A 243,793-nucleotide genomic window follows, 5' to 3' on the forward strand; every position below is an offset into this window, starting at 1 on the left:
GTAGGCGGAGTAGACAGAACAGAATGCTGGGAGAAAGAAGCCGAGTCAGGCAGTCGCCATGATTCTCCCGCTGACACAGACGCAGGTTAAGATCCTCCCTGGTAAGCCACCAGCTCGTGGTGCTACACAGATTATTAAAAATGGGTTAATCAAAGATGTAAAAATTAGCCAATAAGAGGCTAGAACAAATGGGCCAAGCAGTGTTTAAAAGAATACAGTTTCCATGTAATTATTTCGGATAAAGCTAGCCGTGCGGGCAGCCGGGTGCCAGAAACATAGCCCGCCGCTCCTATTACAACAGATCAGCCTGGTCTACATATTGAGCTCCAGGCCAAGTGACTACCTACTGAGACCCTGCCTCAAACACAAACAAACCACCACCACCAACTAAGACACACACACTAAATTATGTATTAAATAAGTATTGTCAAAACCGGCATAGTGACACATGACTCTCACCCCAGCACCCAGAAGGCCAGAGGATCTCACATTTAAGTACAGTCTGGGTTACATATTCACACCATGTAAAGAAAAGAAGGGAAGGAAGGAAAGAAGGAAGGAAGGAGACACAAATGGACGAATGATAAATTGCAAGTAGAGGAGACGTTGGGAGCTGGAGAGATGGCTGAGCTGTCTGCCCTGAAACTGAAGTTACAGACAGCCATGTAGGTGCTCGAGATCAAACCAGGGAGCTCTTGAAAAGTAAGCAGTGCTGCAAAGCAGACAGCTCAGGCATCTCTCCGGATGTCTGTGGGTACCTGCATGCAAGTGGTACTAAGGTGCATACAGGCAAAACACCCATATACATAAGTTTAAGAGAAAATTAAGACAGGGTCTTTCTTTACAGCCCTGGCTGTTCCAGGGAGATCCGATGCCCTCTTCTGGCCTCCGGGGGCAGCAGGCACACGTGGTGCACAGACACACATCCAGGCAAAACACTCACACTCGCGAAAAATACAAAGAAATAAGTCTTTGACAAAACGGTTAGTTTTCAAATCCCTCTTTCTGGCAAAGCCAGCTTTCCAGGAGCACCGACTTCTGCCCCTCCCACCTCCCACCTCCCGCCTACTCAGCATCAACCCCTCAGTGGGCCACCTCCTTCAGAGCCTCCGCTGGCTGCTCTGGCTCACTGGTCCCTAACAACAAGGTGCGCTGGTCTTTCTCCTCCATTTGCCTTCACTCTGCCTACACCCCACAGCCAGGTGTTGATTTGGGCTGGAATCACTTTCTTTGTTTTTAGATCTACAGCCTTGGACAGGATGCTTATCTACTTCAGGCTCCGGTTTCCTTGTCTGTCAAATGGTCTAATGTAACAGTACTGCCTCTGGAGATTTCTTGTTTGAGTTAAATACAGTGGAGTGTGTGAGAGAAGCGCTCAGCCCCCTCCTGGAGGTGCTCAGGGACTGAGCACTTCCTCTGCCTTGATTGTCCCCTCCCTGTCAGACCTTAAATCATCCATTTGACCAGGAACAGTCCTGGCCTCCCAGCCCAGCACTCCTCACCCCTCCACCCCGCTAATGACAGGGCCATTGGCTCCTCATTAAGAAAATGATAATGAGGCCTCTGTGCTTAGCTGGGGTCCAATTTCGAGACTTGTCCCAGTAAGTGGGGAGTAAAGCAGGAACCAGGTCTAGGGGGGTGGCAGGAGGAAGGAGGGTTCTGCCCCCTGGGAGAAGCAGCTTCTGCTCTGACCAGGTCAATGAAGGTCAGGAGTCCTATGGAAAGGACTCTGCTTCCATGGTGAGGAAAAGCAGGGTTTCTTTCTATGGAGGGGAGGGGGGCCTTGAGTACCAGCCTCAGTATCCCCTCAGGGCTCAGAATTGGATATCTATGGCAGGGGAGGATCTGAGGGTAAAAAAAAAAATTAACTCAAGTACATTACCTCTGCATGTTCTTTATTTTCTGTGTGAGGGGAAAACGTGAAGTGAAGGGGCACAGAGAAGAAGAAAAATAAGGGGGAGAAGAAGAAAAAGAAGAGAAGGAGAAGGAAGAAGGAGAGTAAGGGAAAGAAGCAACAAGGAAAAGAAGAAAAAGAAGGTATGATCTCTACGAGGTTTCTAGTTTTCACATAGTTGGAAAATTCCATAGGCAAGGACAATGATAATATGTATATCAAAATCACAAAAAGGGCAGGTAGAACCTGACAAAGCAGTACTCTGGAACAGGCGACAGGACCCAGGAAGGAGCCAGCATCCAAGGGTAAGTACTTGGCATCCCAAACCATTAGATAAAGTTACCAAACACCCCAGAATCCTGGATTCACCCACTCTCCTCGTCCAGTCTCTTTTGTGATAACCAGCTTTGGGGACACCCAGATTTGTTAGCAGAGGTGGGGCATGCTGCCTTCCTGTTCGGTGCCTGTCTTTTATAGAAATTTCTCTGTGGTCTGTTAGCAGGTAATTTTGTAGGACTGTCTCTATGTAAATTTGACTCAGAACAAAGAGAGAATGTTTTTGCTCTAAGGCCTCATGGTGTGAGGGAATGGAGCAAGGTCACACCATTGCCTGTGCAGAAGTTACATTGCTCAGGTGTTTTAGGAATGAACCCCATTTTAAAAGGAAGAATCACGGCTTCACAAGGTTTTTACAGATACGACAGTGACTTTTCCAAAAGACGAGTGTTCCCGCAGCTCTGCAAAATGGGGTGCCTCATAAGTTGTACCCTTGCAGGTCTGCCTTTATGAATCTGTCAGCTGTGCATTTACTGCATAGTCCCATGGGCTCCAACACCTTTCCTGGGTTCAGAAGGCTGAACGATAGGGGTGGGCTCAGCTATGGAGATCCTCGCCCTCCCTCAATCTAGGGTCTGGTGAAGTAAGGTGGGGTAGACCAAAATAAGCTTCCAGTGCTTGTAGAAGTCCTTATATGAGCACAAGGGGAGTGTGACTGTTAGCTTCCTCGCTGCTACTGGAAACCCGGGATCAACCTTTCAGTTCCGGTGGGTGTCTCGTTCACTGTCTCCAAAGGGGTCCAGCGCCACATCTCTGCCATTAACCAGCAACCATCTGTGTGGAAGGTCTGGCTGGCCAGGCTCATTCTTCAGAATTATCTTCAGATGTTCTTGGCCTTTACACTCTTGGCTTTTTTTTGGGGGGGGGGGTGTTGTTTTTAATATGTAATTAAAACTTCTTGGTGGAGAGATGACTCAAGAGTTAGAAGCGCTGCCGGCCCCCTCAGAGGACTCAGGTGGTGCCCTACAACCATGTGCAACTCTAGCTCCTGGCCTCTGACGCCCTCTTCTGGCCTCTGAGGACACTACGTGCTCCACAGATCCACATGCAGGCAAAGCTCCCATACACATAAAAATACATTTATACCAAAACCTTTATTGTAAAGAAATTTCAAATAAAAAAACCCAAGCAAACAAAAAAATGCTAACCAGATCCAAAGTCTATGCATTTCAATGGACCTCTTTACAGTTAGAAGAGCCATCCGGAAGTCATGGGAATGCACTCTAATTCTATACTTTCACTATCAATTATATTTTTATGTACTTAACCACCACACACACACACAAACGCACACCACACTCCCACACACATACACACTTGCACGCGTGCACACACATTGAAAAATCCGTGACGGTTAAAAGTAAAAGAATAATTAGCCTTATGTCCTCTTTCATGACGCAAGGGTCATTACCTGGATCCCAGCCTTCCTCCTTACCCACCATTCACACCTTCACACATTCACAGAAATTTAAGAATCCCTTCATGTAGTTCCGTGACTACTGTATAATTAGAAAACGTTTTTTAAGTTGCTTGTTTAGTGTGCATGTGCGTGTCAGAAGACAACCTGTGGGCATTGTTTTCTTCCTTCCACTGTGTGGGATTGAACTCAGGTCACCAGATTTGGCAGCAAACACTGTTGAGCTCTCTCACTATTTCTAGTCTGTATTTTGTGGGGGTTTTTTTTGTTTTTCTTTTTTTCTAGACAGGGTTTCTCTGTAGCTTTGGAGCCTGTCCTGGAACTCACTCTGTAGACCAGGCTGGCCTCAAACTCACAGAGATCCACCTGTCTCTGCCTCCCGAGTGCCGGATTAAAGACATGTGCCACTGTGGCTTCTTTTTAAATCCACTCCTATGCATCTTTCTTTCTCAAGATGACTTCCCTAGTGTTGAGAGAGAAAACAACGCCACGGTAATTCTATAGTTCACATGCATATGTCATTGTACACGAAAGAGAGAGAGAATGACCAGGCAGCTACCCTCCCCCTAAAATCTTGACCCATAAAGACTGCGAGCTAATGTGATTTCTTTTTAAAACAAGATTTACTTATTTTTATTTTATGTGTGCAGGTGTTTTTGCCTGCATGTGTGCCTGTGTACCTCATGAGTACAGTGCCCACAAGGCCAGAAGAAGGCACAGGTACTAGACCATTGTGAGCCACAGTGGATGCTGGGAATTGAGCCCAGGTCCTCACTCTAGAAGATGACCCAGTGCTCTTAACCACTGAGCCACCTCTCCAATCTCTTGTTGCTTTTGTTTGTTAAGGTGGGGCCTCTGAGTAGGCCCTCTCCTACCTCAGTCTCGGGAGTGGGGAGGTTACAGGTTGCCCACCACGCTTGACTGGGTTTAAACCAGTAGGTGTGGCAAGCGTTGAGGAAATGAGCAGTCATCCCCAAGCCTCACCTGCTGTACTCTGGAGTGTGATGTGCGCAGACTCAGTGGGCTCCCCTCCCGCCTGCCTCCACACATGCTCGCTTCCCTCTTGCCCCTTCCCTTTCAGAGTTGCCCAGCCATGCCAACCCCAGGCTGGAAATGGCAGGACTACCCGACACTGAAGTCCAGACCTCATGATGTCCAGAAGAAACCTGACCAGGAAGAGTGATTGGCTGGAAATACCCTCATCAAAGGTGCATGGGCCTCAAATAACTTTTTATGTTCAAGTCACTGATACTGGGGACTTACCTATCACCACACCTAAAATTACCAGAACAGGAAAATGTTTAAATGTTTCCCTTAAATTTGATCCCAGCTCCTTGTGCAGTAGGCAAGGCAGAGCCCCCTTCAGCCAGTGAACAGTGCTGAGAATCAAAGAGACCGTGCATTTGCCCAAGGCACACAGTCACGACTGGAGCAGGACAGGGAAGGGTGGCGGCAAAGGGGCAGGATAATCTGGCCCAAAACACTCAGAGTCCTGGGACAGGTGGCCAGGAGTTTGAGTCCTGCAGGAGCCACTGCTTACCAGTCAAGTGACCTTGTTATTTAATGGCTTCCTTCTGCGAGAACAAACTTTCAGGGCTGTTAGTGGATGTTCGGGGGTAATACGTGTAAGACTCCTAGCACCTAACAGGCATTCAACAAACATTTGATAAAGGAATTAAAACAGTGTTTAGTACAACTCCCAGAACGTTACCCGTGGTTTCTGTTTAGATTTACTTCAAATATAAACATACTACAGCGTTTTTCTCTCAGGGTTGTCATCTCTACAAGATCCTGGAATTTGGAAGCCTCTCAAGCCCCCACCTCCCCAGGCTCCCCCAGACTTGCAGGCCTGTGCCTTTGCTTGCACCATAAATCAGGCCCCACAGGCCTGTAATTAAGGAACCACGAAGGCGGGCTGAGCCCACCCTGTCCCAGGGGCTTCCTGCACCCCGCCCTTCCATAGGGGGAGGGATGAGTTGGGAGCTGGGGGGTCCCTCCGCAGCCCCTAATTTATGGCCATTCTGTGTGAAGGAGATTTACGAGCAAAGACCTGGGGCTGGACCAAAGTGGAAACATGGGGAGCGCGGTGCAGGACACTTGGTGACAACCGTGGGTTTCCTGCACCAAGTGGGCCCGTGGACAGGGTGACTGCTTGCAGAACACCGGCTCCTGGATCCCGGGGCAGCCCCTTGCGATTGATGATTCTGTAGGACATCCAACCGTGTCCTTACATCTATCACCTTGATTTTCAGATGACAAAATAAACGTGAGATTGCGTTGCCGTGACTGCAAAGCACAGAGGTCTCTGGAGAGCCAGTCATGGTCACCCTCCCGCTTCGGCTTCCTCACACCCCTAGTGGCAGGATTTGGCTAGGACAGGGAACAAAAGAGAACATCTTCCAGGTCCCGCAGGCTCACTTAGATTTCAGTCCCTAATGTTTGACATCTGTTTGTTTGTTTGTTTGTTTTGTATTTGGAGACGGGGGTCTCTTTTAACCCAGGCTGGCCTTGAACTCATCATATAGCTGAAGCTAATTTTGAAGCTCTGGTCCTCTTGCCTCAACTTCCAAATGCTGGGATTCGAGGTACGCACCACAGTGTCCGGTCTTCGTGTACTTCATAGAAGTGAAAACAGCTTCCAGGTGGGCACGCAGCTCAAAGTGAGCAGGTGTCTGAGTAACTTTGGGTGTGGCTGGAAGAGGCCTGGGGCTACTGGTAAGACAGAATACATTGAGGGACACAGTTCATGAGAACTCCTGGGAGCAAAGGGCCTTGGGGCCTGGGGTGTCAGCAGCAGGAAGAGGCCAAGAGGCAGTTTAGCAGGTATAGCCAACCAGATCTCTCTCTTCTAGGAATATGCTCAACAGCCACACCTAGGGTGGGCCATGAAGCCTATTCGCTGATGTAGCATTTAACCCTTGCCAAACTGAAATATACCTGCTTCTGCAAGGGGTTGGGTTTTTGTGCCCAGCAGGGATTGAGAACCCCCATAGGTGTTCAGCAGGGGTTCAGAACCCCCCATAGGTGCTCAGCAGGGGTTGAGACCCCCACAGTCATGCTAGGCACTCATGCTAGCAGGAATGGGCATGACCCTTGCTGACCATCTTCAGTCCAAGAAAGAAATGCTTTCCAACAGATTTTGTAAATGTTTTCTTTTACGCATGTGCGTGTTTTGCCAGCGTGCATGTCTGTGCACCACATACCTGCCTGGTGTCCGTGGGTCTGACAGAGAGCACTGGATCCCCTGGAACTGAAAACACCACCCCTGTGCGTTGCCATGTGAGTGCTGGGAACTGCAGTCTGGAAGGGCACTGAGTGCCCTTAACCAACCAGTTGTTACTATCCAGCCACAACGGTTACTTCTTCATTCACTTATTTTAGAAGGTAGCTCACGTGATAGCCCTGGTTGGCCTTGAACCTATAGAGATCTGTCCTGCCTTGCCTCCAGTGAGCTGAGATTGTAGGCATGCACCACACCTGGCCGTCTGTCAGTGGATGTCTGACTCGGAATCAGGTTTCATCTGAGGCAAGTGACTTCCCCTCTCAGACCCAGATTCCTCATTTGAACAATTAGGACAATAAAAGCATGTGGTGGGGGGAAACCGCTGGGGAGATGGCTCAAAAGGCGAATGCTTGCTCTCTTAGTGTAAGGACCAGAGTTCAAATCCCTAGCAACCAACGGGGTGGGGCGTTTTCATCAGGAAAGAGCGCTTGCTGCCAAGCCCAACCACCTGAGTTCAATTCCTGAGACCCACAAAGTAGAAAAGAGAGCCCACTCCCCCAGATTGTTCCTTGACTTCCACGTGTGTACATAGCATGTATATGTATAGCATGTATATGTATAGCGTGTGTATGTATAGCATGTATATGTATAGCATGTATATGTATAGCATGTATATGTGCACCCACACACAGACACAGTAAATAAATGTAACGAAAAATAAATAAGACAATTTGTGTGTGGCTACGCATGCCTATGACCCCACAATCGGCAAGGCAGAGACAAATGGAGTTGGAGTGTCCACTGGCCAGCTAGCTTAGCCAAAATGGTGAGCCTCCAGTTCAGTGAGGACCCTGTCTCAAGATGGTGAGGCTGAGGAGAGCATTAGAGGAAAAAACTCTACATTCTGCTCCAGTTTCTACACGTGTGTGCACAGCATGTACACCTGCACACCCACAGAGCATGTGCCACATGAACCACACAAAACACACACACACAGCCTGCACACTCAGAGATGTGCCACACGCAGCACACAAAGCACACACACAGCCTGCACACTCAGAGATGTGCCACACGCAGCACACAAAACACACACAGCCTGCACACTCAGAGATGTGCCACACGCAGCACACAGAATACACACACGGCCTGCACACTCAGAGATGTGCCACACGCAGCACACAAAGCACACACACAGCCTGCACACTCAGAGATGTGCCACACGCAGCACACAGAATACACACAGCCTGCACACTCGGAGATGTGCCACACGTAGCACACAGAATACACACACACAGCCTGCACACTCAGAGATGTGCCACACGCAGCACACAGAATACACACAGCCTGCTCACTCGGAGATGTGCCACACGCAGCACACAGAATACACACACGGCCTGCACACTCAGAGATGTGCCACACGCAGCACACAGAATACACACACAGCCTGCACACTCAGAGATGTGCCACACGCAGCACACAGAATACACACACAGCCTGCTCACATACAAAGCATATGCTGCACACACCACACAAAACAAAACAAAAAGTCAGGTGGCACCACATCCGTGAAAAAACAAAACTAAATCTTAAATAAACAAGGGCAGAGGGAATGGCCCAGTCATTAGCAGGCTTGTGCTCTCGACATGGTGGTGAGTGATGATGGTGCCGCTTGACCCCTGATCTTTATACACACATACACACACATGAACATATGCACTTCCATCTCCTTAATATGCATATTTGCTTCTTTTTATTTTCTGGTTTTTCTTTTTTAAGATTTATTTATTTATTATGTATATAACATTCCTTCCATGTATGCTTGCATGCCAGAAGAAGCACCAGATCTCATTATAGATGGCTGTGAGTTGCTAGGAATTGAACTCAGGTCCTCTGGAAGAGCATCTCTCCAGCCCCTATTTTCTGTTTTTTCAAGACAGTGTTTCTCTGTGTAACAGCCCTGGCTGCTCTGGAACTCACCCTGTAGATCAGGCTGGCCTCGAACTCAGAAATCCACCTACCTCTGCCTCCTGAGTGCTGGGAGTAAAGGCATACGTCACCACCACCCAGCTGCAAGTTTGCTTTTTAGTGTTTTAAAGTTTTTTCCTTTATTTTTTATTTTTCATATGTGGATGTTTTGCTTGTCCCTGACACATAGTTTATCAATTAAGGAAGAGCAGGGGCTGGAGAGATGGCTCAGTGGTTAAGCCCTGGCTGCTCTTCCAGAGGACCTGGATTTTATTTCCAGCACCTACATAGTGGCTCACAACTGTCTGCAACTCCAGTTCCAGAGAATCTAATGCCCTCTTCTGATCTCCGTGGGTTACCAGGCATAAACATGGTGCATCAACACACATGTAGGAAGAACACTCAGACACACAAAATACTAAATAAGTGTAATTTTTAAGAAATTAAATTTAAAAATAAATCACATACCAAAGAATTATTTTAAAATAATTTGTTTACAAAAGTTTAATATGTATACCTTTTACATACTTATATACCCAAAACATACAGCTAAAATTTTCCAACTTGAAAAGGGGTCATGAGTGGAAAAAATGAGGGGGAGAGCGTTTGTGACAGGGTCTCACTATGTAACATTGGGGTGACTCAGAATTTGGTAAACCAGACTGGCCTCAAACTCACAGAGATCCACCTGCTTCTGCCTCTCTAGGCACACCACCACACTCATCTGAGTGCAAAGATTTTAAGCCTGTATGGATGATGTGCCCAAATATACAGTCCCCAAACGAGCCCAGGAGCATCCTGCATCCCCTCACTGCCTACTCTGCCAAGCCTATGGCCCACCAAGGCAGCCAGCACCCATCCGGACACAAATGTTCCAACATACATACTTCCGTAGTAAACTAGTTACAATCAGGAATACAACAGAACAGAGTGGGGGTGGGGGTTGTTAGCGGAAGGCAAATCTCTATGAGTCCCAGGCCAGCCTATATAGTGAAACTCTGTCTTTTAAAAGGGGGGTTTGGGGGAAGCAGGGGAATCCAGCTTTGTCCCGGCGCCAAGCAGACAGATCCCATGCGGCAACATCCAGAAATAATAAGACTCCATTGACATGTCACCGTTGGTGTGACACTGAAAGCTACCATACAGAATCCGCAACCTACACAGAATGAGTCCTCTCCTTTGTCAGGAATTCTCAGCACGAAAAGTGGCGTAAGAAGTATGCGTCAATTCTTTCTTCTCGGAGCTGTCACTTAGGCTGATTCACCGAGTCTCTCGTCCTTTAAGCATGGGTAACTCAAAACTTTTGCTCCTAAAATCGAAAGCTCTGGAATTTAGATGGCTCGCTTGCGCTCTCTGCTGGTCAGGATGTGGACCTTTAAAGCAATGAACAGTTTTTGTGCAGACACAGGCTCAGGGTCTTGAGAATCTCTCTGGGGTGACCGCAACTGTAGTTTATTCTCACAGGTTGCCTAGCTCCTGCTGCTTGGAGGAGGGACTCCTTCAATTCCTTGCAGAAGCTTTCCCTTCCCAATTTGTTTAAAAGGGATTGGGGGTGATGTGGTTTGGGATTTTTATTACATACCTTTATTTACTGTGTGTGCATTCCTGCACCTTTATTTATTGTGTGTGCATGCATGCACCTTTATTTATTGTGTGTGCATTCCTGCACCTTTATTTACTGTGTGTGCATTCCTGCACCTTTATTTATCGTGTGTGCATTCCTGCACCTTTATTTACTGTGTGTGCATTCCTGCACCTTTATTTACTGTGTGTGCATTCCTGCACCTTTATTTATTGTGTGTGCATTCCTGCACCTTTATTTATTGTGTGTGCATTCCTGCACCTTTATTTATTGTGTGTGCATGCCTGCACCTTTATTTACTGTGTGTGCATGCCTGCACCTTTATTTATTGTGTGTGCGCGCATCCATGTGTGAGAGTCCCCACACTGCATGTGTAAAGGTCAGAGGACAATTGGCAGGGATTGGTTCTCTCTATCATGACCTTACCGGGGATCAAACTAAGGTCATCAGGCTTTCAAGGCAAGTGCCTTTACCCATTGAGCCATCTTGTTGCTTTTGTGGTACTGTTAATCAAATCCTGGTCCTTGCCCATTTTTAAGATTTTAAAGAAATTGTGTGTATGTGAAATGGAGCAGTGGCGTCACAAGCTTTTAACCCCAGTACTCAGGAGACAGAGGCAGGTGGATCTCTGTGAGTTCAAGGCCAGCCTGGTCTACAGAGCGAGTTACAAGACAGTCGAGGCTACACAAAGAAACCCTATCTTAAAAAACCAAAAGCTAAAATGCTGTGGGAGCACATTCCGCTCCTTCAGCCAATAGCCTTTAAGATACCAACCCACTTGGGCGTGGTCTTTTATACTGTAAAAGCAGCGGTGTGTGCCCGCTCTCTTGCTTCCAGCTCCCACTTCCGGCTGCTAGACTCTGTTCCTGTTCATGCAGAGGACTGTTGTCTAGGACAGTGATCTGTAAGTTTTCCCCTTAAATAAATAACCCTTTAATTATTCATAATTCTGAACTGGTGTGGGATTGTTTTGTGACTTACGTCATACTAAAATATTTGTGTGTGGGGGGGGGTGCATGTCAGTGCAGGTTCCCATGGAGGCCAGAAGGGGGCATTAGATCCCAGTAAAAAGTTATCAAGTGGGTGCTGGGAGTTGAATGCCAGTCCATCTGGAAGATCAGCCGGTGTTCTTAACCACCAAGCCATCACTCCAGCAACTATCTTTTTATTTTAATATGGTGCTAAAGATGGAGGGCTGGAGAGATGGCTCAGCGGTTAAGAGCATTGCCTGCTCTTCCAAAGGTCCTGAGTTCAATTCCCAGCAACCACATGGTGGCTCACAACCATCTGTAATGAGGTCTGGTGCCCTCTTCTGTCCTGCAGGCATACATACATACAGAACACTGTAAACATAGTAAATAAATAAATTTAAAAAAAATAAAGATTGAACCCAGGGCTTTAAACATAATAGGAAAGCATTAGCCGGGCGATGGTGGCGCACGCCTTTAATCCCAGCAATCGGGAGGCAGAGGCAGGCAGATCTCTGTGAGTTCGAGACCAGCCTGGTCTACAGAGCTAGTTCCAGGACAGGATCCAAAGCCACAGGGAAACCCTGTCTCGAAAAACCAAAAAAAAAAAAAAATAATAATAATAGGAAAGCATTGTACCAGTTCCAGCCTCAGCGGCATCGTCTTGCTTGGACTAGGTGAAGCAGCTCATAACTGCAGTCCCAGTACTCCAGTATTCCAGAGGCTGAGGCAGGAGATTCTGAGCCAGTGACAAGAGACTGCCTCTCTTAAGAGCAAAAACAAGCACGCAAAGAGAAAACACAGACATTGAGAGCCATGCATGGTGTGTGCACACATGGGAGGCTGAAGCAGGAGAATCACAAGTTCAAAGCCACCTTGGGCCACACACAGAGTTCAAGGCCAGAATAAGCTCTAGAACAAGACCCTATCTCAGGGGTAGGGGGCAGGGCTTAGCAGTTTAAAGCACTTGCTGTTCTTGCAGAGGATCTGGATTCAATTCCCAGCACCCACAAGGCAGCTCACCACATCTGCAACTCCAGTTCCAGGAGATCTGGTGTCTTCTTCTGGCTCCTTCAGGTACCAGGCACCAACATGGTGCACAGACACACATGCATGCGATACACAGATTAATAGAAATGGGTTAAATTAATATTTAAGAGTTAGACAATAAGAAGCTAGAGCTAATGGGCCAAGCAGTGATTTAAATAATATGGTTTCTGTGTGGTTATTTCGGGGTGAACAGCCAGGAACCAACAAGCAACTTCCTACAACACTCCTAGAAAGAAAAGTTAGTATTTAAACTTCTTTCCCCAGAACGTAATAAGGAACAGTAATGATAATATAAGTAATATTTACTAGGCTCTCATTGTGATCCAATCCTGTGCTAAGTTCTTGGACAGATGCTACTCTTGCCCCACTTTACAGATAGGTAAAGTGAGGCCCAGAGAGGCTTGGAACACGCTAGAACATAGCCGAGATAGAGTCAAACCCAGACACTTAGTCTTCTCATATTCCCTTGCCCGGACTCACCACTTTTAATAACGTTGTCCTATTCCTTGTCTTGTTCTTTGTAAACCTTTTCCTTGAACAATTTGAAGATGGCAGACATGCACCTCTCCTCCCAACACTTCGTTGGGAGTATCCTAAGAACAAAGACATCTTATCATACAACCCCAGTAAGGGTTATCAAAGTGACGGTGGTATTCTTGGACACAGTCCATGTGAAAAATTGTGCCAGTAATGACCTCAGTACCTCAGCTCACACCCTTCTGGGGCAGTGCCTGATCTTAGATCAGTGCAGTGTGTGGTTGTCATATGTGTTGCGTGTTGTCTCCCCCAGTTGGAGATCAACTTTATCAGCTTTTTTTCCCTTTACCACACCCATCCCCATTCTGCCTCGCCACTCTGACACTGACTCAAGAAACATAAGGGGCTGGAGAAATGGCTCACAGGTTAAGAACTGGCTGTTCTTCCAGAGGTCCTGAGTTCAATTCCCAACAACCACATGGTTGCTTGCTCTTCCAGAGGACCAGGGTTCCATTCCCAGAACCCACATGCTAATTCACAACCCTCCATAACTCCAGTTCTTGAGGACCCAATGCCTTTTTCTGATTCCAAGTGCACCAGGCACGCCTGCGGCGCACATACATACACACAGACAAAACACTCAGATACATAAAATTAAAAATAAATAAACTTTTAAAGCTCCTAAAGGAAATGTTATAGGGCCAGCAAAATGGCTCCCAGGTAAGGGTGCTTGCCATCAAGTCTGACTATCTGGAACCCACGTGATGGAAGGAGAGAACTGACTCCTTCATGTTGTCCTCTGACCTCCACGTGTGTGCCCTGGCGCATGTGCGGATCCAAAACACCAGTACCTTACCCACACAGTCACCCCCTCTCCTTTTTATTCCACCTCATTTCTTTTTTTCTTTCTTTCTTTCTTTCTTTCTTTCTTTTTTTTTTTTTTTTTTTTTTTTTGGTTTTTCGAGACAGGGTTTCTCTGTGGCTTTGGAGCCTGTCCTGGAACTCGCTCTGTAGACCAGGCTGGTCTCGAACTCACAGAGATCCGCCTGCCTCTGCCTCCCGAGTGCTGGGATTAAAGGCGTGCACCACCATCGCTCGGCTCCTCCTTTCGTTTTTGAGACAGGGACTCACTATGTAGTTTGGAATTCACTCTATAGCTCAGCTGGCTTTGAACTCACAAAGATCCACCTTCATCTGCCTTGTTTGTGCAGGGATTAAAAGTGTGTGCCAGCATGAACACATTATATTCTATATAATTTATAAACATATGTACGTGTTGGGGGCACAGAAGTACATGCCACACTGAAGATACGGAGGTCACAGGAAGACTTCTGGTGCTCAGTGCACAACTTCCACCTTGCTGGCTGGGGGCAGGGTCTGGGCTCTCTGGTCTCTGGGTTTGCTGTTTACTCCAGCAAGAGCTCCAATGATGGAAGAGATCCAAGAGCTTTCAGATGATTCTCTTGTCTCTCTCCCCTTTCTCCAGAGGGATTCTGGGATTGCAGATGTGTGCCTCCACAGCCAGCTTTGTAAGTGAGTTCTGGGGATGGAACTCTGGTTGGCAGGTCTGCATAGTTACTGCTTGGACCTGCAGAGCCACCGTCCTGGCCCTAGTCCCAGTCTCTTTGGGGGTTAAAGCAGGAGGACCCTTTGAGCCCCACAGAACAATGGGAACTGTCCCTAGGGCCCCAAGACCTAGAAACATTTGCTTCTGCTCCTGTTTCCTGATGAAGACTACACTTTTTTCTTATTTTTATTTTGTTTGGTTTTGTTTGAGATAGTGCACCCTGTAGCCCACACTGGCTTCAGACTTACTGTGTACCTGAAGATGACCTTCTGCCTCCACCTCCCGAGTGCTGGCTAATTTTTTCCTGTTGTTTTTGGTTTTTGAGACAACAGGGTTTCACTGTGTAACCTTGGCTATCCTGGAACTCGCTCTGTAGACCGGGCTGACCTCAGATTCACAGATCTGCTGTGAGTCCTACCAATTGCTAGTTATTTTCTACTTAAAAAATGACTGTGTGTGTACGCTGTAAGTGTGGGGCACGCTCATGCCGTGGCGTACAAGCGGAGGCCAGAGGACAACTCCGTGAAGTTGATGCTCGCCTTCCACCTTTGTGTGGTTATGGGGATTGAACTCGGGTCACCAGTTCAAGCATTTCTTATCATCCAGCCATTTCACCAGCTCTATTTTTGATTTTCCAAGACAGAGTTTCATGCAGCCAGGCTGGCCTCCATCAGCTGATCCTGCTGCCCCCACCTCCCACGTGCTGGGATTAGGGAGGTGTTAGCATTGCTAGACCTCTAAACTCCTTTTCCCTTTTTTAAAGATTAATTTTTATTTATCTGTACGTGCATGTATCTGTGTGGATGTATATGTCACGTGTGAGCATACGCTCACAGGGGCCAGAAGGCATCAGATCCCCCGGCGGTGGGCTTTCAGGCAGACGTGAGCCTCCTTGTGCACGTGCTGGGAACTGAGCTCCAGTCTTCTAGAAGATAAGCAAATGCTTGTTCCTTTGCAGGAAGAGGACCCTGAGGGGGGCAGGCACTCAGATAAGATGGCTCTTAGTCACTGAGTCATCTCCCCAGCTCTAGAAACTTCTTTTCTTTATAAAGGAAGCCTGTCTCAATTACAATGATGAAAATCTAATGCAGGCCTGGATCTCAAGACCACCGTCTTTAGAGCAGCAGAATGAAATCTAATCTATCTAATTATTCTTCATCAATAAAAAATCGGGAGTCAGATATCAGGGTAAGAACCTGAATGATCAGAACAGTGGAGAAACCACCAATGACCTCCTCTCTCTCCAGTTCCTCAATGGAAAAGGGCTGAGATCCTCTCCCTGCCCTGCGCCTTACTACTTCCTGTCTCCTATCTGTCCTGTCCTCTAAAACCTCTATGGTTAATTTTGGTCAGCTAGTGGCTAGCTCTGCCCTGTGACTCAAAGCGGACTTTACTGTCAGAATGAAATCAAAATATCCCACCACAGCAGAACCCTGACCCAGAGAGTGAAGTCGGACTGTCCGCATCCCCTTCGAAACTAACAGCTATGCACGGATGCAGACCCTGAGGGGAGCAGGCTCTCAGAGCTGGTTGGTGCCTGCAGCGTGGTTGTTTAGGAAAGAAACATCCAGAAAAAGGCTGGGAGAAAGCAAAAGGGATAAAAAGGTATGCTTTTTGTTTTAGGGTTGTTGAGACACAGTATCTTAACTGCTGGGCACCTTGTAAACATTGTAACACTGGGGATGAGGAGGTCAAAGACCTGGTGACTGGCTGGAGCCAGACTCTTACACAGGCCTCGCCTGCAGCCTTACAGATACAGCCAGGCTCACTCTAAGATTGCTGTCTGTGGGTCTCCGGGGAACAGACTGTCATGTTTAGGGATTTCCCTCTGGAGGGAAATTGCAGGCTCCTGGATATCAAGGACATCAAAAGGCTACTTCCTGAGGACCACACATCCTGTTCTCCATGCCCCCTCCCTGTTGCCTGGCTGCAGGCTTGCGCTGTGAAACACAACCCTTTCCTCAGAGACCTATAGGAAGGGACCCAGACTCCACCACAGGGGCCTGATTCCACTTTACAGTCTCTGCCTTCCGAGGGCTGGGATTAAAGTCGGGGCTCCCACCGCCAAGCTGGTGTCCTTCTGACACTAACACATCTGAATGGAGGTAGCCATCCAAGCTGAGATCCTGGGGCTAGGAATACAGTTTTCCTAGTAAGCTCGCACTGTCATCTTGACACAGCCCAGGGTCTTTTTTTTTTTCTTTTTGGTTTTTTGAGACAGGGTTTCTCTGTAGCTTTGGGGCTTGGAACTAGCCCTTGTAGACGAGGCTGGCCTCGAACTCACAGAGACCCACCTGCCTCTGCCTCTGGAGTGCTGGGATTAAAGGTGTGCGCCACCACTGCCTTGCAGCCCACAGTCATTTAAGAGGAAAACCACAACTGAAGAACTGTCTAGATTAGATTGTGGGAGACTGCTGTGGGAGAGTGCTTTGATTACTAATTGATGCAGGAGGGCCCAGTCGACTGTGGGCAGCACCATCCCTAGGCAGGTGGCCCTGGGCTATATAAGAAAGCTAACTAAGCATGAGCCTGCAAGTGGGCTACCTAGGAAGCAGCATCTTTCGTGGTTCCTGCTGTGCTTTCTTGAGCTGCGTGTGCATTTCCGTGTCAGAAGTAGTACTTAATGAATTAGCAAGCGCTCCTCCCTTCAGGTTCCTACCTTGAGTTCCTGTCTTAACTTCCCTCAGTGAAGGACTTCGCGACCTGGATGTATAAGATGAAATAAACCCTTTCCTCCCCAGGTTGCTTTTGACCCGAGAGTTTTGTTTACCACAGCAACAGAAAGGGAGCTGCCTTATTGAGCCTGCATTCAGACTGACCCTGGAGCTCTGGGCCTTGTATTCTGCTGGGTCTCACCTAGGGCTCACTCTTCATGCCTCAGCTCCACAAGGGAACCTTTGCCCCTCCCTGCTGCCTTCAGAGTCCCCAGTCTCCCTCTTGGGACTCCAGGGAAGGGGCCAGCATTGGAGGTCTTTCCACCTTATAGAATGAGCGCCTGCCGAGCTCTGGGTGGCACAGGAGACTGGTGTGAGCTTGGGCAGCAGGGGAGGTTCTAGAACAAGGCTATTTTTAACCTGGCGCAGATGGCCTCGTCCTTGCTCAGGGAGGGGGTGTGATAGGTGGGAAGCAGTCTTGCCTTCATGACTTTACTATTTTATTAACCACTTAGGAGGCTGATGCAGGGGCCATGGCCGGGGTTTGCAGACAGTTTTCCTTGCCACGACTCCTTGCTGCTGCTTCTCCAGCACCCGTCTCCCTGCAGAGGCCAGAGAAGGCTGGGGAGAAAACGATATTGACCGAGTGATGATGAATAAGGGTAAAGGAGGGGTAAACATTCTGTCTTGTGCCGTCAGCAGTGGGAGTGGATCCAAAAAAACACTTAGCCCCTTGAATTGCTCACTTATCCTCTCTATAGTGAGTTTTCTCCAAATGGCTTGGAAACCCATTGCAGCTAATCAAAGGCAGCTGGAAGAAGGCCAGGCTGGACCCAGCAGGGGTCTGAATTGAGCCTGCATCCATTATCCTTATCTAGTCCAACGTTTTAGTAGTGGGTTTTCGTTTGATTTCAGAGTGAGATGGTTAGGTCGTTATTTGTTAAATTATAGCTTTTAATTAGTGGATCTATTAAAATGAAAAGCCTGAGAGAGGCACACAAGCCTCCAGGTTTTTATTTGGAATTTATGATTATCACTGTTTAGAAAAGATTAGTTGGGGGCGTTAAACTCTTTTAAGAAAATCCTGTTAACAGAGACGCCAATAAGTGGAATATAGACCCCACTGCCGCAGCTGCCTGCATCATTATCCATGTCTCATTACCGCAGGAAACGGAGGAGGAAAGGGCTGAGGTCGTGCTTGGGGCTAGAGCACTTCTCAGCATGCTGGAGGCCCCGAGTCCCCGAGCTCCATCCCCAGCACTGCAACTATCATAGCGTATTCTTTTTTGGTGTTAGGGATGGAGTCCAGAGCCTTGCGAATGTCCACAAACACTGCCGACCGATCCTCAAAGCCGGTCAGTACATTTCCTAAGAATGGGCCCAACTGGTCACCCATTCCTTATTACTCTGGGGTCTTGGGCAGTAGGGAAGTTGGTTGGCGGTTGGGAGAGCGACTGACTGGATCTGCCTGCGTAGATTTAGGCCTGGGGGATTTTGGCTTTGGAAGTAGCAGGACTGATATAATCAGGACTATTTGGTTGAGAGCTTCCTTCCTGTCGCTGTCCAACCTAGCTCTGCATACTCTGCTGGGTGCAGAACAGTCTTGTTCCAGCAGAGGGCGCGCCACCGTCTATTTTAGATGCTTTCGCCTCCAGGACAACACACTCCCACCGTCTGTGAGAGCATGGCTCTCTTTTGGACTATGTAGTTTTTCCGTCTCTGCTAACAGCAAGGAAGCTGATCACCATCTCTGCGCACGTCTGGCTTCGGGCTATCAGAGGCTGCCAAGGCACATGCTCTGGCTTTCTTTATCTTTTTACATAAAAGCAGAACCTCGCTGCTCATTCCACCAGGGACTGAGACAACAAGGCTCTGGGCATCTAAGCCACTTCTTCCTAGACTTCCAGCTCCAAAAACTCTCCTTCCAGATGCTCTGTGTTCTGCAGGCCCCACTGACAGCAAGTGGAGCTCCTCTCCGCAGCCCGATGCGAGCCCTTGTCCACTGTCCCTTCTCCAGCCTACTAGGCTTCACCACCTAGCGCCTGTCAGGGACCACAAATCCCACCAGCACAGCCACTAGGGACATCTTCTGCCCTCTATCTCCAGGAATCAGCCCAGTGTCTGAAACAGACACTCCAGAAACACTTAAGGAACAAACGAGTAATCGTGTAACTCACATGAATCCAAATTCCAGTTCTCCCCTCCCCCCCCGCCCCTCCACCCCATACCATGCAGTAAGGAATCATATGTAAAAGGCACAATTCCTGTCCTCAAAGAGACGGTAACCAGAGGAAGGCGGGCATGTATCCTGGCAGCTTGAATTTCCAGCTTCCTCTGGGTTGGAGTTAATTTCACACCATCACAAAAGAAGGTTGCTGGCTGGCCAGACTAATGACAGCCCTCTGAAATTCGACCACCGTGAACTTGACTCCCAATTTCCGCCAGGGTTCTGTTACTCTGAAGCCCCAGCTTACACTCTGATCCTTCCTAGGAAACGAGACCACCTTGCCGAGGTCGTGTGACTGTGTATCAGAGTTTGTCTGGGTCTAGTGTCCTCACCAGGAACAATGAGAAAATCACCCACTGATGGTATGTGCTCTGAAGGGGGTGGGGCTTTCACTGTCTGTGGTGTGTGTTGTGGTTTCTTTGGTTTGTTTTGGTTGAGACAGGGTCTTGCTCTGTATCCCAGAATGGCCATGAATTCATACTAATTCTCCTGCCTAAATGTCTCATATGAACCACCACACCCAGCCTGTTGGCTTGATGTTGCAGAATCTGCAGCTAGACCTGCTGTTCGCCTTTCCATGTGTTTGTCTCAATGCTTACTAACTGCTTATAGGAGCAGTCAAGAGAAACCTGCTCCCCGGGGGGGCCAGCAGCAGAGACAGAGCCCACAGACAGGCATTGCTTTCTGATGAGCCAATGCCACACTCTGCAGATAAGCTTTGGGATAGGAGCAAGGGCTGTTGTTATGGCCTGAAGCAACTCAGACTCATTTGCAGAGAGCAGAGTAAATGTTTGGGAAATGGTTTTATGCAAAAAATCTGGCTTCTGAAAAAAAGGCTGGAGCATGAAATGCATCAAAGATTTCAAAGTGGCTCCCTCTTCACTCAACAATTGGATCTTTTCAATATCACAGTATTGAAATTTTACCCCAAGTAAATGCTTTGCTTTTGTGGTTGGCATTGTTTTTCAACCACACAATTGTTCCAGCTACAGCTGTGTGCACTGGCGTGCATCAAATACTATCTGTCATTTGGATTCTATGTCTCCCCTCCGTAGCCCCCAGCAAGGGTCCCAAGGAACACAATTAAACCACTCACTGGATGGTTCACAGAGCAATTCTATCAAACCTTCGAAACGAACATAATTCTAAGGATTACTTAAAATGTTATAGACTAGAGAGGAAAGAATACATGAGCACAAGACAGATACCAAACTCTATGACTGTGAATTAACTCACTAACGAAGAGCAGTGCAAAAAGGCACAAATGAAACATTAATATATAACACAGAGTACTATAGTTAATTCATGATAATTATATAGTATTTACCCCGGGAATTCAGGAATGGTTTAGCACAGGAAACTCTCCCACCATCACCTGAAACTCCTGGTCACTGCAGACTAAATTATTTGGTGTTTTGTTTTGCTTTTGCTTGAATTTTTAGCTATCATTATTGATTTTTGCCTTGCTGTGGTTTGAACTTAGGACCTTGTGTATGCCAGGCAAGTGTCCTACCACGGAGCTACATCACAGCCCACATAGATAATTTATCAAAGTCTTTTTTATGTATGAAAAGTCAGGAATTCACTTTGGTGACTAGAGGACCCGGCACCACTTTTCCCAGGAATGTTGGATAAGGTTCTAAGGTATGTCAGACACAGTTTGCACCTGCAATCTCAGCGCTCAGAAGGCAGGGGCAGGAGGGTTGTGAGTTCGAGGTCCTCCTCAACTATATAGAAAATTCACGGCCCCCTTTGCTCCCCATGTCTAATGGACTGAGTGCAGTTCCCAGGACCAGGACCAACATAGCGGGAGGAGAGGATGGACTGCCGATAATTATCCTCCGGCTGCTGCCACGTGTACGCCAAGGCAGGTGTGGGCACGCGCACACACACAATTAATAAATAATAGGTGTCATTTTAAAAGTTTAAATGATGATGCCTGGTAAGAACAAACCCAAGTAGCTGTCTGGATTAAACCAGAGGTGAGATAAACAAGTTCAGTTGTTTGCAGGAAAACGGAACCAGAGATAATTGAGTTAGTGAACTAAGTCTGTTTCAGAAAGATAAAGTTTTCTCTCTTGTGCTTTCTTGATTTTATGTAGCTATATCAAATCATGCTATACATGGCATAGAGGCTGAGATGAAGCTGTCTGGGGGTTAGGGGGACAAAGAGGAGGAAAGAAGAGGGGCACAAAAAGGAAGGGTACTGGACACTGGGGGAGTATATTTGATGTATAATAAATACTTTGCATAAACTTAAAAAAGAAAAGAGGAGAGAGGCTGGAGAGATGGCTCTGCAGTTGAAGTTCTGCTTCCCTTTCAGAGGACCAGAATTCAGGATTGGCACCCCCACCAGGCAGGTAACAACTATCTGCAACTCCAGCTTCAGGCCTCCACAGGCACCCACATACATGTGCACATAACAGAAATAAACACACACCCATAAATCAATAAGTAATAAATCTTAGAAAAAGAATCTCTGGGTATGGTGGCTCACACCTAATTTAATCCCAGCACCTAGGAAGTAGAGGCAGGAGACTTTCTGTGAGTTTGAGGCCATCCTGGTCCATATAGTGAGTTCTAGGCCAGCAGAGACTACATAGGGAGACCGTGGTGGTTTAGATGACAATGGTCCCCATAGGCTCATATATTTGAATGTTTGGTTCCTAGTTGGTATACTGTGTAGGAGGGATTAGGAGGTGTGGCGTTGTTGGAGGAGGTGTGTCCCCAGGGTTGGGCTTTGAGATCTCAGAAGTCCTCAGTAAGCCCAGTCTTTGTCTCTCTGCCTGTGGGTCTCATCTTCTGTGCCAACCCATGCCTGCCTGCTGTCATGCTTCCCCCCATGATGATCGTGGGCCGTCCCTCTGAAACTGTAAACACCCACCCTGCCCCGCCCCCGCTGTTAAATGCTTTATTCTATGAACTGCCTTGGTCATGGTGTTGTTCACGACAATAGAACAGTAACTAAGAAGGAGCCCCTGTCTCAAAAAAGCAAACTAAACATTTACTTTTAAAATAAACTAAAAAGTATTTAAAAGAGGAGGGAGGAAACTAATATATTTTCATAGTAACTTGTATGTGATGCACATTTAAAATTCTCTAGCCGGGTAAATAAGAGACGGAGCAGGGTCACGGCACCCAGCGACCGACAGAGGGGAGTGCAGACAGTGGGGGAGCTTTTACGACAGCATGGAGTGCAGACAGTGGGGGAGCTTTTACGACAGCATGGAGTGCAGACAGTGGGGGAGCTTTTACGACAGCATGCTTTGTTGGAGTTTGGGCCATGTGGGTGTCTTATCTTTCCCAGCTGCCCTGTGACCTCCTGTGTCACCTGCTTTTAAAGCAGCAGATGGACCTTATTTCTGAGCAACCAGGAGATGCTGCCCTGAAACAGGCTCTCTTCCAGCCAAAGGCATTGATTGTTCCTTTCATCGGCTGGGTTCCCTGGCCCGGGGTTTCTGAGAGAGAATGGAACTTGTTGGCCTCTCTTAACTGTTGTCTCTTTGACTTAAACATTTTTTGACTTAGGGTCTCTCTACACAACCCTGACTGGCCTAGAACCCACTCTGTAGACCAGATTGGCCTGAAACTCACAGGGCTCCTCCTGCCTCTGCCTTCTGAGTACTGACTGGGATTAAAAGTGTGGGCTACCATGCATGGTGACTTCAATTTTAAGTTGCAGTAAGGCACGCATAGAAGGTGGGGATGCCATCCCATTTAGAGAATGCTTGCCTAGCACACATAAAGCCGAGTTTAATCCTTAGCACCAAAACTAGGTTCAATAGTGCATATCTGCAATCCTGGCACTTAGGAGCTGGAAACAGGAGGATTATGAGTTGAGTTCAGCCTGGTCTACAGAGTGAGTTCTAGGACAGCCAGGGCTACACAGGGAAACCTGTCTCAGGTGGTGGGTTGATGTACAGTTCAGCGACATAAAGTACCCTCACAATGATATCCAACTATGATATCCGCTCTCTCTAGAAGAGTGTTCTCAACCTGTGGGTCACGACTCCTTGTGGGGGGGGGGTGTCAAGTGACCCTTTCTCGGGGGTCGCATATCAGATATCCTGCATATCAGGTGTTTATATTATGATTCATAAGAGTAGCAAAATTACAGTTATGGAGTAACAGCAAAATAGTTTTATAGTTGATGTTCTCCACGACGTGATGTACTAAGGGTTGCAGCATTCAGGAGGCTGAGAACCATGCTCTAGAGCTTTCTCAAGGATTCCATACTGAAACTCCAGACTCTTTAAACAAACCCTCCACTTCCTCCTGCCCATCCCTTGGCCGCTTAGTTCCTGGTAACCACAGTGTCTGAAAAATGTGCCCGTGAAAGTGTGAGCACACAATGGCTGCTCTTTGTATCTGACACTTTCATTGCATGGCTCATCCACACCATAGCACATCTCAGGAGCGTTTCCTTATTCATGGCTGAATACTATCCCATTGTATAGGTGTATCCTGCTTTTTTTTATCCATTCATCCATTGATGGATATTTGGATTCTTTCCATCATTGACCTCTTAGGAATCATGCTGCTATGAATATTGATTCATACTTGCACAAGTAACTGTTCGAGTTCCAAATCTTTGGGATATGTGTACTTGAGAGTGCTCGTACTCTAATTTTGATTAATTGGCTGAAATAACCCAGAGTGATACATCTCTAAGATTAAAGAGGATGTTAAAAAGAGGGTACCAGCCAGGCGGTGGTGGCGCACACCTTTAATCCCAGCACTCGGGAGGCAGAGACAGGCGGATCTCTGTGAGTTCGAGACCAGCCTGGTCTACAAGAGCTAGTTCTAGGACAGGCTCCAAAGCCACAGAGGAACCCTGTCTCAAAAAACAAAAAACAAACAAACAAAAAAGAGGGTATCAGTTTTTCAAAAGGAACAGAAAATTGAGAATGTGAAAATGCAGACAGCATAACATAAACAAGTTTCTTCTCAATATAATGTATTCCAGGGGCCTGGAGACAGGGCTTGGTGTTTACAGCTGGGTATCTCTCCTTCAGAGGATCCAGAGTTCACTCTCCAGCACCCACAGGCTAATCACAACCGCCTGCTAACTTCAGTTCCAGAGGATCTGATGCCCTCTTCTGGCCTCCATGGGCACTGCATGCATGTCGCACATAAAGATACAATCATTCACTTAAATAAGTCTTTAAAAAGTTTTATAAGTAAATAAATCCCTTTTTTAAAAAAATGGATTAAAAGCTAAGCTTGGTGGCATACACCTTTAATACCAGAGCATGAGAAGGATGTGAGTTCAAGGCCAGCCTGGTCTACATATAGAGACCCTGTCTCAAAAACAAACAAATAAAATAAAGCATTATGGCCTAATGGTCACAAGCTGTACTATTTCACCACGGTTCCTTTGTTCCTACAACCAAACCTGTGTGTTTGTATATCTCATGTCACCGCTCATCCCCGAGGCCCAAGGATTTCAGAAGCCACCTGACACCCACCCCTTCCTGGCTTGCACGGGAAGGACAGATGACCTGCTGTGGCCACCTGCCAGTACGTAAACAGCAAGCAGAGCCATGTCCCTAATGTTGCAGGTGCTATTGCTTTGGCACTTGTGAACTTGGCCTGTGGGAACACCAATACAGCTGTGTGCTAACAAGAGCTCTGGACAGGGCTGCGAGCTCAGTCATTGGCTGTCACTCCTGACCTCTGAATGGCTTTTGGGAAGGGCACAGGCACTGGTATTTTGAAAAGTGAGAGACTCCCTCTGCCCACTCCCTTCCCTGGCATTAGTTTCTCCTCACTCTGGGCGTTTAGCCTGCCCGTTCCAAGGCTGTTTGCTCTAAACCTCTGTACAGTGGGTAACTCTTCCCTCCACCTCCAGCTGCACACCAGGCTGTCAAAGACAAGCCTGTTAGGTATATACACAGCTGCTCACCGTGACCACGGGGGCAGCGTCCACATGGGAGGCAGATGGCAGAGCGAGGCTCACCGTAACATCAAGAGCTAGCACACGGAAGCTGTGTGCATAGACAGTCTCCTCTGCCTAGACCAGGGACAGACAGGAGTGAGCCATCTTAGTTCAAGCCGTATGTTTTCTTTTTTAAAATATGTTTTACACTACATTTATTTATTTACATGTGTATTGTGGGGCACACACACATCACCACACATGCATGGAGGTCAGAGGACACACACCTTTCTGGAGTCCATTCTCTCCTTCCAATGTGAGTCCCCCAGGAATGGAACTCGGGTCCTCAGGCCTGGTGGCAGGCATCTTTACCCACCCACTGGTTCCTAACCTATCCATTTTTTAAAAAAAAATATTATTTATTTTCATTTATGTGCATTGGTGTTTGCCTGCATGTATGTCTGTGTGAGGATGCCAGATCCCCTGGAGTTGGATTTACAGACAGTTGTGGGCTACTGTGTGGGTGCTGGGAATTGAACCTAGGTCCTCTTGAAAAGCAGGTGGTGCTCGTAACTGCTGAGTCATCTCTCCAGCCCCCTAAGCCATCCACTTTCATTTGTCATCCTTCTTTTCCTTTGCCAATATTGCCCTGATTTCTCATGGAGAAATTAACTTTCCCAGATAATACGCCAGAGAATGGAAGCTCTATTAGCCCAACCCCCAGGTCTACAGCTGGATCCTGATCGGTCTCAAATGGTGTCCTAACCTTTGACTATGCAGATTGGTCATAAAATGCCACTTAAGGGGCCTGGAGAGATGGCTCAGGACAGGAGTTTGATTTGGTTCCCAGAACCCACATCAGGTGGCTCACTATCACCTGTAACCCCTGCTCTAGGTAACTGGACACTTTCTGGCCTCTGTAGGCACTGACAGTCACAGAAAAATACCTACACACATACACACACAAATATAATATAAACATAATATATAAATAATAAAAATAAATTTAAAAATAAAATGGCACTTAACCCAAACCAGTAAGAGGATGCTGGTGTTGCTGAGGATGAAGGGCCTGATAAGACAGATAAGAGAAGTGTGCAGGGGGCTGGAGAGATGGCTCAGTGGTTAAGAGCATTGCCTGCTCTTCCAAAGGCTCTGAGTTCAATTCCCAGCAACCACATGGTGGCTCACAACCATCTGTAATGAGGTCTGGTGCCCTCTTCTGGCCTGCAGACATACATACAGATAGACTATTGTATACATAATAAATCAATCAATTAATCAATAAATAAATAGAGAAGTGTGCAGATAAGACAGGATACAAGCCTGATGTAGAGGGTATAGGTGCGTGTCTTTAATCCCAGTGCTCAGGAGGCAGAGGCAGGCGGAGCTCTGTAAGGTGAGGCCTGCATGGTCTACAGAGTGAGTTCCAGGACAGGACAGCCAGTGTGATATAGTGAGACCCTGCTTCAGATACCAAAAAGAAAAGACAAAGGCAAAGAAAGGTACAGTAAAAGATAAGGGTGAAGCAGTTCGAACTCATTCTGGGCTCAAGGCTTACCCAAAACTCTCTCTCTCTCTCTCTCTCTGTCTCTCCCTCCACCCACCCACCACACCACCCCCATACACTGTTATTATTGTTGTTTAACTGTTTATATTTGGGCTTTTGAGAAGGGCGACTCACTAAAGAGGCTATGCTGGCCTTGAACTCCTGGCAATCCTTTTGCCATGACTTTCTAAGTGCTGGGATTACAAGTGGAAGCCATCACACCCAGCTTCCCAACCATATAAATAAATTTTTAAGGACAAAGAGAGAGAGAGAGAGAATAAAGTGTACAATAGATCTCAAGATCTGTTTCATTGCTCAGCCTCCTCTGGGGCGGCTGAATGTTCCCTGGGCTTGCGGTCTGAAACGTGTTGTCCATGCCTAGTACTGTCACCAGCATCGGTTGGTCTTGGCACACGCGATGATCAAGCACTGACCATTTGTAAGGAGGCTTCATGCTGTAAGCAGGCCTGCTGACACACGCCTGTGTGAGCACACTGTGTCCTATGTCCTCAGCTGTCACTCTTCCAGTGGTGTTGTCCTTATAACTCACTGTGGCTGTCGACAAACTCAGCTAAGCTGCAGCCGTTAGCACTATAGGTTTGCCTTCCTAAAAGATATGGTCACAAGTGTTGATGCATGCCTTTGATCCCAGCACTTGGGTATGAGTCCAAGGATAAGTTGGTCCATAACACAGTGAGATCCAGGCCCAGCCATAGGCTATATAGTGAGACCCTGTCAGAACAAGGGGAAGAGGAGGAGGAAGGGGAAGAGGAAGAGAGGTAACTTGAATTTCCTCTTAAAACAGGTAAGATGAGTCTCACATGCCACTAAGTAATACATTCACATTTTGTTTATTTATTCTCTCTCTCTCTCTCTCTCTCTCTCTCTCTCTCTCTTTCTGTGTGTGTGTGTGTGTGTGTGTGTATGTGTGCTGTTAGCATACTGTATGCAGATGCATGTACCTGTACATGCCCATAGAGGCCAGAAGAAGGCATGGATGGGTGCTCACCTCCATCACTCTCCTCAATTTTTTTTTAAGATTTTATTTATTTATTATGTATACAATTCTGCCTCCATGTATGCCTGCAGGCCAGAAGAGGGTGCCAGATCTCATTACAGATGGTTGTGAGCCACCATGTGGTTGCTGGGAACTGAACTCAGATCCTCTGGAAGAACAGTCAATGCTCTTAACCACTGAGCCATCTCTTCAGCCCTCTCCTCAATTTTTTTTCCTGGTTTTTTGAGGCAGGGTTTCTCTGTAGCTTTGGAGCCTGTCTTGGAACTTGCTCTGTAGTCCAAGATAGCCTCGAACTCACAGAGATCCACCTGTCTTTGCCTCCTGAGTGCTGGGATTAAAGGCATGCACCACCACTTCCTGGCTACTCTTCCCTATTCTTTTGAGTCAGGATCTCTCCCTGAACCTAGAGCTGTTTCTCCACTAGGCTGAAAGCCAGTACACCTGAGATTCTCTTGTGGAAATCCCATTCCTGGGGTTAGAGGAATGCACAGGACATACATGGTGTTGTGTGGCTGCTGGAATCCAAATCTGGTCCTTGTTATTGTACAGCAAGACTGTCGAGCCATGTCTCCATATTTTGTTTTTGTTTTTGTTTTGTTTTGTTTGGAGGGACTCATGCAGCCCATGGAAGGTTACTCTTGCATTTTGGATCCTCCTGCCTCTATGGAGTGCTGAGGTTAAAGGCATGTGCCACCTCATGTGGAGACCAAGCCCAGGACTGTACATGCCAAGCAAGTGCTCTGCCAACTGAGCTACACCCCGAGTCTGGCTTAGGGTTTGCTCTGTCTTCCACTTTGCTCTGTGAGAGAAGCTCACTGTGGGTAAGCCATGTTCTTTTCAGAGCTCAAAGCTACAGAGCCTCTCTCCACCCTGTTAGAGAAGCAGTTTTGATTACAGAACACATGAGCTGTTCATGATCACTGTGTTCCTCGTCTCTTGACCTTTTAATCTTGACCACTTTCTTATAAAGTTGATAATATAACAATCCCTGTTTTACAAATGAGGAAACAGGCATAAGTCATGAAGTGGCTTCCTTAAGAATACAGTTAGTGTAAACAATGGTATCCAATCCCAGTCTCTCTCTCTCTCTCTCTCTCTCTCTCTCTCTCTCTCTCTCTCTCTGTTTCAGAGTCACTGTACTTTTCTGTTTCAATAGACACCACACATGCATGCATTCACATAGGCAGACAGCAAATGTGTTCATATTCTGTACATGATGACCTGCAAGATGCTCAGTAAACAAACATGTAGCATGTATAACCAGTAAATAAATGTATCGGGGATTCAAGGGTTGGAAAACACACTACACAGATGCCTGGAGTCTGGGAAGCGCTGGAGAATATCAACACTAGGGGAAGAGGCTTAACCCTGGGACTGGGTTAATGTAGACACACCTTCCAGACTCTCACTGTCTAGGAAATGCTAAGTCAAACTCCGCAGAGCGTGGCTGCCCTGTAAAGACCTCAGAGCGGAGCGTGGCAGCCCTGTAAAGACCTCAGAGCAGTCTCTTCCACTTCGGCAGCACACAGACAAAGCTGGAATGATCCAGAGCATCAGCACGGTCTGGAGTGACATATAGATAATGACAAACAAACCGCTCTGTGACTAATCGAGTTGGTATGCCTGAGAACAAGAGCTCCCCTCCAAGCAGAGAAAACAGAGTAAGTCAAAACTCTGTCATCTTAAATATTAATTGGCAAATTCACCATACACTAATATAATATGCAAAATAGGTATCTCCTGGTTTTGTCTACTGAACCAACCAAGCAATACACACATCTCTAATATCCTGACTGAGGTCTCTAAAATCCACATCTCACTGAAAAATACCAGGGCTCTTTTGAGAATGGGGGATGTTTGGTCTGGAGAGAAATCGTACAGGATAAGCCAAGCACATCGTCCAAACCAGAAAGCCAGTGACAAATCTATTGAAGATACAAGGGTGAGCTGGCCTTGAAAGCCAACTCAGAAAGCCTTCAGGAGTCAAAGATGGGACAATACAAATTTACATCATGAACAGAGCACATAAATATATTGTAGTGCCAAAGTTATTATTGTATTAAAAACAGTTCAGAACAAAGGAAAACCTCACTGATTGTCTTTCAGGAATACTAGTGAACCAACTCATTGTCTTAAAATGTATCTATTTAATTTATTTATTTTGTTTTCTTTGAGACAGAGTTTCTCTGTGTAACAGACCTGGGTGTCCCAGAACTCACTCTTGTAGACCAGGCTGGCCTCAAACTCATAGAAATCTGCCTTTGTCTGCCTCCTGAGTACTGGGACTAAAGGTGTGCATCACCATGGTGTGTATATGTGTATGTGTGTGTGTGTGTGCGTGTGTGTGTGTGTGTACACATACACAGAGGGTTGGGGAGGTAGAAAAAAGAGGATCCCTGGAGCTCACTGGTTAGTCAGTCTAGCAAAAGTAACCGTGTTTTTAACCATTTAGCCATTTCTTCAGCCCTGGAACTCATTACATAGAGCATGAAGGTTGGCTTTGAACCTGCAGCAATCCTCCTTCCTCTGCCCTTTGACTGCTGGGAATTCTAGGTGTATGACACTGTGCCCAGCTCTCCCCATTTACTGGTTTTTTGTTTGTTTGTTTAACAACATCTTATGCAGCTCAAGCTAGCTTCACCTTCTGATCTTCCTGCCTCCACCCTCTGAGAGCTGGGATTACAGACATGTGCTACCATGCTTAGTTTATGAGTGCTGAGGACTGAACTCATGACCTTGTGCATGCTAGGCAAGGACTCTATCAAGCTACATACCTTTCTATGTGTACAACAAAAATTATTTTTAGTTAAAAGTATCCAATATTGACGAAGATTTAGAGAAATGGTCTCTCTCATAACTCTGTATATGTGAGTGTGTCACTGGGGTTGAACCTTGCCCATGCTAGGGAAGTGCTGTACCACTGAACTATAGCCTCGATCCTCATTTACTTTTTAGTTTGCGACAGGGTCTTGTATCCCTCCTGGCAGGATGCTGGTAGGAGACTTCAGGTCCTCTGCACGAGCAGTACACACTCTTAACTAGCCAGCTCTCTAGCTCCAGGAGACAGGTTATTTTAGAGAGACTTGCACTATCAGACTACAGAAGCAGCGGACTCCAGAGGGTTACATTTCCCCAGGAAGCCCATGCTGGAGGAAGAGAGGCTGAATTCCTTGTGCTCACCAGAGGAAGAACTTGTCTCTCAGAAAGGGATTTTACTCAGTTCTATGACAAGTCTGTCACCTTGCAGGATGCCCTGAACCCAAAACAATGATGGGTCAATGGTGGGCAGGACCACCCCTTCACCAGGACATGCCTCTTGTCCTTTTTTTAAGTCTAAATCTTTTGTCAATGCCCTGACTTGACCTGGTGGGTCACTGGGTCCCTTGTTCCTTGTCTCTATGTGGTCACATTGAATAGATCTCCTTTCTCTGCTATTCACTACTACTGTCTCTTTAATTGGCATTCTGGGGACAGACTGCTGAGCCTAGCCTATTAGAGCTGTCCAGGCTTTGACCCTAAAATCTCTGGTTTTGTGTGTCAACTTGACACAAGCTGAAGTCATCAGAGAGGAAGGAGCCTCAGTTGAGGAAATGCCTCCTTGAAATCCAACTATAAGGCCTTTTCTCAATTAGTGATCAATGGAGGAAGGCCCCGCCCATTGACCAACCCCTGGGCTGGTTGTCTTGAGTTCTATAAGAAAGCAGGTTGAGCAGGGTGATGGTACACACACCTTTAATCCTAGCACTCAGCGGCAGAGGTGGGTGGATCTCTGAGTTCAAGGCCAGCCTAGTCTACAGAGTGAGTTCCATGTTAGGACCCTTACACAGAGAAATCGTGCCTCAAGCAAAACAAAGAAAAGAAAAAGAAAGAGAGAGAGAGAGAGAGAGAGAGAGAGAGAGAGAGAGAGAGAGAAAGAAAGCAGGTTGAGCAAGCCAAGGGAAGCAAGTCAGTAAGCAACTCCAGGGCCGCTGCATCAGATCCTGCTTGAGTGCCTGTCCTGACTTCCTTCAGTGATGAACAGCAATGCTGAAGTGTAAGCCTAATAAACCCTGTCCTCCCCAACTTGCTTTTGGGCCATGGTGTTCCATCACAGCAATAGAAACCCTAACTAAACATTTAGTAACTGGCTTACTAAGATGCCCTGGCAGATCTTGAACTCTCTGTACCCCAAGTAGAGCTTAAACATGGGTTCTTCCTGCTTCGGGCTCCAGCGTACCTGGGACTACAGACCCATCTTCTTCATACACTGTTAATGAGACGACAGATTGGCCTAGTTTGGGGGGGTTGTGCAATTTAGCAGTGTCTGTCCAAGTGTCACAGTACATATTCTTCAACAGAGGAAGTCCTCTCTGTGTAACTTACAGTCAGACAGTGACGCTCTTGACAATGTTCTTTTTGTACTGGGGAAACCACCAACTCCAATGTCCATCAATGGGGGAGATTTAGTCAATCATCTTTGGTACTAGCAGGGATAGGCAAGCACCTGTGATTTATTATTATGCATGTCAATAATAAATAAAGCAAGGTCCACTTACACCACAGAATTCCCTGAAGCTAAAAGAGGACTACCCCCACCTATGACACAGTGAAAAAATAATATGTTCTGCCCTTCGTTGTGATATAGAATCCCTAGAAGTTTCGGAATTCACAGAACATTGTATTTTAATGAGGTGACTCACGGGGCTGGTTGGCTTCTGGGTGAGGTCTGATGGCCAGAAAAAACGAGCAGGTAGAAATTCCATGACTCTCAACCCCCAATCAACCATGAAATTTTCATGAAAATTCCCAAAGAAGTTCAGAGGGTTTTTGAGTTGTTGGACACATGTAGGAAGGAGACACATCCCAGTCTCCAGAAGCGATGGTATTCTACAGCCCTTTCCTAGGGTCCTCTTCTAGAGTCTGTAGTCTTTAAAATGCCCTGTCATTGAGACTAGCCTGTTTCTGTGAGCCATTCTAGTGGATTATCAAATCAGAGGAGGGCGGCTGTGGGAACTCTTAATATGGCTGGGCAGAGCTGTGGGGGTAATGAGTACACACCATTGGCTGCTGGTTCCTGAATAGATCAGGGCAAGGATCAAGGCTGGGGGTATCTGGAAGGGAGGGAGTGAAGGAAGAGGGAGTTGGGGAAAGAGTAAGGAAGGGAACAGAGAGACAGGGAGAGGCAAAAATCTAGATGAACTAGAATTAGTGCGATGTGCTGTTGGAACCGAGGTAAATCCTTCTGTGGAGGGTCGTGCCTAACTGGACCCGGGGAAGGAGAGGTTCTAGAGAGAACGTCATGGGGGTGTCTGGGTGTCTTAGTTACTGTTCTATTGCTGTAAAGAGACACCACGACCAAGGCAACTCTTACAAAAGAAGCATTTATTAGGGGCTGGTGTATAGTTTCAGAGGGTTAGTTAGTTCATTATTGTCAAGGAAGAGAGCATAGTGGCAGGAATGGGGCTGAGAAGTAGGTGAGAGCTTTACATTTTGATTTGCAGGAAGAGAGAGAGAGAGAGAGAGAGAGAGAGAGAGAGAGAGAGAGAGAGAAACTGAGTGTGAGCCTGGCTTTGGAATCTCAAAGCCCACTCCTAGCAACACGCCTCCTCCAATACGGTGACACCTGCTCCAACAAGCCACACCTCCTAACCCTCCTAGTCCTTCTCAAAGAGTTGCATTTTGGGTGAGTAGGCATTCAAATGTATGTGCCTCTGGGAGTCATTCTCATTCAAACCACCACAATGGGTTTTTCAAAGGGATCTCTTTAGAAATAGAGGAGCCTGGTGAAGGTGGACAGGGGACACCAAGAAGGAGCTGGGCCAAGGACAGGGATGTGCATTATTATGGATATAGCAGAGAAAGTTTGGGGACACTGGGGGGTGTCTTAGTAAGGGGAGTAAAGCAGAGCTGGGATGGGGATTTAGAGTAAGGGAGAGAGAGACAGAACAAAGGGAAAGGCAACGAGAGCTCCTTGCTGATTGGGTCTTCCTGCTATGAGCAATAGGGCTCATTTCTGTTAGCAACTTCTTTATTTTATACAGGGTCTCGGTATGCAGTTCTAGCTGGCCTGGACCTCACTATGTAGACCAGGCTGGCCTCAAATTCACTAATCTCCTGGAGTGCTGGGATTAAAGGTATGCCTCAGAAAGACCCTCAAAGATAGGAGCCTAGCAGTATGGTGGTGCATGTCCCTAATCCCAGCACTTGGGAGGTAGAAGCAGGAGGACCAGGATCTCAAGGTCAGTCTTTGCTATCTAGAAAGCTCAAGGCCTGCCTGGAAGAAAGAAAGAGAGGGGGATAGGGGGAGACAGGAGCTGGGATCATTTACTAACCAATGCCTATTTTATGAGAACTTCCCCATGGAAGTTTCTAGCTGGGCCACTCACTCTTGAGAACTTTATGATTTCAGAGAATGAGAGAGAGAGAGAGAGAGAGAGAGAGAGAGAGAGAAATGGTGCTTAACCAGGGTGTTAGCACATGCCTTCAATCCCAGCACTGGGTATGGGGAATGTTTTTGTTATAACAAAAGTAACAGGCTCCTTAAACTGCCCCCCAGAGAATGAACACGTGGTCTCTGGGTTTTGCGTGGTCTCCCCTTTCCTCTCTTCTCCTCTCCACACTTTTCTGGGGCCACCTGGGAGCATTACATTAAACATGGGTGTATTTTAATTTGGTTAAATTTGGTCTGATTGGAATTATTTGCGTCGGCAGAGAGGCTCCTCTTAAGAAAAACCTAACAGACAATACCCCCTTTACTTCCCCCTCTTCCTTTCTATTTCCCTCTTCTCCCCTCTACTCCCTTCTACTCCCCTCTACCCCCTTCTACTCCCCTCTACCCTTCTCTACTTCCCTCTACTCCCTTCTACTCCCCTCTACTCCCTTCTACTCCACTCTACTCCCCTCTACCCTCCTCTACTCCCCTCTACTCCCTTCTACTCCACTCTACTCCCCTCTACCCTCCTCTACTCCTCTCTACTCCCCTCTATTCCTTTCTACTCCCCTCTACTCTACTCTACTCCCCTCTACTCTCAGAAACCTGATGTCTTGGAGCTATGACCCCCTTCCTCTTCTTTCACTTGCTTTTTACCGATTCTTTCAAAACAAACTAGTCAATCTTGAAAGACTGTGAGGTTCGTCTCCAGCTAATGTTGAAAAGACAAAGTCACCACCCCTGTTAGAATAGAACCCAAGTGAACCTCCTGCCCCAGTGTGCTTGCTAGCCCCGCTTGGGTTCTGGTGAATGGTTTTTGCAAAAAGGAATGGTCTTGCCTAGCTGCTTTCATTTTGTTCATATATTATTTTGAATAATACTGAGATTATTCATTATTCGTTTCAAACATCAGAAGGCAGAGGCAGGCAGATCTCTCTGAGTTCAAAGCCAGTCTGGTCTACAGAGAGAGTTCCAGACAGGCTGAGGCGACGTAGTGGGATCTAGTAGCAAACTAAACAAAGAATGTTGTGGGGGTTTGCATTTGAGGTGAGTTTACCAGCAGTCTGGGGGGGGGCTGCCCACCACAGCTGCAGCAAAGACACCACCCTCGCCAGATAGACCAAGGGGAGGTGACATGGGACATAAAATCATCTGCGGAGAGAGAGGCATGCGGGTTGAAGATTGAATGGGTGCAGCAAGCCGAGAGCATGCAGGAAATGATGTGGGAAAACAGGCAGGCTTTAGAGCGCACACAAGGGAGAAGCTAACATGCCAGGTTATAAAGTTTAAACCTCATTTGCCTGGCCCTAGCGCCTCCCAGGGGCTCAGCACATCTTCACTGGGAGAAGAAAAGCCAAATGCAAAGTTGCTGGGCAGACAAGCCATGACTTCAAGCCTCTGTGACCTTCTCTCTCTGAAGGCAGCAGCAGTAACTCTTTCTTTGTAGAGTTGTTGTGAGGAATTAGACAAGATCAAAGCTGTGTGTCAACTGGACCTGTGGAGTTAATAAATGTCAGCCACCCTGCTCCTATCCTCGCCATAACCAGAAGCCAGGTAACAAAGCTGCACTACCCACCACCTAGAGACAATGGAGGCTGCTCCGGGACCTGTTTGTGGAAGATAAATGCTGTAGCTCCCAGCTACATAGGTCCTTGTGGGAAAAATTAGAGGTTTTGGTAACAACTTCCTTGACTCAAAAGGAAATCATAGCACTGCTTTAATTAAAGGGCAGAGTTGGAAGTATTCTCTCTGGGAATTTAGGCATTCAGAAATTGGTGTTTATGATGACTTACAGTTTTTCCTCTTCCCTTGTTCGTTTCAGTATACACACCGCAAGATCTTTGGATTAGTGTCTGGGGCCATCCCTCACTACTGAAATCTTCGCAGAGGCCACGATGCCTATAGATTCTGATGGAATGTCCCTGAATTGGTCGCTTGCGGGGATGGGGAAATGCCTCAGCCTTCCCAGGAGACAAAGGAGGTTGTGATGGCCTCTGTGACTTCAGGGTATAGAGGGAAGGTGAGCGAGATTGTAGCAGGGGGAATAACTAGGTGAAGGACTTCAAAGTCATCCCAACCGGGGATTATGAACTCCGTGTATTTTAAAAGCTATTCAGCCCTGTAATAGTCTGACATGAAGACAAAGGCTATGATAATCTATGCCAGTGTCACACCAGATCAGGAAAAATATAAAACAGAGAAGGAAGAGGAGACAGTAGTAAAATCAGTGAACACAGACTTCGACAAGAAAGAAAATTCCAGAGTGGCGAGCCTCTGAGGGAAGCACATTTGGCCCAGTTCTGAAGGCTGCAGAAAATGAGTTGAGCAGAAACAGAACGGTGTGTGTGTGTATACATATGCGTGTATGTGTGTGTGTGCTCGAGTGTGCATATTTTGGCTGATAATTCCTTTATTCACCTTTTCCCATCAACAATAATTAGCCATCTCTCTCACACTCTCCAAGAGGCAGAAGGGACACAAAGTGGGAAAGAAACAACCTGTGCCCTTGGGTACTTCAGAGGAAACAAAAAGTGTCACTAAATGTAACACTTTTAGGAAGTCAAAGGCAGCCTTGTGTAGGATCCGGTGGGGATACAAGCACGCTGGGGAAGGCTGGAAAAAGCTTCAGAGTTGGAAGGACATCTTCAGCTGCAGGGAGGTGTGTGTGTGTGTGTGTGTGTGTGTGTGTGTGTGTGTGTGTGTGTGTGTGTTTCAAGAAGAAAAACCACACATAAAATAACTTTTAGGGGTGGGATGGAGACTGAAGAGATGGCTCAATGATAGAGTCCCTCTCTTTTCTGGTTGGACTTTAACTCACAGACATCCACCTGCCTCTGCTGTGCCACCATGCCCAGCCAAAAATAAATATTTTTTTTTATTAAGGAAACTTTGGGAACAGCTAAAGTATAGGAGGAAGGCAGAGACAAAAACTGGCAGGGCCCTCCATGCCAGCCAATGAGTCTGGACTCCACCCTGCTGGTAACAGGGACCCTACCACTGAAGGAGCTGGGACCAAAGCATTGACAGGATCTTGTTTGTGGTTAGAACATATCTAGCCAGCGGGGAGATGGTTCAGTTTATAAAATATTTGCCTCCAAAGCACGAGGAACTTGAGTTCAGACTCCAGTACATCTTTAAACCCTGGGTTTAAAACCACAGGGGAGAACAAAATAGGCAGATGCGGGTGGGGGGTCTTACTGGCCAGCATGGGGAGCAAAAGAATTGGGGAGCCCCAGGTTCAGTGAGCTGCCTGGTCTCAAAAAGTATGATGGAGGTGGAAAGTGATAGACACCAGCCTCTACAAGAGTAGGCCCTGAGCAGTATATATAGGTATACCCATGCTTGTGCATGCGCACACAAGTACATGTACACACACACACACACACACACTCACGCACACACACACACACACACACACACACTCACGCATGCACACACACACACACACACACACACACACACACACACACACACACACACTCCAGGCGAAGGATAGATCTCAGAACCTGGAAGTATGAATTGGATTGAAAAGAGGGAGCTGGGTGGCCTGTGTGGTTCATGGTTCAGGTGACAGTTGGAACAGCAGGAGGCTGGAAAGAAGCGCCCCCCCCCCATGCTTTTGTTTATCTCCAATTCCCAAAGAGAGCCCCGAAAGGAAAACTCTCCAGCTCTGGAGTCCCTTTGCTTCTGTGTAGTGTCAATTTCCTCAGCCTTGAAGCGAAGGAACCATGAATCACTGATAAGGTCTCCTCTCTCCAGCAAGCACGAGACAAAATATCAGGGCCTCAACCGCAGGCTGTCAACCTCACCAGAGGGTTGAGCCCCTACGCGGTCACACTTGTGCCTTCCCCCAGCTCCTATTTTCGCTCCCCACCTTCAAGAGTGCTGTCTGAAACCACAGAGAGAAAGTGGAGTGAAGGGCTAGCTACTAGTCCTAGGCCTCCACAACCACCGCTTGCCTCAGGTCACTGAGGAATGTCCTCAGCTTTGCGGTCACAGGACCATCACAATTTCCCTTCCGGAAAATCTCTAGGGAGCAGTGACGAGAACATTTAAAGGGATCCAAATACCAAAGTTTGGATCGAGCTGCTGTATGATCTTGGACAAATTAATCCAAGGCGATGGATAAATCCTGGCTCTGGGCAGCCCAAAGGAACTTGCCACATCGCCTTTCCCGCTTCTTTTTCTTCTCAGTTCCAGGTGCCACCCTGACCCAAGGCAGGGTCTTGGAGAGCTAGGAGAGCAGGGCAGGGTTGTGTGTGTCGCGGAGAGGGCTTAGCTGGGACCCATGGCGCTCCGCGCGCTCCCTCTCCCCAGCACCCCCCCCACACCGCCCGGCCGCGCGCTTGGGTGCAGGGAGGGGGCGCCGACCAGGCGCTGCGGCTGGAGCTGCGCAACCCGGTTGGCTCTCCCGGAGGGTGAGAGCCGAGCAGCGGGCAGCGCCCGCACCTCAGAGGTGGGCTGCCCCGCCAGCCCGCTCCAGCGTAGCCCTCGCCAGGCTGCCTGCGCGGTTACGAGGCGCGCCCGCAGCCTCTGGCCCTGCGCCACCGAGGCTCCGCCTCCGCCGCGGTTCTCCGCGCGCCCGAGCCCACCGGGCCGAGCCGAGTGCCTGCGGACAGCGGTCTCCGCGCTAGCCGCCCCAGGCCCCCGCCCCCGCGGCCGGGTGGCTGCTTACGTCAGGGAGGCGAAACCCAGAAGAAAAAGAGGAAAGGAGAAAAAAAAAGGCACGAGGGCGGAAGGGGAAAACTTTATTTCTTTTTCTCCTCCAGGCACTGAAGCGAGGGGCAGGGACTCCGCCAGCGCGCGCTTCTGAGAGAGCTCCAGGCGCCACCGCAGCCTGCTGAGGCGCACGGGAGCCGGGCCCCGGAGACCCGACGGCGCGGCCGGGATGTGGAACCCGCAGGAGTTTGAACGCCACTGGCAGGCCGAGTTCCCCGGGGAGGAGGCTCCAGTCATGAGGCTGGAGTCGGTGCTGGACATGGAGCGTGAGCTCGAGCGTTGCAAACTCAACCTGAAGAGGCTGCAACAGGTGTTGGCGGAGGAGAAGTTCAAAGTCTGGTACCTGCAGGCGGCCCTGAATGGAGAGAAGGTGGATCTACGGGGCGGCAGGCCCGAGGGCGGGGACGCCGGAGACTGCGGCGGCTGCGGCGGCGATAGAGGTAGCGGGGGAGCCTCGGTGGAGGAGCAGGAGCCAGCTGGGCCCTTGCACGCGCCGCCACTGAGCGACGAGGAGGGTGCAGCGGGCCGCGAACCAGATCCCCCAGGTCCGGAGGTGGCAACAGCGGCCGAGCCGGCTCCCTACGTGTGCCTGGACCTTCCTGCCTGGCCCGGGGCGATGGAGGGAGGGGGTGCCGTGCGCAGTCTGACCGCCGCCATCCACCAGCAGCTGGTGCAGCCTCGCCTGCTCTTCGGGCTCCGCGAGGACTGTGCGTCCCCCGGCCGCGATGGCACGGGGTCATCCGCACCTGGAGAGGAGCGCTCCTCCGGGACCCATGCAGGGCGGGGCTCGGAAGAAGGCGAACCGGACGCTTCAGGTGGGGATGATGGAGGCGACGGCAGTGACCACGACTTCGAGATGGTGGATTTGAATGAGAAATTCGTCCTCAGCCACCTACTTGTGGCCCCCTACCGGATTGGGACCCGCGATGAGGTCGAGAAGCCGGCGCGGCCGTGCAGCCCCCACCGGTGGATGCACTTGATCCCGGGAGGCTGGCGGCACCACCGGCGGAGTCGAGACCTGGAGCATCTGGAGGCGGAGGATGAGCCCCCCAGGCGCGGGGCGCGGGAGCATCTCGCCCAGTGGGGGCGCAAGAGGTTCCTGCGCGTGCCGGACCGAGACTCGCCCAGTCACAGCTCGCCTGAGAGAGGCAGTGACTGCAGCCACAACAGCTCAGACCACGAAGACGGCTTCTCCGCAGGTAGGCGTACCCCCTCTTAGGTACAAGAGCATGCGAAGTGACTCTGGGGTTCGGCTGAGTTTATGAAAATAAGCATGAGCAGGGACTGATGGGACGGCGCACTGGACCAGACCTTGGTAGGACCCTTCACTTTGGTCTCCAGCCCTCCTCACAGGTCCTCCGGACTCCTTTGCACCACCCTGATGCAGAAACTCCAGAAGTCCCCCAATTCCCCGGGATTCCTTAGTGTGGAAGTCTTACTCTTTCCCTAAATGTTCTGAAGTTATCTTGTGTTTTCTCTAGCTTGCGTCTCATGCTGGAGGCCTAGTTCACTCCAGGAGGTGCCCAGGGCTCCTCTTTGCAGGACTGTTCTCTTTGAGAAGGCTGCTTTGGGTCTGCTGGCTTCCCAGGAGCCCTAGAGGAGGGACAGGCTTGGCATCCCAGCTTCGAGCCTGCCTGGTTCTTAGAGAGCGGCTTTGATCCAATGCCTTCACCTGATAAAGAAGGAAACTGAATCTCAGATGTGTTCAAGCAGGTGACCTGAGACCTTTGCTGGTGTCCTCTGTCCTTTGCTTCCTCACCTGTCTGCCTTCTTTCTTGAGAACAGGGTCTGGTCTGGTCTTTTAATCCTCTTGTGGTCTTCACAGTACTCAATAAATAATGTCTGAACTAATGAGTAGCTGCATTGAATTTGAAAGGCTGCCCAGCTCTTCATAGGTCAGGGAGTAGAAATAGGTAAGGAGAAATAGTTAACGGGGCTGTGGGGTGGTATGCAACCTTTTGCTGAATTTCAGCACTGTTAAGGGCTCCTCAGGCATGCAGAAAGCATGTGTTGGTGTCTGGTTTGATTGAGTTGCAGCAAGGAACTTAAGATGCCTTCTTGCTCCGTGAATGGGGTGGTGTTGGGGGGGGGATACCAATGATTCTGGGATTGTTCCAAAATCTCCATTATTAGGTCTTATCTGGGTGAGTTTGCATTTGAATGAAAAACTGTCCACTCTGCTAAAAGCACACTTGGAAGATCCATCAAGTCATCTGTTTTGATCAATTACACTTATTCATTAGCAGATATTGGCTGCTGTTCCCATAGGCAATGCTTCTGCCACCCCTGCTAGCAATCATTTTTATGTTCCCCTTTCATTTAAAGCAAGAGGTGAAGATTTTCCTCTAGTGCCAAGTTTCAAATGCCCTCCTCAGGGGCTAAAGTCTCCTCAGCTGCTGTGTAGTTGGCACCTGTCCCATCACTCCCAGGGCCCACATCAGTCATTCTGTCAGGTAGGCTCAGTGCTCTAGATTGTCCCCAGGAGTGGTTGTTAAATCTGCAAGCAGTCTGTTCTTCAGCACCTTGATGCAAATTAGAACTAACACAGGCTTAGGGCTAACGACACAGGTGGCTCCTCAGGATGGATCAGGGATGAAAAGGATTCTCGTTCTTTTGGACTAAAGACTGCAGCCAGAGCACATAGTCTAGCACCAGCAGGCCTAGGCGTGTCAAGTCCAAATTCCTCTAGGCTCTCTTCAAGGCAAACTTGTATAGGAACCCTCCCCCACCCCACCCCCTGCACAGCTGCAGGTGGAGATCCTCCCTTCTCTGAAGGTCTGAAGGTATGCTCAGCATGCTCAAGGCCCTGGCTTCAGCCCCTAGGACCAAAAGCAAGAAGGAAGGGATGGAGGAAAAGAGGAAGGGAGGAAGAATGACCGTGGTTAGTACCACTGTTTTACAATTTTGTTTCAATGACATAAATATTTGGGTAATTTGTATACCAGGGGTGATGGCACACGCTTGTAATCCCAACATGCCAGAAGGCTGAGGCAGGAGGATGGAGAGTTCCTGGCCAGCCTAGACTACAAAGTAAGACCCGATCTAGAAAACGTGTCTGTATCCAGAGGACTTAACTGTAGGTCAGATTTTATTGGATAATGTATCAGGCTTTGCCTTAGCCACAGGGTTCTAAGGAGAGAAACTCGTGAGGTAACATATAAAAAAACTAAGGGGCTCCCCTCCATGGAATAGGGGTAGTCTTGAGGTTTAGAAAGCTTGAAGGATGCTCCACCAATCACCCAGCTTACAAAAGGAGTATGTAGGGTTTGAACCCAGGCAATCTGGTTCCCAAGTTCATGCTTTCAAACGAATGCTAAGCTTCTTGCTACACATGTTAGTATGTACCTCCCAGAATAGTTGTGAAGATTGAATTCAGGAGACTGGGAAGCTATTTAGATGGGTTAATAGCACACTTGATGTATGACCATGAAGCCCATACATGTCTGTGTGTGTTGTTATAGCCTTCATTATCACTGACGTCCCTACAAGACCTGAGATCATCAGGAACTGGGGTCCCTTCTCAGGGCTGCCACCTTTCTATGGAGCTCCTGTGAATTGGGCCTTGTGAGGTAGCAGGCCACATGTTAGATTTCAGACTTCCCCCTATATGTCCTGGGCACATATAGCTGGATGTTCTCAAATGGAGGCTGGTATCCCCCTCTTGTGCTAGCATGCTTCTGCACCACCCCTGCCTAGAGTTAGCGGATCTGTCCCCGGGATTCACAAGTTCCTTCTGGAGCCTGTGGTTTCCTCTGTGTGTCTGTACTCCTTATGGACCCAGATGCTGTCTCTTTAACAAAGCTCAGAGGTGGCCTTTCCACGTCCAGCGTCCCTTTGACTGTTAGAAATTATGACTGATATTCTGGCTTCAGTTCAAATGCCAAAGTAAATATCATTAATATTGTATATAGGTGGCATTTCCTTCTTGCATTAATTTTGCTTCTGAGATGGGGAATTGATCCCAGGGCCTTGTATGTACTGAATAAGCCCTCAACCACAGCTATAATCCAGTCTCTCTATTTCTCTGTTTTTGTTGGCGCTTGGCCGTCCACACATCCACCCATCCATCTGTCCTACTCAGCAAGCATTTATCAAGGTCATGCTTCATGCAAGCAGTGTTCAGGACTAAAACTACTTGGGTTGGTGGCCCAGCCTCATTATTTTTACTGTCTTTTTGCTGGGTAGAAACTGATTTTTCGGTAAAGCAGCAGCTTTCTAATGGACGGCTACTGTTAAATCCTGAGTTAAGGAACCAGACACAGGGCACATTCCTGTAATCCCAACATTTTGGAGGCTAAAGCAGTCATGAGTTTGGGGCTACCATGGTTAGCCTGTTTCGGAAAAAGAAAACAATTATAAAGAATTAGCTGAAGAGAGAGCTTGGTGGGCAAGGTGCTTGCAGCCAACTGTGGAAGCCTGGAGATCTGCACTTGATCCTGGAACCCGAGTCAAGGTAGAAGGAGAGAATCAACCCCACAGAACTGTCCTCTGTCCTCCCCATGTGTTCTGCCTCCCATTAGTAACAACGTAAAGTACATTTAAAAAGTATCTAGACCAGAAGAGAATCCTGAGTTTACCTGTGTTTCTGTCTGTCCCAGACAGGTGAGAACCCTGGACCATAAAAACAAGTTAAGGTCACGCTCAGGATCCTGAGGAGGTCTTAGGAATCAGAGCGGGGCTGTCCTGTGTGTCAATGGCCTTTTCTAGGAATCTAATCAGAGGACACTAAAGCTATAGTCTGTGCGAGGCCAGGTGACAGAGCAACAGGACATCTGAGCCTCAGCAGATGGCAATGGTTAGTCCCAGTTTACAGGTGGCCAGCTCAGGCTCTGAAGGAGCCAGTGAGAGCTATGGAGCTGGCATTGGGACGCTGGTTGATCCAAGCTGGCACAGAGCATACTGCTTACACTGTCACGCTGGGCCAGCTGTTCAGGGCCTGGTTTCTTTCTCTTTCTTTCTTTCTTTCTTTCTTTCTTTCTTTCTTTCTTTCTTTCTTTCTTTCTTTTATCTTAGAGACAAGGTTTCTCTTTGTAGCTTTGGCTGTTCTAGAATTTGTTCTGTAGACCAGACTGGCCTTGAACTAAGAGATCTGCCTGCCTCTGCCTCTCAAGTGCTGGGGTTAAAGATGTGTGCCACAACTGCCCAGTTTAGGATCTCGTTTCTATACCGGGAGGCCTGGCTGTTGGATCTGCTGGCTTCTGATGGAGACCTTTTATTTTCAATCTTCATGGAAAATGCATTTCCTGTTGGATGCTCATGTTACCTCGCTCATTTGTAATCTGACAGTGTCCTTCCCCTCCTCCCCCCTCGCACTTTCTGGCAATGACTAATAAGATTGTTGCTCTGAGAAAAATTCTTTGCATTCAGGAATGTGACTGAATAACTTAATTCAAATTGAAATTTTAGCAGTAGCTGTAATAAAATAATTCTGTTATAGTCCCTGTCTTGGAGAGATATTAAAAAACCATTTCATGCCAAGTGTGGTGGTGCATGCCTGTAATCCTAGCATTTGTGAGGCTCAGTGGGAGGATTAGGAGCTCCAAGCCAGCCTGTGCTGTGTCATGAACCCTGCCTCCAAAACAAAACTGCATGAGACACATGCATTGGTGGTTTGTCATGGTTGATAGGTGACCAAAGTTGGCACTGAGTCACTGGCTTTTCCAGGCTTGCCTCATTCCACCACTTACCCTTGTCATTAACAGGTCCTTCAATACAAGCAGGAAATGCCACCAGCCTGGAACCCGTGATTCCTCTGGTCTCATTTCCTTCCAGTGGAGTGTTTTGTATTTGCCTCTGGATCCTTCTGTCACATATCAGGATTGTTCAGTGTGTGTGTGTACACGTATGTGTGTACACCATTTACATGCGTGGTGCTCATGGAGCCCGAAGAGGGCATAGAGTTCCCTGGAACTGTAGTTAAGGTCTATTCTGAACCATCACGTGGAAGTTGAGAACCGAATCCAGGTCCTGTGTAAGAGCAGTAAGTGCTCGTAACTGCTGAGCCCTCTCTTCGAACCCATTTTCCTGTCTTTCCCTTAAACTCTTATCAACAAAACAAATGAACTCCACTTCTCTTGTCTGGACAGCAAACAGGGCTTGAAGGCTGTGATACTTCCCTGGGATGATTTTTCTGACTTTCTCAAAGCTTCAGGTTCTTTGTCTGTGAGGTGGGGGTGGCAATAGTCGGAGTACATCCTAGACTTGTTATGAAGCTGTAATGAGGTGATGTGAGGAAATCCCACAGCACAGCACTAGACGCACCGTGTTGAGCAGCTCTTAGATGGTCACTGTAACTGCAAATCCAGATTGTCAGTTGACTGAGCTGGGCTCTTATTTACAGCTTTTCTTTTCTTCTTTTCTCCCTCTGTTCACCGCTTTGTCTCTCTTTCCTTCCCTCCCTGCCTCCCTCCCTCTCTCCCTTTCTTCCTTCCAGGTTGGACATGGAAGCCAGGCCTTAGTGCATGCTGGGCAAACACTCCATCGTGAGCTACACCCCCATATTTGCCTCACTTCACATAAAGAAGCTCTCACTTCTCTCTGCTTGTTTGTTTTCCCTTCTCCATTTTTACTCAGTCCACATTTGTGTTGTTCCTTCAGAGGAGACCGACCTTCTTGGTTGTTTGTGGTCTCTGGCCCTTCTCTTTTCCCAAGCTTCTGCAAAGCCATCAGCTGGGCTTCCTGTGGCTCCTGCTCTCCCCTACCTGCTCCAGCTAACATTCTTGCTGATGATGCTTTTTCATCCTGGCATTTGAAATGCATGCCCACTATTCCCCAGATCAACCCTTTGAGTCCTGCATCTTCCTTAGAACCTGTGTTGGTTAAGATAGAGGGTTAGTAGATTTGATAGAATCCTACATTGGTTGGTACTTAAGCAAGATGAGAGTTTTAGTCCTCTCCCATGTGATGCACTCCAGAAGTAAACTGTATAGGGACGTTATGGTGACTGCGTAATCATCAGGGATTCAGGCTGGTTTTGATCTGTCAGTATCGTGATCCAGAATGGCGACTGGAGATCCACCCATCACATTTATGCTTCAGGCAAGGGATTTTCAGAGCAGGAAAAAGAGTGAGCCGCGGTTGTTGGGTCTGCTGTTTGCGGCACTTTCCTAGAAACCTCTCTTGACAGTTTCTGCTTTAAATCCCATCAGCCACCTCTAGTTACCAGGGAGCCCGGGAAATAGAGTACTTTATCTGGGCATGCAGCCCTCTCAAATCAAATGGGGTCTCTGTTACGAGGACAAATGGAAGAATAGACAGTGAGCAAGCAGCTAGCAGCCTCTGGCACAAGCCTTTCCAAATACTCCATCTCGTCTGCGCTTCTTAGAGTGAGCCCACACTGCACAATCGTTTTTATTATTACACCGTCTATTAATTCATTGACCCAGAGGACAAATGACAACAGAACCCCTTCTCTCTGCAAGGCACGATGCCTGTTATATTCTGAAGCATCACTCTCAAGCCAAGGGTTGGCTGATTGCTGGAGGGCAGGGAACGGGGTCCATTTCTCTCGGCGGTGTCTTTCCCAAGACTGAGCATATGGCAGGCACTCAAAAAGCCACGAGTGAGAAGCTCAGGGTGAAAAACAACAACAAAAACCTCCTTGCCTTAGCTCTGTGGTAGACAAGTCTGGTGGTCTGCATTCCTTCTCGTTTTGAGTTAGGCCGTGAATCATCTCCAAACATTAGAGCTGTGTGCTACAGCCCAGTTGTCGATTTTGGACACTGAGCTGCATAGCAAGCAAGAATTACGAGCAGAAGTCTCTGTGCCCACCTGCTTCCCTCACCACTGTGTTTCGCAGAGCTGTTTCTGCCTCGTGAATCTCCCTTGTGATCTCTGCGCCATGTAGCTGCAGAGAAAATCTGCAGTGTCTCCGAGAGAGTCTGCTTCGTTTCCCGTTCTGTCTTCCTGCTTGATTCTTGCTATCATCTGCCTGAGACTTAACTGTCTGGAGGAAGGTTGCCTGGAGCCTGAGACACGTTTTGTGATTGCCGAGCAAAAGATAGCTTTAAAGGCTTATTGGCACCTAGGAGAGAGGGAACTAAAATATATTTAGCACCTACTGTCTTCACTGTGTGAAGTGCGTTTCCCATTGTTATGGTTAATATTTAGAACAATCTGAAGGGCACTCTCCTGTACAGGCCTGAAATCCCAGCTACTCAGAAAACTGAGGCGGGAGGGTCAGAAGCTCAAGGCCAGCCTGAATAATTTAATGAGATCCTATCTCAAAAGAAAAAGAAGACTGAGGGTATAGCTCAGTGGCTGAGTACTTACCCAGCCTGCAAATGGGCCGAGGTTCAATTCCCAGGATGGCAAAAAACAGAAAAAGAGGATACTCTACTTCTCATTCTACAGATAAGGAAACTGGCTCCAATGGCTTAATTAGCCAGCCCAAAATTTCTCAGTGCTGTGATTAATTTTTTTTATTGAGAATTCATATATTATTAAATTGGCTTCTTTATTGCGTTCAGTGAGAGACTTTAGAACATTCACAAAGTTATGAAATTACTACTTTTCTCATAATTTCAGATTTTTTGCCCCCCCGCAAAGGACTTGGGCACACTTTGAGCATAGTCTCAAACCTCAAACCCTGCCATTGCATTTCTTCATTTGGCAGGAGCTGTGATTTAAAATACCTTAAAACATTCACAAGACTCTAGGTTCAGTTCCAGCATCAGATGAATGTTAAATGGAGTCTGATGATTCACAGCCAGGGACCCCAGCTCTAAGGAGGTGGAGTCTGGAGGACCAGTCTTTCAAGGTCATCCTTGGCTACATAGTATGCTTGAGGCCATGCTGGACTACAAGAGATTCTGTCTCAAGGAAAAATATAATAAAAAAAACCCTGATAAGTGGGAAAGCATCAGGACTTTTTGCTCTTTTTTTGGGTGATATATACACAAAAGGGCTGTTAGGGACCTGGAAAGATAGATCAGCAGTTAAGAGCTTAAGAGTATATATTTTTTTTCCAGAGGACATGAGTTTGATTCTTAGCACCCATGTTAGGTGGCTTACAAACACTTATAACCCCATTTCCAGGGGATCTGAAGCTGTCTTCTGGTCTCTGTGGGTCCCTAAACTCACACCCCTCTCCCCAAATACACACAATTAAAATTAAAAATTATTTTTTAAAGGGGGAGGCTGCTGTTACAGAAGACCCAAACATGAGGCTCTTCCCCTGAATATCATTTATGCCTTGGGTTGTGGTTGTCATGCTGACAGGGGTCCTTATTCTAATCTTACTTTCTGCCTGGCCACATGGGAGGTGCTCAATAAATGTTTATGAGTAGCTGGCGGTCCATCATCCCCACCTACACTACCTCAAGGACGGATTGCATTGCCTCTACCCTTTCCTCTCCAACCTCAAATCACATTCACATTAAAGATAAACACTTGCTCAGTGATCAGATTTGTACCTTTATTCACAATCTGCAGTGGCTATTCGTACACAGAGTAAGATCTGAGGCTTTTCCCAGGCTCTCTGGGAAATCCCTTTCCTTCCATACATACACACTTTGTGCCCCAGCAGCACTGAACTTTGTGTAGCTGCCTAACACTGAACACACCCTTCTCTCTCTACCTTTGTCTTGAATGCACCTTGTCTTCATCCGTCCTTCAAGCCTAAGCTAGGAGGCTCCCTGCTCTGTGAAGCCTTCTTTGTCTCCCCTAGGTAGAACTAGGATTTGGCTCTCAGTTAAGAGTGCATTTGAGGGGCTTGAGATGGTTTAGCAAGTAAGAGCACCGACTGCTCTTGGAAAGGTCCTGGGTTCAAGTCCCAGCCCTTGCATGATGGTTCACAGTTGTCTGTAACTCTACTTCCAAGGGATCCAATGTCCTCTTTTGGCCTTCACAGGTTCCAGGCATGTGTGTGGTGCACAGAAGACATACTTGCACTCATGCACCGATACACATAGAACAAAATAAATATGCATTGGGCTTCAAGAAACTGGAAACTCCCTTCTGCAGTGCTTATTCTGTGCTATCTTGCACTTCCACAGTGGTCAAAATCATGCTCCCCAAAGAGGACCCCTGTATATAACAAAGAGACTTTGCATATGAGAGTAAGCTAGGGACTTTGGGGGGAGTGTGTGTGTGTGTGTGTGTGTATTATCTCGGAGGATCTGGGTAGGTCCAGTATATTCACAAGGATCTTTATGTGTATGAGTGCTTTGCCTGTGTATATATGTATATATGTATATATAATATGTATGTATGTGTATATGTGTGTAGATAGATAGACAGACAGAAAGAAAGAAAGAAAGAAAGAAAGATAGATAGATAGATAGATAACAGATATGCAGTGCTTGTGGAGGCTAAAAGAGGAAGCTGGATCCCTTGGAGTTCCAGAAGGTTCAGAGCTATTGTAGGAGTGCTGGGAACTGAAGTCAAGAGATTCCATTGAGCCTTAACTCCTGAGCCATCTCTTCAAACCCAGTCACAAAGATCTTAAACGTAACTTGGGAGAAGAGGCTGAAGAGGTCAGGGTGATGTAACTCCTTGCTGCTAATTTTGACTGTGGAGAAAGAGGTGACTAGCGAAGAAATGTAAGTGGCCTCTAGAAGCCATGGAATGCAAGGAAATGACTTTTTCATTCTCCTGCTGGCACCTCAGTGTTAGCCAGTAAATCCTAGGCTAGCCTGGGCTACAGAGTAAGAACCTCCTCAGGTTTCCAAGGTGCAGAACGCTAAGACAGTAAGTTGATGCTGTTGTAAGCCACTGTGTGCCACAGTTGGTTAACAGCAGCCATGGGGTTTGCACAGTGACTTCATAAACTGGGGATTTGTTGTTCTCCCATTGCAAGGACTGTTTGGTGGGTTATTGCATCCCAACAGGGCCTTTTGTTTCAGACCCTCCCATTGTCTTACAGTGGGAAGATGTTTGTCCTCTTGCTTGTGACATAGAGTTTGATATGTGTATATGCTATATTACCTTGTGTGTGCTTGGAATTTAGGGAGGAAGGGGGAATAAAGGACTCTCGGTGGTTGTTCCTGTAAGAATGGAGCCAAATGTGGTGACTTATGCCCATAATCCTAGCAGGCAGGATTGGTCTCAGTTAGTTCTAGATCTGCCTGGGCTACAGAGTAAGACCCCATCTCAAACCTAAGTTTAAAAAAATAGTGATAGTGTCATGGAAGTCTTACCTAACAACTCCTGTTTTCCCACTTTTGGGTCAAACTGGGTCGCATGGCCATCTTTAGCTGCAAGGGAGTCTGACCAGGAACTTCAGCCTCGCCATGAAGGATGTTGGGTTGGGGGGAGGAGCTGTGAATGACTTTAGGAAAACAGCCCAGTGTGGGCTCTGCCAGCCTTCCCTGGACTTTGCACACTGGTATGTTAGGGCAGCTATATAACTGTTTTTAAGTGATTCGTCACCCTCCCCACTCTCTGTGCACAAGTAAGTTCTTTTAATTGTGGTATTCTTAGACAATGCTGACATAATTTTTCTCGTCGACCAAACAGAAAAATGATTGTATTTGTTTTGGTGTGTATATATATTTTGAAGTAGGGTCTTATTATGTAACCCAGGCTAGACTTGAACTCAAGATCCTCCTGTTTCTGCCTCCCTGGTGCTGGGATGACAGACATGAGCTATAGCACCTGATTGATCATGTTTTTTTTTTTTTTTGGTTTTTCGAGACAGGGTTTCTCTGTGGCTTTGGAGCCTGTCCTGGCACTAGCTCTTGTAGACCAGGCTGGTCTCGAACTCACAGTGATCCGCCTGCCTCTGCCTCCCAAGTGCTGGGATTAAAGGCGTGCGCCACCACCGCCCGGCTTAATCATGTATTTTCAAGTGAGGATTTGTTTTTACTTAATTTATTTTATGTGTATGGGTATTATGTCTGCTTGTATGTCTGGTGAGGACCTGCGGCTTAAGGAGGCCTGAAGGTGTTGTGAATTCCCTGGAGTTACAGATAGTTGTGAGCTGCCATTTGGTTGCTGGGAATCGAAGCCTGATCCTCTGTAAGAGAAAGAGTAACAAGTGCTCTTAACTGCTGGGCCATCTACCCAGACTCTGATTGTTTATTTTTATATTTATGTATTATGGATAGTGTTGTGGTTGAAGGAACTGTCTCATATAGGTCTCAGGCATTTCAAAACTTGGTTCCAGTTGGTGGCTGTTTGGGGAGTATCAGGAGGTACTGGACCCACTGAGACTGGTGTCGCAGATGGTTGTGAGCTGTCATGTGGGTGCTGGGAATTGAACCCCAGTCTTCTGGAAGAGCAACCAGTGCTCTTAATCACAGCGCCATCTCTCCAGCCCTTCAAGCAAAGATTTTGTGGGATCTGGAATACCACAGCAGGCTGTTGATCTCTAAGAATTAAAAGACCTTTTCATTCTTCTCATCCCCATTTTTTCCTCCTCCTCTTCCTCCTGCTCCTGCAGCTCAGGCTATACCCCAAACTGTATAGCTAGGCTCTGGGATCACAGCAGTGTGACCCCCTGGCTTCCCTCTCCTTATTGCTGTTCATTTTCTTCTTCTACATCTTCTCTTCTTCCTTTTTTGTACTGCTTGAGAGCTGTGGTGGATTTTTCTGTTTCCCTTTCTTCCTTTTTCCTTTCCTTCCTTTAATTTATTCTGTCTTTTGATAAGGACTCACTGTGTAACCTGGGCTGGGATGGATCATGCTGTGTAATCCAGTCTGGTCTTGAACACACAGAAGTCTAATTGCCTCTTGGATGTTGGGACTAAAGGTATATACTAACATGCCTGGTTTATGGTGGATTTTTCTTATTTTACCCTTTTCAACTTTACTGCTACCAAGTTTCTAATTTATTTATATAACTGCCCTGCCTTTAATAGAGCTGTTGGAATGTTGACTTGATGATCAGAATACATTTACATCTGGAGGTTTCCTTGAACTGATTCTCTTTCTTGATCTCAAGGGCTGTGATTGCAGGCATTTATCACACAGTCTTGCCTGTGTAAGTAAGAGGTGAGCCTCACAAAAGTGAAAAACCGTAGAAGTAAGTGGCTAAATTGTTTTTCTCTTTCCCCTTCAGCGTCTTTACCCCACTGTAATTGATTCTCATTCTTTCTTCTCTTTTGAAACAAGGTTTCACTGAGTTGTCACTTTGTTCTGAAGATGTTCTCAAACTCCCCGGCCAAAGACTTCCTCAACTTCCTAAGCACTGGGTGGGACTCCGGCAGTCTTGATTTGCTGCAGCCTCATTTAGTAATTTACTAGGACAATTACAATAATTCTGATAGCTGTGTGTGCATGTATAATATAATGCAACATTTTATTTATTTTGTTGTTGTTGGCTTAGTTTTTGTTTTGTTTTGTTTTTTGAGATAGAGTTTCTCTGTGTAGCCTTTACTGTCCCTGGAACTCCTTCTGTAGACAAGGCTGGCCTTGAACTCAGAGATCCACGTGCCTCTGTCTCCCAAGTACTGAAATTAAAGGTGTGCACTACCAACACCTGGCAATAAATTTTTATTTTTTTATGTATGTGGTTGTTTTGCATGCCTATGTCTGTGGGTTATATCCATGTGTAGATGGGAGGTCAGAAGAGGTTGTTGGAACTAGAACTGGAGGTGGTTTTGGGCTCCCTTGTGGGTGCTGGGAATTGAATCCTGGTCTCCTGGAAGAAAAGCCCGTGCTCTTCTGAGCCATCTCTCCAGCCCTGGTCTAAGTTTTAGTGTTGTTTAAAGGAATCTGACAAGCCATTATGTCAAGGTTCATGGCCCCAAATACAAAATCACTAAATCTCTAGCAGTAAAAAGATCCTAGAATTTAAAATCATGCAAACCTGTTTTGTTTGGCTTGACATGGGTCTCTTGGTATATTGCTTACTTGTGAGAGTGGAAGGTTTAAGTGCCCATTGTCCAGCTTGATGAGAAATGTGATTTCCTTGGGAATCTCACATATTTGGAAGTGGTGGAACTACAGACATGCAGTGCAAATGTTGGGGTCCTTGTCAAATAATTAGATTTTTTTAAAAATACAGGATCTTGCTGTATATCCCTGACTGGCCTCGAATTCACAGAGATCTACCTGCTTCTACCTCCCAAACGTTGGGATTAAAGGCTTGCATTACCATACCCACTGTAGATTTTTGGAGTCATCCTGGCTGTATCCTTAGCTATCCTGAAACTTACTCTGTAGACCAAGCTGGCCTTGAACTCATAGAGATCTGCTTGCCTCTATGCCTTGCCTCTGTGCTGGGATTAAAGGCATGGACAACCACTGCCTGGCCCTGACATTATTATTTCTAATCATAAAGAACAGACTTGTAAACAAAAGTATGGAAGCTATCAATCTGTAAGTTAGGGACTACATTATCATTCAAAATATATTTTATACTCATATTTTTTTTATACTCATACTCTCTTTTGTTATTTTTGTTTCTCACTTATGATAGCTATTAAACATCAATTACTCTCTTTGGTCTGTAGTTCTTTGAGATGGTGCTAGTGGCCTTGCCTGTTGGAGAGGAGTCAGGTGACTTATCCTTCATGACTACCCAGAGCTGTTTTGTTTTGTTAGTGAATGTGTGGTGGTACTGGTGGTGGTGGTGGTGTTAGTAGTTCCTCATGTAGTCCAGGCTGGCCTCAAACTTGTTATGTAGCCAAGGATGGCCTCAAACTTCTGGTCCTTCTGCTTGTACCTCATGAGTCCTGGTGTTGCCATCATGATCCACCACGCCTGGTTTGCATTACTAAGGATCCTGCCAGGGCTTCATGCGTGCTAGGCAGATGCTCTCCCAGCTGAGCTGCATCTTCAGCCCTTGCCGCTAACTGTTAATTTCTCCAGACTGTAGGTCTGAAAAAATGTGACTGCACTTGATGATTTTCTAACCATAAATTTTATGAAATCCAGTAAGTTAAATGAGCTGGGACTCTGAACCTTGCAAGGTGGAGCCTGGCTTTGGATCAGAGGAACTTGAGTTATGGTGTAGACCTGAAATGTCCCCTACAAGTTCATGTTTTGAACTTTTGTTTCCCAGCTGGTGACACTATTTGTGGATGCTGTGGAACCTTTAATTTGTGGGCCCTGGCTGGGTTGTGGTGGCGCAACCTTTAATCTCAGCATTCAGAAAGTAGAGGCAAGCTGATCTCTGTGAATTCAAAGCTAGAGTGAGTTTCAGGACAACCAAGGCTACACAGAGAAACCCTGTCCTAAAACAAAAACAAAAACAGAGGTGGGTGGGTCCTGGCTGAAGGAAGCAGGCCATGAGAGGCTGGCCATTGAAGATTATGATGGGGTTCCTAGTTCCCCGTCACTTGCTGCTTCTCAGTTCATTGCTTTGTGAACAGCTGTATAAGACTGTGTTGTCTTGGGCGAAGATTCTCCCAGTGCCTTCCTATGATGGGCTGCAACTCGCTGAGACTGTGAGCCAAAACAAGTTATTCCTAGTGTAACTAGTGGACTAGCTTTACAGCCATGCCTCTGTAGCTATTTGTAAATTTGCTCCATGAACTAGATTACTTCTCCTCTAGGTAGAGGTATTTTCTTTTCTGAACAATAGGGATGATTTTACCTCCTTTTGTGTTAAGATTAAATGAAGCCTGGGGATGAAACTCAGGTGATAGGGGACTTGCCATAAATTTATGTGAGGCCATAAATTTGATTCCCAACATCACACACACACACACACACACACACACGAGTTTAAAAAAATAATGTACAAAAAGCAAGTGGCACAGGGCGTGACTTACACTTGGAGCTGTGTAAACGCCAAGTCCCTAGTGCAGTATCAGGGTCTGGGGCTATATTACTTAGCCGCAAGTCCTAGCTCTTTCACGTAATTGTTACGTGACCTTGATAAGTTTCTGGGCCTTTTTGTGTCTTAGTGTCTGTCTCTGTACACCATGGCAACCATACTAATATAAAACCCATGTTTAATTAAGTTGGGTGAAGATTATACAAATCAGCATGTATTTATCAAGCCCTTTGGACAGTACCTGGTACATAGCAGGCTGGCTAATCTGGTCACTGTCATTACTAGTGTGGCCATGAGCATTGCTGAAATAAACTGCCAGGCTGAAAAATAGTATTATGCTCATCATGTTGCCTGGTCGTATTCTTAATTGAAACCCGAGGCTTCTGGAAATCCTGCACTTTGAATAATCTAAGAGCTGGAGCAATGAAGCATCCAATTACAGATGCCTCTCAGCTGGAGCCCGTCAGGGAGACCTCCACAAGGTCTAGCTGGGTTGTGATCCTATTATGGAGAAAGCCCTGCTTTGTATGCAGCTGCCTTGTCTTTGCTTGGCTGCATAATTGTGCCTTTTTGTCTTATTTTAAAGCATCTTGAGGAATCTGGAGCCCACTCGCACTGACAGCAGTGAAAGCCACAGCATGTCACAGCGCTAATGAGTCTTGCAGACACCCTTAGACCCCACTGCGGCAACTAGACCAGAGGAGGTGCACGGGCTAGGCCAGTATCCACCCCTTCCTTTGAACACACGTAGCCTCACTAGATTTCAAGATGGGGCTCCCCCAAGGCCCCCCAGGATCTCCCACGCCTGTCTTCTTTATCTTAGAAGGGCATCAAGTTGCTTTCTGAATGTTGGGCTTGTTGGTAATCTTTGTGGGCAGCAATGCTAAAACTAATTATTCATATCAGTGGGCCTGAAAGAGCTATTGTTTGCAGAGGGAACTCCCTCTGGTCTCTAGACCCACAGTCCCCAACGGGGACCTTTGGTCAGGCAGGAGGCAGCTGTGGCAGTGCTCCAAGTTCAGAAGTATGGATGACCTGCTTTGTTTGAACTGCAGAGGGTTAAAATAAAATGGATTTTTTTTTAATTTGGAGATTTTTCTGTCAATATATGTACTTCTGTCTTTTCTTGACAGATGGGGAGATTGACAGATAGACTAGATGGAATTTTGCCAGGGATTCTAACCTTTTTCCCCTGACCCTTTTATCTACAAGGACTGAGGGTATGGAGGGCAGTGGGCAGAGCCAAACTCAAGGTGGGGGTTGCTTCCTGGCTTTGTGTCTGCCTCTGCTTGGTTTAGCTGCATGACCATGACCAAATTACAGAACTCAGTGGCCTCGCTTTCCTTCCCTAAAAGATGGGGTTTATAATAGTTTGCTTCACAAGTATGGAAATGGGTTAGTGTGTGTTCAGTCTGGCGCATACTAAGTGTGACTTAGATATCTGTATCTACCAGTGTTACACTAGTCACTCTAGGCGCTTAAGGATACATTCCTTGTGTTAAGGGTTTTTTCACAGAAGACAAAAATGTCTTTTTTTCCTAGTGTACCTCTGAGCTGGCTAATAAGCTTTTTCTCCATCACCTTGACTAGGTCTCAGACCTTGGAATGTAACAATCATGTCCCCGGATTGTAGTGATTATGCTAGGATAATGCCATCTCAGGTAGCCAGACTTCCTCAGTGTTCTGGGAGCTGAACCTCGTGTTTGTGTGTGTGTTTTCTGTTGCTGAGATAAAGGCTGTGACCAAAACAAGGTGGGGTGGAAAAATATTACACTTCCATGTCGTAGTCCATGATCGAGGGAAATCAGGACAGAAGCTCAAGGCAAGAACCTGGAGTCAGGACAAAGTCCTTGGGAGAACGATGGTTATTGGCTTGTTCATGGTATGCTTGTCTTGCTTCCTTATAGGTCCTAGGGCCACCTACCCAGTGATACCACGCACAGTGAGCTGGGCCCTCCCACATCAATCACTACTACCTAGCTTGTCCTTGAACTCACGATAGAGCCAGGGCTTATCCTCTTGCCTTCACTTTCCAAGTCCTGGGATCTCAGGCATATGCTACCATGCCTAAGTCCAGATGTCAACCTTTATTTGAAGTTGAAGACTCTCACCAACTGATCACTGGGTTTAAGGATGGCACTTCCCAGCTCCTGATGATTGGTAGGCACAGTGGTGTGCCTGACCACTGCCTGTCACTAAGGGCAAGACAGAAGTGTTGCTGCGGCTTACCGTAGCCTCTGAGAAGCACAGAGGACAAACTCAATAATATGTATATCCACTAAAATGGCAATAACTAAGCGTCCTCTTGCTCTGACGGTGACCCTGACCCTAGGTTTGCTGTTCGGGTCCCAGACCGACTGACAGCTTTTTCTGTCCTCTAAATCAACATCTAGGGGAGTCAGCTCCGGCACAGGTTATGGAAAAAATCGGCAGAATCTGCAGTTTCATGTCTCCCTGGTTCACAGACTGGCTTGACTTCTACCCTAGTACATGATGAAATCAAGAAGTTTTAGAAACTGAACTGTAGAAGTGATGGGCCTTCTTCCTCTCGGGGCTGAAGCTCGCTGGAGAAACCCTGTGCCGTGCTTACATAGGATGAGCTCATTATTTGTAGCTCCGGTCAAGGAGAGTTGTTTGGCAAACAATTTTAAAAAAAATCCCAAAATGGGCAGTGGTGTCACACACCTTTAATCCAGCACCTGGGAGGCAGAGGCAGGAGGATCTCTGTGAATTGGAGGCCAGCCTGGTCTACAGAGTGAGTTCCAGGATAGCAACGGCTACACAGAGAAACCGTGTCTCAAAAAAAAAAAAACCCTCTTGAGTCAAACCCCTATTCTGATTACCTATCTCTATATCTTGATTCTGCTTTACTGGATTTTCTGAAAGCAGATACTGGCCTCTGGTGATAAAGGCTGCAGGCTCTGGAGACAGACCACATACCTTTACAACTGTCCTGCCACTTACTAGAGTTTACTTGTTTATCTGTAGGTTTGTTCTGAGACAGGGGCTCACTGTGTAGCTCAGGCTGCCCTCAAACTTGTACTGAGCCTCCTAACTCTGCCCCTCAAAAACTGGGCTTACCACTGTGTGCTACCGTGCCTTGTTTACATTGTGCTGGGGGGGCTGAACTCAGGTCTTCCTCTGTTACGGGGAGAGATGGTCTGCTTTGGGTCCCAGCGCCCTGCTAGCTTACACCCAAAATAATTACACAGAAATTGTATTAATTAAATCACTGCCTGGCCCATTATCTCTAGCCACTTATTGGCTAATTTTTACATCTTAATTAACCATTCCTGTTAATCTATGTATTGCCACATGACTGTGCCTTACCGGCAAGATTCTAACCAGCATCCATCCCAGGCAGGAGATCCATGGCGTTTTTCATCTGTCCTTTTCCCCCCAGCCTTTAGTTTTGTCTACTCTGTCTACCTAAGTGCTGCCCTGTCAAAAGGCCCAGGCAGTTTCTTTATTCAGCCAATGAAAGCAACACATAGACAGAAGAACCTCCTTCGCCATTTCCCCTTTTTCTGTTTAAACAAAAACGAAGGCTTTAACTTTAACATAGTAAAATTACATATAACAAAACAGTTATTAAGCAAGAATTACAGTTACAATATTTATATCTACGTTATCTTTTATCATAACTAAGGAAAACTGTATCTATAAATTCTTTAACTCCATCAAAGACTCCAGAAGAAGATAATATTACTTAAGTAAACAGGAAGTGCATTATAAGCAACTTCCAAAATTCTAGAAATGACAGAGACATCTCGCTTTCTGGACAGCCACCCAAAGTTTTTCTGTGCTGTTAGGGCATCTGTCTTTAGCCTACAGGCACATAGTATCCAGCAGACATTTCCATGAAGCAGGAAATTTTAAAGACAGTTCAGCACTTTCTTCTGTATCCTGCAGAATGTCTCATAGACTCTTTCTTGAAACAGGAACCCCAAAGGATCATCTCACCTTTAGGCAAGTTTATCAGTCATCTCTCTGTGGGTCCTGCATGTCCAGTAAAGCAGTCCATGCAAGAGCAGTTTCTTGCCCAAATGGCCTCTTCAGTGCCCATCTTCCTCTTGAAGTAGTTGGTGCTGCCAGGAGCAGATGTGTCTCATTGTCATGAAAAACCAAAAGTTATTAAAAAATTTTAAATATCATATTCTGTAGTCTTTGAAAGATGAATAATGCCTATCTAACTGAAATATATCTCTATATATCTAGAAAATCTACTAACATGACTACAAGCTTGACTATTATCGATGATTATCCATTAACAACCTATATTTTCAATTATACATTACATTTGTAAATGAGCTACATAATCACAATACCTTACTCAAGAGCAGAAATATATATATATAAAGATTGACCTTAAATTTATATCAATAAAGCAAAATCCATACCAATGCAAATTATTCATTTCTATATCATATCCCCCTTTAAATGTAAAAGCATATTTATAAACAATATTTGGGAATATGGGTGCAGTTTTTTCTCTCCAAACTGCTTCTTGCTGTTTGGTGGTGCTGTTAATCAGGTCTTTCATGGTGTATCCTGTATGCTAGGTTCATCTCAGTCGGCAGTTGAGCAAAGTAAGTTTTTGAGGTGGGCTTGGCCTGCCATACCATATTGGTCCAGAAGTAATCCACAGGGTCTCATCTTCTGTGAAAACAAAAGAAGAACCTAGAGTTTACTTATTTATTTGTCCAGGTCTTCCTCGATGGTAGGCATGTGCTATGCCGACTGAGCTACATTCCCCATCTTCAGTTGTGAAGCTGAGCTAGAGAACCCTTATCAGTAAATACCTATCAGTCACCTTTGTTTCCCCAGTAGCTACTGGAGCATCATTTGTCACCTGTCTACCTGGTAAGTGTTTGCTGATTAGTCCTAAACAGAGATTGAGGAAATTATTAGACCATTAGTGTTCATCTGCTTCTGAAGTAGTCTAGATAAAGAACTAACTAGAGGCTAGAGAGATGGCTCAGATGTTAAGAGTGCTTCCTCTGCCATCATGAGGGCCAGACTTCTGACCCAGCACCCATGTAACAAGCCGGGTGTCTGGTGCACACCTGTAACTCCAGCTCTAAGTAAGTGTGGAGACAGGAGGATCACTGGGGCTTTCTGGGCCTAGCCAAGAAAAGTACAAGCCCTCATTTCAGAAAGAGACCCTACCTCAAAACAATTGGCAGAGAATTGACACTCATTACCATCTTCTGGCCTCTGAGTTGTCTGTCTCTGTCTCCTGCCCCCATACACACACACACACACACACACACACACATGAATACATTTTTTAAAAAGTTGACTGCTTGTTAAATCATCTGTAAGAGCATTCTAGGACAGGAACTTCAGAAGCTGGTGAGATGGCTCACTGGGTAAAGGCACTTGATGCTACGCTTACCAATATGAGTTCGATTCCCAAGACCCTCATGGTGGAAGGAGAAAACTGACTCCTGTAAGTTGTCCTCTGATCTCTGCACGGAACCTTCCCCAAATAAGTGAGCAATGTGATTTTTTTTTAAAGCAGCTTCCTTGGCAGGCATGATGATACACACCTATAATTCCAGCACTTGGAAGGCTGAGGCAGGAAATTTGCACTGTGTTTGTTTGTTTGTTTGTTTGTTTTAATTTGGGGGATGTTTTTTGCCTGCATGCATTTTGCCTGTGTATTGCATGTGTATTGTATACCTGAAGAGACCAGAAGAGGACATTGGATTCCCTGGAACTGGAGTTACAGATAGTTGAGAACCATCAGCAGTTGGGTGCTGGGAAATAAACATGGGTCCTCTGTAGGAGTAGCCTGTGCTTTTAACCTTGGAAACATCTCTCCATCCCTGGAATTAGAGTTTTGAGGCTAACTGGGTTACACAGTGTCCCAAAAAATTAATGAATGGACAGATTTCTTCTACCTGTATGTATGTATGTATGTACACACACATATAATTTGAGGGGTCAGATTATCTTTTATTGAAGTTCTTTTGCTACTTCTTTTTTTTAAAGATTTGTTTATTTATTATGTATACAACATTCCTTCCATGTATGTTTTCATGCCAAAAAAGGGCACGAGATCTCATTATAGATGGCTGTGAGCCACGATGTGGTTGCTGGGAATTGAACTCAGGACCTCTCAAAGAGCAGTCAGTGTTCTTAACCTCTGAGCCATCTCTCCAGCCCCCCTTTTGCTACTTCTTAAGTAGCTGTGCATCCCATTGCACCGTTGCTGATGTCATCTGTGATGTCATTGAGGTATTGCCATCCACACAGCTGTCTACAAACTGTGAAGTGCTGAGGATCTCCTAAATAGTTCTAGAAAGTTCTCTGGCTAAAGACTGGTGTTAGAGGTGTGGTGTTGCATACTTTAATTCCACCACTCAGGAGGCAGAAACAGGATGATGTCTGTGAAATTTAAAGTCAGCCTGGTCTACACGGCAAGCTTCAGGATAGCCAGTGCTACATAGAGAAAACCTGACCCAAACAAAAACAAAAACCAAACCAAACCAACAAAATAAAACAGGTGAAGGATCTGTTGGTCAGTGTTGTCAGTCTCATCAGAAGTGTCATTTCTGCTGTGTTTTATGTTTTTCTGCTGCTTTTTCTCTTGGTGGTTCCTCAGGGGCTCTGGTGATCAGGACAGGGCAGAAGGTGTCACCTCATCTGGGTCTGTCCTGAATGATCACCTTTACTGTAATCCTTAGACCTTTCCAATCACTGTTGCCTTGGCAGTATCATCATCATTTTTTTTTAGACAGACCCAGGGGGACCAGTCTAGGGGCCAGGGTGGATGTGGACTGGAATCATCTCCTGTGAACTTCAGGAGCACGACTTTGACCTCACTGGGGTCATATTTGGATGGCATGGTGGAGGCAGCTGGTGTATTCATTCTGGGAATGTGCAAGTGCCACAGCCCATGAATGGAGGTCAGAGGACAACTGGTGGGGTTTGGTTCTCTCTGCCATGTGTGTCCTAGGGACCCAATTCGGGTAAACACCTTTGCTCACTGAGCTGTTGTACTGCCCTCCCTTCCCCTTTAAAAGGAGCCTTGCTTTGTCTTCCATGCTGGCCCAGATCTTCCACCCTCAGGAAGCCACTATTCTGCTTTAGCTTTTTGAAAGGCTGGGACTATAGGCGTATGCCATAGCACCAAACTCTGGAATCTGTATTTTTATCCACCCCAGGGGATTCTGAATAGCCAAAGTCCAGACACTAGGGTTTGGCAGGCTTCCCTAAGGTTTCTGTCAGGTGGTAATGAATGTCTAGTGAGTTTAAATATAGGTCCCTTTCTGCCCCCACAACCCAAAGGTTGACATTGAAAAGGAGCCAAAAAGAAAAGAAAAAAGAAAAAGGCACCAATTTTCTTAAGAACTTAAAGCATTCCAAATAAAACAGGGTGGGAAAGTTCTTTTTGAATTGTGTGTGAGTAGATAAGGCATTGTGAGACAGCTGATAAAATAATCCACTTGTGTTTGGAGCCTGCAAACAGGGGGGGCCCCCACAGTGACCTTTATCTCCAGAGAAAACACAGTGGCCAGCCTCATGCTCAGCTTCTGTGACTATACCTACTCCCTCCCTCCTATCTGAGCCCCAGAGAAGGGGGATTCCCGGGTAGTGTCAGAGCTTTCTCTCCAGGTGACAAGTGATAGCCCCACAGTCCCAAGGTAACTGAGCTTCTGTGTCTATTTTTCCCCCTTGCCCTGAAAAAAGTGCCTTCATAATTTTGATGTGGGTGGCATGGAAAATGTGTGTGTATCGTTCAGGAGTGGAGATCTCTGTAGTTATGACTGCTTCGCTGTGGTTTCTAAGTTTGTTGAATTTATAAATAGTTGGGTGTACCTGCTGGACTTTGATAAATGGAACCTTTCCTGATGTTTTAAAAATTATTCTGTAGTGCTTATAGCCTCCAATCCAATCAATAAAAAGGTCAACAAAAGACTTTTTGTAGAGTTCTCAGTGTTGGTGGAGTAACCAAGCGACCAGGAATCAGAAGGTTAAAAAAGAAGGATGTAGACAATAAAACACACCCACTTCAGAGCAGGTCCAGAGAGTAAAGCATTGTATGACTTTATGGCCCATGGGAGGTCAATTCTGCACTGCCATAAACTACTCATATCTAGGAACAGGGACGCAGGCACCGTTGACCCAAATATTACTGATCTCTGGTTGTGCTTGGCAGCACCACAGGGGCTACATTCTGCTTCAAGGACTGGGGGTCCTCCTGTGAGACTAGGTTGATAAATGGCATTCACTACATAAATGCTGTCCACAGACACCTAAGAGCATGGATGCAGACAACATGATAAGGGCTTGCCATGTCTAACTGGCTTGATTGACTCAAGGTTGCTCTTTATACACAGTTGGCAACCAACCACTGCTGTTCAATAGACAACAAATGGCACACCTTTGTTGGCGGACCAGAAGGCCTAGGAGTGGCAGTATCTGGTCCACTATCTTTCACACGTCCTTTGGGATTCTGCCATCTTTCTTCAGCTCCCGTGTCCACAGAAAACTCAGTAGCCTCCCCCTGAAGCTCCTCTCTCCGTCAGAAAGGAAGCCACGTCAGTGCTGATGGTCTCCTAGGTTGGCAGCGAACCTGATCTTGCTAGGAGCCAGCCCCTCACTCCCACAGGGAGGTTCTAAGACTGCCTCTCACAGGCCAGCAAGATTTGGTGGGGCATGCCGGTGAGAAACCCAGCACAGCTGCCGCTGTTAGAGAAGATACTGATTCCTCAGTGCTTCGGCAGCTTGGGTGCCGGTGAGAAACCCAGCACAGCTGCCGCTGTTAGAGAAGATACTGATTCCTCAGTGCTTCGGCAGCTTGGGTGCCCTGGATGGCTGCTCCTCACACCTCCTTTGTTCCAGATTACACATGGAGCTGTCAAGTGACGCCTTTCCCAGGAAAACCTCTCAAGGCAGCTTCTAGCATCCACCACATCCTAGGCACCCCAGGGACTCACTTGGTGCTCTGGATGCTTCTTTAAACCCTTAGAACTCAGTGTGTCTGCTCACACCTCTTTCCTAGACAGTAGCAGGGAGGTCAGTCTGATAGCAGTGGCCCCAAAGTGGCTCATCTTCTGAGAGGTGCCACCTAAGAAATTATAAAATGACAAGGTTCCAAAAAAGCTACGGAGAAACCCTGTCTCAAAAATCTAATAATAATAATAATAATAATAATAATAATGGGCTGGAGAGATGGCTCAGTGGTTAAGAGCATTGCCTGCTCTTCCAAAGGTCCTGAGTTCAATTCCCAGCAACCACATGGTGGCTCACAACCACCTGTAAAGAGGTCTGGCGCCCTCTTCTGGCCTTCAGGAATACAGACAGAATAGTGTATATATAATAAATAAATAAATAAATATTAAAATAATAATAATAATAATCGATCTTTAAGAAATAAGACCTGGGAGCCAGGCGTGGTCTTTAGCCCCAGTGTGAGGGTTGGCTTGGTGAGTCAACTGTTTGCTGTACAAGCGTCAGGACCTGAATCGGTGTCTTCGATATCGTGTAAAAGCCAGAAATGGCAGGGTGAGCCTGTTACCAAAGCGGGGAAAAAGTTAGCATGAAGATCTCAGTTTTGTTGTTGGAGGGGGTGGGGTTTTTTTGTTTGTTTGTTTGGTTGGTTTTTTTGATAGGGTCATATTTAGCTCAGGCTAGACTTAAACTCTCAGAGATCCTCCCAAGTGCTCGAAGTTATGTTTCAAAACTCAACATCTCAGGACTGGAGAGATGGCTCAATGGCCAGGAGTGCTTGCTGCTCTTCTAGAGGGTCCACTTTTGGCTCCCAGCACCCACTGCAGCTTGCTCGCAAACGCTTTAACTCCGGCTCCAGAGGATCTGGGATCTGCTGGTACCTTTTCTGGCTTCTGGGAGCACCTGTACATATGTGTACTCTCTTGCATTCTGATTCATTCTCCTTCTCCCTCTCTCCCTCTCTCTTCCTTTCTCTCCCTTTCCACCGCCTCACTTAAATGAAGACAATAAAAGAAACGCACTAAGGGAGCTGGAGTGATTAAGAACACTGACGGTGGTGGCACATGCCGTTAATCCTAGCACTCTCGAGGCAGAGGCAAGGTGGATCTCTATGAGTTCGAGGCCAGCCTGGTCTACTTCGTGAGTTCCATGACAGCCAGGGCTACAGAGAAACCCTGTCTTGAATCAAACAAACAAACAACAACAAAACCCCCCACTGGTTGCTCTTCCAAAGGACCTGAACTCAATTCCCAACACCTACATCATGCCCCACAACCACCAGTAACCACAGCTCTAGGGGATCTGACACGCTCTTCTGGTCTTCGTGGGCACCTTACACATATTGGGTACATAGATATAGATGCAGATACAGCACCCATACACTTAAAAAGTAATTTAAATTTTATTTTTGTTTTGAAGCAGGGTTTCTTGTGTAGCCCTGGCTGTCCTGAAACTTGGTCTGTAGACCAGGCTGGCCTTGAACTCAGATCCAAATGCCTGTCTTTGCAGTGCTGGGATTAAAGGCATGCACCATCACTGCCTAGCTACTGGGGGAAAAAAGGGGTGTTTTAAATCAACATCTGACTACCATGGCAAAAGTCCTTTACTAAACACTCAAATTATTTTTTTCCAGAATAAAAATAAATAAATTACTGAAATACTTGCAATAGAACATGCCAGTTACCCCAGGGAACTTGAAGTTAATGGTGTGTTGTGTGCTGTTTATCCTTCATTTTGTCCTTCTATGGCACACTTTAAAGGATTTGTATCTAATTTGTGCACTGTTTGATTCTTACAACAACCATAAGAGGCAATAATTATTACTATTTAGTTTTGTTTTCTGAGATAAGGTGGCATTATAGAGCCCTGGCTAACCTGAACTCCCTATGTGGCACAGGCAGGTTCTTAAACTTCCAACCCTTCTGCCTCGGCCTCCATGATGCTGGGTTAACATGTGTACTACACCCTGGTGGAAGTTTGTATTAGAAACCTGCTTTATAGTAGAGAAATCTGAGCCCCGACGTAACAAACTAATGGCCATCTTCTCATTTTAAAGAGCTGGTGCCTTTTTGAGAAGTAGTACACAGCTCTTGAAAACACACGAAGGAACCTTACTTAGGAAAATATTTTGTGTGTGGCTGTCTGTGTTCGATCTGCTTTTTTTTTTCTTTGCCTTAGGGTTTCCCAACATCTCAGAACTGCCTGAGTAGGCTAGGCTGGCCAGCTCTCGGCTGGCACCGGGATTACAGACTCAACACCACACCCAAGAGCTTTTTTGTTTTGTTTTGTTGGTTTGTTTTTAACATGGATTATGGGGGTGGAACTGATTCCTTACTCTTGTAAGGCAAGCAGTAACAGCCCAGCACTCTCCCCAACCCCAGGAGTATAGTTCTTAAATGCTAAGATTGATCTGAGGCAGAGATACTGGGTGGGGCTGAGGCCTGCAACCTTGTTCCACTCTTTCCTCTCAGAGACCTGAGCTGGACAGGGCCTTGCTTGATTTGATCCAGTCAACCTTGCTTGGACTTAACCTTTCTCTTTGGCTGGGCCATTTTAAGCTCTACGCAAAGACATGTTTAACTTCTGCCAGGGAAGGTTGTACAAAATGGTTATTCCAACATGCCTCTAGGGGAAATCCGAGATTCAGATACCAGCCCAGTGAGCTGTAAGGGGGCCCAAGAGGATGTGGGCTGGCCCTGCCCCTGGCAGCTGGGGCTGTGCCTTCTCTTTCTTGCCTCTGCTCAAGAAAGCCGCCAACCCTACACTGGAGTCTAGGAAATGAAAACTTTACTTATTTTAAAACCTAAACAAAGTGTAATCTGGTGTCATCTCCCACTTCAGTTGGCACCTCCTGGAATGCCCCTTGCTGCCTGCCTGCTGGCCATTACTGTGGGAGGTGGCAGGGTACAGCCCCGGGTCACATCTGCTTTCCCCTGGGCTTCTTGTCACCTCACAAAACAGAGCCCCAAGAAGGTTGCTGTAGCTGCCTCTTAGGAAGGGTCCAAGCTATGACAGTGTTTGCATCTTGATTACTATCTAAATCCCAGAAAACAGGCTGCTTCCTCCATCCCCATATAGCAACAGGGCTTCTCCTTTGATGTTAGACTAGTCTTGAGTACAAAAGAAGGCAATTCTGCTTGCCCTCAATCATCCACTGTGGGTGCAGAATTTCATGTTTAAAAGCCACAGGGCCTTCACATGACCAGGACCTCCCTATCCTGCCAAGGGACTATTCACTGGCTCTGCTGGGGTTGGAAGCCATAGCCAAGAGTCCCCCTTGACCTGGCGACCTGACATTCACCAGGACAAGTGGAGAAACTAGCTGGGGCAGGGGAGGCAACTTAGGCCTCTTGGTGACTTTGTCTCCAAACCATCAGTTTGTTGTTCCTAAGGTCAGCAACCTTGTGGAGATTTTCTCAAGGGGCTGCAGGTTAGAAATAGTGACTGGATTATCTTTCCTTTGCTAACAGGATCATCAAATCCCCCATAACATTTTCTAAGAGATAGCACATGGAAACGTGAAAAGAATGTTTCGTACACCGAAGAGCTCAGGAGAGCTTGGATCTACTGAGAATCAGACCCGCTCATAGACGTGCCCTTAGCAGTGTGAGGCGGAGGCAAGGCACGCTTGTCTTTGAGGACTGTGCGCTGAGAAAATAGGAAGTAGCCAGGGATAGTCATTCAGTCTGCAACTGAGAATGAGTGGCCACACTAAAATCTAACGTGAGTAACAGAAATAGAGATTTTCTTGTCTGTGTGTAGTGCTGGGGATTGAACTCTGAGCTTGTGCATGGCTGGCAGGCATCCTATCACTAGCTACATCCCTGGCAGTCCCCCAGCCCCGTACCCCATTCCATAGTGCCTTTCTTTTAGTCTTTAATTTTTAAATGGTTTTGTTTAAGTAGGCTAATCTGTCCTTTAATTTACTATATAGCTTCCCAGGCTGGTCAGCAAACTTAGGTCCTCCATCCTCGGTCTCCAAGCAGTCAAGATTAGATACGTGCCACACACCACAGAGATTTCTGTTGAATCTAAACTGTGGGGCTCTAGAATAGCAGAGTCTGATATCAAAGACATTCTTCTGGGAGCCAGACCGTGGGGAAACGTGCCTTTAATCCCAGCACTTTGGAGGCAGAGGCAGGTAGATCTTTGAGTTCAAGGTCTGTCTGGTCTATAAAGTGAGTTCCAGGACAGCTAGAGATCCATAGAGGAACCCTGTCTCAAAACCAAACCAAACCAAACAAACAAACAAGCAACAAATAAAAGACATTCCTCTGAGTTGAAACATGACCTTGCTCTAAAGTTCATGCCTATCCCAAGGTGTGTGTGTGTGTTGGTGGGGAGGGGGGAGCTAGGGACCAAACCCAGGACATCATATATGCTAAGCATTCTAACTTTAAGGTTAAAACAATTTTTTTAGATATATTTATTTGCCTGTGTGTATGTCTATATACCACATTTGTGCCTGTTGCCCAAGGAGATCAGCAGAGCGTGTCAGACCCCCTGGAACTAGAGTTACTGATGGTTGTGAGCCACCAAGTGAGTACTGGGAATTAAATCTGGGTCTCTGCAAGAGCAACAAGTACTCTTAACCATTGAACCATCTGTTCAGGCCCCCTTTTTGTTTGTTTGTGTTTTGAAGATAATGCCTTGCTATGTAATCTATTCTGGCCTTGAACTTTATTTTATAAACAATTTTCTTTTGGTTTTTTGAGACAGGGTTTCTCTGTGTAACAGTCCTGGCTTTCCTGGAACTCATTCTGTAGAACAGACTGGCCTCAAACTCACAGAGATCCGCCTGCCCTCTACCTCCCTAGTACTGGGATTAAAGGCTTGTGCCACCACCACTCAACTAAAAATTTTTAAAGATTATATGTTTGAATGTTTTGCCTACATATATGTATGTATACCCTATGTGTGCCATAGGTGCTTGGTGAGCAACATGTGGGTACTGGAAACCAAATCCTGGTCCTTTGCAAGAATAGCAAGTGCTCCTAACACCTGAGACATCCCATGGCCTTGAACGTTTGACCCTCCTGCATTAGCTTCCAGTGTTCCAGGATTGCAGGAATGCACCGTGTCTAATTTATGTGGTACCAGGGGCTGAACCCAGGACTTCATGCATCAGCAAACACTTTAGCAAGCCTATTAAGTACCTCTCCCGCCCCAAAGTTTATATATTATAGAAAATGGTCTTCATATGTGTTCTTTTTGAAAATAGTTAGAAACTCTGAGTCTTTGGACTCAGAGTTTTTGATTTGCTCTGAAAGGGCCTTCACTTCAGCACCCTGGAGAAAAATCACTTGTTGATAAAGCTTATATTAAGTTCAAATCTGTATCTTTTGTTGTCTTTAAAATTTTTCAGAGACCCTTGTCAATCTCAAGAAGCCCTTGCCTCTTTCAAACATGACAGCTCTGAAATTAAGGTGAAGGGATTATGTTCCTTTTAGGTGGATCTTCTTATTCTAGTTACTCTTGAATACCAAAACAACAAAGGCAAGTGGTTCACAAGTTTGGGGCTAGCCTGAGCTATGTAGTGAGATCCTGCTTCACTCATTAACCCCCCCCCCCCCACACACACACAATAACGAGGAATGGCATGGTCCTGCACACCTGTGTGTGTGTGTGTGTGTGTGTGTGTGTGTGGCATGTGCAGTGTTTACGGAGGCCAGAGGCATTTGAACCCCCCTTGGGGCTGGAGTCACAGGCAGTTATAGCTGCCCTATGCGGATGCTGAGAACTGAACTCAGGTCCTCTGCAAGAGCAGTATGCACTCTCAGTCTCTGAGATACCTTTCCAGCCCCTATGCTGGAGGATGCCTGTGCTTGGTGTCTCTTATCAGTTACCTTATTTGTCCTCTCAACCATCTCAGTTGAGCCCATTACCACCATTACCATTTTATGTGTGTGGGTGCAGATGTTCAAGGAGGCCAGAGAGGGCGTCAGATTCCCTGAAGCTGGAGTTTCAGGTGCTTGTGAGCTGCTCAACACAGATTTTGGGAACTTAACTTGGATCCTATGATGATTTGAATGAGAATGCCCTCATAGGCTCCTGTATTTGAATGCTTAGTCCCCAGTTGGCGGAACTGTTTGGAAAGGATTAGGAGGTGTGGCCTTATTGAGGAGGTGTGTTATCATTGCTAGTTAGCCCTTTCTCTGCCATGTGTTTGTGGATCATGGTATAAGCTCGCAGCTACTGCTCCAGTGTCATGTCTGCCTGCCTGATCTCATGCTCACTGCCATATGGTCACTGACTCAACCTCTGAAACTGCAAATTCCAATGACCTTTCTTCCATAAATTGCCTTGGTCATGGTGTCTTGTCACAGCAATAAAAAGTCATGAAGACAGTTCCTCTAGAAGAACAGTATGTGCTCTCTTAACCCTTGAGCAATCCTTCCATCTTCCTGCCCCAACACTTTTGAAGGGGGTCTTGGTTAGGGTTAATATATTGCTGTGAAATTTTGTTGAAATATTGTTGAAACATTATGACCAAAAGCAACCAGGACAGGAAAGGGTTTATTTGACTTACATATCCTGAATCACAGTCTGTTGAGGTAAGTCAAAACAGGAACTCAAACTGAGTAGGAACCTGGAGGGAGGAGCTGATGCAGAGCCCACGGAGGAGTGCTGTTTACTGGGCTTGCTCCTCATGGCTTACTCAGTCTTTTTTACAGAACATAGGACCACAGCCCAGGGCATCCCCACCCACAATGGCTAGACCCTCTTATCCATCACTAATTAAGAAGATGCTCTACAGGCCTGCCCACAGCCTGATCTTATGAAGGCATTTTTTCAACTGGGGATCCTTTCTCTCAGATGACTTTAGCTCACATCAAGTTGATATAAAACCAACCAAGAGGCGCTGGAGAGATGGCTCAGTGGTTAAGAGTACTGGCTGCTCTTCCAGAGGTCCTGAGTTCAATTCCCAGCAACCACATGGTGGCTCACAACCATCTGTAATGAGATCTGGTGCCCTCTTCTGGTGTGTGGGCATACATGAAGGCAGAATGTTGTATATGTAATAAATAAATAATAATAAAAAACAACCAAGACAGGGGACATCATAGAAAGGACTATCCTCACTTTAAAAAAATTATTATTGTGTGTAATATGTGTGAGTGTGAATGTATGCTATAGTGTGTGTGTGTGTGTGTGTGTGTGTAAGTCAAAGAATAACTTTGTGGACTCTTGTCCTTCCACCTTAATATGGGTTCTGGGGATTAAACTCTGGTCATCAAACTTTAGTGGCAAGCACTTTTTTCTGCGGAGCCATCTCTCAAGTCCTTTTTTTTTTTTTAACTCTTTGGGGCCCCCACCACTCAGCTCCCAAATAAATCACACACAGAGGCTTATTCTTTCTTATACATGCCCAGCTGTAGCTTGGTTTATTTCTAGTCAACTTTTCTTAAATTATCCCATCTACCTTTTGCCTCTGGGCTTTTTCCTTGTCTTACTGCTGTATATCTTACTTTCATTCTTACTCAATGACTGGCTTGCCCCTCAAGTCTTCCTCTCCTTGTTTTCTTGCTTCTTGATCTCCCCTACCAGATTTCTCCTTCTGTGTATTCTCTCTGCCTGCCAGCCTGCCTATCCTTTCTCCTGCCTTGCTATTGGCCATTCAGCTCTTTGTTAGACCAATCAGGTATTTTAGGCAGGCAAAGTAACATAGTTTCACAGAATTAAGCAAATGCAACATAGAAGAATGCAACACATCTTTGCATCATTAAACAGATGTTCCACAGCATAAACAAATGTAACACGTCTTAAAATAATATTCTACAACATTGTTATCTTCATTTGATAACAAATGCAGTCAAAGTTCAGAGAGTTTAAATTAAGATACAGCAGGTGTTGTAACTTTACACCTTTAAAGATGATGGTGGCGTACACCTTTAATCCCAGCATTCAGGAGGCAGAGGCAGGTGGATCTCTGTGAGTTTGTTTCCAGCCTGGTCTACAAGTGCTAGTTCTAGGACAGGCTCCAGAACTACAGAGAAATCCTTTCTTGAAAAACGAGAGAGAGAGAGAGAGAGAGAGAGAGAGAGAGAGAGAGAGAGAGAGAGAGAGAGCAAGCAGGTGTTGAGTCTTGATGTATTCTGTTTCTAGGACCCACATCTTAGCTACACTGTTGAACTCTCCAGCTGCCTCAGCCTCAGCAGCAGCCCAGATGCTAGCTCAGTGAAGCTGGTATGAACAGCTGTGAGAGGGGCACTACACAAGCTGCACATACACTGCAGTAGTGCCCAGTGCAATTAGATGTGCACACTCCAACTGGGACGGGAGGGCCAGCTGAGCCAGGCCGGGAGAGTGAGAGGAGAGCCGATGTTGTGTTGGCATCCCTGCTTTTAAGATTAAAGAAACTATCAGTTCTGACCTTAGTACTGGGCTTGTAAACTCCTGACTTGGGGAGGGGGTGAGGATCATTTTTACAAGATTGCCTAATGTCTGGCATAGGCTGGGTTGAGGCATTCCCGGGCTATTAGTGAAGCTCTATCAGTAGCCACACTAGCAAGATCGTGTCCTCCTAGCAAGCGTGTCCTATGCCTCATTATCTGTGTAGGTGAACTGACCTAGACACCGCCTCTTCCACTGCTGTGGGTTTGGGTAGCTGCCTTGGAGGATGTAATTGTGTGGAGGCTTCTGAAGTCAGAAATGCTGAACAGATTGAGATGGCATATACCTGTTTGGAGTGGTGGCACACAACTTTTGTTAGTGTGTGCCAACATTTGGTAGGCAGAGGCAGATCTGTGAGTTGCAGGCCATCCTGGTCTACAGAGTGAGTTTTGGGCCAACCAGAACATTATAGGGAGACCCGGCCTTAAAAACAAACAAATAAATAAATAAAATAAGCTATATTCCTGCAGTCCCAGAACTAGGGATGCTAAAGCAGGTGGAGCATGCGTTTAAGGCCAGCCTGGGCTGCTTGAGACTCCGTCTTTAAAAACTAAAATGAAAATGGATGTTTATGAAGCTTGCAGCCAATTGGAATGATTAACTAACTGGAAGTTCAAGGTTTTTCTCTCCCAGAGTTTCCCCCAATGAACATGCCCAGAATATGTTGGAAATGTGTGGGTGTAAAGTTCCCCGCCCCTCATCTCATCTCTGACCACTAAGAGCTGACTCAGCCTGAGCATATGCTGTCATTTCCTCATCTACAGAGCGACAAGAATGGAAGGCACCTCTGTCTTCTGTCAGGCTGGGACTGAGGTTTGTGTGGTGGACCCTGCCTGTTTTCACAACGGTGCTTCCTGCACCCCATCTCTCTCTGTTTCCATTGCTGACAAGCTCATGCCCCTGAGACAGCCCTTGCTGGGGGTAAGCCACAGCAAGCGGATGGCAGAAGGCTTTTTTCCAGTTAAATGATAAAACTTTGAACTTCTTGCCTAAAGGAAGAAATAGCTCAAGGCTCTGTCTGTCAGAACAGTTGCTATCTTCTTATCAAGGGGTACTACAGATCAGACCTTATCCCTGGTGGCCTGGACAGTACTCCTCACCCTTCAAGGGCCACACACACCTCACACTGTGAGCAAATTTGGATGATGTACTAGAGTTTCCACACACAGTCTCATTTTTGCATCTGTGGCCAGACAGGCCCTGAACAACGTGAGGTGATTCCTCATTTATGTAGAAACCACCCGACTTGATGTAACAGGACAGTAGAAGAAAATGAAAGATGATGGTCTGCCCACGGTCAGGCTGAGAAGCTCCGGGGCTGTCTGCAGAACCACTCTGATTTCAAGAGCGTGTTGTGTACTAAGTGGGGTGGTGCATTTGAGTCATAGTTTGCTCTTATTGTCTAAAAGAATTTTTTTTTCCGAGGGGCAGAGCTTTGTGTGTTAGGCAAGCTCTATCCCTGAGCTGCAACCCCAGCCCCCATCAAGAGGAATTTTTGTTGTGACTCCATGACTTTTACAACAGAGAAAATTAAATTACTGAGTAAACATGCAGTTAAGACAATTATGGACGGGGTGTGGTAAGATGGCTCAGTGGACAGAGGCATGTTGGCCTGGTGACGTGAATTTAGTCCGTGGATTCCACAAGGTGGCAGGAGAGAACCAGCTCCTAAGAGTTGTCCTCTGACCTGTACTTGTGCACATCTACACACACACACACACACACACAGATAATAATAATAACAAAATATGGTCTAAGTCGGGGGGTTGGACATACAGCTCAGTGGTAGAGCATTTGCTCAGCAAGCACAAACACACAGCACCACAGAAAGGAAAAACCAAACAAAAAATGGCCAATATACTTCATACTCTCTGTGGCCTCCTGGCGAGACGTGAAATGCATACATGCGCAAATGACAGGATGCTAATTGTGGTATGGCTTCTGAGCCAGCAGCTTCTGCATTCTTGGGAGCGGGACCGTGGCACATTTTATCTGTCGGTCCTCCCTGACACCTGCAGAGCTGGAGAGAGGTTTTGTTCTCTAAAACAAGGTGTCTGTAACCCTGATGATTCCCAAGCAGTGTTGTCACCTCACTGGCTTGCTCAGAGGACGAGGGCTGGGTGGGAAGTGGTTGCCTCGTGCTTGAACGCTTGGATACTTTTGCTTCTATCAGGTGAGTTGTATGGAAAGCCAGCTTGTTTGTGTCTCGGGGCCATAATATCTTTTGGCAAGAGAAGAACCTCTTCCTTTTTTGGTCCTGAAGTCACACTGGAAATCCTCAGCAGCTCAGCTGTGGGTAGATGTCCCCGTGGGTACTGCTGTTGGGGTTTAGTGGTCTCTGCAGAAGTCAAGGTTCCTGTCAGGCCTGGGAGGAAGTGTGGCCTGTGTACAAGCACAGCTCTGTGTGTGGCTCCCAGAGAGGGAGCCTCTCTTTGGTAAGCTTCCTCTTCTCTGCTTCGCTGTGGTGGGACACAGAGAGAGTCTCTCTTATAAAAATAACCCTGAACCCCCTGAAGAACTGACCCAAGCATTGAGGTGCCAGTCAGCCAGATGCAACAACAGCATGTTTTCGTCTCCTCAGCCTGCAGTATTTGATCTCATGGTCTTAGGGCACATTTGCCCCTCCGAGAGGAAGAGAGCACTTGAAGCCCAGGTCCTCCCGAGTATGCAGAGGAAAGGAAGGACATTCTGGGGAACTGAAAGCAGAGCCATGATCTCGTCCTGGCTGCGGTGGTCCCCTGGGCTGAGCCAATAGTTAGAATGATGGCTACGGGAAGGCACTACCAACAGTTTTGAGAATGGGATTCAGAATAGGACTTGTCAGCATCCTTCCTCCCTCTGCTGGTGGCCTGTGGCTACCATCATGTGATAAACATGTGGCTTCCTAGGAGAGAAACTTGCACAATCACACAGAAATAGGAAACGGGGAGATAATTCGGCATGGCACAGAAAGAATTAGGCAATGAGTTGTCTAGAAGACTTTGGGTCTTGAGAAGGGCCAGGTTTCCTCTGAGTCATGTCCCAGGAGGCCCCTGGAGCCTGCACTATCTGATTAGTCAAGAGGCTCAGGCCCAGTGTCATCAGTCCTCTGCCTGGCAGATAAAAATTGGGCACAGGGCTGACCTGCTCTGGCAGAGGCAGCGGGGCAGAGATTGGAGCTCCACTGGGCTGTTGCTTCATCACCCCAGAGCAGATCAAGCAGGGCCCGTGTTCTGATTGCTCTGAATTATCTATCTTAATATGCTCCTGGGCCCAGAGACGGCTGCTGCTTGTGAGAAGTGCCTCCTAAGGCAGGTAACTTCTGAGCACTGCACAGGGCCCCTGCCCAGCTGGCTCTGTAAGGGAGCCGCAATGCCTCACGGCCTCTGTGCTTCCAGTTCCTGTGTGCAGGTTTCTCAGAAGCACAGCTGCACCTCCTTAGGAAAATGAGTCACGTGGTGTTGTCTTCTCCCAGAAAGGCACGCATCCCTGTTCAGATGAACAGACAATGTTCCAGGAAGTTCAAGCTCTGAGCAGCAGAGCCATGGAAACTTGGGAAGGGGTCTGTGTGGGACAGGCTATAGAGCTATTACCTCAGTTTCCCCCCATGTTCCCCAAAGTGGGGGCCAGTGAGATGGCTCAGGCAGTACAAGTTGCTTGCTCTCCAAGCCTGACCTGATCAGTCTTCAGAACCTACAGCGGAAGGAGAGAATTGACTCCTGAAGTCATCCTCTGACCTCCGTATGTGTGTGGTGACACCTGTGTACCCTCACACACCTCACATACACACAGACATCAAAATGCTCCTCATACGGACTTGAGGGTGTGCTCAGTGGTAAAGCACTTAAAGGCCCTGAACTCTATCTCTGGTAACAAAAAAAGGAGAAAAAGAAGAATCTTATTTTTTATAATCCTTACTTAGGCACCTGCCATGTTCAGACTGCCTATGTGAGTGAGATGCCTAGAGGCTAATTAACTCCAGAGTCGTTAAGTGTCCTTACCACCAGAGACTCTCTAAGCACAGGCACATGTCTGAAGACCCCAGGGCATATCAGACCTCCTTTTAAGGAGAAAAAATAGAAGTCTGTCTTTGTTCCTTTCTGGTCCTGCCAGTTCCCTGGACAAATAGCTTAAGAACTCTGCTGGTGCTGGAGTGGAGGCACATCCTGTACAATCCTAGCACTCGGGAAGCTGAGGCAGGAGGATTGCAAGTTTGAAGCCAGTTTAGGAGGAGTGCCACTGTAGTCATGAACACACAGCAGCAGCGGATACAGGCACAAGATTGGGCTTTCAGCATGGATAGGAGAGGTGCCCATGAGGCCTTGTCGCATCCTGAGGCGCTATTGATTGTTAATGGTTTCTGCAAGGGCTAGGGTGTGTCATTTTCTTAAATGATGTAGCCACTGGGGAACTAGATGGGAAGAAGAATGGCTGCAGAGGAAAAGGAAATGGGATAACAGAGGGTAATGGAAAATGAATAGAATTGCATACATTGTATGGATGGATGGAACTGTCAGAAAATCAAAGAGAAATAAAACCTACAAAAAGCCCTGCTGGTAAATTCACATCAGCATCTTGTACCTGTGCTGCCCAAAGTGCAGCTTCTCACCAGCGATTATCAGCAGGGCATCTGGTGAGGATGCTTGCTGAAGCCTCATGACTGGTAGCCAAACCACAGTGTGAATATCACTCTGCCCTTTGCTGATCTTGTGACCCAGGGCCTCTTCTTCAAAGTGGGGGAAATGATTCTGTCTTCCACAAGAGGTATTACGTACTAGAAAGGTGAAAGCAATGTGTTTAACACAGTCACAGTGTCTAGAACATAAATCTTGGTGACATTGGGGACATGTTAACTAAAGGGCTTTTCAGTAATTGAATAGTGGAAATTGCCTCTAAGGTCTGGTGTGCATTGAAGGGGAGAGGTCAGGTCTAAGACGAGCTGCAAATTCTGTTGGGTATTGTCTTCATTACTTCTCTATTGCTGTGACAAAACACCATGACCAAGGCAGTTTATAGAAGAAACAGTTTGTCAGGGACTTAGTTTTGAGGACTAGTACCTGGCCCCTCATGGCCCCTCATGGCAGGCAGACAGACATGGTGTTGGAGCAACAACTGAAAGCTTGCCTTTTGAGGCAATAGCCACCAGGCAGAGAGAGCTAACTGGGATTGGTGTGGGATTTTGGAACCTCAAAGCCCACCTCCAGTGACATACCTCTTCTGACAAAACCACACCTCCCAATCTATTCAAACATGAGGCTATGGGGGCCGTTCTCACTCAAACAACCCCAGGTCTCACCCTTGAGTAGTGTCTTCATCAGGGACCCATTCTAGTTCCCCTATGCCTTTTCTTTTTCTCCTTCTTCCTCCTCTTCCTTCTTAGTTCATATATCTCAGGCTGGTCTCCAACTTGTTATGTAGCAAAGGATTACCTTGAATTTCTGATCTTCCTGCCTTTACCAGCCAAGAGCTGGGATTACAGGCGTACACCACCACATTGGGTTTTATGTGGTGCTGGGACTCAAACCCAGGGCTTTCTGCATGCTTAGCCTGCATTTTACCAAGTGGGCTACATCCATAGCCTTACACTAATCATTTTCTTTCTTTTTTTAAAAAAGTATTTATTATGCATACAGTGTTTTGCCAGGGTGTATGCTTACATGCCAGAAGAGGGCACCAGATCTCATTATAGATTGTTGTAAACCATTACCTGGTTGCTGGGACCTCTGAGCCATCTCTCCAGCCCCCATTTTCTTTTTAAGATGATGTCTCACTGTGTTGTCTAGACTGGTCTCTAACTGGGCACAGGTGATCCCTGCTTCAGTCTTCCAAGTGCCTGGCTCTCCACCTTCATTTTTGCCTCTGCAATTGTTTACACTTTTGCTTCTTTCCCAGAATGCCTTGCCTCTCCACCCTTTTATCTTTGCCAGTGAAACATTAATTGTCATTCCAGGCCCCAGCTCAAATTCTAGGCCTCTTTAGAAAGTGTGCTGGCTAGTTTATACCAATTTGAAACAAGCTAAACTTATCTGAAAAGAAGGAATCTTAATTAGAAAATGCCTCCGTTAGATCTGGCTGTAAGGCATTTTCTTAATTAGTGATTGATGGGGAGGGCCCATTGTGGGTGGTGCCAACCCGGGGCTGGTGGTCCTGGGTTCTATAAGAAAGTGCAGCCAGGGGAAGCAAGCCAGTAAGCAGCACCCCTCACCCCTCTGTGGCCTCTGCTTCAGCTCCTGCCTCCAGATCCCTGCCCCAACAACATTGTGGAAGTGTAAGCCAAATTAACCCTTTCCTCCCCACTTGCTTTATGGTTATGGTATTTCATTGCAGTAATAGAAACCCTGGCTAAGACAGAGGCATGTGGTTATCTGCTCAGTTGGAAATGGTGACCACCTGCCCCATAACATACTGTCCAGGCTGAATCCACCAGGCGTTGCATGGGCTCTTATTTCTAGGGGTGTTTCTCTCTTTTCACTTGCCTTTTTTTCCTTTTTTGTTTGCTTTTTGAGACAGGGTTTCTCTGTGTATCCGTGGCTGTCCTGGAACTCACTCTGTAAAGCAGGTTGTCCTTGAACTCACAGAGATCTTGTCTGCCTCTCCCTCCTGAGTGCTGGGATTAAATGTGTGTGCCACCACCATCCAACTCCAGGCATGTCTTAAACCAATAATTACAAATATACTTGTCAAATAAATGGTCTTTAAAAAATTATTAAGTGTCTAGATATTTTATGTATATAGGTATTTCTGCATGTATGTCTGTACACCATATGTGTGCAGTCCCCTCAGAAGCCAGAAGAAGACATCAGATCCCCTGAAACTGAAGTTACGGACAGGACAGTTGTGTGGTGTCATGTTGGTGCCTGGAATTGAACCTGGATCCTCTGAAAGAGCGGGCAGTGCTCTTAACCACAGAGCCATCTCTTTAGTACCCAGAAACCCTGTCTGAATAGATAACTTTTCCAGTCTTCAGTTCCATGGGATGCTTAGTTTAATGTTCTTTCCCTTCTGCTGGAGAGGGATGTGTCAGGAGATGTAGGAAAGAGAAGGCTGAGGGACTGGGGCGTGGGTTCTGGAGGCCTGGGCTGCTGTGGCACCTGAATGTCTAAACACATATGAACTGCTTACAGCATGACTTGCACGTGAACCTTAGTATTCTTGGTGTGGCGTTGTCCCACTCTTCTCATGAAACCTCTCCTGCGTGCACTTTATGCAGTAAAGCTCCCGAGGCTTCATAGAGCGTTATTTGCCTCACAGCTTTGGAGGTTGTGTCCAAACGATGTAGCCTAGGTTCTGAGGACATCCTGGCAGGAGCGCACACATCTCTGTGTTGTCACCCCTCCCTCGCTCCTTAAAGCCACTGGGATTCAATCATGAAGCTCTCCCTTAATGGCATAACCATTTCCCAAAGTTCTGTCTTTTGAACTTTTTGGCAGAGTGATTGTCCAGAATGTGAGGCCCCTGGGTTCCAGTTCCATCCCTAACACTGCAAACAAACCATAAGACAAAGTCCTCACTTCTAAAGACCATATGCAGATTAAGTTTCTACCCTCTTTTAAAAAGGATTTAGTTAAATATGTATTTGAGTCTCTGTCTGGAGTGTGTGTGTGTGGGGAGAGAGAGAGAGAGAGAGAGAGAGAGAGAGAGAGAGAGAGAGAATGAGTGCTGGAGTTAAAAGTTGTTTAGAGCTTTCAGATGTGGGTGCTAAGAACCAAACTCAGGTCTCCTCTGCAATATTAATATACACAGTTAACAGCTGAGCCATCTCTTCAACCCTAAGTTTCTACAATCTTAATATTAACATGTGTTCATATACATTTAACCATCTGGAATATGGACTCTGATAACCTCAGGTGATTTTCTGGGGTAAAGGATCAATACACGAAACCTTGCAACCTCCAACAGACCAGGCGAGTCCTGTATTCTCTGGGAATCTGGCCGGCTCAGCAGTCACTAGGGATCTAGGCACTTAACGTTATAGAAGGTCTCCTTGACCAAGCTGCTGCCTGCTTCCTGATCAGACTTCTTGTAGACCCTTTCAAGTGAGCAAGAGTCCAGAATCAGGTTCCACCAACTTCTCCTGGTTCAGCCCATAGTGCCTTAGGCAAAGCAGTTCAGCATCACTGCCAGCATCGGAATCTTCTCCCACAGATTCCCAGGGTTTCCACCCTACTGAGAACAGAGGATTCAGGCCAAACAGACTGCCTCTGGAAGCTGTCTTCCTCCATGAAAGCCTCAGTTCACTTCCCTACTCCATAACCAAATTGCCTTGTAAATTTGGGGCAGATCTAGGAGAAAGACTCTAGCTACGGAGACTGAAATTCCCTTAGTGGGCTGAATCTTTTCTAGGTTTCTATTCTATTTCCATGTTGGAAGCTGATTGGGTGAAAAAGAGTACGACAAAGAATGTTGGCTGCTTAGCAGGGGAGGCTGTGCATTGGGGAGTTTTTAGTTGGGGCTTTGTGTGAGCAGTTAGAAAATAATTAGAGCAGTAACTGTCCTGCTCCAAATCTGATTTTAGGTTTCCCCGGAGTCATTACGTGAATGTGGACACATGTCAACCATCCAGGCCAGTTCATTTCCAGTTGGTGGAACTTGGCTAGCTAAGTATCTATATTATTTAATTCTAGGCTCTTTGTTGCCATTCATTTGAACCACTATTTGAACGACATGTTGGAGTTGCTGAGAAGAGAACTCCCTGTTTAGCAAGAGATGGCCATGAATGATGTCTTAAAAAAAAAAGTAAAGCCTTTATTTTATGCATATGGGAATTTTGCCTGTGGATATATCTGAACACCACATGTATGCCTGAGGCCTAAAGAAGATGTTGGATCCTTTGGAATTGGAATTACAGATGGTGGTTAACCACCATGTGGATGCTGAGAATCCTCTGGAAGAACAACCAGTACTCTTAACACCTGAGCCATATCTCCAGGCCCTAAATGATTTTATTTATTTATTTATTATGTATACAGTGTTCTGTCTGTATGTATGTGCTTGCTGGCCAGAAGAAGGCACCAGATCTCATTGCAGGTGGTGGTGAGCTATCATGTGGTTGTTGGGAATTGAACTCAGGACCTCTAGGAAGAGCAGTCAATGTTCTTAACCTCTGAGCCATCTCTCCAGGCCCTGAATGATTTTTAAGAGCAGCAAGGAATCAGACAAGAGAAGCAGGTCTCCTGGCTTGGTTGTAAGGGAAAGCACCTTAGAAGCCATGATGTTTCAGTTTAACGCCACAAAGTAAATAGGAGTGCTCAGACAGGGTGTAGGAAACAGTAGTTTGTTGTTTTCTTTTTTTCCTTCCTTTCTTTCTTTTTGTTGTTTGTTTTGTTTTTTGAGACAAGGTTTCTCTGTAGCTTTGGAGCCTGTTGGAACTCGCTCCATAGATCTCACTGGCCTCAAACTCACAGAGATCCACCTGTCTCTGCCTCCCGAGTGCTAGGATTAAAGGTGTGCACCATCTCCCAGCTTGATTTGTTTTCTTGACAGAGTCTCATTATGTCAGTCAGGCTGACCTTGTGCTTACTGTGCCTTCCTGTTTCAGCCTCCCAAGTGTAGGAATAATGGGTATGTGCCACTATGTCAGCATAAGGAAAGAACATCTTCTTTAACTTTTTAAAAGATTTATTTTATGTGTATGAGTGTTTTGCCTGCATGTGTGTATGTATACCACTTGTGTGCCTGGTGCCGCAGAGATCAAAAGAGGACATCGGATCCCCTGGATCAGATATTTGTGAACCACCATGTAGCTGCTGAGAATTGAACCCAGGTTCTCTGCAAGAGCAACAAGTGCTCTTAACCACGGAGCCAACTCTACAACCCTGAGGGCAGAACATTTTAACCAGTTATATCAACCCATGCAATAGTTCAAAGGCAGGCAACAACAGGATGGAGCAGGGTGGGTGTGCTAGGTGATCCAAAGTGGTCTGCAGGTAGGGCCACAGCGCCTGCCAGGCCATGAAAATAGTAATGGGTAGGGTTGTAGCTCAGTGGAAGAACACCTGCTCAGCATGCACAAGACCCAGGGCTTGGTCCCTCATATCACAAAGAGAGAGAGAAAATAATGCGCTATCTGCAGATAGTGCCATCGGTGTGCCTTGGGAAGAGGAGTGGCGTTAGAGTTGTGTTGCAGCATGCTGCCTCTGGCTTTGAGATGTAGAGACTTTCATCAGAACTTCAGTTCTGTGACGCCAGCCTAATGAGCCTGGGGCTGCTCAAGCCAACAGACCCTTGACACCTTCCACTGACTATTGCTACCTGTCCCATTCTTTCTCGGTTCCCCTCCACTAGGATCTCTGAGTCATGTGTGGGGTCTCTCATTAGCACCAGATTGTGTGTATGCCATGGAGCTGAGAAGCCTAGAACAGGGTGCGGAGAGGAGATTCAGAGTCACGGCATTCTGTACTGGGAAGCTGAAAGCGCGCCGTGTGAGAAATGCACAACCCGGGGACAGTTCCTGCGCACAGAGCACGGCTGGGCTGAGTCAGCCCCTTCCACATTAAGATGTCGGGGTGGTCCCTTAGGGGATTGTGATGGGTGGTCTTGTGGTTTCTCAGTGATCATCTTTGGACTCCTGAGGATACCATACCAGCCTGTCTGTTTCTCCCTTCCAGAGGAGTGGTGAACCAGAGGGGGTTGACTAGATGCAGATTTAGGTGCTTGGCTTCCAGGCAGGGACAACCTTTAACACTGGCACCCCTTGTAGAAGTGGCTTGGGCCAGACCAACCCTCCCCCATCAACCCCTACATTTATAAAGACGATGTTGAGCCAACAAGATGGCAAACTCAGTGGGTAAAAGAGCTTGCTGGCCAGCCTGACAGCTTGAGTTGGATTCTCCAGGATCCGTGGGGTAGAAGGAAAGAATCCAGAACTGGCTCTGGAAGTTTTCTCTAACCTGTTTGTGTTTGATTAGGGAAGACACCAAAGGCAGCATTATGGGGGAAAGAAAGTGGGTTTTGGAATTTGCCAAGGAGCCATTCTCTTTCTGCTAACCTCAGAGTGCCATTAATACTGTTGACATTAAGGACATAACACTTTTGGCATTGCTGGCTTCTGCCCATTGAATTGCTCCTTCACGTTAAAAACAATACTGTTTGGTACTGCAATGGCAGCTGCTCCTCTCTCAGTTAGGAACCACTGTCTTCTGATGACAGGACAAGGTTATATTAGGCTATGTCTCAAGGCCCTATAGCTGGCAACAGGGAAGCAAGGAAATCTCATTTAAGATGTTACCGGAGGAACTGGAAAGATGCCTTATCAGTTAAGGGCACTTACTGCTCTTTCAGAGGACCTGGGCTCAATTCCCAGCACCCACATGTCAAGAGGCTTACAACTGCCTATTAACTCCCAGCTCCAAGAGAATCTGTTCTCTGTGGGCACCCACAGACACTTGCACATAACCCCACACAGATACTTAAGCATACACATAAGTAAAAATAAAAAGTATTCTTTAAGACGATATTACTGGAGGATTTGTCCTCTGCTTACACCACTCTTGTTCCTCCTGGCCTTCTCAGACTCTTTTCTCACAATGGTAACCTGCAGCCCTAGATAGAGTCTGCTAGAGAAGCTGAGATTTGAGTCCAAGTCCTTGGAGGCTGCCTATCTAGAACACCTCGTGAGGCTGAGGTGCTACTATGTTTGGCCACCAGATGGCACCTGAGAGTCCTTGTTTTCTGCCGCAGGACCAGTGGTAACAGGAGTTCACTGCAGAGAAAACTTGCCTTAAAAGAGGTCCGATGCTTAAAGAGACACTGCTACATACCCTCGGGCTGAACCCTTAAATCTATAGAATGAGACTGCACCACTGCAAGCACCACTGTCCAGGGTCAGTAGCTTCTTTGTCTTTGGCTTACTGGATGTTGTTCCAATCTCCTTGACCACTCTCAGTTCCTGCAACCACTCCTGAGCCTGAGGGGACAGAACCAGCCTGGAGGGTGGTGTCAGAGCTACTGGCAGAAAGAACAATGTTGGTTGGCGCTGGGATGCATCTGCAGAACTCAGAATAACAGAGTGGGAACCACAGCCGCCTTCAGGGCAGTGATGAGCACAGGAGGGCAGAGGGCCAGCTTGTGACTGACCTCTGCTGGACTTGACTCTGCTTCTTTGGAGTGAGGAGATTGGAGCCTTTGAATTTGATCTCTGGATTTTGGGGATTTTGAGAATCCTTGTGTCTTCTTCCACTGGCATCTTTCCAAATGCTGATGGGGGCTCAGAGGTAAGTACATGAGGGAAGGGGATCTAGAATTCACTGTGGAGTCGTCTCACCAACTGTAGGAACCTTCCCGTGTTGACCCCTGGGTAGAGAGGGCTGACCACTGTTGGATGAGGGCCACATTAGCAGGAGCTTGGGAAGGGACCCTCCTCATCTAAGCCCGCTGCTCTGCCATGATGCTCTTTTTTGTGCTTGGGGGTAGGGATACAACCTGAGACATACGACATGAAACTTCTATAGAAACGAGTTGGGTTTAGGGTGGGGAGGAGGCTTGAAGGTAGTTTCTGTTGTCTGTGGATCTCATTGTCTTCTGGGAAAAGCCAGGAGACTGGATGGGGACAGGTAAGAGAAGAGCAAAGAACAGAGTCTTAGGCCAAGGCTTCTTTAATTACTTTAAATTTACATTTATTCATTTACTTACTCGTGTGTGTGTGTGTGTGTGTGTGTGTGTGTGTGTGTACTCCTGTCCACATGCATATGAGTGCCACAGAACAAATGTGGACGTCAGGAGAGCTCAGAGGGCAACTTGGAGGGAGTCTGCTGCCTACCATGTGAGTCCCAAGGATCAAACTCAGGTTCGCAGGCTTGGTGGTAAGCACACCCTGGGAATTTTCTTCTTCCCAGACCTCAGAACTGAAGGTGCATTTTGAGAGCAGTAAATGCTGCTTTGCCTCTACCGAGGAAAATGAAATGAAGTAGGGAGTTAAAACAGGCTACTTGCCAGGCATGGCAACACATGCCTTTAATCCCAACACTTCCCTGTGTGTTTGACACCAACCTGGTCTATCTACATAGTGATTTCTAGGCCAGCTAAGTGAGACTCTAGCTCAAAAAAAAAAAAAAACAGACAGAAAATCCAACCACATACATATTCACCAAACAAACAACAAAAACCTCATCTGGGAAACAGAAAGTCAGACTACTCTTGGATCTTTTGGGAAGCAGAGTTTATAGTCTTTCAGGGCTAATAAGAGACCTGGAGGTCATGTACCTGACCTACCTGGGTGCCACCTTCTGCACCTGTGAAAACTAAGGTTGGAAAAGCTTAGGCATATAAGCCGTGGGCTAGGGACCTGGCCTAGCAGCCTGTCATTGGATCACTGCCCAGCTTGTCTGCAGGGTCATCTGGCCTGTCGGAGATGTGGTTTTCTTTGGGAAACAGTTCTCTGTTTGCTTACATGTTGGTGACTCCTGGGAGTTCTAGAATGACACCATCTTTTTTATGTAGCTCCAGTTTCTTCTTCCCTGGACTTAACTCTTCTGTTTATCCATTTTTTCATTCATAGGCTTGTATAGCACTACACACATGGACTCTTGGGCTCAGACTTGATTCATTTTCGAGTGCCACCTTCTGCGGGCTGGCCAGTGGCTCAGCCTTTCTGTAGCTCTGTTTCTTTGTGAAATGGAACTAGTCGTAGGACCTCTCTTGCTCACTGCAAGGTTAGGCCAGAAGAAGCTAGTAAAGCTCACGGAGCAGCACCTGGCAGTTAAGAATCAGTGTTAGCTCTCACTAATTTTTATAACTCAATATGCATTTAAATATTTTTATCTTATGTGTATGAGTGTTTTGCCTTCATGTATATCTGTGCATTGTGTGTGTGTGTGTGCCTACTGCCTGGAGAGGCCAGAAGGTGTCAGATCCCCTGGAACTGAAGTTACAGATGGTTGTGAGTCAGGATGTAGATACTGGAAATCAAACTTGGGTCCTTTCAGAATGGCTGCAATCACAAGTGTGCATGCAATGCTACACCTGGCTAAACATGCACTTTTGAGTGCCAATTGGCTGAGCTTTTGGCAAAATCCTGTTTGTGTGTGAAGTCACTTGCTGTAATAGCATTTTTGGAGAGTTTACATACACAGATGCTCCCTGCGTGGCCCCAGCAACAGGACATTTTTCTTCTTTCTTCCTTCCTTCCTTCCTTCCTTCCTTCCTTCCTTCCTTCCTTCCTTCCTTCCTTCTTCCCTTCCCTTCCCTTCCCTTCCCTTCCCTTCCCTTCCCTTCCCTTCCCTTCCCTTCCCTTCCCTTCCCCTTCCCCTTCCCCTTCCTTTCTTTCTTTTTGGCCAGGAGTGACCACTGGGTGATCAAACAGATACCTCTGGGCCCTTCCTGTGGTGCACAGTGAAGCTGTGTTGCTAACACAAGAAGGGAAGAAAAGTGGAGCTACCTAGTTTGCTCTAGGGTGACATCACCCTGTTTCCCCCCAGGCCAAGTGGTTGGTAGAGTGAGGTCTGGTTGTTAAGAGAAGCAATGAGTAGCACACCCCGGGAATAAAGGGGGGTGAGAGAGCTGCTGGTCTTCAGAACAAGGTGTATGTCTTTCAAGGCCGTGTAGCTAACCTTAAATCCTATGATGAGGGAGGAGCAGGTAGGTAACCATGGAGATGGGGGCAGGATAAACTGAGTGCATAGGTTGGGGATATGGATAGGGAATGGTTGCTAGGGGCTTGGGGAAGTGGTGTACTGAATGCTGACTCAGCCTTGGGGTGAACCAGGCACTTAGCTGAAATCAGGGAGGTCTGTCCAGAGGATCTCTCCCTGCTGCTCTGACAGATTTGGCTGATAGCTGGGGTTAAGAGCACTTCAGGATAGCTTTCCCAAGACAATAGGTCAGAAGTGGTGTTGTGTGAGGAAACTTTCCTGAAGAGACCTAACACGTCTACTCACCCCATACAGGGAGCCCATGACAGAGCCAAGTATAGATGGAAGGACCAGCATCTGCACAAGACACCCCAAGACCAAGTTCACCCCTCAAAGGGAAACCAGTTTGCCCCAGAGGAACAAAGGGCAGGGAGTAAGAGAGAAAAACAGGAGACAGAGGACAAGGGAGAAGGGGAAGGCATACTTGCCCCAGAGGGACGAAGGACTGCCTCTGGATAGAGAGGAGACAGATGTGGCCTGTGTGCAAACGGTAATTGATAAAGGCAAAGGGGAAACCCTGTGTTGGGGTGAGGTATTTAATTATGAATTAATTAAATTGGGAGTACGAATTAGGGTAGCTTGAAGGGGGTTTTTGATTGCTGGACTTTAATACTTTGATAACTGGACCTTGGTAGTTAGCTTTGGGAGCAGGAAAGGAACAAATAAGGGACTAGACCTTGGAGACTAGCTTTAGGACTGCAATCTGACGGTTTCAGCAAGGCAGAGGGAATGGGGGAAGGGCAAAGCCTTCCAGAGCCGTGTTTGCTATGCTTAGGGCCCTTCAGTGGATACCACCAAAATCCAGCTTGGTGGTCCACGGGTTTTATTGGGGTTACTTACAGGAGCAGAAATGACTCCACCAAGGCCCACCCCAGCAGGGGTGACAGTTCACCAAAGCTGGGAAACCTAGAGCATACTGCACAGTCTGTAGGTGGCTCAAAAGGATGGAGAGTCCTTTCCAAATGACTATGGTCTAAACCTCCTTGGGTAGCTGGACTGGTCTGAGTCTTCAGCTCAGCTTCCTTCCTTCTGAGGAGAATTCTCAGCTCTTATTGCTTATTCTATGGGGTCAGGGGTTTGGGGAAGTTGGGGGATGTGGGGAGGTGTCTAGTGAATCTGGTCAGTTTCTGGAACTTCCTGAAGCTGTTTTAAGTTGTTTACTTCCTAGTTAAGGAGTTTCCCAGCAGGAAACTGTTACGCAACAGGTGGGCAGATGGTTATGGAACAAAATTGAAAGGGTTATAGCAGATGGTCTCTCACTCATGGACCAGGGAAGATCTCCAGGGACCTTCAATGCCTAGGGTTACCAGTCAGCTGACAGAGAGGTGGCATGCATAGGATCCTAGCTGTTGGGTCACTGAACTGTGCCTCAGTTTTCTCATCTGGAAAATTCAGAAAACTGAGATAAGAACTGGGTCTGGTAGCATAGGTCTCTAGTTCCAGCTTTAGAAACCTCAAAATTGGCCCCTAGTGACATACTTCCTCTAACAAGGCCACACCCTCTAATCCTTCCCAAACAGTTCCAAGGATTGAGCACCAAATATTCAAATATATGAGCCTGAGGAAAATATTCTCATTCAAACAACCACACTATCTCAAAAGATAAAAGGAGAGAGAGAGTTGGAAGCCAAGCAGTAGTAGTGCACACCTTTAATCCCAGCACTTGGGAGGCAGAGGCAGGTGGATCTCTGTGAGTTCGAGGCCAGCCTGGTCTATGGAGGGAGTTCTAGGACAGGCTCCAAAGCTATACAGAGAAACCTTGTCTCAAAAAACAAAACAAAAAAAGAAAAGAAAAAAAAAAGGGCTGGAGATACAGCTTCAGGGTAGAGTGCATGAGTAAGATCCTGAGTTCAGTTCCTAGTGTGCAAAAAGAAAGTAGGGGAGGGGAGGAGGATAAGGGATAAGAAAGGAAGGAAACTGAAGTAACAGTGATATCCATAGAGAGATCATCCTTATGAAAAAAAACCTCTTACGATCCAAGCCAGAAACAGCAAGTATTCTGTGTCAGATATTAGCACTGTGGTTTGCAAGGTTGTCTCGGAACCCTACACTGTATTGTGGAGGGGACAATCCTGAGCAAGACTGGACAGAATGTAGAATAAAGTATCTGTGACAACACTAGGGAAAGCAACTGCAACATTTTAGTTGTGTGGGGGGGGGGGCGCTGAAAATAGCTTGCTCAAGCCTTCGTAGATAAAAATGTAAAATGTATGCAAATGTATGTGAGTCACATAGAAACATATATCCATGGCCTCCTCACAGTCAGCACCGGATATGGAGATGTGGGGCTGTGGCCCGCAGGAAAATCCCTCTGGTGTAGCAAGAGGGCCTGAGCTGCCTGGATATCGTGGGGAGGGGTCTGTAGTGCAGCCTTCAAGGGTTTGTAGCTGATAAGCTATCCCTAGCCAGGCACGTTTTCCCTTTTTCCTGGGTTCTGTGCCTTCAGAGTGATGTGTAAGAATAAGGAATATGCTTGTCCTTTCTCTGCTCCTCAGAAAGCCTGCTTGCTCCCTCGCCCATCCCGGAACTCTATTTCTGTATAGTATGGCTAGAGATTCATCGCCCCCTCCCTTGCCATACTCCAGGTGTCGGCTTGGTCCTCCCAGCCAGGGACAGTGGGAGGGTAACAGCTGAACAGGGAGGGCTGCAAGCCACAAAGCCAGAAGCTTGGGTTAGGACTGGAGTCATGAGAGCTGAATGGTTACAGGAGGGCCTCCATGTCCTGTAGGGGCTCCTATACACAAGAGCATTTACCCTTGAGCCTCCCAGAGCTCCAGTGGCTCTGTCCTGTGCTCTTCTTAGGCAGCTGTGGAGGCTGGTGTCCACACAGACAGCTGGGCAGGCTGGATACAGGTTCCCGTATGGAACTACCCTTCAGAACTAGACCTGTGCTTGTTTAGGATGAAGAGGAGTCCTCCTCTGTGCTCTGTAGGTGCCAACAACATTGCCATCCATAGAGGTCATAGGGGAGCTTAACTCTTTGTAGATCTCTGTATTCCTGGAGTCCAAGAAGGTTTTTGCTAAGCTGTCTGCAGATGGGATGGGATAGTATAGGATATCCTGGCATAGAAAAGGTCTAATACTGGTCTTCCTTGGTGGGTTTGCTTGCTTTCTTTCCTGGGAATTCAGGACACAGGCTTTGGCTAGTCTGAGTCCCTTTTAGTCCAGTTCTGTCTCCAAGACACTTTGCCCAAGGAGATCTGTGTACCTGATCTATGGGAAAGTTGCCATGGGTCCTGTATCTTAGCCCCACTCCCCACCCCCAAGCCTTCAGTGCTGTTGAGGTCGCTGTTAGGAAGGAATTTTGTTTAAGGCTCTGTTCTCTGAGGCATCCGACCCCATCTTTCTTTAACCATATGTGATTATGCACATATGACAGGCCTCCTGCACTGAGGCTCCTGGAGAGACTGGGGGACCCCCAGGACCTCAGTGCCCCAGTTTGCATCTCTGCGTTAACGGGGCACCAGTGAGAGAAGGTCCTTCCTTAGATGCTAATGTTTGACCCTGACCCCTGCGGTCGATCTTTAACTCTCCACCCCTGGTATGAGGCAGAAACTGAGGAGCTCTAAGGTCAAGGATGTTTGAATAGATGCGGTGCTTTAAGGTTTGGTAGGAAACAATCCCCGGGTGGCCCAGCCTTCCAGAGGGGTACAGGACACCATTGACCCATTTCTGTTGCCCATGCCTTGTCTAGAGGTGGGGCCTGGCAACTGCACCAACCCTAAAATCGTGCTTAGAGATCCTGGGGTGGCAGGTGATGTCACCCCTGCGGGCCCATAAGTCTCCTTAGTCTGCAGGTTGCCAGAATTTCTGCTGAGCCCAACCGGAGGAGGAGGGGAGCCTCTGGCCCTGCGCCGCCGCCCGGAGACCCCGCGGGAGCTCTGTGCGCCGGCTGGAGGCCGTCGGTGGGGCTGCGGGCTGCTCTCACACCCCACCGGTCCTCTGCGGCTGGGGGTGGGCGCGCTGAGCCTCACGCCGATTGGCTGCCGCCTCCGCCCCCCGCCCCGGGCGCAGCGCAGCCCCGGGGAAGTTGCTAGTTGGCGCGCGGGCTGCGGGGCCGCGGCTCCCAGATCCGCAGCGGGTCCGCGGTGGCCGCAACGGCACACTGGACTCCCGGTGGCGCTCCCCCGCCCTCACTTCGGCAGCTCGGGCTTGCTCCTCCCTGCTACCTGTTTCCCTGGCGCGCCTTCCTCCACCCTGAGCTCTGCAACTTCGGCCTCCTAGTCTGGCCGCCCCTCCCGGCACCCCGCCCGCCGGCACCCTCCCTCCTTTGTTGTGCGATGAGGGTCGGGTTTCCCATCTGACCGAGGAGTCGCTGCCGCGCGGAGTCGCCGGCATGGAGCCGCTTAGCCACCGGGGCCTGCCGCGCCTCTCCTGGATCGACACCCTCTACAGCAGTACGTGTGCGCCTGGGCGAGGGGGCTAGGATGGGTGGGTGGGAGGGAGACCCTGCGCCCTCCCAGGATCCTTGAAACCCTCGGGGTCCCAGGTCCAGCCAAGCAATGGCGAGGGTTTCCCGGCGCGGTCCTCCAGGTGTGCAGCCAGCCAGGAGGAGGAGCAGCAGCGGTGTGGGGTCCTTAATGCAGACTTCAGGTAGTAGTAGGGGACCTTGAGTGAACCCGTGCCAGGGGGAATTGTGCCACCCCTCCCACCTGTTGTGTAACCCAGCACTCTAGCGCTTTGGGAGTGGGGAGCGCCCTTTTTAGGGCGCCTCCTTGGCCTTCTGTCTTGGCAGCTTTTCTCCCCACATTGAAGCAGAAAGGCCATTTTGGGAAAAAGTCTTTGGCGCTCTAATTTACTACCTCAGGGACATTCTGAAGCGTATGTGTGATTCGTGTAGATGATGGGATCAGGTTGGAAGAGACACTGTAGGTACGGATCTCTATGGGTTCATTTGGATGAAAGAGCCACCCCCTAGCTCACCAGTCTTTCTTGCCAGCCTCATCGCCACCCCCATTATCATCACTACCACCACCACCACCCCAGAAAAGCAATGAAGAAAAGAAAAAAAACCCTCCGGTACTCCACCCCCTCGTTCCCAAATCAGCTGCGATCATGTGATTGCTCTTGCACAGCCTGGGGGGATGTGTAGTTGATCACTGGGACTTACTCATAGGGGAACCATTTCTCCCCAGTCCTTGCCTTAGGTGGCAGTGCCATGCCCTTCCCCTCCCCCCTACTCATTGACATTCTGTGGTGTAGGGAGATGGTCCTTCTGGCCTCCAAAGAAGACAGTGGATTTTGCTTTTTCTTGTGAAAACGCTGGGAACCTTCCCACTCTCAGCACACCCCAGCCCTGAGGCAGGTACAGCTAGATGGTGACTGAACGTTAGATACCACAGAACAAGGACATTTTGAAGGGTTAACCTGGCTTGAATTTTTATTTTAATAGTCACATTCTAGCGGTAAGAAGAGATGATGTTTTGAGCTTGGAGATCTTGCCTTGGTGTCTCTGCATTACCCAACACCCAGCTCTGCCCTCTGTATTCCATTGGGTCTAGCCTCTGCCTTCTGCTCCCTGTGGGTTCATCCTCTGCCTTCTGCTCCCTGTGGGTCCAGCCTCTGCCCTCTGCTCCCTTTGGTTCCTGTACTTCTCATAGCGTCTCCCCAGCCTGTAACCCAAGTTTTCTACCCCTCCTCCCAGGAACTCTCCTTATAATGGTTCATTCTGCTTTGGGTTTTCAACATCAAAGAGGCAAATCTGGTTCCCCTGGGTGTCCATCCTGTCCAAACCCAGCCGGTCCATCTGCTCTTTTCCAGTAGAGGCCAGCATCACTGGGTGAAGGTCAGGGCTCACAGCTGTGTGGCGTGTGTGTACACGTGTGTCTGTGCAAATTGGGACACACATCTGTTCAGAGCCCTGATGCAGATCAGCTCCTGACTCAAAGGACGGATTAGTGACCTCTGCTTCGCTGAGCTCTTGCAAATGACAGTCATAACAATGCCTCATATTCATCTGCTGCTTACGCTCTTGGATATTTCTGGCTCTCTGCAAAAGCCATTCCTGGTTTCCTTATTTCCCGAAGCATAGACTCCTATGGAAAGCAGTTTGTGGTTTTCTCTCTATTACTAAGCTAATTCTATAACTTGGTCATCCAAACCCCAGCTCTAGCCCCAGCCTGGAGTTGAGAGGCAAAACTTCTTTGAGAATTCCTGACCAGAGGAATGCCAGAGTAGGGAGTTAGGTCAAGGGCCTCTTTGGGGGTATTCTATAAACCAATCCTCACTCCGAGAGCCTGGCACCTGAGCTGTCTAACCTGTCATAAGATCCTGGGCAGCTGGAGGGTGAGAGTGGTGGGCAGGGGCACTGACTTGATTTAGTGCGTGGTGTCCCTGCCTCACTTTTGGGAATGGTTTATTTGGGAGTCTGGAGCAGAAGGCTTCCTGGGAAGGTTCTATGCAGTCATATTTGGGCTATCAGCCATCAAGTTTTCTTTTTGACAGGAACCTAAGTTAAACAAATACCCAGGCTGTCATTTGCCTGGCAACATGGTTCTGTGGTTTCTAGGGAAGTTCCTCTGCCTCTGTAGGAAGCTTTCTGCTTACCAAGCTCACAGGCCCCCCACAAAAGCTAGGTCCAGGAAATGTAAATGGGGGCACAAATGGCAGCCACTGTGACTGCTGAGAGATGTGAAATGGTACAGTGATAGAGGCTTGGTGTGGTGAAGTTCATGTACTCATGGCCTTTCCTGGTTGTGCAGTGTGCCAAGTACGTGCTAGGTCCTTTCTACCTCCCATTCCAAACCTCACAGCCCTGGACTCTCACGGTGTGTGTGTGTGTGTTTGTGTGTGTGTGTGTGTGTGTGTGTGTGTAAACGTAAATCATTTCCTCCAAGTCACATAGCTGATAAAGGACAGACAGGAATTCAGATCATAGATCATACCCTGGCCAATGAGGAAACTCGAGTGCCTCCCAGATACGTCTGAGCTGTCTCAGGGCCCTGTGCTGTCGAGCAGTTGGGGATATCTGTCTCTTTAGTCCTCTCTTCAGATGTTTCCCTGAAGTACTCCAGCTGGGTGAGTGGTTCTGATAAGTGATAGGTGCCATGTTCTGTATCTGCACCTGGTTTTGGAGCCCATGCCAGGTTGACTGAGACTCCCTCTAAAGCTAGAGGGAGCTTTAACCACTAACTCCTTCCTCACAAACTTCTTGCTATTGGAGCCGTTGACCACTTTTTCCTGGTGGCAGCAGCTGTACCAGGAGAGTGTCCACTTTATTCCAGGTTGTGATGGTGGTAGCAGCAAATCCCCTCTGCTTGTAGTTGGAGTCCTGAATGGCTGGGTCATGGAGATTGTTAGGCACAGTGTTAGATCATGGCTGCCAATGTGATCTGGGACTGATTGGGGCAGGATTCTTGGCCCCTATAGCCTGAAGTGGCAGCCGAGGGTTGCAACCACCTCAGGTTCCCGCCTCTTGTCATTTTCTGTATGGATACAATGTTGCCAGCTCCTTCCCTAATGCTTTGTCTTGATTCTTCCCGAGCGGCTGGCATGGGTCTCTCTGTGGGCTTATCTTCTTTCTCACAATTCCTCTGTCTTTTCATCAGTCACCCTCTCCACCTTACATGGAGGTGATCTGGACTAAATTAGGTTCTGTGAGGCACAGCCCTGCAAGCAGATCTGGTCTGAGGCACATATGTACGCCAGGCAGGCTCATCTCTTAGCTCCCCTGCAGACGGGAAATCTTTAAACATGTGCTCTGGATTTGTGTAGAAGGGGCACAGGGCTGCATTCAGGTCTCTTGTGCCGTTTTAGCCTCCTTTATCCCTAGCAATTCAGTACAGATCCCAAACATACCTACCCTCCTGAGCTAAGCAGAAGCCATTCCTTTTCGGACTCCATAGGAGGCATAACATGACCAGTAGTTACAGGAAACCCACCTTATGGAATTAATGTCTCTTACTCCAATAGCATTCAAAGACTAATTAGTCTCTTGGGATATTTTCATGCCTCTTATAGACCCAGCCCGTATGCCAGGGCCTATGAGGCTATAAACTCATTTCTGATCATCTTGAGCTCACCCCAGGGTCTCATCCAAGTCCAATGTTTGCTGGGTACCTTAGGACCAAGCCACTAGCACTGAGTTTGCTCAGTAGCTCGCTCAGCCAGGCTCCATCAGACTGTTCCTGATGTTCCAGTGAACACCTGCAGATGGGTGTCCTCTGCTGAGTAGTAGTTTATTCCTCCTCAGCACCAGTCTGTATTGGTCAAGACAGTTGGAGTCTCAGAGGTAGATTAAGTCTACTAATAATAATTAAGTCATGTGTTCAATGAAAGTTTGGTGTTGTTGTTGTGACCGTTGCTGCTGTTTGGAAAAAGGAAGGAGTGGTGTTGGGAATTGGCTAGAAGATACTTCTTGGGGGTGGATGAGATGGTGGGGAGGATGTTGAGAAAATCCATTTTGCCTTTGTCATGGGGGCAGGATGGGATGCTTAGGCTGTTCTCTGAGGTGTGATATGTTTCCCGGGATGATTCTGTACCTTCCTTGTACCCACTGCTCTGTGGAGTAATGTCTCTCAGGGGTGTCATGTGGATCAGTTAGTTAATGTCCGCTAACATCTGTGAGGATGAGGTACGCTACTGAACCGTCGGACTGTCCAGCTTATCACAGGCTCATCATCAAACAGGTTCTGCGAGAGCCTTACATCTGAGGAGATGGTGAGGGAACAGATAGGAACTGAGCACTGCGCAGATGTTCTGCCCAGCAATACCCACAGAGTTCTAGGGAGTACCTAGCTAGTAGCTCATGCCTAAGCCGTCAGTAGTTTTGGGTGCTGTAAGTTTGAGAGGGAGCAAATATTTTGCCCCCTGTGTATTTTTTGGCTCCTGTAACTCCTGACTCTACCAGAAATCCCAGAACATTATCTGTCCCATTCATGAATTTCCGGGCATGTGTATTTGGTAATTGTAGCAGTGTATAGTGAATTTGGAGACCCCCCAGGGGAGTCCTGTGCTTTGCCAGGGCCTGTGATTGGAAGACTTCTCTGCTGTGTTTGTGTTGCAGCTGTTTGACTAAGCTTAAGCCTTGTGGGGGAAATCTGGAGGTAGACTTCAGAGGGCTCCAGGACAAGCCTGCTTCCTTTACCTCTGGTGAGATTCTAGGCTATGGTGGGCTAAGGTGATATGTGGGGATATTGCCCACTATGTCCTTACAGGGTCTTAGCACTTTTCTCTGAGGGTTGCATGGATCTGTGAGAAAAGCGTGCAGGCCTGTCTCCAGAGCTGTTGGAAGGAGGACAAGGTCTCATGTATCTGATATAGGCCTTGACCTCACTGTGTAACTAAAATCTTGAACTCTTGATACTCCCCCCAACACTTGGGATTATAGGTGTTATGCAGCATTGGAGATCTAAACTGGCCTTTGATGCATTTTGTACAAGCATTCTACCAAGTAAAGCTGTATCTTGAGCCAGACTAGGTTGTTTTTGGTTTTTCGAGACAGGGTTTCTCTGTTGCTTTAGAGCCTGTCCTGGTACTAGCTTTTGTAGACCAGGCTGGCCTCGAACTCACAGAGATCCACCTGCCTCTGCCTCCCGAGTGCTGGGATTAAAGGCGTGTGCCACCATCGCCCGGCTCAACCTTATATTTCTTATGGGAAGATTTAGCCATCTGGAGCTCTGAGGCCAGTGGTTGGTAGCAGGAGTCTTATGTTGGTATTGAAGCTTGGCTAAAACCTTGTTTAGATCCTAGGTATTAGTGGGTAGGAAAAAAGAAACCAGAGCAATGGGCTGACTACACAGTACCCATGGAAGCTGATGACAGATGCTAGGTCCTGCTCGGCGTTTGGAAAGAGCCCTTTGAGGTGGTACCTTAGATGGTCCTAAGACTCTTTGTGGATGGGGCAGCCAGTTCTCTGGACCCTAAATTCAGACCTGCTTTAGTTTTCCTCAGTTCTCTGCCGCTGTACGTAGTTGATATATCCTTTTATGCCCCCACCACATGCCAGAACAAGAAGAATCTGGCTTTGTGGTTTGTATAGAGAATGTCAGGGTCACCTGGCCCTTGGAGATGAGGCTAAATGGGGTGAGTTCTGTAGTGACCTAGTTGGCCAGGTCCAATCCCGTCTTCCCTGTTCTGCCTCAGTCGCATGCCTTTATGTGCCTTTAACCACATAACACGGAGATGTCACTTTGCCTCAAGTGAGCAAGGCCTGCAGAAGGAGTTGGGTACCTAGGAGAGCCTAGGATTGTTGAGGGATCTGTGGCTTTACTTAGGGCTCCCTGGGAAGGATGTGGCTGTAATTATCTTCATGGGATTGAAGGGCTGATCCTGTTAGTGTGCTGAGCTAACCCCTTCCTCCTGGGCATTGCCTCCCAGGCAGCAGTAAGGGTTTAATGGATCCAGATTACACAGCATAAAGATGCCGTGTGATTAAACTCAGTTACCTCCCTGGCTGGGGGACATCACCACACAGCACCAATTGAGTTCTTCCTTTGTGGTTACCTGGGTTGTTGGTGGCTATCCTGAGTGGTTTTTCTCTTCTTCTTTTTCTTTTTCAGTGATTCTTTCCCTTGAAGGCACAATTCTAGGAGAAAGGCTCTTTTATGATGAGTTTTGGGGGTAGGTGGGGGTGTGTTCTGTGATGGCACAAGAGAAAAACTTGTCCTTGGGTCCCTGGATGACATTGTCCAATGGAAAGAATCTGTAGTCCTGCTGGACTCAGAGAAACTAGGCTTTTCCATTTGAGAAAAATTTGTCTTCCAGTTTTTAAAAATTTGGATTATTGTTACTGAATGTATGTGTGCATGGTGGCTTGCATGCGGAGGTCAGAAAACAAGTTATGGGGTCAGTTCTCTCTTCCACATTTTATGTGGATTCTGGGGGTTCAACTCAGTTTGGTAAGCTTGTTCGACAAGCACCTTTATGCAGTGAGCCTTCTTGTTAGCCTGTTTTCTTCAGAACAACTGAAAGTGTGAGCTGGTGAGATAGCTCTGGGTAAGTGTGAGCTGGTGAGATAGCTCTGGGTAAGTGTGAGCTGGTGAGATAGCTCTGGGTAAAGTGTGAGCTGGCGAGATAGCTCTGGGTAAGTGTGAGCTGGAGATAGCTCTGGGTAAGTGTGAGCTGGTGAGATAGCTCTGGGTAAGTGTGAGCTGGTGAGATAGCTCTGGGTAAAGTGTGAGCTGGAGATAGCTCTGGGTAAGTGTGAGCTGGTGAGATAGCTCTGGGTAAGTGTGAGCTGGTGAGATAGCTCTGGGTAAAGTGTGAGCTGGTGAGATAGCTTTGGGTAAAGTGTGAGCTGGTGAGATAGCTCTGGGTAAAGTGTGAGCTGGTGAGATAGCTCTGGGTAAGTGTGAGCTGCTGAGAGATAGCTCTGGGTAAGTGTGAGCTGCTGAGAGATACCTCTGGTTAAAGTGTGAGCTGGTGAGATAGCTCTGGGTAAAGTGATTGCCTGGGATTCACATCCTCACAAGATTTGAGTGTGGTTCCACCCTGGAGGATTCAAAATTCAAGGTTAGCCTTGGCTGTATAGGGCACATGGACCACATGAAACCTTGTATCTTGGAGTTGGATGTGAGGTGTCATGCCTGTAAATCCAGCAACCGGAGACTGAGGCATGGTTTTGAGGCCAGCCTGGGCTACATAGTGAATTCCAGAGTAGTCTGGACTGAGTGAAACCCAAAGAAAAGGGTAAAGAAAATGTACAATTTAATGAGCCCTTGATGTTTTCTGTGTATTATCTAGAAAACCCCCAAACAAGTTAGTTTATCATTTCCTGATAGAGATGAGTAAATGGAGGATCTGCTGGGTGGTGGTGGTGCACGCCTTTAATCCCAACACTCAGGAGGCAGACAGGAGGATCTCCATGAGTTCTAGGCCAGCCTGGCCTACAAAGTGAGTTCCAGGCTCCAAAGCCAAAAAGAAAATGGAGGAGCTGAGAGAGTCGGTACTGGGGCAAGTATCCCAGCTTGGGCTTGACCAGATCTCAGTGTTCTGATTCCAACAACCACTCTGCTTCCTACACAGTATCAATACAGCAATGCTAGGCAGTACATGCTGTGTGCCAGCCCTTGACACAAGCATTCCACACATCACCTCTGCTCTTCTAAGCACAACACGTGTGCAGGTGCAGTTCCTCTATTTGATAGGGAGAAAGCTGGACTTAAGTGGAAAGTAGGCACGGGGCTGGACTATCAGGTTGGCCTGACCCTAAGATTGACCCTTAAAAACCTGCTCCACTTTCTACACTGGTCCCTTTCACGGCGGATCAGTGAGGGCCACAGCAGCTGCTGCGTCACTGAACTGCACAGATCTGGTTCTCTCTGACCACTGTGTCACTGTGAAGGTTTTCTTTCAGGGTGTGTGTCAGGGATAGTGCTGATGGTTGGACCTAGGGCTTTATGTGTGGTAGGCAAGTGCTATACCACTGAGCTATATCACCCCAGCCCTTCTTTACTTTTTAATTTGAGGCAGTCTCTTCCTAGGTCAACAAGACTGGCCTTGAACCTTGATCCTTCTGCCTCAGCTTCCCAGATAGCTGAGATTCTAGGCAGCACTTGAATCTTGTTTATCCACCAGCTCCTAGGGGTCCTTTATGTGCCTCACCAATTGGCTGCCTTTTCTGAGGGATGGTCCCCCCAATGGATATTTGGAGCTCCTATCCCTGCATGACCTCATTTTTGGGGTTATTGGCAAGAAATGGTACTTGGTAATGAGAGGGGCAAAGTGGGAGAGGGAGAGAGAGACTGACCATGACTCTATCTAGGCTTTGGAGGTGGGGATGGGATGTACTTGAGGCCTTGTTTACAGAGCACTTGGAGCTAGGGGTAAAGAAGTGGGAACTGGAAGAGAGGACTTGGCAGTGCCAGAGTGTGCTGGCCCTGCTCTTGGACCTTTTAAAATTCACCTCCACAGTTCCAGAAGGAGAATAAAGAGCCCTCAGCCATAAATCAGGCCACTGAGCACCAAGGTCCTTTACCCAGGCCCAGGGCTGATGTCTGAACTTGCCCAGTGCAGCATGTTAATTTTGGGTGATGTGACGAGGGGTAGTAGCCTCCAGCTCTACAACCATGGAGGTCCCCGAGTCCAGGGAGCCCCTTATTGTGGGGGCAGTCCTCAGGGAAAGGCTGAGCCTGGTGACTCAGACCTTTGTATACCCCCCTTTGGCTGGGGCCAAAAAAGCCTAAATAAGACTGAAGGCGTCCTTTCGCAAAGGGTTTGTGTGTGGTGCGCAGAGGAAAGAAAGCCCAAGCAGGGATCAAACACGGAGGGCGGAAGCGCATCATACGCACACGCACGTGGATTGGGGAAAGCTCTCCCATTCCATTCCTTCTTCCTGTTGGTGTTCAGAATTTCAAGGACAGCTCACATCCTGTATTGACTCAGCAGTATTTTTTTAGGAACCTCTGCTTGTGGTGTAGGGATATAGGGACCCCTGTATCTCGTCACATGTTTTCCTGTGGGAACACATGCAATTCCAGCTGCTTTGAAGGCCTCTCTCCCTCCTGACTCCACTTCTCCCACCACTCTGAAGCTGCCTCCTTCTGTGGTCCTGCTCCGTTCCAGCCTCCTTGCCCTTCCCCCTTGATTCTAGAATGTAGCCAGCACAGAGGCTCAGCCTTGCCAAGTTCCCTCCTCCTCTAGGTCCCTCACTTACCCAGAGCTTTCTTCTGTTCTTCCTGCCCTTCCCCTCCGCCCTCTTCACTTTCCTTCAAGGGAGCAGTGTCTCTCTGGGAAGACCCCCCCAACATAAGGTTACCAACTCCAAAAGTGATTTGAGGTCAGGGGAGCAGATCTTGGTGATGACATCCCAAGCCTCCAAAATACGCCCCCTCTCTGTGTAGTCGGAAACAGTGATTTGGTGGGAGCGGAGCAGGCTTGGGGAATACCCACTGATTGAGAATCTTGAGGCAGAGGCTGTTGTTCATTCTGCGTCAGGAGAGAAGAACCAGGGAGTTATGGGGAAGTCCAGAATATAGCATTAAAAGGAATTTGGTCATGGGTGACCTTACCAAAGAAATGAACATTACACCCTTGTGATTATTTTAAGCATTTAAGGACGATTGGTTTAAAAGAAAAAGGTATTTTATTTGTGTGTTGTATGTGAGGGTGCACATATTCCATCATGTGTGTGTGTGGTGGGGTGGGGTGTCTGTCCTCATCTTCCACCCTGTTTGAGGCAGGGTCTTTCCTTGGTGCCACTGTGCTACATACTGTAGACTAGCTGGCCCATACTGCAGGATAGTGGGCCCAAGAGCTGCTGTTTTTCTGTTTCTCCCCTGTGCATCTCACTCTAGGAGTGCTAGTTTGTAATTCTATACAAACATCAGCCGCTGTGTTCAACCTTTACATGGGCTCCAGTACTCTGAACCCATGTCATCAGGCTGGCAGGACAAGTACCATTCTTATATTTAATAAAATCTAGGTGCCAGATAAGTGACTTGCCAGCCGTGTGGCAAAAGCCATCACCTAAAACATCTGGTTTGCTCTGTGAGCCTGTGCATTCACAGAAAGCAAAAGTGTTGGTCGTGACCTCCAGTGTCTAAAACAAAATAGAGGTGCTGATGTTAAGGGGCTCTTTTAGCTGGGAGAGAACTCAGCAGACTGCATCATCACTGTACGGCTGCTGTGTGTTTTGCCACATCACAGACTAATATTTTTCTTCCATTTGATTTATTGTCTAAGATATAACTTAGAAAACAAGGGAGAAATGCAGCATTTGAAATAAAGGTTAACTTATAAATAAACCTACTGAAAACTAAACAGAATTACTAGTTTTTGTTTCTTGTTGCTGTTCTTGGAAGGTTCTGGTTTTGAGCCCTCTTGGTTTTTTGTTAAAGGGGAGATGGAGGATAGGGAGATCTTAAAGGCATACTGGTTCTAAGTGGGGTCTTTCCCCCTTACAAATGGGGAAGATTAATTTTCTTAACTTGTGACTAGGTTTAACCATGCATGGTGACTCGCAAGCAGCTGCTAGCCAAACACCTCCATCTACCCACAGATGGAGGCCCAGTGTTTCCTGTAGTGGCAACAGGGAGGGAAAGGGATGGTTTTCCCGAGGACCCTTCTGTTTCTCTAGAGCAGTGCTTCTTCTCCTTCCTAAGGCTGTGACCCTTTAGTGCAGTTCCTCCTGTTGTGGGGACCTCAACCACAAAATTGTATCATTGTTACTTCGTAACTGTAGTTTTGCTACTGTTGTGAACCGTAATGTAAATACCTGATATGTAGGATAACTGATAAGTGATTTCCCCATATGGATCATGGCGCACAGGTTAAGAACCGCTGCTCTGGATTCTAGGTAAGTGAAAATAATAACCCTTGGATTGCCGTGGTGGTATACACTTGTAATCCTAGCATAGGGAGGGAGATGGCCATGAGTTTAAGGCTAGTTTGGATTGTATCGTGGGTACCGGATGCATAGGGAGACCCTGTCTTAGGTACCTTCTAGCCCCCCACCCCCACGCACTCTCACATTCTTGATCTCTTTTCATCCTCACAGCGCATCAGTCAGCCTGTCTTTACTGTGACAAAATACTTTACAGAAATACCTGTGTGGGTGTGGTGTACACATGTGTGTGGCCCAGAGGTTGATGGTTGATACTGGGAACTCCAGCTTGTTTTTTCAGAGGGTGCTGGATAAGTGACTTAAATCCATGGGCTGCAAAGCCATTACATAAAGTGTACATTTGCTTCATGACCACCAGGCTGGTCTTGAACTCACAGAGATCTGCCTACCTCCTGACTGCTGGTATTAAAAACATGCACCACATGTGTGGTGAGACAGGGTCTCTTAATGAACCTGGCAGTCACAGATTGGGTAGATAGGCTGGCTCCAGGCCCCAGGGATCCTCTTGTTTCTGCTCCCCAGTGCTAGGATCACATGTGCACACCACCGCCCTCGACTTTCTATGTGGATGTTGGAGATCTGGACTCAGGTCCTCATGCTTACACAGCAAGTTCCCCAGTTCTACATAAACACCTTCAAAAAGACTTATTTTTATTTTGCTCATGGTTTCAGAGCTTTAGTCCACTGGTCACTTGACCTCATGTTTCTGGGCCTGTGGGAGGCAGAGTACCACAGTAAAAGAATATGGCAGGGGAAGCTGAAATGAGACACACCCTTCAAAGACATGCTTCTGGTGACCTACCTCCTGCTGAACCATCTCCCAATAATGCCATCAAATTTTGAATCCATCAGTGGATTAATCTACTCTTGAATTTAGAGTCCTCATGATCCAGTCACCTCCAAGAAGTCTGTCAGCTAGCCACCCAACAAACCTTTATTCAACATGTGCATCTGAGAGATGCTTCATACCCGAGCCCTAACACAGTGAGCCTATGGAAGTTTGTTACCCATGTTTTAAGTATTAAAAGGGGGCTGGCATCGTAATTAGCCACTGCTGATGACTTTTGCTTTGGGGGCACTCCCTTTAGGGGGCACACAGTCTCCGTCCTTCCTAAGTGTCTGCAATTCAGAGATCTCATCTTTATGAAGGCCTCTGTCTAGACAAAATGCTATGTCCCCCCCCCGTCCCCCTATGATAGGCCAAGTAGGGTGTTAATGGAGCAAAAATGGTGTTAATTTTATAGTGCATCATTGAGAGGGTTAATGAGAGACCATCTGGTCCACTACCCAGCTGTCTAGAGCAGCCCTTTCCCCTGGTTCAGGCTGACAAGCGTTTTGCAGACCCCGAGGCGTCTCCTGAGTTAACGTTCCCTGACTTGGAGGTTTGAGGGTGTCCACTGTGGTGTGCAGTAGGAGCTGTGCGCTATCCCTGGTCCAGAACCTTCAGTGAGTGGAAACAAAGCTGATTTCTTTCTGTAGCTCTGGGAGAAAGGAACACAAGTTTGCGTTCAGAGCTGTGTGTGGCCTGAGGACCGTGAGGTGCCTGCAAGCATCTTTAACCCTGCCACCAAGGCCTCGGCCTCACTCCTTTCCAGTTGGGAGTGCATTTGTAGATTCAACCAACGGCAGATTGCAGTTATTCAGGGGAAAATGCATATATTGAGCACACACTGACTTTTTTTTTCTTGTCACAATTCCCTAAGCTAAAGAAGGAATAATGAAGTTAGCTCTATCCATCTGCCTCTCTTTCTCTCAGAATATTCAGTGGGGCCATTCTGTTCCCACCATAACTGGTCCAAACTGCCTTTATGTCCCCCCCCCCCATGCCTAGAGATCCCGGGTTATCTACACTGATTCCCCACCATCTTGGCACACTCCCCATGCAGTGGCCATGGAGACACTGCACTATCCCACAGCAAACCCGTGCTTCTAGAGAAACTCCTCAGTGTCCTGCCTCACCTCAGTCACCACTACCTCCAGGAAGCCCTCCTGGCTTGACTGTAATACTCATCCTAGGATGACAACTGCTTGCTTTGAGCCATACCATTTAGCACTTCCTTATCTGCTGTCTTACAGTGCTGTGGTGGTTGATGTCAGTTACTGGTTCTTCATCATTGAGAGTGACAAAGGCTGTATTTGTAGGATGCTAGACACTGTTCTCCGCTCTTTACCGACAATGTACCGTTTAATTTCGCTTGTCCACCAAAGTCCCAATTGTTCCTGGTCTTTTTTAATGGAGGAGTTCTATGTGCCCATATCTGTCTGGGGGCATCCATTCTGCAGGTTCCCAGAGTCTGGGGCTTTCTGGAGAACCTTAGTCAGTGTTTAGGAAGGTCCTCCACTTTTCCAGACAGATTTGGACATCAGGACACTTTAACTATTTAACTCACTCTTTCCTTCTGTCTTCTTCCCTTTCCTCTATCCATCCTAGGATCTGTGGCTGAGCCACAAATTCATGACATGAGACAGATGAACAGGTGCAAAGTGGCTTTAATTCAGTGCCTATGCAATGAGTCCTGCAGAATATGATATCAGAATGCTCAGATGGCTGCGGTGTGCACATATGGTCCTCTGTCTGTGGCTTCTACATCCGGGGATTCAAACATTCAGCAGAATGGCCATTTCACAATATCTATGTTCTATGTACTGTAATGACCGTTTGGAGGATGTAGGGCAGAGGCTGAACCTAGGGTCTTGAGAATACAGAACATGAATTGCTGAGCTACAGTCTAGCCCCTCCTTGTGTCTTATTTACTTTGTGTAGTACTTGGGATGAAACCTGGGGCCTTGAGAAGGCCCTGTGTGGTCAAACTGTAACTACCTCGTATGCCATTTTATACAAAGCATTTCAGCATCCAGGGGTTTTGAGATCCCTGCCCCCACATCAGTACAGATTCCTGAGCTTCATAAAGGAGTAAAGGCCTGGGGCTTCTGGGGATGATGACAGTACAAACTGTGGGAGGGGTGGGGGTAGGGCTAGTGAGCCCAGGATCTTTTGTCATGCGTTAGACATCTGATGGTAGTGGCTGTCTGGCCCAGTCCTCCTCCTGTCACAGACACTTCACTAACAGATTTCCATTGTAGATGTAAATGTATTTTAAAATGACAATTTATCAGAGCCGTTTCCTTATCTGCGTTGTCTTAGAGTAACTAGATCAAAACATGACAGAGAAGGAGCCAGCCCAAATTCATTCCCTGGGCCCCCCCTGGAGGAAGGAGAGAACTGGCTCCTGCAGGCTCCCTCTGACCTTAACATGCTGGTTATGACCCAGGATGCACCACTGCTTGTGAGTGTGCACATATAATAAATAAATGTAGTTAAAAATGTAAAAAGAAAATTTGACACCCCCCAATTTGGGGTGGCATATTCTTGGTCTCCGACAGTCATATTTTGGGAAGGGTGCCCTGAGCTGAGCAGGTGGGAGGTTTGGGAATGCTTTGTGATTGTTTGGGGGTCGGGTAAAAAGAAGACGCATGCCGGAGGCTGAGATGTGTTTTTCTAGCACAGGAGCGTCCAAGAGAATTGTGAGCAAGGAGGATGCGAAGAGGAGGGCGAGAGCTGGGTCCCAGGAGGGCAGAGGGCAACTGGGAAAGACTGCAGAGCCCAATCATGACCCTCTTTTTGTCCTGGCTGTGACTCGGTGTTGGCCTTAACCGAAGCTCTGAATCACCTGCGTGTCTGTGAACATGAACGTTCTTACTGTACCTGCACAGTTAGCCTCCTGGTCTGCATTTGTAAGGAGCTCCCAGTGATGCCTCTGATGCCCGCCTGCGTGAGAAGGACCTCGACCCCAGTACCCATGCCAGCACTCATTCAGCCAGTGACTGCCCTTTACCTCCCAGCTCCCCGATTCCCATAGGCTAGGATCTCAGTTCCTCGGAGTGACATAGGAGCCCAGCTCCTTTGCTTCTTGGACTGGAGATACTCATCTTGGCACAGCCTTTCCTGGTACCCCATCCACAGTAGAGACCTCTCACCTCCTGGTTCAGACCCCACCGTGCATCTGTGCAAATTCTGCTCTTTTGCCTGTAGGCCTGTCTTTGGACCTTTCTGTGCCAGGCCAAGGTGAGGCTGAAGGTCGCCTTAGCAGTAATTACTGGTGGAATGGGGTCTAGACCTAGAAGTTTCTGGAACCTTTCCCCATCCCTCCTCACAGTCAGCCACAGACCTTGGGCTTGCAGGGAGAGGTGAAATCAGGTGACTCAGTTGTCTTGCTTTGAACATTTGTCGTTCTCGACACCTTTGAGTAAAAATAGAGTGGAGAATGACTGAAGTGAAGTGCTGCCGCGGGGTCCTGGAGAGCAGAGGTGGAGAGGTGGGGCCTCCTGGGGAAGGTGTGAAGGTGACCTGAGCCAGAGGGGGCCTTCTGAGCCGGTGCCAGGAGGTGGGCCTGCCTTGGTCTAAGGCTCTAGAGCAGAGCTGTACTTGCTGGCGTTTTCTGTCTTCACTGTGGACCGGAGCAGGGCTGTATCCACTGTGGAATGGTTTCAGGGCTTGCTGTAGGAATTCCTCTGGGGCTTCCTGAGTTTTCTTTTGAAATTTCTGCCGTCAAGTCCTGGCGTTACAGGGATGGTCTCAGAAGGGCTGTGACCACCACCCAGGCTACCCCACTACTGAAGGTTTCCTGATAGTCTAGTTTTGGGGACCGGTAGCACCCTCTCTCCATGTAGTTGGGCAGGCTGGGGCACAGTTCTTTGCCTGTGCCCTCCTCTGGAAAGGGCAGATGCTGCTGATTCCCTCAGCCTGGGCCCTGGAGGGACTGTTTCCTCCACTGTTCCCTCCACCTATAAAATGGCCAGGGAGGGAAGGAAACATGTCTGCTTGGCACTTTATCCTTTATCAAGTCCAGGAAAGGGTTGCTGACGTTTTTAGCAAATAAAAGTAGAAGATGCTTTCAAGTTTGAGGCCTGCGTAGACCATGTAGAGCCTTTAAGCCAGTGTGGGCAATTTATTGAGACACTGGAAGGGGGAGGAGAGAGAAGAGGAAAAAAGAAGAAGGAAGAGAGGGGAAGGGAAGAGAGGAGGAGAGGGGAGAGTAGAGGAGGGGAGAGGAGAGGGGAGGAGAGGGGAGGGGAGGGGAGGGGAGGGGAGAGGAGAGGGGCTGGTATGTAGTTCCTTGGTAGAGAACTTGCCCAGTATTTGCAAGGCACTGCCTTGAATTATCAGCATTGCAGGATGTTATGATCCAGCCATTCTGCAGGCTGAAGCAGGAGGGTCCCATGAGCCCAGGAGTTCTAGACCAGCCTTGGCAACATAACAAGACTCCCTTCACCCAGACAACAGTAGCAGTAGCAGCTACCAGACAAAACCCCCAACCCAGAAAACAAGCCAGTTAGAATTTTAGATCATTAATGTGTTTGCTATTGTTTTGTTTTTTGTCAGTTTAATACAAAATGTTTTGCCACAGCAATAGGAAGCAAGCTTAAGCCGGGCAGTGGTGGTGCACACGTTTAATCCCAGCACTCGGGAGGCAGAGTCAGGTGGATCTCTGTGAATTTGATGCCAACCTGGTCTACAAAGCGAGTTCCAAGACAGCTAGGACTGTTACACAGAGAAACCCTGTCTCAAAAAAAAAAAAAAAAAAAAAGGGAAGCAAGCTAAGACAGTAATGAAGAAGTTAAATATATTATACCATGTAAAATGTGGGACATGTATATACTCTTAAAACCTATTTGTTTTTTTATCCAAAATTTATATTTAGGTGGGTCCTCACTTTCATTTTTCTTTTTCTTTTTTTTTAAACTTTATTTTATGTGCATTGGTGTGAAGGTGTCAGATTCCCTGGAACTGGAATTACAGACAGGTGTGACTGACATGTAGGTGCTGGGAATTGAACCCAGGTCCTCTGGAAGAGCAGTCAGTGCTCTTAACCACTGAGCCATCTCTCCAGCCCTCATTTTTCTTTTTAAAAGAAACCACTATGTAGCCTTGACTGGCCTGGAACTTGCTATGTAGATCTGGTTGGCGTTGAACTCAGAAACGTGCCTGCCTCTGCCTCCTGCCTCCTGAGTGCTGGGATTAAAGGGTGCACTACTGTGCCGTGGTATATCGTGTTTAATCTGCTATCCCTACCATTGTGTGGGATATAACACTTTTCGAGGATCTCTCTTCTATGTTCTACTCTCCCCTTATGCCCAGAGACCAAGCTGATTAAAAAAAAAAAAAGTTCTGGGAGTTGTCATAGAAATATTGAGATTGTTTTTGTAGAGTTGACACAAAAATAATGATGGGATTTCTGGAAAAATGCCAGTGAAATTGCTGAGCAATTTAGCACTTGCTGTGGGCCCCACATGGTTCCTGGGACTTTTTAAGTGTGAATGCCTTTATTTACAACAGACCCATGAAAGAGAAAAGTAAGCAATCCTGTTTTTTTGTTTTTGTTTTCCAAGACCGGGTTTCTCTATGTTATATAGCCCTGGCTGTCCTGGAACTCACTTTGTAGACCAGTCTGGCCTCAAACTCACAGAGATCCGCTTGCTTCTGCCTCTGGAGTGCTGGGACTAAAGGTGTATGCCACCATCGTCCCAGCTGCAATTCCTGTTCTTGTTCTTTTCTCTCTTTCTTTGGTGTATGGTACTGGGGCTTGAACCTAGGGCCTGGGGCCTCTACTGTGCTACCACTGAGCTACACCCCCAGTCCTGTGTTCATGCTCTTAACCAGGATTCTGTCTTGTTTACCCAACTGCAGGAGTTTAAAGACTTAACATTGTTTTCCAAGGTCAAGGATGAGGAAACCTATGGGGAGGGCTTTGGAGAGCAGGTAATAGACAGCAAGCTCCCAGAAGGAGTCGTGATTTACTGCCTGGGTTCCCTTTGGTCTTTACATGGTTTAAGAACAGCAACATGGGAGATTACATTTTCCTGCCTATCACCCATGGCTGTTGCGAACACACCTGCTGTATGTTAGCCCGTCCCAGGTGCAGTAAATTCAGCAGCTCCCTGAGTGTTTACTGAGAGTATCCCTGAAGTGAGGCTCCCCAACAGGCTGACCTCAGGCTTCTCTGAAATCCGTGCTGGCAAGTCCTCTTGTTTGCTCCACTTCAGACTTACTAATTCACAAAGATTGGTGCCACTATGTCTTCCTTCTAGAGACTCAGTAATTCTCCAAGGCAAATATTTCTCTCTTTAAGAAATGAGTTGTAGGGGCTGAAGAGATGGCTCAGTGGTTAAGAGCACTGGTTGCTCTTGTACAGGACCAAGGTTCAGTTCCCAGCACCCACATCATGGCTCACGGCCATCTACAACTCCAGTCCAAGGGATCCGATGTCCTCTTCTGGCTTCTGTGAGCACTGCATGCACATGATATACAGACATACGTGCAGGCAAATTTTTAAAACTTAAAAAAAATGAGATATAGCTGGGAATGGTGGCACACACCTTCAGTACCAGCACTTGGGAGGCAGAGGCAGGTGGATCTCTGAGTTCGAGGCCAGCCTCATCTACAGAGTGAGTTCCAGGACAGCCAGGGCTACACAGAGAAACACTGTCTCAAACAAAACAAACAAAATCAAAGTGTGGGGAGGGGGAAAATAAGCTGTATAGACCAGGGCAGAGATGGAGGACGGTACTCAGGTATTAGCTGTATAGACAAGGGCAGAGATGAAGGACGGTACTCAGGTATTAGCTGTATAGACAAGGGCAGAGATGAAGGACGGTACCCAGGTATTAGCTGTATAGACAAGGGCAGAGATGAAGGACGGTACTCAGGTATTAGCTGTATAGACAAGAGCAGAGATGAAGGACGGTACTCAGGTATTAGCTGTATAGACAAGGGCAGAGATGAAGGACGGTACTCAGGTATTAGCTGTATAGACAAGGGCAGAGATGAAGGACGGTACTCAGGTATTAGCTGTATAGACAAGGGCAGAGATGAAGGTTGGTACCCAGGTATTAGCTGTATAGACAAGGGCAGAGATGAAGGACGGTACTCAGGTATTAGCTGTATAGACAAGGGCAGAGATGAAGGACGGTACTCAGGTATTAGCTGTATAGACAAGGGCAGAGATGAAGGACGGTACTCAGGTATTAGCTGTATAGACAAGGGCAGAGATGAAGGTTGGTACCCAGGTATTAGCTGTATAGACAAGGGCAGAGATGAAGGACGGTACTCAGGTATTAGCTGTATAGACAAGGGCAGAGGTGGAGGATGGTACTCAGGTATTAGCTGTATAGACAAGGGCAGAGATGAAGGACGGTACTCAGGTATTAGCTGTATAGACAAGGGCAGAGATGAAGGATGGTACTCAGGTATTAGCTGTATAGACAAGGGCAGAGATGAAGGATGGTACTCAGGCATTAGATCCCCCCCAAAATGAAGTACATGTATAGAGTGATTGAAGATTAGGAAAATCTAGAGTCCTAGGGTATCACTGTCAGCCCTGGTTGCCCTGAAGCCCAGATTCCTCTCCTCTCCCACCTCAGGCCTTCCTAACTCAGCCTCTTAGCTCCTTTCTGCTCCCAGTCCCTTCCATCCTCATTTCTCCCTGTCCCTCTCCCTGGTCCACTCACCAGGAGACCAGGTTCTTGCCCGGTTATTCGCTGCCTCATCATGGGAGTGAGCAGGAGGCAAGTGGCACGGTTAGATGGAAGTTTGAGAACTTCTAAGGACTGTGAGCACTGTGGCCAGCATGAGGGCAGGGTCTGGCTTCCAGAGCTGGACATGGAGGCAGTGAGGTCAGAGCTTCCAGGAAGGGACCGTAACATTCAATGGATCCACAGCCTGGGGGGGATCCCAGGGAGGAAAGGTGAAGAGAACAGGATGTGGGTCCAGGAAGCCAGCCTGTGTCTAGATGAAAGCCATGCCGAACTTCTTCCCATCACCATGCTGGTATAAGGGACGTAAATACCCACCTCCGTGTGTCCTGGTCTGTGTGGAAACCAGCCAAGACGATGACTGCACTGGTGTTAACTGCACTGTTTTATTCCACAGCAAGGGATCGTTGGCATTAGTGATGTCTGCTGGCTAGGTGCTCAGCTCCAGTGAATCTTAAACATCCTCATTTCTATTCTGGTGCCTCTAAGCCTCCAAAGGATTGTAGGTAAATGAAAGAGAAATCACACAGCTGCAAAGCCTAAATTTAAATCCCTACTCTCCCACTTAATGTCCAAGTAGCAGCATAAAGCAGGTTAGACTGGTGGTCTCTCCCTCCCCTTCCCTCTCTCTTCCATTTCTCCCTATCCCCCCCTTTTCTCTCCCCTATCCTCTCTTCCTCCTTCTCTCCCCTTTCTCTCCTTCCCTCTCTCCCCCCTCTCATCATCTCTTCCTTTCCCTCCCTCCCTCCCTCCCTCCCTCCCTCCCTCCCTCCCTCCCTCCCTCCCTCCCTCTCTGTCTCTCTTACAATCTCACAGAGGGTGCCTTGCCTCTACTCTCTTGAGTGCTGAAATTAAAGGTGTGCACCACTAGCTGGGTGGTGGCGCACACCTTCAATCCCAGCACTCAGGAGGCAGAGGAAGATAGATCTCTGTGAGTCTGAGGCCAACCTGGTCTGCAGAGTGAGCTTCAGGACAGCCAGAGCTACACAGCACAGTGAAACCCTGTCTTTGAAAAACCAGACAAACAAACAAAAAATGTGTGCACCACTATGCCCAGCCCAAGCAAGTCTATTTTATGACCCTCTCTCATCAGTAAAATGAACCTCACAAGGCTGGAGTTTCAGAGGATTGGACAGTACTAGCTGGTGACACAGGGTAGTTGGAGGACCCAGTGGGTGTCCTCAACTCAGTTTTTAAAAAGCCTTGATGTCTGGATTGTTGGGGCTTCTGAAAAACCTAGGTGAAGTGCTAGACAGGTGAGCTTTGTGGACCTCAGTTCTGTGTCCTTGGTTGGGTCTGTAGAAAGCTGGGGCACAGCCACCTCCTGCAGTCTTCTCTCAGCAGCAACACCCCCTGGAGGCTACAAAGTAAACAACAGTTCCGTTAAGCAGCAGTGTGTCTTCACTTGAAGAGCTTGTTAAAGCGTCAGGATTTACAGAGTGGGTTCTGTCTGTCCTTTGCTGTTTCAGTGGGGAAGGGTAACTTACTGGCCGGGCTGTGGGCTCCACAGGGCAGCTGTTGTCCCAATCATCTGCCCACCTACCCCAGGAGTCTGGTTGGTGTTCACACCCTGTGTGTTGGCTATGTAAACTTGATATCAGTTTGGTTCTCTGACATACCTGCAGCTTCTGCGATAGTGTCTGAGACACAAGAATTACATCAAGAGGGAGAAAGATAAGGGTGTGAGGTAGAGAAGGTGGGTGATTCTGCATTCAGTATTTTCCTTAGAGCCAGAGAGGTGTGGATATATGCCCTTTCTCGGTTCTACAAGATCAAGGTTGACATCAGCGGGGCTGGTTCCTTCTGAGAGTTGAGAATCTTTACTACCTTCCTTTTTCAGTTGCTGAATGTCTTTATAGACAGCCACCAAAATGTGGTGTCTTTGTCTTCTCCACCTTTCTCTCTGCATCTGTTAGGATTTCTTTTGTGTAGAAAGATTCCAGGCACATTGGAGTAAAGGCTGCCTGTAGCACAATTAATAAAAACCCAGAGATAGAACTTGGGGTTCAACCTGAAGGTCAGAAAAGCAAAACAGCCAGCCACTGGCTCTTTCTTTTACTTCAGTCTGAAATGGTGATCCTGCCTCCAGGAATCTCAGAATGAGACCGTGTCTGAGAGCTGTCTCCTCCTGTCTTATATTCCTCTGGGCTGGGATCAAAGTGTACACCACTGCCGGGCGGTGGTGGCACATGCCTAAAGGTACTCCCAGCACTCAGGAGGCAGAGGCAGGAAGATCTCTGTGAGTTCGAGGCCAGCCTGGTCTACAAGAGCTAGTTCCAGGACAGGCTCCAAAACCACAGAGAAACCCTGTCTCGAAAAACAAACAAAATAAAAAAGGCGTGCACCTGGGTTCTATGGCAAACAGGGGTGGCTTCTGGGATTGAAGGTCCCCCTGCCTGGTCTGTAAGGCTGACCAGTGGGGGTGTTTTACTCTCTGATCTTCAGGCAAGCTTTATTTATTAAAATACAAATGAAATATCACTACAGCTGCCCACAGGACTTCATGTCAATTTTGTTGCCAATAAAAAGTTCCTGTTTCGCTGGATGGTGCTAGTGCATGCCTTTAATCCCAGCACTCAGAAGGCAGAGGCAGGAATATGAGGCTAGCATGGCCTACAGAGCGAGTTCCAGGACAGCCAGGGATACACAGAAAAACTGTCTTGAAAAATAAAACCAATTTTTTAAAAAAAAAATAAGATTTTTTTTTAGGTTTGTCTTTGTTTTTGCCTATAGTTCTGAATTATTCATTGTCAAAGCTGCCTAGAATTCTGTAGTAGAAATGAACTACAGCTTGTTTAGTGCTAATAATGTTATTCCCACCAATATGTGTATATTTAATATATTCATATTTAATATGAATGGAGCAGGCTTTACAAAACAGCACCTCCCCATAGCAAGTAAGATATTTTGCAGAGTTCAGCGATGGAGCCAGAACCATACAAAGAGAAATTCCTTTACAATCTGTTCCAAGAAGCGACTACCGGATTGATTATGCAGCCCACTAACGAGCCGACCTGCTGTTTGAAAGAGCTGAAGTCTGATGCACCCGTGGCGTATCATGTGTCTGCCTCGGTGGCTCTGTGGTTCCCTGCTTGGCAGGTGAGCCGGGCCATGGTCCTGCTGGTCTCACCAGCTGTCTGTCTGCACACCCACTGAGGCGAGACCACATGTCTGCAGGTTTTCATCCTCCATCTGTCGCCAGTGGCTTCTCACTGTTCCTACGGAGTCCGTCCTAGTTGTGGCCTTGTCCTTGTAGCTGCTGTAACCTCAGAGAGCACATACATGCATACACTCCCCTCTCTCCCCAGACACACTCGCTGTGTGTGCTGTGGCGGTACTGACTTAGCTTATAAGAGCGAGGATCGCACCTGGAGCCAGACTGCCTGAGGTTCTAACTTGGCTGCTCAGTGGCTGTGTGACTCCGAGGAGATAACTGATCGCTCTGCTCCAGTTCCTTCATCTCCATAAGATGGGAAGAGTAATTATGCCCATGGGACTGTATATGGGTGAAGTGGGCTCGGTTGTGTCTGTCTGAAGTGTTGTCATTTTGAGTCTGCCTTGGCACCAGAACCTGAAATTATTCTTTTTACTAGGTATCTCTGGACACAGTGGCTTCCTTGGCAAGAGGTTAAAAGTCAAATGCCTGGTGGAGGTGGGGAGAAAAGCAGATTCTGCATTCAGGCTGCTGCAGTGGGTTTCCGGGTCTAAGTTCACTGCCTGGCTGTGATGAGCAAGTTGCCTTGACTTCTTGCAAAGTGAGGTGATGGGGAAGCGGGGCGAATAATCCTTAAGAGGGTGGAGTGCGATAGTTCACATAAAGCGTCTGCTTCCACAGTTTACCCAGGCAGAGTCAGGGGAGATGGAAAAGAGAAGGAAAAGGACACTGACCCTGTGTGTAGGGAGGGAGCAGCCACTTGGCCAACATGATTTCCTTAGTAAAGATTCAGTTCTCAGAGCCGTCCCCTTGAGTGGAGGCCTGGGCTCTTTCCCACTGGCCTCTGCTCCTCAGACACACAGCCTCTTTGCAGGCAAGTGACAGCTGTCTGCATTTAGATCCGCACAGGGTTCAGTGAGGATCCTGTAAGTGGAGTTGAACCAGAGGTCATCCCATCGCCCGGCATGCTGTGCCCCACAGTGGGGCACCTTTCCTCCCCACCATGCCAGTATTCTGGCTGTCCCTGCCCTCTGTTCCAGTTACAACCATAGATGGAGTGGAAGACAGTCTGTCTGCACACGTTGGTCCTCGTTTGTCCCCAGCTTCCATTGCTAGCCACAGCTGCCCATCCTTTGCTCTTCCTTGGTTCTCATGACCCCCTTAAACCAGATTCTGCTTAGTTCTCTTTGCTTACAACCTTTAAGACCCCCTCTTTTGGGAGAGTCAGGCACAGTAGTAACATGCCTGCAATTCCAGCCTTTGGGAGTTAGGGAGGTCAGAGGTTCAGAGTCATTCTTGACTACAGAGCTGGTTCAAGGCCAGCCTGAGCTACCCGAGACCCTGTCTCAAAAAATAGGGGAGAAAAAAGCCATGAACCATTTCATGGCTCTCTGTTGCTCTGTGGGTATCTGGCACTGTCTTCTGAGCTTCATGAGTGTGGTCTACTGTTCTGTCTTCTCCCGCCTGGTCACTCACCCTACCGCTGACATTTATACCTCAGTGTTCCCCAAATTCTGCACATCACCTTCCCTTGTTGGTTGTTGTGGGAGGGCCTAGCCCAGTGTGGGCAGTGCAGCCCCTGGGTAGTGGTCCTGGGAGGTATAAGAAAGGAGCCTGAACATGAGAACCTGGATGTGAGCCTGGGAGCGGTTTTCCTTGTGGTCCCTGCCTTTGCTTCCTGCCCTGCCTTTTTCCTCAGCGATCCACTGTGATCAGGACGTATAAGCCAAATAAATCCTTTCCTCCCCAAGTTGTTTTTGGTAATGATGTTTATCTCGGCAGTAGAAGCCAAACTAAGACACATAGGAACTGAGGATGAAAAGAGCCACTGCCCATTTGAAGCACCCAATACATGTATTTGGTTTCTGTCCATCATGAGCGCAGGGGTTGAGTCTGCTTTGCTTCCCGGCTTTGTTTCTATTCTCTAGCGCCTCTCCACCCTGGCACCCCGAGTGCACGTTGGACATCTGCCAGTGGAATCCAGAAAGACCCTTCCTCCTTTGGGAGAAGTAGGTCTTAGATCCTTTGCCCATTTTTCACTTGGGTTGTGTGTCTTTTTTTTTTCTTTTGAATTGTGAGATTTATTTAGATGTTCTAGATTCAAAGCTCTTGGCAGATGAATAGTTTGTAGATATTTTCGTTCTGTGGATGACCTTTTCACTTTTTGCTTGTTTTTGTTTTTGTTTTTTTGAGGCAGGGTTTCTCTGTGTAGCTTTGGAGCCTGTCCTGGACCTTACTTTGTAGTCTGGGCTGGCCTCAAACTCACAGAGATTCACCTGCCTCTGCCTCCCAAGTGCTGGGATTAAAGGCATGTACCACCACCACCTGGAGACCTATTCACTTTCTTGGTGATGTCCCTAGATGTACAAAAATTTTTATTTTGATGATTACAGTTCTCTGTTTTCCTTTGTTGCTTTTTGTCAGTTACTTTTCTATTGCTGTGAAGAGACACCATGAGCAAGGCAACTTACAAAATAAAGCTTTCAGTTGGAGGCTTGCTTACAGTTTCAGAACATGGCAGCAGGTGGGTAGGCAGGAAGGGAGGCAGGGCCCTGGAGCTGTAGTTGAGAGCTCACATACTGAGACAACATTGAGGCAAAGTTGGGGGGCAGTGCACACAGGATGAATGGACACGGCGCTTTTGAAACCTCGAAGTCCACCCCAGTGACACACCTCCTCCAACAAGGCCACACCTCCTAATCCTTCCTACACAGTCCACCAACTGGGAACCAAAGATTCAAATACACTAAACTATGGCAGCCATTCTCATTCAAACCACACTTCTGCTTTCATTATCTAAGAATCCTTTGTCCAATCCAAGGTTATGAAGAGCTATTGGTAGATTTTCTTCTAAACATTTCATAGCTGCAATTTTTACATATAGGTCTTTAATTCTTTCTTTCTTTCTTTCTTTCTTTCTTTCTTCCTTCCTTCCTTCCTTCCTTCCTTCCTTCCTTCCTTCCTTCCTTTCTTCCTTCATGTGCATGAATGTTTTACCTGCATGTATGTGCACCATATGCCTGCCTAGAGGCCAGAAGAGGGCATCAGGTCCTCTGGAACTGGAGTTACAGATGGTTGTGAATCGCCATGTGGGTACTGGGTCTCAGAACCAACCCCTCTGGAAGAGAACCAGTGTTCTTCACTACTGAGCCATCTCTCGCTCCTTTTAATTAATGTTTAATAAATGTGTTTCTTGTTTTGTAGAGACAGGTTCTCACTATGTAGTTTAGGGTAGCCTCAAATTTCTGCCTCAGCCTCTTACTAAGTGGTGAGATTACAGGTATGGGCCACTATACCTGTTCCAGTTAATAGTGTTGTGGTTTTGTTTGATATTTCAGTGTCTTTCTCTGGAGCCCTCGCTGGCCTGGAACTCACTGTATAGATTGGGCTGGCCTTAAATTCACAGATATCTGTTTGCCTCTGCCTCTCTCGAGAGCTGGGGTCAATTGCATATTGCCACCATGTCCAATCAGGCAAAAGTTTCTTGTATGCTTTACCAATGAGTGACATCTCCAGCCCTGAGTTAAATTTAAAATCATCATTATTATGTACACATGTGTGGGCACACGTATGCTCCAGTTCATGTGTGTGGAGGTCAGAGGACAATTTTGTGGGGTTCTCTCCTTCCACTTTTATGTGGGTCCCAGGGGTTGAACTTGGGTTACCAGGCAAGTTCCTTTATTGGCTGAGCCACCTTGATTGATGGCCCCTGAGTTTTGAAATGAGTTCCACTTCACTCTCTTGCATTTGATGATCTAGTCGTGCTGGTACCATTTGTTGAAAAGACTGGTCTTTCCCTGTTGAGTTTTGGTAACTCTTGTCAGAAATCACTTGTTTGGAGGCAGTGCTTGCCTTACGTGCCCGGGGTCCAGGGTTTGATCCCAGTACAAAGAAAGTGTCCCCTTTAGGAGGCAAAGGCAGAGGATGTTAGATTTGAGGCCAGTTAGGCCACAGAGAGAGACTGAAAAACAAAAGAAAATTCCTTGAGCATAGATATACAGGTTTATTTCTGGACTTTTCAGATCTGCCCTGGAGATGTTTGTTGGAAGCCACCACCAGCAGTTTTCCACCTCTCTGTAGTCCTGGAAGCTCCCACAGGACAGCGTTACTGGGCATCCCATGGTGAATGCTTCTCCCAGGAGGCTCCCACAGCTAATCACTTCCCGCATCTGTCCGGGTGATCACTGGGAGGTTGCAGTGGGGCGCCCCAGTGCAGGCCTCTGCCAGGGTGCAGGTCCCAGGGTAGGGCCTGTTTGTGTGAAACCCGGCTACTGATTGGGCGGATTCCCTGAATGCCGCAGGTAGGAGAGCTCCAAGGACAAGGTGGGAAAGCGAGCCGGGCTACTGGAACTAGAGGCATTTGCACTGACATTGGCCTGCGAGGGAGGGTGAGCCCCGCATCCATGGGTAGGCACTCGGATGGGATACTAGCCTGCCTTGCCAGCTCTCCTGTAAACATGGGCCTTTGCGGGGGTGGGGGTGGGGGCTGGGAGTTGACCCCTCCACTTTCTGAGTACTTATTCCACGAGGTTGGAGGTGTTGGGTGGATCTTGGCAGGCAGGAGTGTCTTAGATGTAGAGCGAATAGAACTCTCTGGGAAGCGGAACCCCGCAGAGTGGGGCGGAAAGTTTGGCAGCATCAGGGCGACGTGTTAGCTTGCAAGAGAGTCCTGAGATTATGGGTGCTTTGATGCAACTAATATGGAGAGTCCGGCTGACGGAGAGCTATGAGCTACATCTGTCGAGTTCTACTTGTTTTGTTTTTTGTTGGTTTGTTTTGCTGTGTTGGAGATGGAACACAGGGCTGTGTGCATGCTTAGCAAATGCTCTGTTACTGAGCCACACCCCCACCCCTGAGCCTGTTGACTCCCGAAGAAGAGTTGGGCTACCTGTGGGACCAGAGAAGGGGTGGGTTGCAGGATGTTGGCTCAGCAGGTGGGGAAGGAGTCTTATGAGAGTAGAGAGTACCACGACACAGTCTGTCTTTCCATATCTCCCAAGGCCTCTGAGGTGCATCTTCCACAGGTGGCATCCACAGGCAGTGACAGACACCATGTTCATTAGGGATATGGGGAGAGAACCCACTGCTCACTTCATGGTCTTGGTACCTTAGAGTCAGCCTTGAATGGCGGGGGGAGCAGAATGTCTGAAGGCTGTGAACCCATCTCCTCCCTCCTCATTTGTTCTCCCCACTCACCCACCCCCAAGTGAGAACAGAACTGTGTGCGTGAGTCGGGAGTTGCTCACTGCCTGAGAATTGCATCAGCCCGGTCTGGCAGGCTGGAGCGGGAGCCTGTTGCTATGGTGACTACCGGGCTTCAAACCAGAGGGAAGGATGAGGTAGTGGCAGGGTGTGTTTTCTCACCTTGTGATGATGCAGTGTGATAGGCACCACCAGTTCTGGTGGGCCTGCATTCCCACCGCTTCATGGAGGTGTCATCTACTTGGACAGGCAGCATGGCACTGTGCCAAACGCTGGTGGGCATCGGGTGTGTTCAACCAAAGGACACAGGGGTCCCCTTCATGGGTGCTCTGCCTAGTTGTGAGGTTGGGATGAGGCTGGAATTTGACTAAGTGACCTAGATTCTGAGGAAAGAGAGAGGTCTGGGTGTCTCACCATCGCACAGAACCCCAAATCCTGGGTGATAAACCCACTTGGGCTGCTTTGTGCAGCTGCTGCTTCTTCATCTTCCTCTTCTTCCTCCTTATTCTTCCCCCCAACTGCATCTCATCTGACTGGATATAACAGACTTGGGCAAGCAGCCAGATCCGTCTCTCATCCTTGTCTTCAGTGGGAAAGGAGACAAAGCTCCGTTCTAGCGCACTGAGCACCTGTGAGGTGTTAGCGGCACGGTAGACCCAGCCATCCTTCCGGGTGGCCTGGACTCGGCTCTGCTCAGGAAATGCCTCTGTGTGGTAAAACAGCAGAGAGCGTAAGAACTTAAGGCCTTGCGACATCACAATCCTGGGTCTCTGTGTCCTGTGGTGTTTGGATTCCAGAGACCTCTGTAAGTCACAAACCCGTAGTGTCCAGTGAAGAAATGCACAATCCGTCCTCGGGTGGAAAAGTCACAGTGTTGTCTCCGCAGATCTGTGTGGGGTGTGACACACAGAAGGCTGCTGGTGACAAGTGTCAGGACTGCATGGCACAGCACAGCCTGGAGGCAGACGAAACTCTGTTCGGGCAGGACATTGACAGTACTTGTGCTTATGGTAAGCCCAAGCTTGGGGCTCTCACAGACCCTCAGGACCCTTTGGGGATAAGGACCAGTTGTCAGGTGAATTCCTGGAGTGATTAGGAGTGAATAAGATGTCTGGATCTGGAGGAGAACCTGGGCCTATTGAGAGCTCAGGAATCGGATCCACCTCACTGAGCTGAGCGTCTGTGGAATAACAATCATAGCTGGCACTCCTAAATTCACTCAGGATGTACTTACTCATCCCTCCTCACAGAAACCCTTTGCAGATGGATGCTATTATTAACCCATTTTGAAGGCAAAACAGAGGCACTGAGAGGTTACAGTGACTTGCCAAGGTCACACAGCTGATAGGCGGAGCCTGGGATTCAAGCCAGGCAGTCTGGTTCCAGAGTTGAGTTCTTACTGAATGTTCGCTGATTCTTACCTTCCAGAAAGATGATTGTGAGTCAACTCATGTGGCCTCCTCCCCGCAGGAGAGACAAAGAGGAAGGAGCGAGTGTACAAGTTCACGCCAACCTACTAGTGCTGGGGGTACAGCTGGGGACAGTGCTGTGAGCTGTGTGTTGGTGGCTGTACTTTGTATTTTTGTAGGAGTGTGGGGGTAGGAAGCCCTCTTCTCCCCTCCTCCCTCCCTGAATGGGTTTGCATGGACCACATGCCTAGACAGCTTGCCCAACTCTGTGGAAGAGTCCAGGGCTAGGATTGAGAGTGAGTGACAGTCACGGAGGGAGCAGGCTGTCAGACTGGGGAGCGCAGCTACCATGTGTGAGGTCCATGCTGTTGTGCCTCTGTTATACTTGGCAGTGTGTGCGCGCTACCCACACAGCATGCAGCTGGCCTTCTTGGACTCTTTCCCAAGGCCAAGACAGTGAAGAAATAACAACAACAACAACAATAACAACAGTGGTGATAATAATAGCCGCGACATCACTTGTTATGTGCCAGGCACTGTTCTTAGGTCTTTACTAACTCGTTAAATGGTCACAAAAACTCTGAGATTTGAGTGCTACTGTTATCTCATTTTATATACAGAGAAGTTAAGCAGTTTGTTCAAAGTCACACAGCTAAAGGTGGGGTTTGAATTCAGGGAGCCTGGAAGTCTGTATACCATCTACCATGTCCTCTTGTGGCTCCTGGAGAAACACCTGGCACTGAAGGCTTCCTCTGGCTTCTGTTCAGAACCTCACATTCCTTTTTCCCCGAGAGGCTGGGATGTGTCATTTACCTGCCCCATGTGTGAAAAGTGATTTACCTTATTAGCCAGGCCCTGGATTTTGTGGGAGCTGTGTCCTTGTCCTCATGTCCAGACATGGAAGGGACATTTCCAGCTCTCTTTGGAGCAGAGGTGGCTGCCCCTATAGCCCTACCGGTCTACCTAGAGCAAGGCAGGTCCACCAACCTGGAGGCCTCGGCCTCTTACATCTGTACGGTCTGTTCTCTGTAGCTATCCTTGCTGTGGCAGCTAAGCAGAGACATCTGATATCCTCATCATGTCTAGCCTTGTGCTTGGTTCCTGCTGGAGACTGCTAGCCTCTGGAGGTGCAGCTGGCATATCTTGCTGGCAGGTGGGAGGGTGGGGCTCTCCAGACTGAGTGGGGAACCTAGAGATATCAGAGAGGTGGGAATCAGAGCCAGGACAGGTAGTATCACTGGGAAGTCCTCTTCCTTGCCATAAGCAGGTCTGCTCAGCATGCTCCCAGAGACACTGCCGCTGGCATCAACCTGACGTGGAGATAGATTGGGCTCTGGGGTGGGAGCTGAGCTGCTGCCTGATGTGAGGGAATACTAGAGTTAGAGCCCACAAATGCCTGGCAGCCCTGCTTAGAGCTGAGCCAGGCTTGTCTTGTGCCGCGATGCTCATCACAAAGCAGAATGCATTTGCTAATGTCACCCGCCTTTGCAAGCTACCTTGAAAGGGGTTTTTTTTAAAAAAAAAAAAAAATAAAGATTTATTTTTTTTTATGCCATGAGAGTTCTGTCTTCATTTGAAGTGCAACGTGTGCATGCAGTGCCTGTAAAGGCCAGAAGAGGGCATCACAGATTCCTCTGGAACTGTAGTTAGGGACAGTTGTGAGTCTTGTGAGTCCCCAGTGCGTCCTAGAATCTAACTCAGTGCTCTTCAACACTGAGGCATCTCTTCATCCCCCTACAAGGGTTCTTATCCCTGGTATTGATCCCTCTCTGTCTTATAAAACACATATTTTAGTCAGGTGTGGTAGTACACACCTTTAGTCTCAACATTCAGGAGGCAGGAGGATCTCTGTGAGTTCCAGGCCAGCCAGGGTTAATATAGTAAGACCATGTCTTCATATATTTTTTAAAAAGCGTTTTATTTTACTTTTCAGATAGTATGATATAAATGTATATATCCATTAAATTTGCCATTATTTTAAGTGCACAGTTCATTGGGCTTAAATCCATTCACATGATTGGACACTGCCAGTCACCCCAGAGCTCTTCTCGTTTTGTGGAATAAAATTGCTCCATTAATCACAAGCTCCCACTCCTCTCTCCTAGCACCAGCAACTCCACAAGGGGACACTACATTTATTTATTGGTTGGTTTGTTTGTTTATTGAGACCAGCTTATTTAATATAGCATAAAGTCCTCAGAATTCACTGGGATTATAGCATGAGTCTGAATTGTTTCCATCTCGAGCCAGAAGATACTCCACTGCTTATAGGTGCCACATTTGTTTATCTTTTCCCTCCCGAGCGACTTTGTGTTGCTCCTACCTTTTGGCTTTTGTGAATAATGTTTCTGTGAGCAGGGGTGTTTCCCTACCTACTTTTGGCTATCCTTGAATCTTGGTCTCGGCTGGGTCTGTGGGCCTGGAGTAGGGGTAATGGCAGAGGGCGGGAGGGGCATAACCTTGCATAGACCGCCTGGCTCTGTGAAATCAATGGCTACTCAGCTATTATAAGCCTGGCATGGTAATACCTGCTTGAAATCCCAGTCTCGGGCACAGAGAGTTCAAGTCCAGCCAGGGCTACATAGTTTCTGGATAGCCGGATCTATATAAATCCCCCATCTCAACAAAACAAAGCCAATTCTTAAGGCTTGGGGGCTCCTGGAACCAGCACCTGCTGGAGGATATTCCAGATTCCCTTCCCCTCAGCACCCAGAATGAACTGTTGAGTTCCTGGTTCTCTCTGTAGAAGGGTATCTATCTGTAGCTTACCATGAGCTGGCGTAGGCCTTGTTAGGAATGGGGAAGGGTGGGTGGAGCACCCATGAGCCTGGGATTGGTCAGATGGCCACAGAAGAGCTGGATTCCCAGGTTAGGGTTGGTGGTTATGTTATAGGACCAAGTAAACTTCCAAAGTCCTGACTTAACACAGAGAAGGCTGCCTCTTGTGTGCAGGTCCATTGCAGGTAGGCAGGGTTCTCTGTGGTTATTCAGGGACCTGACTGATGGAGACTTGGTTATCTGGAACCCTGGCCTCCAAGCCCATGACCTCAGGGGATAAGGAAGAGTGAATTATGTGTGGCCTCTCACTGCTTTAGTCTGATCTCCACTTAAATTTTGGTGGCCAGAACTGATCATATGGCCTTGTCCACCTGCAGAACAGCTGGAAAACAGTGATCCTCAGAGCATCCAGGAGAGGAGAATGGGATATCGTTGAGTGCTGGTCATGTTGGGCATACTGGGGCCATGATACTTATATGAAGGAGGAAGGCCCTCAAGCCCACTCTGTGACGGGGGTGATCCTGGCAGGTGGGTTTCTGTGTTGCTGGGCTGAGCTTTTTACTGTCATTGTCCCCTGGAATCCTCGCAATGAACTTGTTCCATTTCATTGTTGAGGAAGCCATAGCTTCAGGCCACAGACTCAGCCAAGGTCACCTGCTTCTGTGCTTGCCACCTGTGCAGGGCCTGATTAGAGGTGATGGGGCCACAGGAAGTGGGTGGGTATGCCTGTGTGTGCGCCGCACATGTGTAAGGACCTGGGCTTTGCTTTGTCTGGGCTCAGACCTCACCTGTCTTTGCCTCCACATTCCCAGAAGGTAATGCTGCTGTCAATCTGAGTGAATCTTCTTGTCTGTCTGAAGCAGCAAAATCACTGTCATTCTGGAGCTGGGGGGGGGCATGCAGTGAAATTTGAAGTTCTATTCAGTAGAAAAAGAATTTCTTTAAAGGCTGGGAACTGAGTCCAGGTGCTTGCTATGCTAGGCAAATGTCCCACCACTGAACCAGAGCCTCCGCTTCAATGGTAGACTTCCTTTTAAGGTCTGGGTGGGGAGCCAGCAGCTGGAACTGGATGCCATAGAGTGGCCTCCTAGACACATTGGGCACAGTGACTTTGTGTGTGAGGGTGTGCAGGAGTAAACAAGTTGGGGATGCCTTTGTTGACTTCTGTAGGGCAGTGTGGACGTGTGGAGCCCTGTGCCTTTGGGGACTCTGTCCTGGTGACTCCTGTTCTTGGGCTCTTACTGACTTCTCTCACCCTCAGGTGACTTTTCCCTGAACTGCCCCTTACTGCTTCTCAGCACCAGATTGAGAATCATTTAATTTTTCATGAATACCCTAAGGACTTATGAAACCATTTAATGGGCAAGGGGCTCTGAGGGAGTACATTGCAGGCAGGTGATAAAGAGCCTTTGGATTTGAAGATCATCATCACAGTGGTCTCTTGACTCCCCCGTTATGCCTCCTGGCTGCTCGCCTCTTTGTGGCTTTGTAGCTGAACATTTTCCACTGGAGACAAGGTCAGAAGAGAAATCAAACCAGTCCATGTTTCCTACTTGTTACTTTTTACTGAGAAAGGTTCAGAAGGGACTGTTAGCTCTAATGGGGTTAGAATTCCAAAAGGTTTGTCAGAGCAACCTTCTACTCCTACCCCTTAAATAATCAAATCGGTTGTCCTGAGGAGAGCTTAGGAAGCTTTTTAGGGAGTTGTGACAGCCAGCCAGCAGCTTCTGAGCATGTGCTATGTGAATCCTGCCCCCAGTGCCAGAGTAACAGGGTTTACAAACCAAGGCTGTTTTTGCCTTCTAGTCTTCTGCCACCTAGTGGAGAAAACAGAACATGCCAGCAGCAGCGGACAAACGACACTGTACAGATAGATTTATTACTGTTATTTTGGTCTGATTGACCAAATGATTTATTGTCTGCGAAATGTCCTCCTCATCGAGTGTCTCTCATTGTTCTCCAGGATATAGTAAACATCCTGGATATAGTACAGATGAGGAATTGGAGATGCCAAGAGAGCGAGGAATTTACAGAAAATGTGTAGAGCTGGGACCTGGACCAGGTCTGTCAGATCCCTGTCTTGGCCTGGGTCTCATTGACCAGGCTGCAGTAATGGATCTGGGGTCAGCTCCTACCCCTGCATCTAGCATGTGATGTCTTATGAGGTGTTTGCTGATTGGTAGAATTGTTCACACATGCTGTTAGCTTCCCTTTCAGTATGCAAGGAAGGACATATGTTTGGTAGTGTCTGTCCTATCTGCTCAGTACACATGTAACTGCCCTTTCTACAGGGTAATTGGGATTTTTTTTTGGCTAGGTGTGATGTTGCATGCCTATAATCCTAGCACTCAGCAGGCAGAAGCAGGGGATTGTAAAATCAAGGCCAGTCTGGACTATATAATGAGACCCCGCTTCTACAAAAGAGACCTAGGAACTGGTGGGATGGTTCGATGGGGTAAGAGCACTTGCTGCACAAGCATGAGGACCTGAGTTTGATCCCTGGTACCTATGTGAATAGCCAGGAGTTGCTGCACACACCTGTGACCCTAGCGTGGCAGCCGTGGGGGTGGGGATTAGAGACAAGAGAATCACAAAGACCTGCTGGCCAGTCTAACTGGAAGATGTGAGCTCCAGGCTCAGCGAAAGACCCTGCCTCCAGGGAATAAGGTAGAGGTGCACATGCTTGGGTACCTGCGTGTGTGTGTCTGTGTGCACATGACACAGATGCATTTCAGAGAAGTTGGAATTTTAGTTTGCCTGAGAAGGGGATTATGTCAGAGCATAAAGAAAAATCAGACTTAGTTCGAGGAGCAGGCTTTAAGTTGCAGCTCGGTTGTTTCTTACCCGATGGCCTTGGTTGACGGCTGCCTCAGTTTACGTCCCGGTTATGTACAAAGGGGTAGATAAAGCCGAGTGACAGTACTCTCACAGCCTGCCTGGCTTAGCAAGGATCAGATGAGCTCCTGGCTGTAGGCTTGCTGTGTACACTAACAGGGTGCAGATTCCAGTCAGCGTTCCTGTCCCCTCTCAGAGCCTGGAAACTGGTGAAGATGTTGCCTCTTCTACCCAGAGCCAGTTGGCATACCTCCTTCCCCATGTCCAAGACCCGAGATTCCTTTTTGTCTCTGACTTTGGAGACTTGGCTTTCTCCAAGCAGCCACGGTCTCTGCCTTCCCTTCCCAGAGGAATCCTGGAGGTGGATGATCAGATCACCATCTCCATGGCAACCAGAGAGGTCCTTCTGCACTCCCACAGAGGGCCTGGAGTCTGTTCCCAGCAGTGGGAGCAGAGACAGAAAGGAGAACTCCAGTGACATTAGCCACACATCTGTCGGTTAGCTGCCACGTGTCTTTGGCCAGGTGACCAGCTGCCCCTGTGCTGATTTAGTGCTTGGATGAAGATGGGTGCTCTTCTGTGCTCCAGTTAGTTGCTGCGTGCTGACTCAAGGGACCTGGGTGAAGGAGCCATGGGCTACCCTTCATGCCTGGTCACAGTAGCTTGTCCACTGCCTCCTTCTCTATCCCCAGGCAAACCCTGAATCCCTTAAGACTTGTGCAAGCCCTGCCTCTTACCACCAGCCTTCCCCGTGCTTAGGGAGTTGATAGTGTGCTGAGCTGACAGGGCTGCGGAAGGCATCGGAGGGTTGCTTCAAAATCTGAGCTCCGTTGGGCTTGTGGAATTCTTACCTTAAGCTGGAGAAGTAGAATTGCCCAGGGTCTGGCAGTATTAACAGCCCTGGTGCTCCACCTACCCACATGGATTCAGCTTGAGTCTCTGGGATGGAAACTAGTTACCAGGAACTTTCAGCACATGTGAAGTTAGGAACTTCTGTCTTAAAAACTCAGCATATGAACCACAGTGGTCCTTGATGCCTTCCTTCACGCTGAGGCTACTTACAGAAGAGTGATCATTTGCAACTGATGGAAGTTTGCTGTGACCTTCTCAGCTGTCAGTTTCACCAAAGCCCTGGTTTTTGTAGTTTAAGAACCAGGAGATCCTTGAGGGCACTTATCACTGGGATGCAATCACGGTTGTACTGATAATAGCTGTTGTTTATTTAGTGCTTGCCCTGGGCATTGTATGTATTTTTCCCATTACAAGTCCATGAAAATTTGATGAGCATTGGGTTTAGAGGTGTATACATAGTTTCCCGGCACTTGGGAATGTGGAGGCAGCAGGATCAGGAGTTCAAAGCCCATCTTGGCCAAATAGCAAGTTCATGGCCAGCCTGGGCTGAATGAGACCCAATCTCAAAAGAAAAAAGTAACTAGGAATGTATTTTAAAAATTAAAAAACCCAGCCGGGCAGTGGTGGCACACGCCTTTAATCCCAGCACTCGGGAGGCAGAGGCAGGCGGATCTCTGTGAGTTCGAGACCAGCCTGGTCTACAAGAGCTAGTTCCAGGACAGGCTCCAAAACCACAGAGAAACCCTGTCTCGAAAAAAAAAACAAAACAAAACCAAAAAAAATTAAAAAACCCACACAAGTTGATTAAAGTGCCCTTGAAAAGAAAAACTTAAGGGTGCTGGAGAGATGACTCAGTGATTAAGAACACTGTTGCTCTTGCAGAGGACCTGGGTTTGGTTCCCAGCACCCACATAGTGGCTTACAAATGCCTGAAACTCCAGTTTTAGAGGATCTGACATCCTTTCCTGACCTCCACGGGTGCCAGGCATGCACATAGTGCAATACATACATGATGTAAGCAAAATACATGTACATAAAAATTGAATATTCAATTTGTAGAGAGCATCCCCTGGACTCAGCCCCCAACACCCCATAAGCAGTGGTATATACCTATAATTCCAAAACTCAGGAAGTGGAGACAGAAGGATCAGAGAGGCTTCAAATCATCCTCAGCTACATAAAAGGAGGTTATGCAAGACCCTATCTCAAAGGAGGGGAGGAAGAGAAAAGCCAAGTGAGGCTCATGAAGTGAGTACAGATATTTTTTTAATATTTATTTATTTATTATGTATACAATATTCTGTCTGTGTGTATGTCTGCAACCAGAAGAGGACACCAGACCTCATTCCAATGGTTGTGAGCCACCATGTGGTTGCTGGGAATTGAACTCAGGACCTTTGGAAGAGCAGGCAATGCTCTTAGCCACTGAGCCATCTCTCCAGCCCCCGAGTACAGATATTATTAATCATCTATTTTACAGATGGGAAAACTGAGGCTCTGCATGGTTAAGTAGCATGTCCAGAGTCTCATGGCTGGTAAGAAGATTGAGAGTAGAAATGGTGTCTGATTCCATAGCCTGTGCCCTTGACCACTGCGTTGTCCCAGCCTCCCCGCCATCATTTATGAGACATCAGGCGCTGAGAGGAGGAGGCTTGTGCCAGGAGAATACCTCATCCTGATGTTAGGCCATGGCCAAGGGCTCCAAGTGTTATCACCTGTTCAACACAGGTCCCTTGGGCTTTGTAGGTGCCAGCCCCCCACTCTTCTGTGTTCCCTGGCTGTCACCTTCGCCATTTTCTATTTACCACACCAAGTTCTTGAATGTCATTCTGTCAGCCACTCTGTTGTGTGGGCATTGTCCTTATCTCACAGAGACACACTGACGCTCAGAGAGGCTGTGACTCAAAGAAACCCAAAGCCAACCAGCTGGTAATCTACATCTGGTGTTTAAATCCAGGCTCCCAGCTTCGTGGCAGCTCAGCTTTGGCATAGGCAAGAAGACACTGGATTGTTTGTGTGCCTTGGGAACTGGCTCTCCATCAGGGTAGAGGGAGCCAAGGACAAGCCCGTAGCAGAGGGGGACAGAAGACTGAAACTGGGTTTGCATTTGACGGACTTGGGGGTTCTGTAGAGACTGTTCTATTAGAGCAGATGGTAGGAAGGAACTCTGGTTACCCATGAGGCACTCCTGCCCCGGGAGGCCATGGACAGAAGTCCAAGCGTTTCTGGGGCTCAGAAGCAAGCCCTGTGTTAGTAGGAGAATGCGGACACCCAGAACACAGTGTCCATTTGGAGCAGTATGATGCAGGGGCGGGTGGGCCACTCAGTGCTCAGAGGCTGTGGATTCTGTCATAGCCTGCTTCCTGACAGTACCCTGAAACTCTGCCACCTCGAGGCGTCCTGAGCTCAGAACTATAGTGACCAGCCCAGACTTAACCTCTGACTCTAACATTCTAGACCTCTGTTCTGCTGTTTAGTTTGGGGACTGGGAAATGGCTGCTCAATCGACAGGAGGAAGGGTCTAGCACTTCTGGCAGCCCCTGCCTAACAAGACTGTTCTCTGTGCCCTGCTCCCCTGGAGTGGGCAGCGGCATAGCCTCTGGCTCTGCATTAGTTCACCTGTTCAGCTCAGACTCTCCTGGCCTTTGCGTGAGAGAGTAACTCTCTTTCACTGTCTCTCTCCTCGTTCCCTTTGCTAATGAATTTGGCCTTTGCCCCCCCCCCCCATATGCTGTTCCAGAATGCCTGGGGTTCCCATGTTCCCAAACCAGGGCACCCAACCATCTTAATTCTCTTCTAGACCTGTACAGCTCTTGCTCTCTAGATTTTAACTTCATAGGCTCCCAGGACAGCCATTCATCATCCTTTTTAGTCCTCAGCAACCCCTTCTTGGACTTGGGTGCCTTCTTTGCTCTGCTCGCTCTATTATTCATTTTGTTTTGTTTTTCTAGACAGGACTTCTCTGTGTAATAGCTATGACTGTCCTGGAAATCTGTAGACCAGGCTGGTCTCAAACTCACAGAGATCCACCTACCTCTGCCTCCCAAGTGCTGGGATTAAAGGCGTGCGCCACCACTGCCCAGCTCACTCTTTCCTTCATCTAGAATGGTTTGTAGAGTCTAGCCTCATTCCAGCTTCTTTCTGCCCTCTTTCCCTGACCTGTGGGCTGCTGTGCACCGGTTCCCAAAGATGTCCTAGGTGCTGTCATTGTCTCCTTTATCTGAATAGACTAGAAGTGACTGGAAGGTCAGATCTTTCACCATACAGTGCTTACTTACATGAGGGTTCTCACTCTTTTTAATCATTCATTCATTCATTCATTCATGGGATCAATGTTGTAATATTGTTATAAACACTGGAGATGCAACAGGGCATAAAATGTGTAAGAATCCATGTCCTTCTAGAATTTACCTCCTCATCATGAGGAGACAAGGAATAGTTTGAACCTCAGAATAAATGATCTAATATGTTAGGAGATGGAGTAAGAGCCATCTGCCACGTGGAGATGGTTACTGCTTGTGAATTCAGGGTGGAGCTGCCCAATGAAGGTTTGTAGGAAGTGGAGAGTTGGCCATGAGATAAATAAAGGTCTGAGGTGCCACCAGAAGTCCAGTTTGGAAAATTGACAATATACAGGGTGTGGTGGCTCATACCTGTAATTCTGACATTTAGAAGGCTGAGACAGGGTAGCTTGCTGAGATTCTAGGCCAGCCTTGGATGTGAGGTGAGACCCTGTCACAACATAAAACAAGAACACTTTGCTGGGACCAGGTGGAGATGGAGCATTTTGTGGCTCTTGGGTAGGAGGAGTGCCTAACTAGCATGCATAAGGCCCTGGGTTTAATCCTCAGCACTAAACAGAAAAGAACGCAGAGGTGGGATACACTGTAGGGGGAAGGGCAAGAGCAGAGAGACCCACCCAGAAGGGGTGTCTCTGAGAACATATGCTACTCAGGCCAGCTGGGAGTAGTGCTAAGAGGTGAACTCTTCCTCAAGGAGAGCCGACAGGAATTTCTGCTGGAGTGGATGTGGGTGTGTGAGAACCTGAGTGAGTGGCGGGAGGATGATACTGTAGCTGAGTCTGGGAAGCTGTGATACAGCAGCTGCGTAGCACTGTGGTTAGATGTCTTACATTGGGGTGTCTCTTAGACATTGAACTTGAACAGGCAGGCACTCTGAGTAAAGGAGGAGACGTGGGCTGAATATATATATATATCTGAGCGTTGTCAGCATTAGAAGGTGTTTCGGAGTAAGAGTCTGGGTGAGGGCGCAACGCGTTGGGAAGAAGTCTTAAGTTTCCAAGTTCTCAAGTCCTGGGCCAGGGAGGCAGGAGCACTCAGCTCCTACGCTGAGATAAGTGTTGGGCCAGGAGGACTAAACACCTGGAACAATTCGTGGAAACCAAATGGAAGGAGAGTGGTCCACTACCCTGAATGCTGCTGGTTTAAGTGAGGACTGAGCTCTGACCATGCTTTGATCTAAGGCCCTCCCCTCTGGATGGTAGGTGAGAGTTGTTGCCTGTTTCTTCTTGGGTTCTAACTTTATTCCTCCCCAGGGCATGGGTCAGCAGTGAAGACTGGTCCTGGGCTCTGATATAGTTTCGTTTCAGCCTAGTCTCCATCTTGGTTTCTGACCCCAAGACCAGTTGTTGCAGCTGTCATATTTAATGCAATAAGGGACTAGGATCCTGTCTTTGTAGGTTTAATGTCAGATCCATATCTGATGTACCATCCCACTGCTGTCATTGCAGAGAGCCAGGGAATAGCCACTGCGCATCATCTAGCTGATTCTAGCCTACGTCCATCTTGGGTCAGAGCTTCATCGCATCTGCCTCAGAGAGCAGAGCTATGGCGTCTGAGCTCACTTCCTCTTCCTCCCAGCATTCTGTTCTGTTTACTCCACCTACCTATGTTCTAACATATCAGGTCAAGCAGTTTCTTTATTAATTAACCAATGAAAGCAACGGATATATGACACTCCCACATCAATATAAGCCACATGCGGATCAAGATAAGGAAAGTTCCCATCACCCATGGAAGTTCCTTTGGGCCTCTCCCAGTCAGCACACTGCCAGCCTCCAGCCCTGGGTTTCATTTGTTCTTAAATTCTGTGCCACAGGGTCCTTTGCTGTGTACTCTCCTGTCAGGCTGTTTCTGTTCCTCACGGTGTCTGTCAGGTGAACCTTTGCGGATGAAATGAAGTGGCAGGTTCAGTGCTGCACGGTGTGAACCACAGTGTGTAAGCTTTGGTTGCAGGAGCTCCTGGGGCAGGACAGCACTCTGGAAGGTTCAGTGCCGTACAGTGTGAACCACAGTGTGTAAGCTTTGGTTGCAGGAGCTCCTGGGGCAGGACAGCTCTCTGGCAGGTTCAGTGCCACATGCACGGTGTGAACCACAGTGTGTAAGCTTTGGTTGCAGGAGCTCCTGGGGCAGGACAGCACTCTGGAAGGTTCAGTGCCGTACAGTGTGAACCACAGTGTGTAAGCTTTGGTTGCAGGAGCTCCTGGGGCAGGACAGCTCTCTGGAAGGTTCAGTGCCGCATGCACGGTGTGAACCACAGTGTGTAAGGTCGCAGGAGCTCCTGGGGCAGGACAGCTCTCTGGAAGGTTCAGTGCCGCATGCACAGTGTGAACCACAGTGTATAAGGTTGCAGGAGCTCCTGGGGCAGGACAGCTCTCTGGCAGGTTCAGTGCCGCATGCACGGTGTGAACCACAGTGTATAAGGTCGCAGGAGCTCCTGGGGCAGGACCACTCTTTTGCTGTTGCTCTCGTAGGACCGATGGTTATAGGCTTGGGCTTTCCTTCATATTACTTCCTGCCCATTTGCCCCCTATTGGTTCCCAGGTAAAAAATAAATGTATAGCTTTTATTATTACTTAGTTAGCCTTGATGTCATCCCTGTTGGGATATCAGGGCCACTCTGCACCTGCAATTTTACCCTGTACCTGTAAGTTCTTAGGTCCCCAGAAGAGGAAGAGAGGTCCCCACACCTTTTTTTTTTTAGCGTGAAACATGAAGCCCCACGTGTTTATGTCTAGCTATGCCTTTTGGTCCTTGGTTCAGGACAGCCTCAAAACAAAATTGTACACAGTGATCTCCCCCAGTGGGCACCCGAGGTAGGAGGAATGAAGTCTAGCCACTTGGGTGAACTTACCTCTCACTGGCCAGTTCTCTTCATTGCCTGAATTGGTGTTTGAGCGCCTGTCATCTGGCATCTCTCAAGTATACTGGTTTCGTTACAGGCTGAAAATAGAGTAGCTCACATTCGTAGGTGATGTCTTCTCTGAGTGGCACAGGATTCTGCCTGCATAGTGACTCCACACGGGAGCGTGTGTCTGAGAGGTAGCTATGTTCTGTGACACCACGGCTGGGGTCCCTGGGCTAGTGGGCTTTCTCAGCAGAGCCCCCAGTCCTGCCCCACCTCCAGCTTGACTCAGGATGTAGTCTGTGCCCCCTTCTGTCGTGCCATTCCCCTCACTCCCTTGCTCACTCAGTGTTCCAGCCATGGTGGCTATTTATACTCCTCTTAAGGGGCCCTGCTGTTTCCTACTTGTGCTGCTGCCAAGCCTCCTCCTTGCCTAGAGCTCTGCTCCCGGCCCCCACCCACCTGACAAGCAGCCACACATTGTTCAAGAGTCAATTAATAATATTAACAGCAGCAGCTAAGATTTATTGGGTGCTTGCTATGTGCTAGGTGCTGCGCATATACATACCATCCAGCTGAATCCCCTTACTGTCCCTCTTTCTAGTCACTCAGCCAGTATTGTTGAGAAGTGGCTACCTGGTGATAGGCACAGAGAGGTTTGAGAAGTGACAGAGGATGGATGGGATCTGAGTCTGTCCTCTCCATCCCTTGCTCTCTGGAAGTGATAATCCCTCAAGTACTTGATCCTCTCACCCCCTCTTCTCTGCTTTACCGTGCCTGGGAATTTCATTGTCTTCCTTTACTGGGAGGGAGGGTGTCACTTAGAAATGTGTTCATTTTATGTGGCAGAAAACCTGATATTCTAGGGCTTTCATTTCCTGCTTAGCAAGAAATGAGGTGGACCTGCTGATTGTCATTGGCTCGGTAGCTCACAGAGTCGTCACTTTTCTCCCATGGTAGCAGTATGGCTATCCTGGCTCCTGTCATCATCGCATCCAAGTTCAAGGCAAACAACCAAACCAAAGGTCTTTCAGATTCTCATGGACCAGATAGTGATTGCTTCTTCTTGTAGTAGACATCTTTCTGAGAATAAGGTCCATTTCTGCTTCATATAAACCAAGCAGGGAAGAAGAGATGGTAGAAAGCTAACAGTGTTTGTTAGTGTCCTGGGAGCAGCGGGACCACAAATTAATTCCTTCCAGGTTTCCAGAACATGAATGCTCAATAATGGTTTTTTCCTTATAATTTGCTTTTTTTTTTTTTGGTGCTTTGAATGGGCAGGGAGGAGTACAAGGTCCTGCTGTTTAGTCCAGGCTGATCTTGAACTCATGATTCTGCTGCCCCAGCCTCCAAAGTGCTAGTATTATAGATGTGAGTCATTGTGTCCAGTTTCTATAATCATGTTATATGTAGTCTCCCCAGCTTTGTGTACACATCAGACATGCTACCATGCTTCTGTTACTCTTTTCACTTACATGATGACTTTTGTCACCCACATAATGTTAAGTGGTTGTACATTAGTCTGTCTTGAAGACATATCATAATTTATTTAGCCAGTTCCCTATACTTAATCACTCAGATTGTTTTAAATATAATTTTGCAATCATAAACAGTCTTGTAAGTCTATCCAAAATTTTTTTAAAATTTTAATAGGCTGAGTGTGATTTTTGGTTGTTTTGGGGTTTTTATATTTATGTTGCCTTTGGAGACAGGGCCTCATTATTTGCTCTGGCTGTCCCAGAACCCACTATGTAGACCAGGCTGGCCTCAAACACAATAGAGATCGCTTGTTTCTGCCTCCCTAGTGCTGGGATTAAAGTTTATGCCACCGCACTTGTCCTTGTGTGGGTGTTTTGCCTGTATGCCTGGTGCCCACAGAGACCAGAAGAGGATGTCAGATCCCTGGGCCTGGACTGGTTGTGAGTTACCATGTGGGTGCTGGGACTCGAGCCTAGGCCCTCTGGAAGAGCAGTCAGCACTCTTAACCACTTAGCCAACTCTCCACAGCCCCATGCAAGTATATTTTATGAGTATTTATAATTAATTATATATTCTTATCTTAGGGCACAGTTTTGAATTATGCTGGGTAGTTGGAGCAGTTAAACACACCTTCAGGATCTCTGCGAGTGTGTCCCTTTACAGCTCTGGGCTTTATTAATTAATACTATTCTTTTGTGGTGCTGGCCTTCACCCTCAGGGCTTCACACACAAGAAGCCTATCATTATTTTTAAGTTCTTGTTAATTTGATAGGAAAATTACACCAAGGCGGAAGGGAAAGTAGGTTGCGTTTTCTTTTATTGCAGTGAGGTTAACCTTTAAAAAGAGTATCTCTGGCCATTTGCTGTTCTATTTTAAGTTTTCTTCTTTTTTCCCTAGCTCATTAGAATATGATGTAATTATCCTTTTCTCATCCGTTTGTAAAAGTGCTTTATCTACCTGGAAACACAGGGAAGTTCATAGGAGCTGACTTTGAGGGCTAAAGAGGTCTCCTTGATGGACAAAGAGCCGAGGACAGGGTTTTAGGAGTCATAGCAACAGGTGCGGTGGTCTAGGGGTGGTACAAGGATGTGGATTCATGGAATGCTTTTCCTGCTATACACATCATCACAAATACTGGTGGCTTTAAGCCACAGAAAGTTATCTTCATTGTGAGAATTATAGGCCCCAGATCAGGGCCTGTTGGGAAGCCCTTTCTTCCAGGCTTCAGGGGTTGAATTCCTGCGTGCTCTTCTCAGCTAGTGCTGGCTGTACGTGTTCCCTCCCTGTCTTCAAGGGTCTATTCTGTCTGTGTTCTCCCCTTCTGTCTCCTAAGGACTTCAGGGGATTTAGTTCCCATAGGGTTCATCCAAGATGATTTTGTTTTGCGATCTTCAACATCTTCAAGTATCTTTTCTTTCAATTAAGGTCGTATTTACAGGTGCCAGGGCTTAAGACTAGACTCTCCGGCTATATTCAGACAGTTGTAGGAACTGGAAATGATCCTATACTACAGGGCAGGAGATGACCATGTAAAGGGGAGGCAGATGTGTACCACGAGGAGTCTTCAGCTGGCAAGTTAGGCTGTTTGAGCCATTAGACTTGGCAGAGAACTGTGAGGTGTGATTGGGTTTTAGCTTGGCTGCCGTGGGGAGAAAATTATTGGCAAGAGTGGGGATTTGAGGAGATCCATGCAGACTGGGAAGGGGAGGTTCTGGAGAGACTTGGAGGTCTTCCATCATCTGCTGAACTAACCTCAGGTTAAAGTTGGTGACTGGAAGATAGGTGTCTAGGGAGTAATCAGAGATGGATATGCAGTCCAGACCTCTCAGCAGAGAGTTAAAAAATGGGAGAGGACACAGAGGAAAGGGTGGCAATGATCTGGAGAGCACTGGCCCCTGTCCCGTCATTTTATTATGAGAACTATCAGACATGGAGAAAGGTTGAGGGCATCGCACACTGAACAGCCCACTTACTGTTAGCTAGAGTCCGTACTTACTCATGGCTGCCCCCTTTCACGTCAATCCATCGCCTGTCCCGTTCCCTCTTACGTTTTATGTATTTCAGAATTGTAGATGACTCCTTCAGCCTGGCGTATCATCAATGAGTGTTCAGTATTTCGTGAACTGCATAAATATTAACTGTACTAAGATTTGGTAAATTCTGGTGATTGCATCTGTCTTTGTACCTCAGATCCCTGCCAAGGTAGGGGATGGTTCCATTGGCCCAGAAGTACCTTTGTGCCTACTGTCATTAGCTCCTGTCCACACCCCATGCCCAGAGGCCACCAGTGTTTTTATGGTTAGCATTTCCAAACATTGGTCAGCTTTGTCTGCGCTGAAACATTATACATGCCGAAACATTCAAGCTGTGCACTTGTACTTAGCGTCATTCACTTAGCATAGTATGTTCAGAGATCACTAATACAGCTCCTTTCTGTTCCCTGGTGGTAGTCTATTTTAAGAGTCTATACGGAACAGCAGTGTTGAAGAGATGGGTGGTGAAAGACTTCACCAAGGAGATCAAGAACAGTGAAGGTGGTAGGAGAAAACTAAAGATAGTAGTGGTTCAGATAACATGGACTTCTCTTTCTCTCCCTGCTCCCAAGCCCCCTCATTTCTTGATTCTCATTTTATTAAAAAAAAAAAAAAGAAGTCTAAGGGTAGATCATTCCAGAGTCAAAAGGTGGCTTCATTATCTCATCAGTGACTCAGACTTCTAGTATTCTGTTCTGCCATCTTCAATTCTTTCTTCATCTTCAAAGTCATCTCATGGTTTAGCATGGCTGCTGCAGGTCCAGCCATGCAAACTGGCCACAAAAGGAAGAACAGTGAGGGCAGGGGGCAGTGTACTTCTTACCATTATCATTATTAAATTATATGTATGTGGTGTGTTGTATACTTGTTTTGTGAGTGCGTGTGTGTATGTGTACATGTGTGCCAAAAGTCCAGTTCAAATGCTTTTGCGTTGATACTCTCCACTTTTAATTTTTTTTTTTTGTTTTTCGAGACAGGGTTTCTCTGTGGCTTTGGAGCCTGTGTGTGTGTGTGTGTGTGTGTGTGTGTGTGTGTGTGTGTGTGTGCGCGCGCGCACGCACATGTATGCACATGAGTGCATGGGTATGCCAGAAAATGGCATTAGATCCCCTGGAGTTGGTTGTAAGCTGCCTGACATGAATGCTAGACACTGAACTTGGTCTTCCAGAAGAGCAGGTGTGTGTGTGTATGTACACACACACACACACACACACACTTAATCTCCTGTCTTCATGCATACCATGTACCAGTGCTGAGGTTATAGGCATGTGCCACCATCCCTGACTTGGATGGCAGGCATTTTACCAACTGAGCCATCTCTCCAGCCTCCTTAACCAAAAGCAGCCATCTTCAAAGTCTCTAACGTCCACCTAACACCCCTACCTTTAGACAGGGTCTTGCTATGTATTCCAGGCTGGTCTTGAACTCCTAATGACCCTCCTGCCTTGACCTCCCAAGTGCTAGGTTTCCAGGTCTAGGCTCTTATGCTCAGCTATTCCTCTTGTTCATTAGTGAGGACTTAATTACATGCTACTAAGAAATGGAGTCCCTGTACTAGCCACTGAATGTAGTGCCACTCCAAATACCGGGGGGGTTCTGCTACCAAGAGGGGAAATGGAGCTGACTGTCAGCAACTGCATTGTCTCACTTTCTTTTTAGACTAGTGGCCAGGCCACGGCCACTTAGTGTTCTCCTCTGTGGCCTTCAGAGACCGAAGCTTGTGTGTGCCTGGTGGGTTTCTTTTTCAGCCCTCTACTCCCCTAGAGAGTTGATTTCTCCATCCTTTTATGTATCCCTTTTCCTAATAGAAGTGTCCCACACTCCCAGAATTTTATGAAAGGCACGAACAAGAAAGGAATGACCTAGAAATGCTTGTAGAGGACATTGGGCCAGTCCCCATGTCTGTACCCTGTGCTCCTCTCATTGGTCAACCATGAGGAGAGCCAAAGGCAGGGTGCTGGGATTTCTTTGGAGTGAACTTCAAACAGGACAGGATAGCCCTTGAAGACTCATAAGGACCCAGGGTCAGATCCTTACCTTGACCTTAGGCAGATGTCTGAGGCCCAGGGGCCTCTTCTGTGAGTACTGCCTTGAAGAGGTGGTTAGATTGACCAGGATTTGGCCGGGTCTGATTGTGCACACAGAGGAATGGCTGCCAGAGACCTGGGGGATGCCAGGTATTGCATTAGAAGTGAACCAGGACATATTCTCTTTTGGCCTATATGTGAACTCTGCCCTTAGGTAATACCTTCATTCCCCTGCTGCCCAATCGGGTCAGGCTAGCTGTTGGCTAGACCAGGTTTACCATAGTTCATTTGCGCACACTCTTAGCTTCAGCATGACCAGGGAGATCCAGAGCTCCTGTAGGAGTAAAGAGGACTGTGGGTTTTCATGTACACGCCTGTCCTGAGGAGATACAGCCTATGTCCCCAGACAGCTTAATGGGCACCTGCTAAGCCCTGGGGTAGGAAGTCGGCAGAAGCAGGTGCAGAGAGCCCAGGGGAAGCTATCGACTGCCAACAGCCAGATTGGACCGAGTGTAGCCGTGGCCTGCCTGGCGCTCCATTGACCTGGTGACACCATTCTCAGGCTGCTGGCTGCCTGTGGGCTGGTGTGTTATGACAGAGGAGGAGGAGCCAGAGCCCCCACAGAGAGCTTGACTCACTGAGGCCTTCCTGGCTTAGACCTCGGGTTTGAGGTGGATGGTGCATCCTTCTTATTCACTTGGCTACTCCTGCTTTCCAAGAGCTTGTTTTGTGTCATTTGTGGGTGCTGGGCACTTGGCCACAGCTGAAACACTCAGTTCTTGCCCCTGAGGCTTCCGGGAGGCCAGGTGCGATTGGTAAACTGGGTTCCCAGGGAGAACATCCTGGAGGAAGTGGTGTCTGAGCAGATAATGGGACAGACCCAGCCAGTCTCCTCTGACATACTGGCCACAGTCCCAAAACCCAGGTCTCTGCCAAGGTTTAGGAACCATATGACAAATTCCTGTGTTTTCAGCAGGTCCAGGGTGCAGGGCACTGGCTGCCAGCAGTGACTCCAAGGCTCCCTGTTTGCGTTCCTCTGTGAGACATGGTGCCAGCTCCTTCTGGCCCCTCCTCACTTAGGACTCCTTCCCTGAACCAGGGTTCAGGTTGGAGGAGACCTTGCATCTTGCTTACAGCAACCCCACTGTATTCTCAGATATCCCGATAGTGGACTGGGATGTTAGGAACAGCAACACCCAATTCACTGGCCATTCACTGGCTGGGAATGGTGCAAGGGTCTTAGTGAGGTCATCGTGTAGCTTTTGTGCAAACCCTGGTGGCCCTAACTTACTGCCCCCAGGAGGGCATCTGTGTGGGCGCTGGAGCTTGTGTGGCACTGGGAGGGGTTGATACAGCTTTACTTTCTGTCCCTTTCCCTCCCTCCTGCTCTGAAGGAAACTGCGTTGGAATTGTAGACTTAAGTGCTGGCTTTTGAGGAGACTGCTGCTCACCCAGTCCCTGCCAGGCCTGGGCACAGCCCTCTCTCCCACGCCTGCCTTCCTTGGCCCCTGTCCTGCTTGCAGGGTCTCATTCAAAGGACTGAGGGCCTCCTAGGGCACACTTTCTGGGTCCTTCCTACCCCCAAACCTGCCCTGCTCACCCCTAGGGATTGAGCTCAGTGCACAATGGTACCCAAGGAGGAGGGACCGAGGAAGTGACATCGCTTGGCCCGCCCCCACCTCCTTATTCCCTATAAAAAGCAAAATGGTGACTCAGAGAGAAGTTGGAAGCGTCCTGCCTCCTTCTCCCACTGTTAATTTTTAGACGTGGAATTAGGCAGGAGGCAAGGGAAACACAGATCCACATACGCAGCTGACATGCTATTAGGCGGGTGGTAACAGCAGCTCCGCTCCTCCCTGACTCCCAGCAGCCTCTGACGGACTCAGCAGAGCCTGTGCCTGCTGGAGCTCCCACCCTCCTCCCCAGGCCTGGCCGTGCAGCCCCTGCCCTGGCCCAGGGTGCATGGTGCAGCAGGGACCATGGCAGCTGGGGGCCGGCGCCGGCGCCCACTGCGCTACCAGTCCCTGGCAGCCTTGGTGGAAGACTCTCAGTGGCCTTTCTTGTTCCTTGTCTCAGACTTCAGCTACGGTGCCGAGGACTACGACGCAGAGGGGCATGAAGAGCAGAAGGGGCCCCCCGAGGGCTCGGAGACCATGCCATACATCGACGAATCACCCACCATGTCGCCCCAGCTCAGCGCCCGCAGCCAGGGTGGTGGGGACAGCATCTCACCCACCCCACCTGAGGGGTTGGCACCTGGGGTAGGTACTCCTGTTTCCTCTTCTGGGGAGGGGAGGGGAGATAAGACAACTTGTGTGAAAAGTGGGCCAGGGTCTGCTTAGGACAGTGTTAGCAGTGGGGCTGGGGGAGGGTGGGCCTGGACCCCTGGTGCCCTGTCATGTAGGTCCTCTTCTGCTACCCCTCCCCTGTTCCCCTGCTCTGTCAGCTGTTGATTCTGTCCAGGGCACCCTCATCCCCCTTTCAGCATCTCTTAGTCTCTCAACAGGATGGGGAGGGGACCCTGGAAGGACCAGACGTTCCTCTCTGTACCTGGCTGAATGCACAGTGGCCTGTGGGGACAAGTGCCCCACAAAGCCGGGACTGGTGGGGTAAAACACGGTGCTTCTGTAGTGTTTCCCAGGGCTGAGAGCCTCCAGCCTTGTTCCGTTCCACAGGAAAGGATAAGCCTGAGATGCCTATCTTCCCTGCTTCCCGGAGAGGCTGGGGCTCCCTCTCAGAAACCTTTTGGAAGAAAGATTAAGTACACTTAGACAGGGCAGGGAGATAGGAATGTGTGTGTGGGGGGGATCTTAGTACTTAAAATCAGTGCTGTTCCTGGTAACAGGGACTGACACTGGGCACAGCTCATGAGTGTGCACATCTGAAATACATGAGCCAGCCAGGCAGAGAGATTCCCTGGGGCTTTTTTTCTGGAGTTGGGGGAAAGAATCATAGCTGTTTGTTTTGGTGGCGGGAGCTCGGTTTCATAGGTCCTTGGTTCAGCTTGTCCAGGTATTTGTGGGGTTCTCTTTCCTCTCTGAAGCCCCCAGGGAGTGTTAGCAATGCTATGCAATGCATTTCCCTTCTCTAATGCCTAACCCCTCCACCCCACCTGGAGACTGCCTGGACTCTACCATTTGGAAGAACCCCTGCTCCTTTCTACCCTCTGTGGGCTCTCACCCCCTCTTCACACACTGGGGTGGCTGCTATAGCCTTTGGCAACAAGGGCCTTGGCAACCAGCATCCCACTTGGGGGAAGCCACATTGTTGCCATAGCAACAAAGGCCTAGGCAGAGCTCAGCGGCTGCCAGGTGGTGCAAGTTTGGGAAGGGATGGTGGGGGGCAGGTAAGAGGTGGAGGGGCTGGATGTGGGTGTTGACCAGCCTCAGGCTCCCCACAGCCAGCATTCTTGGGTGTTGTTGCCCTAAGGAGGGGTGGTGGATTAGAGACAGCCATTTTGGCCATGTCGAGGCAGTGTTTGGACCAATGGAGGAGAGGCTGTTCTGCGATTTGGACTCAGGCCAACCAGGAGAAAGAAGAGAGAGAGAACTCTGGCTCCCTATCTCTCTGCCTTCTGGTTGTATGTCAGTGGGGTTCAGATCTCACCTAGGGACTTAGCCCATAAGTCCCACCCACTGTAAGCAGGTGCACGATGATGCCCTGTGTAACCTCCGTGCAGGGCCTGACCTCCCTCTTGTCTCTGCCGTTGTCTCTCTTCCTCTCGTTCCCTTGACTACCTTGTAGGAGCATTCATCCATGGGTATTCGGATTCCCTGGTGAAAAGTCCTGCCCATGCTCTATGCATAGCAGGACCATATCCCTGCCTTGTGTTCTTTGCTCTGGGTAGCAGCTTCACTTTGTTCCCATTGTTCTTGGTGGTCAGAAGGGAATAACTTGAGTGGAAGATTTTGAAATGTTTAATATTTTACAGAGAGAACAGTCATCTGAAGTACTTGGGGCCCTCAGTACCAGTTTGCACTGCATTGGATAGATAGGGAGATCATTGATGCCAGTTGGGAATGGCTGGGACAGTTCTAGCTGCAAGCTGCTCTACTCCTGCCTGCCTGCCCAGCTATAACCCCTGCCTGCCTGGAGCTAGCTTCCTTTCTGCTTTTTCTGTTGCGTTACTGGCCCCATCTAGTGGACCCTGCAGGTATTGCCATTTGCAATAGGGTGCCTGAAAGGTGTAAACCCCCTTTCCCAGTACTTAGGGTGGTTTGTTTTTGTTTTTTAAAAGGTGTGTTCATGTGCGCTCGCGCTCTCTCTCTCTCTCTCTCTCTCTCTCTCTCTCTCTGTGTGTGTGTGTGTGTGTGTGTGTTATGTTCCTGCTACTTGGCTGTGCTCACTTGGCCAGGCAGTCTCCTCCCCTGCCAGGCTTCCTGTTAGGAACCTGGAAACAGAGGGGACTTTTGGACCAAATCAGACAATTGTTCTAGATATTCAGATATCTAGCCTTTGGCACAGCCTGGCAGCTGAGCTTTCCACACCCAAACATACAGCTAAGCTGTACCTATGAGGTCATAACCCAAATGGGTGGTGTGTGTGTGTGTGTGTGTGTGTGTGTGTGTGTGTGTGTGTGTTTGTATATAGAGAGATTTGATAGAAGGAACTGACTTGTGGGTATGGAGGCTAAGAAGTCCAACCCTCTGCAGTGGATACTGGAGTTTCAGGAGAGCCAATGTATAGTTTTAGTTCCAGTTCAAAGGCCCAAGAATCAGGTGATCAAAGGTAAAAGACTCTAGGTGAAAAGCCAGTAGACTTAAACTCAAGAACTCCCAGTGTTCAGTCTGAGTCCAAAGGCTAGAAAAGACCAGCGCTAGCAGCCATGCGGGTGGAGCCTCTGTCTTTCTGAGACAGGGTCTCTATGTTTCCAAGGCTGTCCTGAAGTTTACTTTGTAGTCCTTAGCTGGCCTGGTACTCATAATGCTGCCTAGGCCTGGGCCCTGACTCACACATGCTGGCTGATGGAGCCCCTCTTTCTTGGCCTTTTTGATCTTGGGTTTTCAATTGACTGGATGAGGCAAAGCAGGCTCACCTTGGGGAGAGAGAGCATCTGCTTTGTTCAGTCTGTAGATTGAGATGTTCATCTCATTGTGAATCACCCCACAGACACCCGGGATAATGTTTAGACACCCTAAAATTAACACACAGAGTGAACTATCAGTACCTTGGGTCAGTGACCTAGAGCCTGGAAATAATATAATCTTTGCACAGATGAAATCTGCTTTCTGGCTGTAGGACACTGAACAAGGGTCATAATTCCATGGAGCCTCATTTCCCAGGTATGAACAGCATTGGCTCCTCTGAAGGCAAGTGTGAGGAATGGCTGGGGGTTTGCTCACACGGAGCCTTGTTTGTAGTGACCACATTCGGTTCCAGCACTCAGAAGGTGCAGAAGAATTGTGGCATCTAGGCCAGACTGGGCTATATAGTGAGCCCCTATCTCAAAATAAACCCACAAGACTTTTGTCATTGGTTTTTAGAGGGCTGGGACCAGCAGCATTGCAAGGACTCAGTCTGGTAAATAACCTGTTGGGAAATTAATCTGCCTTTGCAGGCCACCTCCTTTCTGGGTCTGTTCTCCCAAGTGTGATAGCCTCAGCGAAGACATGATCTCCTCACTCCCCAGTATAGATTTGCTGTGAAATTTTCATCTTGGTTTGTGCCCCAAGGGTGACAGGTGAACCCAAACCTAGGCTGGGCAGGGTACCCTGGCACAGGGTCAGGGGTTATCAATTGCTGGAGGCTCGATTCAACTGAGAGAGTGTAGTTTCCCTTGGGAGTTAGGGTGAGGATACTCCCACTCAGCTGCAACTTCCTGTTTCAGAACCACAGTCTTACAGAAAACCTCATTCCTATAGACCTCAATTCCTGTCTTCTCTCTGGATGGTGCAGCAAAAGGGACCCCAAGACAGAAGACATCTGGGTTTTGTCTGTCTTCTGCTGCTTTGAAGATGTGTCACCCAAGAGATGTCACCCTCTCTGAGATCATTTGTCCATCAGTAAATGGAAGATTCGGAGGATTTCCTCCTATGTGACCTGACACAGCTACCACAAGTCTGCCATGAGATGTCACTAAGGGCCAGAATACCATGTAATTTGTAATATCTGAGCCAGGCAGTGGTGGTGCACACCTTTAATCCAGCACTCGAGAGGCAGAGGCAGGCAGATCTACAAGAGCTAGTTCCAGGAAAGGCTCGAAAAAACAACAACAAAAACAAAAAAAAACCCACAAAAACCAGTTTGTAATGTCTATGGGTGCAGACCTCAGCTGGCACGAGGATCCAGAGGTGAAAGTGGAGGTGAAGAAGTGACTGTCATGGTCTTAGTTAGGGTGTCTATTGCTGTGAAGAGACACCGTGGCCATGGCAACTCTAATTGGGACTGGCTTACAGTTTCAGAGGTTCAGTCTGTTATTGCCATGACAGGAAACATGGCAGCTTGCAGGCAGACATAGTACTGAATAGGGCTGAGAGTTCTCTATGTAGACTGACAGGCAGTGGGAAGAGTGTATGTTGCTTGAGCATCTGAGACCTTAAAGCCCCTCCCCCCCAGTGACACATTTCCTCTTCCAACAAGGCCACACCTCCTAATAATGGCACTCCCTATCGGGGCAGTCCATGATGTCTCTGCATGGTATGTGCCCTGCTATCATTTTACCGTTGGGGAAACTGAAGCTTACGGAGTTGACACAATTTGCCAGAGACTGGTGTATCCCGTGGGACCAGGACACATTTCAATTTGGGGTCTCGTGAAGCTTAAGCCTGGTTGGTGCTGCCAGACCCCTCTCAGTCTCTCCTGGGTGAAGCTCTGATAGCCCCGCTGGCCCCTAGTTCTTTGGGGCTTGAGTCTGCCATTGTAGATAAGGAGCACCATTCTTGGTCAAGCCTTTGTGCGCCCCTTAGATCCCCATGTAAACTCACAGGCTCCTCTGGGTTCCTGATTGGTATTTGGGATTCAATTGTGTAGTTCTGGAACCTGGGGTGGGGGTAGGAAGAGTGGGGAACAGAGCTAGGCAGAATCGCTGTCTGCTCTCCCTTCTGTCTCAGGTTGGAGCCGAGAGGGTCATCCCTAAGTGAACAGACATGTGGAGAGATTGCGGCTCCAGGGCCTGCACATTGTTCTGCGTTCTAATCTGGGGGTGGTGGGTGCCCTGGTAGAGACTCAGCAGCCCAGTGCATCTTCTCCCCGTCTCTGCTGCAGAGAGCATACCAACCATCCCCTCTGCATTTTGCTGTGCTTTGTTGCCATCACTTCCAGCTGCTAGTAGAGCTCTTCTTGCATACATGAAAAAAACCTAAGGCTCAGGTGCTTTGTGCCTTGTCCACACTGGGCAGGAGGCAAACACAGTACCTTACTTAGGATACTGTCCACTCTCTAGTGAACTCTTCTTACCCTCTCCAGGCCGTGCACCCCCTTTCATACCCCATAGTAGGTTCCTTGGTGTCTTCCCTGATGGGCTGCACCCGACTGGCCTGGCTACCTTTCCCTTGTCTCTCTTCTCCCACTAGCCTGTTCGTGAATGTGTTTCTTACCTGCAAACAAGGCTACTCCCAAAGTCATATTTATTTGGTAAAGGTATGCTAATTGACAGGTGCCCAGGGTACTGTGGGTAGGAGGGTGGGCCTAGCCAGAACAGTTCTCTGCCCTAGATATCCTGAAATTGGAAGGAAGGCAGGAGGGAGAAAAGAGGCGACTGATGAAAATAATGATTTCAGTGGGTGTTAATTGCCCACGAAACAAGCGTGGCTGTTACCACTAGCGTCCTCAAGTTGGGTGTGATAGCCCATTTCTCTAGCTAGTACTTAGGAAACTGAAGCAGAAAGATATTTGAGTTTGAGGCCATCTTGGACTCATTGTGAGTTCTAGGCTAGCCTAGACCAAATAGGGAGACAGGGTCTTTTTTTTTTTCTTCAAATGTCCTATGGATGGCACAGAGGTGAACCGCTGGGGTCAGAGGCTCTGTTTGTCTCTGTGTTCTCCCAGGGGCTCAGAAGGGTCCCGAAGAACCCCGCAGACTGCTCTCTACTGTGCTATTTTCTGTCGTTGTTACTGAGTTTCTCCACCAGTGGGCGCTAGCAAGGCCAGCGCTGTTTTCTTCCCTTCCCAGAGAGGATGCCGTGCCAGTGTGGTAGGTGGTCCATTCATTCCTCACCCGCTGCCTGCATGGCAGGAAGACGTGGAGGAAGGCTATACACACTTAGCAACCATAGTACTTTATGGGCAGCTCCAGTCTTCTGCGCTGCCTTTAGGGTGGGCCTTACCGAGGGTGCACTGATGCTGTGGAATGTAGTATATAGCAGGGTACCTGTAAGCACAGTCCTCTGCTCCTCCCCAGACAGGAGCCTTTAGTACCCATTTTGCCTCTTCTGAGGCAGTTCTCATTATGAAACCAGGCTGGCCTTGAGTTTGCAGTCATCCTGCCTGGGCCTCTTGTGTGCTGGGATTGCAAGCGTGAGCTACCGTGTTTGTTTAAGATTTACCCCGTGCCATGTGACATTGGCCAGTTCAGCCAGCATCACTCCCCTCTACTGTAAATGGGGGATAAACAATCCCATTTGGAGGGGTTTCTGCAGGAACCAGGTAACAGTGTGACAAGGTAAACTGCCATGCCATCTGTGGACTGCTCTGGAGATTAGTTGAACTTGAATCCCTGTGGGATGTAAATACTACTTTATCTTGGGCTTCTGCCTCTGGAGTGCTGAGATTACAGACCTGTGCCACTGACAGACCTGGTGTTTGAGTAAAGCAAAACATATTACTCCATTAAAATGAAAACTAAATGTCTTTTTCCCCCCAAAGGGCTTTAGAAAATCATTTATTTGGGATGAGATGTTTGAAATGGTGGAGTGGCATAGTAGAGAATGCAGTTGTTTCACTTAGCTCCCTGACGTTCATAGCTCTTCACAGTTGTACTAATGCATTAAGTAAGGCTGCTTCTTCTCTTTGTGTATGTTGTAGTGAAGGCTGCTTGTTTGTTTTCCTGGCCACCCAGAAACTATATTATTTAAATCACTGCTTGGCCAATCACTTAAGAGTATTGCTAGTTAGCTCTTACGTCTAGTATTAACCCATTTCCAGTATTTTATATTTTACCATGAGGCTCGTGGCCTACTGGCAAGGTTTCAGCATGTCTGTCTCTGGCTGCGGCTCCATGGCTTCTCCTCAACTCCACCTTCCTTCTTCCAACATTCAGTTTAGTTTTCCCTGCCTACCTAAGTTCTGTCCTATCAACGGGCCAAGGCAGTTTCTTTATTCACCAATGGTATCCACAGCATACAGAGGGGACTCCCATGTCATCTGTACATGCGTGTTCCTTTGTATGTGTGCGCACATGTGTGTCGAGGTCAAAGCTTGATGTCTTCCTTGACTGCTTTCTGTTTTAGTTTTTGAGACCCAGCATCTCTTTTTCTATCGTTGTCTCTCTGTTTCCCACAGCCATACTCCACCAGGTGCTTTCTGACTTAGCTAGATTGGCAGCTCAGTGAACTCCGGGAATCTTTCACCTCTGCTAACCCAGTTCTTGGATGACAGGCATGTGCCACCACATCCAGCTTTTTACATGGGTGCTAGGAATGAAATTCATACACAGCCAGGACACTGTGGGTGACCATGTTTACTGAGCAGGCTGGAAGCATCTACTCTGAGTCCTCACAGGTTAGTGGCCTGCACACAGCAGCCTTAGATCTGCATCATGGCTTCTTTGGCTGCTTCTCTGCCGCCCAAACCTCAGGGGACTCTGTCATGAGCACAGGAGGCTGTTTAACCTGGGAACTCAGCTTGTTTATTATATACAGAGGAAATAGATGTAGATGGTTTAAAACATTTCCTAGAAATGTGGGGAGCAAATGAAGTCCTAAGTGAATGTGTGTCATTGAAATGAGTAGGGCCAGGTAAAGGACCCCAATGCCTGAGACACATGGGCGTTCTGAAGCCTTCCCCTGGTCCAAGCACACATACTGACACTGTATGCACAAACTCTCAGTGGCAGCTCCTTCGTCCCACGTGACTACAACCTGAGACTTCTTCCCTGACACTAAATGTTACTTTAGAGGACAGAAAGAGAGCAGAGAGCAGTTACTGTGAGGTAAGATTTGAGTTGGTGGCATGGGCCTTTAATCCCAGCACTTGAGAGGCAGAGGCAGGTGGATCTCTGTGAGTTCAAGGCCAACCTGATCTACAGAGCTAGTTCTAGGATAGCCAGTACTACACAGAGAAACCCTGTCTCCAACAACAAAACAAACAACAAACATTTGAGTTCAGCTGTTAACTGTCTAGCGAGCCAGTTATGGCAGTACATGCCTGTAATCTTAGCATTTAGGAGGTTGAGGCAGGGGGGTTGTAAGTTCCAAGCTGGGCTGGGCTGTCTGGGGTGGTGGTGGGAGGAGATGAGGAGGATAAGAAACAGCCATCTAGGGGCTGGTGAGATGGCTCAGTGGTTAAGAGCACTGGTTGTTCTTCCGGAGGTCCTGAGTTCAATTCCCAGCATCCACATGGTGGCTGACAATCATCTGGAGTTAGGTCTGGCGCCCTCCTCTGGCGTGCGGGCATACATGGAGGCAGAATATTTTTTTAATAAATAAATAAATCTTTAAAAAAAAAGGAACGAAACAGCTATCTAGCATTTGTACAGGTAATGAGCTTCCTGTTCTTGGAAGGATCCCAGAAGAGGCTCCTGTTGGAACAGATTCCTTCCCTGGTAGTTATCTTCTGGGTTGCCTTTTGTGCTAGGATACCACTTCATTGACTGAGTTCTTAAGCTGAGCCCTCTTTTTATCTGATTCTTGGGAGACCCAGGGCTATGTATATGCTAAGCAGGTACTGTGTCACCAAGCCACACCCCAAGTCCCAGAGTCCCCTATACTAAGGCCATCCATGCAGCATTTTTAAGAGATGCACTATACCCACAAGCCAGGCGGTGGTGGCGCACGCCTTTAATCCTGGCCTTGGAAAGCAGAGGCAGGCAGAGCTCTGGGAGTTCGAGACCAGCCTGGTCTACAGAGTGAGTTCCAAGACAGCCAAGGCTACAAAGAAAAACCCTGTCTTGAAAGACAACAACAACAACAACAAAAGAGCTGTACAAAAGAAAGTCTTGTGACCTTGGGTGGGTTCTTAGGGAATGGGTCATGGAAGAGGTAGAGGTAAGGGAGTTGCATAACCATTGAGTGTGAAAAAGGCCTTCGAGGTTTGAGAAACACAGTGGTCTGGTGTGAGTGAGTTACTGGGTCCCCTGGAAGAGGCTGGAGGTGACTCTGGTGGGTCTTCCCTCCACACACATGTGCTGAAGGAAGAAGGGGAGAAGAAGAGCAGGTGCTTGCTAAACACTTAGTGCAGGTCATTTAGCTGCCCTGTGTGCACCAGGCCTTCTGGCAGCCCTAGAGATGAAGTAACGATCCCCATTTTATGGAGTCAGACACACTACCTTTGCACAGCAAGGCTATTCCCGTTTTATAGATGAGGAAAACAGGGCATGTTTAAGTGCTTTGCCCAGTGTTACGAGCTGGCAAGAGGCAAAAACTAGAATTCAAATCCAGAATCCAATGGAATATATTCTCTCTGTGTGTGTCTGTCTCTCTCTGTCTGTCTCTCTCCCTCTCGTGTGTGTGTGTGTGTGTGTGTGTGTGTGTGTGTGTGTGTGTGTGCGCTGCCACCATGCATGTGATCAGAGGACAACTTTGGATGTTAGTCTTTGTCTTCTGTCCTGTTCTTTTACTGTTTTCTGCTGTGTATGACAAGCTAGCTGAACTGCAAGCTTCTGGAGACTTCATCTCAGCCTCCCATCTCCCTGTAGAAACATGCTGGGATTACAGATAGCTGCATTACTGCTGTGAACTATTAGGCAGGCTCTGGGGATCCATACTCAGATGATCAGGATCATGTTCCATGCACTGAATTCTCTGAGCCATCTCCTGAATCCTGAGTGCTTTTGTTACATTTTATAAAGCAACTTATTTGGCATTTGTGTGTGTGTGTGTGTGCGCGCGTGCCCGCGCGCACGCACATGCACATGCTTTCATGAAATTATGTGCTTCACAAGTGTGTAGGAGCCCATAGAGGCCAAAAGTGGGTCTTGGATCCCCTAAGACTGGGGTTATAGTCAGTTGTGAGCTACCGTGTGGGTGCTGGAACTGAGTCCAGATCCTCTAGAAGAGCAGTTAGCACTCTTAACCATTGAGCCTTCTCTCCATTCCCTGATTTTGTTAGTTTTACCATATAAACAGCATTGACTTATACCCAATAGCTTTATGCTATTAAATTCTACGTGAGTTTTGTTTTGAGACAGTGTCACACTGTAGCCCAGGCTAGCCTTGAACCTATGGCAGTTCTTCTGTCTCTTTCTCCCTAGAACTTGACAGCCATGAGCCACCATGCCAGATTCATGTCTGCTATGATGGAAAGAGGGAGGAGCAGGGGTATGGAGGGCGAGAGTCTGGTTCTTGACTCCACCTGCCTTGGCACTGCTCCAGGGGCCTGCCAGGCTCCCCAGCCTCGTAGTGGGGCTTGAGCTTCTGCCGGAAGAGTTGGGTGAACATCTTCACACCAAGGAAACTGTGTTTGGCAAATCCTGGAGATGGGAATGTGCCTGGCCCTTGTCACCAGTGTGATGGATTGAGTCAGCTGCCCTTGTTTGGTCTGACTTAGTGGCTTCCTGTTGAGCACAGAGTGAGCAGTGTTTGAGAATGAGTGACGTGTTGTCAGATGAGGGGTACACCAGAGAATGGTCATGCGACTCGCCTGGAATCCTTCCCCACCTCCCCTGCGGCTATCATGGTGAAATCCAGAGCCTCCCACCCTGTCAGACTCGATCACTGGATTCTTTGCTGGCCTCTGAAGCTTCACTACCAACCTCCAACTTGGAATATAACTCCACAAGACTTCCCTGACTGTCTCCCAGTCTCCATCAGTGTGGCCTGCTCATTCCTTCATTGTTACTTTATTGTGTTCTGAGGCTTGAAGGTAAGGACTTAATGTGAAAGAAGCATTCCACTACCAAGCTACGTCCCTTGCCCTTGTTTCTTTGAGATAGAGTCTCCCTATGTAGCCCAGTTTGGTTTTGAACTTGTAACCCTGGTCTTAGCCTCCAAGTGCTAGAATTTCAAGCAAGTATTGCCATGCTCAGCTAGGGCTGGGTTCTCCTGTCACCACCTCCAGGGAGTCTCCCATGGCTTCTCACTTATTACATCAGTTGCACCTGCTTGTGCCCTCCCAGCTCATTCTAAATTCCCGCCATAGCACCATGCGTATGTGTGGGAGGGGGAACAGTTATACAGCCTTGAGAATGCCAAGTACCCGCTCTGTGACTGAGCTACACCCCAGCCCCCACGTTTCTTTTTATAACTTCATTTTCTCTGATTACATACTCAAAATTCTCACTAATCAGAAATACATTATCTAGTATGTAAAAGCTCACATCCTACAGAGAGCTACTGGGTTTATTTATTTCTCATTTTTTCCATATGTAGAATATGTATTAAAATGAGATCATACTATTGGTAGGTATCTTGTTATTTTACTTTTGTGGCTGTGTGGTATTTCATTCTATGGCTATACCAAAATCCATTTAACCAGTTCCCCTTTCCCTCTCTCTGCTTTTTTTTTTAAAGGTGAGGTACGGAAGAGGGACAGTCCTTGGGATTGAACCTGGGTCTTGCACAGTTGGGCAAATACTCTGCCACTGAGTTACAGTTCTAGTCCTAATCAAGCCACTGTTTTGTGTTGATTGAGATTGGTGTGTGGGGGTGTGTGCATGTGTGCATGTAGACCACTGTATAGCTCAGACAGGCCTAGGACTCAAACTCTTTCTGCCTTCGTGAACCATCACAGCAGATTCGGCTCCACTCTCAGGCATTTGGACTTGTGGCAGCCTTTGCTGCCTTCTCACGTCAGCCAACATTTTATACACACACCTTTGTGCCCTTCCAGCAGGGCTTTTTTCAGGCAATTCCCTAGAGTGGGATTGCTGAGTCAGAGGGTGTGAACATTAAAAATCACAATAGCCATTTCCATGTTACCCTTTCTGGAGCTGGACCACAACAGCATAACTAAAATGTGCCCCTTCCCAGTCCTGCCTTTCCTTTGGCACAGCCTTAGGAGTCAATCACTTGGTCACAAAGGGCATGGCTCCCTGTTTACAACTACATTCTGAATGTGAGCACAATGGCTGGTATACAGTAGGCGGTTAATAAGTGCTGGATAATTGAGTTGGTAAGGGAGTGCAGGTGGAGATTTAAGTGTAAGGAAAGCCCTCCGTGTGTGTGTCTGTCTCTGTCTGTCTGTCTGTGTCTGTCTGTGTGTGTCTCTGTGTGTGAGAGACAGAGGTGGAGACAGAGAGACAGAGACAACCCACTGTGTACTTACCTCCTGCTTATTTTCTCTTCTGTCCCTAACTTCTTCTGAAGCTCCTTAAGAAACCATCCCTAGTGCTGGAGTGTGCTGGAGCTTAAACAAGGCTCTGAGTTCCAGCTTCTGCACCAGAAAGGAAAGAAAGGAAGAAACTCTTTAATGTGGGCTTTCCTCCCTTTGCCTGGAAAGGCATCCCTGTTTCCAGGTGCTGTTCAGAAGCCCACCAGGTTCCCTTCTCAAAGCCTGCAGTCTTCAGCTCCCCACACATGGCCTTCTCCTTCCTCTCACCCCCTTACAGATTTAATTAGCAGACACTCTCCAGTGAAGTTTTTCCTCGGTATGGATGCCTTTGTTCACTCCATCCTGTTTTTCATACGTCCCTCACCTCAGTTCTTTGAGAGTATACCAGTGGTAGGGGTTTGGTCTCACATGCCAGGCCAATGTACATGGACCAGTGAGCAGACAGAGAGAATGAAGAGTCTCAATGCAATGTTATTAGGGCTGTATAGGTGTAAGGTGTTGCAAAGCCTAGCTGGGTTGTGGTTTGGAAGAGGGAAAAATGGAAGAACCAAAGAATTTAGTAAAAGGGATGTGTGGGGCCACAGGCACAAGGAACCATAAGATGACAGCCCACTGATGGAAGTGGCAAGTCCAGAAGAGGAAGCTGGGATGGGGAAGAGGAGAGACTTACTGGTCTGGATTTGAGGAGCTGAGGGGTTGCTGTTCTGACTTGTAGGTGAGGAGATCCAGCTGCCTATGCAGGTCTCGGGCCTAGAGGTGGCAGAGGGTGACATTGGTAGAATAGTGAGATGGGATCAGTTCTCCCAAGGCTGTGAGCACAGGGCTGTGGGATAGGACCTTGAGCCATGACGTCATATGTACAGAAGGCAGGAGGAAAGATTGGCCTAAACCCACTGTGTGGCCCCAGAAGCCCGAGGACTTAGAGAAAATCAGAGGGCAGGGGTCATATTGGCTTTTCTCTAGAGAGAAGAGTCTGGAACCAGGCTGAGCAGTCAAAGTAGGAAGGAAACCTAGGTCTGGGGCCTTCTTGAACATTTGAGAGGGAAAGGGAGGGAACACCCTGGGGATTTGTGAGTCACTTCCCCTCCAGAGGGAGGCCTGAGGGCCTGCGAATGGAGCCTCTGTGTCCACTGAAGGGGACATTTTTGTTACTCACTGGAATTTCCAACAAGTTGGAGTGGGTGGGGTAGTTTAAGCCTTGGATGTTTGGGGAGCAGCTTCTGTGAGGCTTAGGGTTTAGGGAATAAGTGGGTGCTGAGTCTGCTGTGAGTAGGATTGTGGAGAAGTTAAGGTACCCTAAAACTAGGCTGCTTCAAGGTAGCTCAGGTTCTCTGGGATTGGATATCGTCCTGTACTGCCCGCTGCTCTGACCAGTTTGGGCACAGCACGCTGCACATGTAGAGCCCCCAGGGTAGAAGGCAGAAGAACCTGTAACTCCGGGCCCTGAGCTGGCACGTTTGTGCCCTAGGGAATGCCCAGCCTGGCTGTTCCCAAACCAAATGAGGGATTGTGGCTTGAGAGGGCCCTTCAGATATCTGGCTATTTATAACCCAGTCAGAGCAAAACTGGACCGAGAGAGAAAGCAGTGGATGATGGGTAGGAGATGCCTTTGCAAGGCACTGGTGGGAAAGACCGGGACTGGCCCGGGCCCCAGAGAGCCCATCATACCTTTCTCAGACTGTTTCAGCTTTGGTGGCAGGATGGAGCCTGTATCTGGTGAGGGCACATTTTCTATTATTGACAGAACGACCGGAGCCTCCTCCGGACTTCAGAGTTCCAGAAAAAATTTTTTAAAGAGTAGGATAAGAAACTATACTCATTCCCTTTCATTTCCCCTCCCTCCTCAGCCAAGGTGCCCAGTGGAGTTGAGAGGAGTTGGCATGGTGGGTCCCAACTGGGACGGTTTGCCTTCCTTTGGAAATGGCCTCAATAGTTTGACTCTGCCCTGTGACCATATGGTTGCCACTGATAAGTAAATATGTTGTATATGAAAGGCTGGTCATAAACGGCACATGAGATTTTGATGGACAGATTCAGAAACCGTACCACCTGGTTGGTGGTACCTGTTACACAGGTTTACAAAGATAAAGTATTGGTAGATTGGTATATGAAGCCGAATTTTATTCCAAGCTGCCAAATCTTCTAAGAGGAGATGGGACAGAGAGACCCTTAGGGGAAACTCCTCCGACATGACCACAGCTGGCGACCAATTGCAAGAATAAAGACAGTGTGGGCATCCTTAAGCCTAGCTCAGAGCAAAGATGTGGCTTAGTGTGCTGTGCTTTTTTTTTTTTTTTTTTTTTTTTTTTTTTTTTTTTTTTTTTTGGTTTTTCTAGACAGGGTTTCTCTGTGGCTTTGGAGCCTGTCCTGGAACTAGCTCTTGTAGACCAGGCTGGTCTCGAACTCACAGAGATCCGCCTGCCTCTGCCTCCCGAGTGCTGGGATTAAAGGCGTGTGCCACCACCGCCCGGGCTTGTTTTTTTTTTTTTTTTATGTAGGTCTGGAGAGATGGCTCAGCCATTAAAGGCTAGGCTCACAACCAAAAATATAAGAAATGTAGATTACTTGCTTTCATTTTAAAGTTAGGAGATTTTATTTAACCATTCATATTTTCCCTTGTGTGTGGTGACACAGGATGAAGCAGAGCCAGGCAGGTCTCTGAGTTTCAGGCCAGTCTGACCTACATAGCAGGTTCCAGGATGGCCAGAGCCACACTGAGAGATCCTCTCTCAAAAACAACTGTAAGGGGCTGGAGAGATGGCTCAGAGGTTAAGAGCATTGCCTGTTCTTCCAGAAGTCCTGAGTTCAATTCCCAGCAACCACATGGTGGCTCACAACCATCTGTAATGAGGTCTGGTGCCCTCTTCTGGCCTGCAGGCATACACACAGACAGAATATTGTATACATAATAAATAAATAAATAAATAAATATTTTTTAAAAAAACAACTGTAGGGAGCTGGAGAGATGGCTCAGTGGTTACAGGTACGTGCTAATCTTACGGAAGACCTGAGTTTGGTTCCTAGCACCTACATGGCGGCTCACACCCATCTGTAACTACTGTTCAGGGGATTTGAACTGAATCTGATGCCTTTTGACCACTGCTAGCATGAGACACACAATTGGCACCCATATCCACTTCCCTACACCCCCCATGCACACACACAGTGGGGGGTAAGGAGAGGGAGAGAGGCAGGCAGGCAGCAAAACAATCATACATGTACAGTAAAAAGAAAAACAACAAAAAGAACAAACAAGTCTAGCTTGGCTACTTACAGAGATCCTGCCTCAAAACAAAACTAAAACCATAAAGACTACAGGTTTTGCAATTGTGTTGCTTTTGGGAAACACTAATTGGCTGGAGCTGCCGTGGTTTCTTCAGCTCCTTTAGGCCCTCTGCGGCTAGGTGCTTGCCCTGCCTGAACTTTGAATGAGTGCTAAAGATGTGCCCATGGTTAGCTGCCTTGGATGTTGAGTTGTGAAAGAGTTGCTGCTGCTGGCCCTAGACTCCTCCCCCACTGGGGGGTGTGTCCCTTAGGGTCAGGGTGAGCCTGGGATGTGAGCCTCACCCTCCAAGTGAATTTGGAATGTGGAAGACTCTGAGGGAAGCAGTCTGGGAGCAGGGAGGGTGGGTAATGCACCTGTCCTAGATTGTGTATCCTGGCCTTGTAGGGCTGGCCCTCCCCTTGTGAGGCGCAGAAATACTCCAAGAAAGTGGAAAGTGGCGTTGCCAGTAGCACCTGACCTTAATGTGGCTCCCGGGTGGTCCCCGGTGCCCAGTGACGTGTGCTTAGGACCCTGTCTGGCACTATGCTCGTGCTGGGCATAAAGCAGGCCAGTGCCTTCCTGTATACGTACAAAGCCTCGTTTACTCTACCGTGGTGCAATGGCAACTGCGGTTTCTCACCGGCAGTGGGCCTCCCCTCTGCGAAGGTGCTGGATCCTGAGGCCGGGGTGCGAAGGGGGCTCTGGCTTGTGACATCCCATGGGAACCTAGACTGAGTGGATGAAGGGTGACTTCTGGGGGGAAGCCTCTGCTGCTCCCCCTTGCCCAAGGGCTCCAGCGAGAAGTTGTAAATAAAGCTTGTCTCTGGGAAGCAGACCTCCCCCTGCGCCCGCCCGGCCTGTCTGCGGCCTCCTCCCTCCCTCCTCCTCCGCTCCAGAAGCCTCCGCCAGCCTCTCGCCCGCCCGGTGACCACAGAAGGAACGAGCAGCTCCACCTCGCAAGTCAAGACGTGCGTTTCCTGTGCTTTTGGAGCAATCGGGCCTCCGGGTCCAGAAAGGGCGGGCTCTGTGTGGCCAGCAGCGCAGCGGCAGGGAGCCTGGACGAACCCGGCAGCGGGCCTGGGGCGAGCAGAGCGGCGACTGAGGAAGGAACGAACCGCGGAGGGTGCTGGCTGTCGCCCCTGCCCTGCATTCGTCCACGAGCCGCTTCCCGGAGGCCCCGCTTCCCCTTTCGCAGGGTGGGGACGCGCGGGAGGCGGGCCCGGCGCGCAGGACGGCTGGAAAGCGGCAGCAGGAAAAGGTTCATAATGGAGCCTTTCATCGCGAGCCGGTGGCCAGGTGCCAGGACCGACTCCGCGGAGGCCAACATGCTGGTGTAGGCCTGCCCTGAGCTCTTCCCCGCCCGCCCGTCCCCTGCCTGCCTCCCTCCCTGCTGGGGCGCGCGCGGCTGCTGCTGCTGCCGCCGCTGCTGCCACCGCTGCGTGGACCCTGCTTCCTGTTTGCCCTCTGCAGCTCTGGCTGCCATGGAAGAGGAAGAGGAGGCAATAGGCTTTTTGGACAAGGTTCTGGAGGATGAAGATGTGTTTCTCCTGGAGGAGTGTGAACTGGGAACCCCGACCAGCCCTGGCTCAGGGTCCCCCTTCTTGGTGGCTGTGAAGGTGGGAATGTGACACGCCCTGGATGCTTGTGGGGAGGGGGCAGGGCTGGCAGCTCTTGACTGATGCTGAAACCGTGTTTGGAGAGAAATGGCTGATGTGTGCACAAGCCTCATGGCTGAGTGGAAGAGCCCAACTCAGCATGAGATGGGCTGGCACGTTCCTGCCCGAGGATTGAGGGCTATGCTCTTTGAGCAGCTGTTCTTGAGGGAGAGGTGGAGTGCCTGCTTGCCCTGCACCAGCTGTCCTCAGGGGCAGTGACTGCTGGCTTTCCCCTCAGTCAGCTGTGTTAGGGGATCTTTTTGGCTGTGACATGAGTCACCTGGTGGCCTGTCACTGATGTGAGTCTATTGCCCCCAGAGGAGCTGACTGACTTGAAACTGGTGGGCATTAATTCATTGTTTCCATGGCAACCAGAGGATAAGGGTATTTGTAAAGTGTGGCCATGGGAGCTACCCCTTTTCCAAGGAGGAAACTGGAGACTTGGTGCGTCTTGACTAGTGCAAGTGGTCATTTAGGAAGATCAAGAGTCTGAGGTCACTTGGGCTTTCTTGAAGGAAAATAATTGAATCAGCTGGAGAAGGGGCGGGAACAACTGTCAGGTAGGTAAGCAGTTTCCCCAAGGTGGGCAGAGGCAGGACCGGCCCACTTCCTCTAGGGTTATAACCCTGCAGCAGAGCTCCTAGAGAGGTACATCAGGAGGGAAGGGGCTGTGCCAATAGTTTTGCCTTCTTCCTTGTCTGTCCTTTCCCCAGGGGTACAGCTTCCCCTGGGAATCTGGAGAAATACATTGGTTTCTCACCCTCACCTACCTCTAAGAACTTTAGCCACAGCCGACCGGTCATTTCTCTCTTCTGTGTCTGGAGGGAGGGCCTGTGAGGACTGTAGCAGGGAGTATGCACACTGCAAAGCCAGCTACCTAACCACATGGGCCCCGGAGGGTGTGGTGTTCAATGCATTACCAGGACTAGGTGTCTGAGACGCCCTGAGTCTTCTCTTACCATAGGATGATCACCGCCTCACCCTGTCCACACTCTGGTGTGGCTCCAAGAAGGAACTAATGGAGACTAAGAATAGACTGTAGACCCAGGTTAGGTAGGTGGCAGGCAGGCTGGGTTGGGGTGGAGCAGTGGTGCAGACTTAGGTGGGAGCTGCAATGGGATCCTGGCCCCTCATCTCTGTTTGGTAATCTGGTGCGAGTTTAGAGCACCGGATTAAGTTGTTGGACCCACAAAACCTCTGTACTTAGGTTTTCCAGTCTTCCCACCAGTCTCTCTATGAGTCAAGAAGCATGCCGGGAGTTCCAGTCATGGGATGACCAGTCAATAAGGTTCTCGATGAACCTCCTGGGCCCTCCCAGCACAGGTCTCAATACCACTCATGCTGCCTCCTAGGCGCATCCTTTCTCTGGGTCGTCACTGCTGACCACTGCGTGGTACTGGGTGTATGACTGGGACCAGTGAGAATTGTTGGAATGACTGAGGTTTGTTGGGACACACAAAAGCTATGCCATGTTCCTGACCTTGATAGGTGGCACATGGTTGCCACAGGGGTCCTGGACACACAGCATGCCTGAAAGCATCCTTCCTTCCAAGTCCCATAATGCCTGGATAGAGCCCTTCCTTCCTTCCCACTTCTCTTCCCTGCTTCTGTGTTTATGGAGGTAGCTTCAGCCTGGGAGCTTCTTGCTCATCTGTAATGCCTCTCTCACACCTGCTTCCTCCATCAGGCTTGGCCGTAGCCCAGGGCTGCAGAGAGGTGGAAAGCAAGCCCATCATTTCATTCAGCACGCGCTGTCAGGTTGTGTTCTAGCCTAAGCCCTCGCCCTGGCACTGTGGAGGAGACAAGGCACGGTCCTTCCTCCCAGAGGCGAGGATCACGTTCATGGGATAGATAGGAAAGTGAAGTAAGAAAGCATTCAAGCCGTGAGAAGTGTTCTGATCAGAGAATACCAGCATCCAACTGTGGTGGTGACTGCCTGTAATACTAGCCTTCAGGAGGCTGAGGCAGGAGAAACACCAGGAGTTCAAGGCCAGCCTGAACTACTTAGTGAGTTCCAAGTCAGTATGGGTTATGAGTAGTTTCAGAACCATAAGCCGAATCAAGAAGACTCCCAGATTCAGAGGAGGAGAGAGACCACTTCTCATTGAGTCAGGGCTGGACCAAGTTACATGTTTGCACGTGTGGAGGGACCAAAGGGCCTTTCTAGGTGATGCTCCAGCATCCTGGCTGCAGATGGGCTTGGCTCGCTCCTCCGCTCCTCCGTGGCAGCTGGTAGGAATCCAAGGCAATTTGCTCTTTGCTATTACTTTACTTCAGGAGTACTTACCTTAAACAGTAGTTGTGCTACTGTGCATTTGCCCAAATGCCAGCCCTATAAATCAATCCTGCTTTCGCTGTAATTTCCGAGGTGCTTCATCTTCCTAAGGGACAGATGCAAACCTTACTGGTCGTTTTCTCCAGAGCCATAGCTGGAGCTTGCTACATCTCACACACAACCCAGCTTCCTTTCAGGAGTTAACGATCTGTAAACTCATAATGCAGATACTGATAGCAACATCACATCCCATCTGTAAAACGGTGCATACTTTTCCAAAAAGATTTTCACACAGTTCTATTTAAAGGTAGATAGGGCTGACGGGTGGGGCCTGGTAGAAGCTGCTATTTCAAGGAACTCATTTGTCAGGAATAAAAAGCCCTTTTGTATTCCATATTAACTCTTCAGGTATTATTCTGTGCTTAAAGAGAATGGGTTGTCTGAAATGCCTGTATTCCTGTTTGAATGACCATTCAGGTCTTTTCTTAGGCTCCAGCACCTTTGCTGCAGGGAGGCCCATCACCCTATTGGTGTTTCCTGAAGTATGGGCCTCATAGGTGGTGACTTGAGGGACAGTTTTAGGTGACATCTTGATATATATGTTTTAAAGAAGTATATGTTTTTAATGTAGATGAGGAAAAATCGGACTAATACATCATTCCTATGATTTGGTATAAGGCTTAGGATAAGATTGCATTTAAGAAAAATTAGTACTTAGCAGGGCATGGTAGATCATGCCTTTTATACCAACACTTGGGAGGCAGAGGCAGGAGGATCTCTTTGAGTTCAAGGCCAGTCTGGCCCACATGGTGAGAACTTGTCTCAAAAAAGAAAGAAAGAGAAGCAAGCAAATCAACACTGCTGCATTTAGTGGTGCATACCTCTAATCCCAGTGCTTGGAGGCTGAGGCAGAGGAGTACAAATCTGAGGTCATGTAGAAGGACTCTGTCTCAAAAAAAAAATTGATTGTAAAGAATGATATTAAGAGCCGGGCGATGGTGGCGCACGCCTTTAATCCCAGCACTTGGGAGGCAGAGGCAGGCAGATCTCTGTGAGTTTGAGACCAGCCTGGTCTACAGAGTTAGTTCCAGGACAGGCTCCAAAGCCACAGAGAAACCCTGTCTTGAAAAACCAAAAAAAAAAAAAAAAGAATAATATTAAGTAGCTAATATGCCAGTGTGGCAAGGCTGTAATGGTGGGACATGAGCAACTAAGGTTCTTAAACATGTATGGAGTATGTGAATCTCCAAATTTTAGGTAGCAGTAAGGTGGAAGATGAAAATCCACCACCAAGAGAAGGGGCATTTGGGGAGACGAGAGACTCCGTGTACTGTGCTCTCTTAGGTATGACAGGCCAGCTGTACTGAGTGTCCCTTGCAGACTGGTGTGGCCCTTGGGCTAACTGGTGCTGTCTGTGAAGTCTGAGACCCTCGCTGCTTAGCTTGTGGCTTTACAGCACAGCTAGAACCGGCCCCGCCTGCTCAGCCCTCACTGTTGCCTTGGAAAAGATAAAGGGCATGGAAAGATTGTTTCTTGACTTGGCCTAGGACCAAACCTTAGGAGGCTTTATTTAGCCCCTGAACGCTGCGGCAGCCCAGGCCAGATCTGGCCACAGCTTATCCATAGATGCTACCGTAGTGCCTGGGGGCCTCGAGATGACGAGCTTTCAGCCTAGCAGACTGTAAATTGCTGGGGATAAAGGGGTTCACTAGGGCTGCAGTCTGTAAGCCCTGGTTGGAGAGAAAGAGGTGTCATCCCTCCTGTGTTGGGGAAAGGCTAGCTAGCTGTGTGTCAGAGCCCAGGGGCTTCGGTGCACATGGGCCTCTCTGGAAAGCATGCCGAGAGCAACCGTCTCCATTTGTGTTACCAGTGTCCAGCATGTAGTAGCGAAGGAGGAAATGAATGCTGAGCCCTGGTATATTAGAGACAAGCAAATCCCCAATAAGGACTAAAGAAACAGCTGTCAATACAGCTATTTGTTTGTTTGAAGTTTATTGATTACATCGCAAGAGGGCAGAAGCCAGGCAGTAACTCAAGAACCATGTGCATCTATATCCAGAATGTCCCAACACAGAAACACATATTTTCTCGAGAAATCCATCCCTTGTCCAAAGATGGAAGTCTCTTCAGTGCTAGCTGTTAGTAAAATTTACAGAGCTTAACTTCACATCACTAAATTCTCAGGTGCCTACACCCCATCCTAGCTTGAATTTTAGGAGTGTAGCCCAGCGAGGGGACTCTTGGGGGGTGACTGATTATTACCTTTTAAGAGTGAGTCTTCCATTATTACCTTTTAAGAGTGAGTCTTCCAGATCTCGTTTCAAAAAACCAGTCTTAGGGATAGGATTATGAGGTGAGGGTCTTGTTAAGATGGACTGTTAGGAGGCAGAGGGTCTTGCTCCAGGGCAAAAGAAGGCTTCATTGGAGCAGGGTCCAGATCTCCAGAATCTAAGGAGCACTAAGAAGCTCACCTCTCTACAAGATGTTTGCCATATGCTCAGGTAAATCCTTGGATGCCAGGGTACAAGTGAGGAATGTAGGGGAGCAGTGATTTCCAGCACGGAGGGCAAGTGCAAGTCAGGTTTGGGAAGCAGCTAGCGGGGGGTGGGGGGTGGGGGGTGGGGGGGGAGGTAGAAGGGGTCAGGGGGAGGCACTGTGCATCTGACTTGAGGGCTAGAGCCCAATTGCAAACTCCAATCGATACTCCAGTGTGTGCTGGAGGCCAGGCTGTCTCCAAGCAGCCGTTTGCACCCTCTGTGCCTCAGGGCCCTAATGGTTACACCTACCAGACTGTGAGATGCCAGTGAGGAGCACTTAGCACAGGTCCTGGTAGTTGTGAAACCATCAATAAATAACTGCCCTTCCTTAGCGTGGAGTTTGCCCTGGGTTCCTACTGCTGCCGAAACAAATCAGCACAAACTCACAGCTAGAAACATCCCTGATTTAGTGTCTTGCTTAGCTTCTGGAAGCTTTCAAAGACTAAATCCATTTCACCTTTCCCCTACAGGCTACAGGTCCCATTCTCTAGCCAGCAATTTAGCGCCCACCACCTCGTTGTCACATTGTCTGCTCTCTTACTTCTCTCTATCTATAAGGACCCTCTGACTCCTAAGGGTCCACTTAGGAATCTTCGTATATTTAATCATATTCACCGAGTCCCTCAGTAACACGGTCATAGGTTTGAGGGAGCCACGTGTGGACACCTGTGGAGTCATTGTTCTCTTTACTTTAGGGTGAGATAACAATTTGGAGAGTTGGAGGCCTGGCAGCCTTCAGACATTTGAACCACTCAGGAAATGGTATGAAGAATACCCCTTCAGAAAACCATCAGGGACACTGGGGTGGGTTTTCTTTGTGGCCTGCGAGGTTTCTGGTGGCTTGATAAACTTTTCTAGCTTACATTAAGGGTGCGCATTTGATGCCAGAAGGGAGCTATTTGAGACAAAAGGTATATAAGTACAAGCTTGGAAAAGGTGTAGGGAGGGAGGAAATCATCCCAAGGGTAAAAGATGCGGAGGACATGGGGTGGGTCCCAGCTCTGCCTCTTTACAGTCTCAGTTGTTTCTGTTGTATAATGAGGAAATTTAGAACCCATTTCAGTGTGGGTGCCTGAGGGCCAAAAGGCAAGTATGGAGAGGGGTTAGAGCCTCTTTGGTAAAGGTGAGGTGTGATGTGGGATGGAGGCTTGGGGAAGAAGAGTGTAATGCAGTTGTTGCAAAGGCCTGAGGGAGATCACCCACTAGCCAGGCAGGTACCATCAAGGCTGTGCAAGTTTTAGGTGCTGAGGCTGAGGGAGGAAGTGAGACTTCAGCTGTGCTGTGAAGAAGAGGTGTCACTTAGCCAAGAGAAGAATGCATCAGGCCCCATCAACAGGGAAAATCCAGCTTCAGGGACTGAGCATGCCTAGCTTTGGACCTGGAAGAGATTGGGAGTTGGGGAAGACCTGAGGCCACGGCGATATGCTGCAGCCCAAGTCGTAGTTTATGACCTCTTTATTTATCTTTGTTTCTTTCTATGTCTTTCTCTCCTACTAGATTATAAACCAGGCAACAGCAGACACAGGGCTTTGCTTGTTTCCTGTGTAGCCATTGAGGTTGCCACGCGTTCGTTCAGTAACTGGTTTGTTTGTTTGTTTGTTTTTTGTTTTTTTTCTCTGTTCTACTTTGGAGCCTGTCCTGGAACTAGCTCTTGTCGATCAGGCTGGCCTTGAACTCACAGAGATCCACCTGCCTCTGCCTCCCAAGTGCTGGGATTAAAGGCGTTTGTTGAATGGACAGATTTAAGTGAACCTATCTCTTCTAATTAAATTTTGTAGTATTTATATTAAGTCTTTGAAAAGAAGGTGTTTTTGGGAGATTGATCTTACTGCAGTTGGCTGGAGAGAGAGAGAGAATTCAGAGATCAGTTATAAAAACTTAGGTGGGAGGAACCAGACCTGGAGATAGCCAAGAAGACTTCCAAACATGGCAGAGGGGAGGGAGAAAGACTGGCAAGCAGCCAGGACTAAACTTGAGGGTTCTACATGATGAAAATTAGATGTTTTTCACTGAAGGTAAATTTTTAACACTCTCTTTGTACCAACCACTGTGCTGATTGGTGGCATCTGGCTTTAACAAGGCATGATTGACACCACAGGGAAGAGGAATTCAAGAGGGAGGGAAATCTAGCACGGGTCTGTGCCTTACATCCTTAGGAATGGCTGAGGTGAGCACGGGCGGGCCACAGCTGACACCTGTGCTAAGTCCCTAGGACTGAAGACACCAGCACAGGTGCCCTAAGGCCAGGGTTCTCATACTCATTTCCGTCCCATTCTCTCTAGCCCATTCTCTCAGTTTATAGATCACTTCCTGGGGGGTGGGGGAGTGGGGGTGGGGGTGTCTGTCCTTTGCTGTTCCGTCCATAACCGAACTCAACCTTCGTCATGAAAGAATGTCTTTATCCGCTCTTCCCTCTGCAGAGCAGATGTAAAGCAGGTCCTTGGTGACCCTAGTGACCCCTGGGAAGTTGGCTAGGTAGAGAATGCTGAGAGCAGCAGAGGTGCTGAGAAAGCAAGGCTGGGAGAGAAACAGCACAAGACGGTAGCAGGAATATGCTTTTTCTTTGACATTTCAGTGTTTTCAGAAATTTCTGTAATATAGTATCTGGCACCACACGGAGACTGATGACATCAACCTCAGCCCTTGAGATGTTGAGGCAGGAGTATTGCTGTGGGCTCCAGACCAGCTTGGACTCTAGAATGGCATTCTGTGTGAAAACAGGCAGCAATAATAATGCTAACCATATGACTTTTTACCACCTTTGCACATGTTGGTTAAAAGAAGAGAAAAAAAAGGCAGAGAGAGGGTCTGGAGAGATGGCTTGGTGATTGAGAGCACTGGTTGCTCTTCCAGAGGACCCCGGTTCAATTCCCGGCACCCACATGGCAGCTCACAGCTGTCTGGAACTCCAGTTTTAGGGGACCTGACACCTTCATACCAATGCACATGAAATAAATTCAAATAAATTATTTTTTAAGAATGCAGAGAGACCGGTGTCTTGAGCTTTGGCACCCCTTTCATGAGCTTTTGGTTTGCTTTCTTGCAGGTGGAGGCAGGGAAGGGCCTGGAGATGAGGAAGCTCGTTCTCTCAGGCTTTCTGGCCAGTGAAGAAATCTACATTAACCAGCTGGAAGCCCTGTTGCTGGTGAGTACCTGAAGGAGGGTGTTGCTCAAACACTGCTCTTGGCATTGGAGAGGAAGGGGACCCATACAGGACAGACACACCAGTGTTCACAGCTGGACATCTGAGAACTGGGTCAGTCACTGTCACGTTTTCATGACTGTGAGAGGCAGGGAAAGACACACAGGTGTGGGAGGACAAGCTCTCTCATGGATGGTGATGACTGTGACGTTGTATGATGAACTGATACAGTGCTGTGTACTGTGGACACTTTGTTACCTCCCCATCACTGTACTCTGGGTAGTGTCTACCAGTCCATAAAGCTGAGACTTCTTCGTTGCCCTGGGTCCAAGTCCTTCCTCTTCCCCAGGAAAGGAGAGCATTAGCACCGTCCTGAAGGCTCTCTGTCGGGAAATGTGAGATGGAAGGTGTCTGTTTTTAAAAGTGCTGTAGCTCAGAAGCGTTAGACCCGCCTGAGCTCTCGGTAAAGACGAAGGTGGTGTTGTGTGAATCAGATTGGGTGGTGACTATTAAAACAGCCTCCAGAGATAAAAGCACCACACAGATGCGTTTGCCTTTGAGGGAAGTGCTTATTAGATGCGTCTGGGTATTATGCAGAGTGATTGTGCAGTGTAAATTCTTTTCTCTGGGTGTTGTATAGTCAGGTGGCATAAAATACTGTTTAAAAAAAATCTGAAGCAGGAGGATCATCGTGAGTTTGAAGCCACTGTTGGCTATAAAATGAGTTCAAGCCAGCCTGAAAACCTTGTCTCAAAAAACAAAGCAAAGCAAACAGATAACAAGCCCCCCCCCCCAGAGAATCAGAGATAAATGTAGACCGGGAGATGATGGTCCTCTTAAGTAAGATAACGTTTATATACTTGCTGTAATATGAGGTATCGCTCAGTGTCTTGACGTTTATGACCCAAGGAATGGCTATTGAATTGTAAAGCTATTTTGCAGGGCACTGTGCTGAACTTGTTTCGGGGTCTCCTTGGTAAGTCATGACTTCCAGATGGGAGACAGTGGCAGATAGGAGTCTGGTCTGAATCTAGAGCCAGGACTAGGACACAGCCTTACCCTGCTGTTCATGGAGAGCTAGTGCATTGTTTCCACACTGTGCGTCTCGGCCCTTTGGTGGGTTGTGAAAGCGTAGAGGTTTGAATCAGTATTTTAAAACAAATGGGAAAAGAGTGTTTGTGTGCATCATCAGCAATAAAGGTTAGGTGCTGTCAGAATGTGTGTGTATAGGTGATGTACAGGGGCTCTTAACCTTTTGTTATTGCCCTTCGTCTTCCCCCTACCCCTGGCTCTTTCTCCCCTGTCTCATGCAGCCCGCAGCCCAAGCTGGTCTTGAACTCACTCTGTAGCTGAGGCTAGCTTTGAACACCTGATCCTTTACCTCCACCTCCCAAATGCTAAGGTTACAATTATATGTTGGCCCACTACATTATTTCTTAAAATGTTTTGTAGATTCCACAGGTAATGGTGGGGCACACCTCTATTCCCAGCACTCAGAAGGCAGAGGCAGGCTGATCTCTATGAGTTTGAGGCCGGCCTTGATCTACAGTGCAAGTTCTAGGACTGCCAGGGCTACACAGAGAAAAACAAACAAAAAACAAAAACAAAAAAATGTTTTGTGGATTCAAAAACCACTGCTCTGCCAGATGTGAGAGTGTATGCTTATAATCCAAGCATTCCATAGGCTGAGGCAGAACAGTCATGAGTCAGATGCCAGCCTGAGCTAGAAAATGCCTCAGAACAAACAGGTGAGATGTTATCTTTGGAAAGCTATGCATAGACTCTTTGGTCCTTAGTTTTCTTGTCTGAAGATGATACAGTCGCCCCTCCCTTCTCTTGAGGATCTATCCCAAGACCCATTGTGAATGCCTGCAAAACCCAGGATAGCACTGAATCCTAGGTATACTATGTATTTTCCTATGAGTACAAATCTGTAGGCAGATTATGTACCTTAAGTTATTAACAATAATTAATAAAGTTGAACAATGGTAACCATATACCATAATAAAAATCATAACATGGCTTCTGCCTTGGAAAGTCCGAACACTAGTGTTTTCAGAGCATGGATGACCACAGCTAACTAATAGTAGCAAAACATTGCTACACTGACACCTGTCTCCCTCTCTGGGTTGAGTAGGTCAGGTGATCCTACAGAACGTAGCTGGGTACTAAAGATAGGAGGCAGACAGACCTGTACCCCAAACTGTATTACTAGCAGAATGCAGATCTGAAAGGACTGAACCACCTGGCTGTGAGCCCCCACTTCACACTCTACCTGCGTGCAGTGGGAAGACTGTGTGTTTCATTGTTTCTGTCTGCAGTCTGGGTTCACAAATATCACTCTGCATGGGACTGTAGTGAAGATAATCCATTGTACTCAGTTCTTAGAAAAGGGCCTGCCTGTGTGTTACCTGGCATGGTTACTATTTCCTACAGAGCTGAGCAAAGACAGGTGAAGGCTTCTGTGTTCTTTTTGGTTTTGTTTTTTTTTTTTTTTTTTTTTTTTAAATATTTATTTATTATACAATATTCTGTCTGTGTGTATACCTGTAGTCCAGAAGAGGTCACCAGACCCCATTACAGATGGTTGTGAGCCACCATGTGGTTGCTGGGAATTGAACTCAGGACCTTTGGAAGAGCAGACAATGCTCTTAACCTCTGAGCCATCTCTCCAGCCCCTTTGGTTTTGTTTTGAGACAGGGTCCTGCTATGTAGATCAGGCTGACCCCCAAACTCAGAACTATCTTCCTGCTTCTGCCTCCTGTGTTCTAGATAACAGTGAGTTTGAAAATCCATGTCTTGCCAAGTATAAAGGTATGTGCCTGAAATCCCAGCACTCCAGAGGCTGTAGAAGTCTTTGGGTTCCCCCTCCCCCCACCCCCAGTGGAGGAGGAGGTACTCCTGAGAGGTGTGCCTCCTTGCATTCCAACCTCCTTTATCAGATGTTCTCATCTGGGCAAAGATAGATTTGGGAGGAGTCTCCCTGCCACACCTTCCGCACAGCTCCTACCCCAAAGGCACATGGACTGTGCTGTGTGGTTGCACACCCCTCCACTCCCACCCCATTCACTCTGGCCATTCAGGACGGGGAGAGACCGGTGGGAAGGTTTATTGCTGGAAGGCCCAGGGAATGGGTGGGCTGGGCTCTCCGCAACCTCTGACTCTCTGGATAAACCTCTCAGTCTCTCCTATACCTTCACAGATTTGGAGGCCTTCCCTTTCAGTCACCGGGGAGATCAATGCTGCTTTTCCTGGGTGGTCTAGCTTAGAGGCAAAACTGTTTCTTTGGCTTTCTTTCCCCCTCCTCTTAACCACAGATGCCCTTATCCATCAGGGAGTGACTTGGAAGTGCAGCAGTGTGTCTGTTTTCCTCTCAGTACTTCCTGTTGTGTGAAGGACTAGGCCTGTGTACCTAAGACTGTACACAGACTGTTCACGCGGGCAGAAAGAGAGAAAGAGAAAGCCACACCAGGCTCTGTCCCGAGCCCTTGGGTGTTGACTAGGGCCATAGTTAGTAATCTTTTCGAGGCCACTGTTCCTGATGCCCGTCTGTTACTCCTGAAGCCCAGGAGCCCAGGCTTGGGGATAGAGGATGGAGCTGTAAGAGAAGAGAAAACTAGATGGGTTGTAGTTCTACCTAGGTCCTGTGCAGGTGTGGGCTGTGGCTACAGTCCATCTCACCTTGGAGCCGTGGTTGCCACAGCTAGCCCCATTGCCTCCTTCTCTGAGCCTTTCATTTTTGCTGTTTCCATCTGTCTTAGTCCTGGGGCATCTCCCCTTGCTTATCTGCATGATAGGTTAACTACACCTCCTCCCTGAGCATGCGGCTAGGTTAGTAACTAACTGTGCCTGGCAGGGGACAAACCTTCATGGCTAGGAGGTGGAGGAAGTGGGCAGATTTCTTTCTCCTGTTTCGAAAGACCACTTGCTGGCGGACAAAGCAGACATGACTGTGTGAGATCAGAACTGGTCCAGCCCTATCTCTGGGAGAAGCTCCCAGGGTTGGAGTTGAGATCACCCAGGGGTTCTCTCTGAGAACAACCTTGCCATACAGCTGTACCGGGGAGGAGAGTTGAGGTGGCCGGTGTGTGTGCTAGCTCCCTGGCCCTAATGGCAGTGTCGGGTCAAAGTTCAGTGAGAGGAGACTGGCCTAGAGGCCAGTATGTAAGTCTTGAGATAAAAATAGCTGACAGAGTCAGCCTTTCCCCCTTCCCTGTGGAGAATGGGGGTGAGAGCAAAAGTCGCTCATCTGGTGAGAAAGTCTCATGCCTCCGGTGCAGGCTGGTCCGTGTGACTGGTCCTGGTTAGAGTACTTTTCTTCCCCTTTTGTAGACAGTGGGAAGTTTAGGAGGAAGCAGAGCTGTTGGGCCTGTCTTGGTGTAGGAGGTAGATGAGTGTGTGCTTCCCCAGCAGCCAGCTTCTGAGAAATCTTGGCCTTCCCAGGACTGTTCTCCTATTTACTTTGCTCCCTCCACACTGGGGGTTGTGCCAAGGTGCAAGGATGAGTGTCTTTGGAGTTCCGTGGCAATTTGTACCTGTCCATTGGGTCTTAGAGATGAAGAGGGTAGCTAGCCTGTGATGTCACATCTGAAGGGGAGGCTCCTGTATCCTTCCACCTAGGCATGGGAGAGCAGTGGCCTTTCTCCTGGTTCCCCTGCTCCCTTGTCTGTGTGATCATGCAGCTCTTCCCCTGCTCAGCTCTCTCCAGCTTCAGAGGCCCCATTAGATGTCCCTTCTCCTTGAAACCCTAACTTCGCTGCTCCAGTATAGTCTTCTATTTTTGGTTGTGGGCCTAGCCTTTAACGGCTGAGCCATCTCTCCAGCCCTCCAGCATAGTCTTGAAACCACTTGGTTGGGATTTTATGATCCAAGTTGGGATTATCCTGCCTTACACTGGCTACCATGTTGTTTGATTTGTTTCAATCCATTTTTCAAATACAGTCTAATGTTTTTAAGAAAGGAGATCAGGGATCATCAAAATGTTCTCCCACATCCTAGGCTTCTGTTGCTCCCTCCACTGAAATCCCTCTGCAGAATGCGGGGTCATTGCATGGTCAGCGGTGTGGTCAAAGCTGTGCTCCCTCTGCTTGACCCCACCCTGTGGTCCATCCAGCCCCGCCTCAGCTCCTCTCCTCTCCTTTCCCACTGCACGTAGACTTGACAACCTTCAGCTCCTGTCTCTCACCAAGCGTGTTTCTGTTTCCAGATCAGCCATCAAGGAAATCTTGATGAGTGCAATTCCCTTAGGCCTCCCTGTTTCTGAGAGTCATTGTCCCCTCTTTGGAGAAGCCATCTGACTGCCCTGCCTCAGGGGGTCCTTTCCCTATTTTCTTCATTACATTTACTGGTGTGTATAATTAGATGCTGGATCATTGGCTTGTGTTTCATTTGTCTCCTCTACTAGACTGGAAACCCCATGAGGACTGGGATTGTATGTGTCCCAGGCATTCCACTGGGTATTAGGGATCGTCCTTATGTCTGGGACTTGGTTCATTTTTCACAGGATGAATAACAGTATTGCTTGTCCTCTATATGCCAAACATGTACTAGATACTTTATTATCTTTAAAGATTTTTAATTATTTTTATGTGTATGCATGCATGTCTGAATGAGTTTATGCACACCACATGCATGTACCAGCTAGAGGCAAGAAGAGGGCAGGAGATCCTCTGGAACTGGAGTTACAGATGGTTGTGAACCATCATGTGGGTGCTGAGGACTGAACCCAGGTCTTCTGCAAGAGCAGGAAGCAATCTTAACCACTGAGCCATCTCTCCAGGCCCTACGTACATTATGTAATGTGTGACGTTTGATATTTGATCTACCGTTTCAGTTCCGCAGAAACCTGCCGGTAAAGTGACAATACACCCAGAAATGGGGTATCGACTATTAAATGACAGACTCAGGGCTCCAGGCCATACTGCCTGGCCTGACCCAGGTTGACTCCCATCCTGTTTTCTAGTGAGAACTTGGTATGGAAGGTCACTTGGTTCTAGTGTCAAGAGGGTCAGTGGGTCTTCTTGACCCTGGCTTTGTCATTGTATCTGGACTTTGTAGAATGTGGAGAACAAAGATTCAGAAGTCAGATACTGTCTGGGTATTTGAGGCATCCTCTTGTGAGCAGATAGGGGAAGCTGGAGTACATGGGCTGGAAGGCTGGCTCCTGTGGCCCCCTGAGGCTGGCTGTCACAGCACAGAAGGAGCCAGGGAGAGCTGTTTTCCCTCAGTGTAGGTGATCTCATCAGGCCAGCTCTTTCAGCAGTTGACTCAACCACGCTCTCCTGTTAGGCAGCTCAGGCCTCCTCCTGTGAGAGTCGACAGCCTAGTAAGCCCAGACTAGATCCCTGTCATCTCCCCACTGCTCCTAGGTCTGCAGGGAAACACAGGCTATTGGAGACCCCTTTCTGTACTGCCATCAGATGGAAGAATATTAGTCATATCTTCCGTAGGCCCTCCCTGCCCATTCTATACCCTGTCTCCTAGCCCACTGTAGTATAGTGTGTATTCATTTTTTAACATTCGAGATGGGGGTTTTCCTTTGTTTTACAGGCTGTTATCAAACTCCTATAGTGGTGCAGCCCTTCTGCCACAGCTTCCTGGGCAGCTGGGACCACAGGCATGCACCCAGAGCCCATTGTCCCGAGGCAGTGCTTAGGGATGGGGCTTAGTTACCATCTACACTGTCCCTTCCACTTGTGGGCCCTGATGATCTTGGTGCAATAAGCAAGGATGACAGTTTGCTTTCATTTTCATATCAGCAGGCATTGAGAAAGAGTCTTGAGACCAAAACCACACACACTCAGTGGGAAAGATCCTGCTCGCTTAGCAATGTCTGCATGTCTGCCACGGATGTGGGAAGCAGGAGAGTGGCATGTGTCCTTGCTCCTCTCCCTCACCAAGTGAGACTGAGACACCAGTGAACCTCAGCCAGTTGTTCCGTTTTGTTTTGAGATAGACTCTCACAGCCTCTGCTGCCCAGGCTGGTTTGCAGTCTTCCTGCCTCAGCCTTGCTGCACACAGTGCTACTGTTACAGACCGGCTTGAGCTGGTCTTAAGTCTCTTCATGGTTTTACCTCCTGAGTGCTAGAACTGCCTTCTTTTTCTCAAAAGGAAGCTGGACTCCCAGGCAACACTCCCGTCCACTGAAGCATGACAAAGAGGCTTATGACTGGGACGTGAGGCCATTGTGGAAGAGACGAGGGACCTGTTAAATGGACCAGTGAATGCATACGGGCCAAGGGCTAGAGGTTGTGAGCTCATATGGGGGAAGGGACAAGCTGTGGCTGCTGTGGCAGATTGCTGCTGTCAGGTTCCCTCTGCATATGGCTTGTTGGGACCTGTGACAACAGCTCTGAGACAGAAACTGTGTTTCAGGTGCTCTGCCTTTAGCCGCAGCCATGTCTAGGCAGGACTTGGGCGTCACTGCGTGTCAATCAGTGTCACAATCGCCTGGGACCTGCCAACACTCTGGTTTATTCATCCCCACCTTTGCACTTGGTTCCTCTTCAGCCCATGAAACCCCTGAAGGCCACAGCCACCACCTCCCAGCCCGTGCTCACCATCCAGCAGATTGAGACCATCTTTTACAAGATACAGGATATTTACGAGATCCACAAGGAGTTCTACGACAACCTCTGCCCCAAGGTGCAGCAATGGGACAGCCAAGTCACCATGGGCCACCTTTTCCAGAAGCTGGTGAGTCTCCATAACAGACTGGTGCTCGAATAGGGCCTTGGGAAAGGATTGCTCACTAGCTTTCTTGGCTCTCTTGAGGCCTGGGTTATCACTGAGCTCTTGGAGGCCAGTCTAGGCCTGTGTTCTTTCAGTCAACTGGGCCCATCCTAGAGGAGCCCTGAAAGTGTTTCTAGGGATAGAAGTGGAGACGGGTCAAGTGTGTGAGTGTTTTGGGGGAATGCTGCTTCATATGTATGGGGGTGGGGGTGTCCTTTGAGAATTGGAATGGAGCTTCCTCTGCCAGGATGCAGGTCTTCTATCTCTCTGTGGACAAAGAGGCATTATGACAGGCTTCAGGAGAAGGACCATTCACCTGAGACCTGGGGCGGGGCGGGGGGGGGCTATTGCATCCTAGAGCTGCCTTTGCAAAACGAAGCAGTTGGACTGCTATGGTGATGACTGATGGTTGATCCCAGAGCAGAGAGCACCAGCAGCCAGCCAGCTTTCCGTGCTGCTGCTCAGAGGGGAAGAGCAAAGCTTAGTGTTGAAGATGTTCTCAGAAGTCCTCTGGTCGCCAAGGCTTCCATGACACTCTTTCCCCTAGCTCTGTCTGAGACCCTCTTATGCCAACGCACTTCCTGACCGCTACAGACTTTGTCTACATAAAAAGGCCTTCCTCATCTACCTCAGCTTTCCTTGGTCTGTTCCCAAGTTAGAATGACCTTAGAGAAGCTTTTCCACGCCCTGTGTTTGTCCTTTAAGAACACATAACTAGCTGTCCACCCGAAGCAATAAACTTGGGAACAGTCTGTATTTTCTTCTCATTAGACTCCCAGAACCACCTCAGTGATGGATGAGTGAATGAGTGGATGGATAGACGCATTGTGGCCTTGACTGGGGCTGGGGAGAACCTGAGTGTTGAAGGAGATACCTGTGTCCTACAGCCAAGTCCTAAGTCACAAGTGTTGTGGGGGCAAGTACAACAGAGCCACAGCTGGCTTTGAATCCCATCTCTGCTGTAGAAGCTCCATGACAGCTTACCCTGCCTCCTGTTTTCAGCGTCCTCCTCTATAAAGAGAGGTACTAATAGTCAACTGGATTATTGGCAGGAGTGAGTTAGGAACTGGAAACGCCTGCTGTTTTTGCTGTTGTCATTACTGCTGTTTTAGGCAGAGGTACTCAGGAGGTGTTGTTTTCCAGAATGCCATCCTTCTGGTTGCAGAGGACCCTGAACTGCTTCCCTTTGTGCAGGGATGGTAAATACATCCTTCCCTGTTCACAGAATATGAGATGACTGGTTTGAGGCAACCACTTCTTAACCTTCACAGGTATAGAGAACCATAAGCCCTGATGGGAAGGCAGGTAGTGAGAGTGGAGAGGCAGAGTTCTCCAGTTTGATGTTTTTGTTGCTTTTTGGTGCAGGGTCTCTGTAACCCAGGCTGACCTTGAACCAGCCACTCTCTGTCTGCCTCAACCTCCCAAGTGCTGGGATTGCAGTTGTGAGCTACCAAGCATAGCTTTACCATTCTTTCTGTGTTATTCGAACCCAGAGTCCCCTTGGTCTTAGCTCCACTGGTCCAGTTATGAATTTGCTTCCCACTGTCCCCAAACCCCAGCATCATGGATGGATATCTGCCATCCTGAGGCTGCTTGCTTGGCAAGGCCTGGGTGGAGCCAGAGCAAGCTAGGCATCTGGAGACAGTTTATTTCAGATGAAGTCTCTGGGTATTTGATTATCCATTACCAAGAGAAGGAAATTAGCATCTCTGCTGTTTGTTTTATGAGATCACTCCAGTGCCAAACTCCTGTTTCCAAGCAACCTGCACTTCCCAGTTAATGACCCCGGCAGGCTGAGCCTCTGGCCTTCCAGTGGAGGGTAACTATGGAGATGAAAGTACCTGGCAGGGCTCATGACCCCTGCACACAGGTGGCTTCTGGGTTACTAGAGGGTAGCAGCACAGGTCCCATGCTTTGTCTTTCTCACGGTAATAGAGGAGACCAGGGTGTAGCTCAGCTGCTTGAGTGTTTACCTAGCTTGCAGAGAGCCCTGAGTTCAGTCCCTTTCTCTAAATAAAACTGGGTGTGGTCGGCCACACCTGTAGTCCTTGCACTCTCGAGGCAAAAGACACCTTAGCGACACAGTGAGTTTGAGACCAGGCTGGGGTATGGGAGACTCTGAAACAAAGAAAAGAAAAATCATGAGAACAGAGGGGAGAGGAACCCTTCCTGGAAGATTGTGCTGACTTTGGAAGTGTCTGTCTGGGACATCTCCTGCGGCGTGGAGCTCCTGGGGAAAAGTGCATTTGAGCCCTCTACCAGGAACTTTCCTTGGGCCTTTCTCCTCCTCAGTGGCCCAGTTCCTGCTCTCCCCTCTGGCTTCCCTGTACCAAGCAAGGGCAGCCGCACCAGCTTCCATGAAGGGCGGCCCCCTCCCTACACCCTGGCCCCCGCCCAGCCTTTGTGTCCTGAAGGAACAGAGTGAACCTGAGTGGGGCACAGGAGCAACATACTTTCCTAGCACCTTAGTTGGAAGCAGAAGTTTCCAAGGAAGCCTGCAGCAGCTGTGTCCTGTTGCTACTTCAGTGGGAAAAAAATCTAAACCAGAAAATCTAGAGGATAATGCAGTCGACAACTGTGCCTGCAGCTCTGAGTAACAGATGTGAGAATCAGCAGAGACATTTTTCCTTTTTTCTCTTATTTTATTTTTACTTGTCCTTTTCTTCCTCTTCCCTCCCTCTTATAAAACATTTATTATTATTATTATTATTAGTTATTATCTGTATGAGTGCATAGTGTGTATGGGCGATTGGGGAAGGGTGTATAGAATCTGTTCTCTCCTTCCACTATTACATGGATTCTGGGATCATATTCCAGTCAGCAAGCAATGTGGCAAGTGCCTGTACCCGATGAGTCATCTTACAAGCCCCTCCCCCACGGAAACTGTCTAATAAAAGTTAAGTTTTAGCCAGGAGGCTGAGACAGTAGAACTACAAGTTCAAGGCCAGACTGGGCAACTTAGTGAAGTCTTACTTCAAAATGGAAAGTAAAAAGAGGAGTCAGGTGTAGGTCCAGTGATGCCCGTCTGTAATTCCAGCCCTCGGGAGGCAGAAACAGAAAGATCAGGAGTTCAGGGTCATCCTTGGCTACATAGGGAATTTGAGACTAGCCTGAGCTACATAACACCCTGACTCATAAACAATAAACAAAATTTTAAAAAATACAAAGTATTATAAACAGAGGTGAAGTCTGCTCCTCTTTTCTCTTTTTCTTTTGAAGCAGCTTGCTGGGAATTACATGGAGCTGTGTAGATTGCAATTTGTTTGTTTGTTTTTGGTATTTCATATCCTTATGATACTGCATGTACTTTTCTAAAAATTTCATTAATTAATTTATTTTTACGTGCCAGTCCCAGTTCCCCCTCCCTCCCTGCATGCATTTTTAAAATGTGCAGGTGCGTATGTGTATGCATTTTGCTATTTAGTCACCACTGGGTTTGATACATGTCGGTGTTCATTCATCTGAACCATGTCTGTCAGAGTTCTTGTGTTTGTGGGCATTTGCTCACCTCTCTTACCGTGAGGATCCTTGCTTAGGCCTCCTTGGGCACAGCCATGTCCAGGTTTTTCAAGAGCATTATTAACCAATGGAAATAGATCGTGAGTAGCATATAATTTTTTAATTATTTTATTAATTGAGAGAGACTTTAGATGTGAGGGCAACCGTGGTGCGTGTGTGGAGGTCAGAGGGCAACTTTCAGGAGTTGATTCTCACCTACCATGGCTTTAGAAAGTGAACTCAATGCAATAAGCTATTTTGCCCTCTGAGCTGTCTGCTGGACCCACATATATACATTGAAATGTCCTAGTAGCCAATTTTTAAAAAAGCAGTAGCGGGGTTTGAACCCAGGGCCTCACATATATAGGCAAACCCTAACACTTAGCTATGTTCCCAGTACTAAAAGTAAAGACTGGAAATAGTTCCATGGTAAGGTGGTTGTGTCCCATACCCAAAGCTCTGGGTTTGATCTCCAGGAAGATGGAAAACAAACAAATACAAGGTGGGCGTGGCAGTGCCTGCTTGGACTCAGGCTACCAGGGAGCCTGAGGCCAAAGGGTCACTTGAACTTAGGTGTTTGAGGCTAGGTGAACAGTGCAGTAAGACCAGAGAGAAAAGGGAGAGGGAGACTCACAGACATACAGCTGGTGAGATGACTCGGGCTAACACCCAACAACCTGAGTTCAGTCCCTGGATTCCACAATAATAGAAAGATATGACTGACTGCTGACTGTTTTATGCATATAAGTGTTTGTACACCACATAGGTGCCCGCTGAGGCTAGAAAAGGGTTTTAGATCACCTGGAACTGGAGTCAGCCAGTTGTGAGCCACTGTGTGTGTGCTAGGAATTGAACCTGGGTCTTCTGGAAGAGCAGCCAGTACTCTTAACTGCCAAGCCATCTCTCCAGCCCCTGAAATGTCTTCTAGCCTGAATGCTGTGGCACATGGGCACTTGAACTCAACATACTTCCATCATACACATACAGATAATAAAAATTCTTTTAAAGGGCAGTTAAGAGTGCTTCCTGCTCTTGCAGACAAACCAGAATTGGTTTCCAGTTCCCACAAAGTGTGGCTTACAACAACTGCCTATAATGTGGTGCACAGACGTAGATGCAGGTAAAACACTCACACATACAAAATAAAATAAACTTAAAAAAAAATAATGGGGGGGACTGTGAGACTAGGCACGGTGACACCTGCCTGTAGTCTCAGGACTCAGAAGGTGGAGGCAAATGGGTAAGAGTTCAAGGTCATTCTCAACTACTAGCAAGTCTGAGGCCAGCCTGGAAGCCTGAGACACTGTTTCAAAAAAACAAATTTAAAAAGGTATGTTTATGTAGGGGATAATTTATATACTCTCTTTATATACCAGGTCTTTGGAATTCAGTGTGGATTTGTTATTGTTGTTTTGTCGAGACAGGGTCTCACTGTGTATTCTTGGCTGTCCTGGAAGTGGCTGTGTTGACCATGTTGGCCTTGAGACCCATCTGCCTCTGCTTCCTGAATGCCTCCAATGTGGGGTTCTTACATGTAACATACGTCAATTTTGCACTGGCCACATTGTACATGTTCAGTATTTATATGTTTCTCACAGCCACTGTATTAGACAACATAGGTTTGTGTTAATTTGCTAAGTCATAGGCTGAAGCTGTGCCTGTGGTCAATTTGATTAGTCACTGACAAATTAGCTGTATTGACATAACTATAGTCTGTGGTTTCAAACCAAAGCTTAATGCTATCAGAGTCTAAATTTTGAATCTTCAAATGGACATAGCATGAAATTGTAGCTTTAATTTGCACGCCTACTCTTTGTTCTCTCCAGAGGAAATACTTGTAAACAGCCGAAAGAAATAGTTGAGCAACCATAAATATTTAAGCAATTAAATTAGCAAGCCTCAGTTTTCCTTTTTGAAAAAAGAATAGGCCCATCCTCGCCTCATAATGGCAATGAGACTTTGCCAATCAGGACACGTGTGTTAGGATCCAGGTGGCATGTAGGTATATAGTAAGGCAGGGGATCTGGCTCCTTGGAGGCTGAGGAAGTGGGACTCAGAATGGAGAAGGGGCCTGAGGCTACTTTGTCTCCCTGTTCTGGTTTAATTCTAAGGTGTGAAAGAAGTACAAGGGATTAAAAACTTCAAGTCCTGAAAGACCTTGATGGTACTAAAGGAAAAAACAAAAAGACTAACAAAAAAATAGTAAAAAAAAAAAAAAAAACAAGTGTTATGTAGAATTTATGGCATGCCAACAAAAGCCCTGCCCTGCCCTCCCCACTCCCAGTACCCCCTTGCTAACCTAGTTTCCATGGAAACTGTCAAGTTCAAAGGGATACTGTAGTATATTCATCTCTGCCTTTCCCCTGGTTTCCAGCAAGTCTTGTGGAGCTGAGCTAGAGGTTCTGAGTGCTAAGGGGGCTTCAGGAACTTGGGTGATTCCTCTGTTCAGTAATCCTTTCTCCATCCCATTCCCACCCTCCACTCCCCACATCCCTGTCTCCTCCCTGCAGGCCAGCCAGCTTGGTGTGTACAAAGCATTTGTGGATAACTATAAAGTCGCTCTGGAGACAGCTGAGAAGTGCAGCCAGTCCAACAACCAGTTCCAGAAGATCTCTGAGGTAGGCAGCTCTCCCTACAGCCGCCCCCGTCCGCCCTGGGCTCTGGTAACAGTATGAGAAGCTTCTAAGTCTATGGATTCCTTCCTTGCTTGCCCCAGGGAAGCTGTTCACCACAATAATGCTCAACCTGACATTTGCTTTCTTGCAACTGACATTTTTCCTCTTAATACAAGAATATCGATTGGTTTGATTTCTTTTTTTCAGGTTAGAAAGTAGAACAGAGGAAGCAATAAATACATAAATACATACATATATACATAAATAAAGGGGGCAATTTTCCCCATGATGTTTCCAGGTGACTTCCTGACCCTTGGCTTCTGTTTCTTCTCTTGTGGAAAGAGCTGTTTGAACCTTCCCAGCACATCTCAAAATGCTCAGTGCTGATGAGGGTTAGGTTGGAACAATGATGGGCCTGCAGACATTAAGTGCCGCTGCTATTTAGAAGATCTGAGTTTGGTTCTTAGCACCCAAGTTAGGTGATCATTTGTAATTCCAGCCGCAGATCCGGTGTCTCTGGCTTCCTCAGGCACCCACATTCGTGTACATACCCACACACAGTTACGTACGTGTACACACAGTTAAAAAAAGAAGTCACCAGAGGCACTGTTTAAAGTGCAGGTGTCCAGGCTCCTCTTTCTCAGACAGCTCGCTCCTTTTCTCTTCTCTCTCCGGCATCTTCTCTGTCTCGTAACTCTCTCTCACTCTGTGCAGCTCAGGCCACAATCCCCTTGAGTTCTGGGATTACAGATGTATGCCCCGATGGCTCGGATCTTAATATTTGTGTGGGGGATTGTTTGGGGGTGGGGGTTAGGGGATGGATAAGAGACAAGAGTTTACATTCTCTGGGCTCATGACTTACTGTCGGGAATGGAAGTTTGAGGAATTCTGGACTAAGCACGTAGTTTTGAAAGGTACTTACAAGTCCAAGACTCCAGTCTCATGGAATCAGCCAGGGTCAGTTAAGGACAGAAGAAGCCCTTAGACCCCTTTGGCCGGGAGCATGCCTGCTGCTACTCTGCAGCTAAGCCTTCCCCTCCTGTGCCTATGTATGGTAGAGCTATGAAATCCCCTGCCATTGGTACTTCTTTTGTTACTGTTATTGGTTTTTGTTTTTTTTTTTTGTTGTTTTTTCAAGACAGGGTTTCTCTGTAGCTTTGGAGCCTGTCCTGGAACTAGCTCTTGTAGACCAGGCTGGTCTCGAACTCACAGAGATCCGCCTGCCTCTGCCTCCCGAGTGCTGGGATTAAAGGCGTGCGCCACCACCGCCCGGCTTGTTGTTTTGTTTTTGAGACAAGGTCTTGCCACATAGTCTTGGCTGGCCTGGAACTCACTGTTTAACCCTGGCTGGCTGCAAACTTGCAGTAGTCCTCTTGGGTGCCCGGATTATAGATAAGCACCTCTGCACCCCACTTGGCTTTGGCACTTCTATCTAGAATGTGGTAGGGAGAGGCTGGTCCTCTAGGATTGGCTCACCTCATTCTTTATCCAGAAAGACCCCTGTAACACTCCTAAGCTACCAGCCTTGGAGGAAGTACCTGTTTGAGCTCAGGGCAATAGAGCCCAGTTTTAGAGGGACCTGGTGGGCAATAGAGCCCAGTTTTAGAGGGACCTGGTGTGTTGGGGGCTAGAGGTGCTTCTGTAGTTTTGGAAGTCCTGCCTTGCAGTACCCCTCTTACCATCTCTGGTGCTAGAAGAGTAAGGGAGACACATAATTCCCTGAAACTGCTGGGATTCCACATTGTACCTAAGTCGGAGTCAGTCTAGGACCACGAAGCAGTTGGGCAGGTGGAGATGACAATGTGAAGTCGGGTGTGATGACACACACCTTTAATCCCAGCACTCAGAAGGCAGAGTCGAGTCTCTGAGTTCAAGACCAGTCTGTTTTATATAGCCACCTCCAGGTCAGCCAGGGCTACATAGATAGTGAGACCCTGTCTTAAGAAGGGGGAGAAGGGGAGAAATGGAAGAAGGGAGTGAGGGCCTAAATAATCAAAATAAAAATTTTTTTTTAATTTCCCAACTTGGAGGAGGGAAGATTTTTTTTTAAATATTTATTTATTTATTATGTTTACAATATTCTGTCTGTGTGTATGCCTGGAGGCCAAAAGAGGGCATCAGACCCCATTACAGATGGTTGTGAGCCACCATGTGGTTGCTGGGAATTGAACTCAGGACCTTTGGAAGAGCAGGCAATGCTCTTAACCTCTGAGCCATCTCTCCAGCCCCTCAAAATAAATTTTTAAAGAGGAAAAAAATGGCAGTTTGATTACTAGAAAAAGCAGATCCGAACCTGTAGGTTTGGGTGCCTCACCTCTGGGAACACGTGTTCTGTTCCGTTTCCAGAGGAGGCTTGTGCCCAGTTTCTTCTCCCAAGCCTCTGGGAGGACAGGACAAGGCTGGGGAAGTCCCTCTTGGTGAAGCCATGGAGCTGCAGAAATGATGCCTTCTTTCATCTTCCCGCCTTCTCTGGGAAAGAAGACTCTGGTGTGTGTTCACAGTGGCTGTAATGGGCCCTGGGTATCCAGAGGTCAGCATGGTCTAGAGAGTGTCCGGAGACTGTGCAGTCCCCTCTTAGCCTGGCTGACTGCTTGTTCTCTGTGCATCCACGCATTTAGTACCCCCTACCCCCAAAGCCTATTGCAGAGGACAGAGTCAGGCCCATGGCCCTCTGCCAGGTGGCTGCTCATCTTGACTCACTCACTGAAAATGACGCTGATGCTTCCTGCTGGCGCTGCCACTTAATTACTGCAATTAGGCCCTTCTCCTCTGCAGCAGCAGTGATTTCATACCTCTGGGCTGCACTGGAGGGGGTGTGGACCAAAATCCCGTAAAGCAGGGAATCCAGGCACCCTCGAGAGACAGACTGGGTCTAGAGAAGCTGAGTTAACCACCACCCCCATGTGCCAGGCTCATCTCCTGGGGGTTTTCTCTGTCTAGGAACAGCTGGAGATGGTGCAGGAAATGAGCTCCTACTGTGTGGGCTTTGACCCCCCCTCCCCAGGCAGAGCAGGCGGCACCACGTGGGCAAGTGACCTTGGCCTTACCTTGCCCCTTGCTTCCCAGGAGGACGCGCGCCTCTCCTAGACTCGGCTCATCTTGCCTAGGGAGGATTGCACTGCAGCTCCAGTTGCGCGGGCTGCGCTGTCCTGTTGGCAAAGCCTGGGGTAGCTCTCGTCTAAAGCAAGTGGAAGAGGTTTAGATCTGATGATCTCTGTTCCCGAAGTCTGTTTCCAGCACCCATTCCTGGGTCACTTGTCGTAGGAGAGGCAGTGGGGGAGGGCACAGCTTGGACTGGCCTGTGGACTCCACGCCCATCTCCACCCTGCTTATTGCTCAGGTGTGTGGATCTCCTCTGTCTTGGCACAGGGGTGTTTATTCCCAGAGGTCAGCCGGCATACCTAATACTTACTGACTTCAGCCCTGGCTTCCCAGGGCTAATGTGCATACATCCCAGAGGAGTGGTTGGCAGTGGGGAGGGTCCTTGCACGTGGTCTCACTCATCCTGTAGAGGCAAGGTGTCAGGGGGCAGGTCTTAGTTCTTCTTGCCACAGAACTTTCTAACAATCAGTCCACACTCTGATTCCCAAAGTCTGCCTTTCTGTCTCTTTATTACTTATGCCCTGGTCTTTGGGGCCCTTCTTCCCTCCAAGCTGGGGGATAGGTCAGTGATTTTTCTCCTCCCTCTTATAGGAACTCAAAGTAAAAGGACCCAAGGACTCTAAGGACAGCCACACGTCAGTCACCATGGAAGGTACTTTGGGGAGTGGACTGGATTACAGTTGTCTGCCTTTGTTTTAGTGAACTATGGACTGTGTGAATGTGGTGGCCTCCTGCCTCGTGTGTGTGTGTGTGTGTGTGTGTGTGTGTGTGTGTGTGTGTGTGCATGCGCGCCTGCGTGCCTGCCTCTCCTCCCTAGGCAGCAGGCCAGCTACAAACGTGCTCCTCCTTAGGATGCCAGCAGGCATTTGGTCCCTCCTCCCTCCTCCCCTCCCTTCCTCCTGCCTCTCCACACTCCTGCCCTCCCCCTTGTTGGATGAGCACTCGGAAGGAAGCGGCTGCTTGATTCTGGAGGTTGTGCAGCAGCAGCCAGCGAGGTGGCCGAGTGGCGGGACTGCTTTGGAGAGTCAGGAGCCTGGAGCAATGGCTGCAGGTCCCTGCTACAGTGATAGAGGCTGCCATGGAAATCCTGCTCATCATTCGCTTCTGCTGTAACTGCACCTATGGTAACCCAGGCACTCTTCGTGGGAAATGGTCTGGGGACTGACTAGAATGGACTTCAATTGGTCTGCAGGATTTAGGGGCTGCAGGGAAGGGAGGATGGCCATGGGGTTGAACCAACTTGGATTTGCTTTGTGGTCAGTCTGGAGTTGAAATCCAGAGGCTGCACAGCAGAGGGGCAGAATATCTTTGAAATGGAAGGATCAGGCTAGAAAGGTCCAGGTACTCCTGAGGCTGTGTGTGAAACTGGTGGTTTAGCATGTGCGTGCATGAGACGCATTGAGCAACTTCCTAAAGAGGCTCAGGAAGGTGACAGACTGTAGCTGAAGGCCTGAGGTGGGGCGAGGGACAGCCTGGACAGATGCACCTCAAGGCAAGAGGGTGCCAGCCCGGGCTGGAGAGAGAAGTTGGGAGTTTCTTTGTTTCGTGAGCAGAGAGGATTCTGAGCAGCCAGTGCATTGTGTGCTCTGTGCACACGCTGCCTCCTCTCTGGACAGCTCTGGGAGAATGGGGAGTAGCTGGTTGTTCTCCGGAGCAGTGTTTCCAGCCCTTAAAGACCCTGAGCCCAGGTCCCAGCATTCAGTGCAGAAGGTCCACGGGAGAGGGGGGTGTGGCCGGCTGCTGCTTTGTGAAGGTCACACGCCCACTTCAGTGGAAGGACCTGGAACATCCTCTGTGTCACTTCTTCACTTGGGGTGAGGAGGTGTCCTAGGACAGACACATGCTGTTAGCCAGGCTCCTGCTCATAGGATACCAAATCAGGTGCAGGCAGGGAGTTGTCCAGACCTGCTGGGTGACCTAAGCTGCCTCCGGCAGGGTGTGAGGGACACGTGCTGCCTCCAGGCTCCGCTGCTGTGGGCCCATGTGTGCCAAGGAGGCAGGTAGCTGGTTAAGGACCTTCCTCTTCCCTCCCACCAGGCGTTTTATCTGCACCCTTCTCAGTCACTTTGCGTGCCTATCTCCGTGGTAACCTGGGGCTCCCGCTACAAGCTGAACTGAGTGGAGGGGAGGGTGGCAGTTTGCTGGAGGAAAGATGCTCGATCAGGTTTCCAGCTCTTTCCTAAAGGCCTGTATGTCGGGGAGCTAGCTGTTCAGGACCATTGTCCCCGTCGTGTTCCCCGGGTTGCTCTGTGTCCTGTGCTGATGCTGGAAGCGCCTTTGTGTGCTGCCCTATCGCTGATTCCAACAGACTGGGGCCCAGTGAAGAGTGAGACTTGAAACCCTGTCAGGGGTCAGGGAGGGAATGCTGGGTCTGGCTGAGGTGCTACTTAAGTATCCGTGCTGGTTTTCTAACAGCTCTCTGCCCCCTCTCCCCTCCTGAGAAGGAGGCTTAGTCTTACGGCAGCAAGCCCCTGAGGCCTGGAGTCTAGGGTCTCTTTGGTCCTCATGATACCACACTCTTTGAAGTCTGCTTCAAAGTGGGAAGTAGGGTGAGGAGCTGCCTCTACAGCCAGCACTCACCTAGGTAGATGGAGTCTTTCCCAGAACTCCTAAGTGTGGAGTTCCGCTGGCCACTCTCTCTTGAAGAAGACACTGGGTGAACCAAAATTCAAAACCCACAGCATCCTCACGGCTTTGTGACATGTGCAAGTACCGTGTGCCTGGGTTTCTGCACGGTAAAAATGGACTAGTGAAAATTGTCTCGTTCTAAAGACAAGGCAGTTCCTTGAAACATGGGAAAAGACCAGTGTGTCCATAGTGGTGATCTGACTTTGGTGTTTATAAAGTTGTGGTCAGGGAAGGCTTCCTGGAGGAGGGAGAGAGACAAGCAAGACAACTTATTGGAGGGCACCTATCCCAGGAAGAGTGTGGTAGCAGGATGCAGGAGTAGACAGAGGGCTGCCCTGCAGAGCACAGGAACAAGGAAGGGGCAGGGGCTGGGGGAGCAAGGGCACTGGGGGTACCCTTCCTTGCCTGATCCCCCTTGACCAATGCCAAGACTGCAGAATTTGGTCCATGGCCCCGTCAGATGGACTCTTGAGGTGACTTCAGGCATATTAATACCCCCATCCGAAACCTGATCCACCATTTCTGCAGACTCCGAGCTTAGTCAGAAACCTTTTCCTCCTGGGACCCAGAGAGGGCTGCAGAGGATGGTGATGCAGTGTCGGCTTTCCTGGGGGATGGGACTCCCCCACCCCCAAGCCTGTCTGTTGACCTTGTGCCTGCCATCAGGTCTCAGCAGTTCTGGTATCCGCTTTCCTGCTGTGGTACCGAGGCTTGAGCCACAGGTGGGTGGGGTGCCTTGGACATCCTCAGACCCATGCACACGCCCCAGCTTTTCTGCCACTGCCTCAGTACACCCCAAACCCATGGATCTGCCTATTCCATCTCCTATGGGATGTCAGGGGGTTGCAAGAAATGATTGGTTAGGAAAGGGCTACAAAAAAGTTACAGCTGTTGTGTTTGCGTAAAACACTGTTTTCCAGCTGCTAATACATGTCCATGTCAGCAAAATAGCTATTTGTCCTTTGGAGGTTTTGGTTTCGTCGCTGGAGTGTAGAGGGGGCATCTGTTTCTTTTATGGGCAGCAAAGCAAGGGCTGTGGATAGGGTGCCTTAATACATCTTAAGAACACATCCTCAGATCAGCAGGATGTTCCCCGAAGTGTTTGCTTAGCATTTCACAAGGTTTCTAGGGCTCTGGGAGACTTTGCTTTGAAGGCTGTCCAAGTGTGAAGTGTCTAGGATCTGGCCAGCTTCTATGGGCTGTTCACTCAGGGTTCTAGTTCTTCAACCAGCATTTTGCCTCTTAGAGCCCCTATGACAGAACTCCAAAGGTCCTGGTCCTGGGACTTGAAGATCCAGGTGTAGGGCCAGCACTGAGCTACCAGGTTGGGAAGACCAGTATACTGGAAGTGTTGGGCTGCTGTCTGTAGCCTCTACTGTCCCTGATGAATCTTGGTGATCGTTATTCATTGTCTGGGTCACAAAGGAGTGTGGCACATGGGACCTGGCTCACCTTGCATTTTTCCAGCTTCTTGGGGGACTTCTATAGCAAGACTCAACTGCAATTCCTTCAGGAAGTCTTTGCTCCTCAGTTTGCCACTGTCCTGAGGATGGAGCATTTTGGTGGTGATCTGGCTTGCCTTTTGGCCCCTGAGTTGATCCTGTCAATGGGGTTGAGGACATGAAGAGTTTTGTTTTGTTTCTTAGAGCTGAGGCCAAATATGTGAGAATGAATGCAGCATGCGCTCCCCAGCTGGGTGTAGCAGCCCTTAGACTGGAAAAGCGTGAGAATGATTGGCATGAGGGAGGTATCCTTTCTGGAAAAGTGTCAGGTGCCTCCTGCCATCCTGAAGTCCGAGGGCACCCCAGTGTGTTGAACTCTTTCAGGGTCTACCTGGGTGTGTCTGTGTGGTGGTGGACAGGGTCCAGGGACGCTTCAGCTGTGAGAACCTGGCCAGCACAGGACTGGGTGAGGAGAGGAAGGTTGGAGAGGGAGCCGGAGTGGACAGAGCTTACGTGTCTCCTACTCCTCTTACTTGGCCTGTACACTGAGTGTACAACAGAGGTGTGGGTTGCCACAGAACCTACTTGGCTTCCGAGTGAGTGTTCATTTGGAGAAACAAGACAGATTAAAGGTAAAAAGCGCACCTCTATGATCCAGAGTTTATACTTCATTGTCCTGTTTCTTTTCTCGGCCTTCCTTACAGCTCTGCTCTACAAGCCTATTGATCGAGTCACTCGGAGTACCCTGGTCCTACATGTGAGTGTGGAGCCCCAGAGTGGCCAGGGGTGGGGTGGGAATTTTATGTGAAGGCATTGGAGTCACAGGCAGAGGGTCCCTGGGCCCTGATTGTGCCTGCCTAGCCTATGGTAACCATGCCAACAGGGCCAGGTCCTAAATATAGCTTGGCTAGTGAGCTTGATATTTGGCCAAATGCTCCCTAGGAGGCAGACACTTGCTGCTGCTTCATCCCCTGCCTTGTGGTCTCTAGGGTCCTGGGAGCAGCTGTGCAGTGGGCAGATGAGCATTCCCCAGCTGCTTGGTGAGATAAGGCTTGACCCACCTGCTACCCCTAGGGAAAAGAGTCATGACCATAGCAGAAATCAAAGGGGCATTGCCTTCACTACTGCTGCTCTGACCCTGGTTTTTCAGTTCCGATTTCCCAGGGTTAGAGTGTGGGTCCTAGCGTATCCTCTTAGACTTCTTTTGAATTCTCAGAATTCTTTGGAGGATTGCATGCTCCCCACTCTTCTCATTTAACTTGAACCACTCCTCTCAACTCATCCACCCACATCCTTTCCCAGGATCTGTTGAAGCACACACCTGTGGACCATCCAGACTACCCACTGCTTCAGGATGCCCTCCGAATCTCCCAGAATTTCCTGTCTAGCATTAATGAGGACATTGATCCCCGCCGGACTGCAGTCACAACCCCCAAGGGGGAGGTGAGTTCTGGGCTCTCACAATTTCACACCTAGACTGAGGAGTAGATAGTTAACCAGGTCCCTTGTCCCTGATGTCCTTGGTGCCGGACCATCATGTTGAGTGTCCTGTGTGCCCGTAGCTGAAGGGAATCCTGCAGCCCTTGGCCATATCTATAGCATGTCAGGTCCTATTGAAGAAGTTTAAGGCTGTTGTCTCATTGGTCCCTATAATAACCTGGTAAGATAGAAAAGGAAACTGAGTCTAACCAATCTTTGAGGCTGGCATAGAGATCCTCAAACAGAAGGGTTGGAATAAGATGTTTACTGGGCTGTAAAACTCGACACATTGCCCCCACCAGAAGCTGGGCCTCTGGTTACCTCATTCTTGACACACCTTGTTCCTATTGGGATGATGCTCTCTGGGAGTCCCTGAGAGAAGCCAGAGCAAGGCAGTGGGCCTAACAACAGAAAACACTGGTCCTAGGGATGGTATAGGCCACCCAGCTGCTGTAACGTCCTTGAAAACACCTAGATGTGACCTTTCGGCTCCCCTGGGGTGGTGTGGGAAGCTTCCTGATAGACAAGTGGGAAAGCAGTGTGAAGAATTGGGGAGACTGTGACCCTCAGGGGTCACCGGTCTGGCCTAGATGCAGTACCTTCTGTCTAATCGAGATAATTAAGGAACATTTGGGAGGAAAGGCTGACTGGGTTTATGTTCCCGTGTTACATTATGGGCCGCCCATGTCTGCTGGGAAGGGAAGTAATGAGGGACAGGGTCTGGAGCATGACTAATGGGGCATGGAGCTGTCTCTGCGCAGTTCCCAGACCTGGTTTGCAGCACCTCAGAAAATGGCACCAGTTTGTCTTTCTCTGGGGATATCTGAAAACAATCTCTAGAAGGCATAGAGCACTATCAGTCTCGGGTTGTCTTAATCATATCCTCTCAGCAGGCTCTCCCACAGACAAAATAGAGTATGTAGGTCACACAGTATATAGTGCACACAGAGAAGGCTGGAATAAATGATGACGGCTCCCAAGAAGCCCGCCAGCTCTGAGGGCGGCAGGGAGGAAACAGTACATGTCTCATGTGCAGCGAAATGCTTCTGACTGGCTTGATCACTGCAGTCCCCACCCCCACCCCCTTGGGGAATCCCAGGGTCTGTCATCCATACGTTGAAGAATCTGCTGAGAAGTAGCACAGACGAATCTGAGTGGGTTGGCTGGGCAAGATGAGCTGAAACTGGATCAAACTCTCCATTGGGAGGGACTGTGAGGCTGGAGGCGTTCATGGCCAAGGATGGAGAAACCAAGTCATTCCGGAGAGTTTTTATCCAGGCGAAGCTGGGAGAGGGTGCTGCGGTTATGGAGTTACGTTAAACACATACTGTGTGCCCCTGCACTGTGCTGTTCCACTGTGAACGCTGCTTCACCAGGCAGATGCCACCCTCTTAGCTGTACAGACAGTAGATCTGAGATTAGAGGGGAGCACAGCTGAGAAGGGCAGGGTCTGGGCTCTGAGCAGGTGGGGGTGTCCTGTCTCCCTCAGACTCGGCAGCTGGTGAAGGACGGCTTCCTGGTAGAGATGTCTGAGAGCTCCCGGAAGCTGCGGCACGTCTTTCTCTTCACGGATGTCCTACTGTGTGCCAAGCTGAAGAAGACCTCTGCAGGGTAAGAATGTGGGGGGTGGGGCCACAGTCGGGGACAACTGGAGTGCCCCACATGGAATCCTCAGCAGCTTGCACCGTCTGTCAGGCATGTTAGCCAGCCAGGAGTGGTGGCTCCTGTCTGTAGGAAGGCTAACACAGAAAGATCACAATAAGCTGAAGGCTTCCAGGGCAATTCAGTTTTACTCTGTAGTCTCTTCTAACAAGAAATCCTGTTGTTTTAATTATAAAGGTAATATATTACAGGAGAAAATAACCTTCTTGAATATAAGCGTTAAGTCTTCTGTGACTATATTTCTTTCCTGTATTTTTTTTAATGGTCTTGTGCGTTTTCTCATAGTTGTGCTAACAGAATGCCCAATTTGGGGATCTGCTTTTTAATTTTTTGGTATTTTCAAGACAGTATCTCACTATGTAGCTCTGACTGTCCTGGAACTCAATATGTAGGCCTTGAACTCATAGAGAGCTGCTGCCTCTGCCTCCTGAGTACTTAGGTTACAGGTGTGCGCCACTTCATCTAGCTTGGCCTCTGCCTTTTCTATCCCTTGCCATAAAAGCATTTTTCTTACTGCTGCTGGATGTCACAACCACTGCTTTACTTTTCTGCGTAATATTAAGTGGCTGTGCCATAATTTACTCAAGAATTTGACAAAGTTTTGTTTTGTTTTTGTTTTTCGAGGCAGGGTTTCTTTGTATAGCCCTGGCTGTCCTGGAACTCACTCTGTAGACCAGACTGGCCTCGAACTCAGAGATCCGCCTGCCTCTGCCTGTCAAGTGCAGGGATTAAAGGTGTGCGCGCTACCATTCCTGGCTTGACAAAGTTTGTGCTAGCTACAATTCTGTGACTATTCATTACATCTGCTGCCATTTATTGAGGGTTTGGGCCACTCCAGGTGCTGTGACAAATGCCTCAGATACATTGTTTCTAATCTTCTATCATCTTCACAAAGTGGTTACTATTTCCTCTCTCACAGTCAGAAGTCATAGAGAAGGCAAGTAAGTTGCCTAAGGTCATACAGCTAGAAATGGAGGAGATGGAATTTGAACCCTGCTCTAACTTGGAAGCTCTTTTTCAACTCCTGTTTAGTCTTGTGGATACACTCTGTGCTCATGACCAGAAAAAGTTGCTCCATATTTATACACATATTTTTCCATCTGCATTTATAACCTATTATGTGCTAAGTATGTTGCCTCACACTATAGAGGAAGATCTGTGTGCTTATTGAAACATAAGGGACTAGAATTGGGAACAAATCTAATTCTCAGAGGAAGTCAAAGCAGGGAGGAGGTTATTATGGTTGAGGACGTGACTCCTAAGTAGACCACAGAGAAGCTGATAGTGCACTGGGTTTATGCTCCTGTCTTACGTTTATGAGCCCAGTATCTGTGGGAAGGGAGCGGGGAAGGGACAGGGTCTGCAGCATGACCAGCAAGACATGGAGCTCCCTCCACCTTCAGTTCTTCTCCCACAGCAGCTATTAATAATCAACCATAGCACCCTTCCCCACTAGGTGTAGGTGTAGCTAGCTTGTTTGCTTGACCAATTGACTGATTGACTATAGCCTTGCCTGACCTGGCATGGTCTGTGTAGACCAGGCTGGCCTTGAATTTATGGAGATCCACTTGCCTCTGTCTCTGAGTGCTGGGGTTAAAGTCATGTGCCACCAAGTCATTTTTTAACCCTCAACTCAGGGCTCTGTATGATTCCTGTGGATCAGAACTGGCATTCAGAATAGCATCTGTAGCCCATCCCTGCTGTAAAGGACAATGAATATGAGCTTCAGGACAAATAGACTAAGGAGCTGGCAGGGTGGGCGGCTCGTGATAGGAAAGCATGAGCCCCGCCCGCAGGGCTTCTTTCTTATACACAGTGATTTAGGTATTTAGAAGCATCAGTCCTACTGGCTGAAAGACTATCAAGGTGAAGAACAGGCCTCACGGCTGGCTCACCCAGATCTGATTCTTAATGCTCCCGCGTGTGCTTGAAGTTCTCAAGGGCAGGGAGTGTTCCTGCCTCCCATGAGTCTCAGCAGATCCCTTTGTGGGTAGATTTTTGCTCTGGGTGAGCAGTTTGCATTGAAGAGTCTGCTTTGCTAAGCTCATGTCTCCTGCTTGCTTACAGAAAGCATCAGCAGTATGACTGTAAGTGGTACATCCCCCTGGCTGACTTAGTGTTCCCATCCCCTGAGGAGTCAGAGGCCAGTCCCCAGGTCCACCCCTTCCCAGACCACGAGCTAGAGGACATGAAAATGAAGATCTCTGCCCTCAAGAGTGAGATTCAGAAGGAGGTAAGTGCATGGCCTGGGTGTTCTGGGGAGGTGGGGGTGGGCGGGCTGCAAGCTCGAGGGTGTGATAAAGGGGAGGCAGGGTTCAAGAATGGGAGCCCCTGCCTGTGTGTGTCAGTGCTGAGGGGAGGCCAAGGACCGCTGCTTAGAACCGAGTGGGTTTAATTATGGAAGGTTTCCTCAGTACCTGTGTTTGTTGAACATGTAGAAAAGGAGAGAAAGAAGAGGGATGAGAGGCTTTCTTGGGAAAAAAAACATCTTGAAGAGCACAGGAGGCCCCGTGAGAAGCTGACACCTCTGAAAGGCAAATAAATAGGGAGAAGGAACCTGGGCACTGCAGTTGGCCACCCTCCTCTGTTAGGACTGAAGTGAATGCTAAGAAAGAAAGCGGAGATTCCTGGGCTGGAGAGATGGCTCAGCATTCAAGAGCTTTGGTTGCTCTTCCAGAGGACCTGGGTTCAATTCCCAGCCCCCATATGGCAGCTCACAACTGTCTATAACTCCAGTTCCAGGGGCTTTGATAACTTCACAGACATACATGCAGGCAAAACACTGATGCACATAAAATAAAAAATAAATAAATCTTAAAAACAAAAAAAATCCCGAGATTGTTGCTACACATAGACTAATGTTTAAAAACATGATAAAGCCCGTGGGTCATATTCACAGACAGGCTGCAGAAAAGTTGTACAAAATAACTAGAAAGTTAAGGGGATCAAAATAGAAACTGAAAACTATTTAGAAGTGCATAAAAAAATCAAATTATGGGCTGGAGAAATGGCAGTTAAGATTCTAGAGGTCCAGAGTTCAATTCCAAGCAACCACATGGTGGCTTATAGCCATCTATAATGAGATCTGGTGCCCTCTTCTGGCCTGCAGGCATACATGTAGGCAGAACCCTGTATACATAATAAATAAATCTTTATTTAAAAAAATTAAATTACTGCAAACCAAAAACAGTGGAATGAGACCAAAGCAGTGCTTTCGAGGAAAATGCATAGCCTTACACTTGTGGGGAGGGGAGGTGTCTCAGTAGGGAAAAGCACTTGCCCAAGCCTGAACGCCAGAGTTCAGTCCCCAGGACCCACACGATGGAAAAGAAAGAGTGGACTCCTTCAAGTTTACCCTCTGAGCCATCTTGCTGGCCACACTAATAATTTTTAATCCAGATGGCAGTGGTGTGCGCCTTTAATCCCAGAACTTGGGAGGCAGAGGCAGACAGATCTCTGAGTTTGAGGCCAGCCTGGTCTATAGAGTCAGTTCTAGATCATCCAGGACTGTTACACAGAGAAACCCTGTCTCAAAAAATCAAAAGTAAGTAAATAAATAAAATATAACAGCAGTTTTTAAAACTAATTTTTCTAGCTGCCAGTGTAATAAGTGCCCACAGTACTAATAGGTAGAGTAAAATTGATTCTCACTCCCCTTTTATTGTTAACAGCATGAAGTGTAGGGGGGAGGCGTCACAAGGACCACACATGTCCTGTTCTGGCAGTTTCTCAGCTCCTCCAGGCTGTCAGATTCCCTTTAGCAGCTACAGTGTATTCCGTCTCCACAGTCAGGCATACATTTGTGCACGTGGATGGTTCCCGGTTCCTTCCCCGTAGGAGGCGGGTCTACAGTGCACATCACTGCCCTGTGTCTGGAGTCTCTGCAGGTGACATGGCTGGGCAGATGCGTGTATGCATTTGGCAGAGCCACCTCTGAGAAAGTTGGCTGCTTTCTTCCTACAGGATGTGAGAGCCGCTGCCACAGGGCCGGCTGTGGGGTTTGTCAGAGTTCTGCCAGACTATTATGTTAAGGGCTGGGGGGATGGCTCAGTGGTTAAAGTGCTTGCCATGCAAGCAAGAAAACCAGCGTTCAGGTGAATAGAACCGGTTTACAGACTGGCTGAGTAGAGTGGCCCTTCTGTAATTCCAGCTCTAGGAATTACCAAGAACTAGCTGGCTTGAGACCGACTTGAGGCCGACACATGCATGTGAGCACACGTGATCACACACATGCGTGTGAGCACACGTGATCACACACATGCACGTGAGCACACGTGATCACACACATGCACGTGAGCACACGTGATCACACACATGCACGTGAGCACACGTGATCACACACATGCACATCATACACATCCACGAAGGAAAAAGGACGACGTTAATCCAAACTAAAGAGCTTGGGGATTTCAGTGACCCTGAGATTCTAAGCACAGGAGACTTCCTTGATGAAATAGAAAGTTGGAAAATTGGAGCAAACTTGTTAGCGAGCAGGGCAAGCTTTGGCAGCTTGTGGGACCACAGACCAGGCTTAGAGGCCCTGCAGTCAGGCCAGCAGCTGGGATTCAGTGCTGAAAGGTGTCTGGGGGCTTTCTAGTAGAGGCCATTGAGTCACGAGGTAGAGTATGGGAGGTCTCTTACAGAATCTGTGAGATGAGCCCTTACTTTGGGGGGCTCTGGCTTTGGGGTAGTCTAGTTGTCTGGCCTGCCAGTGGATGTTCTGTAAATGGGCTTAGGACTGGGGCCACATTGTGTCAGCTGCATGTAATTGATAAACTCACAGAAGGGTTAGTTAGGAATTAGCTGGCTCTTGGGAGGTGCCATCCCTAGGCTCTAGATATCAAAACCTCATGAAATATAGCAAATAAACCCAATGAACACACAGGAGAATGTTGTGCTTAGCGCAGCTGAGTGAGACGTGAAGTCTTTGTATGAGGGAGAACACCCGTGTCTTGTCTCCCACAGAAAGCCAACAAGGGACAGAGCCGAGCCATTGAGCGCCTAAAAAAGAAGATGTTTGAGAATGAGTTCTTGCTGTTGCTCAATTCCCCCACAATCCCGTTCCGGATACACAATCGGAATGGAAAGGTCAGGAGTAGAAGGGTGGAGGGTTACCTGTTTTAGGGCTGCCCACTCTCCGAGGCTTCTGGCACTGACCCATGGGAATCAGGGTCAGACGCTGGGACCCCCATATCCCAAGAAAGCTGCCGCAGCTCTAACCCTTAGACACGCTCTCAGTGCTAACAGGAACCTACTGTCCTCTGCTGGCCACCATTGGTACTGCCGCTGCCACTCTTGTTATTTATTGGCTTCCTACAAGGACAGCCCCACCCTCGCTGCCTCCTTCAGCCTCAGAGGGGCCTGAGTGAGAAGAGGCTTTGATGGGAAGCCTAGAAGTTGGGGGTGCACTTTGTCCAGCTGTGGTCACTGTGCTGAACTCTTGTCTCTCCCTCCAGAGTTACCTGTTTCTTCTGTCCTCTGACTACGAGAGGTCAGAGTGGAGAGAGGCCATCCAGAAGCTACAGAAGAAGGGTAAAGTCCCACCCAGTCCCACACTGTTGTGAAGGCATCCTTGGCGGCAGAAGGCCTGTGTCTTTCCCATCTTACCATGTCCAGTGTCTCTTCAGCCCTCATAGTTACCTCTTAAGATGCCAGGAGGTAGCATTCTTGGGATGTTATTCTCAGTTTAGGCCTGATTAAGGCACACAGTGTATTCCTAACAGGCTACGCAGGGCTCTGGGTGGGTGTCCTCCCTCCTCTTGCTTCCCACTCACGCACATGAGCTCCTTTCCTCTCACGGCACCCACAGCTGTGCTCATGTGAATACCTGCAGGACTTCCCCTCTGCACAGAGAAGCAGCTCCCACACCAGAAATTCAGCTGATTTCCTGAAGCGTCTTCAAGGAAGAGCAGCAGGTCCTGTGGACCTGTAGTGAAGCTCTGTCCCCTCTTGGCTCCTTCCACAGATCTCCAGGCCTTTGTCCTGAGTTCTGTGGAGCTCCAGGTGCTCACGGGATCCTGCTTCAAGCTTAGGACTGTGCACAACATCCCTGTTACCAGCAATAAAGATGGTAAGACTTGGAACTCCAGGCTACTGGAGCCTTGCTAAGGGCCTTCTACAAGGACGAAGGAGGATAGACGTGGCTGCTAATGGCTGATCTCTGCCCAGTGTGGCTGGTACACAGGGATTTAAAATGGGATGTACTCTCTCAAGGGCTCAGGTGTTCTTGGCCCCATCTAGTCTGAGAAAAATCTGTGCTGTGGAGCACTGGGGTGGTGTTGAATTCCTGAGGAAGTCTCCCAATCAGCAAAAGGCTGCAGGATGGGGTGGGGTGGGGGGGACAAGACAGTAGACAGACTGGAGAAGGACATGGGAAATCAGGACAGGTGTTTTTGGAGGTAGATTTGGAAGGTCTTGAATACCAAGCAAGGGAGTTGGGGCGGGGGGGGGGGTGCATACAGGAGGGTTCTAAGCAGGGAGAGCTGTGATGAGACTGGAAACTGGCCCAAAGCACTCTCTGCTGGGAAGGTGTCTGTTTTTCCCAGTGCTGGGATTTCAGGCTCACCTGGGGACCTTTGTGTCCCAGGCAAGGCCCAAGACTTCCTCTGAGCCTTTTTTTTTTTTCATTAGAACAAAGTGACTCAAATCGGTTCATTTCCATCTTTAAAGATTAGGGCAGAGGAGGGCAGCCTTGGGATAAGCTACGTTCTGAGGGAGGGAAGGTACTAAATGACTGGCCTAAGATTTGTTCTAGTTCCCAATCTGAACAGAGGGGAGAAGGGCCCCTCTCTTCCTAGGTCACACTGTGGGGAAACAGTGGGCTTTGACCTTGTTTCCCAGATGGCCACCAGGTGGCGCTGTGGACCAAGGCCCCTTGTAGGCCTTCCTTCTGACACGGCCATCCTCCAGTCTTTGCTCTCTTGCAGATGACGAGTCTCCAGGATTGTATGGCTTCCTTCATGTCATCGTCCACTCCGCCAAGGGGTTTAAACAATCAGCCAGTAAGTGCCCCCTCGACCCTAGAAAGAAGTTGAGTGGCCCCTGTCCATTTTTCATATCAAGTCCCTATAGTCCCACTATGTAAAGCTCCCTCCCCTCAGCTGCTCAACTCTGATCTCCCCAAGCTGGGGCCCTGCTAATATACCTGGAGTTGTAGGACTTTCCCTCCAAGTCTAAAGCTAGCTCCTCTTGTCGGCGAAGCCACCTTTGCCCTTTGTCTCCAAGATCTGCTCTCCGTCAGGACTTGCCTCTAGAGCTACAGACACCCAGACCAAACCCATGTCTTGTGACTTCAAACTCTGACTCTGGGCTCTTTCTTAATCTTCCTGAGCTTCAGTGTACTTCTCCATAAAAGGCAGTCTCAGGCCTGGAGAGATGGCTCAGTGATTAAGAGCACTTGTTGCTCCTGCGGAAGACCTGGGTTCAGTTCCCAGCATCCACACGGTGGGTCACCACCATCTGTAACTCCAGTCCCAGGGGATCTGACACCGCCTTCTGGCCTCCACAAGCACCAGGTACATGTGTGGTACATAGACATACGTGCAGGCAAAACACTCACATAGATAAAATAAATAGAAAACATAATATTTCTTCTAAATTTTGTTTGAGAGCATCTTTATGTAGCCCCGATTGACCTAGAACTTGCTGTGTAGACCAGGCTGGCTTCAAACTCACAGAGATCCTTCTACCTCTGCCTCCTGAGTGCTGGGATTAAAGGCATGCACCACCATACCTATCTTCAATTAAACTGGTCATGCTTCTTCTGTCCAATCAGTTTATAGTTCCTGTTTGCTGGATGAGGAACTGTGAGTCACAGGAATGTGAAATGACCTAATATAGCACACAGGCTCAGAAATTCAGGGCTCTCGGCTCCTGCTTCTTCATAACAAGTTCATGCTATTGGGCTATAAACAGCCATTCATTCAATCAGCGTGGCTGGGAAACCTCCCCATGCTACCAGGGTGAACAAGCCTCCCCTTTGTGTCCCCAGCAGGGTGAAGTGAGTCTTGGCACCTGCCTTGTTGTTGTGTTCCTTATAATCTCCCTCTCCTGTTGTGAGTACTTCAAAGAAAGGGACACTGAATTTACAGAACACATACAGCATACCCAGAGAAAAGCAAGAGAGTGGCCAGGGCCTTGGCATGTTCGAGGCCTTTGTAGGCTAATTTCCTGCCCTGGTCTCCTGGCATCTCCCTGTGGTCACTAATACAATTTTTCTTTTGTACATGGGGAGGGAAGCTGAAGCTCCAAGGACTGCCCAGGTTGCGTAGTCCATAGAGACGCTGTAGGATCCATGTGCCCTGGATACCAAAGCTCTGGTCCTGCCCTTTAGAACCTGTACCTGTCCTCCTTCCTTCCTGGCTGTTCGGGCCTCACTTGGTATGTCTGTCCTTCCCCTGCAGATCTGTACTGTACTCTGGAGGTGGATTCCTTTGGCTACTTTGTCAGCAAAGCCAAAACCAGGGTGTTTCGGGACACGACAGAGCCCAAGTGGGATGAGGTGAGTAGAGGAGGCTCGTGTCCCAACTCCCTGCTGGGGGTGGCTGTACCACTGGCTGGACCAGCTGTGTGCCCCTTACTTCCCACCAGTCATCGGCCTAGACCATTGTTTAGGGCAGTGGGTCCTGGGGGTTTTAGCTAAGGCTCTCATACCCTACTCTGCCCATCACATAGAGGTCTCTAGGTCCTCTAGAAAGTACCAGTGCCCCTCTTTGTCTTGGGATGTGGCCCTCCAGGGTCCTGCTTACCTTATCCTTGCTGGGAAGCCAGGAAGCTACAAGTCTTTCAGAGTCTCAAGGCCCTTTGCTCCCTCCATCTGTCACCAGGAGTTTGAAATTGAGCTGGAGGGGTCCCAGTCCCTGAGGATCCTGTGCTATGAGAAGTGCTATGACAAGACCAAGGTCAACAAAGACAACAACGAGATTGTGGACAAGATCATGGGCAAGGGGCAGATCCAGGTAAGGAGCCAGGGTTGTACAGTGGAGGAGTCCTTCTCGTCCATCAGAGTTGAGACACATTCCCCAAAGTTGGCTCCTTGGTGTGTCCCAGCTGCCCATAGATACTGGTCCCTAGGCCACTATACCTGCCCAGGTAGACCACTGTGTTTCCACAAGATAGACAGATAAGAAGGGGGGTTTGTTCTCACGGTTGCTTTCAGGCTCTTGGTGGCTTTTTGTGCGACGCTGTGTGGGCAAGCGTCCCATCGACGTTGTAAGCAGGAAAAGAGATGGCTGTTTGTAATGAGCTGTGTTTGCTGTGAGTGTGAGACAGAGGAGAGTCCCGTGTCCTCCACTGTCGCTCTTCTATCAAATGGCTGCCATGTCCAACCTGTGTTGGGAGGCGCTGTCCCAGGGTGGGGCCTTGGAATATCAGTAGAGTCAGATCCTCGGGGTGAATGCACGGGGTTCAGTTGTGTTTCTTGGTGCTCTGAAGATGGAAATAAGTAAAAGGTTCTTGTATGTAATTTCATCTCTGGAACATTGTGCCAGTTTTGAAGATGGCTGCTACCTACTTAGAGATAACATTTAACGTGGAGCCATTCACTCCATTCACTGGTTGTAGATTCTGTGGCCATGAAATCGAGGGAGGTAATGGCAAGGCTGGGCCACGGGCATGGGTGGGCATGGGTCTCTTAACTCTTGACCCCAGCAGGCACACTGAGTTAGTCTTGATCGGGGAACTTAATATTTTTTAAAATGTTTGTTTTTATTTTATGTTTATTTATATTTTGTCTGCATGGTGTGTGTTCACCATGAATGTGCCCGGTGCCCACAGAACCGAAGGGGAGGGTGTTGGATCCCTGAAGTTAAGGAAAGTTGTGAGCTGCCATGTGGGTGCTGGGAACTGAGCCTGGGTCCTCTAAGTGGTCTTAACCACTGAGTCATCTCTCTAGGCCTTTTTTTAGGAAACGATTGTTCTCTGGTACATGTTGAAGCTGAAGTTTTATACCTGGATTTTGATTGGGTGCCATTGGGAACTGTGGGTGTCCCCATCCCCCACCTGTATTACTCTTGCATTTTGTGTCTGAGGAGAGGGGTGGTGCCCTCCAGTAGAGGCCCAGCCATCTGCCTCATGTTCCTAAGCACGGATTTCCTGACACTGAGGGGTCTGTACCCTGTTCCTTGGTGCTGTCTCCAGGGAGACAGTGCTGCTAGGCAACCATGTGCCAGCCCTTCATGGTTTTAGAAATGGGGATGACAGAAAGCTCTTTAAATTCAATCCCTGTCACATGTCCTCTTAAGTAGCAGGAATCCCATCTCTGCTCCCTTGGGCAAGGCCCAAGGAATAGGCGGGGAATGGGTTCCAGGCTGGCCCGGCCAGCCTTAGGAGACAGGCAGCCAAGAGCTATGAGAAGCTGCCATGCTGCCTGGGCCACTGACGGCTGTGAAAGGAAAGGGTGGCAGGACCAGCCAGCTCAGGGAGCATCATGACCCACGGCCTCTCTACAATCCAGATATCAGAGCCAGGAGTCTCCCACTGGATGGCATCCCTGCTGCTCTGCCCTGACTGTGCTCCTCAGGTCCAGAGGAAACGCCATAAATCATTGACTCCTGCACACAGGAGCAGATGGAGGTAGTGGGGGAATGGGGCTGCCAGGTTGTGTTTGGCAAAGCAGAGAGCACATTCTGCTAAGGGAAATGTTTCTGTGTTTAAGCTTCGAGGAATGTTAAATGCCTGGGAGTTGATATTAAAAGAAACACAAACGTCCCTGCTGCCAGCTGACCAGGCCAGTGAGTGGGCAGCGGCTCAAAGCCCAAAGCCTCCAGAGGCCTTTGAAGTTGTCTAGCTCTCAGCCTCCCGAGCACAGTGCTGGGCTCTGAGCCGTGGAGCCACCTCACCAGTCTCCCGTGCTCTGGTGAGGGCGTGCTGTGGCTTATATCTCAGAGCTGCTGAGGGGAGCCAGGCTGGATGGATAGTCTGCACTGAGCTGTCCCATATAGCCAGGCCCCACTGAGCTGTAGAGCAACCTGTCCCCATAGCTGCCTCATGTCTAAGGAAGGTGACCCACCTAGCTCCTTTCAGTAGACCCCGGCAGGGGGCAGAACCAGAGGTGGTGTTACCGTGGAGCTAGGATCAAAGGATGCTCAATGGGAAGGTGGAGAGAAAACTTGCTTTTGTGCCCCTTTCTCCCTAGGTCCTCTCCACACAGCCCAGCCAGGGGCTGAGCGCTAAGCACTTGCTCTTACGATGAGTTGCTCTCTTCTGGCCGTGATGGTAGCAGAGCGTGGAGACTGGGTCAGGTGCAGCAGTTAGTACAGACACATGTCAGCACTAGTCACTACCGAGTGTTGTCTGATGTGGTCCTGCTGCAGCTCTGTCCTACTTCACAGATGAGGACCCTCAGGCCACGGTGCCTCTGCTGACAGTATGTAGAGAAGGCACATTGTCTGCTTGGTGCTGTGTCTCTGCATCTTAGTCCTTTATCGAGAAGTCTTGCAGCCCAGGTGAAAGGTCTTGGCATGGCTACTGGCCTGGTCAAGGAACTGGAGTGATGGTCCGCTGTCTGGCATAAGAAGAGCCTCAGACTGCCTTTGTTTGGAGTACTGTCACTTCCGGGCTCAGGACATTTCTGCCTAGTACACCTAGAACTTGGCATGGAAAAGAGCCAATCATTATAAATTTGGAGGTGGGAGATCACAGTGCCCCTGCAGTGAGCACCACACTACAGGGTGCCCTGTCAGATTGAAGGGCTGGTATGCCTTTATATGCCAACAGGGCACTGAGGAAGAATCCAGCACTGTGAAAGCCCTTAGCTATGGCCTCGGGTCTTCATAGTGCCCTGTGGGCAGGAAGGGTTGTAAAGATGAGGACATAGAGGAGTGACGGTAAATAACCTGTCCAAGGCGAAGGCAGGAGAGTCAGCGGTGAGCGCCAGCCTCTGCCACCAGAGCCCACTGCCAGGGTGCTCTTCTGCCCCCACTGCGCTGTGGAAGGAATGGGGTGGAAACTTTACAAGGGGAAAGTCATCGTGGGCTGGAGGTGGGCAGAGGGATCTGAGAGTACCGAATCTTTTAATTCCAAAAACAGGATGTTTGTATTTAAAAATTGCAGTCATGGTAAAGACACTGAACAATCAAGAGCCTTCTCATCTACAGCCCTGGAGCAGACCCTTTATTATGTAATTCTGTGCCTTTTCCTTTTCCCTCCCTTGGATGTGTCCACCTTTAAATAGGCTTAACCATAGAGTGTGTTTTTTATGCTTTTTATATTTTCATGGCATAGTTTCACAAACCCCTGTCTAGGCCTGTCTATAGTCTATCTTAGATATACCCTTTAAAAGCACATCATCGAAAATACTTTTCGTCAGTTTATATAGAGCCACGGTAATTGCCCTCTTAAGGCTTTGTTGCTTTAGCAAGTGGGAAGGTCCTGGGTCAGCAGGAGTGAGGCAGGCAAGCATTTGGGGGAGGGACCCTCATGGCAAGAGCGGAGCAGGAATGTGCAGGGAGTGGCCCAGGAAATGAAGACATCCAGCTTGTCCTGAACAGGAGGGGCTGTGAGCCAAGCACGTGGGAGGGGTTGGAGGCCTCCTGTGACCAAAAATGATGAGTGACATGCCTGCCACCACACAGCCTGTCTGAGGGCTTCAGGGACTCCATGGAGAGTTGGCCAAGGTGGTTGGCTACTGGGTGGAAGAGTGCGTAGCCCTGCTCACTCACAGGTACAGTGGTGACTGTGTGCTTCTCCGCATCTGCCCTTTGCCACAGGAGATTCATTGAAACTCCTTACCAGCTTGGTCCATCTCTCTTCAGGCTTGGGGGTCGTCCCTTTCTTTCCAGACCCACGGGGTCATTCCTAGTGGATTTTCTGTACAGCCTCCCCACTGTCTGTCTCCCTGCTGGCCTCCCCAGCCCAGCCAGGCCAGGGTAACAGCTCCCCTGAAGCATCCCAGGGTTTTCTGCTCTCGGGGGACTCCTCTATGTTTATTCTACTCTATTTCCAGCTACACCACTCCAGACTCCAGATGTGATCTCCCCAACTGAGACCTGCCCTCTGGCTGATTAGCGTATTCCCAGGGTCCAACATGTCATGGCTGGTGGATCTGAAGGGGAAAGGCAAGCTAGGGGGATTTCTTTGACATTTACGACCAGGCCACTTAAAAGGGATCAGAGCTCTTACAAATAAATGGAGGAAGTCATAAAGGCCGGCCCCCTACTTCCAGTGCTCAAATCGGCAAATCTGACAGTATCTAAACATTCGTAATTTTCTTTTCCCCCATACTGGGGTTCATGTAGCCCAGACTGACCTCAGATTTTCTGTGTAGCCAAGGCTGGCTTTGGATTTCTGATCCTCTTGCCTCTATCTCTGCAGAATTGTAGGAATGTTCTGCTGGGGAGAGAGAGGTAGGTAGGAAGGAGTGTGCTCGCCACAGCACCTCTGCGTAGGTCAGAGGACAACATGTGGGACTCCGCTCACACTTTTTCTTATAGCCGTCACCACCATGTGGAACTTTTCACTTTCTCTGACAGCTGCACACCCATGAAGCACTCACTGCCCCCCTCCCCTCCCCCAGCCTCTGACAACCACCATTCTTCTCTCCTCATTTGACCGCTTAGCGGAAGGCCTTCAGGGTCCACGTATGTTGTTGCATGTCCCATTCGCCTTCCCCTCTCCTTTTGAGGGCTGAGTAATACTTCACTGTTATGACGTACTGCATTTTATAAATGGATCTATCACTTGTCCATCTGTGGACATTTGCACTTGCTCCATGTTAGACTCGCACAGTTTTAAGTGGAAAAGAAACCAAAGCCTCGTCCTTGTAGGTGGGAATTTCATGGTCTCCTAGCCTCACACGTGATTGTTGCTTCGCCTGTGAAAAGACAGCAGCATTTTATGCCCCTAGGAAACGGAAACTAGGAACTTGGTGCGGTTAAGCCACCTCTGACCTTCAGCCCCCTAAGGAGCACTTCCTTCCCTTTCCTTTCCTTCCTCAGATCTTCTGTCCAACCATTCTCTCCTTGGCTGTTATTGAGTGTGGTGTCCACGACCTGGGCTGAGGGTCAGAGAACTAATTCCTGGTTCCTTGGCCTTGTGAGCCTCCGTTTCCTCAGCAGTTAAGTAGGACTTATTCCCACTCTTCACTGCCACCTAGTAAGATGCAGGGACTGGAGTCCCACCTGGAGGAGCAGGTCAGAGCTCTGGGTGCACATCCATGCTTTCACTGCTTCATTCTTGAATTGTCTGCTGGGCACCCTGTACGTGACAAGCACAGATCAGAGGATCCTGACATAGTAAAGAAGCCATGAGAGGATTTGCTCCTTTCAGCCTTCAGCCAGCTTTGCAGGGGCCTCGAGGCCAGACAGATCCGAGGCTCTGTGTCCTGCTCCTTCTGATCATTATTTGGGAGAGCTGGGTGAGTTCTTCCATGTGTGTCCCAGCCTCGGCTTCCTTGCCTGTAAACTGGGCCGTGATGAGACCTGACTGAGAGTTCCTGATGCCCTTGGGACGGGGCCTGAAACATTTACTACTTGGATGATGACGAGGGCCTTTGCCCTGAGCTGGCAAGCTCACCTGCTCCCACTCCAAGATTCTGAGTGTATCTTGTCAAGAAGTCGCCTCCCGAGGCTGCTACCTGCGAGGTTCCTCTGTGTTTGAGCTGGAGTGGCAGCATCAGGGGCGTTCTCTTCAGGTGATGGGGTTAGAACAGCTGTGGTAGAAGATCTGAGGTAGCCCTGTTCTGTGTAGAGCAGCTGGGTTCTTCTCTCAGGGCAGCTCTCTCTGCTGGCTCAGAGAACAGTCTGAGGAGCCCTGGAACAAGGGGCCTTTGTCAGCTATGGGAGAGCTGCTCTGGTCTCAATTACTCTGCAGAGGGAGAGCTTGAAGGGAGCATGGGTCAGGAGCCCGCTGGAGCAGCAGTCAAGGGTTCCCCTACTGACGCCTACCCTCTGGCCCCCGAAGGGTCTGTTGTCCCCATCTGACTCTCTCTAATAGCCATGTGGGCCATCTCTTGCCCTGGTAGCCTGGTTCTGGGACACTGCCCAGGTGACCTATCGTCTTTCCCTGAGTAGATGACGCGGCTGTTAATGAAACTCCTTGACACTTTGTTCTATTTGTCCGCCAGGCTGTGTTTATAAACACGATGACCACAGCCAGTTCCCTGTTCCCTGGGAGAGGGCATGTTTTAATTGGAAGTCAGGGGGCCGGGGAGGGGAAGCCTCGGCCAGTGGCCCTCTTTCCCTCTTGTCCCTTCGCTCTATCTGGTACACACATCACAGCCTCCCGTAGCTCCCTGCCCTAGAACATAGGTATAGCTTTTCTGAAAGATAGACTCCCTCCCTGCCTCCTGCCTGTGCCAGATATGAGTGTCCAGGCAGCTTCCAAGCTCTCTTCCTCCCTGTCCCAAGTTCACGTTTTATGGCCCTGCTGCCAGCTGCTCTCAGAGCTGCCCCAGGTGGGGTGCCTTCCTTTGCCACGGTCACTACCCCTCATCGTCCTGGAGGCACATGGGAACAGGCTTGGCTTTGCTCCTTGCCTCGTACACCACCCCCTGGAAGGATCTAGGTGACCATTGTCCTGCCAGGAACTCATCTGCTCCAGCTGTTGTAGATTCCTTTCCCCTGGCCTGGTGGCCTCACTGTCACTGTTCAAGGCTGGTCTGGCTGGTGTGCATGGAGAATGGATAGAGGTACATTTGTTGTGGGGGCATGGGCAGACCTGTGAGAGTGCGAGCCTCAGCTGAACTGCTTCCATTGCCCAGGTGACCCGAAGACAGGAGAGACAGGATGCACTTGACAGAAAAGCTCCCCTCCCCCCCATTCCTCTCTATCTGGGAATTCCTTCTTGGCATGTAGGCTTGATGCCACTCCTCTAGCCCCATGTCTGAGGGTAGGAGGCACACTAGGAAATGAGGCCAGAAAGGATCTCACTACCTCCTTCCTTCAGGCCCTCGGAACACCCTTGCAAACCATGGGAAGGGTGCTGTCCCCTCAGCTCTGGTTTGGGGGGCCCCCAGGCTCAGAAGCAGAAGGCGGGTTCGATGCCAACAACTGGGCATAGATACCTCTCAGAGCATGTCTCCTCAGACCTGGATGAGCACCTGGAGGCTTCCCTTCAGGTGAGGGCTGCTGCTTTGCCCTCCTAGAAACCAAAATATCTGATCTAGTTCCTACTTTAATTTGTTTCAAAGCTTTAAGAAAAGGACTCAGTAGAAAAACTCCAAAGAACTCCCTGAGTTATGGCTGAAACTGCCTATGTGTGCCCGCACAGGGTACCCGTAGAGTGGATTCTGTCGCCTTCTCCAAGATGCTCTGGGTGTATGTGCTTGCTATTGGGTGAGTCCTCACCCTGTGAGATTAGGTATTTGGATTTGTCCATACTCCACATGCAGCCTCCTCACACCCTTGAAGGTAATTACTGCTTCCAGGCAGACCCCAGAGTGACTGGAGAGTCCAAGATGGCCTAGAAAACACAGATCTAAATGAATGGATAAGTGTTAGCTCATCGGAATCCCTATAGAGGTAGGAGGCACCTACAGTTTTCCCAAAGTAGAGCTAAGAATTGAGCTCTGAAGCAAACACTCTACTTGAGAATAAGAGCTCCTAACCTGGGCAGGACGCGGTTGCCTCGACCTTTAATTCCAACACTCAGGAGGTAGATACAAGTAGATCTTTGTGAATTTAAGGCCAACCTGGTTTATGTAGTAAGTTCCAGGCCACCCAGAGCTACAAAGTGAGGCCCTGCCATCAAAAAGAAGGGTTAGAAAGGTTCTTAATCTCTGTAACTCCTCATTTCCCCTACCCTGAGGGGGGAGCGAGAGCCAGTGGCAGCTTTCAGAGAGGAGAACTATGACTCTGCTCAAGAGAACTTTAGCTCTGAACCATAGATACTGGGAAGGAGAATCTAGGGCCATGTGGTTCCGCCTGTAGAGCTTGGGAACTTGCAACGGGACCGTGCATGGCCCTGAGATGGGTGAGGGCTAGAGAACAGAGCAGGTGCGTTCCCTGTTCAGTCGCAGCCAGACTCACTGCTCTTGGCATTTTTTTAAATCTGATTTTGAGATGGGAAAATTGGGGCATAAATTTTCATATGAGGTACTGGAAGGAGATGGCTCGGCAGTTAGGAGCTTTTACTACCCTTGCTGAGTACCTGGCTTCAATTCCCAACACCCATGTGTAACTCACAGCTATCTGTAACTCCAGTTTCAGGATACCGTCTACTGTAGTGTGACCGGAGAGGTCCCATGTGTCCAAAGCACACCTCTAAGGTCCCCTGCTCACTGGCTTTGCCAGGAGGTCTGGTGATACCTTCCAGTGACAAGGAACAGGCAAATGATGCCGGGGGTCTCATCTGTGTGTGCCTCTGGCTGCGTCCTGGGTCCCGTCCTGAAGTCAGGGTGGAAGAGATGGGCATGTAGGGGTGGTGTTCTTCCCACCGTGCCCTTCAGTGGGTTTAGTTCTAAATGATCAAAATGTTCCCAAAGGATCAAGTGAATTTTCAACCCTTTCCACGGTCAAATGTGCCGTGAGAAACACAAGGGATTGCCAGGGACATGCTGTCCATCCAGTCTTTCCACATGAGATAAACTCTTAGGCTATTTCCGCCTCTCTTATGCACCTACAGCCACTGTGAGCTCTGGGAACAGAAACCTGGGGTGGTCAGGCCACGTCAAGAAAGGCTCTATAGGAATCAGTACTTTGGACCATCCATGAACCAGTAGTACAGGCTTCAGGAGATCAGATCACCCTGAGTGGGCTTGGTAGTTTTGCATCCTAGCTAGAGTGTATTTTTTAAACTTGGGCCGATACTGAAACCTGCTTCAAGCCCTTGCCCTGGACATCTGTCTATAGCTACTGATACCTGCTTAGGAACAAAGACGTGGGGTTCCAGAGCTTACATTGCTATAACCATATATGGATGTTGATCAGGCAGGGGAAAGGCACTTGAGAAGCTCTGGAGCCTGGGAGGGCAGCAGACTCCCTAAAGAGCCCTGATTGCTTCTATTGAGCCGGGGCATGGGGTACTCACTGGGGAGGCCAGGGTGCCATTAGGCTGAGTTCTGCTTTGAGCTGTAAGAAGGGCCTCTGCCCAGCATGTAGTGAGTATCTGTTCAGTGGCGGTGAATAAATGAGTGAAAAGTAGCTTCTTGGCTTAGCTCTGCTAATTGACTGCCTGCTGACTTGGAGCTAGGGGCTCCCATTGCTGGGCCTAGCGAAGGTCTGAACATTGCAGATACTAAGGACTTATTGAGCGGGTTATAACCTCAGAAACGGGTCTTGATTGCTCTTCCTGGGGAGAGCAATAGTAACCCTAAGACACCACCCTAGCTAAAACACATGTACTATCAGTACATGTGTTTTAGCTAGGGTGGTGTCTTAGGGTTACTATTTCTGTGATGAAACACCATGACTAAAAACAATTTGAGGAGAAAAGGGTTTTTTTTTGGCTTACACTTCCAAATCACTGTTCATAATTTTTTTTAATGTTTTTTTGTTTGTTTTGTTTTTCGAGATAGGGTTTATTTTTGTAACAGCCCTAGCTGTCCTGGAACTCACTCTGTAGACCAGGCTGGCCTTGAACTCACTAGAGATCTACCTGCCTCTGCTTCCCAAATGCTGGGATTAAAGTCATGTTTCACTATCACCTGGCTTATTTTTTTTCTTCTAAGATTTATTTATTATGTATACAGTGTTCTGCTTGCACACCAGAAGAGGGCACCAGATCTCATTACAGATGGTTGTGAGCCACCATTTGGTTACTGGGAATTGAACATAGAACTTCTGGAAGAAGCCATCGCTCCAACTGCCTTTTTTATGTTTTTTGTTTTTAAAGACTGGGTTTCTCTATGCAACAGCCGTGGCTGTTCTGGAATTCACTTTGTAGACCATGCTAACCTAGAACTCACAGAGCTCCATCTGCCTTTGCCTCCCAAGTGTTGGGATTAAAGGCCTGTCCCACCACCACCTAGCCTCACTATTCATCTTTGAAGAAAGTCAGTACAGGAACTCAAGCAGGACAGAAACCTGGAAGATGGAGCTGATACAGAGGTGATGGAGGAGTGTAGCCAGAGTTCTTCTGTCCTGCCTGTCAGCTCCATCCCACCAGCTGGCTCCTAAATAACCACACAGAGACTTAATATTAATTATAAATGCCTGACTGGTAACTTAGGCTTGTTACTAACTGGCTCTTACATCTTAAATTAACCCCTCTTATCTACGCTCTACCATGTGCTGGTACCATTTTTCAGTACAACATGTTTATCTCCTACTTCCTCTGCATCTGGCTGGTGACCTCCCCTTCTTTTTTTCTCTGTCCGTAAGTCCCACCTTACCACCTAACCTCTTGCTGCCCAGCCACTGACCAGTCAGAAGGCACCTTGGCAAAGACACATCTTCACACTGTACAAAAGATTATTCTGTAGCAGAGGGGTGCTGCTTACTGGCTTGCTTCCCATGGCTTGCTCAGCCTGTTTTCATTCATTCTTTCTTTCTTTCTTTCTTTCTTTCTTTCTTTCTTTCTTTCTTTCTTTCTTTATTTATTTATTTATTTATTATGTATGCAGTGTTCTGCCAGCATGTATCCCTGCAGCCCAGAAGAGGGCACCAGATCTTACGGATGGTTGTGAGACACCATGTGGTTGCTGGGAATTGAACTCAGGACCTCTGGAAGAGCAGCCAGTGCTCTTAACCTCTGAGTCATCTCTCCAGCCCCCTCAGCCTGTTTTCTTACAGCATCCAGGACACCCATTGTCATCACCCACAATGAGTGGGTGAAAGACCCTCCTCCCCCATCAATCATTAATTGAGAAAATGCCCAACAGGTTTGCCATAGCCAGATTTTTTGTTGTTTTTATTGTTTGTTTGTTTGTTTGGTTTAGTTTTTCAAGACAGGGTTTCTCTGTATAGCCTTGGCTGTCCTGGAACTCACTCCATAGACCAGGTTGGCCTCGAACTCAGAGATCTGCCTGCCTCTGCCTCCTGAGTGCTGGGATTTAAAGGCATGCACCGCTATCACCGGGCATGCAGCCAGATCTTATGGAGGCATTTTCTTAATTGAGGTTCTCTTCTCTCAGATGACTTTAGCTTCGGCCAAGTTGACATAAAGCTATCCAGCACAGATGGGTACCTGTCAAGAGCACACAGGAATGTAGGACCTACCTGCAGAGCCATCATGAGGGGCCAGGGCCCTCTCCTGTTGTCCGCTGTTTTCTCCTGTGATGTGCCGTCTCTCCCCCAGCTGGCATGGCCTTTCCATAGGACCTGGTCTCTGGACTTAGTGGTTGTCTTCAGTCCTCTGTTCCCTGAAACCTCAGCCTGCCTTGCCCTCCACTGGTCTGCCTTCCAGCTCCTTCCAGCTTCGTTCCTTTAGGCCCATGCCACATTGTTGTCTTCTCAGACCCAGATGCTCCCTCCCTCCTCTCCTCCCCCAGGCTCCTGTGTTCTACCAGGATTCTCAGAGTGGCCTGTTTTGGGGAGCTTCTCCTATCACTTAGGAGTCCCCAGTAGGGGGAGCTGGCATTTTGAGGAATCAGGGTCCCAGTCTGGGCTGGGAGAAGATAAAAGTTGTTCTGAGAAAATGGAAGTCACTCTAGAGAGGCAGCCTCCACATTCTGAGGTTCTGAGTAAGAACCTTCCTGCTGTGTTCATAGGCCAAAGGACTTGTGTGAATGTTGTTCCACCCATAGCTGTTAGCAAGGTAGTACTGTGGGAGACCCTGTTCCTCTGCGGGAGACCCTGTTCCTCTGCGGGAGACCCTGTCCCTCTGTGGAGACCCTGTTCCTCTGTGGGAGACCCTGTTCCTCTGTGGAGACCCTGTTTCTCTGTGGAGACCCTGTTCCTCTGTGGAGACCCTGTTCCTCTGTGGAGACCCTGTTCCTCTGTGGAGACCTGTCCCTCTGTGGAGACCCTGTTCCTCTGTGGAGACCCTGTTCCTCTGTGGAGACCCTGTTCCTCTGTGGAGACCTGTCCCTCTGTGGAGACCTGTCCCTCTGTGGAGACCCTGTTCCTCTGTGGAGACCCTGTTCCTCTGTGAAGACCCTGTTCCTCTGTGGAGACCCTGTTCCTCTGTGGAGACCCTGTTCCTCTGTGGAGACCTGTCCCTCTGTGGAGACCTGTCCCTCTGTGGAGACCCTGTTCCTCTGTGGAGACCCTGTTCCTCTGTGGAGACCCTGTTCCTCTGTGGAGACCCTGTTCCTCTGTGGAGACCCTGTTCCTCTGTGGAGACCTGTCCCTCTGTGGAGACCCTGTCCCTCTGTGGAGACCCTGTCCCTCTGTGGAGACCCTGTTCCTCTGCGGGAGACCCTGTCCCTCTGTGGAGACCTGTCCCTCTGTGGAGACCCTGTCCCTCTGTGGAGACCCTGTCCCTCTGTGGAGACCCTGTTCCTCTGCGGGAGACCCTGTTCCTCTGCGGGAGACCCTGTCCCTCTGCGGGAGACCCTATTCCTCTGCGGGAGACCCTGTCCCTCTGTGGAGACCCTGTTCCTCTGTGGAGACCTGTCCCTCTGTGGAGACCCTGTTCCTCTGTGGAGACCCTGTTCCTCTGTGGAGACCCTGTTCCTCTGTGGAGACCTGTCCCTCTGCGGGAGACCCCGTTCCTCTGCGGGAGACCCCGTTCCTCTGCGGGAGACCCTGTTCCTCTGTGGAGACCCTGTCCCTCTGTGGAGACCCTGTTCCTCTGCGGAGACCCTGTCCCTCTGTGGAGACCCTGTTCCTCTGTGGAGACCCTGTTCCTCTGCGGAGACCCTGTCCCTCTGCAGAGACCCTGTCCCTCTGTGGAGACCCCGTTCCTCTGTGGGAGACCCTGTTCCTCTGCGGGAGACGTAGCCCGCGCTGTGTTTGGGGATTGGGCATTATCCCTTTTGACCTCTTTTCCCTCTGCAAAGTTACTCTGATCATCTACCCCAATTTTGCTCAGTCACATCTGTGCTGGTTGCAGGCATCCTTCTCTCTACATATAGCCTAGGGTCCTGCTCACCTTGCCCTGGGGACAACTACTCTTTGCTCTGGCCAAGAGCCAAAGGAAGGGATGAGGGAAAATATGACAGTCCACGAGGGATGTTTTTAATTCCGAAGGCAGTGACATCTGTTCATTCATGAGTCTTTACCACCCAAGCTCTGTTTATCCAGACACAGGGGCCCTCCATGTCCTCAGAGGCGGTTCTGCCAGGTGTGGCTGAATGGACAGGGAGGACACAGCCAGGGGGAACGTCCTTACTTCCTGGGTGGCCAGGCTGGTGTGAGCTTTGCCTATGTAACAGAGATGAGGACCGACTGTAATTGGCTATGGAGACCACTGTTCATACTGCTGCTTTTGAGGGACACGCTGGGATGTTCATCCTGCACACCCCTTCCTCTACCCTGCTTTCAAGAAGGCCTGAGTGAGGCTTGAAGAAGAGAAGGCAAATTTGTGCTGTCTCCAGAGGAGGGCCCAGTCCTTAGGGAGGAAAGGAAATCTGAGTATCTCCAGGGAAGAGGCTCCCAACTCAGCTACCCATCTGCTAAGGCACCTTTGTCACCATGGAGACCAGTTGGCCATTGCTTATCCAATCAGAGCTTGCTTTACCCAGACAAGTGTTGAGCCTAGGGTTCTTAAGACAGACAAGTGTAGGACTTTGGGAAGAGGATTTTTCCTGCCCCTTTTCTCCCACACACCCGTGGGGAGGAGCAGTACATGATTCCCCGAGATTGCACTCTGTGGCATTTGACCCAGCTAGAGGGAAGAGAACCTTAGGAAGTCAGCATCAGCCGTTCTGGGATTAACCAGCCAGCACCAGCTGTATGTGAGCAGCAGGTGAATGAGGTGAGCAGTTCAGAAGGTACCTTCCCGGCTAGTTATGCAACCAGCCATTGCACCTCTGTGAAGAGGATGCTGAGCACAGCAGGGACCTGTGGGAGCGATGGAGCGACTTCACCCATGCACATAGTTCCTCCTTTCCACAGAGCGTCCCTCATTCCTTCCTGCCAAGAGTGATCTTTCTCTCAACTTTGTTGGTACTTCATCTTCACTGTCCTGGTCGTATAACCCTGGGCAGAATGTAGGCGGAGAGAGGACACCTCAGTCCTCATGTGCTACATAGTAGGTGCACGAAAGTGCTTCTGCCTCCTACTGAGAGTTGAGTCCCATCTCCTCCCTGCTGCCCTCAGGCTGCAGCTTTGTCCTGGCCGGCTTTTGCTTCCTCTGATTTCTTAGCCCTTACTCCAGGATCAGGCACTTTGCCAGGCCTTCCTCATGGAACCCAGGTCAAAATGAAGAGTGTCACGTGCACTTCCCAAAGTGTCATTCCTTCGAAGTGAGGAGAGCAGAGGTGCCGCACTAACCCCAGGCTACTCTCCTGGCTCCGTTTCCTCAAATGTCAAGCAGGAATGCTTGTTTTTTATAAGGTTGGGGGGAAGTTCTTAGTTCTTACAGGTCAGTGTGGTGCTATCCACTCAAAGAAGAGCAGTCTTTTTCTGACCAGTTCTTGGCTGGCTCTGCAGTTAAACTGCCCCTTTCCAAAACAGGTGCCGAGGGCAGGAATAGAAAACCCCAAGGACTGACATTGTTGAGAACCAGCGGGGTATTCAGAGGGCCGGCTGGTTCCTAAACATCAATCCATCACTTTTCACCATATCCTGAGAACTATCCATACTTCAGCCAGGCAGTGATTGTGACCCACAGGGGGCTTTGGGGGCCCCTGCTGTCCCTTCCTTGCTGCAGCTATATCTGTAACTCAGGCCAGAATGCTGCCTCTCTGAGCTCCAGTTCTCACAATTCTGGAATGGAAGCGTGAGCGGCACTGTCATGTAAGTGCAGTGTTGAAACCACTGTGCGTGGTACCTGGCTCATGGTTGGCACTGTGTGGCTCGAGGTTTCCTTCCTACACGCCCAGCTTTGCAGTGGTGGGATGGCCAGGATAGCTGGGTTGCATATACCCTAGCCATCTAGGGTTCTGGCGTTTCTCTTATCTTACTCTATAAGTTGCATGGTTAGCTTGAGATAGGAGTCACCTCTCGTTCTTCAATTAGAACAAGAGCTTGCTGGGCCTGGGCACGGTGATGCCTTTAATCCCAGCACTGGGGGGACGGGGGGCAGAGGCAGGAAGAGCTCTTGAGTTTGAGGCCAGCCCCGTGTATGTAGCCAATGCTACATTAAGAGATTCTGTCTCAGGAAAACAAAACAAACAAGGAAAAAAAATCAAACCAAGCACTTATGAGTCTGTCTACCAAGATACTGCAGTTGCTTCTGTGCTGTTGGGCATCCTCTGCCCCCTGGAGCAGAAGTCTTGGTTGGTGAGGTACACAGGGCTGCAGGTAAGAGCAGCCGTGGAGGAGCACCTACCTCCATGTCAGACACCCATGACCAGAGCTACATCTGCTTTCTCACGGTGACTGCTGAGGGTCACAGGCACCCTAATACCTGCTGGGACTGCTGAAACCCCAAAGACTGCTTCCTTATTCTGCACATTTGCCACAGGAGACTTGGGAGAACACAGGTGTCTGGCTCTGCCACCGAGCTGGCATTGAGGAACTTGCCTTGGGGCGGGAACTGAGTGAGTAGAGAAGTGGAACCTCAAAGCAGTCCTTTGCAAGGGAGGCAGGCAGCTCTTCGTGGCCACGTGCAGCTTTACCCACAACTCTGGCCACTGGAAGTCTCTACTGACTTGCCCCCAAGTCCTGATGCCTACCCAAGCCCCAGGAGCAGCCTGGTGGTGAAGGAGTTAATGACTAGGAACTGGCTTGTGCTTAGCTGCTTGTCAAACTTTTATTTAGTAGAGGCTGGAAGGAGAGATAGAGGGTGGGTGAGGAGGAGCCCCAACTTGCCAAGAGTTAAACCCCAGGCCTGCATGGTTTTTGGAAAGGGCAGCTCCGAATTCTACTTGGAGTCACTTTCTTCCGTGGGGCGGGAGTGTATGTGCACTGTCTGCAGCTGGCTGTGGTGCACACCCGCATCCTGGGAGCTGCAGCTCACCTGAGAGGGCAGGAGGGCAGCAGGCTGCCTGAGGGAAGGCACTGAGCCCTGGTGGTAAGCTCAGCTCAGACTCCGCTGCTTCCTGGCTGCAGTCTCTAGGGAGGGGGAAGGAGGAGGAGGACGCAGAGGGAGGGGAGGAGAAACCCGAGCCCCACACCCGCTGCTGCTTCGGGACTGCCCCACTAACAGTCCCTGCTAAGCACTAGTGTGAAGAAGGCAGCTCTCTCCAGAGCTGTGCGCCTCTCCGCATTTCTGCCTGGAGCTGGACCGGCAGGCTGGTCCCCAGCATGACGGACATCCTGCCTCAGCCCGACTGCAGCCTGAAGGCAGTGTGTGAATCCCTGGAGCATTGCTGCCTGGATCAGCTGGAGGAGCCAGGGAGCAAGCGTGTACCCAATACAGGCGCCCGGCTCTGGGGCCGAGTGCGCAGTAAGCTGCTCCGACACAAGGTGCTAGCCGGGGCTGGCGGGGTGGTGGAGGGGTAGACTGGCTGCAGGGCTGCGGGAAGGCTGGGGCTGCTGGGGACTCTGTCTACCTCTGCACTGCTGCTCCTGCTGGATCCCAGAAGTCCCAAGATAGGCTGGAATATGGGTATGAGTATGCTTTAAGTGGCTTGAACTTAGTGATAAATGCTAGTGGTGACCCCCACCCTAACCCTGGCTGCCTTCTCTGTATCTGTCTAATGCTCAGCAGAAAGAGGTTTGTGTCCCTAAGTAGACTCTGTCTGGCTTCCTCCTGAATATAAACTGGCAGGAATAGGAATAGACAGGCAGCCTCGCTGGGTCTTATTGTTCTCTCAGGAGCCCAGCACAAGCATGATTACCCCCAACCATCTCTTACGGATATCAGCTCTCTATTCCTTTGCTGATGGGCACCTCAGCATGGCCTGCCATGTGAGCTTTCTTTGTGAAAGCTGAAAGGATCGTTGCCACCCGGGAAGAAGGACTGGTGGCGGCGGATGGGGAGTAATGTGCTGAGTCTGGGGGCTCTAGGCTGCTTCTTCAGGGACCACCCAGACAACTGTTGGCCTGGTGCCAACTGGTTATCCAGCAACTCACACAGCATGCCAGGGGGTTCCTGACCGAGCTATGCCAGGGCAAGCTGCCTGCATGGTCTTGTCTACAGCCCCAGACCTGAGTTGGGATTAAAGTCTGAGATGGAAGTTGGCTGTCCTGCAGCTGGGCGGGCTGCCTTGGGGCTGGCTGTAGGCCCGGCCTCAGGCGGTCAAGGAGAAGCCAGACCCAGTGCCCAGCACACAGTAAGCGTTTGATAACTCCACAGACGAGATCAACCGCCTTAGTTGTTACACGGTGCCGGTTCCGGTTGACCAGAGCCTTGGTAATCCTTCAGTTTTGTTGAGGAACATGGAGTCTGTGATGGGACTTGAAAGTCTCCTTGTGGCTCAGAGGAAGAACCTCAGCTGAGATCTGTGCCAGCCAGCACCTGACAAGAAGGATGGTCTTGGGCCCATTGGCTCCTGCTTGGTTTGATCACTGGCCAGTGAGGCATATTTGACCCTATAGAGGTGACATCAGTCCTGGAAAGTGCTGGGCAGGGCAGCAACTTGAGCTGTCCTGCTTTGGCCCCTGTGTCACCTTCAGTCTCCCTGGGGACCAAGCAAGCAGAGCCCTACTGGCCCTGGCAGCTCCCAGAGCCCCTCTGTGCTGAGGCAGCTGTCTGTTGCCGGCAGCTTGGAGCCATCCCCACCCTGTCCTCCTCTCCTAGCGCTTGCTGAGGCCAGCAGACACCATTTCCATACCTCAAGGCTGGCCAGAAACCGCTTTAGCATGTTCCTGACCTAAAACTAAGCCAGTCAGATCCTTGTACTGTCTACCTGCCTTCCTGGGTGCCTGGCAGGTAGGGTTAAAATTCTAAACCTTGAAAGCCACGCTTTCACTTCTCCTTTCATTTGTGGCTGGCAGAACAGAAGCCACTTTAGGGACTCATTGGCTGGCTCGACTCTCGGTGGTATCTGACAGTTGTTTCTCTTGTGATCTCTGGCTGAGGGTGGCCGGCCAGCTAGGTGTCAGTGTGACTGCAGGATGGCCATGGCGCAGGGCTGTGCCGTGTAGCTGGTGATTCAGTCCCCTAGCACGTGCTGTGTGACGAAGGGTGTCGGTGTCATTGATACTGCAGGTGACAGAGGGACATCCGCCCTCCTGAGCCTACCTCGTTGTGCATAGGCCAGTAGGTTAGGGGGGTGACACCTGTTCTTCCCTTCCTTCTGGAGCCGAGTTAGCCTACTTATTTCAGAGTGGCTCACTGCCAGGCTAAAGGTGCTGAGATTGATTATGCAGGACTTCAGGTGGGGCGGGGGAAAGGTTCTGCCCAGCCTGGCATGAGCGACCACATTATTAATTCATTAACCATACCTTAAGAATTTGATGTCATGGATGCTGAGATACCTGTGGGCTTCTGCTCCCCTCTAACCAAAACCATTAAAAGCCAGAGGGGAGAGAAGGGTGACTCCTCTGGGACCCGACACTGGGGCCGAAAAGTCTGTTCGGATAGAAAGGTCCTGATATTACAATGGAGTGTGAAACCTCTGTTTGCTGGAGGGATGGAGGCAGAGGTACAGGGACTCGCCTAGGAGCAGTGCTGGAGTAGGTTCCTCTTGTCCTGTCCGCAAGGAGAGTTCTGGGGCTGAAGCTTCATTCTAGGCCCTGGCTTGGCAGTTGGTTTGTTGTGCAAGCATTTAGCAGAGGACACACGTGGCATTTGGCTTTGTGGGTTCTGCCAGGACGTGCAGTATTTAACTTGCATTTCAGTTTGCATTTTTCTTTTCTTTCCTTCCATCTTTCCTTCTTTCCTTTTACTTCCTCTTTCCAATCATATTCAAGTAGAGCAAGCTCAGAGGTTTTGCCCTTCCTCCTATCCTGCCTGGGTCTAGATTCTTAAGTTGAACCCAAGAGGCGAAGGGACTGAAGGAGGAATTCCATTCCTAATCCTGGAACAGCCAAAGGTTTTAATAGGGTCCCTTGTGGGAATCAGAGAGGCTAAGTAAGAGGCCCAAAGCAAGCCAGGCCAGAGACATTTGTCTGGTGAGGAAATGAAGACTCTTAATATTTCACTCACCCACGACAAAGATGCTTCTCATTCAGACCAGATACTGGCCAGAAGTGGAGATTCAGGTTGAACTGAAGATAGGGACAACAGAGGAGACTTAAGGAAAGCCTCTGGGGCCTTTGTCTCTGTTTCAAAGAGTGGCCACGTGGGCCTGAGAAGTCCAGAAGAGCTTCTCTAGGCAAGAGTGGGGCTGGTGTTGCTAAGTATACCTGTTCTGTGATGGCCATTAATCCACGCTGCTTACATAAAGGGTCAGAGTGGTCCATGCCTGAGAAAAGACAAGGTACAGGGCCTTGAGGTCACTTGTCTGGGTGACCTTAGCGCTTAAGAGGGCCATAGAAGAGGATTCCATTGTTAGGACAGGGCAGCTCCTTAGTCCTCTCTAGCATGTCATTTAGCTTGACAGATCTTTCCAGCATAGGTGTGCATACAATGTGCACATCCCAAGACATTCACTTAGCCATTCCTAGCTGTCGCTTACATTGAGGGTTCAAGAGTACAGGATATAAGATACACACATTGGGCTCATTCATTCATTATGGCTCTGAAGGTGAAGAGAGACCTTAACACTGCGTGTGGTGGCCGAAGCCTGTAGTCCTAGTCTGCAAAGCTGAGAGAGAAAGACCAGCACATGTTTGAGTGTAGCTTGTGCTTCATAATAAGACCCTTTTTAAGAAGGAGGAGAGATGTTAAAAGCTTCTGCCCTGGCTGTGGCTGCTGATGCTCTACCCTACTGCCATCCTCCCTAACTTCTTATCAAAGAGAAGAAACTTGTGAGTGTGCCTTTGCCATTCACGGACCCAGCCGTGTACCTGTAGGACAAAAGAACAAGAGCACTTCCCCCAGGATTAGAGACCCTGCAGCCCTCTGTGGGCACAGGACTGTGGTCAGACCAGCAGGTGGGACCCTGGGACCCTGTGCTTACACCTCCTGGAGTGAGCAGCTCTGGAACCACATGCATAGTCTTTCAACCCCAGTTCCCCCACCTTTCCACTGAGCTGTTTCTCCAGAGTCCCTGACTCTGCATATCCGCTGCACTGTAGCCCCATGCAGACACAGAGCCACCTGTACACAGTGTGCATTGCACAAGATTCATACACCCTGCGATGGAAGCCCTTGCTTAGGATGAACTTGTCAAATTTTTTGGCACCTGGAATGTCTTAGCTCTTGGTACTGTATGAAGTAAGTGCCAGGCCTCCCTGGTGCTCTCCAACATGTCTGATCCTATACACAGAGTGACCAGTTGTCCCTCCTGGGCTTGGTGCCCTGCTTTTAGATGGTCTTGGATGAGGGATTGCTGAGCCTGCCAACCAGAGTGGTTCCTCAAAGGCCAGAGTTGCTGGCTTCCAGGGCTGCAGTAGTCCAGAGATAGTGAGGTCCCAGGCCCAGAAGGACAGTGCTATGAAGAGAATTAAGAAGGATCTCTAAAACCTCTGCACATGCTGTCTGGGGGTGTTGCCACATGTTGGCGAAGGGCACTCATATACAGGGACTTAGCCTTCTGCTGAGCTGTTTGTCTTCCTTTCCTCTGTCACAGCATGCTGGGTACAGGAAAGAACACTGGCGCTCTGTCAGCTCCCTGGTGGCCTAGAGGAACACACACACACCCTGCTCCTGGAACCCGCTCAATGCCCAGGAGAAAGCCCATATCAGTCTTGGGTTTCCAAGAGCCATAGACCAGGTGTGTTGTCCTTGGTCTCACGGGAGCCATAGGAGCTATTCCTGGACTTCTGCAGAAAGGGAAAGGTGCCTGAGGAAATGTCCCCTAGCCCGGCCTCGCTTGAAACATGCACTGGGTTGGTAGGAGCCAAGGGGCTTCATTTTTTTTTCAGTCCTGGAAAAATAGCTTAACTTGCTGCGAGACCTTGGATAAACCTCTTCCTTCTGGTGTCGGTGCAGAGAAGGAGCTGAATGGGTTGATCTCTGTGAATCCAGCTCATATGATGGTCTTGGCTAGAACTTCATCCCTAAGCTTTAAACCCTCACACACAGCAGAGTCTAGCTGGGAGAGGTCACATGGGTGCACATGGGCCATGGCCAGCCATTCACTGAACATAGGAAAAGAGAGGCAAATGGGAGTGTTTGGCTTCTGTCTTGAAGGAAGCCTGGTAGAAAGCTATAAGCTGTCTCTACCCTACATCCTGGGGCACAGATGTTGATGGAGTACTTCCTTTGTACAGGGCCCAGGGATATAGAGGGCCAGGCAGGGAGGCCTGATCTAAAGAAGTCAGTCTGTGAGGAGGGTCATTTCAGGCTGTATGGTTTGTAAACACTCGGGAGGCAGAAGCAGGTGGATCTCTGTGAGTTCAAGACCAGCCTGGTCTACAGAGCTAGTTCCAGGACAGGCTCCAAAACCACAGAGAAACCCTGTCTCAAAAAACCAAAAAAAAAAAAAAAAATAGGGTAATGGAATAGAATGGAAGGGTTGGGAGGTTTAGCCTGGAGAATTTAACTGATGGACTCTGATGGGTTTAGCTATGAATGATCTAGGGGCAGTGCAGACTAAGTAATCTACAGGAGTAAAGCCCTAGAGCAGGTGTGTTCACAAGCAGGCAAAGGTTATGCAGAGTGGAGGGAACACAGTTGAAGGCATAGGGGCTTGTCAGCAGCCAGAAGGAAGCCGCTAGAGCCTTTCAGCACAACTTAGTGATGTTGATGTGTTTTGAGCATGACCGGGGTACCGGCATCAGTCTTAGCTCTTGATCTTCTCTGAGGTAAGTGCTAGTATTATCCTTGCCATTTTATATATGAGGGAACGGAGGCTTAGAGAATGACCTAGATGATGTCACTTGGTGCTTAACAGAGGAGCTGGCTCTTAAATCCAAGCAGCTGGGCTCTATATATAGGATCTCACCTATACCACCAGCCTTATGTGGCCTCCAAGGAGGAAGCCCAGAACTTCCTCAGGCCCTGGGGCTGCTTCTCAGATGTCCAGTTATCAGGGTGGCCATGCAGCCAGTTGATAACCTAGATGGGAACTTGTGGAGGTGCAGGGTTCTTGCCCATCTAGCTGCCTTGTGGGTAGGATGTGCTACTTGGCCCAACATGCTGTATCTCAGCGGTCACAGGGATGCTGTTGATGATGTATGTGAACAGGAGACTTGGAGCAGATGTGAGGCCTGGAGAGGAGTCTGTTCAGAGCTGCACAGTGGAATTGCCAGTGTCCCCATTTTCACTAGAAGTAGGCTCTATACCTAGAAAAAAATGTTCCTAGTCAGGGTGGAGAGATAAAGTCAGTTTTAGAAAAGGACTTTATAATTCTTATGAAACCACTGCAAGTCAAGGCCTTTGAGCCATGGTGGTCTTCCAGAGCCTTGGCATTTCAACAGCAGCCGGCATGGACTTTGGAAAGCCTTCTGCCTCAGGCAGCTGAGAGCCGCCTCTGCTGCTTTGGCCCTAAACACCTCCAGACAGGGCTGCTGTCCCTGCTCTTTCTGCCCTGCTGACCGCAGCATGGCCCTGGCAAGGGCGGGGTAAAATACTTTCTTTTCACTTGAAGTGTGGCCCTGAGTAGGGGAGGCCCTGGCAGAGCCCCAGGGCTAGGGGAGAGGTGAAGGTCCAGAAGTGGTCTGGTTTTGAGTTTTGTTTGCTTCTCCTCAAAGTTCAGCCATGCCCAACCAGAAGCTAAGAGTGTGGTCTACACAGGATAGGCTGAGCGCACTGAGTGGAGCGCTGGAAAAGGCAGGTTGCTATGGGACTAAGAAGCTAACCTGGCTTCAATAAAAGCCTCCTTCAGAGCTGCTAAACCCCTTCCATATGTGGGCCCTGGGAACTTCAAAGTCCTTGAGAGGGGGAGGGGAAGCAAGTAGAAGCAAAGGGGCCTCATCCGGGCATCTTAGGATGGGAGTCAGCTTAGCACCTGTGGCTGGCTTGGAGCAGATGGGCAGACTGGCCACAGAGCACCTTCGGAGCAGCCTGGCCAGCCCCGCTGTGCCTGTTCCAGAGGGAGAGGGCTAGAAAGGCAGAACTGGCTGGGCTTCACAGTGAGGCTGCCAGGCCACTGGGAAGATGAAGCGACAATTTCCTGAACCTGACCCTGCTCTTTTCTGACCCAATTGCTGAGCTGGAAGGCAGGATAGAGGCATGTTCCTCTGCCCTTCCCTGAGCTCAGCAGCCACGTTGACAGAATCTTAAGTGCCCTGCTGCAGGAAGGCGAGGCTGTCTCTTGGCAGATTCCTCTCTCCACTGCCTGCCCTGCTGTGCCTCTCACGCCTGTGGTATGTCCCAATGACAGGCTGGCTTAGTTTCCCAAGGGATCCAGCCCTAAGCCTGTGACTGTACTGCAAGCAAGGAACAGTCATCCCGAGGCCGCCACTGTGGCCCTTGGTATCAGAGCCATACCCACAGCAAACATGGTACCTCCATGGCCTGGTCCCCCAGGGACACCCAGACTACCTTTTGTTAGTACCTCGCTGCAGCTGATTTTACTGAGGTTCTTGATGTGGTGTGGCGCTCGCACGCCTCTTAGCAGAGCGGCTTTAGCACACTGGATCTACTGCCCTGGTTAGAGAGCATGTCATTTTTATAAATCTCTAAGACTTGGAGGGGGGTCTATTCCCTTCCAGAAAAAGGCAAGGGTGGATCTCGGTCTCAGGAGGCCACAGGCAGAGTAAGTAGGAATAGCAGGAACAACGTTCCTGGGCGTAGGAAGTCAGGGGCTTGTGCAGGAGGCTGAACTCCTCACAGCCTCTGGTCTCAAGTGCTGTGGTAATGATAGGAGGGGGCTCATAGAAAGGGGGTTCCACTTTCGGAGGTGGAGGCCTAGAGCCTTGCTGAACATTGTCATCAGGGTGTGCATCATCCACTGAACCCCTGGGTGCGTCCCAGGGCTCTGCTTCCTAAGGACTGCCCATACCTCTGCTGTTCTCCACAGAAGCCAGACTTTCTCTTGGTCCCCAGCTGCTCCTAGACAGGCCTCTTAGCGAAGACTAAGCAGCCCACGTGAGGGCATGTGAGAAGGTGAAGCAACCACACTCACCACTCCCTGGTGGGCTAGCTGTGTGGCAGACGACATGTGGCATAGTGGAACGTGGTCCAGCCGTCGGGAGGATTCGGGCCTGAAGATGGCTTTATCAACTGGTAGAGACTAGCAAAAGAGACGCCAGTGGTGAGAGAAGGACAGAACTGCTTTGTGCCTTCTAAGCCAGCACCGGGAAGTAGCCAAGAAGTGATGTGGTTACCTGCCCAGACTGGTGAAAACTGGGCCCTGGGAGAAAGGGCTTTCACGTCTGAGGATGTTCCCCAAACTCATACTGCGTGTCCCCTGTCCTTGGAGCCTCTGAGCCTCACCCTTCTAAGACCATGTTGGTGCTTCCTATGCTAAATACAGGCCCCTTTGGTCTAAAAAGAGTGACAGTGAGCGGGGATTCTAGCAGAGCCCCTGCATTTTGTGGCTCATGGGCTGGAGCACTCTTGGACAGTAGTCTAAAGGCCTCCACTTCTCTCAGGGACAGGGCAGGATGTGTGGCCCCAGTGGGGACTGATGCTAAATGCACAGACAGCTGGACTGCTGTGTGTGTGTGTGTGATCACTGCTTAACAACGTCCTCTAAGGAGTTTGAGGACCTGTTTCTCCTTTGCCTTGCTCCACCCTGGAGGAGCCTCACTGCAGGTTTGTTACCTGTGGATCTCCCCCACCTAGCCCCTCGTAAGCCCCATCTGCCTTTCTCCTTCAGATGGTCTGATATCTTCCACTCAGCGCCTGTGCCTGGGACCCATGGATGGCACCTGTCTTCTGGGACTAATGGTTGTCCCCTCTGACTGACATCCCTAGGGCTGGCTCCTGCACCCTGAGCACTAATCTAATCAGGAAATAGCAGAGTCCACAGTTCCCAGGGGTTATAAATAGTCACAGCAGCTCAGGCAGCATCATTTCTCTGGAAAATGTGCCATGTCCCTTTCGGCTCCCCACCCTCCCTTCTCTGTATTTAAATGACATCCTGAAATAGACTTGGTTTCTTGTGGCTGCAGGCCTCCTGGGAAACTGAGCATCATTGTCAGGGTACCGAGAAGCTGAGCAGGTCTTTCTAAGGGGCTACTAGGGGCACACCTGTGGCAGGAACCAAGGACATGGTAGTAGTGGGAACTCAAAGAAAACAAGACCGGCGCCTTAACCACAGCTGTCCTGAAAGGTTGGAGCACGTGAACCCACAACAAGCTAGTGCTAGACCTTAGCATCAGCAGGTACTTTACCTGTTTCAGCTCCCAGGTGCTGGGGGTGGCACCTTTAATCCCAGCACTAGGGAGGCAGAGACAGGTGGATCTCTGTGAATTCAAAGCCAGCCTGGTCTACAGAGCAAGTTCCAGGACAGCCAGGGTCACACAGAGAAACCCTGTGTCGGAAAAAACAAAAAAATGAAAAAGGCTTCCAGGAAAGCAGACTCATGTGGGGAAGAGAGGAAACGGGAAGTTTGTTCTAGAAGCAGCTAGACACCAGACTCTACTCCAAGAGGCCCGTTGTTGCTTCTGAGAGAATCATGCTGCCACCAGCCACCACTCCAAAGTGCAGGGATCAGGTTAGGCATGGTGCATGATATCCTACAGATTGAGCAAAGAGAGTAAGTCAGGGAGACTTGCCTGCACCCAGAGCACATTCCCTAGGTCTTGGATACTGGGTAGGTTTCTTGTAGTGTTTGAGTCTCTATGTCTTTGTCTTCAGATTGGGAACAACTATGAAGGCTTAAACCACACTAGTGGGTTATGACGATTAACTGAGATGTGTGTACAAAAGATTTGTCAAAGTGTCAGACATAACACAGAATGCTCACACTCTGTCAGGCAGCCCTGTGAGGTAGGCATGGCTACCACTATGAGGAAGTTAAGGCTCGTGGAGTCTTGGTGATCCACCCAAATTCATGAGGTAGAATGGGAGCCCCAGGTCAGCCATGACCACTAATCCCTGTTATTTCTAAACTCAGGGAAAGTCCAGATGCCACTCTAGGGGTTGGGAGCCATTGGCTCTGTCAAGAGGCTGTGCCAGGCCTTAGGGTACTAAGACAGGAAAGGGATATATGGTGTCAGGACCATCAAACAGCCTGAGACTTCCACCAGTGCTTAGACTTACTTTCAAAAGAATTGGTCGTTAAGTAGACGAGAATGTACACATCTGAAGTCTCAGCACTCAAGAGGCTGAGGCAGGAGGATTGAGAATTCCAGAGCAGCCAGGGTCACAGAGCAAGACCCTGTCTCAGAAATCTCCAAAGAAAGGGATGCATCTGTCTCAGTCAGCTGGGGAAGGACAATTGAGATCCCTCTACCCTGTGTGGCCACTTCTGGGAGATAGAATCAGGTCAGACAGAGGTCCTGATTCTACCACCCAGCAGTCCAGATGTAGTAAAGGAACTGGGATAAAGCAGGCCGTGCTGCAGGTCGGGGATTTGGGGGCATAAGTTAAGCAAGAATGGAAGTTCAGGAAAGTAAGGCCAAAGTTGGGGCTTCTTTCTGTTGGGACTCTCTGGAATCATTGGCGTCAGGCCTTCTGAATGAGAGGGCCCAGGCAGCAATCAGGCTGGCAGCTGTCCCACTGTGGGCAGGGGCTCTGCCCAAGGCAGATCTCCACATGCTGCATTCTAGTCTCAGTCCCATTCCTCCTCTGTGCACACACTGCTGGGCACAGGGCTCGAGCCTCTGCAGCCTAGATGCAGGCCCAGAGCCAGCCAGGTATATCCCAGACCTCATCAGAGGTCACCGACGCTGGAGGACCTGGGCTGACCTGCATACGTCATTTCTTTTTTCTGTGGGTACAGTGTCCTGTTTAGGCACATGTACCCCTGAAGAGACTTGCCCAGGAAAAAGGTGGGCAGGGGGAGTTGCATCAGCTCTGATTCCTTGAAGGAGAGGGGCCTTGTCACCTCAAAAGATGAGCTCATTCTTGTGTTTAAGTGGATGATGGTGGGTGTTGAATCACTATGGTAATTAGATTCCACTGCATACACTTAAAGAATGATGTCATCATTTTTAAGATGTCAATATTTACATTATCCTGGAAATGATATTCTTTACAGCTACTTAAACTTGCCATAGTAACGTTGAGTTTAAAACATGCAGGGGTTAGGGGTGGCTGGGATATATAACGCATGGGCACAGTGTGGTTTTAGTGTTCCATTCTTCTGGCAGGTGCCAGGAAATCGGGAAGCCCTGGTATCCCCTCATTCCCATGCTCATCTAAGTGTGCCGTATGTGTTGTGCTCTTAGTGTGCAGTTGTTGTGTCTGTGACATGAAGTGACAAGGCCCATCTGACTGTAGTGGTAGTCAGGAGCCAGCATGGTGAATCAGGGGTCCTTCCCTAGGGAAGACTGGGGGGAGGGAACTGCGGGCTCAGGCTACTTCAACAGGTTGATTTCAAGATCAGCATCTAGCCTTCTGCCTTTTCCACCCTTTACCTGTCTTGTGAAGCAACTGCTGACCAATGGGGAAGCTGGGCTCTGACCTGTCCTCCTTCCTTTCTTCCCCCGCAGCTGGATCCACAGACTGTGGAAACCAAGAACTGGCATACAGATGTGATTGAAATGAATGGGGTAAGGACATCTGAGCCATGGTGGGCACCCTCCTGCCACCTTCCCCTGGGTGCTAGGCAGCTTGTACCTCCCTCAGTCCAGTGTCCTCTCTTTGGCCACACCCTTCCCTATCCCAATTGCAGGTGTGCATGGAGCCCTGCCAGCTTAAGGGTAGCCCTCTTTACAGTCCTGGGGAAAGAGACCCTATGTTTGGTGACACTCATGCCCTGGGGGATTTGTACCTACTCCACCCCCTGACCAGATCAAAGTGGAATTCTCCATGAAATTTACCAGCCGTGACATGAGCCTGAAGAGGACCCCATCCAAAAAGCAGACTGGTGTCTTCGGAGTGAAGATCAGCGTGGTGACCAAGTAGGTGCTGCCTTGGAGACTGAATAGCTTGGGTACCTGGGTGCCAGCCACATCCCACCTTCCAGCCCCTGCCCGTGCCAGCAGCCTAGTCAGTCACCACAGGCAAGCAGTGTGAAGGCCAGAAATGGCTCCCAGGATGTTTTAGAATTAAGGAGTCCAACATAGAAACAGTGGACAGTTCCAAGGGAGGCCAGAGTGTTTCCTGCACTAAACAAGTGACAGTGACCGTGGGCCCACATGTGGGCTTGGCAGCAGTAAGCTGGAGTCAGAGGGTGGCCGGCTGGGAAAGGGCCACGCCCGTTAGGTCACTCTGCCCCTCTGGGCGCTTTGTTCCCAGCTCTTGACCTACCCTGGTCATATGAATTAGCTGCTTAGCCTCCCCGTGAACATTTTTGTTTGCTGTTTTTCCTTTCCCCTGGAGGATTTTTTTATTGCATTGCTAGGGTGCGGACCCAGGGTCTCACGCTTGCTACTGCAGTGCTCTGCCACTGAACTGCTCCTGCCCACAAGTGTCTGAACCCAGTGGGGTCGTCTTTCACCAGTCTTTGAGACTTCTTCCCCATTCTCATTGCCGTACCTCAGCAAGCAGGCTCTAGGGAATGGGAAAACCTCTTCTCCAGGCCTTCTTTGCCTTGACTCCTGACCCCAAGGGGCTAGTGCTGCTGTGGGAACTAGAGGGCACAGCCAGTGTGAGAAGCTCCATCCATCCATCTCATGTGCACCCATGTCCTACAGGCGGGAGCGCTCCAAGGTGCCCTACATCGTAAGACAATGTGTGGAAGAGGTGGAGAAGAGGGGCATCGAGGAGGTTGGCATCTACAGGATATCAGGGGTGGCCACGGACATCCAGGCACTGAAGGCCGTCTTTGATGCCAGTGAGTAGGGAGGCCCAGTGGGCATGGGTGGAGAGCAGGGAAGTCTTGGCCTATAGTTTGCTGTAGCATGAAGGAAGCTGTTTCCGAGTCCTCTGACAAGTTACATGTTCTACGTCTTTCACTTAGTCTCCCTCCACTCAGTTTCTTACCCACTGCTACAAATAAGGACAGCATTCAGAGAGGTCAGGTCCCTTACTCCGGGTTACCCATCTCGTAAGGTTTTGAACCTCAACTGAAACTGAGACCTTTTTGACTCCAGAGTATATACTGCTGGCTCAGGCTCCTCCCTGCCGGCTCTGGGTCCTATTACCCTGGGGCAGGTCTTCTCAGCACAGCCCTTCCGTGGTGCGGTCTGGCCCTCGGTTTCCTCTTCTCCATCCTACTGGGTCAGGCTGAGGCAATGGTAGCATATCTAGTGCTCAGGGTGCCTGAACTAGGCCAGCAGCAATGAGTCCAGCTAGACAAGTTATGTCCCTCCCCTCTTCTGGGAAAGCCTGTCCCCTGCTGTCCTTTCCTACAGATAACAAGTGAGGTGACATACCAGAGCTGGTGGGCACCATGTATGGCCTGCCTTTCTAAGGGAAGCCAAAGGCTGAAGTGCAGTGGGTAGAGGTTTGAGGGACAGATGTACTGAGGGCTGCCACTGAGGAGAAGCTGTCTCAGGTCAGTGTAGCCTCAGACTTTGCCCCCTCCCGTACAGATAACAAGGACATCCTACTGATGCTGAGTGACATGGACATCAACGCCATCGCTGGTACCCTCAAGCTCTACTTTCGGGAACTGCCTGAGCCACTCCTCACAGACCGACTTTACCCAGCCTTCATGGAGGGCATCGGTGAGGTTTCCGGCATCCTGGGAGGGTTAACTGGGCTGAGTCTAGGCTGCTGAAGTGACAGGCAGGGAGAGATGCCCCGGGAACTACTGCCAGTGATGTGTCCAGTGCACTTTCTGTCACTGTGGCTGAAGGACCCGAGAGTGTGGTGGGCTCTTGCTATCTGCCTGTGTGTCCCCTTTGTGGCTTCTCTTTATGTAGTGATCTGTTTCCTAGAGACACAGGCATTTAGGGAAGAAGGCCCTGAAGCTACCAGGACCAGAGAAGAAGTGGGTTTAAACTGTAATATAGTGAGGACAGCTACCCTGATCCCCACAGAATGGCTCTTCTGATTGCTCAGGTACTAGCCAGTGGACCTCTGTGCCCACCTACATGGGCCACTTCCAGGCCTGGCACAATGCTCCCATCTTCTCCTGAGGAGACAAGGCTTCAGACCCCATGGGGAATGTGAAAGCTAGGGGAGGCTGTTGAGTCTAGGTGCCAGCATCAGAAGTGTTTGACAGGAAATATCCCCACCCCAGTAAGAATGTGCAGCTCCTTGGTTGAACGAGCACCAAGTATGGCTTGTGCGGCATCGGGATAATGGCTAGTTCACGAGGGAAGGAGGAGGCCGCCCCCCCCCCAGCCTGCTTTCTAGCCATGTTACCCATGGTGGGACATCCCAGGGGAACCTGCTGCTGACAGCCCCTCCAGCCAAGCCCTGCCCTAGCCCTTTCTCCTCCTGCAGCCCTGTCAGACCCTGCTGCCAAGGAGAACTGCATGATGCACCTACTTCGCTCCCTGCCCGACCCCAACCTCATCACCTTCCTTTTCCTGCTGGAACACTTGAAAAGGTAAGGAGGAGAGGTGGGGCTCAGCCAAAGCTGTCACCTGTCCTGCCAGACCCATCTTCTCAACTCCACCTCCTGGGTACTGACCTGTGCTAGGCCACCCACAGAAGCCCGAGTGATTGTTTTCAACCTCCTAATTGTAGCCTAAAGTAATTGGCCATGGCACAGTGACACATGCCTGTTGTCAGGATACTGAAGCAGGGGGATTGCTTGAACAATCAAGAATAGCTTGGAAAACATAAGGGGACCCTCTTAGAGTGGTAGGTGAAGCACAGACCTCAGGTTGGTTTCAATCTGTGGGCTTCAGATGCAGCCATGTAGTCGGTGTAGTTTTCTGTTTGTTTGCATTTACATAGTGTGTGTGTGTGTGTGTGTGTGTGTGTGTGTACGTACATATGTGTATGTGCCATGGCTTGCATGTGGACGTCAGAGGACAACTTGTCAGAGGACAAGTTGGTTCTCTCCTTGCTGAACTCAGCCCATCAGAACTGGCAGCAAGGACCTTTAACCACTGAGCCATTTCACCAGCCCAGTGTAGCATTTTTTAAGTGAAACAGAAAGGGCAGTAATAGGGTGGGTATACTCATCACTCACTTTTCAGCCCAGGACTAACACAGACATCGACTTGGTGTTCCTAAATTCACCTGCTACATTAGACCTGCTCCTCTGAGCTCATCCCCTTACCCAGGTGCTGGCCATAGTTCAGTCAGGCCAGCCTCTGGAAGACCAGTGGGGACTCAGACACAGCTGAGGCTGCTGCCTTGTTTTTCCTATCATGAGACAATGTCCCTCCCTCTGGTTTGGCGAGGAGCAGAGTCCCAACTAGTTCCCAAATAGTTTGGTGAACATTGTGGGAGGACACACTAAGGGGGAATAGGAAGGGAAAATTCATTAGGTTTTCCACCCTGGGAACTGGGCCCACATCTGGGTTCGTGTGTGTGTGTGTGTGTGTGTGCTAACCAGCTGCATAGCTCCCTGCTGGCATTGAAGCGTTTGCCCGTTTCCAAAGCAGTCAGCAGGCACATTTGTGACTCTTCCCTAGAGGCTGGGAGTTGCATTGAGAGTAGGATGAGAGGCCCTGGCCAGGGTGGGTGTGTGTCAGAGCCTCAGAAACATCTCCTAGTATGGAGTCAGGGGAGGCCCAGGATTTGTGTTTGATGATACTGAGCCTGCCTGGGCAGTAGCCACAGATGGCAGCTCCCACTGTCACTCGGGACATGTCAGTGGAGTACCTGGTCTGTTGGTAAGAGAAGCAGGGAAACTCTAGAAAGAGCTAGAGTAAGCCTGTGCGCATACCCTTCAGAGGCAATGGGGAATTCAGGCCTCAGACTTGCCTCTGGTTACAGCTGCTCCTGCTACAACACAGCCTGCATAACTGCAGGCCAGGCTAGCCACTGCCTCTGGGCAGCACGTCCTCCCTGCCATGCCCTGCCCTGCCCTGCCCACTGTTGACTCCCCATAACTGTACTACTGTACTCCTGGGGAGACTGCTCAGAGTTCAGAAGCCAGCTCTAGCAGTATTAGCTGTGTGACTCTGAATAAATCACTTAACTTCTCTGTACTTGGTCTCCTCACCTCTACAGTGGAGAGGATAATGTTACTTGCCTCAAAATGGCTGGCAGTATACAGTATTACAGGAAGAGTTCTTAGAACAGTAGTATTTGCCATCTTTTTGTTGTTGTTTTGGTTTGGTTTAGTTTTGGTTTTTCAAGGCAGGGTTTTGCTGTGTAACAACAGCCCTGGCTGTCCTGGAATTCACTCAATAGACCAGACTGGCCTCCAACTCACAGACTGACCTGCCTCCCGAGTGCTGAGATTAAAGACATGCACCACCACACCCAGTGTATTCTCCATCTTACTGCAATGATTTTATCTAAGCCAGGGGCGGTGCCATTGATAGTTGTTAGTCCTGACTTGGCAGTTTCCCATCAGTTTGGCATATAGCCTAGGAGCTAGGGGTATGTTATATACTGGGGTGCATCTGGGACTTCAGTCCCTAGTCTAATGTCCTTCTCTCCTGTCGGAAGGGAAGCTAGGTGACTACTCCCTTGATGCCTGAGGGAGCTTCTTCAGGTGCCTTGAGCTTCCTGGCACCCCAGGTCTCCTGGGGCTGCTGAAGAGGGATTTACTTCTCTGTTCTCCTTCCTTTTCCCAGGGTTGCTGAGAAGGAACCCATCAACAAGATGTCACTTCATAACCTGGCCACTGTGTTTGGCCCCACGTTACTGAGACCCTCAGAAGTGGAGAGCAAAGCACATCTCACATCAGCTGCAGACATCTGGTCCCATGATGTCATGGCCCAGGTACTACCAGCACTGTGCAGGCCTCCAGGCAGTTCAGAGGCCCCACTTCCCCCCTAGGCAACTGAACTGGTGGGATATAGGGTGCCCGAGCACAGGGCTGCAGAGCTCCCGCTCTGCTATGTCAGAGTTGAGGAATGCCTGTCCAGGTGCTAGCTGCTTTCCTGCGGGGGCCTCAGTCTCGGGTACAGAAGATTTCGGGACTGAGGGTTGACCTCATGTATAAAAGATCTGGCATTGCTTTGAGGGTCAGACTTTTCTGGGCTACCTTTAACACCAGGATAGGCTGTCCAACCAAAGCTGATGTCAGGCCCCCTTTTGACTTAGGCATGGAAGTGGCTCCCTGACCCTTGGCCCTGCAGCACCCTCTAGTGCTATAAATGAGTGAAGGAACCTGGGCTTCCTAAAAAGGGGAAGAAGCCAGAATGGGCCTGGGATGGATGTGACCTGGGCAACAACAGACTTGGTTGCAGCTCGGGAGTCATTTCTTCTGAGCATAGCAGGTGAAAGGTGTCTGGAACATGAGGACCCCAACCTCAGTCTCCTTGTTTCCCCACAGGTCCAGGTCCTACTTTACTACCTGCAGCATCCCCCCATCTCCTTCGCAGAACTGAAGCGGAACACACTGTACTTCTCTACAGATGTGTAGCCTGAGGTGGGCAGCTGTGGGGGTGGCCAGAGCCAGCCCTCCAGCCAGGGCCCAACATAGACTTGAAAGACTGCAACAGAAACTCCCCAGCCTAGCACTCCAGAGTCCAAGGGAAGCCACCTTCCGAGAACTGGAACCCGTGCAGCTTTTGTACCACCTTGTACAAAGCCAGCTGACCAGCCCCCAGCCTCCTCACCACACCCCAGCTCCTACCCTCTGTACCTTTGCGTGTGTCTGATGCTCCGTGCTGTCCAAGATTGTTTTATGTATATTTGTGATGCAGAAAAGGTAGTGGCCAAGCTGGTGTGGGCACAGACAGCCTGCTTTGTTCTTTCATTTCTCCCAACACTTTCTTTCTGCCTGAGTCCAGTTTGGGGACTTCTATTTTGCACTGTGTAACTGCTGCCAGCTTCTCCTCTCCTGGCCCTGCTCCCAGATTGCAGCCTCCCTGCAGTGTCTCTGCCCTCTCCATCTTCCCAGCCTGCTGCATGCATGTGCAGCATGGGGATTTGCTCCATCACTGCAAAGTTCTGCAGAGGCCCTGGGCAGTGGTGGCCTGTCTGATGTGCTGTGTGCCGCCCTTGGCCTCATTGCTCTCCACCTATGGAAGCACACCTGCTTCCTTTGCTGTCTGTGCAAATGTTGAACAAGGAGACAGACACACACTAATTCTCAGCTTAGCACAGAGCTGGAGAGCTGATTTCTGGAATGTTCTATTTGAGAATTGCCCTTTCTGGGGTTTGTCTGTTCTATCTCCTGCCTACCATGAGGCATCTTCAATTGTTTCTTCTACTGCTGGATTTTCTGTTTCCTTTTCCCTGGTGTTGTTTTGAGTGTAATGACTCACACGTGTCCTGCTATCGAGAGAGGTCAGGAATGCACCTGAGGATGTGGTGGGCACCCAGGCTGTGAACCAAGACGGATGGAGTGGACAGCAAGTCAAGGGAAGCCAGTCTTCACCGTAAAAACCTGCAGAGGCTATCCTAGTGGATGGAGCATGACCTCCTGAAGGGCAACATCTGTGGCTGAGTCAGGTGTCCAGATGACAGCAGGCTTTGTCCTGGAACCTCATATACCTCGTGGTACTTTTGCCTTAGATTTTACACCCTCAACAGCCAAGCACTGCCACGGGGCAGCCACCTTGTCATGTGTGCTCCAGAGCCTAGGAATAATAGAAGGCACAACGCAGCTGGAACAGCCCTGCCCTGGCACTGGCCCAGCTTCTAAATAGAACCCTGTGGGTAATCCCAAGTATTCTAGAAGTTGGGGGGCAGGCTGCCTCCCTTGTGTGTTCTGCTGGGGCTCCAGAGCATGGGGTCAGCAGGTGTCATTCCCAGCTTGGCAACCTATTGCTTGGTACTAGAAAGAGACTTATTCCCAAAGCACCATTTCCAGTCCGTGGCAGTTAGCAGGGAAAGGTGCTCCTGGCACAGGGGCTTGAGCTAGGCGCAGCTTCCTGGATCTTCTGTGTGGCAGAGTTGATTCTTGGCCCTCAGGATTGGGGAGACCAGCTCTCATTGTGTGTGCTCAGGGCTAAGTCTAAAGATGGGTTTGCTGGCCCCCAAGCTGTTGTTTGCTAGGTGAAAGGCAGGGCTTTCAGGTCTTGTTCATACCTGTTGCCTTTGACAGAACGGTACAGTTTGTGCATACAGGAGAAAGGAATGCCAACTTCCCAACTGCTTATTAGCAGTTTAACAAGGAGCCTTGCTGTCTCAAACAGGTGAAAGAGAATGCCTCTGAGTGTAGAGGTCACATCATCTAGCCATGGTCTTGGCACTCAGGTGCTGGTGTGTGGCATTCTTGCTTCCAAAGAATTGACAGTAACAAATTATCAAAGCCCATCAAAACAGTGCCTCCTGTCTCTTTGAAACAAGGAATGTTGGCTTCTGGGCATTAGCTACTGCAGCCCCCAGGTTGCTTAGACAATGTAACAGCAGGAAGGCTGGAGGAGGAGCTGCGAAATATTAAAGGTTGCTATTATTTATAAATTCCACCCCAAGTGGGGCAAGTGAGGTGCCAGACCTGAACTGAGGTGCACCAAGGAAATATCTGGTGTTTCTTCTGAGACGGGGGCCATGCAGCCCCATCACTACCAGCAGGGCACCAGGAGACAGGGTCCAGGAACCCCAGGCATGCCTGTGCTTGCTTGGGCAGTGAATGAGGGCTGCCAGCTTTTGCTGATAAGGTAGGATGGGACCCCTAATAAGTTGGTATGGATATATTTTTTTTGTCTCTGTTCCGTTTAAACTTAATGTAGATTATTATAAATTGATGTAAACCATGTGAGAGGGAAATGTTAATAAAAAAAATAACTGCAAAGCCCCAACATTTGCACAAAACTCAGCCCTGTGGTGTGGATGTTTGTGTTCTTAGTCGTCTAGGGAAGATCACCAATCTAAATATTTAAACCCTTCCAGCTGCACCCACATGCTTCCAGGAACCTGTTTATCTGTCTATTCTTGAACCTCTGACTTTTGGGGTTTGTGGCAGTTGTGGGGAAAGTCTCTTCTCGCTCTCTACACATTCCCAAGTCCTTGCTGCTGTAATTCCCTTCATGGGACACTCTCTATGGACTTGGTCATCAGTGTGCCTGGGAAAAATGGCAGAAATGGGCCATTGGCTTCCCACTTAGCTGTATTTTCCCCTCAAAATTGGCATGTTATGGCAGCCTTTGGTTGAATTTGCTTATCAGGGACCTGCGTTCCCCACCAAGAGCCCACTCTCTCCTTCAGGACAGCCAGTAGGGCTTGTGTGGGACTTCCACCAGCCAAAGCCATTGGATTGGACACTGTTTATTCTGGAGATGAGGAACAGATGTGTCTGCAAATTGCTGTTTAGTTTATGAGCTCATACTGACCCCCCAGCCATCTAAAACAGGAAGCTATTCATCTCCCCTTGATTGAATAGTCCACGTGGACAAGGCCTGGTTTGTTCAGCTGATGTCTACTGTCAGCCCTGAGGCTCCTCTTTGCCAAGACAGTTGTGATGGCGACATTTCTTGTATTGAGGCTCATGTGGAAAACCAGCTGGTCAAAGACCTCAGGTACCTGAACACTTTGTCAGGTGCCAACTAGAAACCATTTTTGTTTCAAGGTGTTCCTAGATGAAGAATTTACGGACGGTGTAGGAAACACTCCTGTGCTTCAGCCGGTCTCAGTGATGAAGCCTCATGCTTACAAAAACAAGGCAGGCATCATAAAGAATTCACTGGGGCCTACAGGCAGGGAGAGAGTCACTAATAGAGTACTCGCCTAGCATGTTGGAAGCCTTGGGTTAAAATTTTTCGGTTTTTGAGACAGTAGCTCTGGCTGTCCTGGAATTCTCTCTGTAGACCCAGGCTGGCCTCAAAATCAAAGAGATTTTCGCCTGCCTGTCTCCCAAGTACTGGGATTAAAGGCATGGACTACCCAAGCCTTGGGTTTTTTCCTCAGCAGATGAGGAATGAAAAGGATTCAGCAGAGAAGAACATGAGCCCTGTGCACTAGCTCACACCCATTCCAAGGGACTAGCACAAAGGCAATGCTCTGGATTTGATGTCATCACTCACATACAGGACTCTCTGAATTCCGCTTAAGGGTGAGTAGAGATGAGGACGCAAGCAAAGAAAACATGGAAGGGTTCTTAGGATACAGCAGGGAAAAGACTGAGTGCTGGCTGAAGGCAGTCATTCCAGGTCTTTCCTGGGCCTTATACACAGCTGACGGGAGGGCGGAACTGAGTCCACTGATTCCATCCTCAGGAACACACTGCAGTAATGTAGTCCAGTGGCACAGAACAAGGACGGTGTGCGCAGGCCTTCAACATTTGACTTGGGCCGGTAGTTACTGAATGACTGAGCTGGCAGTATAACCACAGCAAACACTCACGCATCTTTAACCTGGGCCGGGGTCTGAAGCCACTGGTTCAGCAAGCTGCAGGCATGACCACCAGCCCAATGGGGTTCTCTACAGAGGCAGAAGAGTTACCAGCATCTTGCAGTGCACCTGAGAACATGGCTAGACTGCTTCTGGGGAGAGGCCTAGCTGACAGTGGCTGGTGACAAAGGTGCAGTTTCCACAAGCCCTGTTTTCCAATCTCTCCACATCTGTGGGAGATACAAAAGCTAAAAAAATAAACTCTTTGTAACAGTACATATGCTCTTTAAAACAGAAAACCAAGAAATGGGAATTTTGCCTACATGTATGAGTAGTGGTGCCTGGTGCCCTCAGAGGGCCTTGGACCCCTGGGATTAGAGTTACAGACTGTTGTGAGCCAGAATGTGAACCAAACCTGGGACCTCTGGAAGAGCAGCTAGTGCTCTTAACCACTGAGCCATTTCACCAGCCCCCATATACTTATTTTTAACAAGGACAGCAAAGACACTAACTGAAATGCTATACTTGCCTGGATGGCGTAAGTTTACTTTGCCCTGCCCTGGTACTCAAGACGAATGCTTACACAGTCTCAAGGAAGAAGAGCTTCCTAGCTATGGGCAAACATACTGCCGCCTCCTTGTTCACAACGAGCTGAGTGAGGTCAGGACTGAGCCTGGGTCGAGCTCAATTCTTAACAGTCAACACGCTGCCTCCTGATCTTTTCACTGCAAGGAGGCATACCTTCTACACTGAAAAACCTGGTTGGAATTCAGAAGTAGAAAAGTATGGCTGCTCCAGTGGCTGGAAGCAGAGAACAGTGAGGTGGTTCTCTCACACAGCCAACTGTAGAGGAAACTGGCTTCGCCCCTGAAGCAATGCCAAGCGTGTAGAAACCGCTCCATAGAAGAGCCCTGAAAGTGGCCGCATCCTCCTTCCTTTCAGGCCATTTCTTTCACCGTAGGTAGTAATCGATTGCAGCAGAGAAAGCAGCAAAACCTCCGCAACCTATGGCCCCGGCCTTCACACCAGCTGCAAAGCAAACATGAGCAGTGTTACCATAGTAACAGGTGCTATACTGGACTTCCAAAAATTTTGCACCACAGATGCAAAGAAACCAATTTAAGCATGTTCAATCATTCAAACTCAGTGTCTCATTAAGATTTCAATGAAGCAGCATATTCCATCCAAATCACTGTGCTTCGTTTAACTATACATTTGCTTGGTTCTCATTCCAGACAATTACTGTTTCCAGTTGTATAGAACTAGCCCCTCACAGTCAAGAAAACTGGTTGAGGGAAGTGGCCCTTGAAATCAAATGAAAGCATAAGGCCTTATACCCTGATGTGTTTATGGGATAAATTCCTGGGAAGGTGATCAAAGCAGCCCTGAAAATGCTACACTACAGGAAGACCAAAAGCTGCTTTGCCAACCATGCATGGCAGTGAGGAGCCAGTGCAGCTTTACTGACAGCACACCACTGGCTCTCAGAGGATACAAGGCTTCTGCTTCGGGTAAGTCAAACTGAGTGATGGAGAGTGGCCCAACAATACGTGCTGCTTCTAGGAAAAGTTCAGGTCCTTGAGGCCAATGCTCCACACTGGAACAGGGAGGAAGTCAGGGCTGGCTTCTTTCCAGCTGATAGTCTAACATTCGAGGATGGCTGCACTTAGCTTTCCTCTGTCGTTCCCTCTGCCCCTTGTATTTGAAATTTGTGTGTGAGTGTGTAAATGCCATGTGTACACGGGTGTCGGATCCTCTGAAGCCACACCTGCAGAGAGCTGTGAGGCTGAGGAACTGAACTCTGTAAGAATAGTACATGCTCTTAACCACTGGGCCGAGCCTCTTCTTCAACCAGCCCCCCCCCCCACCTTGGTCTTTTGAGACAAGGTCTCTTGACTCCTCCTGAGTGATGGGCTTATATGCATGTATCATCATGCCCAGTGTGTACTTAGATTCCAATCAGCAGGAATCTAAGAGTCCCCAACTGCAGAAAGACACAGCTGTTAAAATTCATATACAAAATTAACACTGACCACTGGGGCTGGGGCTGTAGCTCAGTACTAGAATTTATGCTTAGTGTTTACAAGGACCTGGGGGTTCCCAGGACTGTAAAACAAGCAAAACCCTGACGACAGTATTCAATTAAGAAAAATGTTCAGACACTTGAAATGGCAGGAAACGAATTCTCAGCACAGCCTGCAGGTGCGGACAAATGGAGTGCTCGGGGCTGTGACTTAGCTAGGCTTCTGCACCATCCTGCATGCCAACATACTACTTCCCATGAGAGCATCATCATCTCACACACTCAATATGGAAGATCTAGCTCTATGGTTAATCATGGGTAATTTCCCCATGCTTTTGAGAACAGCAGGGGGCACTTTCAGTCATCCCATCCTCAAAAGCTATAAGCATCTGGCCACAATGCCATGATCTCATTCCACACACCAGCAAAGATTTATCTGGGGGCTGGAGAGATGCTCAGCAGTTAAAAGAGCATTTGTTCCTCCTGTAGAGGACCCAGGTCTAGTTCCCACCAGCCACATGTAGTTCCAGCCCAGGGAACCTGATGCCCTCTTCTGACACCAGGCGCACATGTGGTACACAGACAAATTCATGCAGGCAAAACACCCATACAAATAAAAATAAATAGTTTTTAAAAAGGAAGATTTGATCTGGTCCAAAATCTCTGAAGTGCCAAGGATTAGACAGCCTAATGTAGATGGATATATATTAAAGTTCCTAGAACCAAGTGAACATGGAAGCAGCCAGGATTTATTTGTCAGAGGGAAGAATATCAAACATCCTTAGAACACTCATGCTGAGAAATGTCAACATCAGCACGTTGTCCTGGACCACAAAAGAAAACCACTCGAGAGCTGTTTACCAACCTCTGAAACCAATGGCTCCGCCGGTGATGCAGCCGCTGATGACGCTGTTCTTCCAGTCTGACTTTCCCCGGTACTGTGGGTGGAGAGATGCTGTTTAGAGCCAGGGAAACAAGCCAGGCCAGACGGCTGAGGAAGGGCTTCCTGCTGCCTAGTTTACTCCTACCCAAAGGAAACCCTTAGTTTTCAAAAGGGCAGCTCCTAAGAGTTACATGTGCTTATACATGTTTCCTGCAGGTGGCACCAGAGGGTTGAAGTCAAGTCTAGCATTTGGAGGATAATCGAAACTTATGTTCTCCAGTATAATTTTTTAAATCTTACTTCTTTATTTACTTTTTGTGTGTGTAAGCACATGTGAAGGTAAGAGACCTTCTTCCACAGTGTGGATCCCAGGGATTGAACTCGGTGGCAAGTGCTTTAGCCCTTTGAGCCATCTCACTGGCCCTCTCCAGTATAAAACATGAACTACAATGACCTGGGTGGGGATGTGGCTCAGTGGTAGAGCACTTGCCTATTGTGCATAAAACCCCAAATTCAATCCCCAGCACCAAATAAATAGGGGAAAAGATCACTTTTTGCCTATAGAAGATTAAAAAAAAAGAAGCAAACCCCATATTATAAATATGTAAAGAGTTCAATTAGAGACTAATCTAGACCAAACTTTGACATTTTAAAATGCTTGTTTTGAGGCAAAGTGTTCCTATGTAGCCCAGGCTGGCCCAGATCTCCTGCTCCTCTGCTTCAGCTCCTCTGGGAAGTGACAAACACAGAGCACATCTAAGGCTTGACACTGCTAATCTGCAATCCAGGAAGAACACGAGGAACACTGCTCCTGTGTGACGGGCTGCGAATGGTGGCGCGCACCTTTAATTCCAGCACTAGGGAAGCAGAGTCAGGCGGCTCTCTGTGAGTCTGAGGCAGCTTCGTCTACGGAGCCATTCTAGGGCAGCCACTGCTACAGAGAGATTGTAACTTGAAGACAGAAAAGGTGTGTGACGGCAGCAGAGGGATTTCTTAGGAAGGAAGAGGCACTTACAGATTCTACCAGACACTCAGTACACGAGAACATGGCGCCCACGATGGCAAAATTCTTGGCGTATGACATTCCTCTTTGTCCCATGTCTTTCAGAACTTCCTTTGCGGTTGGTGTCCGGTAAGGGTCCTTAGGGTCAAAGCCTACATTAGTATCAATGCCGGCTGTAAAGATTCCAAATGCACCTCCCAGGACAAATCCTAGGAACAAGCAGAGACAAGAGTTCTGCACACTCCGGACTATCATTTTGGGATACTTGAAGACGGCCTTTTTAGTCTCTTACTACTCCGTCTCAGCCCTGCTTCCTCCATAGTCACACTTGCAGCCCCCCCCGAATTCTTCTAGGTTTTCTTCTTCATTTTCCAGTCTTTCAGCTTTAACCCTGTTTCTCTGTAGAGCAGCCACCCTCAAACTCAGCTACCGACTTTGCATACCATTCCCTTACCCATGCCAACATTCGTAACCGTCACCAATGGTGTCACCACACACTCTGGAAAACTCTGTCACAGCAAGTTGGGAAGTAGGTGTTATTGTTCTCTTTGTCTAGCCTTTTTTTTTTTATAATTTATTTAACTTTATTTTATGTGCATTGGTATGAAGGTATCATATCCCCTGGAACTGGAGCCACAGACAGCTGTGAGCCGCCATGTGGGTGCTCTGGAAGAACAGTCAGTGCTCTCAATCCACTGAACCATCCCTCCAGCCCCGTCTAGCTTTTTTGTTTGTTTGAGACAGGGTCTCACTATGTAGTCCTGACTTACCTGGAACTCTGTAGAAGAGGCTAGCTCAAACTCAAGAGATCCACCTGCCTCTGTCTCCCAGGTGCCTGGATTAAAAGTGTGTGTCACTACCACCCAGCTGTCCTCTCTAAACTAAAGTTCAGAGAAGTAACTGTCTCCAAAGCTACATGACTATCATCTATCTATCTATCTATCTATCTATCTATCTATCTATCTATCTATCTATCTATCTATTAATTTGAGACATAGTCTATATAGCTATGTAGACCAGGCTGACCTCAAATTCATCTAGTGCTGGGATTAGAGGCCTGAGCCACCTCCCCCGCCATACCTGGCTTTTACAGGGAGGCTGGGTATTGAACTGAGATCTTCATGCATGCACAGCAAGCCCTTTACCATCTGCACTTTCTGCCTCGCCATTTCTGCATGGATGTCTTACAAGATCAATGTAAGTTCAGTGAAATTAGACTCTCCTCCCCTTCCAAAATGTCTTACTTTCCAATCCCTCCAGCTCCAAACCTCTCTCTTCTGTCTACTACACTTAAGATTTGCTTTTTGTTTGTTTGGTCTGTTTTTTGTTTTGTTTTTATTTTTGAGATTGTGTCTGCATCATGTAATTCCTGGCTGTCCTGGAATTCACTATATATTCTAGGTTGGCCTGGAACTCTGAGATCGGATTGCCTCTTTATCTCCACGTTTTAAGACTTGAACTCCTGCTATTCGGATTTCTTAAATGCTTTTCATTCCCGAGAAATGTAAACTCGTCTACAATTAGTTAACCCTTTTCCCTGCACACTGGAAGAGTGCTGGACGTTCTCAAATCCTCCAGGTTAATTAGTGGGTTTTTGTTTGTTTTTCTTTTTTTTTAAAAAAAATATTTATTTATTTATTTATTTATTTATTTATTTATTATGTATACAATATTCTGTCTGTATGCCTGAAGGCCAGATGAGGGCGCCGGACGTCTTTACAGATGGTTGTGAGCCACCATGTGGTTGCTGGGAATTGAACTCAGGACCTTTGGAAGAGCAGGCAATGCTCTTAACCACTGAGCCATCTCTCCAGCCCCCTGTTTGTTTTTCTAATGTCCCATTCCACCCCACGCCGACTGTCTAATTACACTGGCCTTAAGTTTTTCATTTGTTGTTGGTTTTTGGTTTGGTTTGGTTTTTGAGACAGGGTATAACGTAGAACTGGCTGTCCTGGAACACTCTTTGTAGACCAGGCTAGCCTCGAACTCACAGAAATCCATCTGCCTCCGCCTCCCGAGTGCTGGGATTAACCTCAAACTTCTGGCTTGAGGACCTTTGCATTTGCAATGCCCTATGTGTCTGCAGCACTCTTCTGCCCGGGGTCCAGAAATTCTCTACCAGGGCTCCTGTCACTGTCACCCATATTCCACTGCCCAGCACACGACAGTTGCTTAAGTCACAACTGTTTGAATGGACAAATGAATGAACAAAAGCAGATACTTAACAATCTGCAGGCCCTGGCTGTAGTTCTGATTCTCCGTTCCGATTCCCAACAGTGAATGTTAACCCCAGGATTAAGAGAGGCATCTTCGGGTTCATTGAGGCAGTCGGGGGGCAATCAAGGTCGAGACCCACAAGTGATTCGCCTCCCAGGCGCGGGGTCTTAGCAAAGAACCCCAAGGCCCTCCAAGTCCTCAGCCTCCCAGGGGTCCCACGAGCCTCGCCTCACCTCCCACGCAGGCTAGCACAGCCTTGAAAGCGCAACTTTCCATCGCCCTCTCGATCATCTTCTGCTCCTCGCTCTTGGAGGGACTCGGGATCCCGCCCAGGCTGCCAGGCTCCAGGAGCCGGGGCTGACGCTTGTCACCCACCAGGTACTGCAGAAGAAGGCTGTACTGCAGCGGAGCTTCAGCGGAAGCTGCCGCTTCGGGAGCTGAAGCCCCGGCCTTTGGGGCAGCCGCCGCCATGACGGTAGGAGCTCTAGAACCTTTCGCGTCCTACTTCTCCCAGCAGATTCCACACGCTTGCCTAGGTGTCCAGCCATCGTGACGCAGCGGCAGATTCGCCACATTGAGGAAGCTGCGGTCGCAAAAGTTGGCCTGTGCACCAGCGTCAAGGAGGTTACAATGTTTCCCCAAAGCCTCTTGTAAATACTGACTCGAGTCTGTAAGGCACTGCTAAAAGACTCACAACAAGATTCAGGGTCTCCAGAACACCCCTATCAACTAGGTGACTCCAGTGCAGTGCGTGCCGGGATTTGTAGTTCTAACTTCAAACATCTAACTACATTTCCCAGAAAGCTGTGCGTGCGCTCGCCCGGCCGCTTCCTCCAGAAAGAAGCTCTAGTTGGTAGCAGACGAAGAAAGGCCGGGCTCCCGCTAGACTGCAGTTTTTTGAACATCCAGCAGGAGGCGTGCGTGCCCGCTTTGTTGCCATGTCAAGCTGCAGCGATCCTGCGCCACCTCAGTCAGGTAGAACTACAGGCTGGTTGGTATTCTGCGATCAAATAATGGTACGTGCTTTGCAAGCAAATGTTGAACCATGGCATAAAGGTGCTTAATAGATATTTTATTATATAGTTAAACCTTTGAGGAGAAAGAAGGGACCAACAAAGAGCTGGGTGGTGGTGGCACATGTAATCCCAGCAGAGGCGGTTAGATCTCTGAGTTCGAGGCCAGCCTGGTCTGCAGAGCCACACAGAGAAACCCTGTTCTGAAATAACTAACTAAATAAATAAATAAACATTGGGGATTGTGGAGGGGGTGAGGAAGAGGGGAAGAGAACATGAGGGAATGGCAGACTGTGGTAGCTGTGATTCTGATCCATGCGCAGCAAAAGCTCTACCACCACACTACGCCTTCAGTCTCAGGCTGTCAATTCCTTTCTCTGTTTTAGCTAAGACAAGCACTCATAAAACCAGAAATGATTACAGATGCATGTTTAGTGTCTAAAAACCTCTGAGTTCTTGCTTCTGCCCCCACCAGGCCATCAAGCAAGCTAAGTCTGAAGTTTCCAGTGGTTTCTTAGCTGTCAATTGTCCTAAACCTCTCGGCCACTTTCTCCTTTGATGTTTTGTCAGGGCTGTTTTTGAAACATTAAAGTGTGTGTGTGCGTGTGTGTGTGGCGTGCACACGCGTGTGAGTGTTTACGTGTGCAGGTGCCCACAGAGGCCAGAAAAAAGTATCAGATCCCCTGGATCTGGAATTCAGGTAGTTATGAGCCACAGATTTGTGTTGGGGATTAAATTTGGTGGACGAACAGCAAGTCTTCTTAGTCGCTGCGCCATCTCTCCAGCCTGATTTCCTCAATTTTGATTGAGCTTTCTC

At 48.7% G+C, this 243,793-nt stretch overlaps 2 protein-coding genes and 1 long non-coding RNA gene across 6 annotated transcripts; 1 reads left to right on the forward strand and 2 right to left on the reverse strand.

Annotated features, from left to right (window-relative positions):
- The first annotated feature begins 38,780 nt into the window (after positions 1-38,780).
- Positions 38,781-234,326, forward strand: Abr (ABR activator of RhoGEF and GTPase). Of its 4 annotated transcripts, none has more exons than XM_075991598.1 (23): positions 38,781-40,132; positions 140,364-140,548; positions 165,430-165,528; positions 173,035-173,220; positions 179,265-179,372; positions 183,063-183,123; positions 187,246-187,298; positions 187,844-187,984; positions 189,510-189,631; positions 191,750-191,915; positions 194,648-194,770; positions 195,139-195,214; positions 195,648-195,752; positions 196,609-196,683; positions 198,085-198,182; positions 198,508-198,639; positions 226,087-226,146; positions 226,388-226,497; positions 227,233-227,372; positions 228,073-228,207; positions 228,932-229,037; positions 231,190-231,337; positions 231,894-234,326. In XM_075991598.1, the coding sequence occupies exons 1-23, from the start codon at positions 39,103-39,105 to the stop codon at positions 231,981-231,983; spliced, it is 3,549 nt and encodes a 1,182-aa protein (XP_075847713.1). In that variant the 5' UTR covers positions 38,781-39,102; the 3' UTR covers positions 231,984-234,326. The 4 variants fall into 4 exon arrangements, with proteins under 4 accessions (XP_075847713.1, XP_075847714.1, XP_075847715.1 ...); XM_075991599.1 differs by lacking the exon at positions 38,781-40,132 and adding an exon at positions 90,574-90,955; XM_075991600.1 differs by lacking the exons at positions 38,781-40,132; positions 140,364-140,548 and adding an exon at positions 156,570-157,532.
- LOC142860396 (uncharacterized) lies at positions 155,448-157,009 on the reverse strand. The gene is made up of 3 exons (XR_012912331.1): positions 156,870-157,009; positions 156,557-156,647; positions 155,448-155,522 (listed from the first exon to the last, which is right to left on the reverse strand). It is a non-coding gene; the product is annotated as an uncharacterized LOC142860396 (long non-coding RNA).
- Positions 234,327-236,354: 2,028 nt separating the features above from the next.
- Timm22 (translocase of inner mitochondrial membrane 22) lies at positions 236,355-242,734 on the reverse strand. Its single transcript, XM_075991603.1, has 4 exons — positions 242,197-242,734; positions 239,759-239,955; positions 238,726-238,798; positions 236,355-236,866 (listed from the first exon to the last, which is right to left on the reverse strand). The coding sequence occupies exons 1-4, from the start codon at positions 242,432-242,434 to the stop codon at positions 236,790-236,792; spliced, it is 585 nt and encodes a 194-aa protein (XP_075847718.1). The 5' UTR covers positions 242,435-242,734; the 3' UTR covers positions 236,355-236,789.
- Positions 242,735-243,793: the final 1,059 nt, after the last annotated feature.

Source organism: Microtus pennsylvanicus, chromosome 11, assembly GCF_037038515.1.
Source record: "Microtus pennsylvanicus isolate mMicPen1 chromosome 11, mMicPen1.hap1, whole genome shotgun sequence".
Classification (NCBI taxonomy): Eukaryota; Metazoa; Chordata; class Mammalia; order Rodentia; family Cricetidae; genus Microtus; species Microtus pennsylvanicus.

What these genes read in the sequence shown, in the direction of transcription:
- Timm22 (XM_075991603.1), bottom strand. Translation starts at nt 242,434, where the DNA reads ATGGCGGCGGCTGCCCCAAAGGCCGGGGCTTCAGCTCCCGAAGCGGCA. An exon ending in TGTGCTAGCCTGCGTGGGAG is followed by an intron (nt 239,956 to 242,196) that starts GTGAGGCGAGGC and finishes GCTTGTTCCTAG; the next exon opens with GATTTGTCCTGGGAGGTGCA. An exon ending in CGGAGCCATTGGTTTCAGAG is followed by an intron (nt 236,867 to 238,725) that starts GTTGGTAAACAG and finishes TTTGCTTTGCAG; the next exon opens with CTGGTGTGAAGGCCGGGGCC.
- Abr (XM_075991598.1), top strand. Translation starts at nt 39,103, where the DNA reads ATGTGGAACCCGCAGGAGTTTGAACGCCACTGGCAGGCCGAGTTCCCC. An exon ending in AGTTCCAGAAGATCTCTGAG is followed by an intron (nt 179,373 to 183,062) that starts GTAGGCAGCTCT and finishes TCCCTCTTATAG; the next exon opens with GAACTCAAAGTAAAAGGACC. An exon ending in TGTTACCAGCAATAAAGATG is followed by an intron (nt 195,753 to 196,608) that starts GTAAGACTTGGA and finishes GCTCTCTTGCAG; the next exon opens with ATGACGAGTCTCCAGGATTG.